At 36.0% G+C, this 256,286-nt stretch overlaps 3 protein-coding genes across 5 annotated transcripts; all 3 read left to right on the forward strand.

Annotated features, from left to right (window-relative positions):
- The first annotated feature begins 87,987 nt into the window (after positions 1–87,987).
- Positions 87,988–89,539, forward strand: LOC131494517 (uncharacterized). Its single transcript, XM_058698948.1, has one exon. It carries the CDS (start codon positions 87,988–87,990, stop codon positions 89,362–89,364), a length of 1,377 nt encoding a protein of 458 aa, XP_058554931.1. The 3' UTR covers positions 89,365–89,539.
- LOC131495109 (uncharacterized) lies at positions 89,383–93,629 on the forward strand. The gene is given in 7 exon segments (XM_058699912.1): positions 89,383–90,448; positions 90,451–90,954; positions 90,957–91,862; positions 91,865–92,008; positions 92,114–92,220; positions 92,223–92,798; positions 92,800–93,629. Coding segments are annotated over 7 exon segments (3,726 nt in total). The 3' UTR covers positions 93,223–93,629.
- Positions 93,630–126,977: 33,348 nt separating this feature from the next.
- Positions 126,978–221,922, forward strand: PKIA (cAMP-dependent protein kinase inhibitor alpha). Of its 3 annotated transcripts, XM_058699911.1 has the most exons (4): positions 126,980–127,092; positions 185,647–185,777; positions 215,148–215,325; positions 218,418–221,922. In XM_058699911.1, the coding sequence occupies exons 3-4, from the start codon at positions 215,175–215,177 to the stop codon at positions 218,495–218,497; spliced, it is 231 nt and encodes a 76-aa protein (XP_058555894.1). In that variant the 5' UTR covers positions 126,980–127,092; positions 185,647–185,777; positions 215,148–215,174; the 3' UTR covers positions 218,498–221,922. The 3 variants fall into 3 exon arrangements, with proteins under 3 accessions (XP_058555893.1, XP_058555894.1, XP_058555892.1); XM_058699910.1 differs by lacking the exon at positions 185,647–185,777 and having other exon boundaries at positions 126,978–127,092; XM_058699909.1 differs by lacking the exons at positions 126,980–127,092; positions 185,647–185,777 and adding an exon at positions 208,642–208,766.
- The last annotated feature ends 34,364 nt before the right edge of the window (positions 221,923–256,286 follow it).

Raw genomic sequence — 256,286 nt, forward strand, 5'->3', positions numbered from 1 at the left:
AGTGATTCATTGAATGAATGAATGAAAAAAAAAAACTTCAACTCGAACTCCAAACTTTTTTTAAATTCCAAAAGTTAGGCACATATAGGATCTGAATTACCAGGCATCTTTTCCTAATCTCCATTTATGGTATCCATGATACCTCCATGTTCCTGGCGGAACATAAACTATGGTTCCTACATGTAGCTGCATACTAGATGTAGATACTGGAGTATCCCATTTAATATACATATTCCTGGATATCTCCTCATTCCTGCTGAATCAGAATCTATGAGGATTAAATTTAACAAGTTATTCAGATGATTCTTATGCAATGAGTCTAAAATTGGTCCATCTATTGAAATGACCAACATGAGGAACCAATCATTCTGGTTCTCAAAATTAGAGAAGACATCTTGATTGGCCTCATTATGTCAAAGAAAGAATATGAACAGGTACTTCAAGGATACAAACTTCATGATTAGAATTTGTGTTTTAAGTAGAAAAAAGTTAAGGCAAAACTTTCCAAAATAAAATGGATCACACATTCTCACCAGATGGACTTACTTAGGAAAAAGAAACATTAAAGAATTGTAACAGTGTCTGGGGCGTCTGGGTGGCGCAGTCGGTTAAGCATCCGACTTCAGCCAGGTCATGATCTCGCGGTCCGTGGGTTCGAGCCCCGCGTCGGGCTCTGGGCTGATGGCTCAGAGCCTGGAGCCTGTTTCCGATTCTGTGTCTCCCTCTCTCTCTGCCCCTCCCCCGTTCATGCTATGTCTCTCTCTGTCCCAAAAATAAATAAAAAACGTTGAAAAAAAAAATTAAAAAAAAAAAAAAAAAAGAATTGTAACAGTGTCTAACCTGGAAAACAAAATACAGAAATTTTCACCAGTAAGCCATGTGTTTAGTACAACTCTGATTTAGTGTTTGTTAAGCCTTACACAAAAGTAACCCATTTTGTAGGAAAACACCTATCCTTCTTCACAGGAAATGCGAGACCACTTTATACTTTTATTCCAACCTACCTTTTGCACTTTATTTTTGACTCTTTAACAACTTGCACTCTACACTCTAATTAAAAAAAAAAATCTCTTTTGCAATCCCTTAAACATGCTATGCTTGTTCTCACATCCAGGATGTTCCTTCTGCCTTATGTCCTTGACCTTTTCTCCACTTGGGTAATTCCCAAACATTCAAAGCCCAATTCAAGGATTTCCTCATTGTTGATACCTTCTTCCATATCCTCAAGCAGGGTTATTTGGTTCCAATTCTATTTTTGCAAAGTTACATTCTTATGATTTATTTAATAGCGTATCTCCATTAGATTTGTAATGAGTTGTTTATGTATCCCTCATATTGTCTTTTGATTCTTCTGGTCTTTATTTTGTCTTTTGCTTCTGGACCATAAAAACAGTGCTTGCCACATAGTAGCTGCTCAAAAATGTTGGCTAATCCAATAAAGATACCTTCCAGCTCCAATATTTTGTGAATCTTTCATTTAAAATGACTTCAGATTATCCTTTCTTTTCTAATTTAATTTCTACAGCATATGCTCAAAACATGCTCAGTGGCCTAAAGTTAGTGTTTTCACTGGATCTCATGTATACAGTCACTACCCTTATAATTTTTTCTGGTATAAAATTGCTGGGAATGTTCTTAAAAAAATCAACCCCTCACCTCTTGGAAAACTTCCAGAAGCTCTTCATTGCTATTGCATCAGGTTCAATCTTTACTACTTTATTTTTCAAATACCCTCTTTTTTACTTAATCTATTTACAGCTGCCTTTTCCACTTTGGGCTTCATCTTCAATTGTATTCATATCATTATCTGCACTTAACCTATAGAACCAGGCATATTCCAGTGTCTTATGCTAGTTTCCTCACTAGAGGTCAAAGAGGCAAAGACTATCATGATAAAATGTCAAGTGGATAGATGGATGACAGAACTTGGTTTCGTGGCACTGGGAAAATTATACTTTGGACAAAGTAATTCTGGGAACTGAAGGGATCAGCCTAGGTAGCTTTGTTTACTGCAGACTCAAATCAATGCCTTGTCTTTACCTGAGCTCTGATTACATTTAGAAAAAATACTATTAATAGAAATGAAGGGGCAGGGCCACTATCTGAGATGTGTCTGGGTCCTTTGGACAGCACCTGGGGGAGTGGTAAGCTTTGGTCAATGTTTGTTGATTGATGACTCGATGGATCTAGTTAAGCCTCACCATCAGAAGTCCAGATTTTTTAACAAGCTTCTCAAAGCTTTCATTCCCAAAGAAACTAAAGAAAACCAGATGACAATAATTTCAAATTGTAAAATGTTCTGGTCGTCAAATTTAAACAGGAATATCCTGTGCAACGGAGAGGCTGGCTGGTGCCAATTTCACATTTTGTTCTTTGGTGTCTGGACAAAGCCTGCTCTGCCAGTGAGCTGACAGGTCGAGAGCACTCCAGGTTCCAAAGGCACAAGAGAACATTCTACTTTTCATAATGTTCCCGCATTACATAGGGAAAGGACTATATTCACAATGAAAAGAATTATGATTAAGCATCAGTAGAAAGATTCTTTCATTTTCTGGGTTCCCACTTTAGAGTTTGGTATAGTCAACACTCCTTATAACATAGATCATGTGTTGAAACGAGAAAACTATCACCTAATATGGCCAGAGAGATTAAGGGAGTTGGCCCAGCTGATCACAGGAGACACCTTTAATTCAAAACCTAAAACATGGTCATAGTGACTGTGATCAAGGAGCTTTACAGCACATAAGGGATTCAAAAAGCATATTAATCCACCTCCAGCAACACTACCAATTTAAAAGAATGATTAACCTTTTCTCCCACTTGATTCAAGCTGGCATATGTATTATACCACTCTAAATGCTAGCAGACTCTATGCTTATGGCTTCCATTAGGTAGCATTTAGTATCCATGAAAACTTTCTTCAAGCAGTAATTACTTTTGAGACCATAAACATTTCAGATGGGAAAAGAAAAAAGAAAAGAGGCACATGTAAGAGAACTAGGAAAAAATAAGAAAATACACCAAAGTATAAGCATGTTGATTTAAAAGGTAATTTAAAGATGATTTAAATGATACTAGATGAACATTTGCTCTGTTTATGCTTTAAATAAAGTACTCTGTTCTACTTGTAGGTGTTGTTTATTACCTAATGTATGTTAAAAGCCTTTTGAAAGAGAGATTTATTCATTCTGGTATTCCAAGCACCTAGTTGGATAAACAGCACAAGCAAAGGGAGGTCATGGAGTGTAATGGGCCCTGCAAAGGCTCTGGAATCCATCCCTTATGATTTTGGGAGACTCAGTCTCCTCCTCTATGTAATGTCATAAAACTGACTGTAGATAGTACTCTGGAAACACAGAAGTCTTAAAAAGTAAGTATTCAATACTACTTTTAAACATCTTTTAGTAAAACAAATGCATTTCATTTGCAATGAGGCTTTCTTGTATATTCTACATTTCCAGAAAATAATACATTTAGTGAACAATATATTTGTTTGCTTCCCTGTCTTGACTGAAAATATTTAGGTGGGGCTAGTTTTTTTTTTTTAATTTTTTAATGTTTATTTATTTTTGAGGGAGAGAGAGACAGAGCATGAGTGGGGGAGGAGCAGAGAGGGAGGGAGACACAGAATCCAAAGCAGGCTCCAGGCTCTGAGCTGTCGGCACAGAGCCCGACCTGGGGCTTGAACCCACGAGCTATGAGATCATGACCTGAGCCAAAGCCGGACGTTCAACCGACTAAGCTACCCAGGTGCCCTAGGTGGGGTTAGTTTTATCTCAAGCAGTTACCTCCGTGTGATTTGCATTTTAGACCTTCCTAAAAGATTTATTTTGCTCTTCTTTTCCATCCATGCCATTCTACATAAGATGCTGTGATACACTTTTCAAGTGCAAAGGTTGCTGGAAAAACAGGAATCAAACTGACCATCATTGCCAGTTCTAGAATGAATATATCAGAGAGGCTAAATTATAAGTGATGAAGACAGAGTTGGAACCCGCATTGCACTTCAGAAATCAGAAATCTAGCTACTCCATGCTGCTTCACTGGAACTCAGATCAAGGCTGAGAATGGAGAGGAGGCTCCTGATCAGAAGGGGAAAATAAATGAAGGATAGCATTTAATTGTTTACTAATTAGCAAAAGAATGACTATGATAATTTTACAGAACAAAATACAAAATTGTGCTCAAATAAAATCCCTGAGTAACACAGCAACAAAATGGAATCTTCTTGAGCTACTGCTTTCCTAAACCACACCATACCATTCTTCCCATGCAGCCTGGAGAGTCAAAAGACAAAGTGGATACTAATCTGTATCATACCACCATCAGATGCAGATCTAGTGTTAATGATGTTTTATTTCTTAGACTGAACTTTCCCCAAAGAGGATGAGCTCCTTCCTCAAGCAACATCATTATGAAATTATCAAGAAGCCAAGGATGATGCTATTAATTATTCTAAGTGCATGAAATTTTTCTGAAAAAAGAAGTGGCAATCAGAAAGAAAGGTGCCAGGGAGTGGGGCCTGGGTGGCTCAGTCAGTTAAGCCACCCAGTCTTGATTTCTGCTCAAGTCATGATCTGGAGGTCACCTGGCAATGGGCTTTGTGCTGACCATGCAGAGCCTGCTTGGGATTCTCTGTCCCTCCCCCATTCCTGCAGGGGCACACGTAAAAACTTAACATCTTATGATGATGTTTGTTGTAGCTGATTCTCTGATCTCATAAGCATGTATTAACTTCATGTATTAAAGTTGGGACTGAATCCTGCCATTAGAAAATGCTCCTTGATAGATTGCATTGAAAGCCTCCTACTTTTTTTTTTTAAACTTCTTTTAATGTAAACACTGCATATGTTATTAAAAGATCAATAAAAACATTGGTATTGACTATGAAATTATTCTCCTAGTAGTGGAATTGAGAATACAACTTCTATCTTATTATATTTCTACAAAAAGAGGAGATTCTTTTCCACAAAGATTCTCATCAATGTTAACTCTGGAGAGAAACATTTGTACCTGTCTCATGGCTTAGTGGTGACAGATTTACACTTTTTCATTTGACTCTATTGTGGAAAATGGGACACACTTCATCATCCTGTGGTAGAAAAAGAGAAAAATATCCCTATTAACACTGTACCTTAACTAGCTCAGTTAATAGGCTTCAGGCATTCTAACCAGTAGCAATTAAAAAAATAACTTTAAATTGTATACATTAATTCCAGTAGGATGAAAAGCTGAGATATGTTAACCTTGATTTTATTATTTGGGCAAATACAGAGTTAGACTACTCCCTGTCAAACCAGATACCAATCTCTTACAGAGAATAAATGTTAACTAAGAAAAACAGTAAGCATATTTTATTAGGGCTATTTGTTTCTTTCCTGAGCACTTTGGCTACACAAGCTCTACCTACAGTTTCCTAAGTGACCATCAGTGCTTTCTAAGAATGCCAGTGCAGCTCTGTCCAATTAGTGGGGCACAGAGACCAGTCAGATGCTGATGCATTTCACAAAGGAGGTGGTGGTGAGAGGCAAATGCAATTAGGGAATATTACCGCTGTCTTTTGTGCTTTACAAAACAGTATTTTCTCATGACTCCTCTAACTCTTCCTTGACTAAATGGCTTAATATGTGTAAGTATGATAATTTCTAATAGAGAAAACTAAAAATGCCTTGGAAAAAGGTAAAACCACTTCAACACAGAAAGAGCTCCCTGTTCCAGGTAAAAAGGATCCTGAGTTACCAGGGAATATCCAACTCCTGAAATAACTGATGAATATAGATGCTTCCAAAATTTTCCCAAGTTCTCACTACCTAAGCTATAAGTAACTTTTATACTTATTCCATAAGATTATGGTAGATAAAAAATTTGTTAGATGCTAAAACACTTTAACACTTGTTTACCTTTCTTGCTTATAGCCTTCCTTGTCCAACAATTGCTGTGGAATATCTGGTAAAGCTGATAGGAAACCCCAGAAGTCAGCAATTTGCTGTGTAAGACTTAATGTGGCCAACACTGTTAACTTTCATCAGGAGCAATACTGGTGGCCTGAGCCAGGGGGTGTGATCATCAGGTTCACCAAAGATAATGTGAATGAGGATCAAAGAGCAGTCAAACATGGACCTCTATGCACTAGGAAGAAATGGCCTAAGTCAGCTCTCGTTATTGAAGAAAATAACCCATTAGGAATCAGTGAGAATCTTATCTTAAGTTTTAGGGGAGGAATGATATTATTTAAGCTATGATGAAATGTGATTCTTAATACCTGTTAATTGTACTGGGTACATAATATTACACTTTGTGAAATATTTTACATAGGAAATTTTTTTGTATTGCATTTCTGTGGGATAGCAGATAAAAGTGAGATCAATATTTCTTTGAGAAAAATAAGGTAACAAATTTATGAAGAGTAAGTCATAATTTATTCTAAAAATGAGCAGAGTCAAAGAGCATGAAAATTGAAGAGAAAAAAGAGTGATGGGCCTCCCTGATGTGCTATTGTGACCTTTATTCTGGTGTCAGAAAATAGTTATAGAACTACTTTAATCTCAGTGGATTTTACAAACATACCAGAAGCTTCTTCAGGCTTTGGCAAGCTTTGATCATTGCCTCTTACTCCCACCTACACCACTCTCCCACTTACATGTATTTTTTTTTTATCATCTGCCTTCAGAATGGTTTCCTTTATATAATTATTATTTATAATTATTTATAATTATAGATATAATATAATATATTATTATATTAGTAGGTTGTTAGACTATTGGCCCCAATGCATCACGTCTCACTATTTCCTTACCCTGTGTAGTTCCTTCCCACACTGACCTGGGCTTGCTCATGTGACTTGCTTTTGACCAGTAGCGTATCAAGAGCTGGAAAGTACTTGTGCATCAAGATTCTCCTTATGGAAACCTGCCATGTGAAGAAGGCTGGCCAGCGTAATGGAGACACCTGCCCAAGCCAACAGCCAGCACCAGTGATCAGACATGTGAAAGCAACCATCTCAGCCAAGTAACCAGATGATGTCAACTTTATGAGTGACCTCAGATGAAAGCAACATAGATCCAACCAAGGGATCCAGCCCACATTGCTGATGCATAATTGTGAGGAAATGATTGCTGTTTAAACCATAAGCATTTTAGGACTGGTTCACTGCATAGCAATAGCTACACCTATATTCACTATTGGATTATCATCTTATTTTATACTACATTTCTCTTCAAATGTTTCCATATTCTAGAAAAAGAGATAACAACTGATAGAGCCTTAACACTTTTCCTCTCCCCACCCCCAGATACATATATGTAATGATATATCCAGCTGACTCTTGAACAATGTGAGATTAGGAATGTCAACCCCCTGCACAGTTTAAAATCCATTTATAACTTTTGACTCCAAAAAACTTAACCAATAATAGTCTAGTATTGAGCAGATGTCTTACCAATAGCATAAAGAGTCAACATATATTTTGTATGTTAGGTTATATATATACATATATATGTGTATATATATATATATATATATATATATATATATATATATATAATATACTGTATTCTTACAATAAAGTAAGCTAGAGAAAAGAAAATGTTAAGAAAATCATAAGAGAAAATATATTTATAGTATTGTACCATATTGAAAAAAATCAATGTAAAAGTGGACCTCCACAGTTCAAACCTATGTTGTTCAAAGACCCACTGAGCATGTGTGTATGTATATATATACATATACCCTTTAAAAATAATATTATTTCATAAAATCAACTTTTACTTTATCACAAAATTATTTTTTTCAGTTACCTTAAGAAGTAATGCAGAATTGCACTAAGTTGGCAAATTTGAAGGCTCTAAAAATGTTTTACTCCTTGGATTCAGGTCTTAGTGTGCTTTAAGTGGGCACTCATCTTTGCAATATGATTCAAGGAAATTTCAGCCTAGAGAGTCTTATAACATTTTACCTAAGAAAAATAATACATTAATCCACTTTCAGCCAGTAAACCTGTGCTTCTCTTTATTTTCTAAATTCCTTAACAGTGAAGAAAACAGTGTAGAGTTTAAGATTGCCATGTTTAGGAGGAGGGCGGTACAGAAAGAGGGCCCCAAACTTCAACATTATCCAATCACTCAGTATACTACAGTGGGGGGAGGGGGGTCTATGTGGAACATGAAGCCTGGAAAAGGAGACAGATACAATATAATTATGATCAGGATAATGACTCCTATAATTTTGTTTTAAATACGAATGGCAGAGGACTCTGGGGAAATGACAGCAGCTACAGAGAAGGTTTTTATCTCTGAATATCCTACCCCTTCCCTAAAGACACACACTAACAAGAAAAGAAAAAGCATTTGGTAAAGCAAGCCCCAAAACTCACAGACAACATCTATGATAAGGTGTCCACGTGAACTGCAACTTACAACCAGGTAGGGACAAATCCACAAGAGCAAAAAGACCCACATGTGGTATCTAAAAGTATGTGGAAAGAAGTTGAAGGAAGAGAAAGCTGATTTTATATTTAGAAGAGCCAGAGATTCCTATGATTGCCATCACAAACTCACAGAGAACAGCAGCAGAAACTAGCAGTAGACCTTGCAGCCTCCAATTTGCAAATGTGTGCAAGAACTTTGAGATATTCTGAGGCTACAGATGTGTTCTGGAGCCTGTGAAACCTTGACACACATCAAACCAACCACCCTTCTAGAACAAATCCCCAGGCTCAACAGGGCAGAAAAGAAGAGAACCTGAAAAGTCAAAGTTGGAGGGCTGAGGAGGAAAATTTTAGAATTTTTTTGAATCATGTCATGAAAATAACAGAAGACAGTGAGCACTGGAATTGTGAAGCTGGAAACTATATTCTTACCTATGTTTCTCTCCTAAAATGGAAATTTATTTCATTTTAAAATGAGGAAAAGAAAAATATTCCAGTAAAATCCCACAGAAAGTTAGTAGGAAATAAAAAGGAAAATAAAGATAAGAAAGTCTCAGCAGACCCTGAGAGGCTGACAGAAAGACCCACAAAACAAAATGTGTTGCCTAGTGTTTTTTAAAAAGTAAAAGAAATTTAAAAAGTGATAGAAACTATTTATTTAAAAAAAAACATAAAAAGACAATTACAAGATGAAGCATTTGGAGAATAGGAAGATTTGAAAAAGTGAAAGAATTCATTAAATAATATGTTTAAAAAATCATTTCTTGAATGAAGATTAAACTAGAAGGAACACAACTTTGAATAAATACAATGGATAACGTCTCCTTGGAGAAATGGCTGATTTCAGAACCAGCACAGGAGAACAAGTTGTTCCTATTACATCTTGTCATACCAGAGAGTAGGGAAGACTATCAAAGACTACTGGGGTGTGTCAAAAAGACTCAGGAGCCAATCTGAATATGCTCGGGCACAATCTGTGCACTGATAATTACAATAGCATCAATGAAAACAACAACAAGGAAATGAAATACCTAACTGATCATCTTTGAAATATACTCTGGAGTCTTTTTTTTTCTTTTGTTTTTTTGGCAAAATTGGTAAATAAAATAAAAGAAACATTTATTCTGCCTTTTCAAATTAAACTGTGACTCAGGGCAACCAAATAGTTGATGAAATGAATATTCCAGCTAAAAATGAATAATAATAATATAATTAGTAAAGGGGCACCTGATTGACTCAGTCAGTGAGGGGTCCAAGTCTTGGTTTCCTTTCAGGTCATGATTTCCTGGTTCAAGAGATCGAGCCCCGCATCAGGCTCCTCACTGAATATGCAGGCCCTGCTTGTGGTTCTCCCTCTCCCTCTCTCTCTCCCTCTCTCCATTTCTCCCCTGCTTGTTCTCTCTCTCTCTCTCCCTGTCTCCCCCCCAAAATAAATATATTAATTAAAAAATAATAACATAATTTCAGAACATCACCACTTGGTACCCATAATAAATTAATGGGTCTAGGCATTAATAATTGATGGTTGCAACATCACAATAAGAGAAGCAGACACTTTATAACTCATTTTGGAATTAATGAACATCACCTATGAAGTAGACCTACCAAAAAATCAAACCTGAATTTTTTCAATGCTCTAGATCTATCTACCAATTGACAGTAAACACATGGGTCAAAGAACATGATAAATGTATAGGCATGAAGGGTATACAATGGACACAATGCAGACAGTTGAGAACCATGCAGGATGAATGCTTTTGATTCAATGGCAGATAAATAAATTCAAGAAAATATGAACAAATGGAGTTCTCTTAAACTTATAACTTAGGGGCGCCTGGGTGGCGCAGTCGGTTAAGCGTCCGACTTCAGCCAGGTCACGATCTCGCGGTCCGTGAGTTCGAGCCCCGCGTCAGGCTCTGGGCTGATGGCTCCGAGCCTGGAGCCTGTTTCCGATTCTGTGTCTCCCTCTCTCTCTGCCCCTCCCCCGTTCATGCTCTGTCTCTCTCTGTCCCAAAAATAAATAAAAAACGTTGAAAAAAAAAAATTTAAACTTATAACTTAAAATAAATTGTAAAAAATAAAATAATTAAAGAAAAAAGAAAGAAAAATTGTGTCTGGATCATTAATAAAAGAAATAATGGTCATTAAAATTAATATATATATATATATATATATATATATATATATATATATATATTTATAGGACAATCAAGGAAATGTGAACTGACCAGTTATTTGTTAATATTAAGGAATTATTGTTAATTGGGGGGTATGTGATGATGACTTTATACTTGGGTTTGAAAGGGGCAGTTATTACATTTTAGAAATAGATATATTAAAATTTTTACTAAGAAAAGAAAATCTAGAATTTGCTTCAAAATTGCTGGGAATTATGATGGTGGTAGTAAGGGGAGGCATAGAGAAAATAGCCAGCAATTTATATTTGATGAGATTAATGGTGAGGGTTTCCATTTGTTTCTTCCTACTTATGTAGATGTTTGAAATTCTCTGTACTAAATTTTTCATAAATGTAGATGGATTAAATGTGTTCTCCTGAGCTTTCAAGAGGAAGAAAACTATTCTTAAATCAGGAGCCTTCTTCCCTGACCAAGAATTCTAATCATAATTCTGCCTTACCTGTCCAAGTCCAGAACTCTGGCACTCAGATTGCTCTGAGGTCTTTGGTGATAAAATCTACAAAAATAATTTTTAAAAAAAGGTTTCAGTCTTAGCTAGAAGACAACAAAGTCTGATAACCAGTCAGAGTAAAGGCTATTCCTAGGTCTGGGGCAGGTTATGTAATATTAGTATATGGCAAAAAAAAAATTATATTCTTCCAAAAACTAGTTGTTACTATTGTGTATACTTTTGCGGCAGTTTCTCTTTTGAATTTTCAGTGTTAAAGTAAACCTATTATTTAGGTAGATTTGAATTATCATATACTCAAAGCCTAAAAATAATCAGCTAAAATGACATTAAATCTATTTTGGCCATTGTAGCATATTCTCCAGCCTTGTTTGCTTTGTCTATGCTGTCAGGAAAAGGTGTGAGGAGACCTGCAAATCACTATAATGCCAGGATTTGAAATGGGTTATTTTAGCTTGCTTCCTCCATACTCAACTCACTCTCAGGAACCTCTGCCCTTAGACTTATTTATTTATTCAATACCTCAGATTACTGCATATGTCACTTCTTCCCAAATAAACCACAGGCTCCTTGAAGGGCAGCTACTAGTATTATAAACATTGAATTCACTTTTGGTCTCCCCATCCTAAACACGAGTGCTTTCAAAATCTGTATTACTTAGTATATGTTTGACTATAAAAAATTATGGAAACAACCCAATTCTATCTAATAATAACTGTCCAACTACTGCTACTACTATTACTACTAAAATACATGAGATAGGGCATAAACAAGAGAATGAAGATAGGGCTGGATGTCCCAGACTACAAAGTGAATTATCCCATTGGCCAACCTTATTGACTGCAAACCGGTGAACCAGTCACCAGTTAAATTCATGATTAAGCAGAGTCATAACGAATTCTATTACCAAAATTTATACCTAAAATTTTTTATCTCAACTAACCTGTAGTTTTAATAGGAATAGGTGAGATATACAGTATTCATTCAGATTCCTAAATAATCCATTCCCTATTTTTTCTTATGAAAATCAATTAGGACTATTATAATTTATCAAAAATTCACCAATCCTCCTTTTATTTTCCACAGTTTGGTATCATTACAAAATCAAGACCTTTTGCAGCATTTAACAATTTCAAAATCCCTCATCAATGTTACATCACTAGGACAAACTAAGATCAGAATTAGAAAACGACTGGCTAATGCTAAGAAATCATCTCTCATGATCCACTCAAGGTGGACTAGCATTGAAAACACACAAGAACAGGGATATGAATTCCAAAGTGGACTAGACGTCATAGTTCATCCTTTTAAAAAAGTTTTTTAACGTTTATTCATTTTTCAGAGACAGAGAGTGAGGGGCAAAGAGAAAGAGGGAGACACAGAATCTGAAGCAGGCTCCAGGTTCTGAGCTGTCAGCCAGCACGGAGCCCCATGCGGGGCTTGAACCCATGGACCACAAAATCATGACCTGAACTGAATAAAGTCTGACGCTGAAGTGACCGAGCCACCCAGGAACCCCTTAGCTTTTCTCTTTAAAACCATCAGAAATGAACCTGCTACCTGACCTTTGTAATTCTGCAAAGAAACAATAGTTAGATATTTTGTCTATTTCAGCTTCCTGAGCCCCCTTCTCTAGTTTCAGGAATGATTCCAGATACTACAAGGGGTACAAACAATGGGGTTAAAAGAGCAATTTAGTCTACTGTTGCAGCCAAGTGACACGCAGAATAAACAAGTTGGTTCACACATTGTTAGTTTCTTCAAGGGCTTTGTTTAGAGGAGTCTCCCTTTAAAGCAAGCAGCCCAGTCAGCACATTGAAATTAACTGTGGAAATCAAATTGCATATATATAAGATGTGTCTATTAAAACTTTTATTCAATCTCAGATGCAGAATTTTACTACTTCTTTAGGCTTGGAAAAATATTTTCAGGTAAAAAAGGAGGAGAGGAAATTTTATACTACCCCATACTTCTTTACCCCCTAGCACCTTCTTTTCCCCCTATTTCATCAGAAAATGATATTCTGTAGGAAAGATTTTTTTAATTAGTAGATAAAATATTTAAGTGTGCTAAATTTCTTTATTTATGAAACTTTGTCAAATATAGTTGCCTTTCCAGCACTTTCTAAAAGAAAGCAAAGGTACAGTTTTATTTTTTTCTTAAGACTGAATATTAATTATTATACTATATTGAAACCCAAGCTTGTTTTTAGGAGGCCGTTGAGATATTTCAAGCTATTTATTCCCATACAAAATGGCACTTTTTTCTCCTGTGCTTTCTGCTTGTATTTTTCCTGCTACAATTATATCCTACGCAAGCTGTTACATGTCATTGTTTGATTTCAGGTTCTGAGGTGAGATTGTATATTCTCCCTTCTATAGAATAAAAAGAACTGGTTTCATGATAACCTTTTGCTTTAGATGCCTTCTTTTCCATTTATTCTCACTTCACATCTATGGTAAGATGCCTAAAACAGATGATAGACTTTGTCCTAGTGACATATCAACCAATTATTTGATTTGTTTGACTCATATTCAAACCAGCTACTCCCAAAATACAGCCAGCCTTTCTGCCCGTGGGGTGTAGCCTATCTATAGCCAGGATCTACGGCTACCATTGGGAAATTTTCTCCATTGTAACAGCACCCAGATTTTGTGTGTTGTCATCTTAGTCACTTGTAGGAATTGACAGAGTTTCTATAATTAATAGTGTTCATTAATGGATGAATGAATGAAGAAGATGTGAGATATATACATATATCATATATATGAACATTATTCAGTCATAAAAAAAAGGAAATCCTGCCATTTGTGACAACATACATGAAGCTTAAGGGCATTATGCTAAGTGAAATAAGTCAGACAGAGAAAGACAAATACTGTATGACTCACTTATATGTGGAATTTCACTTACTCTAACTCAAGGAATGGAATAGTGGTTGCCAGAGGCTAGGGGTGGAGGAGATGAGATATTCGTCAAAAGGTACAAATGTCTAGTTATAAGAAGAATACGTTCTGGGATTTATTAATTTTAAAAAATTTTAAACATTCATATACTTTTGAAAGACAGAGAGAGACACAGCATGAGTGAGGGATGGGCAGAGAGAGGAGACACACAATCCAAAGCAAGCTCCAGGCTCTGAGCTATCAGCACAGACTCAATGCAGGGCTCGAACCCACGAGCCGTGAGATCATGACCTGAACCAAAGTCAGACACTCAACAACTAAGCCACCCAGGCGCCCCAGTTCCGGGGATTTAATGTACAGCATGGTGACTCTAATTAACAATATTGTACAATTGAAAGTTGCTAAGAGAGATCTTAAATGTTCTCACCATACACACACACACACACACACACACACACACACACACACACGCATGCACACACAATGTAATTATGTGAGGTGATGGATTTGTTAACTAACTTTATTTGTGGTAATCATTTTTCAGTACATGCATGTATCAAATCATCACACTGCACACCTTAAACTTACTCAGTGTTAAATGTGAATTATATTTCTATAAAACTGGAGGGAAAAGGAGTCAAGTGGAGCAGGATGAAGCTGATGGAGAAAAGCCCCTGTCCTGAGAAGTACCAAGGGTGGACAGAGAAATGCGGGCCTGTGCCGGTACTGCTAGGCACACTCTGTTCCCATCTGCAGGGAGAGGGTGGGGGCAGCACAGCTGTGATCCCTGTTGTACATGCTGCGTAGCCTCAGGCAGCTTTTCAAAGTTAGATGTTGAAAACTAATAAATGAAATTATAAGAAAGAACGCATAAATGCCTTTACTTATGGTCCTCTTGGCAACTTTTTCCATCTAAATGCTGTTCTCTGCAGTCTCAAATCAGGAAAATTAATATAGAACAGAAGTTTCCAAACTTTTCATCATAAATCTCTCTACCAAAAGAAAAGTTGGAATTTTATGACCTTTAGTAAATAAAACATCTTTTAGATTTTTAATATTTATCATGAGAACATCGAACAGTTACCTACTTTATGCCTGGGAAAAATAAAAACAAGACACAGAATTTAAACACAGACTTTGTTCGAGTATTATTCTTCTTTCGACTTCAGTGAAAGAGTTTTTGGTGTCTGGGTAAGAGAATAAGCAGATGATGACAGAATGCAGGATATCTCTTTCCACATTTTGTGACTACAAGGTTTGAACTAGAATTGCTCAATAACTTTGTACTCTGATTTAAGGGAATATAAATGACCTACTTGTCCTAAAGTATCTGTTATGAGGAAGCCAGAGGTACTCTGCAATTGGCTCAAAATACCATTTATTTATTTAAACTATAAAAGTAGTTTCTATTTAACAAATGAGCACAGATTTTCACCAAAAACCTACCCCACTACATAGCTCAGAGGAAAACTGTGAGGGAAAGAAAAACTATATGGGCAAAATTTCGAGGCTCCATCCCCTGTACATGGGATATTGACAGGCTTGTAAAACTTAACAGAGGTAGCTAAGGACCCTGGGCATTTACTAAATATATTAGCAAAGGATGGTGGGAAAGTAAGACTTTCCCCAGCCAGGGGGTAACTTAAGTAGATGAAATTTGTCTTTTATGTTCTTCTCCTTGTCATATACCAGTACTATTTCTTGTCCAAGGTGTCTTTTGTATCCTCAGTAGACACACACATGCACGTACACATCCATAGATACAGTCCCCAGTCTGTTCTCTTGAAAATCGGCTATACTAAGGAAACTACATAATACCCTATATTTTACAGACTTTGAAAATACTTTTTTTTAAGTAGGCTTCACACCCAGCACAGAGCCCAATGCAGGGCTTGAACTCATGACCCTGAGATCAAGAACCAGAAGCTTAACCAACTGAGCCACTCAGGTACTCCTGAAAATACTTACATTTTAATAGAAAACATTTACCGTCTCAAAATCCTTTCTAACGAGGGAAGTTATTTCTAATACAAGAGGTTGATAGTTGACAGAGAAAATTTGGGGAGCACAGAGACATGTCGGGCCCTTCCCCACCTACCATCTTCTACACTCCTAGGGAAAATTCATCAACACACAGGCTGCAATCCTTTCTGCTAAGCTTTACCAACATCACAATTTCATACAGAGTTCCTTAACTCGTATTAGGCACTCAGTATGTATCCTATTTGTTGAAAGGGGGAGAAGATATGAAGGATGGAATCACCTGAAACTATGTAGTGTACCACATTTAAATCAATATAGATATAAATATTTAAATTTAAGATATATTTAAATTATAATTTGTAATTACTTACTTGTGGAGTTTTATTTTTAAAAGAATCTTTTGGAAAGTCCAACTCTTAATTGAACTCTGTATTTTCACAAAAGGCATGGTCCAAATGAAGAAAATCTTTAATTATTGTTTTTTATTCCAAAGCAAACAGGTATTCGTATTCTCTTCATGCAATATTATTTGACAAAAGGAGAATCAATATTTCACATTTTTAAACTAACAATCAAGTCATTGACCTCCTTAGTCAGTTTCAATAAATTTGAATGTTTCCCAATATCTACTCTTTAGCTTGTACCTGAGGAATTGAATACCTACTTAGTTACTTGAATAAGGTTATCAGACCTCTAAATAGGCAGTTCACAGAGCCCACCACCAGAGGGCAATAAAGAAGTTGAATCTTAAAGCTGTATAGTGAAATAGTGGGAGTTTAAACAAAGGCAACATTTCACAGTATGCTTTTTTGACCAAAGTTATATATATAATAACTTAATGGACTATATGTACATGTATTCTGAAAAGTCAGCAGCACACTTCACTGGTCAATTTCTATGATAAGAGGGATGTAATTTGAGTATAGAAAAACAGTGTACTTACATCTTAAAATTCTACCCCTATAGAATCTACTCACTATTGAAAAATTGTAGGAATAATAGCTTTCTGTGACTCAATGACCAGACTACCATTATCAAGAGTAAGATTTATTTTCCTATGATGCTCAAATGCACCGGAAGAGTACATATCTAGGAGAATGGATAAACTCAGAGTGACATACGAAAATAAATAATACTTCAAATGGAAAATGTATGAGATCTAGAAGGAATAGTTTTCTCTGTACTAGTGTGGATATCTGCATAGAGAGTTTCTAAGAAACATAAAAATCACTTCTAGGAAGTATTTTTAGCTAGAAGAGAATTAATATGGATGAGGGAGAAAAGAGCTGGCTTTTAAAATATTTCATTTACTTATCCACTGGCTTATTTGTTTGCTTGATTGTTTGTTTTTATGTTTGGAATAAGAGGAAACATTGGATTTAAGACCAGTGTCCCAATGGAACACAGGAACTGAGAACTATACTGGAGCCCAGCCATTGTTTGACAATTTTGTAATAATACTGTGAAATACAGCCAAATAATTTGAACTATATACCTTCTCTCTGAAAATAATCTTAAAACATCCGCCTTAACTTAGATGTTAAGTAAGTAGCACAAAATATATTGTGCTGCTTATTATGCTTTCTTTAAGAAAGAATACAGATTCTGGATCAAATAAAAAATGTCAGCAAACCTCATGGATATACAGATTCCTATCATTTAGAACATGCCTCTAGAAGAGGAAAACTGGATGATAATTTTCCCAGATTTCATATTCTATAAATACTTGCTAGACAAGAAGCATCTCCTGTAAAATATAGTGTTACCGATTCTTTCTTAGATGTTTCCCAATACTACTACAAGGAGTTCGTCTTTTCTTCACCAATACATATGGGGAAATGGAGGTGGGTTTAAGAGGGACTATCTAAATAGAGCACAGTGATCAAAACTTTGTTTTTTAAAAATAGAAATTTCTAGGGGTGCCTCAGTGGCTCAGTCGTTGAGCATCTGAGTCTTGATTTTGGCTCAAGTCATGATTTCAGGATCATGAGATCAAGCAATGTGTTGGGCTCTGCACTAAGCATGGAGCCTGCTTAAGATTCTCTCTCTCTCTCTCTCTCTCTCTCTCTCTCTCTCTCTCTCTCCCCCCTCCCTCTCTCGCTCTTTCACTCTCCCCCTCTACCCCATTCATGTGCTCTCTCTACCCCATTCGTGTGCTCTCCCTCTAAAATTAAAAAAAAAAAAAGAAACTTCTATTTAAATAAAGTCTTCTCATCCAAACAACACTTAACACAAGTTCTTAAAACCTGGGGTAACAAATAGTTTACAGTTTGTAAATTGGACATGACTGACTTAATTCACATTATGGTTTCTTCCACCAAAATTTGATTGGGATACTATATTAATATATTTTCAACTATCAATTGCAGTTCTGTGGGGACAATAACTGTATTTAGTAAGAATTCAATAAAATTTGATTGGCTATATCACTGACTAAAAGAATATATACAAGAGGAACAAGACAGTTTTAAATTACACTAAATCATAACTATTTTTACATTTAAAAGTACATTTAAGGGGTGCCTGGGTGGCTTAATCAGTTAAGCATCCGACTTCTGCTCAGGTCCTGATCGCATGGTTCATGAGTTTGAGCCCCACATGAGGCTCTGTGTTGACAGCTCAGAGCCTGGAGACTGCTTCAGATTCTGTGTGTCCCTAATCTCTCTGCCCCTCCCCTGCCCACACTCTGTTTCTCTCTCAAAAATAAACATTAAAAATAAATAAATAAATAAATAAATAAATAAATAAATAAATGTACATTTAATATGAAATTTTCAAATTTCATAAAAACCATTATTTTAAATTATTGATATAGTTTTTGAGAACTTACATATTATTAGTGACAAATGTAAAAATCTTCAAGGAAATTTTTAGATTCCAGGTTACTTTTTATAGTAATTATATGAAATAGTGTTGTCATCACCAATATCTGCTTTATAATGCAAATAAGTCATGATAACTTTATTGCTTAAATTTCAGCTAGATCTTTTAAGAGGAAATCTGTCAGGATTGTTACCTATTGTTGCTATTTTCTTCCTTTAGATGTTTAACCTTAATTAACAGGAATTCCTGGAAGGAGGTATTTTATGGGAGCAGAGTAAGCAGAGTAACACCAAGTAAGGGGACACTGAATCACAACTGATATGCAAGAATGTACAGACCGAGGACCAGATAAGATAGTGACTATTTTGGTCTGATATAAAGTCTAATTTTTTAGACTCCAAAGCATAACTTTACATATCTAGCCAAACGATCAATTGAGTACAAAGGTAGAATTGAGATATTTTCAAATGTTTCATAGTACTTAATTATAAAACAGTTGAGTGAATTTTTGCAAAAAAAATGTTTCAAAAACTTTGCCTCCTGTTTACTATATTAAAATTTTACAATATTATTGGAGTTTTAGTGTAATAGTAGAGTCTAGGCAAAATAAAGCTGTACAAAAAATTGCTAAATGAAAATCTCAATTTTAGATTGAAAGTTGTCTTCAGAATTTTGAAGCAATTGTTCATTTTCTTTTGATTTCCATAGTGCTACTAAGAAGTCCAATGCCGTGCTTCTGCCGGAACAGCAAAAGGAGAGTCACACTGTTGTTTGTTTGGGTTTGGGAAATTTGGAGGTGGGTATATCTACTCATTAGACAAATTTTCAAATAACCTCCCAATTTTCAGGTCCACTATGTGCATCTGTTTTAAGGTACTTCCAATTCCTGAGCCTTACTAAGGTTTTAGAGGAAAAGCAGCTAAATTCTTATTGACTTCTTCCTTGTGGGACATTTGCAAAGGAGAAAATCTAAGTTTAAATCATATTAATCCTTCCATCTCCATTTCCCAAAATTTTATTAATCATCTGTTAAAATCTTCTCACCAATAATCCTTGCCCCTTTGAGTTTTACATTAATATTAATGTTATATTCCCATAGTTATTAACCTAAGGATTTATTCACTGAATTCTAGGACACGTATACTTAGCAAAAGTGGAGATTGCTTTCTATCAGTATTTTCTTCCTTACCATATATTGCAAGAATCTTGAAAAGCATCATGGCCTATATGGAGTTTGAAAATATTTATGGATAAAATATTTCCAAACTAAATTTAAAACTTAATATGGTTGACACAAATTCCTTGGATTCTGATTATGGCTCTAATTTATGCTGGAAAATCTTTATCACTCAGTGCCCTCATTTCCTTTTCTGTAAACTGGGATAACATAGTATCTAATTCATGTGGTAATAGTGAGAACTCAATAAGTTTGTGTATGTAAAATACTCAGAAAAGTGGTACAGGTTCACACAGCGTTTCAGTGTGCCATTGCTCTTCCTGAGCTGTCCCCAGACTTAAAATTTCCCTCAATTTTTGTACTTAGTTATTTAGATGTCTTTGTCGAATTCTTCTGCTTTTTAAGAGTACCTCAGGAAAATCAAGTATTGTTATATTGTTTTTTCATTTTAATTCATCTCAATGTGTTTCTAATCCTCCTTATGATTTCTTCTTTGATCCATGAGTTATTTAGGAATATATTGTTTGATTTCCACATATTTGTGAGTTCAAAAATTATGCTTTTAATGTTTTCAAATTTCATTCCATTGTTGCCTGAGAGCATGCTTTATATTGTTTATATCCTTCTAAATTTATTGTAATCCATTTTATGGACTAGCATATGGTCTATCCTGGATAATGTTCCATGTGAACTTGGAAAGAATGTAAGTTCTGATGCTGTTGGGTGGAACATTCTATAGATGTCTGTTAATTCTAGTGGTTGATTGTTGTTCAAATCTTCTATTTTCTTGTTCATTTTCTGTCTAGTTGTTCGGCTATTAAAGGAGGCTATTAAAGTACCCCAATGTTATTGTAAAACTGTCTATGGCTTCTTTCAGTTGTGCCCAATTTTGCTTCACGTATTTTGAGATTCTGTTGTTAGGTGCATATATGTTGTTTTTGTTTTTGTTTTTTTGTTTTGTTTTGTTTTTTAGTAACTTAAAATAACAAGAGCCAGTTATTATTTTTCACAATTCTTTCAGTTTACTGGACAATTTTGTTTTACATAGTGTTGGGGGAGGCTGCAGTCCTCTTGGGTACTCACTTGGGTAGGATGTTCAAGACAGTTTACTCACATGGTGCTCAGGTGCATATATGTTTATAATTATTATATATTCTTGATGGAATGACCATTTTATTATTATAACATCTATTTGTCTCTAGTAAAAATTTTTGTCTTAAAATATTTTTTTTTCTGATATTTGCTTAGCAGTACAGTATGGTTTGGTTACTATTCTTCTGGTATATCTGTTTCAATCCTTTTATATTTTACCTATATATGTCATATATATTTGTGTGTGTGTGTGTGTGTGTGTGTGTGTGTGTGTGTGACTTTGTAGACAGCATATGTTTGGATCATTCTTTCAAATTTATCCTGCAAATTTCTGCCTTTAGATGAAATGCTTACTCTTTTTATATTAAATATAATTATACTTAATTTTGTGATTTTATATTAAATGTAATCCATGTAGAATATATGTCCGACATTTGCCATTTGTTTTCCATCTATCATATCTTTTTCTAATTCCTGTTCCTCTATTATCAACTTGATTTTTGTTGTTGATACTGTTAAATAGATATTTTCTAGTGTTCTATTTCAATCCCCTTATCTTTTACTATATTTTGGAATTATATTGTTGATGCTTGCCCTGAAGAATACAATTAACATTTTAACTTATAAGTACCTAGTTTTGATTAATACCAATTAATTTCAATAGTATATAAAACTTAACTCCTATGTAGCTCCATTCCATTCCTCTCCTAGAGCCTAGCATCACCCTGTTTCTGCGGAATCTTATGTGGAACTGTTGAGCTTCTAAACACCTCAAAAGAGACATTTAACAAGACTGAAGGCTCAGAAGGAAGGAGTCATTTTCTTGCCGTCATTTTAATTTTACCTTGTATCTAGATCATTCACACTTTTTGTGCAAAATCCTAAAGTAACAGTGATGAATGAAAAGTAATTCTCTTATACACTGTTCCTTCAGCCACCATTTCTCCCTCCCAGAGGCAATCATTGTTATGAGCTTCTTATATATTTTTCAAGGGTAGTTTAGGCATACATGAACATAGGCCATATAGAGGATAATTTCTCTTATTAGGGTAAATTTGTGTTTTATTTTTCTGAATTGTAGTCTGCAGGAATCTGAAGTCTTTTGCTAAGAAGAGAGTGAAGAGAGAAGCCGGCTTCAGTGTAATCTTTATTGTCTCCTTAGTCTGTCTTACCCAAATAATATCATCTTTGCATGTCATCAATAAAAGTGGGATTCATTGGTTTTGACTGCTAATCTACTCTTTCGGGAGAAAAGATGATATGGTTATGAGGCTCTAAACTATATGGATCCACACATTCAGGAACATGTTGAAATCCTGGGTAGGTCTCTCTATGTTTATAGCAGGAAGTCATGCTATTCTCTGCCATTATCATCATAGAGATTCTCTTCTCATCTCTCCTTGATTAAATCTCTTGTTTCCAGTGTCCCACACTTTTCTCATTTTTGGTTTGCTACCTCATATTTGTGGAGCACATAGTACAGTTTCGTCAAAAGAATCAGTACGTAGGAAATATGTTTTTTTTGAAATTTTGAACATCTCCAAGTCTTTATTCTAGTCTCTGCTTGATTAATAGTATAGAACTCTAGGTTAGGTCTAATTTTCCTTCAGAATATTGAGCATATGAATCTACCAATCTACCTTCCAGCATTGCTGTTGAGAATTCTGAAACAATTCTGATTCTTAATACTCTATATATATCTTTTTATTTACCTTTTTGTGAGCAAATAGAACTTTATATTTGTTCTTAATATTATTCCTGACTTCCTAATAATATTCTTAATGTAATCCATTATCTTGGGTGCTCAGTAGGTTCTTTCCATAAAGAAATTTATGTTCTTTGTCTTGGGAAATCCACTTTCATGATTCCTCCTTCTTTCTCTGTTCTGTCCTTCTGTAACTCATTTTATTCAGATAGTGCATCTCCTGAATGGGTTTTCCACTTTTCTCTTCTCTTTTCCATCTATTTGTCTTTTTGTTCTATTTTTTATAGATTTCCCAAATTTATCTTCTGAGCCTTACTTTTTCTATTTTTTTTTCCCTCTAGTGTGTGTATAACGTTTTTAGAAAGAAGTTGAAGAGTTGAAATAAGAATATCTGGAAGTACTAGCATATACGACAAAAGGCTAGGAAGTGTAATACACATTCATCTCTGTTTCTTTAGATTCCATGAAAAGTGCTTAGCACATAACAGATTCCCAATAAATAAATAGTCACGGAAGAAAGAAAGAAGAAAGAAAGAAAGAAAGAAAGAAAGAAAGAAAGAAAGAAAGCAAGCCTAGATTCTAGTCCCAACATCTATTTCTTTCCTACATCATCATCGTGGTATGCCCTGTCTTGGTCTCAGTTTCTAACTAGCAATTTAAGACTACATTTTCTCTCTGTCACTGACAGCTCTAACATTATGTGAGTCTACTAATATAATTAATCTGTATTTTTTGTTAAATGCACACTTTTTAATCCCTGTGACTGTCCATTGATCATGAATATGATTATACAACACACACATACACACACAGATTTTAGTTAACTAAAATTTTTAAATTATCGCATATATAGGACTCACTATACAGGATAAGGAAAAGAATTGAACTCTTTGGTACTTGAAATCCACTAAAAATCCATCCAAATTTATTATGTTTTTGCTAGACCTTAACTATTTAATTCTAGTAGACAAACCTGGACTGCAGTTTGGTAAACTGCGTTCTTCCTCGAATAAATTTCAAGATTATTTCTTGTATTATGTATCATACAGAGATCCAACCATCCATATTAGTTCATTAAAATGTGAAACAGTTTCATATAACTCTATTCATTAACCAGGGATCACACATGAAGAATTTTCTTCTGACGTGGAAGGGTGCAAAAGTTTTATGTATCTTGACACCAATTAAAGGGAAGCTGTCAAACTTTGTTATACAGGCAATTCATATTTTAAAAAATAGTTTCAAATTAAGTCTTCCAAATCTAGATATCTATACCTTTAAATCAGTCGGGCAGCAGCCAGATCCTTTAAAACCTTTGACTCGATTTGCCAATCCACTAGCTTAAAAAAAACATGCTTTTCATTCCTTCTTCTAAATAAAAGCAGCCTTGTCTGCACTGATTTCATCATCTCCATTGAAAATGTTTATCTGCCAAATGAAAAAGAAGAGTACAAATTAGAAACACTGATACATCTTCTGACATTATTCATTTAGAAGCTAGTTCTCAAGTTGTCATTACATTTACCACATAAAAATTAGAAATGATTTGTTTGGAGAACTACAGCTATTTCTAGACTCAAGATGTTTGGACAACTGTAGATAAAGTTTCATTATCAGACTGAACTAAATATGCTGTAATTATATATAAATCAGGATGATTTTTGTTCCATGAACTTAAGTTATTAATCTACTCAGGCCAAGCAGCAGGATACCATCATTCTCCAAAATTATACAAGTGTATTTCCCAGCCAAAAATGTAAAAAGCAATGTTTGAAAAGTAAGGTCAAAGATTGGTAGGACAATGCTCATGTTTCTATGATCTGATTGTTTCCATCTTTCTTCTGGTCTGTGAAATCCAGGCTAGCCATGTACTTCCACAAAACCTTGTGTTGCCCTATGTTTCATTAGCACTCACCACAGTTGAAATTATTAGTTAAATGTCTATTTTTTCCAATAAACATTAGGCTGGGGGCCTCTACTATCTTATTCTGTATGTCTAATAATACCATATTAGGTATCACTATTTGTTGAATTAATTAGTTAATGACAAATGAATGAAAGAGAGGAAACCTAGCTTATCAGGCTAACAGTCGATTTAGGGAATAGAAGTTGGAAAGTTTGAATGATCCCATATTTTTCAAAATTTTTACATGATGCTAGTTTTTTTTTTTTTAATTTGGTATGCAAAATGTTATATGCATGGAGTTAACAAATAGAAAAGAAGAATGATGGCATAGGTAGCTGAAAATGTAGATTGTAAGTTACCTAAGTCCTAGGGAAAATCAGAAACACAAAGAAATTCATACTCTGTGCTTAGATATTTAAGAAATAGGATTTAAGAATTAGTGTACTGAAGATTTCTGGACTAATTAGCATCACAATTGATTCAAGTGACATATGAGATGCAGGCTCTCAGAACATTTCCCATGTTAATCAGACAAAGAATTACATTGAAATATGAGTTTGCTTTTCCTGTATATCAAAATTTTGTACTTAGGCAAAGATAACATTTTTAAGAACTCATTTTTTAGTATGTAAAATTTTGCTAATTTTGCATTTTGTTTCTTATTAAAGAAGTTTTCTAACGTTTTCTTTTCGTACATTAAGATATTTTGTTTATAAAAAATATGTAATGTTTCCCTGTAGGCCTACAAACATGACTAGAATGCTACATAGCAGTGCTTTAGATATAATCTAAAAAAAAAAAAAATGTCCTTATGTGCAACAGCAGAGACCAATGATTCATGAAATTGCTCGATTTTGGGTATATGCCTTCTTATAGAACTAATAGTTTACACAAGAGATTTTCCTTCCAACTTTGAATACAAATGTAAACTCTACTCAGTATGTCAGCATTTGCATTAAAATGAATTTCTTACTCAGGGGAAAAGCTTTAATTAAGTGTATTTAGAAGTTTGGAAATCAGCAACACATCATGGTAAACAATTTCAATGTGTCTCTGCCTACTTGGGCTGGAATAAAACAGAAACAGAAGAGAAAAGCAAAAACAAGAACAGGGGAGAGATTTTTCTTGTTCCTGTCAAGAAAACTATTACTTTTTCTGCATCTATGCAGTATACTCAGCTTCCCTCTTCTGGAGTAGAAGAAATGTCCACTTCCTACTAAAAGCTGTTGCTCTGTGCTCAGGATCCCATCACAGTTCACCACTTATGATTCCACTTTTGAGACTCCCCATTTATCCTACATCATCAGTTTCTTCTTTAAACTGGATTTTTCTCCAAAATACAGAACTATACCCTAATATCTCTCATTTGTTTTTTTAAAAAAATCATATAGTTAATATAAATAAAATCCCTTAATTTAAAATCTGTGTCCATAAACTGTCCATGTCTCTTCTAACAATCACCGTAGTATACATGAAAATGATTTCATTATCTCCTAAGATGAGGTTCTTAACCAAAGTAAGAACGTCCATTACCTTGTATCATGCCTCATTGTTAATTCCTTTATTTTTACCAATCACAGTCTGAACTTGCAATGTTTATTTTGATAACTTGTTAATTTAGTCTTTCTCCTCCAAATAGCGTATACAGGCTCTTTGAGGAATATCCCTTAACTCTTTTGTTCATACTGTATCTTGAGCTCCTAGAAGTGCTCAGAACATAGTGGTTACTTAAGATGTATTTATTGAATGAATGAAAGACCTATACAAATCCCTTTAGAAAAATTATGAGTTTCAACCTTAAGTAACGATGCAAATGAGGCAAAATGTCTTGTTGTCATTTGCATTTCTCTGTCCTTCCTTCTTTCTTCCAGATACCTAGTACCCTTTTGCATTTTCACTGTAATATTATTCCCAATATTTTGTCCTCTAGGCAGACACCATTCTCCAAAATAATAACTCATTTCAAAAATCAGTCAATTCAAGTAGCCCATGTACCTTTAGATGAGCAGTAAGAGAAGACCAGCTATTTAATTTAATTAATTCATATTAAGGCAAAAAATTAAGATTCCTATTTTCTTCCCTGCCAGCTTTCTCAAGTGCATCTTAAATTGTTCAAAAGAGCAATCACTGCAGTTGTGGTTGACAGGAAATGAGGCTCTGTCTGATTCTCTAAACATGTTCACTAATTCCTAAGATTTGTGTAAATGTTCCCCCAAACAACTTTTACCATTTCTTGCACTGTCATGTAATATTAGCCCTGGACATAGGTACCTATTTTTCTTTCTGCCTCTTTCTTTCTTTGTCTCTTCTTTCCTTCCTTCTTTTCTTTTCTTTTCGCTTCTTTTCTTTTCCTTTTTCTTTTCTTTTCTCTTTTCTTCTCATCTCTTTTCTTCTTTTCTCTTTTCTTTTCTTTCTTTCTGGTACTAAACTACTTTATTTGAAGAAATGGTACAGATACCTATTTTCTAAAACTATTTTCATTATCTTTATCCTTCCGAACTTTATTCTCCTGCCTTTTTTATCTCTACTAATAGGAACACCATCTACCTTTTATTGTTCTAGGCACAAAAAGGTTATCAACTTCTCCCACTTCCTACATATTTAGTGAGCAAATTTGCTCAGTCCTACCTGAAAAATAACATGAAATCCATCAATTCACTTTATTTATATTCCCACTTGTTCCATCTTAGTTGAGGACCTTTTACTGTGCCTCTAGGGTAAGCCTTCCTCCACATAGTCCCTTCTTGACACAGCTGGTATGATCTGGCTAAAATACAAACTTTCAGGCCACATAGAGCACATGATAATTACAAGTAAAACATCAATACTTATTGGGCACTTACACCATTCTAGATGGTATTCTAATCTAAATATTTCACCTGGATAATCTCATTTGTTAACAATAACACACTAAGAAAAAAAAAGTACTATTACTATAATAAATGTTAAAATAAATAAAGTAAGGCCTAGACAGGTTAAGTCATTGTCCCATGCAAATGAAGGGAGCCAGGATTCAAACCCAGCTGGCCTGCCTCTGGAGATCACATTATATTTTTTTATTTAAGTTTCAATTAAAATATATTTGACATATTTAGATTTTTATTTAATTTTTAATTGAAATACATTTGATATACTGTAAGTTTAACATATTGTAAGTTTAACATCTGTAAGTTTAAGATATATAACCAGGATGCCTGGGTGGCTCAGTCGGTTAAGCGTCCGACTTTGGTTCAGGTCATGGTCTCATGGTTCGTGGGTTTGAGCTCCGTGTCAGGCTCTGTACTGACAGATCAGAGCCTGGAGTCTGCTTCAGATTCTGTGTCTCCCTCTCTCTCTCTGCCCCTCCCCTGCTCATACTCTGTTTGTCTCTCTCTCTCAAAAATAAGTAAATTTAAAAAATTCTTTTTAAAGATATATAACCTATTGATTTATTTATATATTGCAGTATGATTGCCATTGTAGCTTTAGCTAGAACTTCTATCACATCACATAATTTTCATTTAATGGGCACAATCTACAACATCTTATTGTTCCCCTGTAAAAAAAAAAAAAAAAAAAAAAAGATTGTTGTCTCTCATTTCTATTATCATCGATGCACAAAAAACTGAGGCTTACTAAGACTAGATAAATTCCCCAAGATTGCAAATCTAGTAAAATTATAGTGTGACCTGAACTCGGGCTCTTCTGTATTCACCGTGTTGCCCTTCCTCTGCCATGACCCTTGGACTGTCTGGTCCCTAAGATAGCATGGAGAGCCCCATGGACACCCCACTTCTAACGTATTCTTTGATCACTGACTATAGTCTGGGGGCTTTATTAGATGCCTTGGGCTATACATGACAATGTTCAAAAACGGAAAGATGTTATAGGAGAATGCTGAGTATTTCCTTCTTTCCAAATGCCATCCATCAACAGCTTAAAGTCAATTTGTGAGAGCATGAAATTTATGCTATTTTCTTTTGAACTATGAGGAGAAAACATTAATTTGTATGAACTAAAGTATGTGATTAAAGCATGATATTCTTTCCAGTCGTGACTATGAGAAAGGTTTGAAATGAATTGTGGTCTTCACACCACAGTGCATTAATGCAATCATCCCAAGGGCCCATAACTTGGAATTTTCAAGCACTCAAGCACACACATAGGTGGCTATCTGAACTGCATGTGGATTTAGAAACAGCTTCGGTTTTGAGTAAAGACCAAAAGAGGTGCTGAGAGGAGCAGGATGGCTCAGTTGGTTCAGCATCTGACTCTTGATTTTGGCTCAGGTCATGATCCTAGGGGCTTCGACTGAGCTCCATGTTGGGCTCACACTGAGCCGGGAGCCTCCGTAAGAGTCTTTCTTCCTTCCTCTCTCTGTGCCCCTCTTCCCCAGTTATGCTCTCTGTCAACAATTAAAAATTTTTAAAAATTAAATTAACTTAAAAAGAAAGAGGTGCTGAAATTCCATAGAACGTTGTCAACATTGTCATTATAAGTCATATTTGGCAAACAATTTAATATCTAACACAAACTACAACTCTAAAATTCTTTTACTTTTTTCTCTTCCAAGGCTTAAAGTATCAGAAAATATTTTAGACTTTCCTTATACTGAAAGAGTCGTAAACACAGCTAAACATATCTGTAGGCTAGAAAATTAGCATACAGATTTTTTACTGTTGTTGACAACAGACCATATAAATCAAATAATAATAAAACTATGCAATAGTTCTAATACAGGAGCTACATTAATAATCAGTTAATTTTGAAAGTAAGTCATTGCATATAGCCATGAATCATAAAAATCCTTTGGCATAATAAATAAAATCTAATTTTACATTGTCTAAATGTCCTCTATCGCAGTAGAAAGACAGGATTAGCTATTGTAACTGGCATGGTGCACGGACTTTCATTCTATAAATATTTAGGCTCTGACAGTCAAAGTGTGTAACTGAGAAGAGCAGAACCCAGTGCAGATGATGAACACTGGTCCCTGAATAAACTGGAAAAGACAGAAATGTAAGCACGGCAGTTCTTTTATTGCACTATGCTTTGTTTACTTTTAGGCACTGTGTATCAATAAAGCCACAGGTGTCCAATCTCCCACTAGGTTGTCACCAGAGAGTTTATCTTTTTGGATTTTTAGTTTCTACAATAACATTATTCAAAAGATGAACCCATTTCATTTTTATTAACTAGGAAGTAATTTAATGAACAATTTGAATAATTCTTTCTGAAAAAATATTTTTATGACAAATCTGTCGCTTGGACTCTCAGGGTCTGATAAATGACAATCTAAATAGTTATTTCTCACTGTAAAATGGTCAAAGACAAGGTTTAGCTATATCAAGCTGAAACCTTCCTTACTTCCAATAATTCCCCCATTAAAGGCCCAACCATAATCATGCCAATTCTAGAGGCAGAACATATGAACAGAGCAATCTGTTTAAAATAGTATTCCTGCTGGGAAAACACAGAAGACAAGAAAAAAAAATCTCTGCTTGAAGGAAAAGGCAAAAAGCAAAAATAATGAACTTTAAAGTTAGACACACAGCAACTCTCTTCAAAGATAATACAGACAACCACTTATATACAGCATTGATGGAATATAATTCAGAATAAAACATTCAAGAAAAGTCATAATTATTGTAATTGTTGTTGTCAGTAATAATTTTAAAAAGATTTCTTTTTCAAACTAAAATCCTGGAACATCTATTTACTGATATGGATGGCATGCTGTGTTTCATAGGCTTTTTGCAAACTGAAATGCATTAGGTTAAAAGTGAAGTATGTTGGCAAGTCACTTTCATTGTGAGGGACATTGCATCTGATACTTTCTGTTGTTCCCCCATTCATGGTACAGGTTGATTCTGTCAAGCTCGGTGCTTTTTCTCTCACAGTTCCACTTTTCCACAGTTTAACATATTCCAAGATAGATGAGGTCAAAGGTCATGTGCATAATAACACCATCACCAGCCTTTCTTCTGCAGCTTTTATACCCAACTTGAGTGTAAGCCTCCTGAGGGAGGGAACAGGGACAATTTGTTTACACTCACTGTTCTTTTTTTTTTTTTTTTTAATTTTTTTTTTCCAACGTTTTTTATTTATTTTTGGGACAGAGAGAGACAGAGCATGAACGGGGGAGGGGCAGAGAGAGAGGGAGACACAGAATCGGAAACAGGCTCCAGGCTCCGAGCCATCAGCCCAGAGCCTGACGCGGGGCTCGAACTCACAGACCGCGAGATCGTGACCTGGCTGAAGTCGGACGCTTAACCGACTGCACCACCCAGGCGCCCCTACACTCACTGTTCTACCTCCATTGCCTATACAGTGCCTGGTACAAGGAAAGTGCTGAATAATTATTTGTTGAATGAACAAATGAATGAGTAAATAGATGGTAACATCTATTTCAAGTACTTCTAATACTGCTTCAGTAAAATAAAATAAAAAAAAACAACAGAGAATTGAAAGCTCCTTAATAAACACTTATCCCAATCTTCCATTCAGATGAAAACCTCCATAACAACAATCTCTTGTTTGTCAGTATTGTGCTAAATGCTGTACACACACTAGAACTTTTAATATTGACATTGAGGTAGATGTGATTATCTTCCTTTTACAAATGGGAAAATGAGGTTTATAAAGTTCATGACACATGTGAATGGCCTACCACTATAGCCAAGGTTTTAATTGATTGGAAGAGCTCATATATCGAGTCAAACTAGGGTTGGCTGATAATAACAGAAAAATTCATAATGATGTTGGCTTAGACTCAAGTTTGGTAGCTGTGCTCTCCAAAGTTTTTAGGAATCAAGATTCCATCCGGGTCACTGCTCTAATATTCTTGGGCTGTGGCCTCTATTCTCATATTCTAAGGTAATATCCCTCTTCCAGGGAGCAAGATGGAGGAGAAATTAAAGGAAAGTAGTAAAAAATACATGACAACTCTGTCTTAAGGAAGGCGTCCAGAAGCTGACACATTTGCTTATATCTCACTGGCCAGAATGTAGTCGCTGCTATGAGTTGAATTGTATCCCTCAAAATTCATATGTTGAATTCCTAATACTCATTACCTCAGAATATGACCTTATTTAGAAATAAGGCCATTGAAGAAGCAGTTAGTTACGATGAGGTCATACTGGAGTGGGATGGGCCTGTGATACAATATGACTGATTTCCTTATAAAAAGAATACCATGCAAAGAGATAGACAGGGACACAAGGAGAACATCAGATGAAGAGTGGAATTAAGCTGCCATAAGCCACAGAGCTACCACATGCTAGGAGAGAGACCTGGAACAGATCATTTCCTGGCACCTTCAGTGGGAGCATGGCCCTGCTGACATCTTCATCTGGGACCTCTGGCCTCGATAACCATGAGACAGTAAATTTCTGTTGTTTAAGCCACTCGGTTTGTAGTACTTTGTGAAACCCTAACAAATCTGTACAGTAATCTTTGAGGTAGTCCGGCAAAATTTAGTTTATTGGCTCTATGCTCAGCTACCGTTTTGAAAAAGAGGAAAAATAATCATTGCAGGGCAACAAACAGTCCCTGCTAAACTTTGTTACTCTCTCAGAAGTGGTCTCAATATTTAGTGTTCACTGAATCTGTCAGTATTAGTTGTGAAAGACATATTAATACATTATAATTTAAACCATCTAGAAAGAAAAACTGCTAGCAATTTAATTATGATAGGTCACCTAAAATAAGGTGCATCCCTATTTCAGAGATGTGGAATGTAAAAAAACAAATGGACATCTCAGAGTCAATACAATATAGTAAATAATCTATAGACATTTAGTTATAACAGTAAGAGTGGAAAAGAAATAGTGTACCTAAGCTATAATATTTTACACTCTAGTTTATATAAAACAAGATGACTTATCTTACTACAGGATTAAAAAAAAGTATGCATAACTTAATCAGATACACAGGTTATAAAAATGTCAATATAAATATTGATATAGATATAAATATATAAAAATAAACCTCTTCTTTGACTAACCTTGTTCAAAATGCTTCCACTGTATTAGTGGAATGCAGTATCTGTTTTCCTATATTCCCTTTAAATAAAAGTAATATTTGGTATCAGTTACACTTATTTTACAAGATAATTTTTGAGTAAATTTAATGCCCTTTTCCCTACCAAGTAAGAAAATAATAATACTGCTTTCACTGGGAATAATAAGAGAATCTAATAAGTGAGGTTACAAAAACCATAAAATCATCAAATGCAGTCATAATTAATTTCCTTGTTTCAACAATGTTTTGCTTTTATTTTACTTTTCTTCATGAAACTCAGTCCCATTTACTTGAATTATTCTTCTCATTATGTATTGGCTAAACTTCTTTAGCAGTAACTGGGATTTTTCTCTTTGGTCCCAAAGGAAAGTTTTAATTGCATGTTGCCATGACAAGTTGAATTATTAAGACACATATTACTAGATAATTCTACAACTTTCTAATTTTAGAGGGTCTTATCAAGAAAGCCACTTTCTTTAGATGTAGCCGAGATCTAAAAAATGCAAAGCATCTGTCTCACAATTAGCAAGGAACAATGTAAGGATCAGTTCGCTTGCTTAACCAGGGCCAGAGGAAGGAAACGAGGATCTCCCACTGTGCAAGCTTTGATGATTTTACATTTATGAACCCATAACTGAGCTTAATTCAGCAACTGACCTGTGAAAGAGCACCAGTTATTAACATTAATATTAATAACTATTATAATATTTAGAGTGTCTCCCCATAGTATTAAAGAATATAATAAAAACAATTTGAGATTCAATTACATCGGCAAACAGCTAAAACATTAGAAAAGACATTAGCTAATACAAAGAAGAAAATGCTTACAGTATAAAGCAGGCATTTGTGAGTTTCTCATAAGGCATGCCTTTAAGCAATGTCTCTTGGCAGATGTTTTTGAGAGGAGGTAGAACTTAGTGGTGATTGTAATTTCAGTAAGGGAACAGTCAAATGTACTCAGCAAAATAGAGATGGTAAGTAATTCCTTCTTTCTCTAGATGGTACTTATTCAATGATCACCTATATGCTTGATTTAACTACAATAATAATCTAGAGTTGGCATACTTTTTTAATGAAGGGTAAATATTTCGGGCTTTCACAGCTACTCAATTCTGCCATTTTAAGGTGAAAGAACCATAGACAATACACAAACAAATGTGGCTGTGTTCCAAGAAAACTTTATTTAGGAACACTGAAATTTGAACTTCATATAAATTTCACATGCAACAGAATATTATTTTTCTTGTGATTTTGTTCTGAAACATTTAAAAATGTAAAAATCCTTCTTAGCTCACACACCATACAGAAACATGTGGCAGGCCAGATTTGGTCCACAGACTGGCTTGTCAACTTGTGTTCTAGACTGTGAGTTTTGTGAGGTGAGGCATCTCTTAAACTCATCTATACCATCTCTCCAATACCTAATGTTTTGCTTTATACTAACTTAGTAGGTACTCTGTAACTACTTGTCAAAGTGAATACTGGGATTATAGAGGTACATTGTAGTGCATGAAAACAAAGCATAAAACACATTCATCCTTTTGTCTGCTTCCTCAAATGTCTTTAAGCAGGTCCCCCTATTACTCTTGTTCAGTGTCCTGTTCTTTCCCATTATGTAGTTACCACAATAGTTAATTATACATTTATGTGTGGGTTTTTATGTTCATTACTGTGTTAATTTCTATGCTAGTGTGATGAATTACCACAAACTTAGTGGCTTAAAGTAACACATATTGGTTATCTACCAGTTTCTGTAGGTCAGCAGTTAGATGGCTGACGGGGTCTCTACTTAGAGTGGCACAAGGCCAAAATCAAGGTTATCTACAAAACTGTATTCCTTTCTAAAAGCTCTAAGGAGGAATCTTCTTTTATTTATTTATTTATTTATTTATTTATTTATTTATTTATTCATTCATTCATTCATTCATTACTTTAGAGAGGGAGGGGGTTGGGAGGGGCAGAAGGAGACAGAGAATCTTAAGCAGGCTCCACGCTCAGTGCAGAGGCCAACACAGGGTTCCATCCCATGACCGTGGGATCAGGGGAAGCTTGGAATCAATCTTTGGAAGTCTAAAATGGCATTTAATTTATCTTAAGGATTATGATAGAGATGGAATTTACCTGAGTCTTGAAAAAAGTAGTTTTTTTTTTTTAATTTTTTAACATTTGTTCATTTTTGAGAGGCAGAGAGACAGAGCACGAGCACGGGAAGGGCAAAGAGAGGGAGACACAAAATCTGAAGCAGGTTCCAGGCTCTGAGCTGTCAGCACAGAGTCCTACTTGGGGCTCAAACCCACAAACCGTGAGATCATGACCTGAGCCAAAGTCAGACGCTGAACTGACTGAACCACCCAGGCACCCCTTGAAAAAAGTAGTTTAAAAAACAGGGAAGTTGCATGGGAGGATTAAATAGCAAATAAAGAGGACTGATCTTTGAAGTAAAAGACAATACCCAAGCTTTCCCTACATAGGTGATTTCCTCTCTGTTTCGTTATGCTTCAAAAGTCATAAGTCCGCATTTTAAATAGCACCATGTATCTCTCTTACTAGTATCTATCAATGTTAAAACTTTACATTACTTTGTATGAACTTCTACATACCAGGGCAGACACTAACTGTCTGCATTTTTACACTTTTTTGATTCTAAGTGTTTTATATATGAAAAGGACATATATTTGAACATATTACATGAAAAAATAAACAATCTTATCACTCTGCTTAAGAAATACATTATTAGAATGATCAATGCATGCCTCTCTCTGCATACCTCTCAGTATATCCTTTCTCCCACTTTTTAGTATTCACAGGTATTGTTTCCTACCACTGTGATTTTGGTACATACATTGGTAACTATAAACAAATTGTGTTTAGTTTTATGTTATTAGACTTTATATAAATCATTCATTTTCAATGTTGCATAGCATACCATTATACATGTATATGTATATAAATTCATATATATGTATATAAGTAATTTTATGCATTCTTCTGTCATTGGATATTTAGTTGTTCTTTTTTTTTTTTTTTTGGTTGTTGTTGTTGTTTTTACCAATACAAACAATACAGATGAATTCATCCATTTCTTCTGGCATATGTATGCAAGAATTTCTCTCAAGATTATACCTAATAAATAAATTTCATATTTTCAACATTACTAAACAATGCCAAATTGTTTCCCATAAGTATGTTTATGGAAACCAAACTCTCATCAGAAGTGTATAAGACTTGACATTATTCTACCACTACTTGGTTTATTAGACTTCCTAATTTTTGCCAAATGGTTAGAGATAAAATAGTATCTCATTGTAGTTTTAATATGTGTTTTCCTGATTATTAATAAGATTGAGATTTTTTTTTCTTACATTTACTGGTTCACATGTTCATATGTTTAAAACTTCATGTGTATTGGTATATTTGCTATTTTTTCCCACTGTTTTATTCTATCCTGTTTTGTTTTGCTTTCCCATTGCATAAATCAGTTGGTTTCGAGGGGTGTTGTTGTTGTTGCTGTTGTTGTTTTGGTAAGGTAAGGTAAGCTTTCCTAGCAATTTATTTATTTGAAAATATCTTTGACCTTCTCTCAGAAAGCTTGTTGCATGAAGTTCACAATTCTTCATGGACAGTTACTAATTCTCGTGATAAACTTTATTGTCAACATGATTGGACTCAGAGATGCCTAGATAAAACATTGTTTCTGAGTGTGTCTATGAAGGTGTTTCCAGAAGAGATCAGTGTTTGAATCAGTATACTGAAGAAAGATTACCATCACTAATATGGGCAAGCATGATCCAATCCATTAAGAGCCTAAATAGAACATAAATGTGAGAAGGTGAATTTACTTGGCTTGAGCTGGGAAATCCATCTTCTGCCATTGGACATAAGTGCTCCTCGTTCTTGTGCTCTGGACTCAGATGGGGACTTAGACCATCAACTCCCCTGATTCTCAGATCTTCAAGTCAGGACTGAATTACACCCCTGGCTTTCCTGGGCCTCCAGCTTGCAGACAGCAGATAGTGGAATTTCTCAGTGCGTATTACTGTGTGAGACATTTCGTATAATAAATCTTCACCTGTAGTTCTGTTTCACTATATTATAATAATATATAATAGTATATAATTATAATAATATGTATATCATATTGGTTCTGTTTCTCTGGAGAATCTTGACAAATACGCCTTTCTATAACTAATAGTTATTTTTCTACTGACTGTTAATGTTGAAAAGTTCAATTGCAGCCTAATTGTCACTCCTTTATAGATGATATTTCTTTTATCTCTGGTGGCTGTTATAAATGAGCCCTGGTCCTTGTTCTTGTGTGGTTTCACTATGTTGTGACTAAATATGAATTTTTTAATGTTTATTTTTGAGAAAGAGAAAGAAAAAGAGACAGAGCACACAAGCAAGTGGGGGAGGGGCAGAGAGAAAAAGGGAGACAGAGGATTCGAAGAGGGCTCCATGATGACAGCAGAGAGCCTGATGCCAGGCTTGAACCCACGAATTGTGAGATCATGATCTGAGCTGAAGTCAGACGCTTAACCACCTGAGCTACCCAGGCACCCCACTAAATATGAATTTCTACATGTTTATCCTGTTTAGCTCATGTGTGGTTTTTGAATCTGAATTTATATCTTTCATAAATTCTTTAAAAAATTGTCATTGTTTTTCCCTATTTTCTTTAGTCTCCTTTTAGAACTCCATTTAGACATGTTAGCTCATGACTGCTTTTCTGCTATAGTCCCCCAAATTGAGGTTTTGATTTAAGTTATTATATTTTTCCAGAGCACCTTGGTGTCTCAGTCGGTTGAGCGGCCAACTCTTGATTTCTGCTCAGGTCATAATCTCACAGTTCATGAGATTGAACCCTGCATCAGACTCCACACTGACAGCATGGATCCTGCTTGGGATTCTCTCTCTCCCTCTCTCTCTCTCTCTCTCTGTCCCTCCTTTGCACTCTCTCTCTCTCTCTCTCTCAGAATAAATAAACTTCAAAATAAATAAATAAATAAATAAATAAATAAATAAATTTTTCAGATATAGAGAAGAAAAATATTCTCCATGTTCCTACACAGCTCTCAGCCCTTTTGAAAGAGATGCCGCCTATTGGATAGTGGGTAAGACATGGTGTTAGTCACTTCCAAGAAGAATCTCAGATGAACTTGTTTGCTAGCTTTCGGCCATCCTGTAGCCTTAGCCAAGAAAAGGCCGTATGTTAAAATGACAGAGCCATGACATCCACTTGGCCTGGATATCTAAGTTGCTGTATAGAGGATAGTTAACATGGAGTCACCTGATCCTCAGCCAGCATTAAGGGAATAAAAGGAATATTTGTGGTCAGGGTTGTGTTCTCTGTCACAGCACAGCTTATCCTGACTAATACAAATAGCCAATTCATTCTTTTTCAACTATTTTTGGTTATTTTTTATATCCTCTTATACTTTGGTCACTTTTTTTAATATATATTCTTTCTTTCATTATTTAGTGTTCTATAAGCAATGATTTCAATACCTAATGTCCTTAGTGTTTAAATTTGTGGGTTTTTGTTTTCTCGTGCATGTATTTGATTTTGTTGTTGCTATTGTATCTTTATATTTGATTGAATTTAGCTTGTGGAAGAATATGAGAGACCTGGGTTAAGGAAGATTCCCTCCAGAGAGGATATTTATAGGATTCTGCTACAGACAATGCATCTCAACAAACTGGGACTACTGTAATTTAACCTCTCAGTTTCCAGTTTCCCTGGTCACCCAGGTAGGATAAAGTGGAACCCTAGACCCGTGTGTGGCAAGCCTATGACACACAATTGGAATAGCTACTTTATCCTCCCATCTTAGCTGTGACCAAAATAGACAGTCTCATATCTTTTTCTATTTCTGATCAATGAATTTGTCTAGGCTACCCTTTCACTGATGATATGTCACTTTGGAAAAGCAGGATTTTATGAAAATTCTCCTGATTGCCCCCAGCAGGCCCAGTCCCAATATCCTGGTACCCATTTAGCTAATATTCCCTAAAATTCCAGGTTGCTGTATCATGCCCCATCCATGCCCCAAGAAATGCCCCAGATTTTATATTGACTTGCAATTTTTATTTCAATTTTTAAATACTTCTATGTTGTTAGGGAAAGAGGAGGCACTTGAAGATTTCCGTTACTTTCTTGAGAACTCAGCTATGAATTTAAAAATACATTTTTTGGCTTAGATCATGCCTATATGTTTTTCAGAAGAATTGCTTGAAAGAAACAAAACTGTATGTTTTTAAGCACAGCTATATTCCCACCATGAACACAAAAATATTTATTTAATAAATGTTATAAAGCTGTTCAGATTGAAGAAAAACAACATACTAAATATATTTTTAATTTCTAAATACTCTAAACATATAGAAAAATAAGGAGAATAATATAAAACAAACAGCCACTTTCTGACCACCCATATATTATAATGTTGACATTCTTCTACATGTGCTTTGACATTCTCTTAGAGTAATACACTGTTGCCAAAATAAATAACTTCCAACATAATTGAAGAGTAGAGGGTTTATTTATGCATTCTTTCAATTAACATACGTTGACTCAAAATTAAATATCATATGCAATGCTTAGCACTAGAGATTTAAACCACGTATGTTAGGTCAATACTGGAACTATGCCTTTCAAAATAAAATTTTACTATGACTGTGTTATTGATGATTCAATCTTGTTCCATAAACATTTATTGAGCACCTAGGGAAAATCTAGCAGTAAAAATAAAGAAGGAGAAGAAAATGCTCTAATTATGAGGAACCTACTTTATTACTTGCTAACACTGTATATCTAAAAAAAATTGACTCATCTATGTACGTTATCCCGTGCCTTTCACCTCTATGTGGATTATATATTAATCCTTGACAAAAAGATCAATATATTGTGAATCCATTTATATAAACTCAATATCAGTGAGATAAAATATAATTATAAAAGTACTGTTACATAAAAAAGTACCAGATAGAACCATTATAGATACTTAGAGATGAGCTATGCCTCTCTCATTTCCTGTACTTTACTGTGCAAGTAGATATAATACTATTTCTTCCATTATGAATTGAGCTATTCTTAAATTTGTTGAAGAATTTCAATAAAGGCAATGAAAAGAATTATTAATCCCCTTGGATAGTAGTGGGAAATGCACTGTAATTGGTAGGCTTCATATCAGAGTTCTTGGAATTTCTCCAACTGCATTAGCAATTGGTCATCTTAATTACATGGTCCATTAGCTGAAATCTGCATCACAAAACTACCATGCACAATTCTTGCCAACTCTGATCCATTCATTGTAAGGTCAAAGTTTCCTTGCTCATTGCAAAATGAAACTAGATATATTAAGTTAAAGTATTTTGAGCTCATTAAATATACAACCTCAAGTTAGCCACCATATCACATACATAAAATAGGTGCAATTCTACAGACAATGCCTCTAATACTTTCAGCTTTTTATGATGTAAGGTAGTTCTGCAAAAGATCTGGACACAATAAAAAAAATTTATTTTTTTAAAGTTTATTTATTTATTTTCAGAGAGCGAGAAAGGGTGGGGCAGACAGAGTGAGAGACAGACAGAGAGAGAGAGAGAGAGAGAGAGAGAGAGAGAGAGAGAGAGGGAGAGAGAATCCCAAGCAGGCTCCACACCGGCAGCGCAGCGCCTAACGCAGGGCTCAAACTCACAAATTGTTAGATCATGACCTGAGCTGAAACCAAGAGTCGGACACTTAACCAACTGAACCACCCAGGTGCCCCAAAGAGAACATATCAATTATTAAGCTTCTACTTTCTGTGCCTTATAGATATAATTACCTATAATATTGACACAAATGTATCAGTCTAATTTGATAATCATTAGTGTGTTTCTAAATTAAAAGTAGATTTCAGAGGCAACCTTACCATGCCAGTACAGAGTCCAGAAGTGTACATGGAACCTTAATGGAAGCCACCTTGCAACGTTTCTTTTTTTTAGCATAGCTCCTGCTCAAAAGTACTTAGATAACCAACTAATCTTAAATGGCTCTATTCAATATTCATTCCTTCACTCAGTCAGATACTAACATTTTTTGTAGTATCTACTGTGTGCTGCATGCTGATATATCAAGAGAAATAAAAGATACTCACTGTCCTCAAGACACTTGCGATTCCAACCATTCTACATAAGTTTTTCAAAAGAGTTCAAATTATCACATGTTGCTTTCTATTACAGAGCTCTCAGTTCTCCATTTTCTTGCAAAGGATATAATGGAATTAACCTTGCTAACATCCCAAGGCTGTTTCTTGAATCTCATCTATCTAATTTATCAAAATATTAAGGCTAACCTAGAATATAGCATATGATGAATTCAGGCTAACATGGTTCTAAATCTTAAGTATTCTTGCAAATTACTTATATGATAAGTCATTCTACAATTTTACCCCGCACTGAAGCCATGTTTACTGATTTTATATTGCAGCTTCCAGCTTTCCCTCAATGAAAATGGAGACAATAGGTGCCTGTCTCCTGTATTTCTTTTTCATTCCACTGAATCCTTAGAGATCACTGAGAAAATTTCAAGTGCATATGCAAGTTTTATCATAGCTGCGCTCCAATTATTTTAAGTCAGAAGAACCACTAACTCGCTTCTTACAGATTTTTCATTCAACCATAATTTCATATCAATGCTTATTCTAAATTTTCTCATCTAAAACCTGTCCCCTTTGGCACAAAAAAGAAATGGAAGATCTACCTTCCTCACCTGCTTATGTTATATCTTTGTCACTGCATAGTAATGCCTTAATCTTTCTTAAGGTTCGAATAAAATAACAAAAACAGTATAAAACAAAAAAAGCCTCTCTATTGTCTATACATTTTTTTCGCATCGCATCCATGGTGCATACTTTATTGTTTAGTGTACATCCTTAGCTAAATTCCATCCAGTCCACCTTTTTAACCAATTTTTTCAAAAATTACGTCTTACTAAATTGCTATCTCTGCAGCTGTATCTATCTCTAAATATTATCTTTTCCATTTTCTTTTTCACTTGAATCAGTTGCAAATGTGGAGTCTGATATTCATTTTTGGAGGCTCCCAGGCTTCTTAACTCATCCTCCTTTTTAGAGGGTCAGGGAGTGGGATCAAATCTCTTACAGTAGAAGTTTAGAGATGATATGACTTAAGTCAAATCATCTTATACAAATCCAGCTGTCTGGAAACAGGAATAAAGCAGTTTCCTGGAAGGAACTGTGTAGATAGGATGAGCTCTACAAAGTTCAATCTAGTTTCTAATCCTATTAGTCCCAGGGGAGGTAGATAAAAGAACCATTAAAATATCCTGGCCTTGCGATTGCACCCCAATCTCTGACAACAGCAAAGATGACATTAACAAGACTGCACCTTGTATATTTTTTACATTGTAGCCACACTGTTACACAGTGTTATTGAAATAGGTTAGAAATAACTGGAACAAACTTCTACCACACTGGAGGCTGAGAGGCAAGTCAGAAGTCTAGAGGTGTTAGCTTTAAAGACAAAGCTCTGAAGCACTGGGATCATCATCATCATCATGTACCATGAGCATATTCCCAGGCTTATGTTGGCTGGGAACTACCTCCCTTTGAAGGACTGGAACTTGCCTTTTATCGTATTTCTGGCACATGTCTAATTATGACCAGCATTTCCATTTATTATCAATTGGAAACTTTAAGGTGACACAGCCCTTTCACAAAGTCCCTGTTACACTCATATTAAAAAACAATTTCCTTTGTTTTAAAAGTTACATCGATAGTAGCTCCCACCATTCTCTTTACTTTCCCATTATTTACACATGAATGGAAATTTTAGCAGCTATCAGAAGAGTTGAAGTTTCAGGAAAAAAAAAAAAATACACCATCACTTAAAAAAATCTGCTGTGATCCAAGTACCTATGTTTTGTATTTTCACATATGTTAACATATTTAATCTTTCAGTATCTCAGATTTTACATTTTCAGTACACTGAATCTCATAAAGTTTGAAAGACAGAGCCAGAGCTATGTGGCTGTCTCCACTGCTCTGTTGTCTCTATTCTGGCCTGGCCAGGTGATGATCTGAGACCTGCATCTCCATCACTCCTACTTCTTCTTGTCTGGCTACACTAGTGACATAGTGACAAAACCCCTATTTTATTCCCTTTTATTTTCATCCACAGTTTGCTTAAAAGCAAAGAGAGGAGGCACCTCAGTGGTTTAGTCAGTTAAGTGTCTGCCTCTTGACTCTGGCTCAGGTCATGATCTCACAGCTTGTGTTCTTGGGTTCAAGCCCCACATTGAGCTCTGTGCTGACAGTGCAGAGCCTGCTTGGGATTTTCTGCCTCACTCTCTTTGTGCCCCCAATCTCAGCTCATGCTCTATCTATGTAAATATAAATACACATTTAAAAAAAAAAAGAAAAAGAAAAGCAAAGGGTGGCAGGGGGGAAGGGGAGTGCCTGGGTGGTTCAGTCAGCTGAGCATCCAACTCTTGCTTTCAGCTCAGGTCATGATCTCAAGGTTCATAAGATCTAGCCCTGCATTGGGATCTGCACTGACACCATGGAGCCTGGTTGGGATTTTCTCTCTCCCTCTCTCTCTGCCCCTCCCGGGCGCTCGCTCTCTCTCTCTCTCTCTCTCTCTCTCTCTCTCTCTCAAAATAAATAAGTAAATTTAAAAAAATAAAATAAAAGCAGAGATGGACTACACAGGATTATTTGTTTTTTCTCCCTTCAGATCTGTTTCTATTTCTAGACCTACTTCCCTACCTACCTTTCTAATGCTATTGCGGCTACACCCCATGGGAAGTTTCTGTTCTTGACTCCATGAGCAGGATTCAATCATTCTCTTCATTCACCATCATTCCCACAAATCTCAGCTAGATTCTTCTCAGGAATAGGTATTTTATTAAAGATTAATAAAGGAGTTCATAGAAGTGCTTTCCATAACTCAGGTCATAAACCTTCACTTCAAGATTCCTATTGTCCTTCCAAGTTAAGTCCTTAGCATCCAGCTCTTCTGTCTTTTATTTTTTTTTTTATTTTTTTTTTCCAACGTTTTTTATTTATTTTTGGGACAGAGAGAGACAGAGCATGAACGGGGGAGGGGCAGAGAGAGAGGGAGACACAGAATCGGAAACAGGCTCCAGTCTCCGAGCCATCAGCCCAGAGCCTGACGCGGGGCTCAAACTCACGGACCGCGAGATCGTGACCTGACTGAAGTCGGACGCTTAACCGACTGCGCCACCCAGGCGCCCCTCTTCTGTCTTTTAAAGCCCCCCTGCAGCTTCTCATACCCTTTCTCGAAACATGTTCCACTTTCACTTTGGCCCTTTTATGTCTTTCTTTTTTTTGAACTGTAGGTTAATTTATCTCCTCTCATATATTGCATCCCACCCACACTCATCATTTATATGGCCTTCAGGTTGACAAAAGGACAGTAAATAAAAGATCCTCCCATTTGTCTTCTGGATCCATCCTTCCCACAAACTGACTATAAAATTATTATATCACATTTTTCTATTATATGTTTAATACTTTTATAATGCTTTTTAGGAGAAAGATTCCATGTGAAGAAGTTAGGGAGACAGAAAGAAGTGATATGCAATCACTAAGAAATTGTTCTCCACCCAGAAGGCACTTACAGAAATGTACAATCAGGTGAACAGGATGTAGAAGGATATATAGTCAGATATATAGTTCTATAAATGGATAATTTGCAATTAAAAGATGGGAGAAATCAAGTAACACACCAGCCAACTACAGAGTTCCAAACTGAGAAGTTCCAACATCAATGATGTTTGTTGCCCCAATTCTAGGTAGAAATAATTTTTGAGGTCTTAAACTCAGAGAATATGCCTAATGGAAGGAGACAATACTGGGTCTTGCATCATCAAGTTCACTATGACTCCTATAAGGTATTCTTTGTGTTCTACCATAACATCCAACAAAATTTCACTTGGCCCCTTATCCATGCTTTGCATTCCCATACTGTATCCAATCTGACTATTCTAGGCCCCATTTATATCATCATTGTTACTTCCCCCATTTTTATCCTCTTATGTCATTCTCAATGTTTTTCATAAAAATATTTTTTTATAAATTTCCCCCCTCTGACCATTGAATTTTCATACTGAAGAAGTCTTGATAAATCAAATGAATAACCTCTTGATAAATATACAATACACTGTTCATCTTCAGGAAAAGATCCAATTTTATAGTATTTTAAGTCCTTGTCCAAAAGGGGCAAATTCTATTCCTCAACACAGTGTCTGTAGCCAGTCATTTTTTTCCTCATATTCTACTTTCTCTTCCTAAACCCCATGATTTGAGGGGAAAAAAAAGAAACAGATAAAAATAGGTCCTATATTTTCAATTCCTTCCCTTTTTTCCTAAGGTAGCATTAATAAGATAGACTTTACTCTCTACTATTTCCTGAGCCCCTATTGTTCTTTACCACTTATATATGTCATTGTACTACTTCAACAAACATTTAAATCTCTGATAGCTTCTGGATGTACTGAATGTAAAAGATGACCTCAGTGAAGCTGAGTTAAGTGGGAACAGCCATGAAATGTTGTGACTAGCATGGATAATTGTGTCCTCAGGGTGCTATAAGAACAGGCATCTACTTCTCAAGTCTTCTCAAGTGGCAGAGGATGTATGTGGAAAGAGCAGGCAAATGAAAACCCTCTAAAAGTACATAACAGTTGAGCTATCACTATTGGAATCATAATGCAGTAACTTATCAAAATGTCTATGCTAGAAGCCAAGAACCCAGCCACTCTAATTTATTTCCCCAAATATTTCCCTCAACAAGTCTTACTGATACTGCCTCTTGCCTCCTTGATATGATCTAAAAACTCCCAATATTCTCTATCTCTCTGCCACTATCTTATACTCCTATCTTTCTCTGAAGTACTAAAATATCCTCCTACCTGTTCTTCCTAATTACAGAATCATGCCCTTCCAATATTTTACCTTTCATTCATTCATTCATCCATCCACTCTACTTTGCTAAAATTCAAAACCTAAAACTCTTTAATGGTTACCAAATGCTGTGTAGATAGACTACAAACCCCTCAACATGTCTCAGCTTGATTCTCATTAACCACAATACAATGGTGAAGAACATGGAGGCCAGAGCCTGGGTTTTAAGTCTATCATCTAATAACTAGGGGTCTTAGACAAGTATTTAATTTCTCAAAACCTCAGAATTCTCATTTTTTACATAGGGATATCTCTTCAAATAATTATGGTGAAGACTAAATGAGATACACTTTCTAATGTTCTTAGACTACAGTATGGCATATAGTAATAGATAAATATTAGTTATAATTACAATCGCTTCAAATTCATTTTCCTTAATATTTTCCTTTCTATGGTTTGGTATGACAAACCTCCTTACCATTCCTCTAAGTCACCATGCTTTCCCATCTTTGTATCTTTCATGTGTTTCTTCCTCTATCTAGACCTGCCTTCCATGCCTTTTCCAACCTGCCTAACACCAACTCATCTTTCAGGCTTAACTGTGGATGTCATTTCCTGTCTCCAGTTCACCAATGCTGAGGTAGGTGTTTTTCCTATTGGTTTCTATCACTCCCTTGGATTCTTTATCCTAGCATGAATCATTCTATTCTTTGATGTATTATAAACTCCTTAAGGGTTATTCCTCATTGTCTCTCTAATACCTAACACTTCCATTGGTTTATATAGGCATAGCATTGGTTTTTGTGGAGCAATTCATCTAATATTCAATTGCATATACAATTTGGTTTGACCTGATTATGAGCTATATCATTATTATAAACTCTAGAATAGCCAAGCTTCATAAACTGTGCTTTTTAAAATAAGTATTTCTTTATGTCAGAGGCTGTGTCTCATTCACTTTTACCTCCACTCCTCATCACTAGCAACAATAGGGAATTATCTACTATAGAATAAATATTCAGATGTAAGTTAATTTAGTGTAAATGAATCCAAATACCTTTAAATTACACAATTCTAAGACTCTGTGTGAATGAAACATGGAAATACAAGTTTGGGGCCTTATTTATTTTTCTGCAGATGAATGCCACTGAGTTTCATGTCTTTAATCCTGATGGCTTATATTATTTTAAGGCAAACACTAAAACAAAAACAAAAACAAAAAAAAACCTAATGGACACAGCATTATTCAAAGAGAAATTTTGAAAGGAAGAAAATCTGAGGATTAATGTCCTTAATATTCATTTCTGACAGCCTATGTTCAAGTTTAGGTTGTCTGGTCAACATTTGGGTCTGACTCGTAGTTTCCAAATCATGGTGTGTCGTGTTCTAAATCAATTCCCTAGGAGAGATTTAGGGATAACTTTTCCACAGGTTTTCTCAATTAAAGATGCATCTAGCTCTTTGCCCACATCACCCACATCTGCTCATAAAAAATGAATAATGGAACACACATGTGCTGACTTGCGATTCATTTCAGCCTTTTGCAGGTGCAAATGCAAGTTTTAAGGTGCAAAGTGGAGCCACAAACGTTGTGGGCTTGTCCAGCTGAAATTCTAGGCTTTAATCACATCTAAATAACTCCTCAGGTGATGCAATCACAGGCTTTTGCTCACAAAAAGGGTGTAATAAATATTGTAGATTGAACTGGTGTGCATTAACAGATGAGGCTACGTTATTTAGAGAATATGAAATCCGGCTAATTTTCACCAATCTGGTATTTGCCAAAGCATTCTTTTCATATATTAACCCAAAATTCACCTTGAGTACATTTCAAAGCAACTTTGACCAAATAAAATAGGAAATAAAATACTTGTATTTGTATACATAACTGATTCAGGGATTTACATTGACAGATAACGCAAATCTATTGTAATTACTACATATCCTTGCAGCTGGGGTAGCCTTCTAGCAGACAAACTAAGTCAACACTCTTTTATAAGCAGTACCAGAGGGGCTCACTGGTGCAGATAATCCTCAACAGTAGAAAATCCCCAAATCATTTATTTTCAGCTTGAATATGGGGGTTTTTGTTGTTGCTATTGTTGTTGTTGTTTCAGCAGACATCCATTCCGAATTTTATTTTCTTTAGGTTAAGATTCTGTAAATTATAGATCTTCCTAATGATTACATTGTCACATATCTTTCATTAGCCAATACATACAAGAGTGTGTCCCTTGCCAGTTAAGATGATATAGGTAACAGAGCTGTTTGAAGATGGAGAGGAGAGCTTTGTTTCCTGAAGTGACAAATATCCCTATAGCCACCCCTTGTGGCCAGATTTCCATGAAGTTTATTAAACATGGTACGCTGTGTGTCATCGGATGCTCAGCTGTACTGCAATTATTTTCCCTGAGTACAGACAGTACCTTTCTCCCTACTTTGACAAAAAAACACAGCTTCCTTGTTTCTTTATGAATGAGAGAAGTCCAGGTTATAAAGAAAACACACACACACACACACACACACACACACACACACTTTCATTTCAAGATTGTAAATATAAAATAGTATCATAATTATGGGAATATGTTATTTTAAGGGAACAGATATGAATATATCATTATCCAGGGGAGCATAATAGAAAAGAGAATTTTTCAGGAAGCCTTGTTTTGAAAAATACAATGATAGTGGGAGAGAGTTCAAAAGTCATTGAAAGAGAAAGAAGATTTTCCTTTTTGGCTTCATGTTTAAATATATTTATCTCCTCTCATCAACCCGGGGGCAGAGAAAAATGAAAATTAAGCTCTGCCTTTACACTTTACTTCTGTTATAATACCTCTCAACCCAACCCTCTTTAGTCTCTTTATCCAAATCCTGCCCATTTTTCAAACTGCAGCTCAAATTCAGCATTCCCTGAACGTTTCATCTGGAAGCAATCTTTCCTTCTTCTAAACTTCCACAAGACTTACTTTCCATACCACTCATTTAGCACTTATTATTTACTGTCTGGTAGAGATTTAATGTTTTGAGAAGTATTGCAGCCATAGTAGAGATGCTTTTTATCCTTTTATATGGAAAACAAATATATGTTTTAAAAACAAAATAGACCTAGTGTTTTTATTATTCTTCATAGATCTGAAATCTAGTTTTTATAGACGATATCACCATAACAAAAAGGAAGCACATATGTAATCCTTACAGTATGCCAGATATTGTTTTGAGAACCTTACAAATATTAAAAGTTGTAACTACTTTACAAATATTAGATTGCTAATAATATAAGCTTCATATGCGCATATGCATTTTTTGTGTGCACCCATATATATCATGGGACTACATATATGTACACATATATATGCATATGTATGTATGATATGATATACATAAGTTGTCTTGTTCATATAAATATCGCATCGTAGAATTTAAATAAAACAATATTTATTCAGGAATTTATTAAAATATATCAATAAATTGTGAATAACTTTAAATTTATTACTGAATTTATGCTATTGTTCTCATTTCTATAAAAGATAAAGGTGCAGGATGTTAAACAATAAGGAACACAGCCTATCTTAGCATTTTCCATCTTTGAAGAAGAGATGGAAATTTTAGAAGGGAAAAAATCCATATATTTAGAGCAACACAAAATCAGGGTTTTCTGAAATTAGGGCCTTTTTTTAAGGGTCCTTTTCTTTTTATCCCGCAGATAAAGTATGTTGGCTTTATTTTCCTGAGGAAAAAATAATAGATAAAAACAAAAAATACTCAGCAATTACCCAAAAGTTCCAGATTTTAGTCTAGTATCACCATCCACTAGCTATAAGTAATTAAACATTCTGTTCCCTGGTATCTTCATCTGAAGATAAGGGGTACCAATTTAATAGTATTACTTCAGTTTCAAATTTCAAAATCCATCTATAATTTCATCTATATATTACAGATCTACTCACACAAATTTTAAGAACCATGTCTATCATTAGTTTCTATAATTACATAACTTAATATAATCTGGAAATATTTCCATTTCCAGAAGCTGATAAAGATTAAAGTGATTAAAATAAAATGATGGGAATCTTATATCTATACCAACATTACCCTTTTATAGGTTTAAGTATTTCCTTTTTTTTTTCTTTTTAAGACTTTATTTCTAAGTAATCTCTACACACACACGGGACTTGAACCCACAACCTTGAGCTCAAGAGTCACATGCTTCACTGACTGAGCTAGCCAGGCACCCCATAGGTTTAAATATTTCCTGAATTGGCACCATTATAAGCACGCTGAAGATGATAGAAATCATTTAATGCAGACAAGCAAAAACAGGTCATTCAAAGTCCTTGTCTCTGTGCTAAGTTTGCCCTTGAAAAAAAAAATCCACTTTTATTCTGGACTAGTGGATACTCTGCCTAATTTTTTTTTTTTTAATGTTTATCTATTTTTGAGAGAGACAGAGTGTGAGCAGGGCAGGGGCAGAGAGAGACACACACACACAGAATCCAAAGCAGGCTCCAGGCTCTGCGTTGTCACCACAGAGCCTGATGCGGGGCTCAACTCACTAACAAGGAGATCGTGACCTGAACTGAAGTTGGATGCTTAACCAACTGAGCCACCCACACCCAAGCACTCCTCCACCTATTTGTAGGTGCCTTTTCACCACCTAACACTGAGGGTACTGCTTGCTATACAATTCAGTCAAATACAATCACCCTTATATCACTGTTATTCAATACTTCTAAATTGTGTCTCTAACATTTCTTAGAAAAGGACTTCAAATTCAAAAGATTTAAAAATATGTTGTAAAACAAATAGATGACAAAAATATATCCATGCCTATATTAAAAGTCATCCCATTACAAAGAAGTGTTCAAACTTGGGTGTTTTTTTTTCATATTTCTTGTTAAAATAACAGTGACTTTTGAAAAAGAAACTATTTTTTTTAATTTGTAATGTTGTTCTCTGTTGTGTTAATTGACTAATTGTCTAGAAATGTAGATTATTTCTAATGAAACAAAAAACCCAGAGTGAGGGTCTAAGCTAGATGAACACTCCAAGAATATATATATGTACTTGTATATATATATATATATATATATATATATATATATATATACATTATGTATATATACATATACATAAACATAATGCATATATTCTTAAAGTAATACACAGATAATAAGTATATTATATATTATATTCTTAGATACATAAATTCTTAGATATATATTTTTTCCTAGAGTGTTCAGACAACCAGATATATATAGATATATATAGATAGATAGATATAGATAGATAGATAGATATAGATATATATACACACATACATACACAGGAAAGCAGGTCCCACTAAGGATTAATTTTATTTTTTTTAATTTTTTTTTAACGTTTATTTATTTTTGAGACAGAGAGAGACAGAGCATGAACGGGGGAGGGTCAGAGAGAGAGGGAGACACAGAATCTGAAACAGGCTCCAGGCTGTCAGCACAGAGCCCGACGTGGGGCTCGAACTCACGGAACGCAAGATCATGACCTGAGCCGAAGTCGGACACTTAACCAACTGAGCCACCCAGGCGCCCCACTAAGGATTAATTTTAAAGAGAATGCCAATAAGCCTCATGGATATAGTGATTTAGAGGCTAAGAGCTAACCCACACTACTCTCCACACACCCCCATGAAAGTACTCAGGCTAATGAGGGCCAAAGCCCATCCCTTAGCTACCCAGACACTGTGCTCGACACAGAAGGGATTTTCCTTAAACAGAAAAGCTACTTAAGGGACAAATTTGATCCAGGACCATGACTCAAGTTTATGCTTCTCAGATTGTCCTCTAGCCCAACCTCAAGGATCTCAACGATTTTAGGAGAAGAGAGAATATGAAAATGTAAAAATGCAAGATTGATAGGAGACCAGGAGCAAAGAACTCTGTTTTTTCACAAATTTCAGTAGTAGATGTTATCTTTATGCAGTGATTATAGGAGTGAAAAAAAAAAAAAAAAAAGGAAGAGAAATAATCATTACACAAAAGCACAGAGTACTATGTGAGCGAGCTGATCCAAGGGTCTTCAGGAAGCTGGAAAGTCCAAAGTACCCTATCTTACTAAGGCTGGTTATAGGCAAGGAGAGAGGCACTGGGACGGGAAGTACAAGAAACATCGTCAGAGGATCCCAAATTCCAAAGGAACTAAAAAGAAAAAATTGCTGTTTTATAAAGTATTTTCGTGAAGATTTGTACCAACACAAAAGATTATAAAAATTGAGAAAACAGAGTAAACATAAAAAATTTTTATATTCTATAGATTGAGGAAGTCAACCGCAGGTCATAAAGGCGATGTAATCAAACATCATCTTTTGATGTTAGCTCATCTTAAAATGTTTTCTTGTTTGTTTGCTTGATTGATTTACATTTAGGGGAGAAATGCATTACATAGCATTTTAAGTTTTTTCTTAATCAACAGCTGTTTTGCTCTATTTTTAATTCATAACATTCAAGCCTTTCAAATTGTTACTGACTGTTATTATTAGTCATTTTTAGATATATTCATCTTTTCACTTGAGCTGGGTTACAAGTATCTTTGAAGAGAAAAGGAACAAGTTTATTTTATTCCCTTCCAATGTGTAACAAAAACCTAGTACACAGAGTTGATACATAGGAGCACACATCGCAGGACACTCATGTGAATGCACACTTTAACTATGTCTCATCTACCAATGAGAAATATTAAGACCATAGCTGAGATTACTGCCATCAATCTGAAGTAAGATTTATTATGGTGTAGAATTAAATTCTAAATTTTGATATTCTAAGAAATTGGAAAATGAGTGAGATATCACACATGAAAGAGCATTTTTTTTCATATTTTATCATGTATATTTCCTTTTATAGTGGTCTCCTTAGTGGCCATCTGCTAATCATGTATCTTCCAAAATTATTAAGACACAAGTTTATTGTTAAAATTAGATTAAGGAAATATTCCCCCCCCCCCCCCCATCAGCATGTTTTACTTGCTGTAGCAGAGGAGACAAATTGGGAGAAGAGATAATGGCAAGGAGACAAAATAATTTGAGAGAAAGGACAAAGTGTGTTGCATATTGAAAAGCAGGAGGGAATTGTAACCATCTATACCAAAGGGGGCATACCCAAAACTGTACCAACTCCCCCAACCTTCTTTATATGGAAGGTTTAGCAAACTTGACTGTCCTTTGCTGATTTTCCTTATATTTTTATTGCAATTCAGTAAGTTATTGGGAATTCAAAAAATAATTTCCTACCCTTTGGTGCCATCATGAGGCCAGACTAACAAAGTACTAAGAAAAGATCTCCAGAGTAACCCAAGGTTTTGATATTTTCTTTTCATTCAAAATGTAATTATCCAGAGAATGAAAGTTTACTTCAGAAAGAAGTATAATTACCTTTACTATAATTGAAACCCTCCAACCAACAAACCATAGCTTATATGTCTACATAGGCATTGTACTGAGTGAAATAAAACGTACCTTAAATTTTTAAGCAACTGTGAAATAACAATTTTGTGAATCTGAAATCATTAAAATATTCATGTTTTAAAGTTGTATAGCCATTACCTAAAGCTTTTAGAGATTTTAAAACAATTATAGCAATATATTAGCTTTATTTATCTATTTTTTTAATTTTATGTTCTCATAGCCATAAAATAAAGTACCTCAGATGTCTCAAAACACAATGTTATGAAATTGCAAGAAAATATGCTATTTTAGGAATGTAAAAAATGACAATAGAAAGAATATGGCAAAGTAATGCAGTAGAAAGAATAGCTACTATATCTAAGGACTTTATACCTACATAAAATCAAAGTATAAATCACTATCAAGTGATTCATTATTGGAAATCATCACCACAAAGTACATCTAAAAAATGACAAATAGATACTTTATTACAAGTTTCTACCAAATATACCTTACTCTGATATTTGTGTTGTATCTATATTATTATCCCAGGTTTTGATTACATCCATCCTAAGCCTATTGTACAAGTACATCAATAAATGTGCAAAATATTTATTTTTCACCTGCTTTCTCAGTCCATTTAATTTTTTTGTGTGAATTGTGAAGGTTTTATCTTATGATGAAAATATTGTCCCTAGATGATGCCTAAATCTTATTTCTTCCCACTGGTCCTCAAAATTCCATCCATTTTTCTCTCATTTTGCTTTCATGGTATTTAGAAACTGAAAAGTCCCACAAGTTTCATCTGTAAAGCATGGACTCTCCTCTAAGGGATGGAATATTTCACCATGCATATGTCTTGCTTACTTCAGCCTTTCTTATTTACTGGAAAAACCACAGACAGGGGAAAAAATAAAACTGCTGAACTGGTTTTTATCTGCTTTTGTTTTTAGAGTGTCCTCTTCCCATCTTGTTCATACCTAGCACCTCTATGCAATATTTTCATATTTTCTGAATTATCAAAAATATAGATACTATCATTAAGGCAGCTGAATTGCTTCCTTTTCTTCCTCTTGTCTCAGAGACAGATCTTATATGTGAAAATAGTAATAATTTGCTCTTGTTTAAAGTCAGTGGTGATCTCCTTTTGTGACCTGGCCTCCAGCACTCTTTCAGTAGAATCACGGCGCTAATCCCAGCTTGGCTTTGGGCATATGTTGCCCTCATTTGGCCCCTGTAATGTTGCCCACGATGGATCATTATCTTTAACATTATCCCAGAGATGAAGAGAAGTTAAATCTCCCTCTATCATAATAGCATCAAAGACTCCTTTCACTGGTAAGACTTACCAAGAAAGACATTTCTGCCCTGATAAAATTCTCAAAGGCTGCCAGTCAGAAGGAGGAAGCTTGGGAGCCATCATTGGGGATGAAAAGGAGTACTCAGATGACCTATAACCTCCTTCGGGCAAGACAAGACTATTCTTATGTCAGATACTATACAATGTTCAAATATTTAAATGCCATCTCATCATAATTCTATTCATCTCACAAGCTCAGATAGTCCCTCTCCATTCCAGTGACATCATCTCTTGCTTTTACTTCACTATGTAGTTGTGAGGAAGGGAAAGAAATTTAGAAGCCTGAGTATATGAGTATCTGATTCAATTGGGATCCAAGAAAAGTGTCTAGTTATTTATAATGGAAAGTATTTAATGCATAAAACTAGTTACATAGGTAACAGATGGGAACAGTGAAGAAACTCAGATTATCAACAGCAAGAAGTGAGTACCAATCTCCAGAGGGGAGAGACAGTGACAGAAAGGGTGGGACAGGGTGAGCAAAGCCCAAGAAAGGTGTTACCTACTAGGAAGTAGAATGGAGCCAGGTAGGCTTCAGACGTAAAAGGTAAGCCTGAGGCTTCTCCTCCCTTTCTTGTCCCTTCCACATGCTTTCCAAATTCTGGCCAATGACTCTCAGTGTGCAAACCAACCATAACCTCTCAGTAATAGAGCTTGAGTTATGCAGCCTGTATGAGTCGCCTCCCTGACACACAGAGCAGCACATTGGAATTGGGAGGAAGGGATTTGGACCCAGGACTGGCACAGAATACTGAGTAAGTAGGAAAATCAAACAAACAAACAAACAACAACAACAACAACAACAAGAAAAAAACAGTGTTGGTGGGTTCTTGTTAGAAGGAAAAGTAAAAAAAATCTAAAAGGCTCTAAGTGATCAGTATATACCTTTCTTAGTTCATATATTTCCCTTTTATGTCTACCATCATTGTTTTAGAACAATCCATGGTTAGTTCCTTTAAATCAAAAACCTTTCTTTATCATAAAAAAAATGACACATAAATATTTTCTCCATCTTTGACATGTTGCAATTAGAATTGTGTATCATTTATTAATATTAATTTCTCTGTTTCAAAGATAAACTATCCTTTCTCTCTTAAAATGGAGTTACTGTGAAAATCGTGTTCAACTAAATTAGTTTTCCATTTTATTCCCTGCTGCTAGTAATGAAAACACATCTCCCAGAGTGATGAAAGCATAATTTCTGATGGTTCACAGCAAAGAGAGTTTTTTCTTTTTTTTTTTTTAATAAAGTAAAGATGACCAAAAGCAAAATCACAACTCTGAGGCTATTACACTCCAACTGAATGCATTTGTAAATGACCTTATTCAAGAATTTTTTGTACCACTAATAATTCATACTATAATTTATAAGAATTTTAATTATTAAATTCAGTAAAATTTTGCCTAAGAAAACAGACCAATATTTCTAGTGTATTTCTATAATTTATCTCTATATTTCTATAATCTATTATCTAATTGTATAAAATATCCAGTTTTTTCTACCATCACTGATTTTGACTATTATCTTTTGATGGATTTGTACTGTACATAATGCACTGTAAAACACAAATACAGACATGTGAACATACATCTTAAATATAGCCAACTCCAATTTCCTATTACATTTTTTTCAGGTTTTTTTGCATAATATACCTAGAAAGTTTGAACTGAAAGTTTGAACTATGATTTTGGAAGCATTTATCCAAAAATATAAATTAAAAAAAAATATTAGCTGACCCTCTAGATTATAAATTCAATAAATAGAAACCTATTGTTTGCTGTCATTTTCACATAATGAATGAAGTATCTGTTTCTTTTTAGCATGAAAAATCTTCCTCACACATAGCCAAATTCTACCCCCGTGAACTCCCACAGCTATTCTGCCCCACAATAACTGTGGTCAATGCTTTTCATTTGATTCTTCACATCTTTGAAGTTAGCTGCATGCACTCTTGTTTCTAGAAGAGGATCTTTATCCCATAATTGGTTTCTAAGCTCAACTGGGGACTGACTCTTTTTTATAAGATGCAGCTTACATACAATCCTTGTTACTTATAAAAAATTATATCATAACTTTTGAACACTTAATAATCTGAGCTAAGACAGCACTCTCCCATACCAAAAATTCCACTGAAATAAGCCACCAACTATATAGTGAGCAAATTATCATCATCAAAAAATATAAAATGTAGAACTCTATCAACTTGCTAGACAACTGGAGAAAATTCTGCTAGAATTCAAGGGAAATAAAATGAACATAAGTTTTTGATTCATTTTGTTTTGTACTTTTTTGAGAAATTACAAGTATCCATCATCTCAAATTTATATAAATCTCATAAGATTGTAACTCACAGAACCTCCCTGTCCAATGACAGAGCACACACATCACCTAAGTTAGACCAATGAGACAGAATTTCCCAAGAATATGAACTATAAGTAGCTATGAAGTTTTAGATGAAGGTAACTGATGTTGTTTTCTAAAGGCAGAACTTTGAAAAGAAAACCATGGTAACAACCTAAATGTCCCTCAAATGATGAATGAATAAATAAAACGTGGTAGATCCATAAAATGAAATATTATGCAGCCATGAAAAGTAATGAAATAGTGACACATGTTAAAACACTGATGAACCTGGAAAACCTATGCTAAGTGAAAAAAGCCAGACACAAAAGACGACATATTGTATGATTCCATTTCTATGAAACAGACAAAATAGGCCAAGTCATAAAGCAGAAGGCAGGTTAGTGGTTGGCAAGAGCTGGCTGGGAGAGAAGCTATGGGGAGTACACTACTCAATGGATACAAGTTTCCTTTTGGGATGATATTGTGAAAGGAGATCATGGTAAGGGTAGCAAAACATTGTGAATGCCAGTGGGTTGTGCACTTTAAAGTGATAAATTTTATCTTCTATATATTTTATGATAATAAAAGAATTATCAAGAAAAAAAAAGATAACCATTAATGCCCAGTTGATGTCCAAAACCCTGGTTTCTATCTTTCCTAAGACTTTGTTATTTAGCTAGTCCTTCTATTTTATGACAGCAATTTTCTAAGAAGTTTTTTACTCTCTCTGTTTTCTGTAATCAATTTTTGGTTACTTTCAAAGGAAAACAACATAATTCTCACATCTGTTGTTAAGAATGTAAAGTAGCACAACTTTGGGAGGTCAATTTGGGAATATAGTAAGATATATAGTATACAACATATCTATAGTTAAATATACACCATCAGAAGCATGAACAAATAATTTGTGGTATAATTACACAAACAGATATTACACTGAAGTTAAAATGAAAGAACAAGGGCTATATATATATTTATATATCAGTGTGCATTCATCTTAAAAACATTAGGAAAAAAAACACCACAAATAACTCCAAATATATATGTATGCTACACAGCTCTAAAACTTTATGTCGTGTGTGTGTGTATAGCACTCATATGGGTTTTAAAACACATAAGATTCATTTCTTCAAGCATATATAGTAAAAAAAAAATTAAATCTGTAGAAATGTTAAATACCAAATTCAAAGTATGGCACTGTGGCAGATTGTATATTCCAATAATGATCACAACAGTATCTCCTATCCCACATGTTCCTCTTACAATGTGATTTTGTCATTTTACTCATTGAGTACTGGGTCTATATCCTTTATCATGATTGTAGGTACACCTTTTTGACTATCTCAACCAATAGAGTACAGTACAAGAGACTCTACATGACTTCTAAGGGTAGATCATAAAAGTGTTATGCATTTCTGCCTTGTGCTTTAAGGATACTTGCTCTTGCAACCCAGGAACCACTCTGTAAAGAAGCCTAGACAATAACTTGGAGGGACCTCAGGTAATATAGAGCCCCAGTGAATTCTCAGCTGACAGCCAGCATCAACCACCATATTTGTGAGTGAACAAGCAAATTATTCCAATCAGTCATAGTGGAGCTTGAGTTATACAGTCTTCAAGTTGTCTCAGCTGAGTCTCCAGATATCATAGAACAGAGATTAGGCATCCCTACTGAGCCCTTTCCCAACTTTTGATGCACTGAATCCATAAACGATATAAAGTGGTTTGGGGTCATACCACTAAGTGTGGCTGGTTTGTTACTCAACAACAGTAGCTGGAATAGGTCACTGGAGAAGAAAATGAACAATGAGATCTGGAGTAGTCCTAATACATTAAGATTTGGAAAGGTAGGTAATAGACATCCAGGTATTCTTTAGTCTTTGCAGTTTACTTTCTAGTTTTTAAACATTTCATAATAAATTTAGAAAAAAAAGGGGTGCCTGGGTGGCTCAGTCGGTTAAGCGTCCGACTTCGGCTCAGGTCATTATCTTGCGGTCCGTGGGTTCGAGCCCCGCATCGGGCTCTGTGCTGACAGCTCAGAGCCTGGATCCTGTTTCAGATTCTGTGTCTCCCTCTTTCTCTGACCCTCCCCTGTTCATGCTCTCTCTCTCTCTCTCTCTCTCTCTCTGTCTCAAAAATAAATAAATGTTAAAAAAAAAAGTTTTAAAGAAAAGTGAAAAAAAAATATGCATATCCTAGAAACTGTTGTTTATATATACAAATACTTAAATTATGACAAAGTAGACACCATGAATTCATGGGTAATAAAATAATTATAAACAAAATGGTTGGGGAAAGAAAGGGCTATTTACATGGCATAAAATCAATGTTATCTTCTCTTCACTCCCTATGTTAAAATATACTAGAGATGGAGCTATGGAGTCAAAATAAAACCCCAACAAACATTTTCATAATAAATAGAAAAGTAGTAAAAAATATGTTTTTTAGAAGACTTGATAATTTTAGCTTTATATGCATCAGAATCTTCACCTATAAAATTGGGTGACAATAATATTTCTATTATCATGCTGCTATTATCACCATAATCGTCAAATGTCAATGACATATTTTAATGAAGTTCCTGAGTTTATTCCTGTTGTTGCTTCTTAAAGCTCTACCCCCACAATGTTTACCTAAATCTACTCTACTTTATACATTCACTTAGTCACCAACATTCAGTTTTATTGATACCCTATGACAAGTGCTTGCTAGATAGTGATATAATAGCAGTTATAAAAATAGCATTGTCCCTGCTTTGTGGAGATGGTTGGGGAGACATACATTAACTCATTAATCACACAAAAATTATAAATTTAAAACTGTTTTCCATAAATTTAGGTCATCAATCCAGACTTTCCTTTGGAGTAACTGCCTATTGAAGCTCTCCATTCTATTGTCTGATTATGGAATGTGGCCAAACATGAATTCCCAACTTTCACCCTCCCAGACTGCTTTTCCTGCAGTTTTCTCCATCTCATATGATGGCAATCCCAGGCAATGCCTGGTTCAGTCCCCAAAATTTGCTGCCAGTCTCCAGACTCTGTTTTACATCCCATAACCAATCCTCCAGGAATCCTCAATGCAACCACTTTTCATCATTATTAAGACCCTTATGCATGTTACCATTATCTCTTGTTTGAGTTACTAAAACAACCTTTTAATTATCTCCCTGTTTGTACCCTTATTACACACCCACCCACTTGCTATCTTTTCTCGACATAGCTTCCAGAGAGATCTTAAAACATAAGCTAAAAATGTGACACTATTGTTTCAAATATTTCAATGGCTCCCCATCTTATAAAAGGGCCTATGAAGCCCTACATTATACATTATGAAGCTGATTAACTCTGAGTTCCATTCTACTATTCACTTCCTCATTCATTTTCCTCTAGCCACACTGGCCTCCTTGCTATCTATGCTCAACAATCCAGACACACTACTTCTATAGGGACATTGCCCAACTCATCCCTCTGCTTGGGTCATTTCCTCCCTCAAAAACAGCATAGCCAACTCCCTTCCTTCATGTCTTTGTCCAAATACCACTTTAACAAAGAGCTCTATCCTAGCCATTTGAATTTTAGACCTTATCTGCATCCCATTCTTTAAAGTTTTTATCCCCCTCTTCTATCTTACTTTTGGATAACACCTCTCCCCTATTCATGTAGTATGTAATGTATTTATTTATTATGACTCATTGTGTGCCTCCTTACCCTTACTACTTTAGAATGTAAGCTTCATGATAGCAGAGATTTCATCTATAGCATTCAATATTGAGCTCAGATGCCTGCAAGAGAAAGAGAACCACATATGTACTACGAAGACAGAGAGAGAAATTATGTTCTCAACCAATAAAATATCCTAGGTATTGGTTCATCATTTGTTTATTTCTTCTTTCAAAAAATCAGGCTGGGTTGCAACTTCTGAACAAGAAGAACTGACAGACCAAATCTACCCTTCGACCTGCAACAACCAACGTAACAGACTACGTATGTGATACAACGGATTTCAAGACATTGAATGAGGCAGCAAAGGACAATAATCCTTGAAAAATGGGGGAAAAAAATAAAGCCAGTCCCACAACTGCTACAACTTACTGCTCAGAGAGAGCTTCTGGGTTCCAGTGCAGGGAAAGGAAAATGAGATGGAGGGTAGGAGTCTCCAGAGTTGAAGAGGCAGAGCTGTGGGTCTGAGGGCACAGAGGTGGCTGAGTTCACAAAGCCAAACAGTAGATATAAGAGAAATGTACAGAAAGATCTGCAGAGGATCTCATCAAGTTTTTAACTAAGTACTTACCGTCATATGTATGTGAAGAAGCTAACCCAGACTGGGGAAAGAACTACATGAATGAATCAGAGGAAAAACATCTTTGAAGCTCACACAAAACTGGAAACAGTTCCTGTTCCCACTGGCTAAATGGAAATTGTCTTAATTCTTGAAGGATGGGGAGAGCCTTGGAGGCTTTTGCTTCAGCGGTGGGACAAAATTAGCTTTACACTAAATGTTGCCCAATTCCACTTAACAAAGCTAAAGTGTAACATCCAAATGATCAAATAGTTACAAAGTGACTTAAGCTTTGTCACTGAACAAATTCCAAGAATATAGAAATGAAAAATATCTAGCATTCAAAAAGCAAAATCCACAATGTCTGGCATCCTATAAAATTTACCAGGCAAACAATTAAGCAGAAAAACACAATGAGGAGAAATATCACATATTTCACAGACAAAGAACTGGTGGACAAGGATATCAGACATCAAAACAATCACCGCAACGGTAACGCCTATATGCAATAACTTAGAAAAAAATGAGCATGCTAAGTAGAGACATGGAAGATAAATAATAAAAGACCAAAATTAAACCTCTAGAGATTAAAATATAAATTCAGTGGGATTAAGAACACAATTGACATTCCAGAAAATAAAGAGTGAATGGGACAAATAGCAAAGAGGTATCAGGTGGCAGATTTAAACCTAAACATTATCAATAATCACATCAAAGGAAAATCATCTAAAACATCTCAGTTAAAAGTGAGAGGTTGACAAGTAGAATAGTAGGTAATAATAACAATAAAATTAAATTAAAATAAAGCAACACTCATCAATATGCTGCTTATTAAAAACACACTTCAAATATAAAGAACCAGGGGCACCTGGGTGGCTTAGTCAGTTAAGCATTGGACTCTTGATTTTGGCTCAAGTCATTATCTTGTGATTCATGAGTCTAGTCCCACATTGGGCTCTGTACCGACAGTGCTGGAGCCTGCTTGGGATTCTCTCCCTCCACCTCTCTCTGCCCCTACCCCACTCACACATGCATGCTCTCTTCTCTCTTTCTCTCAAAATAAATAAATGAAAACGTTTTTAAAAAGTGATAGATAAAATTCTATTACCTTAACTAAAATCCAGTGCAGACACAGACAAAATCATGTCCAGCCCCTTTCATCTTTCCCTCTATATATAAACAAAATGGTTTAGTGAAAACATACTGGCTTGAAAGTATCAAGATCTGGGTCCCTACTCCAGGAATCACTATTAACTAATTGTGACACCTTAAGTATATGACTTTATTTCTCTAATTTAAATTTTCTCACCTGAAATAGGAAGATGTTAAACTATGCTTTAAAACTAGAGTCTGAGGCTCCTTGGTAATCAATGGATATATTCTCAGTGACCTACAACCCCTACCTCAGGGTTTTAATCTTTTAAGCATTAATTTCAGTAATTTTCCAGATCATCCATAGGATACCTCAGAACCCACAGCTAACATGGATTTTAGGATTCACTTTTATATTTTCAATTAATACCAGGCAATACCCCATTACCTGAAACAGTCCTGAAAAAAAAACAAAAACAAAAACAAAAACAAAAAACAAAACAAAAAAAACAAACCACTCATGGAATAATGAGATACAAACAATACCACCCCATCAGTTGAGGAATAAGGGATATCAAGACAAGCTGTAGAAATAAAGATTTCCTGATAGTGCAATAGATAAAACTGTGGAAGAATTGAGACTTCTAATGTTATATATTAGGATGGGTGATATGAATATGCCAAAGGCAAAAACAAATAAACAAATACGCATAGTGAAAGACAGGACCATTTTTAGGTGTGAGCCAAAATTTAGTTTTGGCAAAAGAACCACACCTATCATATTAATGTTACTTTTAATCCATCACACTGGCATTATTAATTTGAAATCCTCCACATATTTTTTTATTTTATTAATTTATATTGATTGTATAATTTTATAGGGACTTATAAGCATACTAGCTTATTTTTAATCATATTTATGAAGGTGATAATAAAAATAGTTTTCCAACACCAGAGACATCAAAAGACTTTTGTACACTCCTTTTAAGTATTTCATATATCACCTAATGTGAGAAACATTGAGCTAAATATTCTGATTTCTACTCTAAAACACCATGGCATTCTCCTGTGTTCACACATGCCAAATTTAACCACAAGAGGGCAGTAAGACACTTGGACTAATAATTGTTTCTTTATCATACCCCTCTTGTTCTCCAGGAAATTTTAGGATTGAAAGAAGCCTGCTATATCCTTTTTTTCATATTAAGTCCCAAATCCAGTGTGTATTTTACACTGACTATTCAAAAGTTTCTCAGCTCTTACACAACAAATGTATTCCAATATTCTTACTTTCTCTGCATCTTCTGTCCACTTCTACAATAATTTTTTAAGAAAGTTCTAACATTTGTTTTATTAATATGGCCATTAATCCCAATAAACAAGAAGTCATCTCAACAAACCATTAAAACCAATTCCAATTGTTCTTACTAAAATATTGACTCTTGAGTCAATGATGAGTAGCCCTCCTCAATGAATTTGCCCTATCCAGTCCGGTGTTGCACATTCCCACCAGTATTAACACTGATCCATTCTTCTATACAGTCCCCTGTTCTCTGCTTATAGGTCCTCCAACTTCATTGGCATGTTACTATCTTTTCCCAGAACATAACTCCTCAGTTCTTTTTTGTTTGTTTGTTTGATTATTTTTGAGAGAGAGTGACAGAGTGTGAGCAGGGGAGGCGCAGAGAGAGAGAGGAAGACACAGAATCTGAAGCAGGCTCCAGGCTCTGAGCTGTCTGTCAGCACAGAGCTGGACGAGGGGCTCAAACTCACATACTGTAAGATCATGACCTAAGCTGAAGTCAGACATTTAACCAACTGAGCCACCGAGATGCCCCTAGAACTTCTCAGTTCTAATGTTCTTAGACTTAACAAAGAGTGATGGAAAAGGATTTTGAGAAGAGTGTCCTCTTATGAGGGGGTTTTGAGAAGAGTGTCCTCTTGTGGGGCACATGCCTCAAGTAAAATTTTTTAAAATTTCTCCAGGCAATGAAAAGCTGTTGTCCTCTGACAAAAGCAAAAGGGTTGCCTTCTGGTGGTCAAAACAGTCCCTTATGAGGTTTCAGAGAAAAAGTCTTTCCTTATCAGGGCCCTCCCTGATTTCCACCTAGAAGACCTGTGGAGTCTATGCATTTAATCTTGTTTGCAGCTCAGTTAATCTTATAACACCCCAGGCCTGGCCTGATTTTCAGTGTGATAAGGCACTATGGGTGGAAGAAATGAGAGTCATCTTTAGTGCTGTCAAGAGTGTCCTCTGATATTTTCCAGTTTGCCTTAAATTGGCAATTAATTGGTCTAATTTGATTATTTACGAGGAGGAGAAGGCCATTTAAATGCCATTTAAATGCCATTCAATGCCATTTAAAAATAACAATCTACTTCATGACATTACAATTATCATCTCCCCCACATCTATTACATGCAGTAGTTACCTTTCTTCTAATATTTTAACCTCCATCTCTATCACGATTAATCATAGGTAAAAAGTTTAGTAATTGGGATGGTAAATTATCTTTCGGCCCCTGATACCGTATTAGGTTACTTGGAAAATAGAGTCTGAGCTTATGCAACTTAAGAGAAACAACAACAACAAAGATACTCAATTAAAAAAATGGGGAAAGTACCCAAATAGACATTTTTCCAAAGAAAGCATTCAAATAACCAGCTGGTTATTTGCTCAATATCACTATTGGGGAAATGCAAATCAAAACTATAATGAGATATCACCTCATATATGTTAAAATGGCTATTATCAAGAAGATAAAAGGTAGAAAAGTAGATAAAAGGTAACAAATGTTGGCAAGGATATGGAGAAAAGGAAATCATTACATGATGTTGATGGGAATGTAAATTGGTACAGCCATTATGAAAAACACTATGAAGTTTCCACAAAAAAACTAAAAATTGGAACTACCATATGATCCAGTAATCACTGTCCTGGGTGTATATCCAAAAGAAATTAAGTCAGCACTTTAAAGAGATATCTGCTTTCTCATGTTCATAGTGGCATTTTTTTTTTTCAACATTTTTTATTTATTTTTGGGACAGAGAGAGACAGAGCATGAACGGGGGAGGGGCAGAGAGAGAGGGAGACACAGAATCGGAAACAGGCTCCAGGCTCCGAGCCATCAGCCCAGAGCCTGACGCGGGGCTCGAACTCACGGACCGCGAGATCGTGACCTGGCTGAAGTCGGACGCTTAACCGACTGCGCCACCCAGGCGCCCCCATAGTGGCATTTTTATAATAGCTAAGATATGAAGACAACATAAGTGTCTACTGATGAATGAACTGAGAAAGAAATTGTGGGATATATATAAAGTAGAATATAATTCAGCCTTTAAAAAAGGAAATCCTGACATGAATAAACCTGGAGGACATTATGCTAGGTGAAACTAGGCTAACACAGGAGAAAAACAAAAACAAACAAACAAACTGCATGATGTCACTTATCTGTGGAATCTAAAAAAAGTCAAATATATAAAAACAGAGAATTGAAGAGGTGGTTACCAGGGGCAAGAGAGGTGGGAGAAATGGGGAGAGATTGATCAAAGGGTACAAAGTTTAAGTTATGTAAAATAAATAATTCTAGAAACCTAACATATAGCATGATGAGTATAGTTAACAATGCTGTAATGAATACTGAAAATTTGCTAAGTGAGTAGATTTCATGTGCTCACACCACACACACACACACACACACACACACAGACACAATTTTTTTAAATGATAACTATTTGAGATGAATATATTAATTAGCTTTATTGTAGTAATCATTTTGCTGTGTATATGTTTATCATATCATCACGTTGTATACCTTTCATATATACAGCTGCTGTTAAAAAATAATAAACAACAACCACAACAAACCAAGAGGCTCAGGATAAACTTAGTCGCTAATACTCCAGCCTATAGCACTCTGAGTATGCTCTATTCATCATCCACCATCTGTATCTGCACTGCCTTGGAACTTGTTAAAATACAAGGTTTGGGGCCCCACCCCAAACAACTGCATACTGCATCAGACTGTCAGTGGTGAATCCACATATAGGTGTGTAAAAAGCTCTCTTCAGGTGATTCTTAGTTTCACTAAAGTTTGAAGGATACTGCTTTGTAGAGAGATGCAGCTTTTGGAGAGTGAGAATGAGAGAAAATGGAGGCAGAAGAGGAGGGGAAGCAATACAAGGTTTCACAAAAAGATTAGCCAGTTACTTAGTCTGTGAGCTATATTTCCAGATAAGCTTTACAGAAATCTCAGTTCACCAAAAGGAGGAAATCCTCTCTATCTCCTTTTTCTCATTGGTCAATGTTGATCCCATTGTTTATTACCTGTCCTGCACAGGAAGCCCTTTCATGTGACTCTTAGGTAAAGCAGATCCCATGCCCTGTACTATAGTGTTTCATCAGAGTGAGGAAGTCAGAGGAGGAGGAGCAAAATGTATGCTCTGTAATTTTTCAAATGTATTTCCTCATTTGTGCGTTTTATTTATTTTCTTTTATTTTTAAAAGATTTGGGTATTTTGTAAAATGAAATAAAAAGCAGGCATTATTTGGTAAATCAGAACTTGAATCTCTCCTTGCTTGAAGTAGAGTGTCAGTAATTGGCTTATGTTACTCCCCACTGGTACACAAACATACTCTAGTGAATCCCCAAGGATGAATTCCAGTTCTAGGCTCCCACTTGAATATTTTTATACGGAGTTGGAAGAAAAATGACTACCTCTGCAGTTTCAACTTCCATCGTTGCAAGTTTTCTACACTGCCTACAAAATGCCTGCAGGAGCTTATGGAGAAGGAGAACAAGTCTATTCCAAGTTTTGTGCATTTTTGTTGGGGGTGTGAAAAGCTAAGAAGCTGAGGTGACAGCACACCCCCCTTGTCACTTATATCATTTCTGTCATTAATTCTTCTTCCAAAGGAGCTCTTACTCACCCTTTACCCTGCTTTGCCACAGACACCTGCCAAACTGAAATCCTGATGATCTCCCGCCTAGATTAATGCAAATATCTCTACACTCTTACTTCCAGCTCTTCTCTCCCACTTCCTTGCTGAGAAAAATTCTTGAAGAATTGCTATTTCCTACATTGAAAAAAAATCTAGATTCCTTAGCTTCATTTCAAGAACTTGCCATTATCTGTCCTCATCTTACCTCCTACTATCCATTTTATAAATCCACCACTGTAGTGAATAAGCCAGCTGACTCCAGTTTTCTCTAAAACACAGGTTATTAATATACTCATAGCATGATCCCAGAGGTCAAAGTATACTATCTGGACTTGCTGTACTATTTTAGTTAAGGAACTAGATTTTAAAAGAGATAGGAATTTAAAAAAAAATCAAAAGAAGCTAGACTCTTGAGAGAAAAATTCAATGAATAAATAACTGGAGCAGAGTCATCAGTTAACTGGGAGTTCTTCTGGGGCCATCTATGCAGCACTAATATCAAATGTTGTTTGTAAACCTGGGGGAGAACAGTCATCATCTTGAATCTGCTCATTCCCACTAAAAAAAAAAAAAAAAAATTCCTTTGAAAGTGACAAATAAAATACCAACTTGGGCCATCTGGTATCTGGACAGAATCAATTTCAAATACCAATCAAGCTCAATTCAGCCTGGACCATTAATACAGATGGGCTTATTGCCCAAGAATTATAGTTTCAGGAATCAAATAAAAATGGGACTCTTCCAGTATTACAAGTGGACCAAGTTTTGAAAATATGCTACTAAGAGTTATTCAAATAAAATGCTTTAATAGTAAGCATATGGTTTTATTTACTATTACTCTTTCATCCCTAAATAATTATATTCAGTATTCATTTTGAAATTGGTATGAAGCCATGACAAAGAGGCCTAAGTATTTGGCAGCACAAAGCTGCACAATTTATCAATATTTGGTAAAGCTGAAATAGCATTTATAAAGACCAGATGGTCTTGCATATGAAATTTTAAGTAATGGATATCATTTACACATGAACTATAGGGTGAAAAATGGGGATATAAAAGATTCTTTAGGAATACAGCAGGACAGTGATTTTTTATTCACTCCTCTGTTTCTTACTTACAAGGTCATAAATAATCTTTAGTTGCTTTTATGTAAAACTCCATCATGAATAGATCATGGAAATTACTATAAAAATATAGATGACAGAACTACAATGGCTATTAGAGATTATCTGATCTAGCAGTTTTACATGTCATAAAATTGAGGTTCAGAAAATGTAAATGATTGAATCACGCATCTGCAAGTAGGTAGACTGCCAGTGGGTTTCCTTACCTTTTTCACCAACCATGCTACATCATACTTCCTCTATAGATATAATGTTATTGGTTAGCATATTATTAATATCCACTAAGTAGTGCAATTGATTAGGTATGAGACCAAAAACACATACACATAAAAACATACAAAATCAACTTGGTACACAGGATAAATTAAAAAAATACTAAGAAGAAGGATCACCATTTTAGCAAGATTGCAGCTTGAGGGGTAGCAACAAGGTGATGTCATTCTTTGTTGCTTAAGTCAGTTGCACTTCTTGCCAAATGCTCTGAAAGTCAGGCAAAATTCTTAGAGGTACATCTAATAATCTGTTTATCATTATAAGGGCTGAGTGTGATATTGGCAATGATTTAAAACTTTTATACACAAACATGAATAAATTCTGTGTGTTTTACTTGCTAGATTAACAACAATTAAATAAATCTTTACCTGAAATTACAATATAATTCTGCTTAGGATTTGGAACATCAGAGTCAACTTACACAATTCTCTGGAGAATAAATTCATCCAAAGAGTATTCACAATCTGATATGATCTGATATGATATAATCCTGATGTGATTAAAAAATCCAAGCTATAACAAATAAAATAATTTTTATTTGAACTCTTTTTTTGGTAAGTTTATTTATTTATTTTGAGGGTGGGGGAGGGGCAGAGAGAGAAGGAGAGAGAGAATTCCCAGGCAAGCTCCACGCTGTCAGCACAGAGCCCAATGAAGGGCTGGAACTCACAAACTTTGAGATCATGACCTGAGCAGAAGTCAAGAGTCAGACACTTAACTGACTGAGCCACATAGGCACCCCTTCTTTGAACTCTTTAAAGAAGAAATTTAAACTTGTTTAAAACCATGTTTCAATAAAAGACTAAAACTCTCATGAGTTTAAATCACTGATATCAATGTTACCGCAGATGACTATTCACTTCCAAATCTAAAATCTAATACAGGTAAACCAAAGTTAATTCAGAAGCTGAAACATTCTATTAGATATCTAATAGATATATGCAGTATATCCATTTCAGTGGAAGAAAATTATAGGTTAGTTATGTAAAACAAATAAAAAATCTAAATACAAAGATAACACATTTCCTCCACTTCAAATAAATACATAAAAATATACCATATATCTGTTTTCATTAATAAAATAATTATCAAAATCTTGATGATTTTCACACAAAGATGCCCGAGGAAAGATGTCTTTATTCTCTTAATGTATGTCAACTAAAAATAATAAAAAAGAAAAATAGACAAGACACTTCTTTTTTTTAATGAACCTAAAAGACAGCCTAACCCTATGGCATAATCCATGATCATAGCTGCCAAATGCAGCGCAACTAATTCCAGATTGAGAGAGGATTCCAAATACATACAGAATTCACTTAAAGGGCAGACTTGTCTGAAACTGCAAGGCACAGACCTAAAAGGCACTACCTTTAACTACTTTAACCACAATTTGAGCAGAAAAGCATACTTCAGAGATGGGAAACACATAAGGTGTCTCAGCTTCCTCACTGTCCAAGCCTCCTCTATGCAGCTGAAAACTTCTGGATATTACACGGAACTATAACTTGGGTTGACCAGCAGCAGTAAGCTTTGTGATGTGGGCAAGCTTTGGAGGAAGTGGTTTGCAAAAGAAGGGATGTCATAGGTTTAAAAAAGGAAGAAAAAAATTTGAAGACCGGCCAGCATCACAAGAAGAAAGAAGAATAAAAATCTAGAAGAAAGAATGTTTCAAGGTCTCAGCTTGGCAGCAATTGGTTAATAAATAAATTTTAAATCACTCCATAAAAACATTTTAAAGGAGACTTCCTGATCATATCAACTCAAAAGTGAATGTGAAACAAAAAGCAAAGATGTGCCCCCTCAGGCAAAAAACAAGATAATATACTTTAATTGTGTCTGCTGTAGCCAAAGTATATTACTTGTCCCAAATGTTCTACTTCTTCCCAACATTGACTTCCTCTCCCCAAAATGAGCTAAACATAACAAAAAAGAAATGATGACTGTAGTAAAAGCAAAGTAAATATGACTCTCAAATGTCTTTTCCTAGAGTTCTGAGATTTGCATGCAGTAGATTAATGGGGAATAATTGGAAACAAAACCTATAAGGGATTCAGGAAAGCACACTGGCAGAGAAAGAAATTGAAATGATATGAAATTTCAACAGATGCCCCAAAGTTTAAATGACTTCACTAAATTGAGACAGTGAGGTTAAGACTTTGTACCCCACATCAATCAGTCATTTGGTTTAGGCTGCCCCGAGGTATGAGCCTCTGGGCATTTCAGTTGTGAGCAACCATCAGCCAGCACCTCTGAAAAGAACTTTTTATGCGTAAAAGTGATTCTAAGGTGGTATACCCCAGCATCTATCACACAGTTCAACATCTTTTTCTGCAACTGCCAGACTAAGAAATATGGACCATCGGCTCTGAGAAAGTGCACAGGCACTAAGGAAGTAAGCCATTGAGGAAGTATTATACCAACAGCCAGGATAAAGTAGAGACCCAAAGGGGTGAACCTAGCATTAGAAACTAATTTTTCCCTAGGAACACGTATAGATTACAGAATGGTAGCTAAGGGCCTGAGTGGCTAAGCACAGATTTTTCTTTTTTAACCTTGCAGTGTTAGTGGGACATAAAATTAATATTGAGAGGCATCAAGTGCATGGTGCTTAAAGAACTCCCTGAGGCTTTAAATTAGTCTGGAAATAATTACTAAACAGAAATTGTTCCTCCCACAAACACACTGAAGGCCACTTTTAAATGATCTGAATTATATTTCATTAATGTAATCCAAACAGCCAAATCCTCTCTACAGGAAAATGTCATATTGTATTATAATTTTTGATATGCAAAAATTAAGTATAAAAATAACCAGTACATAAACAATAAAACAACCATAAGGTAAAATAACAAACAACAGAAAGAAATACATGTGAGATCCAGTTAAGGAAGCTATCAAAATCAGACTTTGCAATAATTATCTTTAATATAATCAGAGAAATTTAAAAATTAAGAATTTTGGCAAAGATCTGAAAATTATATTTAAAATAAAAAATCTGGAACTGAAAGATTTAGCAATAGAAATAACAAACTCAATAAATGGCTTTAGCAACTAATTAGATATAGCTGAAAAGAGAATTCATAAACAAAAAGATATGTAATTCTTTAGAAGGAGACAAGAAAACACAAACAGAACAGAAGCAACACACATAAAAATACTGGCTAAAAATTTTCCTATACTAATTAATGACATCAAGCCACAGATTTGAAGGTACCACTAACTCCATGAAGAACATACCAAAGAAAATTGGATCTAGGCATGTTATGATAAATTGCTGAATACTAAAGCAAAAAATTAAAGCACAACCATAGCAAGGCACGGGGTGTATATTATCTTTAAAGGAGCAGCATTTTAACTTATAGATGACTTCTTTTTTTTTAATGTTTATTTATTTTTGACAGAGACAGAGACAGAATGTGAGTGGGTTAGGGGCAGAGAGAGAGGGAGACACAGAATCCGAAGCAGGCTCCAGGCTCTGAGCCGTCAGCACAGAGCCCGAAGCGGGGCTTGAACTCACGGACTGTGATATCATGACCTGATCCGAAGTCGGACGTTCAACCGACTGAGCCACCCAGGCGCCCCAACTTATAGATGACTTCTTAACAAAGATAATGCAAGCTGAAGGACAAGAGTATATGTTCAAAGTGCCAAAAGAAAATAGCCTCCTGTACCTAGCAAAACTATTTTTCAAGAACAAAGGTGAAAGTCATTTTCAGATAAACAAAGCTGAGAAAATTTCCTATCAGCAGACCTACACCAGAGTAAATGAAATAGGTAAATATTAAAATACTATAAGAAAAATAATTCTGTCATAGCGAGCAATCTAAAGAGTGAAAGCACCCAGAAAGTATACTTGTCCATAAGATGCTTCCTGGTCATTGTGACCCAGAAGGGTTGGCAAATATTTCCTCCCAAATGGCCAGATAGTAAATTTCTCAGCTAACTAGATAGTTGTACTGTCACAGCACTGACTCTGTTGTAGCACAAAAATAGCTATAGACAATACATAAATTAATGAACATGGCTTGTTCCCATAAAACTTTACTTTCAAAATTAGTCTGTGGGCTAGGAACAGTCCATGGGCTATAGTTTGCTGACCTCTAACCCAGAGGCTTTTGTTAGAAGTGTTTCTTTTTAGACATAAGAATGTTAAGTATTTGGGCCAAAGCAAGGGAAGGAATTAGAATGAGATTCTCACACAAAGCTGTGACTTGCAAAAGACTCTACCATTATTAAAATAATGAAAAATAAAAGCTACCTGTCTGCATTACCATATGAGAATGAGACTTTTTTTAAAGGCTTCCTTAGGAATTGGTAAACACAGGTTTATTCTCACAGACTCAGGTTTGATGTTTGAATTTACACTGCTGCAACTTTAGCCAAGGTTTGTACGATCTATATAAACCACCCATCAAGAAATTAATGAAAAGCAATTCTAAATTGGTATTTCCATGTGATCTCTTGCAGGAACAAAAAATTCTTACTGGAAGTCTACACTCGTTGAACAGTCCGTCCATTATTCTGCTCCTACCAAAATTATAAAAAGGAATATTTGGCAAAAATTTATTAATAGATAATAAAACCAATTGGCAGGAGGTTGTTGGGGGACAGGTTAACCATTCTAATGTAACATTACACAGGTTACTTAGTTACAGATGGAAAGACATACACATACAATGAAAAGTATGCCCAACACCATCTTAACTAAGTAATCAAACACTAATAATGGGATAAACTGACATAATGTGGTTTTCTGATATATCTTTTTGGAGTTATTTATTTTTTAAATTGTCTATGGCTGCACTGAAAAAGGGCATTAGATCACCTGTGTAGAACTATTGCCAAACATGTATAACCTGAAGTAATGAGGGAAATGTTTCCAGCAGTTTAAGGTACTAATCAAAGTTCGTTGCATTTGGATATACATTTGCTGAAGCAGCATCTTCTGGAAAAGATTATCTTTTCTCCACAGCCTTTGTAACTTTGTCACACATCATTGGGCCACACATATGTAGGTCAATGTTGGACTCTCTATTCTGTTCCACAAATTTGTCTAACTTGATGCTAATATCGTTCTGTCTTGTCTGTTGTAACTTAACAAGTCTTGAAGTCAGATGACATAAGTAATCCAAAGTTGTTCTTCTTTCACAGAGTTCCTTTTGTTCTTTCAGAGCTTTTTCATTACTACATGCACTTTAGGATCTGCTTGTCGATTTCTAGGATAAAAAAAAATGCCTACTGGGATTTCAATTGGGTTTGATTTGAATGTATAGTTCAATTTGGGTAAAATCTAACAGATTAATTATATTGAGTCAATATATCCAATAACATGGCTCATCTCTCCATTTATCTCATCTTTCATTTATCTCAGCAATATTTATAGTTTGTAGTATAAAATTCTTATATATCTTTTGTTACATGTATCCTCCAAAATTTCCTATTTATCATGCTATTTCAAATGATGCTATATTTTTAAATATTTTAATATCCAATTGCTTATTGCTTACATATTAATGTTATATCCTGGGACTGAAATCATTTTTCAATTTTCAATATAAGTTAGTATCAAGGGAGGAATTCTAAGCAATAATAATATGCAGTGATTACAATGTATGCATTGTAGCAGCATGAATGCAGTGTTTTGACAATAGATACATTGTCAGGGATTGAGAAAAGACAGTGGATTTCCAAAACTAAATATAAACAGAAACATACTTTCATATGATTGCCTGAATAAATGATGAACTGAGTCATGTGAAGATTGAGTGCAAGAACTTTGTTTTCAAACTATGATAGTACATTAATAGTTATTAAGAAATGTAACCCAATCTGGGCGCCTGGGTGGCTCAGTCAATTACATGTCTGAGTCTTGTTTTCTGCCCAGGTCATGATCTCAAGGTTTTTGAGTTTGAGTCTCGCTTCTGGCTTTGCATTGACAGAGCTAAGCCTGCTTGGGATTTATCTCTCTCTTTCTCTCCCTCTGTTCCTTCCCCCAACCTGCTCTCTCTTTCTCAAAATAAATAAATATTTAAAAAAAGGAAATATAACCCAGTCAATTTGTATATTGATTAGATATTATTAAGACTTCATATCTGAATGATATGGAAAAGAGAACAGGTAAATAATATCTACCCTCAAAAACTGATTTATTTACATGACAAACTGCCTTGTCAATCAAAGTCCAATTCTTGCAAACTTAGAAAGAGGGGAAGCTCAGACAAGAGATGGTAAAATCTCGGAAGGTTTTAAGTTGTGCTATCAAGAAACATAAATTCAGACAAAAGGGGCAGTTTGAGGGATACAGAAAGACAAAAAGAGATGGAGAGAGTTATACACTGATGAATTGATTTTTGAGGGCTGAAGGCAAGGACAGAATCAAAACTCCCAGCATTTTAGCCTGAAGTAATAATGGTCCCTGAGTAATACACATAATACTTTCCCTGATCATCTCCTATCACATTGTTTCTCATGATCATCATCTATAAGAAGGGAAGAATCTATTCTCCAATATCCTCTGTGAGAGAAATATATAAGTTCCCTAATACTCAATCTTTAATTGTGGCTTTATTAGATTCAATAGCACTTGACATGGTTCAGCTTGGGCACTTGATAGTATAGACAAGAGGAGAATATAATTTTAGGATATCCCTAGGCAAGCCAGATACAAATCAACTAACAAGTCAATTTTTTTAAGTTAATTAAAAATAAATAACACTAAACTGAAAACAGAGATGACAAACATCATTTGAAATTGGTTAGGACTACGGAATAATAAAATAAGAAGGAATGAATAATTTTCCACGTTTAGGAACATCACTATTTCTTTATAGAGTATTTTAGACTATTTTATTTTTTCCCATTTAAAAAAAATCAAGCTTTTATGTTTTATGTCAATTTTAAAATTGTTTGCATGCTTACATATATTTTTTGGAATAGAACTCTGATCAATTCTGGGGCGCCTGGGTGGCTCAGTCGATTAACCGGCCGACTTCGGCTCAGGTCATGATCTTGCGGTCGGTGAGTTTGAGCCCCGTGTCGGGCTCTGTGCTGACAGCTCAGAGCCTGCAGCCTGTTTCAGATTCTGTGTCTCCCTCTCTTTCTCTGACCTTCCCCCATTCATGCTCTGTCTCTCTCTGTCTCAAAAATGAATAAACGTTAATAAATAAATAAGTAAATAAATAAATTAATAATAATAAAAAAGAACTCTGATCAATTCTATTCAAAATCTGAACATTGAGGGAACAAAAAACCAAAATAAGAAAATACTCAATATGGTTTTCTAGACCAAAATTCACATGTTCTTTTTAACATTATAAATAACATAAGTGAGAAAAATGTCTTCTTAGCAAAGCACATACTGTCATTACTCTATGTTAGGAAAATAAAAGATTATAATGATGATCAATTTTTTTGAATGTTTATTTTTGAGAGAGAGGGAGAGAGACAGAGCATGAGCGGAGGATGAGTCAGAGAAAGAGGGAGACACAGAATCCAAAGCAAGCTCCAGGCTCCGAGCTGTCAGCAGCACAGAGCCCGATGTGGGGCTCGAACTCACAAACTGGCAGATCATGACCTGAGCCGAAGTCGGCAGCTCAACCAACTGAGCCACCCAGGTGCTCCTAATGATGATCATTTTTAAATTGAATAACTTTCATCAAACATTTTAACACTGAGAACTTATACTTGGTAAAAACACATACAATTTTTTTTTTAAAGAGAAATGCTTATCACTATCTTTGAAGTTAATGGAAAATAGAACACAAATGCTCATTATGTTTAGCACTTGCACATACTTGTAACGGTCGAGTGCACCTCAATAAGTAATTTCTTCAAATTCTTCCTCCTTTTAGTCTCATCAAATTTCTCTACAACAAGGCACTTGATGCCACTAGATTGCCATCCTCACATTAAGGAGAAGGTAATTCTAAAGTCTAAAGGTCTTACCAGCTATAGATCTCTGGATTCTTAAAAAAAACAAAAACAAAACAAAACAAAACAAACAAACAAACAAAAAAACCCCAAAAACGTAAAACAGCTACATACCAATTTATATTTTAAGTCATTTCTTCTAATTCCACTCTTATTGGGGAACAGATTAAAGGGAATCTATTTCATCTAATATAACTTTTTTTGAGAGAGAGAGAGAGAGATTGAGAATGAATCTTAAGCAGGCTCCACGTCCAGCATGGAGCCCAATGGGGGGCTTGATCTCACAATCTTGAGATCATGAGCTAAGTCAAAATCAAGACTCAGATACTTAACCGACTGAGCCACCCAGGCACCCTAAATATAACTTCTAAAGGCAGCTTTAAAGGAATATTAGGGTTTTTTTTTTCATGAGCAAAACTCCACAGTCTGCATTTACTTTTAATCCAAAAATCTATTTTACTATATTTAATTATTAACTCATTTTTTCCTCCTTCAGGACTTAGCTCAAGTATCACTTCCAATATTAAGTTTTATCCTCTCATTTTAACCCTTATGCAAAAGTCTGTTGTATTAACTGTTAGAGAGTACTTATTCTTCCTCATTGCTATCTAATCATAAACATTTCTTTAGAGAAAAGGACGATATTCAATTTTTCTAAATTCCCCATGGCAAATAGAGTTATAATGAGCATATAGCAGGTTTTAAGTTTTATTAAATTAAATTAAGAGGAGCAATTTATTTTTTGGAAAACCCAAGCAATCAGAAGTCCCCCATGCATGCTAGAATGATCACAACTTCAATTTCATCCTTATGCATTCCCTATGCCCTTATTATCACCCTACCTGTGTCTGCAAATCAAACCCCACCTATTTGGTAAACGTTTGTTCATCCTTCAAGGCTTTACCAGGTTACTTAATAGCCAGCTCAAGAAATGAAATTGAAGGGCAGTCTAGAGTATTAGAACAAGCAATGACTTTGAGTTAGCCAGGCCTGGGTTCAAATCATGGTTCTACTTTTTCAGACATGTGTGATTTTACGTGATTCATACTCATAGACTCATTTATCTGTGAAAGGGGAATATCAGTACTAGCTTCCTCCTCATCATCATAATCATCATCATGACTTTAATAGTTTTGAGTGTTTACTAACACTGATAATTTTTCCAATGCCCTAACATGCATTATCTTATTTAATTCTCAAAATAATCTTATAATAAACATGTTATTATCCTAATTTTATATATTAGGAACCTGAAGGACAAAGAGCATAAACTATTTCATAGATTTGATATAAAAGATAGATTCATAGATTCATAGATTTGATATAGTAAAATTTCTAGTTCTATCCCCTTTATATATGCAATAGGTTGTTAAGGAAATCAAAATAAGTATCTGTATAACCAAAAAACCTGTTATGATTGACATTCTTGTCCAAATCAAAATGCTATCCCCAGAAATACCAATGTGCCTTTACTTAAAGACTTCACAAATGAACTTATCACATTAGTTTTTAAGCAAACTAATAAAGGAGCAATAAGAGGTATCTGAATTTTGCTTCCATTTTCTTCCATTTTCCTACTTCAAAGCTGGACAAAAATTGGTAAATGCAAAATCCTTATCAGTTTAACAGTGCTAGTGCTATTTAATACAGTTCTTCATAATGGTGATTGCTTTTAGAAACAACTGATACCAACATTAAAGTATTTCTGCCTTATTTGAATGCTTAAATGTCTCCACACTGATCCAAAAGCCAACTAGTTTTATGATTGCCAATATTAAAAGAAGAGATTAGGAAAGACATTTGCTATTGAAAATGCTTTTTCAAAATATTCTTAATTCAGGACAATTCTTAATATGTCTAAGTACTTGTCCACCCAAGTTTCTTTCCTTTACATTTAAAATCAATCCTTATATATTCAGATATGCTTCTTCTACATGATAGGTACGATATCAATTTCATAAATTAAATTAAAACTTCTGATATGGGGGTGCCTGGGTAGCGCAGGTGGTTGAGCGTCCGACTCTTGATTTCAGCTCAGGTCATGATCCCAGGGTCATGGGATTGAGCCTTGCGTCAGGCTCTGTGCTGAGTGTGGAGCCTACTTAAGATTCTTACTCTTTCTTTCTCTCTCCCTCTGTTCCTCCCTCCACTCACATGCATGTGCATGCTCTCTCTCTAAAATAAATGAATACATAAATATATAAACATTTAAGAAAAGAACATTAAATATTAAAAAATATATAAATACATTAAAAAGCATTTAAAAACATTAAGAAAACATTAAACATTAAAAAAAAGGAACTTTTGGGAGTGCCTGGGTGGCTCAGTCAGTTAAGCGTCCAACTTTGGCTCAGGTCATGATCTCACAGTTCATGGGTTCGAGCCCCGTGTCAGGCTCTGTGGTGATGACTCGGAGCCTGGAGCATGCTTCAAATTCTGTGTTTCTCTCTCCCTCTGCTTCTCCTCCACTCATGCTCTGTCTCTCTGTCTCTCAAAAATAAATAAACATTAAGATTTTTTTAAAATAACTTTTGATACTGGTTGCATGTAGAATCCCTAAGTACCTTATGTTCAGGCCTCACTATTCATCAACTGACTTAGAATTTCTGGGGGTATAATCTGGGCATAAGTATTTTGTGAAAAGATTCGAGTTGATTTTTATGTGCAATGATTTATGTAAATGTTCAAAGTTAACAACACCCACATGCATTGACATCCATGACAAATTACTTGTTGGCTTATGCATACCCCTAAATCTTGGCTTTGAAGAAATATAAAGAATGTAGCCTCAATGGGTTTCCTATAATGAAACCAAAATATTGATAGGAAAATAGTAGGACCCAGAGATCTGATATGGTAAAAACTGCGGGGGGTGGAATATGTCTGAAAATCTTAAACCCAGGATTCTCTTTTTTTAGCCTCTGGAATATTTGCCCACTTGCTAGAGGAAATCAGCCTCTTTTTTCCAAGACAATAAGTGAAGACCTCACATGAGCCAAATGCCTTACCAAATGATGTTTGTTCTGTTCTTACACCACCTTTCTTATCTCTCTTTGGAGCTTCCAGGCAATACTTAGCATAGCCTGAGCAGGGAAATAATTTCCCTACTATGAGAACAAAGACAGTTTACTCAACAAAGAATTATGTGACCTTGTCAATATATACACTGTTAGAAACTAGAAGGAAATAAGTTGAACCAGGATGAGTTTATAAAACTGAATAGTGGAGAGTGCGTAGACATGGTTATGATCTTTTATATCTCAGAATTTCACCTGAAATGGATCCTGATACAATGTGGAATCACTTTTCAAAGCTAAACATGATGATAACATATAGTATATAACACAAGATGGTAGATCTGCCTTGGTAAAGAATTGAGGAAGGTGTTACAAGAGTCAAGATTTTGGGTAAATTAAAATAAATGTGTTACCTAAGAGCAGATAATCCACCATGTGACTGTGGTCACTAAGAGGGCTCAAAATGTGTTTGTTCCCGTCACTAAAACAGTAGAAGTGCACCAGTGAAAAGGGCACAGTCATCGCAGGGAAACCCAGGCTGTCTTTTCATACTAAAGTTGATATTTGATGCTGCTGCTACATTGATGTGTCCTTAACATAAATAGAAATGATAGATTCTTAGAATGGTTAGAGGCTGGTGGTGGTAAGTAACCATCAGAGGCAATGTGGCTATAGTTACCATAACAAGAAGAAAGGCCAGAATAGTACTTTGGCCTGAAGACTTCTTTGGCAGTTGCTAATGAAACATAATGTTCTTAGATGCGAAATAGATGGGAAACAGGCTATAATATTTCATGATTTATATGACAAAGAAAATCAAGAATTGGCAAGCAGAAGATTGCTTTCATCCAAATAAAATATCAAAATCCTTAACCCAGCTTCGAGATCTGAGTTTGTTCTCACACCCAGTGTCCATCAATTGAAAAGGAGTCTAGACTCTTTTGAGAATGGATTGCATAAAGCTGTGGCGAATATAAACAAAAATATAGGCAAAATGTGCAGTCTTTATTTTCAAGGAGGCTTGTAGTAATTGACAGAATAACTGCACACAGGAGAAGAATATCAAGATTTTTTGAAGTCTATTGAATATCAGCACTGACAATGAGAACAAGAGAACTGAACCGTCATTAGAGTCATTGGGTAAGAATGTGTCTTATGGAGACCAGATAATAAATGGAATCCTGACCCAAGTACATCTCAGAATATTGCTAATTGGCCTGAAGACTTACATTGTGAACATTTTTCTGGTTCCCTAATTCAAAATTCGGAAAGATACAGTTACCAGATGACATATACTTCACATTAGTTCTCATATCTGTGGATTAACAATTATGATACCAGAAATGGTCAAAGGGAAGTCCATAAAACTCCCCCTTGGTCAGAAAAATATTAAGTCACAAATAGTATGGTTTTGAGATGCAACTGCAGATATATACTGAAACTCTAAAATTCATAGGATTCTGGGGTAGTGATCCTGTTCATGTGCTCTTTTAATTTAACTGTACATTGCATTTGCTGTTCTTCCTGCAGAATGAGTTGGACTGAGGAGTGACAATTAACCACCATAAACCGAAATCAAATCTACTTCTACAGTTTTCTATTTCAGTAATTCACCATAACCATTATTTTGCAAGCCAAAAACCTATCAGTATCTATGGCATCTCAGTCTATCTCATTCCTCATGGAAGTCTTGTCAATTTTACCTCCAAATTATTGTCAAATCTGTATTCATCTATTTCTACTGCTCTTACCTTAATTGAAGCTACCCACATCTCTCACCTAGAAAACTATATCAACCTCTGAACTCATCTCCCCACATCCACTTGCCTCCTTCCAATTTGTTTTTCATGTTGCATGCAAGTGATCTTTTCTAAATGAAAATCTGGTCACGTTTCTCACTACTAAAATATGTTTTCAAAGACCTCCTTACTCTTAGAATAAAAATTAAAGTCATTAACATTCCTTTTACCTACCTCTCTAGCCTCAACTTGGGCCAATAAGCCCCTTGCTATTTATATTTCAAACCTTGGACTTTCCACTTGTCAAGTGCACCATTATCCCTAGGGCACATAGTTTCCTTTTCTTGGACTATGTGGTTTCACAGACATCTCCTCCCACTTCACCTAATCAACTTTGACTCATCCTTTTGATCTTACTTTGCTTGTTCCTTCTCAGGAAAGCCTTCTCTGGTACTAGCACCTGATAGTAGGCAAAATATATGGTAAGAATTAAATAAATATCTGTTGAATGAGTGTATAAATAACGCATAGACTCACACCAGATGACAGGAAGCAAAAGACTACCTGACAAACCTGAGGCTAGAAATGAAAGAAAAAGCATGACAACATTTCCTGAAGATCCTTTGAGGCAAGGATCCCACCACTAATGCAAAGTGGTCAAATAAAAAAAAAAAAATCTAGTTCTGACCAATTATATACTGCTCTCTCAGAAAGCATTAAGTACGCACTGGGAGATAGATGTTAAATTTCTGCATTTTCCCTCTCTTTTCAGATAGGTAAATTTTTCAGCGAAACATAGATTCTTCTTTTGAACAATTATTGTGATGATAAGCCTCATCTGTTAGGGTGTCTGTGACTAAAAGTAACGTAAAACCCAACTAAAATAGTTTAAACTGGAGAGGTTTCACAAAGTGAAAATCCTGGAATTAAGGAGGTATCACAGTTAATGTAGTTATTTTGAAATATCAAGCCCTAGAATTTTTTCCATCTTTCATCCTGTTTTCTTCAGGGAGTTAGCTTTTCCCCTCATGAGATGGCACCAGGAAAACTAAGACTCATATATTTATATAATAACATTCGAAGGTTGAAAAAGAAAAACTCTTGCTTTTTTTCCTTATTTAGGAGAAAGAAAGAACTTTTAAGAAGTCTCTCCACTACTCAGCAGACATTTCCTTCTGACTTACTAATCAGAATAATGTCACAAGTCCATTGCTGAATCAATCTCTAGAGAAGAGAATCATTGCAATTGGCTAAGACTATCAGAGCTTCACTCCTAGAGCTGAAGAAAGGTCCTGAAGCACAGGGCCTACTGTCAACTGAGCAAAACGAACATTATTTTACCCAGGAAGGGGGTAATTGACAGCAAACACTTTCTGACACCCTGTCATTTAGTAAGGAACCACTGGGAACACATCATTCTACTATATTTAATGCACATCTTTTATAGTCTTAACAATAACTCAGCAAGGTTGGTGTGATTTTTACAGATGAAAATATTAAGACTTAAAGGTTGAACACTGGTACACAGGTAATATAATTAATGACATGGCCAAGATTTAAATGCAGGCCTGACTTAAAGATCTGTTATTACAGGGGCACCTGGGTGGCTCAGTTGGTTAAGCTTCTGACTTCGGCCCAGGTCACGATCTCATGGTCCATGAGTTCAAGCCCCTTGTCTGGTTCTGTGCTGACAGCTCAAAGCCTGGAGGCTGCTTCAGATTCTGTGTCTCCCTCTCTCTCTGCCCCTCACCTGCTCTCTCTCTCTCTCTCTCTCTCAAAAATAAATAAACATTAAAAAAATTTTTTTAAGTTCTGTTATATTATTTACACATTGAGATTCCAATAATAAACAAAATTTGAATAATTGTCCACTAAAATATTCAATTTCAAATACTCTGTATTTTCTATTCAATAAACAATATCTCCTAAAGTTTCAGACACAAAGATACGTTGTTTAATTTAAAACAGGCAAATTATTAGGACACTTGGGTGGCTCAGTCAGTTAAGCATCCAACTCTTGATTTCTACTCAGGGTCATGATCTCACAGTTTCCTGAGTTCGAGCCCCATGTTAGGCTCTGTGCTGACAGTGTGGAGCTGGCTTGGAATTCTCTCTCTCTCTCCTCTCTCTCTGCACACCCCCCCCCCCACTCGTGCTGTCTCTGTCTCTCTGAAAAAAAGAAATAACCTTTAAAAAAAAAAACAGTTTAAAACAGGCAAATTACTTAACCTTTCTGTGTCTTATTTTCTTTTTCTATAAAATAGTTTAGTAATAATAGCTTCGAGTTCATAGGTTTGTAAAAATACAAATGAGCCTGGCACAGAGTAAAAGCTTAATATACTTTACTTTAGATAGTATTCCCAGCTCAAAGCTGATACATTTTATGTATGAAACAATGTTAGGTAGTAGAGAAAAAATAATTAAAACAAAATAAAAACAGAACTATCTTTTTTTTTTTTAATTTTGCTTTATGGCTTTTCAAATGTGTTCTTTGAAACATGTAATCAATTTTTATTCATAAGAACACCTTTTACAGGATTAATATAATAATGAAATTTAAATGGCACCTTTTTTCCCCAGCTTTATTCAGATAGTATTGACACAAGGAAGATATATAACACAAGGAGGTTTAAGATGTATAATGTGATAATTTGATGCTTGTATACTACAAAAGTATTACTACAATAAGCTTAGTTAACACACCCCATCTTCTCACATAATTGCCATCTTGTATGTGCATGAGATAACATTTAACATCTACTCTCACAATGGGGCCCCTGAGTGCCTCAGTCAGTTGAACATCTGACTCTTGATTTCTGGTTAGGTCATGATCTCGTGGTTCATGAGTTTGAGCCCCATATCAGGCTCTGCACTAACAGTGTGGAGCCTGCTTGGGATTCTTGCACTCCCTCTCTATCTGCCCCTTTCCTGCTCTCTCTCCCTCTCTCTCAAAAACTAAATTAAATAAAAAATAATAAATAAATAAATAAATAAATAAATAAATAAATAAAATCTACTCTCTTAAAAACTTTCAAGTGTATAATATAGTACTGTTCATCATCATCACGATGCTGTAATTAGATCCCCAGAACTTATTCCTCTAATAACTGGAAGTTTATACCCTTTGACCAATACCTCCCCATCTTCCCCATCGCGAGCTCCTGGCAACCAGTATTCCACTCTATTTCTGATTTCAGGGTTCTTTTTTAGACTCTGCATATAAATGGTATCATACAGCATTTGTCTTTCTCTGTCTGACTTATTTCACTTCACACAATACCTTCAATGTCCATGTTGTTGCAAAAGGCAGGATTCCCTTCTTTTGTATGGCTGAGTGATATTCCATTATACATATGTATACTTTCTTTATCCTTTAATCATTGACAGATACTTAAGTAGTTTCCATATCGTAGCAATTGTGAATAATTCTTCAGTGAACATGGGGGTGCTGATGTCTCCTCAACATAGTGTTTTCATTTCCTTTAGATATATACCCAGAAGTGCAAGTAATGAACATATAGCAGGAGTCAGCATGGGGCTGAGGTGGGCAGCTCTGAGGTCTAAGATGAGGTTAGGAATTCACTTTACTCTCCTTCTCCCAAGGAGATGGTGTTTCACTCTTTGCTGAGCCGCTGGGGCTTAAAAGTGGGGTAATAGTGGTAGTGTGAATCTATTTTTCCTACCCTCCTCAGTGTGCCCTTTCTTATTTCTGTGTTTCACCCAAGGTGCTGAAGTCTCTCACCTGGAATCCTGGGCTTTTGTGAAGGTATTTTTGTAAGCAGATAGTTATTCAAATTGATGTTTCTGGCAGGGGATGGGGGTAGGTGGATTCCCATGCCATCAGTGTTTGGGCCACACTTGTACACAGGCCTCATTCTGAAAGCCTAGAACAAAGGTGGCAGCTAGGACACAAACTCCTTCCCACCACTTAACCAAAGCCCAACAATTTATTTCAAACTCTAGCACTTCCTTCTTCTGGAAATTTGAAATGTTCCACAAGGATGCACTCAATTTGTTTGTGTTGTTTTATGACAGCCTTAGTCATTCAGCTTTCTTTAACCTAATTTCCTTATTTTTCTAATGACCCATTACTCAAACCACCAAATCTCATTTCTCCCACTTTGTTTGTTCCTCATTGTTTCTTCTATCCCTTTAATACATTCCAAACACACATTTTCTGTGATCTCTGAATAATGCAGTAACAGCTTGAATTCCAATCACAAAAACAATAACAAACTTTAGAATGGACAAAGAGAAAATCCCCACAGTGTGACTTATTTACTGAATTTATGATTTGAGAGGACTCTGCAGGGGATTACTTCTATAAATCTATTGCATATAATATTGAGTTTTAAGGTCACTAAACACTATGATTGACCATAGATAAACTGAACCAGACATGAACTTTGTTTTCTTACCTTTTCAATCCATTTTCTTTGTCTACATTTTTCAGTACCACTGCCAACCAACTACTGTCCTCACATCCGTATCTCACTGCTTGAAAGTGCCTCCACCATAGCATAGCACTGAGACTTTACCTCTGAATTTTATGTATCTATGGCCAGTGGCAGGGCTGTTATATCACATTTGGCAATATGCATGTAACTTATCAAAAGTCACTGGCTGTGTCTCATTTTATCCCTACCATCTGAGTAAGACAAATCAAAGAAATTAGACCAATTAAATCAAGTTTATCCACAGGTTATTGTGGTATCTTCCTAGATTATATTTTAATTTTAGGAGGAGGTTCTTAGAAAATAACCCAGTGAACTATCTAGAAATTTCAAGTACCCTATTGTGGTCACTAAGGTTTACATCAGAAGGAAAAAACAGGATAGTCTTTGGTACTGAGATCTAGAAGTAGAGCCTAGAAGTTTGCCGTGTTCTTATTGATTATAAAATTGTGTAACTGATGAGGTTTTGGGGATGACAGTGGAGTTCACGGGGTCTGGAGCCAATGGCCAGGAAAGAATTCTTCAAGATGTCTTTAGTGCAAAAAGACACTTTTATTAAAGTAGCGGGACAGGACCCGTGGGCAGGAAGAGCTACCCAGGGACCATGAGGAGAGACTGGTTACATACTACTGGGTTGGGGGAGGTAAAGTCCAGGGGAAGGCTCAAGTGAGATTTGCATATGCTAAAGAAGATTCACAGGATACTGAAGGGCTAGCTATTGTCAAGTTAAGGTTGTTTTTCCCTCTAGCAAAGCATTAGCATTAAGACAGTAAGGAGTTCGGGGCGCCTGGGTGGCGCAGTCGGTTGGGCGTCCGACTTCAGCCAGGTCACGATCTCGCGGTCCGTGAGTTCGAGCCCCGCGTCAGGCTCTGGGCCGATGGCTCGGAGCCTGGAGCCTGTTTCGGATTCTGTGTCTCCCTCTCTCTCTGCCCCTCCCCCGTTCATGCTCTGTCTCTCTCTGTCCCAAAAATAAATAAAAAATGTTAAAAAAAAAAAAAAAATCTCTTTAAAAAAAAAAAAAAAAAAAAAAAAAAAAAAAAAAAAAAAAAAAAAAGACAGTAAGGAGTTCTCGGAGAAACATTTCATTCTGCCAGTATTTGTCAATGGGCTGCAGGTTATAAGGAAATTTAGTTCTATCTGCCATTTTCTTCTGCCTTTGTTTCCCACATCACTATGGAGGGGTGATGGAAACTTAGGTCCTGTAGGACTATGATCTCTATCAGTTAACCATTTGTTTTTCCCCTTTCCTTTGTTCTTGAGCAGCCAGGAGTGCCTGAGGAATACCACACATATCCCACCTGGGGAGTGGTGCGGGGGGGGGGGGGGGGGGGGGAGGGTTTGAGGCCTGGCAGCTTGCCTTATCCTTATCCTTATGCTCCCTCATCAGTAGCAGGTCCCAACACAACTTTTTATTTTCTGAAGAGTGAATTATACAGAGCAAAATGGAGTTTCTCATGTCAAGCAGGAGTCTGTGTCAAGAAGGAGTGTCATGCAGGGGACTGTGTTAAGCAATGACACATGCAGTTAAAGTGAGAGACTAAGAGAAAAATTACCAGGTGTACTCACAACTGCAAAGAAAAGACACCCCCACCCCCACCCCCGCCATTCCCGAAACCAGCCAGGGTGTGCCTGGTTGTGGTCTGACCTAAAGGCGGGAACCAATCAAGTTCTGCTGAGTGGTTTGAAATAAAGGCGGGAACCAATCAAGTTCTGCTGAGTGTTCAAATTTAAATGTCAACCAATAACAGCTCTGTAACCTCAAGAAATCCCTAACTTGCTTGTGCCTGTCTATAAAAGAAGCTGTAAGATCCTCGCTCGGGGCCTCTTAGCGTCACCGACAACAAGTGCGCGGAGGACCGGGTTCGAACCTGCAATAAACGACCCTTGCTGCTTGGCTTTGACTCTGGACTCTGGTGGTTTGTTTTCGGGGGGTCTTTCGAATCGGGGCATATCATTTGGTGGCTCGTCCGGGATCCCCCCAAACCCACCAGACCCCAAGTCAACAGGTTGTCCCTGAGACCGATCGGTAAGTGAGCCGGCTCTGTCCGTTTCTGTTTGTCTGTTCGTTTCTGGCTCTGTCCGTTTCTGTTTGTCTGTTCGTTTCTGGCTCTCCCACGCGGGATCTGTATCGGTGACTGACACAGCCCTGGCGGACGCGCTATAAGGCAGTCAGTCGGGTCCAGTAGGAGACGTCCACTGGCACCCATCTGGGGCACATTTTTGGGCCCATCGGAATTTTTCTGTTCGGGTGGCAGACACCCGAAATGCGCTAGCGATCTTAGTATTGTGTTCTCTGTTCTATAAACTTTAAGTGTTAAAACTCCTTCTCTTTCACAGGTGACCTGGCCTGGCCCAGCCAGAAATCCTCATAACTTTACTGTTTCTCCTTTTAATCCTTTCCTCCACCTCCAGGATACAGATGGGCCAATCTCAAAGCACTCCCCTTTCTCTCCTCGTTGCTAACTTCAGGGATGTTAGAACCAGAGGACAGAATTTGAGTTTAGACATCCGGTGGGGAAAATTAATAACCCTCTGCCGCTCCGAATGGCCAACCTTTGGCGTTGGATGGCCAACCGAAGGAACTTTCTGCCTCCCTATAATTGCTAAGGTGAAATCAAAGATTTTTCTACCGGGTCGCGAGGGACACCCGGATCAGATTCCCTACATTCTTGTATGGCGGAATTTAGTGGAAAATCCACCCCCTTGGATGGCCCCCTTCCTATCCTCGGGAACGTGTAAGGTCTTTGCCATGCGGCCTGCAGATCCCCCAAAATCAGGGACACCAGCCGCGCCCTTGTATCCCATATTGCCCGATAGTCAGGACCTAGTATCCCTAGACCCTCCACCCTATCTTCCCCCTCCCCTCGTACCCCAGGCCCTGCCCGCAGCAGCCGCCCCACCAGTCGCCCCGCTAGTTGCCCCCCCAGGGGAACCGGGAGGACGGGAAGCAGCAGCTGCACGGGAACCAGGATGGGAGGCAGCAGCCGCGCCGGGCCCCATTGAAAACAACCGCGAGGGGCCAGCCAGCCGAACCCGCGGGTGCACCCAGCGTGAACCAAACCCTCGCCTCCCTGACTCCACTGTGGCCCTACCCCTGCAGGAAATAGGACCCCCCGATGAAGCAGGCAACCCCCAACTCCAGTATTGGCCCTTTTCCACCAGTGACCTTTACAACTGGAAAACACAGAACGCTCGATTCTCTGATAACCCTAAAGACCTAATAGCTCTTTTAGACAGTGTCATGTTCACCCACCAGCCCACCTGGGACAACTGTCAGCAGCTCCTCCGCATCCTGTTCACTACAGAGGAGCGAGAGAGGATCCAATTAGAAGCAAGAAATCTGGTTCCCGGAGACGACAGTCGGCCGACATCTAACCCTGACCTCATTAATGCGGCTTTCCCCCTAACCAGACCTCCACAGGACGAATGTGACTACAACATGGCAGAAGGTAGGGGAAGGCTACTCATTTATCGCCAGACTCTGATGGCGGGTCTCCGGGCTGCAGCTCGCAAGCCCACCAATTTGGCTAAGGTATATTTGGTTGTACAGGGAAAGGCAGAGAGTCCAGCTGCTTACTTAGAGAGATTAATGGAAGCCTTTAGGCAGTTTACTCCCATGGATCCAGAAGTCCCTGAGAACCAGGCTGCTGTCGTTATGTCCTTTGTAAATCAAGCAGCTCCTGACATTAAGAAAAAACTCCAAAGGCTAGAGGATTTAGAAGGTAAACAGATCCAGGATCTGCTCCGTATAGCACAAGGGGTCTACAACAACAAGGACGCCCCAGAAGAGAGATAGATCAAGGCCACAGAGAAAATGACTAAAGTCCTGGCCGCTATAGTCCAGAAAGAACAGCCACCCCCAGAAGGCACTCAAACAACACGCCCTCCCAGGCGGCACTTAGATAAAGATCAATGCGCCTATTGTAAAGAAAAAGGCCATTGGATACGAGAATGCCCCAAGAAGAAACAACCCCGCCCCAGCCAAGAACAATGGCAGCCTAAAATAGCCCCCATACTGTTTACCCAGCATACAGAATAGGGAGGACGGGGTTTGGATCCCCTCCCCGAACCTAGGGTAACGTTGCAAGTGGAGGGGACCCCGGTCCAGTTCCTAGTTGATACCGGGGCACAGCACTCAGTTCTGGTCAAGCCCCATGGAAAAGTATCTGAAAAATCATCCTGGGTACAAGGGGCCACCGGAATAAAGAGGTACCCCTGGACAACTCAGAGGACTGCGGACTTAGGAACTGGGAAGGTAACCCACCCCTTCCTGGTCATTCCCCACAGCCCCCGCCCCCTGTTGGGGAGAGATTTGCTTATCAAAATGGGGGCCCAAATTCATTTCCAACTGGGGGGACCCACAGTGACTGACTTCCACAACCAACCCATATCTGTACTCACTGTGAAACTAGAAGATGAATATAGGCTCCATCAGGAACCCACTCCTCTGGATCAGGGCATCGAGCCCTGGCTTCAACGCTTCCCAGACGCGTGGGCAGAAACGGGTGGTATGGGGTTAGCAAAACATCGCCCAGCCCTATTTATAGAGGTCAAGCCCGGGACGGACCCCGTCCGCATGCGCCAATACCCTATACCTGCGGAAGCCAAAAATGGCATCACATTGCATATCCGCCGCCTCCTTGACTTCGGGGTCCTACACACCTGCCACTCAGCATGGAATACCCCCCTGCTGCCCGTGTGCAAACCCAACAGCAGGGAATACAGACCAGTGCAGGACCTGAGAGAAGTCAATAAGCAGGTGATGGACATACATCCAACCGTTCCTAACCCCTATACTCTCCTGAGCACCCTCAGCCCAGAAAAACAATGGTATACTGTTCTGGATCTAAAAGATGCTTTTTTCAGCCTACCACTAGCGCCTAAAATCAAGAGCTATTTGCATTCGAGTGGACAGATCCAGACAGGGGCATAAATGGCCAGCTCACTTGGACCAGACCACCACAAGGATTCAAGAACTCTCCGACCCTGTTCGATGAGGCTCTACACGAAGATTTAAGTGAGTACAGACAACAACACCCTAATATAACTCTCCTACAGTATGTTGATGATCTCTTAATAGCTGCCGAGACACCCGAAGCCTGCATCCAGGGAACCAAAGGTCTCCTGCAAACTCTGGGAACCTTAGGCTACCGCGCCTCAGCAAAGAAGGCTCAGATCTGCAAGTCAGAGGTAACTTACCTGGGTTACTTACTGAGAGGGGGGCAACGCTGGCTAACGGATGCCCGGAAGGAGACTGTCCTTCGTATTCCCAGACCGCAGACACCACGACAGGTGAGGGAATTCCTAGGGTCGCCTGGGTTCTGCAGACTATGGATACCAGGGTTTGCTGAATTAGCAAAACCTTTATACCAGGCAACAAAAGATCAACAGCCTTTAGTTGGACGGAAGAAGCCGAACAGGCCTTCCAACAAATTAAAACTGCTCTGCTATCAGCACCTGCCCTGGGACTCCCCGATGTCTCCAAACCCTTCCACCTATATGTAGATGAAAACCGGGGCATAGCCAAGGCGGTGCTAACCCAGAATTTGGGCCCTTGGCGCAGGCCAGTAGCCTATCTGTCTAAAAAGCTAGATCCAGTGGCCGCCGGATGGCCACCCTGTCTCCGGATGATTGCAGCCACTGCCCTAATGGTAAAGGACGCTGATAAGCTGACCATGGGCCAAAAGCTACAAGTCACCACCCCGCATGCCATCAAGGGCATCCTCAAGCAGCCGCCTGACCAATGGCTGAGCAATGCCCGACTCACTCATTACCAGGGACTGCTGTTGAACCCCCTCAGGGTCATCTTCACCCCCCCAACGGCCCTGAACCCAGCATCACTGCTGCCAGACCCAGACATGGGAACCCCACTTCATGACTGCGCTGACATACTGGCTCAAGTTTATGGGGTCTGGGAGGACTTGCAGGATCAACCATTATCGGATGCAGACGCCATCTGGTTTACCGACGGAAGCAGCTTCGTTCACCAAGGACAAAGGAATGCGGGGGCGGTCGTGACTTCAGAGACCGAGGTGGTGTAGGCAGAAGCTCTACCCCCTGGAACCTCGGCCCAGAAGGCTGAGCTAATAGCCTTAACCCAGGCCCTAAAGTTAGGAAGAGACCGCAAGCTAACCGTGTACACTGATAGCCGATATGCCTTCGCCACCGCTCATGTACATGGGGCGATATACAGAGAACGGGGGCTCCTCACAGCTGAAGGGAAAGACATCAAAAATAAAGAAGAGATTCTAACCCTGCTAGCAGCCTTATGGGAACCCAAAAAGCTAGCGATTGTGATTGCCCAGGACACCAGAAGACAACCGACCCAGTTTCCCGGGGCAACAATTTGGCCGATCAGACTGCAAAAAACATAGCTCGGCCCCCAGCGCAATTACTGACCCTACAGCTGCCAGACCCCGGACCCCGGGAATTGCCCCCCAGCCCTGAGTATTCAGAAAGCGACATTCAATGGATGAGTAAACTTCCTATGACCCGAATCAAAGATGGCTGGTGGAGAGACTCCAAAAGCAGCATTATACTCCCAGATAAACTAGGATGGCAAGTTCTAGAGTGGATCCATCGCAGCACCCACTTAGGTTCCCGGCAAATGTTGGACTTACTGAGACAGACTGGACTAAAAATCAGAAATGTCTCTGATAAGGTCGATCAGTCTTCCTCATAGTAGTCACTAAATGTACAGTGTGCCAACTCAACAATGCGAGTAGCAATCCTCAGACAACAGGGGTAAGACAAAGAGGGAGCAGACCGGGGACCTATTGGGAAGTAGATTTCACTGAGGTAAAACCAGGAAAATATGGATATAAGTATTTGCTAGTTTTTGTAGATACCTTTTCAGGATGGACTGAAGCCTTTCCAACCAAGAATGAAACGGCGCAGATTGTAGCCAAAAAGATCCTGGAAGAAATCCTGCCCAGGTATGGTTTTCCAGTAATGATAGGGTCAGACAATGGACCTGCATTCGTCTCTAAGGTAAGTCAGGGACTGGATTCCATACTTGGGGCTGATTGGAAATTACATTGTACATACTGACTCCAAAGCTCAGGACAGGTAGAGAGAATGAACAGAACATTAAAGGAGACCCTAACCAAATTGACCATGGATACTGGCACTAATTGGGTGGTCCTTCTCCCCTACGCTCTGTTCAGGGTGCGTAATTCCCTATACAAACTGGGACTCACACCCTATGAAATAATACATGGTAGACCACCCCCCCATCATCCCTAACCTAAAAGATAACCTTGTCAAAGCTGAGAATGATAATAGTCTTGAATTCTTGTTCTCCCTACAAGCCTTGCAGAGGGTCCATGAAGATGTATGGCCCAAATTAAAGGAACTCTATGAGACTGGACCCCTGCCTATTCCACATCAATTCCGGCCAGGGGATTGGGTCCTCGTCAAACGTCATCGGCAGGGAACTCTGGAGCCCAGGTGGAAAGGACCCTTCCAGGTCATCCTGACAACACCTACTGCCATCAAAGTAGACAAAATCGCCACCTGGATCCATTTCGCCCATGCCAAACCAGTGGACCCGTTCTCAGACCTCATCGGACCTTCAAAGACAACCTGGACTATTGATCGGACTAAGAACAATCCTTTAAAATTGACCCTACGCCGCCAACAGACTGAGCCATAACTATGGTACTTGCCCTCCTCTTGATTGTTCTGCAAATTCTGTCTGTAAATCCAAACCCCCACAACCCCTATAATTTGACATGGGAAATTACTAATTTAGAGACTCATGAAGTCTACAACAAAACCCTAGGAACTGCCCCATTAAATACCTGGTGGCCAGATTTATATTTTAATTTAGAAAAAATTAGTCCATTAGAAGAAATGGAAGGAGGTAAATGGAGGCAACTGCAAAGGAGGGTATCAATAAGTAGAAATGGATTTTATGCATGTCCGGGATTTAGGACGGGGGCGATGAGGCACACATGTGGAGGGTTTGAAACCCTCTATTGCACAGCCTGGAGTTGTGTCACCTCCAATGATGGGGAATGGAAGTGGGAAGTAAAACCCCAATTTATTGAAATGTCCTATGTCCAACTATGTACCCACAACAGGTATGATGAAAACTGTAACCTTATTCATGTAAGATTTACAGAGGAGGGGAAAAAGGACAGGCGGTGGGTCTCAGGACTCACTTGGGGACTCTACTTATATCAATATCCCCTCTTTGGGACTGCCATTCAAATAAAATTAGAAGTCTCCCCTCTTGTACAACCAGTGGGGCCAAATCAGGTATTAGGGAAAAAAAAGAAAAAAAAGAGACAAGCCTATCCCCAGGCAGATCCCCACTACTCCCTCCAGCAGGACCCCCGCCCTTACCCAGGAGTAAAAGCACAAGCTGTCCAAGAAAATCAGAACCCAGAAGGCATAGACTCCCTATGGAAATTGCTAACAGCAGCGTATGAGGCCTTAAACCGATCGGACCCTGAGGCAACAAGGGCCTGCTGGCTATGTTATGATATAAAACCCCCCTTCTAGAACTTTAACACTCCACTTACAGAAATGGATAGATCATCTAGACACATGGTCAATAAAGAAACAAGGGCCCTGAATGATACATTGGATCAGATGGACTTGACAGATATATTTAGAACTCTGCATCCCAAAGCAACAGAATATACTTTCTTCTCGAGTGCACATGGAACATTCTCCAAGATAGATCATATACTGGGTCACAAAACAGCCCTTCATAAGTTTACAAGAATTGAAATTATACCATGCATACTTTCAGACCACAATGCTATGAAGCTTGAAATCAACCACAGGAAAAAGTCTGGAAAACCTCCAATAGCATGGAGGTTAAAGAACACCCTACTAAAGAATGAGTGGGTCAACCAGGCAATTAGAGAAGAAATTAAAAAATATATGGAAACAAACGAAAATGAAAATACAACAATCCAGACGCTTTGGGATGCAGCGAAGGCAGTCCTGAGAGGAAAACACATCGCAATCCAGGCCTATCTCAAGAAACAAGAAAAATCCCAAATACAAAATCTAACAGCACACCTAAAGGAAATAGAAGCAGAACAGCAAAGGCAGCCTAAACCCAGCAGAAGAAGAGAAATCATAAAGATCAGAGCAGAAATAAACAATATAGAATCTAAAAAAAAAAACGGTAGAGCAGATCAACGAAACCAAGAGTTGGTTTTTTGAAAAAATAAACAAAATTGACAAACCTCTAGCCAGGCTTCTCAAAAAGAAAAGGGAGATGACCCAAATAGATAAAATCATGAATGAAAATGGAATTATTACAACCAATCCCTCAGAGATACAAACAATTATCAGGGAATACTATGAAAAATTATATGCCAACAAATTGGACAACCTGGAAGAAATGGACAAATTCCTAAACACCCACACGCTTCCAAAACTCAATCAGGAGGAAATAGAAAGCTTGAACAGACCCATAACCAGCGAAGAAGTTGAATCAGTTATCAAAAATCTCCCAACAAATAAGAGTCCAGGACCAGATGGCTTCCCAGGGGAGTTCTACCAGACGTTTAAAGCAGAGATAATACCTATCCTTCTCAAGCTATTCCAAGAAATAGAAAGGGAAGGAAAACTTCCAGACTCATTCTACGAAGCCAGTATTACTTTGATTCCTAAACCAGTAAAAAAAGAGAACTATAGGCCAATATCCCTGATGAATATGGATGCAAAAATTCTCAATAAGATACTAGCAAATCGAATTCAACAGCATATAAAAAGAATTATTCACCATGATCAAGTGGGATTCATTCCTGGGTTGCAGGGCTGGTTCAACATTCGCAAATCAATCAACGTGATACATCACATTAATAAAAAAAAAAGATAAGAACCATATGATCCTGTCAATCGATGCAGAAAAGGCCTTTGACAAAATCCAGCACCCTTTCTTAATAAAAACCCTTGAGAAAGTCAGTCTTCTATACTATATTCCAGTATAGAAGGAATATACTTACACATCATAAAAGCCATTTATGAAAAGCCCACAGCTAACATCATCCTCAATGGGGAAAAACTGAGAGCTTTTTCCCTGAGATCAGGAACACGACAGGGATGCCCACTCTCACCACTGTTGTTTAACATAGTGCTGGAAGTTCTAGCATCAGAATCAGACAACAAAAGGAAATCAAAGGCATCAAAATTGGCAAAGATGAAGTCAAGCTTTCTCTTTTTGCAGATGACATGATATTATACATGGAAAATCCGATAGACTCCACCAAAAGTCTGCTAGAACTGATACATGAATTCAGCAAAGTTGCAGGATACAAAATCAATGTACAGAAATCCGTTGCATTCTTATACGCTAACAATGAAGCAACAGAAAGACAAATAAAGAAACTGATCCCATTCACAATTGCACCAAGAAGCATAAAATACCTAGGAATAAATCTAACCAAAGATGTAAAAGATCTGTATGCTGAAAACTATAGAAAGCTTATGAAGGTAATTGAAGAAGATATAAAGAAATGGAAAGTCATTCCCTGCTCATGGATTGGAAGAATAAATATTGTCAAAATGTCAATACTACCCAAAGCTATCTACACATTCAATGCAATCCCAATCAAAATTGCACCAGCATTCTTCTCGAAACTAGAACAAGCAATCCTAAAATTCATATGGAACCACAAAAGGCCCCGAATAGCCAAAGTAATTTTGAAGAAGAAGACCAAAGCAGGAGGCATCACAATCCCAGACTTTAGCCTCTACTACAAAGCTGTCATCATCAAGACAGCATGCTATTGGCACAAAAACAGACACATAGACCAATGGAATAGAATAGAAACCCCAGAACTAGACCCACAAACGTATGGCCAACTCATCTTTGACAAAGCAGGAAAGAACATCCAATGGAAAAAAGACAGTCTCTTTAACAAATGGTGCTGGGAGAACTGGACAGTAACATGCAGAAGGTTGAAACTAGACCACTTTCTCACACCATTCACAAAAATAAACTCAAAATGGATAAAGGACCTGAATGTGAGACAGGAAACCATCAAAACCCGAGAGGAGAAAGCAGGAAAAGACCTCTCTGACCTCAGCCGTAGCAATCTCTTACTCGGCACATCCCCAAAGACAAGGGAATTAAAAGCAAAGATGAATTACTGGGACCTTATGAAGATAAAAAGCTTCTGCACAGCAAAGGAAACAACCAACAAAACTAAAAGGCAACCAACGGAATGGGAAAAGATATTTGCAAATGACATATTGGACAAAGGGCTAGTATCCAAAATCTATAAAGAGCTCACCAAACTCCACACCCGAAAAACAAATAACCCAGTGAAGAAATGGGCAGAAAACATAAATAGACACTTCTCTAAAGAAGACATCCGGATGGCCAACAGGCACATGAAAAGATGTTCAACATCGCTCCTTATCAGGGAAATACAAATCAAAACCACACTCAGATATCACCTCACGCCAGTCAGAGTGGCCAAAATGAACAAATCAGGAGACTATAGATGCTGGCGAGGATGTGGAGAAACGGGAACCCTCTTGCACTGTTGGTGGGAATGCAAATTGGTGCAACCACTCTGGAAAACAGTGTGGAGGTTCCTCAGAAAATTAAAAATAGACCTACCCTATGACCCAGCAATAGCACTGCTAGGAATTTATCCAAGGGATACAGGAGTACTGATGCATAGGGGCACTTGTACCCCAATGTTTATAGCAGCACTCTCAACAATGGCCAAATTATGGAAAGAGCCTAAATGTCCATCAACTGATGAATGGATAAAGAAATTGTGGTTTATATACACAATGGAATACTACGTGGCAATGAGAAAGAATGAAATATGGCCTTTTGTAGCAACGTGGATGGAACTGGAGAGTGTGATGCTAAGTGAAATAAGCCATACAGAGAAAGACAGATACCATATGGTTTCACTCTTATGTGGATCCTGAGAAACTTAACAGAAACCCATGGGGGAGGGGAAGGAAAAAAAAAAAAAAAAGAGGTTAGAGTGGGAGAGAGCCAAAGCATAAGAGACTGTTAAAAACTGAGAACAAACTGAGGGTTGATGGGGGGTGGGAGGGAGGGGAGGGTGGGGGATGGGCATTGAGGAGGGCACCTTTTGGGATGAGCACTGGGTGTTGTATGGAAACCAATTTGACAATAAACTTCATATATTGAAAAAAATAAAAATAAAAATAAATAAATAAATAAATAAAACCCCCCTTCTACGAAGCCATAGGTTTAGCTGCCCCTTTTTCACAGTCAGGAGAAGAGTCGCCAGCAGCTTGCAAGTGGAATCGAAAGGGCCCTGGCCTCACACTGCAAGCGGTCACTGGCAATGGGACTTGTATAGGAAAGGTCCCCTCTAGCCATATCCAGCTCTGTGCCCTGACTAATTACTCTATAGATGAATCTAAATGGATAATTCCAGCTCCTGACAGTTGGTGGATTTGTTCTAAGACAGGGCTCAACCCATGTGTTAGCAGAGATGTTTTTAATTTGTCACCCGAATATTGTATCATGGTATTAATATTTTCAAGGGTTATTTACCACCGAGAAAATGTTGTATATGATCTGTGGACAGAAGGGATGGAAGCAAGAGAGTCAATAAGAACAAAACGGGAACCCTTTATGGCCATAACCTTGGCCACCTTATTTGGCCTCGGTACCATAGGGGCAGGAACAGGGATCTCATCACTAGTCATCCAGCAGCGAGGGTTCAATAGCCTAAGGGCAGCCATTGATGAGGATATAGCCAGACTTGAGGACTCAATCTCGCACCTCGAAAAATCTCTGACCTCCCTTTCTGAAGTGGTCCTACAGAACTGAAGGGGGCTAGATCTAGTCTTCCTCCAATAGGGAGGTTTATGTGCAGCCTTAAGAGAAGAATGTTGTTTTTATGCTGACCACACGGGAGTAGTCCAAGAGTCCATGGCTAAAGTTAGAGAAGGCCTGGCCAAACGGAAGCGTGAACGAGAACAACAACAAGGCTGGTTTGAGTCTTGGTTCAATTAGTCCCCATGGCTAGCCACCCTGCTTTCTGCTCTAGCTGGGCCCCTTATACTCCTCCTCCTCCTCACCCTCGGGCCTTATATTATTAATAAACTAGTTGCCTTTATCAAAGACCGAGTTAACACGATTCAACTGATGGTCCTTAGGACCCAATACCAGCCCGTCATTACCAAAACATTTGAGTCAGGCACATAAGATCCAAGATTGGCTCTTAAGGCACCAAAGAGAGGGGGGAATGAGAGACTAAGAGAAAAATTACCAGGTGTACTCACAACTGCAAAGAAAAGACCTGCCCCCCCGCCCCCCCCCCCCCCCCCGCCATTCCCGAAACCAGCCAGGGCGTGCCCGGTTGTGGTCTGACCTAACCAATCAAGTTCTGCTGAGTGGTTTGAAATAAAGGCGGGAACCAATCAAGTTCTGCTGAGTGGTTTGAAATAAAGGCGGGAACCAATCAAGTTCTGCTGAGTGGTTTGAAATAAAGGCAGGAACCAATCAAGTTCTGCTGAGTGTTCAAATTTAAATGTCAACCAATAACAGCTCTGTAACCTCAAGAAATCCCTAACTTGTTTGTGCCTGTCTATAAAAGAAGCTGTAAGATCCTCGCTCGGGCCTCTTAGCGTCACCGGCAATGAGTGCGCGGAGGACCGGGTTCGAACCTGCAATAAACGACCCTTGCCGCTTGGCTTTGACTCTGGACTCTGGTGGTTTGTTTTCGGGGGGTCTTTCGAATCGGGGCATATCAAAAGGTACTGCAGCTATAAGACCAGCATCAGATGCTATGAGACCAGCATCAGCTACCAACCCAGAAGTGATAACAAGCAGAACCAGAGAAGTTCTGTAGGGGCCCAAGGCCATTTAAATCCCTTTAAAAAGGGGAGAATTTTTGCAGCAAACTGTCAGATTCTTCAGACGTGACCCCTCTATGTCTGACCACTTAGGAAAGGCAGCTGTCTGCTGAAAGCTCTGCTCAGTTGATCTCTGAACAAACCGAGGTCCTTCACTGCTTGAACACAGTAAGCGTTAAGTGCTGAGAGCTGACCTGGACTGGACCTAGGCCCTTTCTCAACTGCACATCCACAGACTGACCTCATTAGCAATGAACCTGGTTCCTTAACTTCCCACACCATTGTTTGTTGTGTAGCTTTGCTACAGAACCTGGGCTGGATCACCCAACAGAAGAACCAAAAGGCCCTAGGAGATCTTGGAAGGCAGGAGGTTTATTTCACACCGGCAGGCTCAGAGGAGATCGCTCTCCAGAGGTCTGAGTGCAAGCATGGGGGACGTTTTATAGTCTGTTACTTCCTCATTAGTAGTAATTTGGCATGCTAGGCAAGCAAGTTAGGAAGGGAACCTGGAAGGGGAGTCTTCGGGCAATGGGACTGGAATTCCCCTATCAGTCCTGTCGGCCATCTTATAACATAATTTTTCCCCATCAGCTTGTCTTCTGTTCTGTGACCTTTGTAAGAAGCCAAGTTGAATCACATGCTGAAATGTCACTGAGTTTGGAATCCTGAACCTGCTTTATAATTGTGATTAACTTTGCTTTATGACTGAATACAGCTGACATTGTGTAAAGACACGACTCGTGTGTGCACCTTCGTAGCATGCTCATGACATGAATCTACTTCCCATATTCACCTTAATGACTTTGTGTCTTATTACGTTTCTCATCCACACAATCATACAGTGTGGATTGTGCTAAATTCACTACCGGTTTCCCCATTCACATCAGTAGCATAGTGGTAGCTATACTCTCAGAGATAGCAGCTCTTCCTGCCCACAGGTCGTGTCCCCATACTTCAATAAAATCACCTTTTTGCACCCAAGATGTCTCAAAGAATTCTTTCTTGGTTGTCTGCTCCAGAGCCCATGAACCCCACTGTCACCCCCCCCAAAAATCCTCACCACTAACTATGCCATTATTTTTAGAGAAATTAATAATTTAAAAATATGTTATTGGTGGTAAATTGATCTTCAATATGGATACAATGACAAGGACATTATTTTTACTTTAAAAGAAAGTGATTATAAAGAGACACAACAGAAATTTCTAGGGTCCTGATAATATTCTGTGAAGTCACATTGAGCTATACTTTATAACTTGTGTGTATATGTATGTATATGTGTGTGTACACATATATATGCATTTTTTTTCAATTAAAGCTTTTTTTAAGTGTGACAAGAATTTTGAAGTGAGATCTTACTTTTTGTCTCTTTTCCATGAAGTTTTGGCTTATTCATTCTAACTCCATATTCCTTTTAGGAACTGTTTTCAACCTGGGAGTTTTTTTTAGTTTATCCAATTCTGAGTTTGGGCAATTACCTGATTTAGCAAGTTTACTGAATGGAAAAATCAATAAAATACACAGTAGTAAATCTGCCCAGACAAGATCAATTCATAAACCACCACAGTCTCTCTGCCATACAAGGCAGCTCCAACATGGATCAGTGATAAGAACCACTTACACCTCAAGGCAGTAAAAACATTTTTTACTGACCCTAAACCGTTCAAGGTCATTCTACTTCTTACAATGTAAGTGAGGGTGAAAACTGAAGAGTCAGAAAAATTCATAGGAATTGAGAATTTCAACACATTTTAGAAATCATTAATCCCAGCTCTTTCTTGTCATAAGTAAATAAACAGTAACCAAGAAATTAAGTGACTTGTTCACTTCTGCCAAGTAATTAGTGACAAATGAAATCAGACCTCAAGTCTCTCCATTTCCACATCAGTACATCTTACTTCTCTGGGCTTCCTCTCCAAGAAAACCTCTTTTAAATGAATCATTCATTCAACCAATCAACAATCAATCAATATTTATGTGTGTGTGTGTGTGTGTGTGTGTGTGTGTCTGTGTGTGCTTGTACTTCTTGGCCTGTAGTTACATTTTTCATGCATTCACAACAGATTCTTTTTTAATAATAAAAGCTTCATTTGGCATGTAATTATCTTATTAATCACTCATGAAGTAACTCGTATAAAATTGTTATAGAGCCATTTTGCTGTTAGATGTACATACTACTATTAGTTGTTTTATTCATTTATTAAACATTATTGAGAACCTAATCTATGCTATATACTATGGTTGGTGCTTGGAAACAGAGTAGTGCTATTTGCCCTTGTAGTACTGTAGGTTAAGTGAGAGCAATGAATACTAAAATAATTATCATAAAAATAAACACATGTAATAAAGAGCCTAACGCCATTTTTTACGTTGGATTGCTGACAGCTTTCAAGACCTACCGCTTTCTTTGTCCTTTATTCCCCACATCTAAACAAGCAGATAAGAAAGCCCCACTGTTTCTTCCTTTTTTTATATTATCTATCTATCTATCTATCTATCTATCTATCTATCTATCTACCTACTTATCTTTCTACTTATCTATATGAAAAATGTCAACAAGAATTTTTTAGCAACCAGTCAATTACTTTAGAATACTTATTGAGTATCTTTTCTGTTCTGGAGACAATGCTACACTACGTACTGGCAATTAAACAGTAAACAATACAGACATGGCCCCTAGCCTTACATTCATTCCCACACATGTTCTCCAGATTTCTCCTTATATAAGTCGGAAAACTCAAGTAATTATTTTAGAGTAGCTCACCTCTTTATGACTCACACTGTGCCTCACCTTTAGGAAAATGTTGGGACTTGAGCCTAGTGTTAAAAAACAAAATTCATCTGAGTGAATTTGAAGATCTACTTGGCTTTATGCAATAATTCATGAATTGGGCAGCATCCCACCTAGAAAGTGGAGAGGACCTCCATGTAGTTGTATGAAACGGAAGGCTTTTTATAGGCAGAAATGGGGAAGAACAAAATGTCATTAGAAAAAGAAAAGACAGGATTATTTCAGGTCAGGTCACCTTCCTTTGGAGGAAGGAGGAAGGTTGTTGTCTATCATGCAGATTATCTTACTACTAAGATCAGGAAATTCCAGACTGGTTAAAGGTCACATTCCTATAATTAAGTCTAGGTTTGCTGTCCTAAAGCAACTGCATTTGGACCTTTTTTTTTTTTTTTTTTTTTTTTTTTTTTAATACTAGTTATACATTTACAAGCATACAGTGATGGTGTGGGTACATTTTGAAGAGAATCAGAATTGTTTTGCATAGCAACTGCCTCAGGGGAGGGTATTACTGTTTCCTCAGGCAATGCAGAATTAATGCCCTCACAAAGAGATGGAAAGGTTTGTACCACTATGGCCAGGGATGCCCCCTGAACTGGGGATGGGGAGACCTCTTCCACATGCAAAGACTACTTATCATAATTTAGGATTCATGGTCCCCAGCTTCATATTGGTCTTCCCACATATCTCCAACAAAACTTAAAAATCCTATATATTTTTCTCAATCAGTGCCCTCACTTTAACAGTAGACACTCTGAGGTAGAAGCTCAAGTTACATTGTAATTCAGCCAGTCACAAATGAGATCATGTGGCACCTAGGTGGCTCAGTTGGTTAAGCCTCTGACTCTTGGTTTCCATTTAAGTTATGATCTCATGGGTCATGAGATGGAGCTCCCAGTTGGACTCCACACTGATAACACAGAGCCTGCTTTGGATTCTCTCCTCCTCTCTCTCACTCCCCCTTCCTAACTTGCACTCACTTGCCTGTGCATGCCCATGATCTCTCTCAAAATAAACTTAAAAAACAACAACAACAACAAGACAGATCATGCATTCTGTTTTCAGCTATTTCAGCCCTGTGGTTACAAAAGATAAGGGTCTCCCTCAGAGCACACAAGGAAGCTCTTAGGCCATTGCTGTGGCTTAAACTGGGAATTCGAATAACTGAGCTTATTCTTTTATTTCAACACTTTGTCCAGAGGCATTGGGAACAACCAATCAATATCACTATATTTTTTAGTTTTCCAAAATGTTCAGAAGTATCATATATGGAGTTACTTGGTTCCTTGCTTCTTTTTTTTTTTTAATTTCTTTTTTAACCTTTATTTATTTTTGAGACAGAGAGAGACAGAGCATGAACAGGGAGGGGCAGAAAGAGAGGGAGACACAGAATCGGAAACAGGCTCCAGGCTCCGAGCCATCAGCCCAGAGCTGGACGCGGGGCTCGAACTCACACACCGCGAGATCGTGACCCAAGCTGAAGTCGGACGCCCAACCTACTGAGCCACCCAGGCACCCCAAGTTTCCTTGCTTCCTATAAGTGGTTGATTAGGAGTAACCAATGCAGATATACTGCATATTTCTAAACAGTTCAAGCCATGAATTATCAGTTCTCTTTACTGCTGGCAATAATTTCATTAGTATCTTTAAATGTAAACAGATTAGAGAGATAATTCCAGAAACTCCAGAACCAATTCAGAAAATTCATCCTTAAAATTCCATTCTTCTAGAACCACTCTTGGTAACAAAATCTGTATTAGTCAGAATTCTCCAGAGCAACAGAACCAATAAGATATTGGTATGTATTGATAAAACATATATAATGTAAATATATATTATATATATATACATGTATATGCACATATATTTATATATATATTTACATAGAGATTGGTTTACATGATTATGAAGGCTGAGAGGTCCCACACTCTGCAGTTTGCTGCAAGCTGGATGCCCAGGAAAGCCAATGTTGTATTTCCAGGTCAGACTCAAAGGCCCGAGACCCGCTGCCAATGATGTAACACCCGGCCTGAGTCCAAAGGCCTGAGAACCAGGTGCACAGATGTTTGAGGACAGGAGATGATGTCCCAGTTCAATCAGAGAGCAAATTTGCACTTCCTTTGCCTTTTTTTTTTTTTTTAATTTTTTTTTCAACAGTTTTTATTTATTTTTGGGACAGAGAGAGACAGAGCATGAACGGGGGAGGGGCAGAGACAGAGGGAGACACAGAAGCGGAAACAGGCTCCAGGCTCTGAGCCATCAGCCCAGAGCCTGACGCGGGGCTCGAACTCACGGACCGCGAGATCGTGACCTGGCTGAAGTCGGACGCTTAACCGACTGCGCCACCCAGGCGCCCCTTCCTTTGCCTTTTTGATCTATTCAGGCCCTCAACGGATTGGATTATGCCCACCCACATTGATGAGAGTAATCTTTTCTACTCAGTCTAGTGCTTTAAATGATAAGGTATTCTAGACACACTCACAGACATACCTAGATGTTCTATCAGCTACCTAGGTATCCCATAGACCAGTCAAGTTAACCATCACATGTAAATACCTGAAAAATTATCAAGAGCATAATGAACAGAAATGTCTATCCAATGGAGGTTGACAGCTAAATAAAATATGCTGGAAGGTATCTAAGTTTCTAAGAACCTTAACAATAATAAAGTCTTAGAGTTGTCAAGACTATGAAAGCAATGTTGCAAGGTACAATATTGTTCTTACTTTTAAAAAATGTATTAATATCCAAGGGTGCCTGGCTAGCTCAGTTGGTGGAGTATGCAACTCTTGATTTCAGGGTCATGAGTTTACACCACACTGAACGTAAGGATAACTTAAAATTATTTTTTAGTGCATTGACATGCAGATATTCATTTTGAAATAATATTGTAAAAAACTATACTCAGAATAATCTTCCAAATACTTCCAAAATTATGCTTGGCCAAATTTTCCCCCCAAAATGACACTTATAAGAAATTTACAGATATAGCTATAATTTTTCCTAATAATTGCATAAGTTATCTGCATACTAAAATATGAAATGTAAATTTTTAAAAAATCAGTGTTTAATTCTTTCCATTGCTTTCCTTTATTTATTTTAATATACATATATTTTTTTTTGAGAGAGAGAGACACATACACGCAGAATGCAAGTGGGGGAGGGGCAGAGAGAGGGAGACACAGAATCTGAAGCAGGCTCCAGGCTCTGAACTGTCAGCACAGAGCCCAACGCATGGTTCAAACTTATGGACCACAAGATCATGACCTGAGCCGAAGTCAGAAGCTTAACCGACTGAGCCACCCAGGTGCCCCTTGTTTTCTTTTACTTAATCCTAGAAATACCTTTTAATATATTTGTGAAATATATACATGGTAACTATTCCTTTTGAAAAAACTTGAATACAGTGTATCCAACATATTTGAGGAAAATCAATATCAGCAAAATCATACTATTACTGAACATTACTGTGTATATTACTTTTCTTTGTGTGTGTCTTTAAAAGACTCCTATTTATAAGAAAGGCAATAAAATTTTGCAGACCTATTTTACAAGATTATCAAGAAGTATTTAAATTGTGATAAAATAATTGACAAAGGGCATAATAAAAAGTTTGATAAAAATTTTAAACTCTACTTTATTTTGATTCAAGGAAGATTTGTACAATTGTGTGTTTTAGCGTTATTTTTGTTGGTCCAGTGAATTTGTCCGAGGAACAATAAACAGAACATTTTATTCATCTATTTATCAAGACAGTAATGAGTTCCTTTATTGCTTCAGGATGTAAATTATGTATCCTGTGAAGGATTCATTGACAAATGCATGTATGCTTCTCTGCTCTATTGACAAGCTTTTAGATGTAAAGTAAGGATTGTTCTCTAAAATTTATATTTTGATTTGACAAAGAAAAATAAGCTACATTAAGTTAAAATTTAAAGTTATTTTCAATGCTTTAAAGGTAAGTGCACATATCCATCTAAATACTATGGTGACTGCCCATTAGAATAGGTAGGAATAAAACACAACATATCTAAGTATTCACAATTAAATAAAATATATATTTATATAAATAAGCATACTTTGAAATAGCACAATAAAGGAAAGAGAAAAGATGGTAAAGATTATTTGTCTATGCTAATACTATAAGTCTTATTTTCTTTTCATAGTTTCATATTGAATAGGAAAGTGTTTTAGTGCTTGTTAAAAAGCAAGTCAATACAAGAAAACCATCCTAATACAAAACTCCAGTGTGATAATATAAATAATAAAAATAAGGGGTGCCTGGGTGGCTCAGTCGGCTAAGCATCTGACTTCAGCTCAGGTCACAATCTCATGGTTCTTGATTTCAAGCCCCGCATCAGGCTCTGGGCCGACAGCTCAGAGCCTGGAGCCTGCTTCAGATTCTGTGTCTTCCCTCTCTCTTTGCCCCTCCCTCACTCATGTTCTGTCTCTCTTTCTCTCAAGAATAAACATTAAATAATAATAATAACAATAATAAGAATAAAATAAGAATAAAATAAATAAATCATAGTATAAACCTCATACAAATTTAATATTGTACAAATATAATCATGTACAGCCTGCCCAATAACAAAGAAAACATTTAATGATTGGCAATGGAATAAACATGAATTTGAATCCATCAGGGTGTGTTGCTAAACATCCTTTGGGCAGAACAACAAACCTGTCCTAACTTCATTTTCATCATCCATACAGTGGTTATAAACATCCCAACCTTAAAAGACTGGTGATTAAAATATGTTATGTATATCAAACACCTGCCTGGTAGTAAGCAACTAATAGTTTATGTTTCATTCTATTAATAAAACAGAGTATGACTCAAATATTTTTAAATAGAGAGGCCCTTCTGTCATGTATTCATAGTCAATCATTCTTTTATCATCCATTCATATGTTTATTAATTAATAGGTGTTTGTAGAATGCGTATTATGTGTAAAGTCCTGTTAAAAACACTGTGATACTCTGCCACACAGAAATGCATTCGATATGAAATTGTTGACACATCTTAACATGTCCTAAAATCACATTGCAGTACCTCTCTAGAACAAAAGGAAGGGAAAGATAATTAAATTCTTCAGATGAATACAAAGTTTTGATGTATATAATTTTAGTGGTATAAATAATTTTAATGGCATGGAAAATGCATAATATCAGCTGAAAAACTATTAGAAAACCTATGGAGGCAACATAATGTCATATATTTTAACATATTTCTATATCTGAAATTTAGTATAATTTTAGCCACAAATCATAGAAACCTCAATTCAAACTATCTTAAGCTATAAGGAAATTATTTATTTTACTTAAGAGGAAATCCGGAAATATAGCAGACTTCCAATTCAATTGACACACTGGATTAAAATGTGACCAGAGAAGGAAGTTATTTCCATTTTTCCACCTGACACTCAGCCAGTTATTGTCTGATGACTGTCAGCTCCATTCCTACCTGTGTACTCTCCTCTATGTCACAAGGGGCTGGATGCCTCAAACTACATTTCCAAGGAACCCATGCCAATGGAAACTCTGGTAGGAGATTGTACAATGGGAAGATAAATACACTATTTGGTTTCTTCTGGTGATGCTTTTTGATGCAGCAGCAGCAGTGAGTGGCACTGGAAGAGAGAAGACCAATGCAGCAAACTTCAGGCTTTATGCAGCACGGTCACTACTACAGGCTCTTATGTCACTACTCTGTGGCACTAGTACTGCCTTCAGCAAATGGATGGCGGGTGTAGAGACAAAGACTTCAGTCCAAAGGTGAGAGCAGCATTCTGCCATGTGTCACATTCTTTTCTTCCCTTTGCTCCTCCCACCTTGCTCTTTCTTTCTTTGCTATCCCAGCCCTTTTAATGACTTTGCAATTAATATCCTGCATTAAATCTTCCTGTTTGAGCACCTAGTTCCATTTTCCTGACTGGACTCTGTCTGATACAGCCATTTTCAATGATGACTACATCCTTAGGCTGGAGCAAGACGACAACAGCACCAGGCATCAATCCAGGTACAGCAATGTTCACAGGAAAAAAAAAAAAAAAGGCTTTCTCTTAGAAGTAAAGGTCTTTTCCCCAGAAAACCCATACCAAATCACTTCCGTTTATGCACTATTGTCCAGAACATAGGCATATGGACACATCTAAGAGGACTGGCAACAGAAAATATCTTTATTCTGAGTATCCAGATGTGGTAATACATCTGGATAAAACTTAGAAATCCTATTAACATATAAAAACATAGATATTTTCACTCTCTTTCAGAGGAACAAGCACCAAGCCCCAGCACATTAGTGCATTCAGCAAGAAATCTAGGATCCCTCAAAAATTCAGTCCTCTCCACAAAGTACAAATGTAGCTCCTTATGGACCAGTAATCTACAAACGAAGGTTATCTGCTTCCAAATTAAATAATATGCAATAAAAGCTTGGAAAAGTTCCACAGCAATTTTTACATCCTGTTGCGCAGCAATAGCAAACACACTCTTCTCCATAGGTAAAATAAATTCCTTCATAAGCCAACCCAGTAGCTGCTGGTTTTATTTTCCTCAAAGATTTCTTTGTCCATTATCCTCCACAGTCATTATTTGACATGAACTTTAAAGAAAATGGTATCCTTAGACACTTTTACAGGCCATTTCCTGATGGTGCAAGATAGGGACCAGACATTATTTCAGTCGGGCTTGTGGGTTCTTTGCAAAACAAGCGTCTGGAAAACTTAGTAGAGTTGGGGTTTGTTTCTGGTCAGCCCCATGTGTGGGTTACCATAGCCAAAATTCTCATCTAGCCACAGGTTTTCAAGGCTTTGGCATTGCCACAACTGACCTCTGTACCTGCTCATTCCACTCTATCTCAGCTTAAGTCTCTGAAGGTCCTATTAAAGTATGGTTTGGAGTGGTGTTTTAGCAAAGGTCTCTCTCACATCCAACACAGACCCAAGATTCTTCTTGTGTGCAAGCAGTTTATTTGGGAGTGTGTTGGCAGAGAGCAGGCAGGAGTTTCTCGTAACTGAAAAGGAAAGGAAGGAAAGCGGTTTCAATAGCGGTATGTCAGATGACTAGTTTTATGTGTGACTTTCTAAAGAGACTCAGGAAATGATTCTCAAAAGTTTTTGGTTGAGGAGACCTGAAGAAGCATACAATCACTGGCTCACATCCCCTATTAGTTGAGAGTCACCTCAATTTCCCTGAGTTATGAGTGCTCAGGGGGTGCCACTGTGTCCCATGCTAAAGAGTTAGAAAAGCCTTGGAGCAGAAAAAGAGAAACACGTAGTACATCCTCTGAGGTAGGGTGCTGTCAGGCAAAGAGAGTTAAACCCTACACAGGATTTTTTTACTATAGCTATGGCTGGAACCAGAGATAAAGGAGAGAGGAAGTGAGACAGTATACAGGAGGTGACTGTACAGGTAGAAAGGTATTGTCCTTAATCTGATCTTTGCTGCTAGACTGTTTCCCACTGCCTTGCCTTAACTTTTAAAGGAAGTGCTTTAAAAAGACCTGAGGCCACAGTCAAATCTCCTTTTGAGGAGACTGCAGCCAAGTCTTGTAACCACTTGCATTTCAGGGAGAGAAACAGTTGGATTTTTCTACCTTGCATGGTCCAAACGTCATATTCTCAATCAGTCTAGATTACAGGTTACAGGCAGATAGCAATATTCCCTTTCATCTCTGTTTGCACGTTGGCTAACTCTAGCCTGAGTTCACCTCTCTTCTGGAGAATATACAGAAAATAGCAAGAAACAGCTATACAACAGCATTCTGAGTATCTCCTTCCATATAGGCAATGTAGGTTAGGTCAGCCTGTGGCTGCCTTTCAAAATAATAGGATGCATTAGTTTTCCCAGCAATTTTACCTCAGCATAGCAAATCTCACCAACCCTCCAGGAGACTGTATGGGTTACCTCAAGCAGGGCCCCTGGAACAAAAGAAGAGGTCTAATGTCTGGAAGAGGAGGAATGTCCAACACAGAAGATCTATATGGAATGATTAGGGAGGTCGGAGGAAAACTAGGAGAGGGTGGTGGCGTTGAAGCCATAGGCAGTGAGTGGTTCAAAGAGGAAGAGATTGACTGTGCCAAATGCTCATAACAGGTTGTGAAATGAGTCCTGAAAACTGACATTTGGGGTTTAGCAACAAGATGACCATGAGTGACAGTGATGGGAAATGCATCTTAGGAAAGCAGGTCCCTAGGCTCCTTGTTTTTCAGAGAATGTCCATCCATCCCATAGAAACTTTCCACACAGTCTCCATAAAAATAGAAAAATGAATCCTTGCTTTTTAGCATAATGGAGATGATTTGGAACAAACAGCATTAATAAGGTTAGTAAAAAAATAGATCATTCCTCAAAACTAATGGCTTTATTTACTCAAAATATAATTTTTAAAGTTCCATATATTTAAAATAAAACTATTGTTTACTGGAATATTTTTTAAAATAATATTTGTCAATAATTGGAAAAAAGCATCAACTTCTAATTCTTACAATTATAAAATCATTAATATGATCTACTTAAATATCACAGGAACCCAGTCAATACTCAGAAAATAAGAGTTTTAGTAATAAGTAATGCTAGTGACTTTATGAAGAAGGTCAATGAGCAATCATGATCCTAAATTCTGATTTTCTAATTCCTCTTAGCACCTCAAGTTATTGTGATAGTTACAATCAATTTCTTCATTTCAATCAAAAATAATTATCATCACTCAGTGTTTGGAAATGAAAGGGGAATGTCACTACAAGGAGACTACCAAAGAACTATAGCTAAGATTTCTTGTTGACATTATATACATAACTATATAATTACATTTATATAATTACATACATAATTAAAAAATTATAACAAACTTTGAACAGAAGCTTTAAATAAGTGTGATTTATGCAGTTAGTAGAGCTGCCCTACTATATGCAATTGGACTCTCTACTCTCCTTTATAAAGGGCAGACCAGTTTTTCCAAGGGGAATTCTTAAACTCATTAGATACGTGAGATTCATTATAATTAGTTTCATTTAATACCACAAAAAGGACTTGTTCACAGGCTATTTTACTCTCTTCTTCCTCGATAGATGATTAGCTAGGTTCATTTTTAAATGGAAGATATACTCTAGATATTTAAATGTAGGGCATCTCTTCCTTTCAAATCTCAGAAAGAAAGGTGTGCTTCAGTTTCCCTATGGAAAGTTCTAGTATTTGGCCCCTCTTTTGAATGAGAAACTAATCCTATTTTCCCTATTCTTCTCTGGCTTCCTCCTTTCATCAGCATTGAGCCTCTTTATCCTTTTTCTCAACCCAAAGCATAATTTTGTCTCATTCCAGGCCATTCAAAAGTTGTATATCAGGAGGTAAACAAAAACAATTCATCTTTAATTATAAAAATAGAACAGCTATGGCATTAATTCTTAAATAGTGCAAAATTTTGACCCCTCATTATATCAAAAAGTGTTCTTATGACATAGGGTTCAATGAGAGACAATAAACGAAAATGTTTTGGTGACTCATTTGACATCTCATTCACTAATAGGTTTTTATTCATTATGGTGAATATAAGGCACATTTTTGTGTTAGGAAATTAAAATGAAATAGTTGTCAGACATATTTTCAATTGCATTATTAACATTAAAACTCATCTTTAAGGTAAAATGTACTTTATACTTTATAGTGAGAAAATAAAAGATGTCAATATGCAAAGAAAATGTAATTATAATACCAACTAATGTTAATTGGTGTCTTTTTAAAGTGCACAAGCAGTACTTACATGATTTTTTCATTAATCCTGAATATCAATAATTTATAAATGAAGAAATCAAGGCATAGAAAGATAAATGACTTGTCTAAGAAACAAAGTTTGTGAGGAACAAGGTTAGACTCAACCCACATCTCTGACTCTAATTCCCATGCTTTAATCACAGTGGCATACTGCAGAGGATTACAGATAGAATTTGACTTTGAAAGGGGTGACTGGGTGGCTCGGTTGGTTAAGCATCTGACTCTCACTTTCAGCTCAGGTCATGATCTCACGGTTTGCGGGTTCAAGTCCCGTGTCGGGCTCTGTGCTGACAGTGCTGAGCCTGTTGGGATTCTCTCTCCCTCTCTCTCTGCCCCTCCTGCTCTCTCTCTCTCTCTGTCTGAATAAATAAACTTTAAAAAATACAACCTTAAAAGAAAAAGAATTTGATTTTGAAAGCCAATAAATTCCAGTTTCTAGTGAGATATCTTTATCATGCCTTCATGTCCAAGGAAAAAATCTGATCTGTTCTGCCATTAATGATAGTGCTACTTTAGAGGAATGTTCTGGAGGAAAAGGATACTATTCAAATTTATTTTTAAAGTTTGTTTTTGTTTGGCTTAACTCTGTTTCCTAATTTTTTCATGCTAGGATGAAAGGAAAAACAAAGATTAAACTAACAAAAACACTGTGTGCGTGCGTGCGCACACATGTGTGTGTGTGTGTGTGTGTGTGTGTAATTGGTAGAGCAATGGACAATGGTTGTTTGGGGGAATAAACGACCTGGGCACTAAAAATTGCAAGGCTGGGAATCCAATGAATCTTGGTCAATCAATAAGAGATTAGCAACACCCTGGAAGCTTTATGTGGTTCACAAGGCTCTGAATCAACAGTGGGTCAGTATCATACAACTGCTACATAAGACAAGTGTCTACAGCTACCAAATGTGGCATGAAGAATCAGTAACAGAAAGGAACTAATCAGAGTCCATGCTTGTCACAGATAGATGTGGACTGTTACTTCCTTGAGCTGCATAAAACGCAGAGTTTTAGGATCATTTATGAGAGAGGAGTTCCACAAGAAGGGAATAATAGTATATACAGTAATCTGGCAAAAGAAGGTTGAGCTCATTTTAATGTAATGTAAACAAAAGGTTTGTTCTAGTATTTCTCCCTTGAGTTAGTGAAGAGTTCAGAAAACTTACCATATCACGCTCTCAATGGCGCCATTTTTAAAAACTTTTGCTAAATCCTGCTATACAAAAAAGTATCTGTCCATCTACATTTCTTTATTTTTAAGTGTTGCTTGGAAGGAAACAAAATAGATAAAGATTGACTGAAGGGAGAGATGGAAAGTGACTTGTTTTAGAAAAGGTTCCAGGAAAGATCTCTAAGAGGAAGTGACATTAAAGCTGAAACAAGAGTATGAAAAAGAAAGAAAGAAAGAAAGAAAGAAAGAAAGAAAGAAAGAAAGAAAGAAAGAAAGAAAGAAAGAAAGAAAGAAAAAGAGGAAGAATAAAAACGATATAAATAGAAACTCCCTACTCAGAAGCGCTGCATGAAAAATCTCATCCTGTACCTGGGTAAACGATTGACTGATACTAGTGTGAAGGAGATCAACACAAGACACAGTTGATCAGATTGATAGGGACCAGAATCTACAAGGCTAAGGATTTTTATTTTATTTTAGATGCAAGTGAAAGCCATTAGTGGTTTTGAGAAGATAGTGGAAATGATCAAATTCTTGTGGGATACTAGACTGTTCAAGTAGAACAAGGGAGAAATGACAGTGCCTTAGACGAAGATGGTGGCAATGAACATGAAGAGATAGATTCCAGAGCACTTATTGATGAAGTCTATGCAAAAATTGAAGAAAAGAAAGGAATCAAGGATTATTCTTAGGTTTTTTCTTTGAGTTAGTATTTGAATATTTGAATCATGGTACCATTCATTGAGGAAGAAAAGATTTGCAGGATGGAACAGTTTGGAAGAAGGAATAATTAAGTAACTGGTTTTCATTTTAGACATCTTAATTGTAGAGATGTCAACCAGTGTTTCTCAAACTTACCCAATGAAAAGAATTATCTAGGGAAGTTATTACATATATGGATTATCAGTTCTTCTGCTAGAAATTCTGGTCCATTAGGTCTGAGTTGAGCACAAAGTACCAGATTTTTTTCACGCTCCATGGATACGAGGCAGCTATAAAAAATAAAAATGAAGAATATCTGTATCAACTGATACAGGGTGATTTACAACATACATGAGAAGCAAAGTTCAAAAGAATATCTATACTATGCCACTTTTTACACGTAAGAAAGAAGGGAGTATAGCAAAATGCACATGTATCTACTCATCTGTGCAAAAAGAGATACAGGAAGGATAAATCAGAAACTGGTGTAAATGATTATCTATAGGAAGCAGCAGGGAAAAAAAGAAGAGAAGGGAAGAATGGGAATGGGATAGAAGGGATGAGAAGGAGATGACAGTGAATTTATATTATTGTATAGTTCCAATTAAAACTATGAACATTTTTCACATTCCCAAGTAAATAAATAATTAAAATCAAGAAGGATTTGAAAGGATACTAAAACGGAACATAAAGAGTTGCAAATAAACCTCACTTTATTACAAATGAATAACAAAATCACACAAAAGGACGTAGGAAGAACTAATTTCCAAAGTAACTTTGGAAAACAGTACTATAATATACTGTAATTAAACATACACTTAATATATACTGCAAGGCTAAAGACAAAAAGAACTATACACAAATATTAAACTTGTTAGTAAATTTATTTTTCACAGAGGTACAGGTTAATGATTTTTAAATATTTTATGTGTATTCTAGAACTGAGCAAAAAATAGATTATGGATAACGAGAATTGGGTTTTTAATTGTTAGCGAAAGGAGTTACAAATAAGGAAAGGATAAGAGAGACTAGAATAAACCCTATGGGATTGGATTGGAATCAAGGTAGTAGTAGTCTGAACTCATGTATCATTTTGAACTCTGTGTGTGTGTGTGTGTGTGTGTGTGTGTGTCTGTACCCGAAAAGATAAATATAAAAATGGATACATATTTGTATGTGTGTATATATGTATTCGTACATATGTTGTTAAGTCTGTCTACTCAAGAGGCAGTAGGTAGTTTGGGTAGCAATTAGTACACCTCATACCAAGATGCTGATTTCTAAATACCATTATTTAATGCAAAGAAAAAGAACTCTATGGAGAGATGACTGATTCAAGCCTAGGACAAGGGAAAGTAAAAGAAGGGTCTGAAACATTTGTAGTGCCAGAAAGCAAGGTATGACTCAAAAAGTTGTATGGCTACGTAGGAAAAACATGGGAGACAGCTTGAAGTAGTACCAATAACCAAATCTGGAACAATTTGAAAAACAAAATAATTAATAATAGAAATGGATTTTAACCCACAGAACAAAATAAATACCCACAAGTTCATTCTGATATATATAAATAAATAACTGAATAAATCCAGAAATGATAGAGATGGAACAGCTCTTCCTTTCAGTTGAATTATAGTTAACAAATGTGGATGAAATAATGGGAACAGAAAATGATAATTTGTCAAATAGCACAGTAATTGTTGGAACCAGGGATTATTGATCATGTTAAAATTAGTGTGAGAAAATAAACAAGAAGTAGAACATTTGAGCAATCTCAATTTCAAAGGGAAAAATAGTAATTTTGCAGCTATCATTATAACCAAGCCATCTAAGTTAGTATCACCATTAGTGAGACATATGAATTTCTTGAATCTCCTGATATGGTGCACTGCCAAGGGCATAATATCTCCCTGTGGTGTGTTCTTGTCAGGAAATACATAACCTCAGTCTAACCATGAGAAATTTATCAAACAAATCCAAATTGAAAAACATTCTACAAAATAACTGGCCAGGATTCTCCATTAGTTCAAGGTCACGAAGATAAACCTAGGAACTATCTTAAATTGAAGAATGAGAAGATACGGCAAATAAATGCAGTAAGGGAGCGCGGATTTGAACCTGGACCACAGCAAAATAGACAATATTTGAATATTAGTCTAAAAATTAGATGATAGTATTGTGTCAATATAAACTTTCTGGTTTCAATAATTGTGCTATGATAACATAAACTTACCATTGGGGGATGCTGGGTAAAGGGTATATAGGAACTCATGCTGCTATATTTGAAGTTTTTTTGGTTAACTAAATTTGATAACACAATTTTGTAAAAACTTAGTTTGGGTGTTTCTTCTTTTTCATTTCTTTAAGAAAGAAATCTCGTTGTTTAGTGATAATGCTAATTCAGTGGGGAAGATGAGATTTACACAGAAGGAAGGCTAACATTCTTGAGTTGTGGCACAGGAAACAGCCAACTTTGAATGGCCACTTAAAGACTTCATACAATTAAGTGTCACGAGTGGAACGCATGAACTACACAAATTTATGAGGAGTTGGTAACATAGAATCAAAGAATTTTCTCATTGTAAAAACTCTTACTTTTCCAACTTCTTAGCTTCAATCTCTGCTAAAACACTTCAGTGACAGGAAGCTCATTACTTTAAAATGCAATCTATTTTACAGTTGAAAGGTTCTACTTGCTAAAATGTTCATCCTTTTATCCACCTAAACCTGGCTAATTGGTCTAAAATCTTCAGTGTGGAAAAACTTAATCCCTTTCATTGGACAACTCCTAATGTAGATTCGAGCCATCACCTTTGCCTCCTGGTCTTGTTTTATCTCATCTTTTCTCAGTTCTTCAGTTACTTTTCATAGTGCTTAGATTCCAGGCACTTGACTGCATTGATCACTTTCTCCAGCATAATAACCCATTTGTTGAATATGGTATTTTACGTCTAAAAAAAGTTGTTGTTATGTGTAAAAAATCCAAACATAAAATTTCCAATCAATAATTCTTCACCTAACATGATTCAAATATACTAATTGTTAAGTAAATGAGAAATTCCAGTTTATTTCATTTGTACAGAACTATGAGAGTATGTGCTTATCTATAATGTGCAGGCAATGTGAATTATTTGTGTGTCTATGCACATCTGATGCTATATCTGATGCTGCTTAACGATGATATGAATGTGATATTCTGCTATGTACCAAAAAGTTAAACATTCAAAAAAAATATTTGCTCCCCATAGACGTACATATATGAACTTTTTGCTCTATTTTTTGCGTACTTCTCACTTTCATTATTCCTTTTTGGCACTTAAGTGCATTCACCAAATGGTACCATAAACATTAAAGTAGATTACTTCACTTTACCTTTCATGAGATTATTATACTTATCAACCACTATTTGAGATCTTACATACGAGCAAGTCATTCTTAACCAGTTAAGCACAGAGTTTCAGTGAGTGCTATTGAAAGTGCACACACTTAGATTTGAACAAATTACCTCTCTGAGCCTTCATTTTTGTTTGTGTAAAATAATAATAATGTTGAACGCATAAGGTAGACAGTAGAAAACCACCTATATGTAGGTGCTACATGCAGTTTATTTGACCGACAATAAGCATTCATTTACCGTTAACATGATGATGATGGTGATGGTGATGATGATGAAGCTATCAGCAAGTGTCCTTATTAGGTCTTTAAGCATGGGTACATAAGCCACAAGTTCATGTCTGTGTACATTTAGTTTCTAAGACTAGGCTACCTTTGCCCTCTCGTGGCCAGCTCCCACTCTTCCTCTGTTTCAAGACCTTCCAAGACAGCTTAGGCCCTTTCTTGTATGAAACCTCTGTGAACTACCCCTTGAGAATGAACTTAAAATATGTTGCTTGCATTTATATCATGTACAAACTTTGGCAGTGAAATTTATAACATTTCATTGCAATTTTTGTCTCTACATCAAATTGCAACTCTTTTAAGGAAAACAACTATATCTTAGTCCCAGGACCTAACAGTGCCAAGCACATAGTTAGGTCTTCAAAAGTTTGTTTTCTTGTTTATATTTTTTTATGAATGAAATAGTGAAAAAAAAAGAAGGAATGATTGTTAGAAGATACTCTTTGCTCTCTAGGAGGTATATTATAAATGCTTAGTTAAGCACATTGAAGTTACTTCTTCTAGTAAGTTACAGAAAATTCTTAATGAAACATTAGACTCATTGATGTGCACACAGTCTTAAGAATGGACTTTCTCATAACTCGTACAATTTCCTACATAGCAAGTAAAAGTTAATCAATGTCAGGCTTTCCTCTATTTATATTTATATAATCTTTAATTTAAGAAAAGCCATCTCATGCTTCTGAGTTAAGTTACAAACATTAAGGATTTTAATACTTAAATAAGGGTGAGACTAGCTTTCTCTCATAATTCTTCATTCCCATATTTAAAAAGAATGTCAAATTTTTAACTTCTTTGACCACCATCTTACAGATTCAGTTAAAGTGTGGTCCTTAACATCATCCCAAGTTTTTAAACTATAGAAGAGGATTAAATATCTAGTGATTTGAACCTCTTTTGGTCAGTCTCTTGATGTTTCTTTAAAAATAATTCCCATTGACCACAATATCTGTACTTTCAGTCTTTTTTTTTCCCACTGAAAATAAGAAAAATTCCTGGTGACAGTTACAGAATCATCCACAAGGGGGCAAACATGCCTTTATATACACAGTGAGGGGGGAAAATTAGCCTTCATGTACTGCTTACATTGGAGGGAAAAAAATGGAAGTGAAGTCAATAGTGAAATTTGGCCCAGATTAGAAAACAAGACAAAACAAAACAAAACAAAAGAGGACTACATATCTCTTTGAAGATAAAATGTTTTGTTTAATTTCTATTTTTTATTATTTCCAATGCTAGAGGAAGTGCTCTGCAAGTCAAAGCCAAGTGTAACTTGCAAAACACTTGAAAACACTGCAAGTTCTGTTATACTTATTTCTATACTAGCAATTTTAAAATTAAAAAAAGTTTTGTAAAATGCATTTCTGAAAGACTTATCAAAAATATGCACCTCACTTTAGATGATGCTACTGACTTAAGTGCCAAGAAATTACAGTCAGGAATTAAGCTGAAAGAAACACTATTCCTGTGGGACCAGGTGAACCATGGGGGTCCTAGTTGTGTTTGCTATTAACATACCACTCTGAGTCAGGACTTTCAGCTCTTGTGATCCAATATACAGTTAAAATCAAGTGTAGTGTTCAAGGTCTAATTCCTCAGTTCCTTGCTTCACCCTGTTACAGTCCATGGTCCATCATTAGAATCACTCCTTTGTGTGAACTCTGAAGTAAGTCCCTTGGCCCTCACTCTCAGCTGTATTGGCTGTGCAAAATGCCAACCCTCGCAAAATAGAATCTTATGCCAATTCAGTACCTGTGCCGAGCAGCTAAATATGGCTGGAGAAAAAGGAGCAACCTTGCTAATTGGTCTCATTTAATTTATAATCACTAATCCTATGTTAGCTCTTAGTACTTAGCAGAAAACTGACTAATCAATTTTCTTTCCCTCTTCCCTAGGTGATAATTTCATAACTTTTCTTTCCTTACATCTCCAACACCTATGCCTCTTTCTAAATTCTCAGATGCTTCTTATTTCATTGATAACGTAGGTAGATCAGAATAGAATCTCCACAAGCTCCAAACATCAAGTCTACCAACCTACTTGGGTCTATCAGAAACGATATGCTCTGCTTTCCTTCTTTTGGCAGAAGAAATATTTGTTCCCGATCTCAGGCCAAACCCTTCACTCTGCACTGGATCCCTCTCCCCTTACTTAATCAGGGATTTTTCTTCTATTGTGTCTCTTCTCTCTCACATCATCAATTATTCGCTCTCTGCTAGATGTTCCCATCAGTGTATAAAGATGTAATACCTCCCATTTTAAAGGGAAAAAAAATACTTTCTTTTGTCCCATACTCCACTCTAATTAATGCTCCATGGCTCTGCTTCTCTTTATAGCAAATCACTCAAAACTACTTAATGTTTCCACTTCCTTTCTCCCATTTGCTGATTTTTGTCCTCTCCGTTATACAGAAACTATTCTTTTCAAGGTTATTAATTATCTCTATGTTGCCAAATCTTAGACTAAATTATCAGTTCTCATCTTACTCAATCTACTAGTGGCATAGCACTAATAATCACTCCCTCTTCCTTCTAACACCTTTCCACTTGACTTCTGGAACAATTGTTCTTATCTCTGCTGACTTGTACCCTTTGCTGGATCTTCTAGATACTGCATTGGTCAGTCCTCCAGCATCATCTATTCTCTGCCTATGCTCACTTCCAAAGTAATTTCATCTGGTCTAAAGACTAAATACTATGATGATTCACAAATTTTCTACTTCAGCCATTGTATCTCTCTCTGAATGTCAGAAAAGCCATTTTATACTTCACATCTCTGCTAAGACCTGATAGGTATCACAAATTTAGCATGTCCCAAAACAAACTTCTAATCCCTTAAAGCTTTCTTTTAGCCACTGCCAAAAAAGGTCTTACATGATTTGTTACTCACCTACCTTTCTAATCTCATCTTCTAACAATTTCCCCTTTTGAGCAATTCACTACAAACAAATTAGCCTTCTATAGTCTTAACACAGAAAGTATAAGCCCACCTCCCTACATATGCCAAACTTCTTTTTCAATGTACAACTGACCTTTGAACAACATGGGGGTCAGGGATGCCAACATCCTGTGCATTTGAAAATCCATGCATAACTTTTGACTCCCCTAAAACTTAACTAATAGCTTACTGTTGACTGGAAGCCTTACTGATAACATAAACAGTCAATTAACACATCTTCTGTATGTTATATGTATTATATATTATATTCTTACAAAGTAAGCTACAGAAAATGTTAAGAAAATTAATTAAGAAAATCATAAGGGAAAATACATTTACAGTACTATATTGTAAAAAATCCACCTATGTACCCACGCAGCTCAAACCCATGTTGTTCAAGGATTGACTATATTCACATAGCATGCTCTCACACTTCCAAGTCTCTGCTCAAATGTCCATGGAATATATATAATTGCCCCCACCCTTGCATCATTATACTGTTCCTTCATGGCCCTTCTCACCAACTAAAAAGCAATATTTGTCTGCTTATTGTCCTGTTCTACTGGAACATAAGTTCCATTCGGAAGAGATTCATTTATTCACTTCTTTATCTCCAGTTCCTAGAACAGCACGTATTGGACACTCCATCAATACCTGCTGAATAAATACCAACTTTCTGCAGACCAAACACAGTTCACTGAAAACTATGTTTAAATCACATTTAAATTCCTTTTTTTTATTAGACTAAATTGGATTTGAAGAATTGAATATTCCTTTTTCATGGAAAAATGGAGAAATGTAGAAACATAATTCTTTATAAATACTATTTAATAATCCATTCATTACAATAGAAAAGTTTTCATTAAAGAGTACTTTCTGGGGGCGCCTGGGTGGCGCAGTCGGTTAAGCGTCCGACTTCAGCCAGGTCACGATCTCGTGGTCCGTGAGTTCGAGCCCCGCGTCAGGCTCTGGGCTGATGGCTCGGAGCCTGGAGCCTGTTTCCGATTCTGTGTCTCCCTCTCTCTCTGCCCCTCCCCCGTTCATGCTCTGTCTCTCTCTGTCCCAAAAATAAATAAAAAACGTTGAAAAAAAAAAAGAGTACTTTCTGCAGAAGGGATTTATTGGCTTGGTCAGAGTCTTTAAAAGACTTAAAATTAAAAAGATTTAAAGAGCATTGCCTAAGTAGATTGTTTTACTTCATGACTTCATAATGATGATAAACAAAAAAGGTGTACTTGAGAATTACTTACACCACTCTGTTGAATGTATCATACGCCGTTTACTAAGCATTTTACTTAAGCAAATATACATTTCACAATTAAATATAGAGTTCCAATCACAGAATTCTCCCTGTATTATACTGATCTCGTATTATATGTCAAATCTTCACCAGTAAAAACAAGGTGAATTCTTAGCAATGTCTAAAGAAACAGTTTCTGTTCTGTTTGTAGTGCTCTTTTCTCTTTTGGTTATATCTGCTGATACTATTCATTATCTAGTACCCATCTTCATAGGAATGATTGTTACCTTGTACTCTTGTATCAGTACTTTTTACTAGTGCAGGAAATCTTAGTCTATGTATAATTATTTGAATGCAACTTTTACTGTAACTATAACTTTGCTACCCTTGAATTACATCTGTATATGTTTTTCATGATACATTTTCTTACCTCATTGAAAGAAATGTTTGTCATAAACTTTTAAGATTTCTGTGGATCATGATTAGTCAGCAGCCACCACACACACACACACACACACACACACACACACACACTACTTCATAGAAATTCTCCTAACCTTTCTTATAAATCAAAATTATGTGAAACATTATTGAGTGTCATGTACTACCTGCCCAATTCTTTTCTAGTAAACCAAATTTCCAGCTTTAGGCACACTCCTGTGGAGTGATGAGAGCAGGAGACCTGGCAAGTCAGTGGGTGACAGACGTTGGAGCCAAATCACCCTGACAACTCCTCTCCATAATAAATCTGAGAAGCTAATCTCTGCTAAATTGTTAATGGCTGTTAATGAGATACTCTATACTTGGTTACCACTCCTTGACAGTGTATTTGCATTTAAATGAGTCTCTTCTGGAACAACTCCCTAACCCAAAGGACTGGTTCCACTGCCAACAGCTTCAGGGACACAGGGCCTCTGGCTCTGGTTTCACATTGTCCCTTGCTGAGACTCATGATATCATTAGGCCATTTGATCTCTAATTCCAGGATATCTGAAAGGAAGAACTGCAGACCTCAAAGTCATGATCAAAAGGTTATTTTTTTTTTAAAAGACTGTGCAATGAGAAGTCATAGCGTAAAAAAAAATTATCTTTCACTTCACTCTATTCTCTACTCATGAAGTTATCTGGCATACTGGTGTATGTCAGGTTGTGAAAAGACAGATTCAAGCTCTATATGTTGACATGAAACATTTCTCATTTTTTATTCCTTTTCTTTCTAGTTCCCTTTTACCTCTTGTCATGGTATAGTACTTGAACAGTTCGTTTCTGCCATTCTACATCTTTAATTTTTGTCTTTTCTCTAGCACCATCAACACTGATTCTCTACCATGAGTAAAAACACCTGACAAGAGTACTTTGATAGATGAAGGAACTTAAATTATCACGAGAAACTGTCTATACTTCCAGTGAGTCTGGCTTCATAGAATGGAAATTATACCATATACAACAGAATATGTTTTAGGACTGTCCCAAGTTGCCACGCTTAATCTCCACAGCCTCAGAAAAATTAAAGGAAAAGATCAAATATCTACTTTCACTTTCGAGGACAAGCCAATGTAATAGCCGTTGTTCTTCTTATTTCAAAAATGAGACAAAATCGGATTGTGAATAAAAGGATCTGAGCTCAGATCTGTTCAACTACAAAACCCCCGAACTTCGGAGTCATCGCAGTCTTCTGGTTCCCTCACCTTTTCTTCCTCCTTCTCCTTAACATTATATGGACTTTTGCCTCTAGCACCTGATACTTAGCAAATCCTGTAAATAAATTATAAATTATTAAGCACAGGATTTAGCATATTCTGTCTTCCAGGTGTTCAAAACTCTAAAGGAAGATGGAAGCCTGCCCAAGTGGCCAAGGGTAACACTTATCAAGCATGAACTCCCCTCATTGCCTGCACTGGGCAATTTCGCATCATCTCATAATATCCTCAAAAAAAATGTTCTGTGGATGGGATCCTAACCTCCTTTTTACCATGGTTCTCTTTAACAATCTGGAGCAGTTTATGTAACTCTTCTTAAAATAACACTTTTAAAATTCATACATATAATATATGTAACTTCAAAGGAAACTAATTACCAATTTTTAAATGCAGTTATTAAAATATTTTTAAAACAAAATTGGTGATATAGAAATATACAAGCATTTAAATTCACTAAATAACAAGATGTAACAATGGTTTATTAAACTACTATACTCAAAAATAGTGATATTGAGGTAATGGGCCAACAATTCTTATATTGCTATATGTGTACACTGGAATTGAACAGTTGAGCAAATGGATGAAAGATTGTTGGAGCCACATTTCTTACTCTCGTTGTAGGAATTTATGAATTAGCAAGGAGAAGAAACTAAAATGAGCTATGTGTTAACAGATTACACTTGAAGACATTAGTATGAACTCATATTTAGCTCAATATAAGTATGATAGTTACATTTAGCAATATTTATAAATATGTACACATATCTATAGTAAAAATATATTTTTTTACTACAAATATATATTTCTGCTCAGAGAGCCTAAAAAATGATATCCCCTTAGCAACCACCACACCTTAAGCCCAGATCTTGTTTTCTATTACCATTCTCCAATAAAAAGGAATCAGGACTTCTTGGAGAAATGGCTGATTGTAGGTCTGGAGCAGGAAATATACAAGATGGGCCTGGAGCACCTTGTAATGCCAGAAAGTAAAAAAAGTAATAACACACACATGCACACATCAAAGGAGCACAGGAGCCAACAAAAAGAGCTCCCAATGGATAAAGCTGTAACAATTTGAACAAAATAAAGCAGTATTGGATTATGACCCAAAGTATAAAGTAAATATGCACGAATCTGTACTGATATAAACAAATTGCATAAATTAATATTTTGGGGACAATAGGCAATCTCCTGTGCAGAATTTCAAATACTTTATGTACATACTCTGCCATCAAGAAGCTGGAGGACAACTCTCCACTCCTTAGGCATAATCTTCACATAGTGACTTTCTTCCAACAAGCACAGTATGGAAAGGAAGAAGGAGTAACTTTACAGTGGAGAAATCTGAGCTCACCGTACTCAGGTGATCAAGGTCAACATCAACAGTCATAAATCACATTTATAGTATAAATTCCTGATGTGACATTATGAAATTGGCACTCTATCTTTGTGGTCATCCTCCCAATAAACCATAACCCCAGTCTTATGGTGAGAAAAGCATCAGATTACAACAGTGAGGCATGCTACAAAATACTTGACCACTACTCCTCAAAACTGTCAAGATCATCGAAAACAAGAAAAAACTGAGGAACTATCATAACTCAGAGGAGTCTAAGAGGACATGACAACTAAATGCGATGTGGTGTCCTGGGTGAGAGCCTGGAAACGAACAGAAGACATTAGGTAAATCCCAAGGAAATTGCACAGATCTTGGTTAATATTCATGTAGCAATAGTGGTTCATTAATTGTAACAAAGGTACCATACTAATGTAAAAAGTTAATAATAGAGGAAACTGGGAGTGGGATATGGAAACTCTGTACTATCTCCTTAATTTTTCCGTATATCTAAACTCATTCTAAGAATATATATAGTGTATTAAATAAAACAAAAAAGGTGATGATGATTTGATTGTACCATCAGAATAGTGATTTTGAGATATCTACAAAAACTGAAATAGGAAATTATCTGGGACTTCTGTTGGTGACAAAGTCACAGGTTCCCCTAATATTATTGTGGTTCATTGCCTGCATTTATATTTAAAGGAAATACTAAATGCTAAACTTCAATTACGGATTAGCAAAACTAAAGATGTAATATTCCCATCCAGATTCTACATACTCTGTGATACAGATTAAGAACCTCGGTGATATTAATGGCCTAATTTTATAAATTTGAGGCTCAGAGATATAAATTAGGTTGCTGCAGCTTCCAAAAAGCATGCATTCTAGGACCAAGAATTCTTAATGATTTTTGTTGGAATTCTGTTTGCTACACTACCTCCCAATTTTGGAACTGCTAAACAGAGGGATGGGAGGGAGCTTTCTTCATGAATCAAATGTGCTTCCCTGGCCTTATGCAATGCAATGCTTATGCTGCTGTTCAAATCCACAAGGTAAAACTGGCTTGTACCTAGTGATGGGAATTCCAAAAGTAAGTTAAATGAGGAAACTCCATTCACACTGAACTCTAGTGTCAAAGAACATCTCTACTTGGGAATGGCTTAACACTGGGAGAAAAAAAGCACCAGCTTTGCTATAAAGAGGGCAATCCTTGGCCCTTTTTTCTCCCTTAAATCCCCAAACCACTTAGTGGGTCAGAATAGAGAAAGAAAGGGAGAGAGGTAGTGACGGGAGGGGGGTTGTCGGGGAGAAAAAAATGAGAGAGACAGACAGAGAGAGAGAGGGAGGGAGAGAGACAGATTAATAGCTGGTGCCAATTTTAAAAAAAGGTTAAGAAGGGGCTTATATGTGTATTTGCTTACATTATTCCTAAGGCCAATTCTGATAAATCCTTCGGAGGCAAAAAGAAGATACAGCCATCTGCCCATGTGGATTCTGCTTCTTGGCTTCCAAATATCATAGCTGTCACCAGAGCAGCCAGCCCAATTGCGGGGGGGGGGGAGGGTGTTAGAGGCAACATCTGTACACTAAGTGCACCACTAAACAGCAACAAAATCCTAGGGCCACCCCTCTGTTTCCTCGAGTGCTTTCTTTGGTCGGTCCTACTTCTCCACTCCTTTGGGAGTTTCCCATTCTATTACGTAGGCGACAGGGTGAGAGGTCCCAGCTTTCATGATTGTGAGTGGTTTGGCTGTGTGTGTACATGTGCGCATTTGTGCGTGTGCGTTGGGGGAAAGTGAGGCGTGCTCCAAGGGGTTTAGAAAGATTAATTGCCAATTTAAAACATTTCCGGAGCGTTTGAATGTTTATCTCAAAAGACAATCCCAGTCTCAAATTCAGCGAAATGAACAATACTGATAAGGAAAATGAAGAGGGTGGGAAACCCACACAGTCAAATGGAGCTGTCCATACAGCGGGCGTGACAGGGGAGCTCTCGGAGGAAAGGCGCTATGCAGAGAAAGTCCCTCTGGCTCTTGTCTCTCGGTCTACAATCCGGCAACGCTTCCTCCGTAAAAGCATTAATAGGAAAGAAACCTAAAACCCGGAGGGGTAGCGATCGTCGGGAGCAGTTTCCAGACTCCCTTCCCCGCGGCCGGGAGAGGTCCCTCTCCCCCCGCGACTGGCACGGAATGTGGTGATCCGGCCCGGGGCGGGGGATGACTTCATGCTGCCGGAGCGCGGCGGCGAGAGCAGCTGCTGCAGCCGGCAGGTGGGGTGGGGGCCGGCGGAGCTGACCAGGCACTCGGCCGGCTCCGCGGCACTGCGGCCCGGGGGCAGCGGGCGCTGGGACTTGCGCTGACTCCATCCCGAGAAGGTAAGCCGCCCGGCTATTATTAGCTTCCCCCACGTCGCTAGGTTCTTTCCGCGCGGTTAGTAATGGGGTTTGCAATACACGGGGAAGAAGGGGAATATCTCTGCTGCATTCTGCAAAGGGAAAAGGAGCAACAACTGGATTGAAATGTTAATCAGCCAAGTGCCTGAGATTAGAGGAGCGGTGTTACTGGGCAAACAAAGAAGACGGTCAGCCTCTATACTCTTCAAGATAATCGACCGTTGCAATGCCAGGTTTGCTTAGACACTGAAGAAGATTCAAAATGTGAAATAATTGGAGTTGCACTTTTATCTTTCTACTTCAGCCTTCACTTGGTTATTTTCTGGTTTTTGGAGCAGCAGGTCCTTGGAGGTAGCTTGATGAAGTAATCAGAAATCTTTCCTCTCTTGCCTTCCTCTGTCCTCTCCCTCCCTAGTTGTCAGGATGGGTCTGTGCCCATTTCAATGTCAAACACCGACTTCAATACTGAACCTTTAGTAAGAGTCTCAGATTAGAGGAGAAACTTCTCTTATCTCCTGGAGTTCAGCTTGGGTTGAGCAGCACTTGTCTCTGCTTCTCCCTTCATTTATCATCTTCTCTCGTCAATTACTTCATTGATTTCCACCCTCCACTCCCTTTCCCCGGAATGCCGGGTCCATTCACAGGCCAGCTCTTGTCAGCTCCTATCCACAACCTCTGTTCCACGACTGATTTTGTCAAGGACCTACAAAGGGCATTGCCCTATACCACTTTAGTATTCTCTCTGTATACTGTTACTTGCGTCCTTCCCCCAAATACAAGGCATGAAAAATCCTGCTTTTAGCCCAGTACCAACATGGATCCTGATAACTCCCTTCACTGTAGTCACTGCGGCTACAAAAAGATTTTGAGGACAGCAGAATCTGTTGGGGTGTGAGAAAGAGGACCATACTTATATCTTTGCTCCCTGTGCATAGGCATAGGTGAAAGTACAAATGTGAATGTGTCTATCCAGTTTTTCTTGAAGCGTTTTTAGTCCAACTGGGTTGTGAGACACCTACCTGGGTAGGGTTTGGGGCAGGTCCTCCCCAAAAAGCAAGCAGTGTGTTTGTCCTAGGATTCCCCAATAACCTCAGAAGAGTTTCCAGAGAGGCTTTCCCCACAGGCAGTTAGAAAGCCAATGGAGCTGGCCAATCTAAACCTCAGGTTATTTGAGCATCCTCAAGTCAGTTTCACCATTTAGGGTTTCTGACCACTTGTTCTAGGATTTCCCCACAAACCTCTTGATGCTGAGCTCAAGTGCTGCCATGTAGGGATGTACACTTGAATAATACGCTTTGAAATGGTTAAGATGGCTGTGATGGGGATTGCAAATGTGCCACTTCACCAACAGAGAGTAGTTGCAATAAGCCAGACTGGGGCATCTGTGTGCCAGTATACTATTTAACAGGTGATCTGTTATCTTTAAATTTAGATAGTCTGACTCGATAGCCATGTAATTTTATTTTAGCAAATTAAAATAGGAGATCAATGAAAAAGGCAAGGTTTATAGCTAAAAATTGATCTCTGTCTACCTTCCTTTTTATATATTGCTTTTAGACAAAGATACTGGTTCTGGAAAATCATGTTCATTCTATTATATACCATTACTGCTTTTCTGAATACAATTTCTTTTTATAAAATACACCAAAGAAGGATTTGATTTGGCTTCTTTGTCTCTACCTTTAGTATATGAGGCAGAGGGAGTGGAGGAGGTAGGCAAATCCAAGTGGCCCACTCTGGGAACTCTTCCCCTGGATCACGAAAACCTCAGCATCAATTTTTTCTTTTTTCTTTTGGCTTGTTTTATTATTATTATTATTATTATTATTATTATGTGTTGAGTGTGGTTTGGAGATTTGAAATATTAAAATTTCAAGATTCTGTGATTTTGAAACAGGCACACCAAATAGAAGAGGGAACAAAGAGCAAGAACAGCAAAACCCTTTATTCTACTATCTTTCTTTATTAACCTTCAAATATTTAACTATATAAATAATGATTCTGAATAATAAGTGATAATAAATGTTAATATAATAATTCATTTTAAGAAATTACGAAATATAGATTAGTACAATTGATCTTAAGTATAATAAAAATTTCTATAATTTCGAGGTTTCTTTATGTTGATAACTTAGTGCATGAGAATATCCTAATAACAGTTAGAAATTGAAAGTGTCTATTAGCTGGGTTTCTGAAGAAACTGAATTCTCTGGCAAGAAACGGGTCAGAATACCAAGACTGGTATTGCCTAAGCTGACATCATACCTGCCAGTGGCTTCATAGGTGAAATGAATTCACTAAGTTATGGACCTGCTTTTGAGAAGCCTTTCTGCGAAGAGAGAAAATAAGTTAGAAAATTTAAATTTTCATTTCAGTGCAACTGAGGAAGATAAATAAATTTAAGGGATTTCCGAATTTAGTCTTTGTTAAGTTGAAATAATTTTTTTTCTGAGAAAAATGACCAAATTCAGAGTCCAACGAAGAAATATATGTATGACTTCATGACTGAAACTGATTTATGACTTTATTTCCTTTCCTTTAAACGTCTCCCAGGGAAAGGAAAAATTAATTGCCTGTTCAAGAGATGGAGGAGGAATGAAAAACAGGAGGATGTGCACTATTAGATGCCAAATGAACTGTAGGCATTTTTGTAGATTTGACAAAATAGCATGAAGTCAATCTACTGCTTTCTAACCATGTAAAAAAAATATTTAGTTTAGTGGGTGGGCAGTGTTATCAGTAACTCAGTACAAATTTAGGAGTCAAAGTTGACTTCTCATAACAAAAGGCATTTTCTGGTGCTACCTTATTTTCATTAGTTACAATTGAAATAGACTTATTTTGAGATTTTGAAACATGGAAAAAAATAGAAATAATAAAGCTCAAGAACTGTATTTCTGTTCAACCAGTGTTTCCAGTGAAAACACTTATAAAAGTGCTATTTTGAAAGTTGCCAATGGCCTCCTGACGGTCAGATTTATGTAATATTTCACCCCCTTCATTATGTCTTTATTTTTAAGTTCTCATCCATGTTCTTTTTAAGTTAAATACTAGTGTTTATTATTTTTTTTAATGTTTATTTACTTTGCAGAGAGAGGGAGAGAGATTGAGAGTGCATGAGGGTCTGGGGAGGGTCAGAGAGAGAGGGAGATAGAGGATATAGAGCGGGCTCAATGTTGACAGCAGAGAGCTGGATACAGGGCTCAAATCCATGAACCGTGAGATTATGACCTGAGCTGAAGTCAGACGCTTAACTGACTGAGCTCACCCAGATGCCCCAATACTTGTGTCTAAAAGTATTATTAATAAGTAATATGCATCAGGCAGTGAGATATTTCCTTATCTAGTTTCTCAGTAATCCCCTTAAGCTACCCTACGATCAGCCTGAACCAAGTGCTCTTTATTTCCAGTTTGTGCCCCCATGATGTCATGCCTATATGTCTTCATTCATTCCTTTCACTCCTCCTGTACACGTCAAAACCTTACTCACATCAGACACTGCCTCTTCCACGAGGCTTTCCCCATACCCACTTGTCTTTGCATCAGATAAATCTTCTCCCTTGTCTAAATTCCTATTGTACTCTCTATTGTGGTCTGTTCTTTCGTGTGAACATAACTTGTTCTTCTAAAATAGCCTTGGGGAACATGGTTTGTGATGGCCAACTTTTTATTACCTGCAACTCATAGTACAGTGTCTAGCTACATACAGATCTTCAACTTATGAGGGGCTTACATCCCAATAGACCCATCGTAAGTGGAAAATACCGTAAATCAAATGCACTTAATACCTAACCTACTGAACACCATGTCTTAGCCTAGCGTACCTTAAATGAGCTCAGAACACTTAAATTGGCCTGCAATTGGGCACAATCATCTAACACAAAGCCTATTTTACAATAAAAGTACTGAATATCTCACATAACTTATTGAATACTCTACTGAAAGTTAAAAACAATTGTTGTGTGGGTACAGAATGGTTGTAAGTATATCCGTTGTTTACCCTCGTGATCGCGTGGCTAAGGGAGCTGTGGCTTGCTGCCACTGCCCAGCATCACAAAAGAGTATGGTAGTGCTTGCTCACCTGGGAAACAATCCAAATTCAAAAACTGAATTGTAGTTTCTATTGAACATGTATCTCTTTTGTGCCACCATGAAGTTGAAAAATCATAGATTGAACCATCCTAAGTCAGGAACCTTTTGTATATGCATAGATGTTAAGTAATTTGATTTTAGTGGAGAAATTAGTTATTCTTTCCCGGGGATATATCTCTACCTACTCTTCTCCGTTAGCCAAGTTTAGCTCCCAGTATGTGTGCAAGTATCATTTAGTTTTTAAAAATATTTATATAATAATATAGTGAAAGCAAATTCAAATAATTATATTCAACAGAAGTTATTGTAAGAAGTTATTAAATGTACATTAGTTCATACTTACTAATAGTATGCTACGATTAATAAAACAAAACTTTAAAGGAGAAATTGTTACTTGCTTTCAACATGCTTGCATTTTCTGAAAAAGAATAAGCAGAAGAAGGTACCTTACATATATAAGTACTTGTCCAGTTACAAGGCACTCTGCAGGTACTTTCACTTGTGGTATCAAATTTCAACCTTCTACTAGCTGTTGATTTTACATTGAAGAAACTGAGATTCAAAGATGTCATGTCACCTAAATGTTTAGCAAACATTCTTTCCAAGTTACCATGTTGCCCTTTGAAGTATTAAGAGCCAAGGAGATCATGATAAAAATGTAGTAGTTTAAAATTGTTTTGTAATTAATCTTTCCAGGGTTTCTTAAACTTTTGGGTCTTAACATCCCCTTTGATAATTCAACAAAGGCGGTGCCTCCAGTCCCCAAGTGCATACACACACATGCGCGCGCGCGCACACACACACACACACACACACACACACAAACAATTGTAGGTATTTAAGGACCCACTAAAGTATTCTTTAGCAAATGGTTTAAGAACATCTACTCCGGACTCAACTTTGACAATATATGTGTCCTTTATTAGCCCAGACATTTTTGGCACTTGAAATGAGGTTCTCCTTCTATTGTTCTCCCTGCTTTAAAACCTAAAATGAGAGCTCTTCACTATCACTGGCACAAAGGCAGCTAAAGATGATTTGGAAGCAAGTGCCAGTGAGAGAGAGGAGTATTCAAAGAACCCTGATTCATGGAAAAGGAATCCCAGAAGGAGTTCTGAATGTAACACATTCCAAATGATTTATTTAGGGTTTTCCAATCAAAACCTTTTTTTTTTTTTTTTTACAAAAAAAGAAACAGTTCTAGACTTAGAGTACTGTAGTGCCAAATATGTAGAAGAACATTGCCAGAAATTGAGTGGTGTAGTCTACTTTGAAACATATTCAGTGTTCTTAAGATGGATGTATGTCTGCCTCAAAGTTACTATTTCTTTCTGGTAATTCTGTCTGCAGTAATGTATTTGCTTTTGCCAAGTTAGGGGAAGAAAGAAAAATTCATCCCTCCTAGGTTCTAAAACAATTGCCAGCATAAAAATACATTAAAAATTCTTAACTGATACTTGGAGAGACCGGTACAAGCTAGCATGGTTCTTGCTGATGCTATTCAAAGGAAAGTGTGACAACATTAATCTAGAAAAAACATAGATGGAGAGAAAGAAAACTCAAGAGGCCAACTTAAGCTGCTGTTTTCTTTACACTTCCCAAAATATGATAACTGTATAAGCTCCTAAAATAAGGGCAATTTTATGAAAACTTTATAATATGCTTAATACAAAGTAAATTTATACTTTAAAATATAGTGGATTTGTATTATTTTTATTGTGGTAAAATAGGAATAACAAAATTTACTGTTTTAACCATTTTTAAGTGTACAATTCACTGGCATTAAGTACACTGACAATGTTGAGCAGCCATCACCACTAACCATTTTCAGAACTTTCTCACTATCCTAAACAGAAAGTTTGTACCCATTAAAGAGTTACCCCTCATTTTCCCCTTCTCTCAGCCTCTGGTAAACTCTATTCTATACATGTATGGATTTGCCTGTTTTTAGCCACATCATACAAGTGGAATCATACAATATTTGTCATTCTATGTCTGGTTTCTTTTCACTTAGCATAATGTTTTCAAAGTTTATCCACGTTGCAGCATGTGTCAAAATTTCATTATTTTTAAGGCTAAATAATATTTTAATTATATAATGATAATTATATTAATTAATTATATTTATATTTATAATTATTGTATTTCTATTATATTAATGATATCTAGCATAGACACTACCATATCACCTTTAGTAGATGCCTAGTAAGATGTGCTAAGAATGTGCCATAATTTTATTCAATGAAAACCCACTGATAAATATTTATAAAGTTCCAAATTGTTTTGTGATTTTACGGTATGTGGTAACGGGCACAAAGGTATATGTCTTTATATGTTGTTGCTTTTACTTTTGTCTGTGTGGGGTTTTTTTTGTTATTGTTGTTATTGTTCTTGATGGTGCCAAGACCCAGGATTGGCACTTCTCCTTTTGATGGGAAAATTCTTGGAGTGGTATTGTTGGGTCAGAGGTAACACATGCACTTTTATAATTTGAAAAAGTATATTGGCTATAAAAAGTCATAAACTTCTTCAAAAAAATAGTATTTCTGTATTTTCTGTAGCCATTTCTAACTATCTTAAAAATGAATGCAACTAATATAAAGGAATCCATTTATCATGATTTGAGCAAGGAAATATTTTCACTTTTTTCATTTCTAATTCATGGAGGAAAAAATACTATACATGAGTATTGACAGATTTCAAGTTTTTCAGACACACATTTTTATCATTTCAAAGATATTACAGAGTACATCACAGATGTCAGTCAAGTCTCATAACAACACTGTAGAAAAACTAGTAATATCTATAGTTTTTTTTTTTTTTTTAAGCTCCAGCAATGGGTCATTTGAATCTAGCCCAATCTAAAATTTGGTCCATTTTTTAGTTCAAATTTATGTACTGCATTATAGTAAATCTTTTATTTTGTTGGGTTTTTTTCTTTAGTTTCTCTTTAGTATATTCTTTAAAAAATTATTTTTTCATGTTTATTTATTTTTGAGAAAGAGAGAGAGTCAGAGCACAAGCAGGGGAGGGGCAGAGAGAGGGAGACATAGAATCTAAGCAGGTTTCAGGCTGTGAGCTGTCAGCACAGAGCCCAATGTAGGGCTCAAACTCACGAATGAACCGTGAGATCATGACCTGAGCTGAAGTCGGATGCTTAACGGACAGAGCCACCCAGTCGCCCCTTTTAGTGTATTCTTTTTAATTTGTTCTGGTGAGAGTGTCGTATTTAAGCTAAACTACAGAATATTGGAATGTATGAAGTAAAACAGAATTGGCAAGACTTTTAACTACCTTCTCAGAAGATTGTCTTGATTTGCACTGTCCAAGAGGGGAGAAACAAAGAGCTTGCTAGGGATTGCATCATGTTTTACCCTAATTAGCCATTAACATGCTAAAATGTCAAGGATGAAGCAACATGTTTATAACATATTTTTTAAAAGCTACTTAAAACTGAAGTGTTAGAAGAACATAGATAGACATACCCTAGACACTTCACAATAATGCTTTTTCTTTCGTTGATTGGGATGAAAAACCTATTAATAAACATTTCTCTATTATTTACTTTTATTGCCGCCTGATCAAACCTTCTTTAAAAAGCAGGCATAAAACAAATAAGCATTCTGACCTTTGCTTAAATAAGCAACAAGAACCTCACATCTTGATCAATGCACTGCCATGTTTATGAGACTGAGGGTACAAGCATTGGCTTTGTTGGGTCATTGCAATCATAGCAGCAGTACAACCCACTTTGTTGCTTCTCTTCTATACTGCAGAGTTTGGCTGCATAAACAGAGAAGTCAGTAATATCTTTCATGCCATTTCTTATGCTCCTCTCCATGATTTTCACACTGAGGTTCTCTGATAATTGAAATGTAGTAAAAAACAACAAAGGTGTTAATTCATTCTATCCATTCACAAAACTTAATCCTGCTAGGACTTGCAAAAATAATATTGAATCTGAATTGGTGGGTACCCCAATGGAATAATGAGAATAATCTGTCAGACTCACCAATTCCCAATACAGATTTAAAGATCATCAACTTTTAAATATTGCAAAGATTTAAAACGATTTTAAAGATTTTAAAATTTGGGGCTTATTTATAAGGTAAGCTCACTAGAGAACAGTGCACTTTTAGAAGGATTCATTCTGAAAAGACTGCATTTTTTTTAACCACTACCTTCCAAAATAAATTGTGACAAATCATTGTTCATCCAAATTAATATCTCATCTCAAGGAAGTGAGTTCATGGGGAAACTGCCTTCAAGTAATCTGTGATTTCCTGCAGTGGATCAAGCTGAAATGCAACAAGGCTGACATTCTTAACTACAGTAACACACCTGTATTTACTAGGATTACCTAATGATTAGTACACAAGAGTCTTAAAATAACCTGAGAATGTCCATTGATAAAAGTTAGTCAACACATGGCTGGTGATCCTGTAGAAGACAAATCTAAATTTCATTTCTTACATCATCTGCATATTAGGGAACAACCCAGGATTGCAAACCAAAGCATGAGACAGTAGTGTTTAGTATACTTTATAGGTGTTAAGGTTTCTAGGGAGCTTACTAGTATCATACACTGTGGTAAGTACTCAATAAATGTACAGTCATTTTCAAACTATAAAATATCAGAATCATAAAAATTTCTGCAACTCAAATGATTAGTTTCATGTTTGACATTAAAAGCATTTATAAAATATTTGTTGAACAACAAAATAAATCAGTACCATTTAGTTTTGAAAGCTGCTCCCCAACACAAAATAATTGGCATTCTATATATGTTCATTGCGATTATTTTTGTAGGTGTAGTGGCAATGAATTATGAATGGGATTACCCTCCTCTCTTGCCAAACCATAGTCCCTTCCCTCTGAGGTTTTGTAGGGTGCAAATTACAAGTAATGCATATTAAAGATTGATATATATCTAGTAAGCACTTTAAGACACTCAGCCAAACACAGTCCTTTTACCCGGGATAGGAAGACATGACATTACCCTTCTTTCTTTAACTTCAATGGATTTGGACTTTAAAAAATTCAAAATGCAAGATTTTAATAATAAAATAATAAAATATTAATTAATGGTTCTCTTATGTCCGTGCCTTTTTCAATTTCATTTATTGTAAGGAACACAGTGATAGAGAAAGCAAAATTTTGGTTGATTGAAAATATGCAGATTTGAGATAATTCATCCTGTAACATCTTCACTGGGGCTTTGTAAAGTCAGTATTTGACCAGAAAAATTAAATTTGACAATAAAATGACCTGACACTAAACAGTCCATTGACTAAGCAGGCAAAGGGTTGGCCTTTTGGTTATCATTTTTTAAAAAATCACTAACTTGTTCAGGCAAAAACCTTAAATGTTTGAATTTCCCCTTAATAAATAAAAAGGAAAATGAAGTAACAGGATAACATGAAATAATATAACAGGGTTATGAAAGCAGAGCAGTTGGGTTGATCTCAAAATGTTTGACTATAAAATTAATGTTTTTTGTTCAATTTGATAATTTTACTCAGAGCTCTCAGGCAGCTTTTGATCACTTTCAGAACCAATCAAAAAAGCTCTACACATCATCTTCAAAGTATGCTGATCACTAGACCTTCCCCTTCCCTTGTTTGTGTGTTTATTTTGGGAGTTTTAGCTACCACTTATGTTGAAATCATGTATTTTAAGAAGTGAATTTGAGCTTTGAATTGTAACGAGTTTGAATCCCACCTTTACGATCTACTAGCTATATGACTTACTATAAGTTACTTAACCTCCGTGACTGGTTTCTTGGTGTTTAAAACAGGAAAAGCACAGGGTTGTTGTGAAGATTAAAGAAGATATCATAAAAGAGAATGTAGTGCAGTTTTTGAAACACTGTAAGGGTTAATAAATGTTTTTAATTTCTGTCATTTTTATTCTCACGGGCAACTTACAACCAGACCTCATTACCACAACTTGTCCCAAATGTTTATGAACTCTTTTCCTACCTCTCCCATGTTAGTTAAACTAAGCCTTGAAATGACCTTGAACCTCACGGGAAGATGTCTCTGTGCAGGTAATGCCACCGGTGGGAGAGATTGAAGCCAACACAAAGCAAAGTTGTCAGGCTCTGATCTGGCAATAGCCTTGGGAATTAGACTTAACTTCTATTTTTACCTCTGCAAGTAGTTGATTGGATGACCTGGGAAAAGTCAGTTGGCTATTAATTCTACATCTTATTTTCTTTTGAAATTTTACCATATGTCTAATCACTCTTGTCACTAACTCATTATCAGAAAGGATATTAAGATTGAAGAAAGGTGTTGATGTCAGAAGCAAGTGTCAGATAAAATGGGGAAGCTCCCTTACTTAAAAGCAACAGTTGGCTATTATTTATTTATTTATTTTTGTAATACAATATGGAAGTTCTTTGGAGAGAACAACTTTAATTTATAGAGAGTTGTTAACATTCACTTCCACTTGCAAATGTCTTTGAAGAACCTGCTAATTATCTGCCTTATAACCAAATGTATATATATTTTTATGTGCAACTATTGAAGAAATTTCTTATTGTTAATATATTAAGTTGTCCAAAAAGGAAAATTAACTTGTAACTCCATTGTACATCATATACCAAGGACTCTTTTTGGTATATGATGTCTTTCTGTTTTATTGAAGCTCAATGAATTTAGCAGGAACATATAAGCATTTTAATATTCCAGGTCTTGTTCATTACTGGGTGCTACTGATTAGATGTGATCAATAGCAACATCTTTAAACTGTGAAATTTAAAAAAAAAGCCTCCATTAGTGTGAAAACTTTAGTAGAAACACTGCCTATAAAAGCTGCATTGTTAGTACACACACATGCTTTAGTATGATAAATTTTGGGGCTTAAACACATAAATTTACTTTTTTTTCCTTATATGGCTTTTTATTATTAATATGAGTCATTTTTGGTTTAAAGAAACCAGTACAAAAACTGTCTGGAGCTTGTGTTTAATATGTAAGCCACACTTCTTCACAGGTGAGAACTGACTGGTGATCACTAGCCAAATTAGCAAAAATTTATTTTGTTTGGTTGAGTCAACCTATGTGTACCTGGGAACAGAATAACTTTATTCTTTGTATGAGTAAGCCTGTCCTACATTTCCAAACCCATATTGTTAATTCATGTTTGGATCCTGAATTCATTAGCTATTCACCAAAGGCTTCAGGCATATAGATTGTTGGTGTAATCTGGTTCTAAGATGAGATGTTATAAATAGTGAAAATACCTGCTTTAAACATATAGTACATACATGTATACACATATAAGTAAATTTATATATTTTATGTGTATTGTATATTAATTATATTTAATCAATAATGTGTGAATATATATATATACATACATATATACATGTATATGTGTATACTTTCATGAACATTTTCCTTCTATTTCAAATATTTGATTACTTTATAGTTGGATTTCATTTAAAATAAACAGACAAGTTCTTGGAAATGCGTTTGAACATTCTTTGTTTCCAGAGTCAAATTTTGGGGAAAAAACCTTATCTTTTTACTGGATATTTATTTTTCAAAAGTTAAAAGAATATTTCAAAAATTTCAAAGTGATTCTTTAATATATGAATATGTATTTATGTACCTCAGATTGATATATACATGTGTATGTGTGTATGTGTTTATTTCTTTAAATGTTTTAAACTTAATCTTACTGAGTTATTACTACTATCCAATTATGTGAGAATAATAGTATAGTTGCCTGTCAGCTTGGAACATACTCCTGTTCCATTTGATTATTTTTTATGTCTTATGTTCTCTGATTGTCCATCATCTTTTCCGCTTTAAAAATATGTTTTAGAAGGCATAAAATACATTCTTCTATATTGGTATTTCATGTTATAATTTTCTGGTGTCCCACAAATCCTAATTTAGAGTGTTCTCATTTTACCAGTGTTTCAGAAAAGAAACACTGTCCTATTGAAAATCATCAGGTCTATCTGTTCACTAGGTATTCTTCGCTTTTTCTGTTAGAAAATGAGTAGGGAAAAAGAAGAAGGAGATTCTGCACTATGGAACATTTTAGTTCTTTTTCTACACTTACACCTAATAAAATGCAAACAATAAACATGAGAGTGGCAGTTACATATCCCCAAATTAGGACATAGACCCAATATACTGTAACTTTTTTTCAAGTAAAAGAACCAAACTTGGTCTGGCATTTTTTCAGTCTTCCTCATCATCCTAACACAGGTAGTATAATATTAACTAGATTTTTAAAATAGCCATTGTTGATTAACGATGTCTATTTTTGGTTTTGCTAAGTTTTAACTGTTTTATAACACTTTTATACAGAGGCTTATATTAACAAACACCATTGGCTTATTGGGTTTCCTCCTGCTTTATATCTGATAGCTCTATAACTTAAAACACTTAAAAGGCCAAATCTCTCAATTAGAAAATATAAGCACAATAAAAGCAATGTTTCAAAAATTAATTCTGGAATACATTTAATGTTAAAGACATATAATCTTGTAGATGTATGTTTGGATGTTTTATAAATAAAAGTAATATGACTAATCATGCATTAACTTTAATATCAGAAATTCCCTTGAAATCCTTTTTAGGACACAAATATTTATGATACTTTCTTTACTGTTTTAATTTTATTAACTTATTGAAGTGTTATATGTGAAGTATTTCATATAAACTGCATCAATTATAATACTAGTTTAGGAATTTTAATTCAGTATGTAAATATGCTAACTTCTGTCAACATTTTTGTAACTTTAGGGTCAAAATTAATTTGAAGGTTATTGGTGTTATTATTCTGGTTTCTAATAACTGCTGTCTCAAACAAATGCATTACCAAGACAAAAATATCCCTGGCTTAATGTTTCTGGCCTATTAATCACATCCTGGAATGTCTCATGGATATCAGTAAAATGATATATTTTAGAGCATAGCCTCTGAAATGACTTCTTGGTTGGCAGGTAACCTTTGACAATAAAATATAACTAATATTCCATTCTGTAAATTCATTATACCACACAAATGTGATCTTAATATATGACAGGTGACTATTAATGTTTAATCATTCCCCATATGCCTATTACCAATTATTAACAGAATATTGAGTAAGCAACAGTCAGTTGAGCATCCCATTCTTGATTTCAGCTCAGCTCATGATCCCAGGGTCATGGGATTGAGTCATGCGTTGGGCTCTATGCTGAGCGTGGAGCCTGCTTGGGATATTCATTCTCTCTCTCTCTCTCTCTCTCTCTCTCTCTCTCTCTCTCTCTCCCTCTCTCCCTCTCTCTCTCTCTCTCTCTCTCTCAAAAAACAAAAAAAAAAAAAAAGAGTAAGCATGAAGATGGAAATAGGCTTAGATCTGCTCCTACTTCCAAATTTGTAGACCTCACAGGAGCCTGAACCAGGAAAATCTACATGGATTACTTTCAACTCAAAGAGGTAGTCATGTTAAAAAAAAACTTCTGGTTTAATTAGACAAAAAATCTATTTTGTCTGTTTTTTTCACCATATTCCAGTTTGTACATTTGTGATTACCAACTTCTTTTGCAGAGAACCATGCCTCCTACCTAACGATTTCATTGCTTAATAAACAAACATTGATGATGCTAATGGATTACCTGAATTAAATAATATACTAATCTAGTTTGCATTGACAGAATGCTGACATTCATGAGAGTATATCATTCACACACACACACACACACACACACACACACACACACTTACTAGGTGAAAGTTAAGTAGTAGTTTTTGCTGTAAACTAGAACAAAATTTGCAACCTAAATGGAGCACTTGCCGCATAATCATTTTAAAAGGTAAGAACTAAAATTCACAGAAAATTCTCTTCCATAACTACGTTGGACAGTTTTAATGCATTTCTACTAACTTTCTGTTAGGTATAAAATTATTTTAAACAAGTCATTTATAAGATCTGCCTTAGTATTTTTGTACTTCTGAAATATCACCACTATAATCTGCTTTTTAAAATAGTCTGACACCTACCAAGTACTCTTTCACCTCCTACAAGAAAGCAAGAAAAAGAAAGCATTTATGTTTTTAATTTTAGTGAAGGGTTCTTGATTTAAGAATTAGTCATTTTCTGTCATTTGAATTTCACCTCTTCTGTAAGTACTCGAGGTTCATTCTGTAGGACTTTTCCATAGTTTTCACATATATCACCATTAATTTCATCTTTAACTTGAGATTAAAAAATAAAGTTTACTTTCTACTATTTCTTAGTTCCCTTCATTTCCAATATCCAGTGCCTTCTCAAAAACAACATTATGGTTTTGAACTGTTTATCAGTAATAGATAATGCCAGGAAATGGTGACTCTGGTTTTTAGTTAAAAAATTAATAAAATGAGAAACTAAAGGAATAATTACTACAGAAACGTTTCCCCTCCATTTAGCTAATCAGCTATCCATACTAATGAAGATTAGATTTTGAGACTATGGATCCAAATACTAAATGTTTTACATAATTAGAGAAGTGAAAAATAAAACTATTTTGCTTACTCTGTGCTAAATGCTATTCTTCCCCCCCCCACCCCCAAATGCTGTTCTGAAACCAAATAGATTCCCCCTCACAACAATCCTAAGAAGTAGGCACTATTATTACCTATTTTACAGATAGGCAAACAGACACCCAAAACGATTGAGTGCAATAATAATACAGGTACAGATACAGTCTTTAAAACCAGTTTAAGGTATTTAAAACCTGTTATTGTGAGAGTCAACATTCCAAACAGCTGTAATGAATATAAGGGTTTTGATCCCCACTATTTGTTATTTGCCCATTTACTTGCTTATGGAAAGGAAGGGAGGGAGGGAGGGAAAAAGGTAAAGGAGGAAGAGCAGGAGGCAGGAGAGATGTCAAAATTCTGCCAGCTTGTTGATACTGTGTGCTATATAATGAACTTCAGTTTAGGGTCTTGTAGCATTTTCAATACAATAAGTAATTTTAAATTTCCTCAAGTGAAATCTCTGGTAATATTATCAGATGGAGACAGCCAGTGAATGTCTATTTACTTATAATCATAATTGAAATGTTATAGCAGTCTCATATTTGGAACAAAAACAGTTGTGGTAATTTTCACAGCAATAAATCTATCTTTTCTTAAAATTATAATCAGGTTTTTTTTTTCACCCTCAACACTCAGCTAATTTAATTTTAGTACCTGCCCTTAAAAAAAAAAAAAGCCCAAGAGTTTTAGTAAGATTTTAAGTTAGGTTTAAATCATAAGAAAATTAAAGTTTAGAATTTGTAACAGAAAGGAAGCACCCCCGTTCCATTCCATGCCCACCTTTGTCCATTTCCACCAGAAATTTTCTACCAAGAAAGGAGAAATTATTCCAATTGGTCAGATTTAATGGAACATTCATTGAACCACATTTTACTGTTACTGCATAAAGGTACATAGTAATAGTTCTCACATTCTTTCTTGCCTATAATTTGATCCTATGAGAGCAAATAAGTGGAGTGAGGATCCTTGAAAGCTAGACCCCAGTCTCCTCTCTCTTGCATGCCTTGCACCAGGGAGTGGTTAATCCAGCAGACAATGGACGCTTCTGTCTTTTACTGGTTGTTTCCATGCAGATAAGTCAAGCTCTGTTTGAGCCTGCAAAATCTTACATGCTTTCCTACCAGCTTCTTCCTTTAGTATATATTAGAAAATAGTATCACACCTCAAATAAGCCTTTACCATAGCTCTGAACTCAGGGTCATCAGGAAGTAATCCCAAATCTCAGAGGTGGTTCTGTATCTTAATAGATAATTTCTATTTATAGTTAATATTTACTTTGGATCATTCACATGTTCTTGTGCAGTGAGAAACTATTTCTGTCTTCACATGCTTAAAGCCAAGATAAGTATAGATTTTTAATCAAGGTGATTTAGAAATTGTATTATGTGTTTGTTATGTACTAGCCACTATCCTAAGTACTGGTGTGTTAAACAGAGTGGTTATAAACCACACTGATTTTCAGCAAGATTGTTAAGAAAGGTTAAAATTCAAATGGCAAAGGGGTACAAAAATAATACGCAAAAAACAAATTTCAGCTTAATATGCATGGTTGGCATTTGGGGATAGAAAAAATCTAATACAGGAACTTTTAAGATTAATGTATGTCACTCTAGTTGGACTTCCTTTTATTTAAAATGAGCTTTTTTTCAAAGTCAACAAATAATTAACAGTAATTACGCAACTTTGTAGTCCTTTCTTTTCTTCTTTTTCTTTTTAAGATTTTATTTTTAAGCAATCTCCACACCCAATGTGGGGCCCAGACCCACAACCCAGAGATCAAGTCACACTCTCTACCTTCAGAGCCAGGCAGGTGCCCCTACAGTCTCTTATTTTTTAAAAATAGGGTGCCCTTGGCTCATGACATGTGGTCATTTTAATATTTTGAGAAGCCAACCTTAAGAATTTTGGAAATTAGTTTTTTTCATTAATGAAAATTCTAATATTTGTGCATCACTTTTATCTCATGCCTCTAAAATTGGATGAAAACATTCCAATTTTAAGTCATAAACCAGTATATTGCCTGTTGATTCTAGGGTTCCAAGTTTTATTATAAGAAATGGTAGAGGAGAGGAATCCTCATCTTGAAAACACCCAAATTTGAGTTCTGAAACCTTTTTTGATTGGTGAGTACATGTTAGTGTCACAGCATCATATGCAATGACAGAGGACATGGTCAAGTTTTTATCAGCGCTCACCCAGCACTAGGTTTTGATAGTTTAGTAGGTTTTTAACTACCTTTTCTCCTGCTCTCTGACACGTGGCCTCTAACTTTGAAAGTACTTTGTTTATTTACATACCATACATTCAAAAATACTGAACATACATACTATTCCAGATATGGCAATGGTCACAAAGGAGTCAAAGATGACTAAAACGTGGCTCTCAAGGATTCTCCAATGTAATGAGCCTTTGCTTCTTATTCTTCAAGAGGCATCAATTGTGTCTTTTAAAAAATTTTTTTTTTAGCGTTTATATTTATTTTTGAGACAGAGAGAGACAGCATGAGTGGCGGAGGGGCAGAGAGATTGGGAGACACAGAATCTGAAGCAGGCTCCAGGCTCTTAGCTGTCAGCACAGAGCCCCACACAGGGCTGGAACTCGCCAAAGGCGAGATCATGACCTGAGCCGAAGTCAGACACTCAACCGACTGAGCCACCCAGGTGCCCCCAAGCGGCATCAATTGTAAGCAAACAAAAGTAACCAGGATTTAAGTAGCATTTGTATCATAATTAAATGTAGATTAGGCCAGATGATTTTTTAAAAACCAGGTTTAACAAAGAAAGCACAAGAATGTTCTTTGGGCTTTCCCCTTGATGAGCATAGTTATCTATCCTTGGGATGTAATAATAGAAGTCAGTAAGTACTACATCAACTATAGCCCTATGGGAACAAAAATGAACGATATTTTCTCCTTCAGCTGTTGACTTTCAACAGACATACATAGCCAAGTCACTTTAGCTTTCCCTGTCAAGAAATCACCAGAAAACAGCAATGATGGTAGATGCTATTTACTGCCATGGGGTTGAGAAAATTAGTGAGCTGCATTTCACTACTTGTCAAGCATTTTGACATCCTTGAACAGAAAGTGCTGTTTAAATATAAAGAGCATTTTCGTTTGAACTGCTGTTAGTCATCCCTGTGAGGAAATGACCTATCAAGTAATAGACCAAAGTATAGGAGAACTGCCACCATACAAGATTGATTTCTGCTAAAGAGACCTTAAAGTAACTGTGTGTTTCAATTTGTGGTTGTTTACAATCACCTGTAAATTACCACGTAAAAACCCAATATAAAAAGCTATTTGGATTCACTTTCCAGCACAATTTCCTGGGCATTCTCCGCCCCTCCCTACCTTCTCTTTCTGTCTCTCTGTCTCTGAGACCAGAAGGAGAGCAATGGGTTTCAAGCTTTAGCGCGAATCAGGAGATCAGGCTTGTCAAAACAACGATTTGGGGGCCCCACCTGATAATATGCATTTGTAACAAGTTCCTAGGAAATACTTTTTTGCTGGTACACATTTGATGAACCACAGTTCAAATTAAAAGGGTTCAGGGATTTGGGAAGAGGAATGAGAAACCTTGGGAAGCTGAATCAGATCTTGCTTACCAAGCCATCCCAGCTGTTGGGAAGAGAATTGCTCCTGCCCTGGGGAGTCTACTGAAAGTAAACGGCCCTTCTCTGAGTAGGTGACTGAACTAGGTCAGCATGTAGAGCCCTCCTACTCTTTCTACTCTCAAGCCCAGGTTTACAGTTTTAATAAGCCATTTAACCTCTCTTTGCTCAAGTTTTTCTCAGATTCAGAGTAGTAATGGTAATTTCTCTTCTCTGTTATTAAAAAATAAGACAAACAAAAAACCCCACACAAATCCTTTGGTATTTTCCCAACATTGACAATTCTTTTTATTTATCTATTACTCTGATGTAGTAAAGAAAAGCTATAAAATTTTAGCAAAATCTCTCTCCATGAAGATTTTAGGCTTTTTAGCTTAACAATTTAGCTAAAAGTACCAAATACCTGTTCTTTACTTCCTGGGGCTAGAACTTGTCTCTCCTTAAGAGGGAAGGAACTGTAAGGATATAAGTACTTAAAGAGACTCTCTTAGGGGCGCCTGGGTGGCGCAGTCGGTTGAGCGTCCGACTTCAGCCAGGTCACGATCTCGCGGTCCGTGAGTTCGAGCCCCGCGTCAGGCTCTGGGCTGATGGCTCGGAGCCTGGAGCCTGTTTCCGATTCTGTGTCTCCCTCTCTCTCTCTGCCCCTCCCCCGTTCATGCTCTGTCTCTCTCTGTCCCAAAAATAAATAAAAAACGTTGAAAAAAAAATTAAAAAAAAAAAAAAAAAAGAGACTCTCTTAAAAGCACTATCTAATCTGTACGCCTTCCACTGTCACCATCTCCACTTTAACCACTATTCTTTTTAAGGTTTCCACACCAGGAACACCAACGTCCTTGCTGTGCTTTCAAAACACAGTACTCTCCCATCCAAAGGTCCTTGCATTTACAATTTTATCTGCTGGAAATGTTCTACAAAATAATCCATATGCACACAACTAGAATTTTATAATGGAGGGTGTAATAATAGGATAAAACCACCCTCAAGTCTCTGCTCAAATATCACCTCATCAATGAGGGCTTAATCATTCCATAAAAAATAACTTTTGCATATGACCATGCAAAGCAAACACATATACCCTTTTATACATTAAATACGCATGCACCTATCCCATTCCTGATATATTTCTCTCCATACGTTTGTCTCCATCTGACAGACAATATATGTTTGTACTGGTTTATTTACTGTCTCCTTCTCAGCCAGAATTCCATGATGGTAGGGTCTTGGTTTTTTATTGCAGAACCTATAACAGTCATTTGCATGTAAGAGCCACTCAGTCTCACCAAATATTTCTAGAATGAACAAAAGAAAGGTGATACATTCTTTTTTTTTTTTTTTTTTTTTTTTTTTTTTTTAGTGTTTACTTACTGTTGAGAGAGAGAGACAGAGTGTGAGTTGGGGAGGGGCAGAGAGACAGGCAGACACAGAATCCAAAGCAGGCTCCAGGCTCAGAGCAGTCAGCACAGAGCCGGACGCGGGGCTTGAACTCAAACTGTGAGATCATGACCTAAACTGAAGTTGGATGCTTAACGAACTAAGCCACCCAGATGCTCCAAAAGGTGATATATTGTTACAGTAGATTATCCACTGCAAATTTTGGAATCTCTTGTGCTACTTACTCAAAAGACTTATACTCCAGTTATACTTAACTATTGACACTTCTTTAGAAGCACCAATGCTCATTATGCATGCTATTGCCTCTGCATTGAATGTTCATTTCTGAAACTTTTTTGTTGTTTTTCACACTCCTCTGTTTTCTTAAATTACATATCAGATGTCCTGTTCTCCAAAAGTGTTTCATAGTAATGAAACCCCCTTCTGACTGAAACCCCTATCTTGGCACTTAACCTACTCATTGTCTGCCTGGAAAGTCATCCCAGCTTTACTATGGACCACTTGAAAACAAGGTCTGTTCACTATTTCTAGCATCAAAAGCGCAATGCCTGAATGCCTGGCATATGGCAACTACTCATTAATGTTGAATAAATGAACAATAATCCTCCTTCCCCTCACCATCATGATAAGCTACTCTTCATTTCTCTATACTTCTAAAGTTGCCCTGGAGGTCTGAAAGTAATAAGGTATGTTCCTGAAAGTCAAGAGAATAGACACCTGTGACAGTAACCAGTCTGAAGATCAACCAAGTCAAAGTCTCAAAACTAGAGTAATTCTCAAACAAGGACAAAGAAAGAGGCATTCAAGCTCATCTAGCTAGAGGTAGAAAGATACGGGTGTCCACACTGCCACGAAGAAAACCGATGCCACATGAAGCTTCTAATACTAATGACAGTGTATAGTATCTCTCAAGTATGTGGTAGTAGATCATGAAACTCTTCAGAAAACCTGTTTCTGGACTTGACCTCTTTAGGTATCATTTGGTGTGTGCTGAGGCAATACAGTAATTTCACTATGTAATTGGTTACATTCCCCTAGGGAATGTAACTATTCCCCTAGGGAAAGAAAGATTCGGTCTTAGTCTGACCTTGTTTCTACAACAAAATACTACCAAATGGGTATCTTATAAACAACAAAAATTTATTGTTTACAGTTCTGGAGTCTGGGAAGCCCAGGATCAAGGTGACAATATGGTCACCTTCTGTTGAGGGTCCTCTTTGAGATTCCTAAGCTGGTACCTTCTCCCTGTGTCCTCATATGGTAGAAGGGGAAGGGATCTGTCTGGGACATCTTTTATAAGGCACTAATCCCATCTGTGATAGTTCCAGCCTCATGACTTCAGCAACTCCCAAAGCCCCATCTACTAATGCTATCACATTGGACATTGGGATTTCAACACATGAATTTGGTGGGTACAGAAACATTCAGACTACAATAGATACTTAAGAGTCAAAGCTTATTCTAACGTTCATGGCCTGGAGATAGGCAGAATTTGGAGATGTTCAGCTGGTATGTGACACAGTCTTGCCTATTTGAAAATGAAAATGACCCATCCCAGCAGACAGATCCTTCACACAATTGAGAAGAAACAACCGTGCATCGTGAGAGTGTTTGTCTTGGCAGAAACCTATTATATTTGTTTCTCCTATATCTATCAGTATATTATGCATAATATTAACAAGAATTTAAATACAGGGAAATCTAAAGCAAAAATAATAGACAAAAAAAATGCAGGGAAATAAGGTGAGTGAGTATTGAAAGGCAGAGGTGGTACACTGGTGGGCCTGGAAATCAATTGTGACTAATTTAAGTTGATTAAACATAGCATAGAAAATGCAGAGGAAAAGAAAGGTTGGTGATATCAACTAACAGACTAGGCAGTTTTCTCAATAGAAATATCTGTGCTTTATCAAAGAAGAAAGCCCATACATGATAAGAGATTGAGAAAACAAGTACAGCAATTCCTTTGTCAGAAGGCTACATCTAAGGCAAAATGAGAACTCTACCTCAATGAGAGCAAGGAATCATTGTCAGGAAATGACAGTTGCATAGAATGAGAAAAGGGAGACTCAGAGGCATCAACTGGGAGATGAGAACTTGCCTGGTTTACTCATAAATAATTGGACTCAATTTATCTTGTTTCTTGTATTTCTTGAGAAGTGGTAAGTTTATTTTCATTATAGTACTTGTCCCTCACCTGCCTTAAAATATGGAATATTCAACATCAATAACTGATTGCTTAGTTTTGTCATATTTTTCTTGGACTAGAGTTATTTTTTAAAAAAATTTTAATGTTTATTTTTTAGAGAGAAAGAGAGAGAAAGCACAAGCATGGGAGGGAGAGCAGAGAGAGAGAAAGAGAGAGAGAGAGAGAGAGAGAGAGACAGAATCCAAAACTGGCTCCAGGCTCTGTGCTGTCAGAACAGAGCCCAGTGTGGGGCTTGAACTCATAAACCATGAGATCATGACCTGAGCTGAAGTCAGATATTTAACTGACTGAGCCACCCAGGGGCCCCAAGCTAGAGCTGTTTTAAAGCAGTAGTAAACAAGCTGTGGCCTCCAGGCCAAATCCATGCATGAGCTAAGGATGGTTATTATGTTTTTAGAAAGTTGTAGGAAAAGAACAAGAAAAAAAAGTAGAGTATTTGATAGAGACCTATATAGCTCACAAAGACAAAAATATTTGTTACCTGGAGAGTTTAAATTTTAAGGGATAAAATTAATATTCATTCATTTTATACATATAAATGAACATAATAAATAATGAATAACGAATATTATATACAAAGTTCGATATATATATTTAATTATATATACAGTTGAATATACATATATACTCAAAGTTCAATATGTTTTAAGAGGGCAATTTTGTCATACACATTGTAGGGTTCACACCCTACAGGGTAGATTGCTGGAAAAGAGAAAGAGGAAAAAAACTTACTGGTTTTATAGTTCTTTGGGGTCAAGAAGAGAGAGAAATGAGGCAAGTTCACTTCATTTTTGCAATTATAATACTACAGAAGAAAATGCAGTAAAAAATGTAAACCTGATTGTGGGAGATACATAGATGGAATGAATGAAAAAGGCAATGAAAGGGTATAAATGACTTCTTTGAGAGCTCTGATGGTAGGAAGAAAGTAAGAAATGGTAATGTAGGTCCCTGTGAATACTGGTAGGTTGTCTTTCAATCTGAGATTTCTTTGCTACCCCTGCTGCTGTTCCCTGCCCCAAGCAAGTGTCAGAGAGGATGAAAACTCTATCTTTGAAGCTCTTGCTGATTTGTTAAGAGAGATGTTGAACAAGTAGACCCACATACATACATATATATCTATGTCTCTTTTGGATGTTAGTATGTAATAGCTTTTTCTGTTTTTGTGTGTAAAACACTTCAAACATGCTTCCTCTAATCAAATGCCCATAGGGCCAAGCAAATTGGGCCAGGTCACACGTAAGAGAGAAGGAAGAGGCCTGTGGCAAAATGGAGAGATTGTGCCCTTCCTAAAAGAACTAAAATTATATTAAATTTAAAGGAAAGAAATAAAGCATTTAGAAGTCACTAGTTTTCAATCTGTTCTCTCTTTTCTATTAACCATACCTCTTTTTCTGGCAACTGAAGGGAAAGGAGGACACCTTTCAGTTGTTACTTTTCTTGAAATGGTTCATTCTATTCCAATTTGGCCTAACCTCAACATACTTGCACTTCCCCTATGACCTTGTGAATCCATCTACTATCTCCATGTAACTTTCCAAACTCCTCCCGATGACAAATAATGTTCTTAATCACCATTTGTTGGGAACTTAAATACATACTGATTAATTTTTAGTGGCATTTAAACCTCACAAATATTGCCTCTATTATACAAATAAAAATAAAGAGACTTAAAGAAAGTAAGCAATTTGTCAAAAGTTGTACAGTTAGCAAGTGGGCAGGTCTAGGATTCAAGCAGAAAGGGTTCAATACCAGAGGGCATGGTCTTAACCATAAAGTTAAGCCTCTTGGAGGAAGTTAACCCCTATTCAAAGGAAATGACGGGCAGATGCTGGCTCCCTTTTGTGTAACAGCTGCAAGGGGGGTGGGGAACGTTTAATGGAAGTATATTCCCACTGAACTTTTCTATTTCTTTCACCATTGCATTAAACAGTAACACATCCTTGATAAACATAATCTCTCTCTTTTTTTAAAGTAAGCTCCATGCCCAGTCCCATCTGGGACTTGAACTCATGACTGAGAGATCAAGAGCTGCATGCTGTACCCACTGAGCCAGCCAGGCACCCCAAACATAATCTCTTTGTGATTCAAACTTTCTAATATTTCAGAAACTTCAGTGAATAATTTACATTTCATATTTTTTCTCTTTAACTTTCAGACCTTTATGAGAAAGGATAATATTGCTTTCTTTTAAATGAGTAGATAGCTTTGTAATTTTTTCTCTATATTTTAACATGAAGTTTTATTCAAGCATTGCAAATTACCAACTGTATTGCACTTTACATAAATTTATCACTTTTCTCAATTGACTTACTGTGAATAAGAGTTCATTTTTTTTTCTGATTAGTCCAGAATTATTCATATGATGAGTGGCAAAGACATGTTTTAACACTAGTTTTTACTAACTCAACTTCCATGTTCCTCCTGAATCAACTAAGCTTCCTTTATTCTTAATATTTTATGATTTCCTCAGTTTAGTTGAAATTTGGATTTTTCAAATGAGTTCCCTACCATTTCCAACAGAAATTTAGCTTTCTCTTTTTCCTAAGAAAGTCAGTCGCTGCTTACGTTTATGTCACTTTCTGATTATTATTCTACCTTCTCTAAATTCTAATTTCAATTTAATGTTAGGAAGTAATGTTGGCCCTCTTTCTGTTCAAGCTACTCCTGTATCCTCCAGAACCAGTGCCCACTTACACCTTCCTGAATGAGGTCAACTACAACGCACCAAGATCCTTACCATTTTTATAGTTTCATCATCTCTCTTTATCTATGCCATGACCTCATTTCTCATCCACATTTCAAAATTCAAACTTATAGGACTCAGTGCTACAATAATCAGTGCCAGTGAACTTGAGATGACCAGAAGTTCAAGTATTATAAGCATTAGTAATCTAGTCCAACCGCTGTCTGTTCTACAAATTAATATATGGCTACTACTAAAACTACTAAAATTTGCAGTTTCACCATGATAGTCTGCTTCTTTCCAAAATGTATTATATTCCTTTTATATGCCAGGGACTGATTAACTCTTTGGTTTCCTTCTTTTTCCCAAGTGTGACAATTTTTATTTTATTTTATTTTATTTTTTGAGAGAGAAAGGGCATGAGCGAGTGGGGGAGGGGGCAGAGGGAGAGATGGAGAGGGAGAGAGAGAGAGAGAGAGAGAGAGAGAGAGAGAGAGAATCCCAGGCAAGTTCCACACTCAGTGCAAAGCCTGACATGGGGCTCATTTCCACCACCCTGAGATCATGACCTGAGCTGAAATCAAGAGTCATACACTCAGCCTACTGAGCCATCCAGGTGCCCCGGTGACAGTTTTTAAAAACAATTTGTTTTCCAAACACTGAATGACAACTTGAGTTTTAAAAAATCTAATTGGTTTTGGGTCGCCTGGGTGGCGCAGTCGGTTAAGCATCCGACTTCAGCCAGGTCACGATCTCGCGGTCTGTGAGTTCGAGCCCCGCGTCAAGCTCTGGGCTGATGGCTCGGAGCCTGGAGCCTATTTCTGATTCTGTGTCTCCCTCTCTCTCTGCCCCTCCCCTGTTCATGCTCTGTCTCTCTCTGTCCCAAAAATAAATAAAAAACGTTGAAAAAATTTAAAAAAAAATCTAATTGGTTTTATTCAACAAACCATAAATTAAGCAGCATCCCATCTAGCAAATAGAAGGGAACTCCAAGAGCTGCTGGAAAGGAAAGATTTTTAAAGGCAGAAAGGGTGGAACAAGGGAATCATAAAAGAAAGGATTGTTACAGGCGAGGTCACATTCCTCTGGGGGAAGGCAGGGTGGATTACCTCACTAGCTGGCCAGGAAATTCCAGACTGACTAGTTTACGATTCAATTCCTAGAAGAGGTTGAAACTCCAGTCAGTTTAGGTAGATATTAAGTTTTGGTTTGCTGGCATGGGGCTTAGCCCAAGTGACTTCATTTTGGGTGTTTGTTGTTGTTGTTGTTGTTTTGTTTCGTTTTGTTTTTAAGTAGGCTTCATGCCCAGCATGGGACTTGAAATCACGACTCTGAGATCAAGACCTGAGCTGAGATCAATAGTCAGACGATTAACTGACTAAGCCACCCAGGTGCCCTGTTTCTTTTTTAACTGTACCAAATACCAAGTTGTCCCTCCTGCCATGCTTGCTTTTGTATCCCCATTCATACCATCATAGTTTAAATTATGTTACTTTTCGTCGGTTGAGCGTCCAACTTCAGCTCAGGTCATGATCTCACAGTTCGTGGGTTCAAGCCCCGCATCGGGCTCTGTGCTGACAGCTCAGAGCCTGGAGCCTGTTTCAGATTCTGTGTCTCCCTCTCTCTCTCTGCCCCTCCCCTGTTCGCGCTCTGTCTCTGTCTCAAGAATAAATAAACATTAGAAAAATTTAAAAAAAAAACTTTTTAAAAATTATGTTACTTTTCACCTTGGCCCTTATAAGAGTCTCTTATCTACCTACTTCCCATCTCTTCCCCATCTGTTAATCTTCTAAAATAACAATTGTGAAAAATGATGTTCACAATAACAATTGCGAAAAAAATATGGCCGCTTGCTTTGCTTAAGGACACTTCAAAGATGCAGAGTTGGAGAGGAGGGCTCTCACCACCTGCTGATTTATGCCTAAGGTCTCAGAAGTTAGAATTTCTTCCTTCAGAAATGGGAGACCCAGCACAGAAAGGGAATGAGGAAGTACCATAGAAGGGCTTATGAACTTCTTAATGACTTCTCAGAAAATGTACATACACATATACATGTGCACAGAATGTTCAATGTGATTTCAAAGAGATTCTCAGAAACACTATGTCTTGAACACTGGGGAAAGAACTCTTGTTCCAGACATTCTAAAATTTACTTTTGAATAATGCAACACAACTCTTTCAACACAACCCAGAGAGCTGTGTACTTGGACCAAATTGTTTATATCCCTTATAGTATTGTTTCTGCCAAATTGCCCCATCTGCTTTTGGCTTGCGTAACAGACAACTGCCAGAATTTCTTTTCTATCTGTTTGTAGAGGTGCTCTTCCATCCTTTATACAGACTGTACAAATGCACACAATATCTTACATACTATTTCATAGGTTAACAGATACTTGGAGCCCAGAGTAAAGTTCCATGGACTCTAGGCTAACAATGATCTATAAAAAATAAACTAGTTCTTTGTAAACCAGACTTTTTGTATTTCTCACACTCCCTGTTTCCCACTTATTGTCTCTTATCATTTCATAAATTCTTTTGATGTTTCTTCTATATCATTTGTACTAAAGTGAAACAAAACAAGATATTTTTGTCTTTATCTTCACAAAAGTGTTAGAATGGAGGCTTAGAGGCTGGTATGGGGGTCCCAGTGATAGTCGAAATGAGAGAACCCCTTAATGGATGTGGTTTTCTTCTTTCAATTACCTGGAGATTGTTTTCCAATGCTAAAACCAGAACATTCTGAATTTTGCCTGAATTAAGGGAACCAGTGTGAACTTTCATTATGATTTTGTTTTCTCTAAAATTTTTATGTCATTTCACTGACCACTGAAAAATCCAAAATAAACCCTTTGGCCTGGCACTTCAGGTACCTCGACTGTTCCCACCTGCTGCTACAATTCCATCACCTTCTCCTCTCCTACATAAAAGCCCATGCTGCTGTCAAACCACACAAGCCTGTCTTCTTTCAAGAGCTAGCGAGATTCCTAATCACTGTCCACTTTTCATTCCATTGATCATGCCAGGAATTTGATTTTCTCATATCCAGTACATATTAAAAATACATTATTATAACATGCTTATACAGTTAATACATTAAATGAAAAATATTGACACCTAAAGATGGCTATGTTATTATAAAACTGGTATATATATTCATATATATTTATGTCTTTCAACACTAACCACACCTTCTACATAATACTTAAGATGTGCTTTGCTTTATATTTTCTAGGCCATTTTATATGATACTTTCTTTACCTGGAATTCTCCTTCCTCCATACTTTATCTGCTTGCTATCCCTTCCCCATGTGATGACCCTAACTGGAAACGGCTGGTTTCTACCCTTCTCACAATTTGGCCTGGCATCTAGTTCCAACTTCTATTATATCACACCTCATTGTAACTCCCTGTTCATTGTCTTATTTCATCGTTTCCCCAATGCCTGTAGAGCACTGTGCAAGCATTCAAATGAATGAAAGTTGGTGACATTGAAATGTAGGTATAATTAGGGGCACCTAGCTGACTCGGTTGGTAGAGCATATGACTCTTGGTCTTGGAGTTGTGAGTTCAAGCCCCACAATGAGCGTGCAGTTTAATTAAAAAACAAACAAACAAATAAATAAATAAATAAATAAGTAATGTAAATGTGCATTGTGGCCTGAGGGGAGGCAGTGGAAACAGGATACTGTATATGCCTCACCTAAACACATTCAATTTTACACTTTTATAAATACTGTAAATGCAAGCCAAGCAAATCATAACACTTGTCTCACTCTTACTAAGTTGTTCTAAAGAAACAATTCCTTAGAAGAAAAAAATGCATATTCATAATAATATTCTTTGTAAGTTTGTATGTAAAAAAGGGGGGGATGAACACAAATTAAGTAACTAGTAATAGGAAACTTATTAAATGTGGATATCCACTAAATGTCAGCTATTCTTTAATATTAAATAACCCCCCCAAACTACATAATATGAAAAATGCTTTCACTATTGAAAATAGTAGAAGGATAAAGCAAAACTGTATGTTTGCTATAAACGTGACCGTGTGAAAATGTGCATCCTTGTTAACAAAAGGGATTGTGCAAAATAAAGATAGCTATATTAGGGTGCTCAAAATACAAATGACTTTTTTTTTAAGTTCAACATTTAATAATTCTTTATTTTCCAATCCCAATCTCTGAAGAAGACTTTTGGGAATATCTTTTGGAATCTTAGAAGATAACATCTAACAAGCAGAACCAGGTTACTTTGGGTAAGAACTAAAGAATATGAATTGTGAGCTAAGCTAGAAATACCATTGTCATAGCAACCTCCAAAGATTTCATAGAAAAGACTATGACTTTTTTTTATGGAGATGACTAACAAGATCCCTTTTGAAACAGTTCTGATACAGTGAAGGGTAAGATACGATAAGTTTGATAATGAGTTTCTCTGAAGAATTGTGATAAACCAGCATAACCTTGAGATCAGAAGTGAGAATCCTTAGTTTAGGTTTAGCATGTTTTGTGTACTGATTAGGTTTTAGTGATGTAATGTTGATATGATGCCAATCTGTCTTCCCTGCATATAATAATCATTTATTTAATAATAATATAATAAGCCTGTAATGATAATAATGGTTATTTTCATTGCAAAAGCTTAGTTCTGGTCAAGAGAGATTTGATGTATTTTTCTGATCCTTCATAAAGACCCAGTTATGTGTTTGCAGTGTTCTTCTGTGATACTGTATATAACCTCTTGGAAACAGAGGCCTATGGAAATACTGTTACCATCAATAGAATTTATTGTAACTTCATTGGAAAGGGCATATTCCACCCATCTCATTGCCTCAGTTGTTAAGCTGAATTGCCATCCTTCATGATAAATCATTTCCATGTCCAATCTTCCTGCAAGGTTTTGTAGATGTTTGAGTTTAGATCAAGAATGCCCCTTAGATTATTTTATGAAGACCGGTTTGCCATAGTTAGCAAAATCTGGCCCAGCCTACTGGTCATGTATTGTTTTGAAGGTTTCCTGAATAGCTAATGAAATCAATACTTTTGTATAGCAACTAATGCATTAAAACTGCTAATTTTGGGGGGTGCCTGGGTGACTCAGTTAAGCATTCGACCCTTGATTTTGACTCAGGACATAATCTCAGGGTTTGTGAGTTCAAGCCCTGCATCAGGCTCTGCACTGACAGTAGGAAGCCTGTTTGGGATTCTCTGTCCCCCCCTCTCCCTGCCCCTCCCCTACTCGACCTGTTTCTCTCTCTCTCTCTCTCTCTCTCTCTCTCTCTCTCTCTCTCTCTCTCAAAATAAATAAACAAACTTAAAAAAATCTGCTAATTTTTTTTTATCATGCTAAAACCAATTCCTTGACTTCACTTGGAACATCTGCCTCTTTGATGGCATATTTCAGCGGTAATAACTTTGGCATCCTGCACAAATCAGTAGCCTAGACACAGGGCCACATAATTAAGGGGGAAGAGACTGTTGGTAATTACATTAAAGGGGAAAATATTAATTAGCATTTTTTTTCAGTTTGAGGTAAACTTATGTAAATCTGGGTTTATCATAAATAACAATATACCCCAAGTATCATATTTCTCATACACATACAAAATATTGAGTGTAGCTTTCTATGTAATATTTTAAAAACCCACATATACAGAGTCAAATCACCTATTATCTCAAAATAAGGGCTTGTGTGGCAGTATCAGGAGGCATTATTATGTGAGCCAAAATTAACAAATTGTGGGGCTGAGTTTGAAACCTTTGCAGTTTAGTCCTCATCATTGAAATTGGCATTGGACTGTCTTTAGAATTAATACCTGTTCACTCAGTTCCCAAACCAATTAAATATATATCATCAATATCTTAGTTCTTCTAACCATTTAGTATGTTTTCTAAAGCCACTGGGAAAACTGCCTTTTTCACCATCTTCTGAGGGCAGAGGTCATGTTACAAATAAAAGGAAGTATTGATTTCTATTTCCAGTTTTTAGTACTTGACCACACAAAATTAAACCTCAGATTTTTAAAGAATAATTTAGTCATTATGATAGTGTATGAATGGGATCTGTCCATTCATTCATCCAACACTTACTTGGTGAGCTGCTGCTTGATATAAAAGATTGTATTAGGGAGTTAAAAAAATGTTTGAGGAGATTCCTGGCCATTTAATCATGTAGCTAATCATCACTCATACTGAAGTCTTGAATCAGAAAAGAAACAGAGTTGAACCAATATTAAGTTTTGCACACAAATGCCCTTTGGGAGCACAGAAGGGAAGACTTCTTTCATTGAAAAATATGTGACTTTTCTATAAAATATTAATATGTATCTTAATCTATATTTTAATTGAAGAAAAATTAAACAATTCTGTAAAACCTTTACTGCTTTGAGTCATATGAAAATTTGTTGCTAATTTGAGGCTTTTCTAAAATTAAATTCATAAGATGAGTAATTAATAACCTTGAAATTTAGGAAAGTGACTGAGGTAGACTAGCCAGGATGTTGTTTGCACTAATTTGACTTATATATCCTTGCTGTAGTTAATCTTTTAAAAATCAGCCTGACAATAAAAAATGTTCTACCTTTAAATATCAGTAAACCTCCTGATGAAGTTTTCCAGATTAATCTGAATGCATTTAAAAAATGTGGTAAAAGAATGGGGCATCTAAATGTAGTTTCCTTATTGTGGTTTATATACACAATGGAGTACTACGTGGCAATGAGAAAGGATGAAATATGGCCCTTTGTAGCAACGTGGATAGAACTGGAGAGTGTGATGCTAAGTGAAATAAGCCATACAGAGAAAGACAGATACCATATGGTTTCACTCTTATGTGGATCCTGAGAAACTTAACAGAAACCCATGGGGGAGGGGAAGGAAAAAAAAGAAAAAAAAGAGGTTAGAGTGGGAGAGAGAGCCAAAGCATAAGAGACTGTTAAAAACTGAGAACAAACTGAGGGTTGATGGGGGGTGGGAGGGAGGGGAGGGTAGGTGATGGGCATTGAAGAGGGCATCTTTTGGGATGAGCACTGGGTGTTGTATGGAAACTAATTTGACAATAAATTTCATATAAAAATTAATAAATAAATAAATAAATAAATAAATTTAGTTTCTTTAACTAAACAGCAAAATACTTTGCCCAATTTACTTGACTTCAGAATTTTCATTTCTACAGTTTGAACCAGGAGATGTACCTTTATTGGCTTATTAATTTTCTGAAATTCTAATACTACATTGTTGTTAAATATCTCATAGTTATTAATAAAATATTGTCATGAGTATCTCTCATGAATATTGAGATAAATAGCTATGAAACAACTGAAATTTCTCAAAACTGTAACAAAGTATTATTTCTAAAGGTGTATCTCAAGAAGTGTTAAACTGCGTAAGTATAATATTTAATGTTCTTTCTCAAAAGATAAGAGCTTTCTATCCCAAACACGTAACATATTAATAAACTCATTTTGGAGCTGAAATTCTCCCTGCAGCAGAACACATGGCATATGTAAGTGATTTTTTTTTCTTTGTCTGTATTCCTAATGCATTTTCTGTCATAGTCTCCCAGTGTAACTGCATTTAAAGTGTGCTCTTAAGCGTTTGTCAGTTAAAGAAACCCAACATAAAGCCCAATCTGAGTTTGCTAAGTGGTATAAAATTAATAAAAACTTTAGCTCATTGGAATCTAGTGTATTACAGGATTTTTTGCACACTTGGCTCTTCAACAGATTTGTTTTGGATTCTGGGTAAATTATTTGGTACCTTGGTTAAGTAAGCTTGTAAAGAAATTTTGATATATACAACCACTTCACATCAAGCTCATAGCTATGTTTGTCAAGTATTTTGTGGGAAGAAAAGATTAAAGAGCGAAGAAAGCTGGATTTCCTTAAGACCACTGCACTATAACATGTAGACTAGGTAATTACTAGGGAGAAATAGGCCTGCCAATAAAGGCCAATATATGCAACTCCCTTCTTTTGCTGAAAATCTGTCCTAATTTCATGTTATTATGTACTAAAAGAATATTGCATTTTCCACTAATGATACTATTATAATTCAGGGGATATGTTTCCCACCAGACTCTGTATGTACAATATATGATAAAAACAAAGGTATAATTATAAGATATCATACTCAACTCACTGAAGTAGTAAAGTATTCTAAACCTAATATAATGGATAAATATATGTATTGTGAGATAGTTATATGAGTCTACAGTATATTTGAAAAAGATATTCATCTTTATATAAAAACAACATTTCTACTATATTGTAAATTATAACTACATAAAATTATCACACTAACTTTAATTACCACTTATTACACTAAATCTGTTCCCCAACAAGAACAATATATGTATATGGGTGTTTGTATGAGTTAGATGACAGGCATCTTTTAAAAAACTGTCCAGGAAAATTTGGAGTAATGAATTTTCATGTAGCATGAGGAGGTAATCAAATCATTCTCCCATATTTCTTTAATTCTAAGGTACCATATGCTGTATGATATGCTTAAATTAGTAACACTTTTTTTTTTTGAAAGAGAAAAGGCTGATATACCAAATGTGCACATTATAAAAATAAATTTGGTTTTATAAATTCTATAATGAAAAAGGTATCAGAATGGAATATTTTTATTTACCTTAAAATTAAATTTAAATTGAAGCTTAATTTCTACAGCAATCTTTAGAGAATTTTATTATTCAATCTTTGTTGAAGATAAATGTATAATTTATTATGATTTATTTAGAAATTTCCATCCATCTTAGAATTTAAAGTTGGGGCTAAAACCATCAATTATCTGAAATTCTTTTTCAGTCTGAGAATTCAGTGTCTCCATTGATCCTATAATGAGCTTCATGGAGAGTATGGCAGGTAGAGTCCTTGTTGAGTAATTTATAGATAGTGAACATGATGAATTGCTCCCATGTTTGCCCAGGATTCTGATCCCTTGAAACCACTGAAGTACCAAAAGAATGAGTATAGTAGGAAGAGTGAATATTTTAGCTTACTCACAGTCTCTCTGAAGCAAAGGCATATTTTGTACATAAGTGTAAAGAAATATATTATGGGGGGAAAATTCTAGTTACAATCAGAAAGTGGTCAACTCTGGGGCTTCATTTATTGCTGGTGAGAGTTTAGAGCCCTCTAGACATTGATTGACATGGTGGACTTATTTTAATCAGCAATTACAAAGACTGACAAGTGCTAGACATCAGTGAGTAGAATACCAGGCAAAAATCAGCTCTTCTTCCTTGTACAAAACCTAGACTGCATCCTATCAAAGGACAGAATTAAACAGGCAAGGGAAAGTGTATTGAAGACTCCTGCAATAAGGGAGAGAGACTGGGCTCAACTCTGCTGAAACGAAAGGTGGGAGAGTTTTTCAGTGCTGGGGTGAGCTAGGTAGAATAGTACTGGAGGACACAAAGGCAGTAGATTGGTCAGTGGCAATTAGGCCTTCTGCGTTTTCTAATTGGCACTTATTGAAGTAGACTCTTACTGTCCCACAGAGAATGGGGCTGCTCTCTTTCTTGATTATGTTTCAAGCAAATGGCTCCCAGGTAATTGAGAAAGATACTCCTGGGTTTGAAACTGTCCAGAGGTTGGAAGAAGATTTACATATCAAAGGGTCAGAGATCAAATTCACAGTAGCAAGTTTTCTAAAGCAAACGCTTTAAATAAGAAGAGGTTAGGGGCCTGCAGTCAGGAAGAAACCTGTCTGAAGTTTAGTCAAGCTAAGAGGAATGTTAAGGCTGACTGGTTGGTCAATCCAAATTTGGAATGCAAATACAGATCTGTTTGGCAACTCTGGAGAAACGCCTATAAGAACAGGAAGCTCCCCTAATCTCCCATTCTCCCTTATTTGATTTAGATGTTTCACTTATGTGTTCTTACAGGGCCACAGTTTTGCCAATATCACAGAACTTATCAGGTATAATTGCAATTTTTTTGTCTTTTTACTACTGTTGACACTAGACGGTAAACTTCATGAGGACAGGGATCTTGTTTACATTTGTAAACTCAGGACCTATTGTAATGCCCCTCATCTTACAGTACTTAAGTAGATGCCTGATAAATTAATCTAAATTCTAAAAAAATCAGAAAAAGGTAGCCAGGCTGGGAAATAAGAATGCAAGAATTATAAAAGAATTAAGAGACTTTAGTTTGATAAAACTGAAGATTGTAAGGGAATAGAAACCATGTATTCCTAGAAGGTATGAACTGTTTTAGTAACTCCTAGAAAACTAGAAGTAGGCCATACCCAGTGAAGGTAACAGGAAAGGTAGCTCACATTGAATGTTGACTATATGGTAGATACCATGCTATTATCAGATTTAATCTTTTCTCTGTAGGGAAAGCATTGCAAACCACACTTTATAAGCAAGGAAACTGACATCTAGAGTGGTCATATGATTATAAACTTAAGTTGTAATAACGTTTTAGAAGAAGGGGCAAATAATCAACACTTTAAGCTCTGTATATTAGATCATACCTCTAAGAAGAGATCACCCTCAAAATAGAAATAGAATCAGTATAGTATTAGATGTATCTTTAAATGTTAGAGACATGGAAGGTTATAAAGAAAACAGGTGATGTTTGGTGTAACTTTCAAAACTTTTGAAGGTGGTATCACCACAGGAGACTATCCCTTGGCTGCACTGTCATCTGTACATTATTGGGTTGGCATTAGTGGGGCTCTCCTCTTGTACTTAGGACACTCTCTCTGATTCTTTAGTAACAAAATATCTTTGTTCCTTTGATTCTGTTATCACCGAAAAAGATTGTTTAAAGGAATAACCTTTTTTATTTTATCAGATTCACATTGGGAGTGGTATACATGAACTCTCACTGTATGCTGGCTATATGCTGGTAGTCTGTTTATATCTCCCTATATATCAGGAGAGGAAATACCAAGGCTGCTGGTGCCAGTCCCATCTGGCTAAATAAATTGTTGAAAGGAGGATATTTCTGAACTGAGGAGGGATGTCTGGGACAAGAGCAAACAGGTGGAAAGAATTTAATTAACATTCAGTTTGATCTGAAAGCCTGATAAAATTCAAATACCCATGTCAGGCTTATATGGAACTTAGTTTTCAAAATAATGTGGCTTTATAGTTTTTCTTCAGAATTTGGAGAAAAAAAACAATAATTTAATCTAGTCAATAAAAGGAACATCTCCCTTATGTTGATTTGAAATCCTTTGGTGAATCCTTTAACTTGTCATCTTATGGATTTTACCCTTTCCAGAAAAAAAGCATACAGGGAGGAAGTAAGATCTAGTGCTTTTCCAATGTACCATTGGCATTCTTCCAACTCTCCTGGAAAACTCTATTCTATCATTTATATTCCTATAGATCTCTGAATTGCAGTGAATAATCCTCTTACACAACCTCTTAGACAAAAGTATCAAGATATTCTTAAAGAGACTATATACACTCAGGCATATTTAAAATAATTTTTAGTTCATCATCATTCCCCAATAAGAATGCAGGGTTGCTTAGCAACAGGATCAGGGAACCTTAACAGGAAAATGCATAGAAACAATGGTGAAAAGTGATCAAAACCTTAAAAGGCAAATTCTTTTAACTAAATCCTTGTGAAAATTTAATGCGTCATGCAGAGAATGAGCTTTTCAATCTACGAATTGTTTCCTGAGATTGATGCAGTATTATTTCAAGGTGAAACATGAACTGCCTTCTGTACAGTGGGTAAAGCAATAGTATTTCAGTCTTCACATAATTTAGGATACCTAAAAAGATTTAGCAGTGTTAGCTTGAAAATACATAATATTTCCATGCTGTTCCATTAATTATCCTTAAAACCATACAGGTATATAAAGGTCCTTACAAAAATAAGTAAATACTACAAGTATATTTGATTAGCTAGAATATTCTATTTTTGGCTATCGTATATAACTAGACAATTAAAAATTCAAAAATTATATTCTTTTAAATTTGAACACACACACATATATGCAAACATACGTTATCTAATTCCTATTTCCAGTTTTTAAAAAAAGAATCTACAAAGCACTGTCTCTTTGCGAATATTAGATTGACTAATTTTTGACAAGTTTGACTAATGGGCTAATTTTATGCTGTAATACCTGTAAAAGTACGGACTTGCTTCTATTAGTAACAATGGAAACAAATCTGGTACATGTGGGCTCTCTTGATGTAAATGCATAAACAGCTGGTTCAGTCAAAGAATAAGCTCAGTCTTCTGGATCAAAAGGCAGAAAATCCCAACTCTGATCCTGGTCTTGCCTCTGGTTTCAGCAAGTCACTCAACCATTCTAGACCTCTTATCCCTCCTCTAAAAAAGAAGACCTTCAGAATTCTCACCAGGTCTAATACTCCTGATGTCCATGTCCATTAACTCTACTCATGGAAGAATTGGTTGTTTTATGGAATTGGTTATTTGGCTCCCGTCTTCATGTGAATGTTAAAAGTAGCAGGCCTATCCATCAATACTGTTGAAGTACCTGGCAGAAAAATTTCATTACTGGTTTCTTTTTTGCTTTTACTTTGTGTCTAATTATATACTGCAGAGCTAATGCTGAAAACATGCAGGTGCAGATGTAATATGCCGCAGCTCTCTATACCAAGCCATTCTGTTTTAAAACTGGCTTTTTTGCAGTCTTTCGAAGAAGGCTAGATGAGCACATCTGTTTACTTTTCTTAAGAAGTTTTATAACATCACCAAAAGGTCATCCTTAAACAGTCAGACAAGATCAACAACAAAATCTTGGAAAACAGCCAGTCCACCAACAAAACAAACCCAATGGACTATTTGCAGATTTTAAGTTTAACCAGGCAGCAGAATACAAGAGTTGGGGGAGGGTATGGGAGAGCTACTTTACAGATATAGCAAAGAAGTAGCTTCAAGAGATGCCTCATACTATTAAACTGTTGAGAACCAACCAGATTAAACAAACCTGGCCTCCAGTTATTGGTAAAAGGTGTATTTATAAAGAAGTTGGAAGCAACAAGTCTAAGATCATGAGTCAGAGAAGCAGATTCATGAGCCACACCCACGCTGGGTTCTACATGCCATTTATAAAACAAAGAGAAATTGATATAAATATTTTAATTGCGAGGAAGTGAAACAGTGGTTTTTAATCCCACCAGTTGATGCCAGGCCAGGTTTTTGTTTTGTTTTGTTTTGTTTTTTTATCATGCAACTGAGTATGTAGTCCCAAAGCACTGACAGAGAAGTAGTAGCGAAGATGCTCTTTTCTTCCCATAAAAATACCACTTCTACTAATAATTCTAAGAAAAAGAAAACTTTTAATAGAGAACACATTAGAAAAGAGTCACATATTTAAATCCAGGAATTTAATATTGACATAAGAAGTTTGGGAAGAGAGAAAGCTACAGAAATCGTCGATGAAAACTTTGCACTGTTAGTTGAAATTTTAAAAATTATAAACATAAATGGGAGAATTGTCTGCAATTTGTATTTTATCTATGATTCAAGGAAGTGACATAGGAGAAGTTTACCAGATTGAAAAGTAACCTGCTAGGGAATATGGATACCACTAATATAGAAACAGTGATATAAAATAGAAACATATTTTTGTAGCCAAGGATTTCACCAGTTTTATAAGAGAGGATTTGATGGTTGACACCAGAATCATATTGTAGTTACACCTAAAAATTTTAGATTATGGAATACCTAAATATATACTTAGGAGAAATAGTCAATAAATTGTACCAGAATCATATTGTAGTTACACCTAAAAATTTTAGATTATGGAATACCTAAATATATACTTTAGGAGTATAAATTGTACACAATATATTATAGTGGTAAACATTAGATTCTTGTCAAGGAATAATTTTAGTCTTTTTGTGGTCTTTTTAAAAAAGCCTAATTCTTAAATAAAAATTCTTTCAATTTGGGAAATGAGAAATTTAAAATAAGAACCATATTTCTACAAGCCAGTTTCGGATGCTCAAAGTGAGCAGGCTACAAAATGGTGTATGGCCAAGGCCTTGTGGGAATCTGCCTGTTTCTTGCAATTTGAATCACACATTCTGTAATATGCAGGGGCACAAAGTATTTATAAGTTATGCTTTTCAGGTGAACTCTTACACAAAAATAGCAGTCACCTTCAGAACTTCCTTGTCTAACTAATTAGAATAGACCTGAGGCAAAACTACAATATTGACTTCGGTTTCATCAAGCTCCACTGTCTGAGTTTCTTTCCCCTGTGAGTCTATTTATCATTTCTATGCCCTCTGTTACCGAATACTCTCTGCAGAAGCCTGCGCCCTCAAGTTCTCTCCCTTCCCACACATCTTCAAAATTTGCTTTTGGATCATTCAGGCTAAGAAAAAAATGACTAAGATCTTAAGGTACGACAGGTATTTGAAGTTCAACAGGAAAGAAAGATTTAAGCTAAAGGGATAGGTTTAGAGACAAACAGGTACGAAGTGACCGTCAAGCATCTGTTAGTAGATGGGAAGACGTTTTTAGCATCAGATCTTTCCTGTATCTTCAATCATAAGACTAGTCCAGCAAGCCATATAGTTAAAAGTAATTATATGAAAGGATCAAGATACCAGTAAATAAAAATAATTTCTTCTTAGTTCATAAATAAGATGTAGGTTAACTAAAGCGGACACAAAAATGTCTCCCTGTTTCCTGAATGCAAACCAGCTAGCAGGGAAAAGGAGTTTGATAAACTGGCCTTGGTGTTGGTGAATGGCAAGGAAAATTCAGTGTGGAATTACAGATGGAAAGTATGTCAAATGATATGTGTGTGTGTGTCTATCCATGTGTGTTTGTATAAAAGCCATTTCTGTCACCTAGGAAAAGACATTTAAACCTTCCAAATTTAATGCACTGAGAAAAAGATATAAACCTCCACATCATTTTATTGCTAAATTGGATCATATTTGAGGGATGAATCAATACTTGAAAGGTCTCCTAAGGCTATTGATTTTTTTTTTTTTTAATGGCACTGGTATGCAGGGAAGTTGTTCTGAAAGGACACAGACAGGTAATACTATCTGTCAAGAATTTTGGCAGCAGTAGTTGAACAAAAACTAAAATATGATAGAAAGCACAGTTAATTTTCTTTGTCTCATTACAAAATTAAAATGAAAAAATTAAACTCTAAATTTTATTTTATATTTAGCAGTTATGTAAATTAAAACAGATTGATCTTATTCCTCATTATGGTTATTCAGTTACCAAAAAAACCCCAACAATAACACCATACTTGCTTTGAAATGATTCCTGAATATGGATGCATTTCATATTTAGAATCTGATAGACAAAGACTCTATTTAATTTACATGGACCAGTATTTAGCAGTTATTGATATTTATTCATGAAAAATAATTTTCTAATATTCCATCATTTACTATTTTTTTAACAAAAGTAGGATTTTATTTTTCTTATCAGATGCTCCTTTCTTTGTTAAGAAATGAAGAAAAAAGGAGTTACTAATTCTAAGCAAGCCAGATCCTTGATTTGACTGATGATTATGAATATGAATAGAGGCTTTTTCTATAATACAGTAGCTCTTAATGAAAAAAAAAAAAAAAAAGGCGGGTTCTAACATATTTTACAAAGGAAAGTGTGCCAAGACATAGTCAGCAATCTTTTAAAAATTTTTTTAAGTTTAAAAATTATTGTACTTTGCATGAATTCTACACTTCTCCTAAATGATTTTTACTGTGGAATATATGATGCTGTAATACTAAATTTGTGAATAAAGTATAAGAGGCTTCATGTATCTCCATATCTTACACTGATGACATTAAATTCAAATGATACATAACAATGAAACATTGTTATTGTTTCATTAACTAGGAGAAAAGTGCTCTGATAACAAGAAGAAGATGACAGAAACAATAGATTTTCCACTCTTTGCTCTTTATTGTTTGTGAGACTACTCTAGTTGACCAATTAATGACAACACATGACAAAATTTTCCTGACTTCTAATTAATTAAATTAACTGTAATTTCACTGTTTTTATTACGGCTAAAGTTCCACTAATTCTATTCATTATCTTCCTTACTCATCATATTTTCCTCCTTGACCTTCCTCACAGTCAGAAACCCCATGTCATTAACTTGTCAGGTAGTACCTGTAATGATCAGAGAAAAAGCAAAGAGAAATGAATGTAATGCCACTATAACCATTAATTAGAAACCATGTTTTAGAGTATTAAAAAAGAAGAGGATTATAAACGATAGTTTAGATTTCGGAAAGCTATATAGTATATAAATGAAACCCCAAATGGCACCAGAGAGTTTTCCAGAGATTTAATGTATTTGATACACATCCAATTTGTGCCCATGGATGATGAACAACGAATAGTAAAGGAGAATCAAAGAGATACATTTCTGGACAAATGAGGGTAATAAACTGAAGTAATTTACCTCAATTATTTCTTAGGCTTTCTTTGTTTATTAAGCTAGAAGTTATATGACATTATTGGAGTAAAAGCATTACAATGACTTCGCCATTTTAGAACATGAAACAAAATGAGAACTCAGGGCAAGGAAGGAAATGAGTAAAGCAAGAAGGAAAAAGAGAAGTGAAAGAGCTGAAAGATTTATTTCTGGGCTGCCCGGTGCTAGGAGAGTTTTCTTGTGCTCTACTACTTAATCTTAATGCCATTGTTATAATGGTATTAACATACACGTTTTATAGACAAGTGACTGAAGCTCTTCAGCTCCAGGTTGCACTTGGTCACGTGCCAGGTTTTCAAGCCTGTGATGGGGACAATCATGTCAGGAATTTCAATCCTGGTCAACTCACGACCTGGTGGAGATACCATTCTGTAAGCTCACAGTTTTGATCCAAATTTTGAGCACATTAAAATACTGCTTGTCTTTCTCCAGGATGGTAGTCTGTATTTTAAGAAGAACGGTAATTCTTTCCCCTGTAACAATTTTACTGAGTTGTTTGTGCCAACTTAGGGTTTTGATTGGTTTTTATATTAACAAATTCCTGGAATTACATGTAAAATGCTGTGAAGGGTTATTTGTTTACTTTTAGGGAAGGAATACATAGCTGTTATCGGATTCTCAAAACTCAATCAACTACTATATAACAGTTTACATTAAATAAGGTATTGAATACTCCTCTGAATCCAAATACTATTATAATGATTATTATTATTTTTATGTGATTTTATTTTTAAGTAATCTCTACACCCAGCATGGAGCGCGGACTCACAACCTCAAGATCAAGAGTCACGTGCTTTACTGACTGAGATAGCTAGGCACCCCTATAATTATTTTTAATCCTTGCAATGTCCCTTACAATCTCCATTTAACAGTAAGGAAAGTGAGACATAGTGAAGTCCAAGTAAATCACAGGGATGGAATTGAAATCCAGGTCCGTTTCAACTTGAGAATCACTAATTCTATACCCTGCACTGCCTCTCATTGTAGATAATCAATAAATGTCTATTTATTTCCTTTATCCCATTTGGAGAGGAAGAACACAGATGTGTGAAAGAAATCTAAAATCAAAAAGCAACTAGTACAAATTAGTTGTCTTTTTCTTTTTTTTTTTTTTTTTTTTATTCATTTTGAGAGACAGAGAATGAGCGGGGAAGGGGTAGAGAGAGAGGGAGACACAGCATCTGAAGCAGGCTCCAGGCTCTGAGCTGTCAGCACAGAGCCCACTGCAGGGCTCCAACCCACCAACCGTGAGATCTTGACCTGAGCCAAAGTCTGGTGCTTAATGGACTGAGCCACCCAGGCCCCTCTTGTTTTCATGTAAATGGTGTAATAATAATGCTAGCTAGCAACTACTAAATATTCATATTGTGATAGAAGCTAAGCATTACACACTTTATGGGCATTCTTTTATTTAAATCTCACATGTATACTACCTCTTCTAGGAAGTAGATGGTATAAATGTGCTAAGGTGATTGAAATAACATGATCAGGTACCAGCAGTGAAACTGGGAACAAATTTCCTGGGTTGAATTTTGAATTCTGACCAAGACACTAAGAGAAGGGATGAGAACTGGTGAGAAGACTGGAAAGCTATTCACAGCAGGAGAAAGCACTCATGTAAGCATTGTACTGCTTTAAGAACTGTGAACCCTAAGGGGTGCCTGGGTGGCTCAGTTGGTTAAGCATCTGACTTCAGCTCAGGTCATGATCTCATGGTTCATGATTTCGAACCCCGCTTTTCTATACTGACAGTGAGGCGCCTGCTTGGGATTCTCTCTCTCTCTCTCTCTCTCTCTCTCTCTCTCTCTGGTCCTACCCCACTTGCATGTTCTCTCTTTCTCTCTCTCTCTCTCTCTCTCTCTCTCTCTCTCTCTCTCAAAAATAAATAAATAAATACAGAAGAACTGTGAACCCTGTGGGGTTCCGATGAAAACTGAAAGGTTTCTTCTTACAGTTTGAAGAAATATATAAACTGGTATCTCTTCATCACCTAGTGTTTAAACATGACTGTTTTTAGATGTGTTGAAATAACTAATCCAAACTCTCTTTCAGCTCTAGAATAAATGTTTATATCACAGAGGTAGAGTCCATGGAGCCATTTTCCCAAATCCATAAATACAACCCCACCTCCCCACCCTCCTTTTTAAAGTGTTTTACACTCTGGAAAAACAAACAACAGCAACAACAAACACAGTTTCCTTTTATCCATAGTTACTATTCATCTAGTCAAGAAAACCCAACTTGATATATTTATGCCAAAGTATAAATGAAATTTATTATTCATTTAATTAGTTCTTCCCATAAAATTCTATTTATCCCTACAACATATATTATCACACAAAGAATTTTGGTAGTATTATAGTATCAGCTTGATAATCTAGATCATCTGACTGTGTTCTCCATTTAAATAACATTACATGAATCTTTCTGAAGGAATATTATAATTAATCTGCCCAAAAAATTTATAATTCTCTGCTTTCACACATATTTGGCATAATTTTGACTTTCACTACTCATTTATTGTGTTTGCAAGCCTTTTTTGTTAAAATAGCTGGTACACAAATCATTTCCTGGTTGCCACATGTGGAATGCTGATTTTATTTGCATTTGAGACTTACTAGCCTTTACAACTAGCAGAGTCTAAGGACTTGAAAGAAAAACAGTGCTTCCTTTTGGCACTTTCAGAAAATATCTCCAAATCTGCATTACTGCTTAAAGAAAACTGATTTATCATTGTAAATTTATGACACTTCTTTTTGCTAATCAAATGTAAATTAGACTATGAACTATATAAACTGACAATTAGTGTATATATTATAAATATAACTATATTGTAAATTAACTATAATCTGTCTTTTTTCCCCACCAAAGCAAAAGAAAATAACATTCTTTGGAAAGAAAGAAAGAAAAAGAAAGAAAGAAAGAAAGAAAGAAAGAAAGAAAGAAAGAAAGAAAGAAAGAAAGAAAGAAAGAAAGAAAGAAAGAAAAAGAAAGGGAGAAAGAAAGAAAGAAAGAAAGAGAAAGAAAGAAAGAAAGAAAGAAAGAAAGAAAGAAAGAAAGAAAGAAAGAAAGAAAAGGAAAGAAAAGAAAATAGTTTTCCTATCCGCATCTTGAATCACTGGCTCTCTTCTTTGAAAGTTCTGAATAAGATATATTTTTATCCATTGGAATCAAGAAAAAGCTAGCTTAGCCATCCCTTTGAGTAATAACTTATCTCACATTGAAATATCTTAATACATACAAACAGTAATAGCTTAAGTGATAAATATTACTGGCATGGAGATATGATTTATCAAGGAGAATGTACTGGAAGTGGAGATGGGCAGTGACAGAACAAAAATAATTTTTAACTACACGTTGCCTTGATATTTAGACCATTAACTAAGAAATCATGTGAAGAGCATGAAAACAGATTTCATTCATTTCAAGGAAGCAGAATACTGGCTCATCACTTAACATTTACTAGGCATATTCTCATAGTATTGAAGGTTATGTACATCATTTAATTTAACCACATCCTTCTATAATAGTGTTATCCCTGTTTGCATATAGGAAACAGGCTCAGAAAGATTAAGAATGTTACCTAATTCTAGTAAGCAGCAAAACCTAAACTGATCTAATTCCAGAGCAAAGCTCTTTTCTGCCATCAGTGTGGATCTTTATCTCTGAGAATTGATGAACTCTTATGAGCATTCTTCTAGAAAAAATGCATAAAGAAACAACACACGGGATGATAGAACAGTACAAAGCTCACTAAATGATTGGTGGGTTTAGAGTTGCTTCTGCTGGTAGAGCTTTTGCAAAATCACTTTCCTCTGAGATAGTATGCTTTCAATATTTTCTCTCAAGACTTTCCTAAATTATACATATCAGAAAGCTATTTTGCTTCAAGGCTAAAAAAAAATGAGTGTTTTAAACTATACTTGGTGCCAGTGTTGTACTATATACTCTACATCTGTCAGGATCCAAGCTGTGTCCACAAACTGCCCACTATGCTGTGTCTTCTCTCTTATTGTGAAGTAGATATAATTTAAAAATTGTGAGGGAAAAAGAAGAGAGAAACACTGCCTCTAGGTCCTAAACATCATACTGTTAGCCTACCCTGGTGCCCTGGGCTAGTTCTTTCTCACTTTTGTTGCCCCTTAGTACAGAGAGTGCATTTTTGTGATCCTTTCTCACAGTCTTCTCTCCAAGTGCATCCTTCGTAAACGCAAGCCTTTTCAAGCAGTTACTTTGTACCAGGTGGTCTTATGTATAATTTTGAATTATATGTACAATTTTGTACTTCTCAGTAGGGTCCTTGAAGACAATACAGCGTAATGGTTAAGAAAGTTGGTGATCTGGGGCACCTGGGTGGCTCAGTCGGTTAAGCGTCCGACTTCAGCTCAGGTCATGGTCTCATGGTTCATGAGTTCGAGCCCCATGTCTGTGCTGACAGCTCGGAGCCTTGAGCCTGCTTCAGATTCTGTATCTCCCTCTCTCTCTGCCCGCCCCCCCCACTTGCAGTCTGCCTCTCTCTGTCTCTCAAAAATAAATAATGTAAGAATAAAATTTAAAAAAAAAAAGAAAGTGATCTACTGACTGCCTACACCCCTGACTAGCTATGTAACCTTGAAGCCCTTAAAAGTATCAGACTTCTTATGTGGCAAATGGGATAATAAATGCACCTACTGCATAGAGTTAATGTGTAAATTAATATAACATGAGATGGTACATGTTATGCATTAGCACAGTGCCTTGCTCTTATTAGTAATAGCGCTCTTATTACTATTCACTCTGTATTCCCAGTCTCAGCTAGTGCCTAACATATAGTAGTTTTTTAGCAAATACTTAATGAAATCGAACTAGTTCTGAAATTTAAGTGTTGCATCCACATCCCTCCCACCACTTCTCCCACAGAAAGGAAGAACAGCCAGAGGAAGAGAACTGGCATGTGCTCTTTTCTTACTCTAGACCTCTCATCCAGCCCCGATCAATAAAATGATATTCCTGAACCTCAACAAGTTTGAGAATTTTTCAAATCACATTATTTGAAAATAGTTGGGTTCCCTATTTATCATGCCCCAGGCCCACAGAGTCACCAAGCTTATATTAATGCAATATAGTTGAGACTAACGGTGATAATTAATGAACCATTTATGAGCCATTGGGGATTTTTAAAATTTATTATCCACACCTCATAGAGCTACAGCTATTCTGTTTTTGTAGTAGACTCAACAGTCAAGGTAATCTTTTAAAAAACACAAATCAGATGATATCACTGCCTGCTTCTTACCTCTAACAACTATCTACTGTGAAGAGAAAAATATAAACCATTGAGTGAGGCTTAGGAGTACTGTATGCTCTGGCCACTTTTGTTATCGTTCCCCAACCTTCACCTGGTTCCAGGCACATTTTCCTCACAGGTTTGCATTTGCTGGTACTTGTACCTAGACCATTATCCCTCTAATCATTAACATTTCAATTCAAAGGGCCACTATTGTTTTGGCCAGATACCTGCTCTTCAGTGCCTCTCTATCCCATTATCCAGTTATATTTCTGTCACTTATATGAAATTTATCAATGTGTTTACTCTTCTTCCCCCACCTCTGGGGCATTTGATTAAGAGCAAGGACTTGGTGCTTTCTCCTTCACCATTGAATCCTCTGAGGCTTTCAACAGAGACTGGGGCATGGAAAGTGCTTAGGAAATGTGTGTTTAATAAATGAGCAAATATGTGAATGAATGAAAAAAATGTGAAACAATAGAATAAGAATATTTCTCTTTCAAAAGAACAGAGAAATAATTTCATTCAATAAGAATCAATCACACTTAGTTACTGATTTATGACTTAGTAGTTTGCATTCAGTAAAAATGTTCTATTCATTGCTTTCTGGTACTTTATATGTCATTAATTAAATTTTGCTCATTTTAAGGCCAATCCATGAGACATCATTTAACTTGCCTTCTCTAAACTCTTTAACTTACCCAGCATTAACTCAATTCAGGACGTCACCAATTACTGCTCATGTGACACTGGGTAATCATACTTAACCGCTCAGTGCCTGTTTCTTTATTTGTAATATGGAATAATAATAAGACTTATCTCATAGGTTTATGAGGAGGGTAAACTCATATATAATGTATATAAATATATATATATAACAGTATATAAATATGTATAAATTATATAGATTTGTATATAATTTACTATATAAATTTATATGTAACAGTATATGTATATATATATACATATACATATATATACATATATACATATATATATACATACATACATATATACATATATATATACACATACATATATATATATATAAAACTGTCTTAAAATAGTGTCTGGCTCATGGAAGCATTATAGAAGTATTGATTACTGCTATTAGCATTATTATGAAAAGTAAATGTTGAGAATAATCCCTCATAAGTTGTATATTGCACTGAAGATAACTAAAACTAATAGAATATTTAGATATGAGATTAAAGAAGGGGAGCCACTAAAATATACCGAGATAGAAGATTACGAGGGTATAAAAGCATAGAAGCATAAAAACAAAGTTTTTGCTTTTGTTTTCTTTTTTAAGGAAGAAAGAGCCTAGAAATATGAGGACCAAAACTGTCCATTGGTTGTGTTGACATGGAGATAGCTGGTGACATTTATAAGTAAAATTTCAAGGCAGTGGGCAAAGAGGTTGGGGTGAGAGAAGCCAGATGGAACTAAATTATAGAATAAATGGGATGTGAAGAAATGGAAACAGTATATGAAGATACTTTTGAAAAGCTCAGCCATGAATTAGATAAGGAAGATAGGCAGGGATCAAGAGAAGATGTTGAGTATATTTTTTAACATTTTAAGTAGGAGTTACTTAGTCTAGAAGTTGAATTTTGATGGGAATAATTCGTAAGGAGTTTTCAAGTTGTGGAAAATGCAGTGCTGCGAAGTACTTGAGAAGATGAGAGAAAATGGAATACCCGCTATGTATAGTGAAAATGGCTTTTTACTTTAACTCTTACAACAAAAAGGAATACAAAGATCTGTACGAATGCTAATGAATTAATGGATTCGACAGTGAGTTATTTACTGACTTCTATTTTCTTTTTTTTAGTATGTTTTTAAATGTTTATTTATTTTTGAGAGAGAGAGACAGAGTGCGAGCAGAGAAGGGTCAAAGAGAGAGAGAGACACAGAATCCGAAGCAGGCTCCAGGCTCTGAGCTGTCAGCACGGAGCCTGATGTGGAGCTCCAACTTAGGAACCAGGAGATAATGATCTGAGCCGAAGTCGGATGCTTAACCAACCGAGCCACCCAGGTGCCCCAGTGACTTCTATATTCTTAATGAGATATGAGACAACTCATCTCCTAAGAACAAGGGAGATAGAGAGGATAGAGGGAAATTTCAGGAGACTGGGGAAGATTTGTAAAAAAAAAAAATTAGTCCTTTAAGGACAATTAAAAAGAACTTACTAGTAAGTCAGAGCCATATTTCCAGTCTTGAAAACCCCATTTGAAATTGGTAATCTTTAATTTATTGGAATACCAATTTGCCTTTGCCATGTAGTTTTTCTCTCCAACTACCTGGCTATAAGTTATGAAGAGGTAGAAAAGTTAAAGATGGCAGCTAAGAGAAAATACAATTATGGGGTACCTGGTGGCTCAGTTGGTTAAACATGTGACTTCAGCTCAGGTCATGGTCTTGAGGTTCATGAATTCGAGCCCCAGATTCGGCCCTTCACTGACAGTGCTGGGTCTGCTTGGGATTCTCTCTGTCTCCCTCTCTCTCTGCCCTTTCCCCACTCATGCTCTCTTGCTCTCAAAATAAATAAAAAAAAGAGAGAAAACATGATTAGTATTTGAAATATGTATGTGATATTCAACCTCAATAGTTGTGTAAAAATTCAAAGAAATGGAATGTGAGGTTTCAGTTTATTAATATAACAAAATAAAAAATTTTATATATATTTTGTGTTGACAAAGATCTTGGTAATATAATTTGATTTCATCTTTTGAAAAGTAATTTGGCAATATCTCACAAGATGAAAAGGTCATAGGTTTTACATAATAATTCTAAGTCTGGAAGCTTTAATAAATAATTGATATTTAGAAAATTATTATATAAAGGTGTTCATTGTCAGGTCATACCTAATAACAAAAAATTTGAAACATCTTTAATAGTCAACAATAAGAAAATATTTTAGTTAGTTATATCTCCTTAGTAGAAAATTCATTATTATAATCACAAGAAAATGCAGCAAAATAGAATGCTTAATGAAGAAATCTGATTTCAAAATCATGTTTACCTTGTGACAACTATGTAAATATATGAATATTTATTATAAATTAAACCAAAATAAAAATTTTTAAATTCTGTAACAGTATGAGAATTTTGTTTTTGTTTCAAAATAATATTTAACATGGTTCTTTTTATAATTTTACTTTTTTTTTTTTTTTTTTTTTTTTATAATTTTACTTTTTAAGAGAAGCAGTGAGGAATTTTCTACCACTTTTCTTAAGACTTTCTGATTACCACATCATGTTACATTTCATACTTTCAGATCAAGTCAACAATTCTATCATCAGGGATTAGATTTATTTTATAGTTCATATTCCAAGTTATTTGATATAAAAAGACCAGATGCAATTGTAAGTGCTTCAAAAATATCATTTCAAGATCCTTTTTTTTTTTTTGCTTAGTCTCTCCTAGTATGGAGATTAAGAAAACTACTTAAAATTGCTAGCCATTCATTTCTACTTTTCTTATTTTTATTCACTTATCTTCACAGAAATGGAAACAAATGAGTCTTCCAGGTACATCTGCCAATTTCTTAAATCCTCTATTATCCACATTATGAAACCGCACTGATATGAATGCCTCCAGTATTTTCAGAGCTCTTCAGTTACTGAATTATACTTTGACTGTCTGCAATAAGTATCTTATGTAAGTGTAAAATTTCAACTCAACTTATGGAAACCTTTTAAGCTCTTAGTTCAAAAGTGAGAGATCCTTAGTTCAGCCTTATGATTAACAATTATTTGCATAGTTAGGAGCTCCTAAATTATTGATGGATACCTGGCAGTACTCACCATTTCTCAGAAGTTCCCTATTACTCCCTCTCTCTCTCTCCCACTTCCTCTCTCTCTCTCTCTCTCTCTCTCTCTCTCACACACACACACACACACACACACACACACACACACACACACATTGTGATTAGAAGCATAGGCTGTGGCATCATAAAATCTAAAGTTCTAATTCCAGTTGTGCTGTTTCTGGGCCATTTCATTATAGGTGAGTAACCTAATCTGTGAGTCTTTTTATTTTTATCTATAAAATGGAGATTCCAATTATAACAGACAATCCTCAAAACATCCCTAATCATTTTAGAGTTTCTTTTACAGAGTCAGATACAAAGCAGGCACTCAATATATGGATAGGATTTTTATTACTTTTTTATTATTTAGGTTTTGCTTTTCCCTGAGTCTGTGAGCCCCCATAATGAAATGTAATTTCCAGTAAATTGAGTAACACTTGTTATTAGCAAAGATTTTAACTGAGCTGATTATTTTTCAGTGCAACCCAGATTAGTTTTCTGCCTTTTTTTTTTTTTGCCTTATGTAGGTGTTCAGTAAAGATTCATTTAATAAATAATTGAATGAATAAATGAGTGCATTTATTATATAAATTATATCATTATATCAATGAGAATAAATACTAGTTCTTGAGAAAGTAGAACAAATATAACACAGGGGAAAAGGTGAGAAAGGGGTCAATGGAAAAAAAATGGCAAACTCACTTTTGTGCCCAGTGTCAGAGTAGAAGAACTGCCCTGTTTTCAAAAGCATGAAGGAGAATTTGCTAAATAACATACCTTAACTGTTCTTAAAAGTTAAGCATAACATTCCCTGATGATTTTTGTATTTTGCACCAATAAAAATAATCTGAGATTAGCCATATTAGAGGTAGAATCACGTTCAATGACATTATGTACTCTAAATTTCACTGTACTTTAGACATTGCTTACAATCAATGTTTATGATAATCTCTGCCCTCTGAAGTGGAATCATGCCCATGGTACATATTAGTCATATAAAGGTAGCGTAGTATGAGGTAGTATTTTTCAGGTAAAGTTACTCTTTTCCCCAATTCCATATTGTACATGTTGGAAGAACATCATTATGCTCAGCCCACAACTAAGGAGTGAGGAGTTATGCTTAAGGTGGAGTATCTACATAAACTATTTGGAATTTTGCATTGGAGATTTATCTGTTTTCCCCCATTTAATTATGTATTCCATTATTCATTTTTATCAGTAAGAACTCATGGATTTTTATTTTATACTTTGGGTTATAATGTAATGCTACTTTATTGCTGAAATTGTTCTGGTTGTGACCAATCTGAACACTTTCAGTTGGCTCTTGTGAGACTTTGCTATGTCCCCATCCATATACGTCTGTATTTTTTAGTACTTCATTGTTTTTTGAAAGAGGGTCTAGGCTCATCTTTTATATTTACTGTCCCAGTCTGAGAATCAGCCATTTTTCCAAGGAGCCCTAGATCCTTTTACTGGGGAATGGTATTAGACACTAAGATCTGGGGGAGGTATGCTCATTCCTGCTAGGGTGTCATTGCTTCTAGGTCTGACTGAGCAAAGAGAAAGATGTGTGTATACTAGCCATGTATATACACCTATCTATAAACATTTCTGTACATAATCATGTGTGTCAATATTAAGTGAAACATGAATGTATATTGAAGTTTCCATCTCTGATCTATTACCACATAGATCATTCTTGCCTCATTCCTTGCTTATTTTTAAATTTCAAATCCAACAAAACACTTGACTTTTAAAAGTATGAAAATCCACATTTTCAACGTCAATAGACTACCTGACATCTGCTTCCAATAAGATGGGGTAGCCCATTTCTCCCAGGTCCTCACACTTAAAACTAAAACCCTGAACACAGCATAAAAAACAAGCATAGGGGGGCGCCTGGGTGGCGCAGTCGGTTAAGCGTCCGACTTCAGCCAGGTCACGATCTCGCGGTCCGTGAGTTCGAGCCCCGCGTCGGGCTCTGGGCTGATGGCTCGGAGCCTGGAGCCTGTTTCCGATTCTGTGTCTCCCTCTCTCTCTGCCCCTGCCCCGTTCATGCTTTGTCTCTCTCTGTCCCAAAAAAAAAAAAAAAAAAAAAAAAAACAAGCATAGGAAGACACTTAAAGATGGAAATAAGGTGGACTTACTAGGAACCTTAGGACTTGAGGAATGATATGGCAATGACTTCCCTGTTTCCTATTGCTCCCTATATATCCTGCAGAGGACACTGCAGGAACCTCTAACCCATAACCACCAACAGAACAAGAGACATAAAAAAGTCTCAAGGAAAACCTGGTCTACCGAGCCAAAGTCTGAGGAAAAGGGTTGCTAACACCAGAAAACCATTTTGGTAATACATGCACTGCTCAAGCCAAATACCAATGGAAAAGTTGCATTCACCACCTATGCCCCCTGGTTTTCGTGGGACCAAGCGAGGACCTGATTTTCAATACCATCCCACTCTTGCCCTCCAAAAGCAGGCAGCACTCTGGTTCTCCTACCAGGCTACTTCAGTGTGGCCCAGCAGTGAGCTGAGCCTCCACCCCTATCAATCAGCAAAGAGACTTAAGAAGGTGGCCTGACAAGGCTAGTTAACACTGGACTGCCCTCACACAGTCTTAGGGTCCAGTTTGGGAGCTTAGCCTCCACCTCTACTTGAAATCAATAATAGGATGTTGCAAGTTGAAGCTAATAGTCACTCTCCTTTGACACTCTACTTTGACAGGGTGACACCACCCTGTCACCTGGTGTCAGTAAGACCCAGTAGGGTGCAGAATGCCTATTCTCTTCCTAAAGCACTATGATAGAATGAGGTGGCACAAAGCAAGGCTGGTTCTCTTCCCACCCTGGTGTCAGCAGAGAGCTGAGCCTTTGCCCACAACCAGCATCAATGGAAAGAGATGGTGTGAAGAAAGACAATTAACACTTCCCTTCCACCTCCCCTAATGTCAGGGGACCTGCTGGGGAGCTGAACCTCCATCCCACTTACAGGAAATATGATGCTATGAATGGTCCTACTTTGGGGTGGTGGGGGACAGGTATCAGCAGGGCAGGAGGAGAGAGGAGAGCTGAATTTCTATCACATCTGTCTGCAGTGAACCATGTGAATCAGTGCCCACTTTTGCTGAAGTATTGTCAATAGGGCCCAGTGGAAAGCTGTACCTACGTATTCCCACCCCAGTCTTCATGCCACATCTCAATATAGGGATCTTGCTGCTTAAAATAATAATAATAAGATTAAATAAGATTCAGATTCATATAATACTCAAAATGTTCAAATATAATTGAAAATTACTCATCAGGCCAAGAACCAGGAAATCACAAAACAAATGAAAAAATACAAACAACATGCACCAACACCAAGATAAATCAGGTGTTGGAATTATCTAAAAAGGATTTCAAATAAGCTATCATGTAAATGCTTCCAGTAAGCAATTATGTATTCCTTGAAACAAATGGGGAAAAAATAGAAAATGTAAGCAAAGAAGTGGAAATTATAACAATAAAAACAAATGAAAATGATAAAACTGAAAAATACAATAACCAAAATAAAAATCTTATTAGATAGGCTTTAGAGTGGAGATGACAAAGTCTAGAATCATTAACTTGAAGATAGATCAATAGAATTCATCAGATCTGAGAAACAGAAAACCAGACTGGGAGATGGAGGTGAAGAAGGAAAAGGATCTCAAGAACCTGTAGAACAATAAAAAAAAAGAGCTAACACTTGGGGCACATGGTGGCTCAGTCGATTAAGTGTCTTACTTTGGCTCAGGTCATGATTAAATGTTTTGTGGGTTTGAGCCTCATGTGGGCTCTGTGCTGACAGCTCAGAGCCTGGAGCCTGCTCTTGATTCTGTGTCTCCCTCTCTTTCTGCTCCTTCCCCACTCATGCTCTGTCTCTCTCTGTCTCTCTCTCTCTCAAAAATAAATGTTAAAAAAAAAGAGCTAACATTCATATTACCAAAGTCCCAGAATGAAACGAGAGCAAGTAGGACTGACAGAGTATTCAAAGAAATAATGACTAAAAAGTACCCAAATTTGTAAAAGACATAAACCTGAAGATTCAAGAATCTGAGAAACTCCAAATAGGATAAACACAAAGATATCCTTGCCAAGACAAATCATAATTAAACTTAGAAAAAATAAAGACAAAAAAATCTTGAAAGCAGACGAGGAGAAACAATGTACTACTTACAGAGAAACATCAGTTCCAATGACAGAACATTTCTTTAATATTTTTTTTAATGTTTTATTTATCCTTTTTTTTTCAATGTATGAAGTTTATTGTCAAACTGGTTTCCATACAACACCCAGTGCTCATCCCAAAAGGTGCCCTCCTCAATGCCCATCACCCACCCTCGCCTCCCTCCCACCCCCATCAACCCTCAGTTTGTTCTCAGTTTTTAAGAGTCTCTTATGCTTTGGCTCTCTCCCACTCTAACCTCTTTTTTTTTTTTTTTCCTTCCCCTCCCCCATGGGTTTCTGTTAAGTTTCTCAGGATCCACATAAGAGTGAAACCATATGGTATCTGTCTTTCTCTGTATGGCTTATTTCACTTAGCATAACACTCTCCAGTTCCATCCATGTTGCTACAAAGGGCCATATTTCATTCTTTCTCATTGCCACGTAGTACTCCATTGTGTATATAAACCACAATTTCCTTATCCATTCATCAGTTGATGGACATTTAGGCTCTTTCCATAATTTGGCTATTGTTGAGAGTGCTGCTATAAACATTGGGGTACAAGTGCCCCTATGCATCAGTACTCCTGTATCCTTTGGGTAAATTCCTAGCAGTGCTATTGCTGGGTCATAGGGTAGATCTATTTTTAATTTTCTGAGGAACCTCCACACTGTTTTCCAGAGTGGGTGCACCAATTTGCATTCCCACCAACAGTGCAAGAGGGTTCCCGTTTCTCCACATCCTCGCCAGCATCTATAGTCTCCTGATTTGTTCATTTTGGCCACTCTGACTGGCGTGAGGTGATAGCTGATTGTGGTTTTGATTTGTATTTCCCTGATAAGGAGCGACGTTGAGCATCTTTTCATGTGCCTGTTGGCCATCCGGATGTCTTCTTTAGAGAAGTGTCTATTCATGTTTTCTGCCCATTTCTTCACTGGGTTATTTGTTTTTCGGGTGTGGAGTTTGGTGAGCTCTTTATAGATTTTGGATACTAGCCCTTTGTCCGATATGTCATTTGCAAATATCTTTTCCCATTCCGTTGGTTGCCTTTTAGTTTTGTTGGTTGTTTCCTTTGCTGTGCAGAAGCTTTTTATCTTCATAAGGTCCCAGTGGTTCATTTTTGCTTTTAATTCCCTTGCCTTTGGGGATGTGTCAAGTAAGAAATTGCTACGGCTGAGGTCAGAGAGGTCTTTTCCTGCTTTCTCCTCTCGGGTTTTGATGGTTTCCTGTCTCACATTCAGGTCCTTTATCCATTTTGAGTTTATTTTTGTGGATGGTGTGAGAAAGTGGTCTAGTTTCAATCTCTGCATGTTGCTGTCCAGTTCTCCCAGCACCATTTGTTAAAGAGACTGTCTTTTTTCCATTGGATGTTCTTTCCTGCTTTGTCAAAGATGAGTTGGCCATACATTTGTGGGTCTAGTTCTGGGGTTTCTATTCTATTCCATTGGTGTATGTGTCTGTTTTTGTGCCAATGTTTTATTTATTCTTAAGAGAGAGAGGAGAGAGAACGTGAGCAGGGGAGGGACAGAGTGAGAGAGGGACACAGAATCTGAAGCAGGCTGCAGGGTCTGAGCTGTCAGCACAGAGCCTGATGCAGAGCTTGAACTCAATGAGCCATGAGATCATGACCTGAGCTGAAGTTGGATGCTTAACTGACAGAGCCACCTAGGCGCCCCCAGAATATTTCTAATCTGAAGCTTGGAGCGAGAACATTGTCATAATATTTTTCAAGTACTGAAAGAAATGTCAGTCACAAATTCAGAAATTCTATATTTACTTTCTAGTTTGACTTATATCAATGGACTACTAAGTAATCTTTCTATATCCAGAATTGCCATCACCCTTCCCCAACAATCCAGCCACTGAAAGAAAACACAGGCAAATTTTTCTTACAAAAACTTCTGATTATGTTATGAAAATCAACTTTTCTCTCTCTTCTAACTTTAACTTTCCAGTTAAAATCCTTCAGTGCATTTACCTCTTCCTTAGGATAAAATCTTGCATTCTAACTGTATTAGTCTATTTGCACTGCTATAACAAAATACTACAGAGTGGGTGGCTTATGAGCAATGGAATTATTGTTCTGGAGTCTGGAAGTCCAAAATCAGGGCAGCATGGCTGGGTGAGGGTCCTTTTCTGGGTCACAAATTTGTCATTGTATCAAGTGGCAGAAAGTGGTAGGGAGCTCAGTGGGGTCTCTTTTACAAAATCACTAATCCCATTCAAGAGGGCTCCACCCTCATGACCTAATCACCTCCCAAAGGCCCCACCAACTAATACCATTACATTTGGGGATTAGGATTTCAAGGCATGAATTTGGGGAGAACACAAACATTCATACCATGGCACTACTACATGGACCATTCGTGATCTGGTTTCTAACTCTTTCTCCATGTTCTTATTATACTCCAGTGAGTATACAGATTGTATATGTAATTCCTTTCTAGTCTAATCCTTAACTATTCTTTTTCTTGCTACCATGAATTTCTCTCCTCTTTGTCTCAAAAATCACTCCTCATTCATGTTACATATCGATCTCACATAGTGCCTTCTACAATAAACCCTGCTGATACTCACATACCACTGTCCACAGCATGAATTATGGTCCTGCTATGTCTTCCTATAACATGCTGTAATAATTTATAATTATGGATTTACTTACCTGGGTGTCCTAATACATTGCATTCCAGATGGTAAGATAATGCTTTTAATAATGGTAACACTGGTGTCTAGTATACCTATGGCATATTTTAGGTGTTCGGTAAATGCTTGTTGAATGAATGAATGATCAACTTGAAATCTTAATCATTCACTTTTTAAATATCTATCAAAGACACCCAGTTTTCCAAAAAGACTGGGGACTTGAGATCTTAGACTTGATTTAATAATGGAAATTGTTGATCTATTAGTGCTTAAATGCCTCAAAGTAAAACCATTAACCCAAGAACTTAAGGTTTTCCACTTGAACTTTCAAGCTAGTCATTAATATCCCCATCCCCACTGTATCAGATGCTGTCGGTGCTCCCCAGCACTCATCATTGTAGGAAAGACTGATAGAATCATGCTGTTACCTGCAATTATCTACCCTGTACAGGCCAGAAGTGCCCAAGAGTTGATGTATGTGGGTATAGCTTTCAACCAATGACAGTTTCTCACCCACTATTGGGGTAACTGAATCACACTCTGTAGTCTCACAGAACTCCCCTGAAGGACTGACAGCAGTTCTCCTCAGGAATAATCTGTTCAGTAAAGCACCACTACTGGCTTCCTCCCATGCCTCTATTCTCAGTTCCCACTCCACTTCTGGGTTTCTGGGACTACCTCCCAGATAAACAGTTTGCATTCAAATTCTCTTCAAGTTCTGCTTCTAAGGGAATTCAATCTCAAACAATTTATAGCCTCGTAATGATTCGCTAGTCCTTGCAGAGTCTCACTGTAAAAGTATCAAGGCATGGCACATTATGTGTCACTCTTCCTAGATCCTATTATAAACAGATAGGAAAGAACATAACTTTGAAGAGAAAAATAATTTATATGAGAATGGTCAATGGATAAAGGGAAGGTAAGTAAGATAGTGCCATTTGTTTTCCATTAATGATGCTTTGGAATTTATCAGCAGATGGTCTGTAACAGGTGTGACTATAATTTGTGGAGATTGCTTCCTCAACTACTCAGAAAACTGCTATTATTATTTTGGAAGCACAGCTTTAGGACTTTATTGCTTCACTTGTAGCCAGCCTTTCCTTCTACCCTAATATCTCTTTTTCTAAATCACTGACTAGCATTCAACAGATTTATTCTCTCCCCATCTCCCCATCTCAAGAAAAGACACATCCTTGTGCTACCCAGAGACATTCACACTCTTATGTATCCATCAGTGCTTGAAAAGAGGAGCTCATGGTACATGTGTGCAGTGAATATTATACATTAAAGGTCTCTGTGAAATATACTTCTCTAAGTTCCTATGTTTATGAATAATTTAATCAAAGTAATAGTTTACTAAAGATCTAGGTGAAGACTGAAGAAAGGAAGTAAATTTTACAGAAACAGAAAACTTGCCTTTTTTGCCTTTTGTGTTGTAATGATCAAAGGATAACGGGGCTTTCTTTTTGCTTGGCTTGAAGGCAAAATACAACCTAAACCCTTGTCATATTCACTTCTGAGTTAGCAAACTTATAAACTGGATATAAACTTATAACGTAGAAGTTTATACTGCTTAGGAACCCTACATTTGGACATTTACTTAAAATTTTAAAAAATTGAGATCTCTAGGTAAAAATAAATGTCCCTTTCTCTTGCTGTCTCCATTTTAGTTTCCTGAGTTTCTGGAAGGCCTGGTTTCCCCAAAGGAGCAGTTTCTGATAGAAGTCTGAAAGTCTGACCCAAGGGGGAAAAAAAAATCAAGTATAGCCAATGAATTAAGGACAAGAAGGTTTCCAATCAGGTAGGAACACTTAGTCTCACATTCAACCACCTCAGAAAAAGTATACTGATGGCTGGATAAGACATGACTATTTGGAAAATGATGGATATATAACATACAAGGAAGTTGTCTGCAATTCCCTATGGTGTTTATCAGAGAGTACCGTGGAGGGAAATGAATACAATAACAGTATGATGCTTTTTTCCATTTTTAGCTCACTGTTGCCTAGTACATATAGTGATCTTGGTGACTGGTTTAATCCTGGGAGGTTAGTCATGTGGAGCAGCAGATTAATCTTTTTGTTACTTTCTCCTAAGACAAATCATATTCTAGGTTGTCTTCATGACCTTTTAGTTGCTTATCAAAATTAAGGGCTATGATGACAACAAGTCTAAGTAAGGAACAGCTGCAGTCAATGGTGTGAAGGTTCTTGTTGGAGCACACTTAGTTTTGGTCTTGGCAAAAAGTAAGTGTACATAGGGAGTTAAAAGGGAGGAAAATGGGGCATGGGAATTTACCTATGCATGTCAAAACTGCACTAACCACTGTATTTTTCATTAGCAATTTCAGATAAAACCCTAAAGCAAACTTAATAAAGATATCTCATTGTATGGCAAGACAAAAGACAGTAGTGACATCAAAATCAGGGCCTATCCATCTCATTCGCAGTTATATTCAGCGTTTACCATATCACCTGGTCTGTACTCAGTACTCAATATAAGACCCATGTTGAATGACTTATGGATGAATGAATGAGAAAAGTAAATGTGTTAGAAAATGTGTTTTATCCTTATATTTCCTTGTGTGTCGACTTCTGTATTCTCAGGATCCAGCACTGTAACTGACACTTTGAATGTAAGCAATAAAATTTGTTGCAAGAATGGATCAGTCCCCATGATTCTAAGGATAATTATAAGCCCAAGACAGACCCCATATTGCGAAGGTCTATGACAGAAGTATCCATCAGTTGAAAGTCTAGATCTCACACTACTGACGTAGCTGAAGAATTTATCTAGTTTTAATTTTTTTTGAGTATAGTTGACACATTTGTTGTATAGTTGTAACATTCGTAATGTTACATTCGTTTTAGGTGTACAGCATAATGATTCAACATCTCTCACCTATGCTCATCACAAGTGTAGCTATCGTCAGTCAGCATATAACACTATTACAATATCATTGACGATATTCCCCATGCTGTGCTTTTTATTCCTGACTTACTCATTTTATAACTGGCAGCCCATATCTCCACTCCCCTTCATGCATTTTGCCCATTCTCCTACTCCCATTCCCTCTGGCAGCTGTCAGTTTGTTCTTTGTATTTGTAGTTTCGATTCTTTTTATTTCTTATTTATTCATTTGTTTTTGTTTTTTAGATTCCATATATGAGTGAAATCATATGGTATTTGTCTTTCTCAACCTGATTTATTTTACTTAATACTACCATCTAGGTTCATCCATTTTGTCTCAAATGGCATGATCTTATCCTTTTTGATGATTGTGTAATATTCCTGTGCATATATGTGTGTGTGTGTGCGCGCGCGTGTGCATGTGTGCGTGCGCATGTGTGTGTGTATACCACATCTTTCTTATTCATTTGTCTGTTGATGGATACTTAAGTTGCTTCCATAGTTTGGTATTGTAAATAATGCTGCAACAAACATAGGGTGCATATCTTTTCAAATTAGTGTGTGTTTTGTTGTTGGTTTTTTTTTTTTGGTAAATACCCAGTAGTGGAATTATTAGATCATATGGTATTTCTCCATATTGTTTTCCATAGTAGCTGTACCAATTTATATTACCACCAACACTGAACAAGGGTTCCTTTTTTTCCACATACTCTCACCAACATTTGCTATTTCTTGTCTTTGATTTTAGTTATTCTGACAGGTGTAAGGTGACAACTCATTGTGGTTTTGATTTACATTTCCCTGATGATTATGATGTTGAGCATCTTTTCATACATCTGTTGGCCATCTGTATGTCTTCTTTGGAAAAAATGTCTATTTAGTTCTCTGCCCATTTTTGATTGGACTTTTTTTTTGTTGTTTTTTTTGTTTTTTTTTTTTTTGGTATTGGGTTGTACAAGTTCTTAATATATTTTGGCTATTGACCCCTTATTGGATATATAATTTGCAACCATCTTCTCCCATTCAGTACGCTGCCTGTTTGTTTTGTTGATGGTTTCCTTCATCATGCAAAAGCTTTTTATTTTGATGTAGTTCCAACAGTTTATTTTTGCTTTTGTTCCCTTCCCTTAGGAAACATACCTAGAAAAGTGCTGCTGCTGCTGCTGATGTCAATGAAATTACTGCCTATGCTCTCTTCTAGAATTTTTATGGTTTCAGATCTCATATTTAGGTCTGTAATCCATTTTGAGTTTATTTTTGTGTATGGTATAAGAAAGTGGTCCAGTTTTATTCTTTTGCATGTAGCTCTTCAGTGTTCTCAGCATTGTTTACTGAAGAGACTTTTTTCCCATTGTATATTCTTGCCTCCTTTGTCATAGATTAATGGACCAAATAATTGTGGGGTTATTTTTGGGCTCTTTCTTCTGTTCCATTGATCTTTAGGTCTATTTTTGTGCCAGTACCATACTGTTTTGATTACTACAGCTTTGTAGAGAATTTATTTAGTTTTAATTATTTACATATCATCCCATTACATTAGACATATTATTAAATGACTCAATTATGGATAGAATATCCCCTGATAAGCTTCTGTGCCATATTATTTGCAAAATATGATTTCTGGAGCATTTTTAAAATGACAAAGATAAGGGCAATTTCAGAATCATTAACTTCTAAAATTGGTATTTATATTTTTCCACAGGTAGGTAGGATAGCCACAGTACTGCATGAGTGGCTATTTCTCTATAATCTGCTGTTGCTATCTTCTGCATTTCCAAGTGACAACCAAAGTCATTTCATTAAAGAAAGAAATGTAAATTTTAGCATAATGAAGCTTCCACCAAACCACATGTACTCTCTCTCTCTCAGATATGAAGAGGAAGTAACCATCTAAAATACCACCTTGGAACTCATTGCAAAATAAGAGGAAATCCACTCATATTTAATTATTTTATTCTTTAATTGATATATGATATTCTGATATACTTATTAATAAAATCTAAGTTGCTAATGGGGAAATAGCTTTGTAATGCTTTTGTATTTATATGTATTTATCAATAATGTATGATATTACCTCCCCCACTCCATCTTTTTTCTGTATTCTCTTGAGGCAGGAGATGTAGTTATCAGTTGTTTTTAACATTCCTAGGCAGCCACAGGACTAGTATCACTTAATTAATGACAATAAATTATCCCAAAGTAGGATGTCTTTATATGGAAAAAAAAGCCCTCATGTGAAGAGGGAAAACTTTCATAGCTGAAAGATTTCAACTGTAAAAGATTAACTACTAAATATGTATGTTGTGTCAAAAGATTCCCTTTTCTATAATTAATGACTAAGGGTTATCTTTGATATATAGAGGATTTTAATTTTTAAAATGCTATTATATAATAATTAATACATGCAAAAGAAAATATTCAAATATATTAAGTTATGAGGTATAATAATAAACTCCTGCAAACACACCACTAAAATTGAGAACTGGAATCAAACTGCTGAATCATTTTGTTCTACCCTTATCCCACCTTCCAGTTTTCACCAAAGAAATAACTCTGATTTTGGCTTTATGTTCAACATTCACTTAATTTTTATGTATTTTTTTTTTACTATATATATATGATTTTGCTTATTTTTGATTTTTATAAAATTGATTTCACAGTTTATATAGTCTTCTGTGCTTGCTTTTTTTCACTCAACATTATGTTTCTAAGGTTCATCTTTGCGTGTTGTATTAGTGTTCATTAATTTTCACCACCGTATTTCATTGTAAATGTAAGAAAATGTGCTTATTTATTACTCTATTGATGATATTTGGGTTGTTTTGGACATATTATGAACACTGCTTCCATGAACATTTATTTTATGTTTCCTGGTACACATGTGCAAGACTTATTTTAACCATATTTAAGTAAAAGTAGAGTTGCTAAGTCATAGGGAATTATATATTCAACTTTAAAGAAAATGACAAAATGTTTTCCCAAGTTATGGAATCAATTGGAAGTCCTTTTGTTCTATATCTCATAGGTTAGAATGGCCAATCTCCTTGGTATAAAATCTCATTTGGTCTTGGTATTAGTCTCCTAGTGTTGCCCTAACAAAATACCGCTGATGGGTGGCTTAAAAAACAGAAATTTCAGTCTTCACAGTTGTGCAAGTTTGAAGTGCAGTAAAAAGGTGTTGGTAGGTTTGGTTTCTCCTGACTCCTCTTTCTTTGGCTTGCAGATGACTATTACCTTCTCGTTGTGTCCTCACTTGACCATTTTTACTGTATATGTGCCTTCCTCTTCTCATAAGGACACCAGTCAGATTAGGTTCTCTGTTATGATTCCTTTTAATCATAATTACCTTTTAAAAGGCACTATTTTCAAATACAGCCACAATGGGAGTTTGGACTTTGAATATGAATTTTAGGGACTACAATTCCATCTAAAACAGTTTTAATTTGTGCTTCTTTAATTACCAGTAGGTTTAGAATCCTTTCATTTGTTTGTTACTATGTTTCCTGTTCTGTGATATTCCAGAGAATATCTTTGGTCCATTTTTGTATTATCCTTTTCTTATCAGCTTCTTTTTATTCTTTCAATACAAATTAATAATCCTTTATCAACTATACATGGTACAAATAGGTTATGTCTTCTCACTTTTTTGATCTTGTGATAAACTGCAGCTCTTAATTTGAATGAAATCAAATTTAACTTTTAGGTTAGTGCCTTTTTGTCTCAAAATATCCTTTCCTAGCTTGATGTTACACAGATATAGCAGAATTTCTTCTAAAATTTATTTTTATTTTTTGTTTATTCTGTATTCAAGCCATTAATTCATCTAGAATGTATTTGTATGCATTATCCAATTTCTTTGTTTCCTGATGAATAACTAAGTTTCCCAGGACTGTTTACGAAATAGTCCATCCTTATCTGAATAATCTGTAGTGACTTCTCTGTGATATGTCAGATTTCCAAATACTGTATATTATAGTCTGAAATTCTTATTTTGTTCCATGAGTCTATTTGATTACCCTGAAACAACACCACACTGTCTTAATATAGGCTTATAATAATCTTCATATCTGTTGAGTAAATCCTTCCATGTTAATGTTCTTTAGGTGTTTCTGAGCTATTCTTGGCCATTTGACCACTCATAAAAATTTCAGAAGTAGCAGCTCCACAAAACCTCTGTTAAGTATTTTGATTGAAACTGTACTGAATATATAAATGAAGTTGGGGAGAATTTACAACATTATGATGAGTCTTTCTATCAATAAACAAGGTGTATCTCTCCATTTATTTAGGACTTCATTAATATCTTTCAATAGGCTTTATTATTTTCTCCACAAATATCTTGCACATCTTTATTTGGGCTTATTCCTAAGGAACTTTAAATTTTAAATGATTTTTAAGAACTCTGTTTCTGGCGTATAGAAATGCAAAAGGTTTTTGCATCTTGAGTTTATATCTAACCATCTTGCTAGTACTGCTTATTAATAAGAGAAGATTTTCTTAGCAAAGAGAAATAAATGTAAAATTTGTTAATGTAATTAATAAATATAATTAATAAATGTAATTTTTAAAATTTTAGATCAGCTCTGGTCAATAGATTTTTCTGTGATTATGGAAATGTTCTTAGTGTTATTCAACAGTATACCCTTTAGTTGCACATGTTTTTAAAATTTAAATGTAAATTAAACTCAACAAAATTAAGATTTCAGTTCCTGATTCAAACTAGTGCACATTCCAAGTATTCAATCGCCACATGTGGGTAATGCATATCATACTGGACAGCGTAACTCTAGATAATCAGACTGTGGAGCCATGCAGTCCCAGGATTTTTTGTCAGTGGCATAGTGAGGTCTTATATGTGACAATTATTCTTGTTATTAAAAAGAAAAGTCACTTAAACTAACCATCCATCCCTAACTTTTTAAAATAATCTCACGTAGCTTTCACCATCCATGATTTTTCTTTAATTTTATTTATTTTGAGAGAGAGACAGAGACAGAGACAGAGAGTGTGTGAATGAGTTGGGGAGGGGCAGAGAGAGAGGGAGAGAGAGAATCCCAAGCTGACTCTGCACTGTCAGCACAGAGCCCAATGCGGGGCTCAAACTCAAAAACTGTGAGATCATAACCTGAGCCAAAATCAAGAGTCCAAGGCTTAACCAACTGAGCCATCAAGGCACCCCCTTTCACAAATATTTTGAATCTTATTTATATTTTACATAACATACTTCTTTAATTAAGTGTTTACTGTCCTAAAGTAGCACATACCACAGTATCAAAAGTTCCCTTCACTACTGGTAAACTATGATTGAATGAAGAAGCCCTTGTTCCACTACCTTCTTGGTCTTTCTTATAATCACATATTAATCTGTATCAGCCTTCATATTCAAAATCCACCTTCAAAATTATAGACTATTCCCATGATAGTTATCTTTATTTCATTCAGCTAGTATTACACCCTTCTAAGGGTAGTTTCAATTATTTTCTCCTAAAAATCTCATATTTATCCATGTGGAAATACATCTTCTACTTTTTCTTACCCTATTCTGAGTTCTTTCTGTAAATGAATCCTCATGAGATTTATTTCCTCTGACTTTAATTACTTAATATTTTCTAAAAAACTTAAAATATTCTGGTAAGCTCCTTTTAAAAAATTATTTATATATTTTAAATAATGTGTTATGATAAGAAATTATACTTGGTAACCAAAAAACCTGAGTCCTAGTCTTTACCTATAAAAATGAAATAAATGAATTCAAGTAAGTCATTTTATATATAAGATTTGTTCTGATTCTAAAATCATAATGATTATTTAGAAAATTCTGTTTGAATATGAAGAGATTCAAAATCTATAACACTCTTGAATTCTACAAAAAATCTATAAAAAATGTAGGGATTTCCCCCTTTTCCCATAAATTTGATATATAAATTATAATTCTTCATCCCTCACCTATAGCATACTATAGCTGCAGTAGACACAAAGACAAAATATGTATAAATATGGTGCACTACTTTTTAAAATGGATACTTTTGTTTAAAAATTTTAAAATTGTTTAAAATTGTTAAAATTTTAAAAACTACCTAATTTTTCACAACCTTTCCATTCCCCATGACACTGCAATCAATCATGAGCTATTTGCTTTTCTGTTTGTTAAAGCTCATTTTACAATATCAAGCATTAATTTATCCTTAACATAGGAAATTTTGGAAAATGAGCTTTCATGATTTCTAGTGTTACATACTCTCCTAGATTTCCTCCTTTCTCACTTGTCATTCCTTACCAGTATACTTTGGTCATGACTCAATCCTCAGTGTCTAACTTTAGAATGACCTAACCTTCATTCCCTCTTCACTCTCCATCTACACTCACTACTCATGAGTTTTAAACTGGTCCCATCACTTTCATGGGTAGATGACTGTGGTTCCCAGATTTGTACTTGTAACCCTAACCACTCATCCAAGCTCAAGACTCGTTATTTCAGTTTCCCACTACCTCCACTCTATGCATAGTAGACATTTCAAAGTCAGCAGATAAAACTAAATATTTTCTTCTGATTCACCCCTTCCACTCCAGTTTTTCCTGGCTCCATAACTCATCCAGTTTTTCAGACCAAAAATGTTGGAATCATCCTTAAAATCTCATTTCCCCACAATTCCCACATCCAGTCCATGAGAAATTCATGCCAGATCTAACAGGAAAATATATTCTGAATCTACGTACCTCTCACCATCTTCAACTCACTCCAAGACACCATTGCTTCTTTTATCTAATGCAATAAGCAGCCTCTTCCATGGTCTCCTGGCTTTTTCTCTTGCCCCAACCCTTATAGTCTATTATTCAGTACAATAGCCGGACCAATCTTAAAAAACATACATCAGATCACATTATTTCTAAAAACCCATTTCCATCACTCTTAGAGTAAAAATTAAGCTGCTGTACATTTCCTACATGCATTCAATGTTTCTTCATTTATAATACTATCCTCTCACACACTTTTCTTAAGGATTTTTCTTTTTGTAATGGTTTTCCCAGGATCAGGGCCTTTGCATTTGCCACTCCCTAAAATCTGGAAAATCGGTAAGATTCCTCCAAACAAGATCTTGGAAGGCACTTATATTTCACTCTGTGGAGACGTTTTGTAGAAGATATTTTTGCATAAGATAGATATATTTTACTTTGGAGACTATTCATATATCTATCAATGTCTAAGTTGGTTAAATAACAAATGTGAACTAACAGAGCTAAAACAAAATTGTTATAGTTAGTAAGACCTATGTGTTTTAAACAGTGAGCTTTAAAGAATTATAGACATGTGAGGTACACCGTAGTCTCAGTATTTAATGCATAAGGATCAGCTGAGATGTTTCCCAAATATCCATTACCCTCTACAGAGATGCTGAGCAGGAAATTAGGACAGGATCCAAAAACCTGAATTTTAACAAGTACCTCAACTGATTCTGTTGCAAATGGTTTGCAGACAGCCTTTTGAGAGACACCGAGCTGGTGTATTTTCTTAGATACATGGAGACCAGACATGATTACCAATGATCGTACAACTCACTAATGAGATGAAACTGTGACTCACCAAACAGATGAACGTAAAACCTAAGTGATAAAAGAAGAAGAGCATCCAATAAGAACCAATATAGATGCTATCCCAAGCTAGGAGTTTTGCAAATCCATTCATAGAAATGGACTGGTAGTTAATAGTCAAATAGCACTATATATACGTGTGTTGTTGTGTATTAAAATATATTTTTGTTACATATTTTTTGCTATAAAATTATGTGTACATGTGTGTCATAGATATAGCTAAAGGATATAGATATGTAAAAATATATAATCTAGGGGCGCCTGGGTGGCGCAGTCGGTTAAGCGTCCGACTTCAGCCAGGTCACGATCTCGCGGTCTGTGAGTTTGAGCCCAGCGTCAGGCTCTGGGCTGATGGCTCGGAGCCTGGAGCCTGTTTCCGATTCTGTGTCTCCCTCTCTCTGCCCCTCCCCCGTTCATGCTCTGTCTCTCTCTGTCCCAAAAATAAATAATAAAAAACGTTGAAAAAAAAATTAAAAAAAAAAATATATATATATATAATCTAGGTTCAGTTCTTCAGCTGATACTTCATAATGTCTTTATAATTCTCTGAATAAAGAACCTCTTCAAATATTGTTTTGGGAAGAAAAATACTTGTCTATTTCTTTTCTCATCCACTTCCTTATCCCTTCCCTTCTTGAAAAATTTAGTCCATAAGCTATTAGATGAGATCAAGTTAGCCTTTGTTGGTGTGGGGATGGTGGGCATGCAAGGAACCACAGTGGTTTGGCATTGTGTCTCAGAGCCTGAAAAGGGTGAGAAGGATGTCTGCAAAAGTGTGGAGTGTTGAAGTCTGATTGGCATGAGAAGGACATCCTTATGAAGAAGTGGTCATGGGAACCACTCAATACAGATAGTCATAACTTGTACTAGGTGAGGAAAATGTATGGGATGGGAGAATGTCAGCTATAAGAATGTGTTTAACAGGGAGACTGATCCAATAAGTAAGGATATTAAGGATACGGTAATCAATGTTTCTCATTATCTGAGGAAGGTGTTAAAATAGGAAAAGGACGGAAACTAGAATGAACTTTGTGGTGTTGAATGAGGATCAAGGATATTAATGTGAACTCATGATTTTCAATACACAGACAGAGAAATAAACACAGATATAATGTGAATGTGTACATGAACATATAAATGTTTATGAATATGTTTTTTCATATGTGTGTACGTATATATGTACATAAATGCTCTAGTTCTGTCTGTTTCAAGTACCTGGGGCTGCTGCTTGCCAATAGCAATAACCACACCTAGTGTCCAGATCTTTGATTCAAATTACAGGTCTCCAACTGAAGGAACTAAAGCTTTTTGGAGAAATGACTGATTCCAAAGCTAGGGCACAGAAAATATAAAATGACTGTAGACCATATTATGGGTTCAAGAAGTAAGGAAGATATTAAAGGATAATGGTGAGGAGCACCTGGATGACTCAGTCAATTCAGTGTCCAACTTGGCTCAGGTCATGATCTCACAGCTCATGAGTTCAAGCCCTACATCTAGCTGTGTGCTGACAGCTTGGAACCTGCAGGCTACTTCGGATTCTGTGTCTCCCTCTCTCTCTGTCTCTCTGTCTCTCTCTCTCAAAAAATAAATATTAAAAAAAAAGAAAAAAAAAAAAACGGTGAAACACCCAAAGACATATACACCAAATTGAAGGGGTTCCCACAGGGCAAATCTTGAACAATCTAAGTCTCAAATAATGATAGAAACCAATTATAGTCCATTGAATAAAATAGGACTCTATGAGTTCATACTGATGTAAATAATTAAATTTAATAAATTATGTTTGACGAGAAACAGGATATTTACATACTCACAAAGTACCTTACCATAAAACTTATGAATGAGGGAAAGAGAAAAAATAACTTTATAGTGAAGACTGGGTGACACCCCTCAACCAAATACATAAAATTAATATCCTAGTAAGGGTATAAATTAAAAGTTTGCCAAAATTGTTTGATAGGATGCACTAAGAATAGAGATTTACTACTGTGATATTCCTTCCAACTACATATATCCTAAATTTAATCATGAGACAAATACAAACAGCTAAATCCCACAAAATATCTGGATCTGTAATCTTTAAAAGTTTCAAAGTTATGAAGGTCAGCATGAGAAAATTTTCCAGATTAAAAAACTAAAGAGATAGGAAAACTGAATGCAACATGTGGACTTGGGATTGATTCTGTTATTTTGTAGGAAATGACTGGGATAGTCGACAAAACTTAAAAGGAGTCTGAAAATTAGATAGCACGGTAGTAATGTGTCATGTTAATTTCTTGATTTTGATTTTCATGATTATACTTGGATATATGTTTGTAGGAAATCTTAAAGTCTTTGAGGGTGACAGTGCATTATGTTGGCAACTTACTCTCAAATGGGTTGGGTGATGAATTATTTTCATTGTCATTTCAACTTTTCTGTTAGTTTTGAGATTATTAAAAAAAATTACAAAGATAAAGGAAAAGATTTCTGAGTCAAGTAATCCTCCTCCTGCTGGCAACTAGCATAGTTAAAACTTTACAATGATAGTCTGCTTCTCAGTCTACATGTGCTAATTACTTACTCTTACCAGCACTATATACTTCTGTTGGTTATATCACTGTCCATTTGAGGTTTCTGGGTTTTTTTCCTAATGATGTTTTTTTTTTTTCTTTTGTTTTTTGCTCTATCAAATATCTATGAATCTGGCAAAGTCTTCTCTGTATTAAAATAAAATCAATACGATACATAAGAATGAAAATAGGTTCTTGAAGAAATTTATAAATTCCTACCTGCATTCAAATTGGAGTAAATTGGTCTGCAATTCATAAACAAAACAAAACACTATAAGGAACACTTGGACTCAGGAACTCAAAACGGTTGCGCGTATTTATCCTGTAAGATGTCTATAATGAAACAGCAGGATAAAGACTGTCTGTCCAAACTGAAATACAACCTTTTAAATCACATTTCAGGTCAGGCCATGGAACAGCAGGCCAATTCAGTAAAAAAATTGAAACAATTCTTGTTTTCAACAATTTACTAAGTCAGCATTTGGAATAATGAAAAACTTACCTTTAACTCTAAGAAAACTGGACAGCCATTAGTTAAAGCAAATGTGTTGTCCTACTGGCCTACACCTGGCTAAAAATAGTAGTAAGACTTGAGAACACCCGGGGACACTCAACAGACTCTCTAAATATAGCCTTTCCTTTCTCTAAAAGCTTTTAGAAGTATACTATCTTTTGTGAAAACTTGGCCTTTATAAAGGACACATGGATACTAAGGTCGGTGACTGTTAGGCCTAGAAAAGATTTGAAGTATTTTCTCAGTTTGGGAACCCACATTTTGGAGTCATGTAAACTGAAGCCCAAGAAATTCAGTATTTTGCCTACCATCAAATGGTAAATAAGTAATAACGATGGCACTCAAACCTCTGTCTTCTAAATCCACTGAACATGGATGGCAGGTAGTAGTTTGAAATACCTGCTTATCGGGGCGCCTGGGTGGCTCAGTCAGTTGGGCGTCCGACTTCAGCTCAGGTCATGACCTCGTGGTCCGTGGGTTCGAGCCCCGCATCAGGCTCTGGGCTGACAGCTTGGAGCCAGGAGCCTGTTTCGGATTCTGTGTCTCCCTCTCTCTGACCCTCCTCTGTTCATGCTCTGTCTCTCTCTGTCTCAAAAATAAATAAATGTTAAAAAAAAAAAAAAAAGAAAGAAATAACCTGCTTATTTTCATCACCCTCAACAACACATTCTTTCTATGCCTTATCCCTCTTACTTCTTTAAGAGGGTTGACAACAATCTGTAAAATTTAGCTATGCTAAATTTTTAAAATTTTTCTATATGATATTTCTAAGTTAAAAATGTGTAAGGGCATTTTCTTTGCTTCTTAAAATGCCTCTGCCTACATTTACAGTATTTTACTGTTGAATTATTGAATAGTAATAAGCATAGAAACACATTCTAGTAGAGGAGACAAGTGTTATAATGCAGTATAACCGAACTTAATTTAAATTCCAGGTTAACTTCTGTTGTTTGCATTGCCACAGACTAGGGAGTAAACAAAGCAACACAATCTTTGTGTTCCACTATTTTGTATTAAATTCCTAATGATTTCTACAAGACTTTTTTTTTAATAAATAAAAAAACAAGACTTGTCTTTATTTTCTCTGTTGGCTTGCACTTTAATAAGCTGACAAATGGAATTTAGCTGAATATTTATGATTAACCCTGTGCCATAACTTTTTAAATGTTTATTTGAGAGAGAGTGTGTGCACATACCATGCACACACATGAGTGGGGGAGGGGGGAGAGAGAGAGAGAGAGAGAGAGAGAGAGAGAGAATCCCAAGAATCTGCACTATCAGCGCAGAGCCTGATATGGGGCTCAATATCACAAACCATGAGATCATGACCTGAGCTGAAATCAAGAGTCAGATGCTTAACCAACTGAGCCACCCAGGTGCCCTAACCCTGTCCCATAATTTTAAAGGCACTAGAGATTGTGTGTGTGCACATATGCACACACACATATACAACCATTTCCTATCAACTATTGTGCTGCCTTTGGAACCAATGAAATAAAGTTTTCAATCAAAAAATTATTACTGTCATGTAGACAAAAATCAGATATAATAGTGGGGACAGCCACTGGTGAGGTTAAAAGCCACCCTAGGTGATTTATACACGCAGCAGGATTGAAGGTCTCACTTCAGCTGAAGCACTTCAATGGCAGTATAACCAAGCATGGCTCTATTTTCATATCTGAGATCTGTTTTTTTTTTTATTCTTTTTTATTTTATTTGAGTATAGTTGACATACAATGTTACATTAGTTTCAGGTGTACAACATAGTGATTCAATATCTCTACACATTATGCTATACTCACCACAAATGTAGCTACTATCTGTCACTAAGCAATGCTATTACAATATCGTTGACTGTATTCCCTATGTTGTGCCTATTATTCCGGTGACTTATTCATTCCATACCTGGAAGCCTATATCTCCCACTCCCCCTCATCCATTTTGCCCACTCACCCCCACAACCATCAGTTTGTTCTCTGTATTTATAGGTCTGATTCTGTTTTATGTTTGCTTGTTTATTCAATTGTTTTTTTTACATTCCACATATGAGTGAATATGGTATTTGTCTTCTGAGACCTGTTTTACTTAGAGTTCTTTGCCAAATGCTTCTATGTGTTTTTATACTATTTGGCTGTACTATAAATTATCAAAAGTTGGTGTGAATTAACGAAGTGATTTGCAAAAGTGAAAGCCTAGAAGATAAGCATGAGGTCTCCTAATTAACACTCAAATAAATTTGGATGACACAGACATTCTGGAAATTAGCCAAAGACGTTAATAATTCATAGTGCTGAAATAAAAAATCTTCTAGTTATGTCAATACAAAAGAAATCCTAATTTATACCACAAGGTAATAAAGTCTAAAAGTTTATTTGTTAAATATTTAGTTAGTACCCTACACTGTACATATAATCCTTCTCTGAAATTTGGAAGATGAACAAAAATAGAAACTCTCCACCCTCTTGAGATCTCTTAGTTTCAGTTTACTGTAACTTCATAAGTAGTATTTTATTTATTAAAACCAATGTTTACCACTTTAAATAGTTTCTTAAATGTTACTAATAATGCAATTGAGTAATAATGATAATTTAAACTACTGATAATAGAGTTGATATTAGAGATGCTTGATATTGATAGCAAAATGATTTTGATAATCTACAAAATGTCATGAGGTTTTCCAGAATAACAACTTGTCTCCTAGACAAAAAGGCACTTATTATTTGTCTTCTCACCTTATAAAAAGTTACTAAAATTTTATTATATCTTATTTTTAAATGATTATTTATTCATTTTTGAGAGCCGGGGGGAGGGACAGAGACAAAGGGAGAGAGAGAATTCCAAGCAGGTTCCACATGGTCAGCACAGAGCCATATGCAGAGCTGGATCTCAGGAACCGTGAGATATGACCTCAAGATATGAAATCAAGAGTCAGAGGTTCAAGCCACTGAGCTAACTAGGTGCCCCTAAAATTCATATTTTAATATAGTTCTGTGTATTACCTCATTTTGAAACTATCGATTTATATATCCACTGTATATGGTGTAAATATCACATATATTTCTCAATGGCTACATTAATATTTTCTTAATTTGTTAAAGTATTTAACGCATGTTGCTGTTCTTTAGCATTCACTTTTCTCTCTGGAGCCTATCCCACTGACTTCAAAAAGCCTGATAAATCTGAAAATCTCAGAGTAATGTATGGAAAATCTTAAAATATAATATAATGATGGTAGAGAAAAACAGTATGAAACATTGTGCTGAAGTTCATTCCATTAATAAAGAGATAACAATAATAAAGAGATATGTCTGAACATATAATAAATATGAAAAACATTTATTATAATACACTGAACAGGACATTTTCAATAAAGGGAGATATTGAATACCATATAGAAAATTCATATCTGCAAAGCAGATGAATTGGCAATGATGATATATATACTTAAATATATGGAAACATAATCATAGCACCTGTTTTTCTTTTTGGCTGAAAAAAGGAGTATTGGAGTGCTTAAGTACTATTTCAGTTGGAATAGATATTTAGACATTATGCAGAACATACTTGATTGCGGAAGAGCAGATATTAGCATGTGTGTAAATGTGGGTTTTCAATTAATGCATTTTCATTCATGCAGAAAGGAAAAGAATGCCAAATTACTTTAAATGTGGCATTGTGATACCTTAACATGCCATTCTTAGACTTTTGCTGCTGCTGCTTTTCCTTTAGCATTCACCAAAGAATGCCATCTTGTCATTCATCTAAGTTAGAATTCTAGAAGCAATCCCAGTATTCTCACTGAAGGGCCCCCTACCTACCTTCATGCTCCCCACTCAAAAAGTCAAATTCCTGGCTATCCTATACTAGACAGCTCTCTCCAATGTAGGCCTGCTTTTTCACTCCCTGGCCCAAGATCTCTGCCTCAGCCTCCTACTGAAGTCACTTCCAGTTTGTTGTGAGTAGGGCCTTTTTTAAAGATTCCTCAGTCCTAGGCAACTGCACTTTTGGAAGCTTCACATGACATCTTATCAGTTGTATTAAAATGTTTCCATATCAGAGGCTCCCAGGTGGCTCAGTTGTTTAAGCATCCAACTCTTAATTACCGCCTGGGTCATGATCTCACTGTTAGGGAGTTTGAGCCCCACATTGAGTCCTGCATCAGGCTCTGCTGAGCCTGATTGAGATTCTCTCTCTCCCTCTCTCTGCCCCGCCCCCACTCTCACTGTCTCTCTCTCTCTCTCTCTCTCTCTCTCACACACACACACACACACACACACACACAATAAACTTAAAAAAAAGTATCCATATCACATAGTCACTGTAATTTATTGATAACTCTATGAGAGTTGAGCAACACTATAGTTGATAAGCTGCACAAATATTAGTGTTCAAAAAAACTCGTTAGACAAGTTTTTATCGCAGTATTGCAGATTTTTTTCATGTTTTGAAACCATTTTTTTAAGGTGTCAATTTAATAAGTCCTTTTCAAACTCTGGTAAGTGTCGCCGGGAAGTGTCACAAGGCTGAACAGCCCTGACTGAGGTGGCTAAAGATGAGGACCATTACCTGCATGAGTAGACCAGATCTGTGGGAGCTGGAATGCAAAATGTTTCTAGAACAAATATAGAAACCAAGGAAGGGATGGTAGTGTCATTTAATGTGTGTATCAGATGATAGTATTAAAAAACAAGGTACTGTAGGGATGTTAATAAAATGCCATCCTATAAAGTAATGCCTCAAAACAGTATGTGAACTGTTTACATACTTTTAAAAGAAATATTGCTGACAAACCATCAACAGAAAATTAAGTTTCTTATGCTCTTAAATGGCATACTGGTTTTGTAAGTGGTTAAATTACCTACCGGTTTCATGACTTAATGTTTCCAGACCCTTGTTATTTCATCTTTAAATTGAGATAATGAGAATACTCTACTTGATAGAGTTGTTGAGAATTTAAATTATATAATTCTAATAAACTGTTTAGTATGGAATCTGGCAAATAGCTGATATTTTGTTATTACTGATAAAACAGCAGTAAACAATAACTGTTTCATTCTTTTTATGGTCATTGTTACAACTTGGAGCAGACCAGAAAATACTACTGAGCTTGATTTGACCTTTCATTGTTATTTTAAAGATGGAAAAGTTAAGAATGAGTTATTTTGAAAAGAAATGTGTCAGTGTTCTAACATCCTTTCAAAAGCTAAATATTTATTTGATATAGAAAAAAAAAACAGTCTTAGTTCAATAAGAAGGTATAGATTTTCAAATTATCTTTCCTCCTTGGAATCATACAGACCCAGAAAAGACAAAAGATTTAGAAAGTGTTATATAACAAAGAACAGCACCAGCCCCAGGCTTTTAATGCTTTTATAATTTTGATGTGAATAACCCCAGGCTTCCATTCTGACATCAGTACTACCAGAGAGTGTGTAAGACATGGTCAATTTGATTAACCTCTCTCTGCTTTAGTTTCTTCATCTATAATGTGCAAGTAATATTACTTGTCACTTGCCAACCAGCAGTATTTCTTCAGCTAATTGACTGTCTCAGCAGGGATGTTGCAAAGATTAGCTGATAAATGATTTATAAACCTTTGAAATATTAAGTAAATGATGTAAAAAGCTCTAACAAGAGGACAGAACAAATCATTCCATGCATTAATTTGCTACTTAATTATATATGTTTTATATATAAAAAAAAAAAAACCTTGAAAAAAGGTAACCCTCAGCACAGTGAAAATAGGATAGATTACTAGGAATTCTAGAGTGCTTTTTGTTGCTGTTATTTTTTTAAATCCTGTTATAATTAAGAATATACAGAAGAAAAAAAGTGTATTACAGGAAATGATTATAGTTCACCTCCTTAAATTTATGAAAAGTCTTCAAGACAGGAAAAGAAATGAATAAAAATAAGGAACCGTGCTTCCTCAGCCTACTTTTACTATTGACAATGGTATATAACCTTGATAATTTTACTTAACTAATGAGGATTTTGAGTAAGATAATTTTTAAAAAATCTACAAAATATTTCTTATAGATATAAGAACAATATACAAAATCCTGTGCCAAGCACTGTTAGGGACTAAAAATTCAAAGACCCAGATCTCAGGAAAAGTATAATATACAGAGAAGAGTGATATGAAAATAATTAAATAATAATTCTTGCATAGCACCAAATTAAATGAACACTGTAATACATTCATTATTCATTATACCTGGAGATGGGAAAAGGGTGTAGTTTATAAATTTGGTTTGAGAGATCACCAGGGTTTTGTTGTTATTGGGAAAGAAGGGCATTCTAGGTTAGGAAAACAGGATTAGAAAACCATAAGAACACCAGACATATTGCAAATGTTAGCTATGAATGAAACTTAATATGCATGAGAGAGGTAGTTGTAGGGAAAGGTAAAGTAGGTTGGCTTCAAATTCTAGAAGACCATGCAAAAAATTTTAACTATGTTTAGTGGGTTTCCAGGAACCATTGAAGATTTTTGAGTACTTTATGTTTTATAAAGTTAATTCTGGTGATAGTGGAAAGCATAAATTGGAGAAGAATATGTTTAGATAATAAGTAAGTAGTAAGCATATAATTCCAATAGTCAAGAAACAGATGATGAAGGTAGTGACCAGAGAAAAAATGGAAATGAAGAATGTAAGAGAGACATTGAATAGACAGAATTAAAATAATGAGGTTTGAAAAATTATTAGATGCAAAGATGAGATGTGAGTAGTTATTGGATGGAGTAATTGAAGACAATTTTAAGATTTCTGTCGTAGGTGGCTGACGAAATAGTGGTAATATACGCTAAAATAATGAGAAGAATGAATAGTTTGGAGGTGGAGATACAGCAAAGGGATTCCATTTTGAACCAACTGAATTTGTGTTTTTGAAGACAATCATGGTGGATTTTCAGTAGGCAATAAAAATTCTCAAGCTATACTTTAGAAAAATATCAGGCCCCCAAATTATAGATTTGATAGTCATCTATATATACAAGTGGCAGTTAAAACTACTGGGGTAGGGGCGCCTGGGTGGCTCAGTCGGTTGAGCGTCCGACTTCGGCTCAGGTCACAATCTCACGCCCTGTGAGTTTGAGCCCCGTGTCAGGCTCTGTGCTGACAGCTTGGAGCATGGAGCCTGCTTCAGATTCTGTGTCTCCCTCTCTTTCTGCCCATCCCCTGCTCATGCTCTGTCTCCCTCTCTGTCAAAAATAAATAAACATTAAAAAAAAACAAAAACAAAACTACTGGGGTAAATGGGATTACCAAACAGAACATAAAGAACAACAACAAGAAGAATAAATATTATTTAAGAGATAAGTGGGGGAAACAGCAAGATGAAATTTAAGGAAAAGATTATGGGGAAACTAACAGCAGTAACTACAGTAGCCAAAGGAGGAAAAACATCTCAAGAGAAATAACAATGTAAAATTCTGTATACAGTTTGATAGGGATGATTACTGTGAAAAACCTTGAATTTTGTGATTAATCTATGTTTTTTTCTTTGAGAAGGCAGTTCTGGTAAATTGATAAATAACGTAAGTTAAACTGCAAAGAAAAATAGAGGAACCAGGGAAAATTAGTATCTACCTCTTTTCCTATAAGTTTGGGAGGAAATGAAAGTAAAACAAGTGAGTGACTTAACATACAGCATTAAAATGGAATATATTTTACAACAGGGGAAGTGTAAGCAATTTTATAGGCATTAGAGAAATAGGGAAAAGAAGCAAAATTGAAGGAACAATAATGGGGAGAAGATAGAATCAAAAACACCAGTCAGATATTAATGTTGGGCAAAAGACTCTTGAATAAAGAGATGGACAGTTTTGATGTGAGGATAAAGAAAGAGGAATTGAAGAAAATTATATAGGATGACCTTGATCTTCTCACAGAGTCATTAGGCAAGATTTTCTATGTAGAGTAAGAATTTGAAAGAATTTGAAATATAAATAAGACTTGAGAAGCAAAGACAAATAAAGAAACTGCTGTTGTTAGGGATGATAAAGAGGTCAGCAAGAAATGAACAAAGGGATTTATGAGTGGCTTTGAGGTCACTTGTTGCCTAATTAGTGAAACTATTTCCTAAAGGAATATACCCTGTGCTTCTGGCTTTATAACACTTTTAGGCTTAGATTTCTCATTACAAAGTTTTGATTTGCTAAGTATTGTGGAAAGGAAAAAAAAAACAGATTTGAATCAGACAAGAAATTAAGTAATGATACAAATTACTAGATTATGAATTTACAAAAACAATTTGAAAATTTGTCCATGTTAAAAAAGGAAATATATATATATATCTATGTTTATCTATCTATATAGAGAGATCTGTATCTCTCTCTATATATAGAACCTTGAATGAAGGCATAAGAGTAACAATTATCTATCACATCACTAAGATCAGAGATGAATTGATGAACAGAGAGAAGAATGAGAAGAAAAATCATTAGTATCAAATAATTGGAAATTTTTTGAACTTGAGAATTTTTTTATATACTGAAAATCAGGGAGAAATTGAAGAACTTCCTACAATGAAGGTCGATGGCATAGCATCTCTAATAGTCAAAATCTTATTGTGAAAACCATCAAAAGACATTCTATTCTTTTTCTCATATTGGGTAAAATGCATTCTAGCAATGTTTTGAATGTAATGAAAAGATCACTGCCTTGGAATCAGAATAAAAAAAGGTTTGGCTTCACCTAGTTAATACATGTTGCCTCTTCTCTGTGATATAAATCAGTATATGAGATTACTTTTTGAAAGTATGCTTTTGATAGGACACTATCCAAACTCTTCTGAAGTGCAATACCTGTCCCTATTATACCAAATGATACTTTAGAGCATGTAATGTCATGACTTGGTGCAGAAATTAGAATTACGCCTTAAGAGAGGAGACTTTTGTGGAATTTTTAAAATCGTGTCTATTTATAAGGCTGTGGTCTTTTTATTTCTTCCTTGCTGAGATTCGCTCCAAGTGTAACTAGAATATAGTTCAATTCAAGGAAAAAGGTAATTGAGGCAGCATCAAGTTCTGGAACTCTGTTTTGAGCTCAAGAGACCTAGTCTGAAGCCCTCTGATTTTGTGAGATTAAGGGTTTGCTTTTTGGGAATAAGCTACTAGAATCTTAACCCTGAATTAGATAAATAATTAGTACCTTTATACAGGAAAAGAAAAGAGAAAAAGATCGGTAGTACTTAGCATGGAAATAAAACAGCTGATATTTCCAGAATATTTTAGGAATGAACAATTTGCTTGCTAAATTCTTTGCAAAATTCTTTACAATTCATTACAATAGAGTTTCCTTCTAGGAAACTTTCCTGTAGGTCTCCTAAACCCTTTCAGTCAGTCTCTGAGATACTTTCAGTAGGTTCACAAGTTCAAAATTATTTTCATAATTATGATATTTGCTTTTTTTACTTGGCAGACATTTGCACAAATGGTGCAAAAGCATGATGGGAAAAACTGCTGGCACCTTAGCACGAATCAAGTCAGCAACACCAAACTCCACTAGTAACCCTGGTATTCTTATACACCACCATACACTCACAGTTAATATTTCATAAATACTAGATTTACCTACAGATATACTTGATGAAGCAGTAAAAAAAATATTAATTTTGTCAAATCTTGGCCCTCGAATACAGATCTGTTGAATATTCTTTGTGATGAAATGGAAAGTCACATGAAGCATTTTTGCCAGGTACCAAAGTAGATGGCTGTCTCAAGTCAAGTACTTGGGTGACTACTTGGGTTGAGAGCTGAACTAGCCACTTTTCATAAATCACCATTTTTACTTGAAAGAACAACTAACAGGCAAACTGTGGTTTTTCAAACTTGGATATTTGGCAGAGATATTCTTGAAAATGAACAAAGTGAGCTTGTCACTTCAAGGGGAGCAAACTCCAACTGTGTCTGTTGCCAATGATTAAATCTGAGCTTTCAAACAAAAGTTATAATTTTGAAAAACTTATTATCTGTCCCTATGACCTTGTCAGTTTCCCAGTTCTTGAAGACTTTGCTGATGAGTTAGGTGGTGTTACCAACAAATGTGATATTGTACAATATAGTACCATTTGGCAATTTTGTATAACCTAGTGAACCAATATTCTCCAAATGACCAATGCTTGATATTAAAAAAAAAAAAAAAAATATATATATATATATATATATATATATATACACACACACATACATACATATGTATGTGTGTATATATATATATATATATATATACACACATATATATATTTAATAAGCATAAGCAAAGATCCATTTAAAGTACAAGGTAGACAATAACTTTCAATAAAAGAGTATGGAAAGTATATTGATATGATTACAGATTCCACATTGCAGAAAAAAAAATCCACAATCATCTGAAAAGGCTATTAAAACTCTCCTCACATTTCCAACTAAAAAAATCTGTATGAGGCCAGATTTTCCTCATATAATTCAACTAAAACAACATATTGAGACAGATTGAATGCAGAAGCAGACATGAGAAACCAGATGTCTTTTATAAAGCCAGACATTTACAAAATTAAGCCAGAGAATTGCAAAATGGAAAACAATGTCATTCTTTGTCACTAGTTTTTTTTTTCGCTTTCAAAAATATATATTTCAGTAAAAATATATTATTTATGGAAACATTTAATGGGTTTATTTATATTTTAAGTGAATTAATAAATATTTTTAAAAATTTCAGTTTTAATATCATATGGTAAATATGAGCAGATATAACCACATAAACAAAAACTCACTACTGTTCTTAAAAATTTTTGAGAATGTAATGGATATCTGAGACCAAAATGCTTCAGAAACACTAATGTAGACTAAGCCCTAAGCACACAGTAAACTACTCAGGGGCTTTTAACACACTTTGCATGATTTCATAAAGAACAATTGAGAAGTTATGTAATTGTATTTGTAATATGGGACAGGAAGAATTTTCTTTCTCTTTTAAACTTAAAAGAGATCATACCATTCATATTAGAGAGAAGACTTCAGTGCTTGCTGATGGCATTCTCTCCATTCTTTCTTCCAAGTCTGTGAGTCTCATTTCATGTGTCCCCATTTACAGGAGTAAAATTAGCATGTTATCCAGTCACCATTTGGCTCATGACTCAATGTCACTATAAAAATCATTTTAGCAGCTTCATAGGCCCAACTTCTTTTAGGATACACATCTGTGTGGAATGCTTCAATTTGTTTAATATAGGAGACGTAAGTACATACTTTTCCTATCCTCTTGCAATCTGTCTAAATCTGTAAAATCTGCTAAGGTAAAATCTTTTGGTTTATTTTTGCAAATAATTTGTCCATATGATATTTAAAAAGGTAAAGAGCATAAACAAGGGGAAGACCAACATGAATCTGAATCTCAGTTCAGAAATCCATTATACAAATGAAGAATTTTTAGAATACCAATATACTGTTTCTTTTGTTAAAGAGTGAGAAAGTAAGATTTTTTTTTTTAAGAAGGGGGAAAGAAAAAGCAAGCTTGTTTCTTAGTTATGAATTTTTATTGGATTTTTAGATATCAATATTTGGAAATTTATGTTTTATAATTTAATTAATCTAACTTTAAATGGTGCATTTAAGTAATAAAATGTTTTTTCTCTCTCTCTAATCAGACTGTGAATATTAAAATAATTGGCTGTTTTATATAACTGGATAAAAAAATAACATTTTATCTTGTTTGTATCCAGTACTACCATTTTGTGATATCTACAAAATTCTAATTAAAGCAACATAAACAGGAAACTCTAGTGAATCCCACTTTTGGTAAATTTTGCAGGTTTTATTCTGATTAGTTTTTTTTTATAAGGCCATGTGTGCTAATTGCTACTCTTTTAAACGTCTACCAGCTGCTGATATTTATTAGATTTTTTTAAAACTTTTATCATTATTTGGTAGGTATCAATCAGACATAATCATTTGGCAATAGGTTCCCCAAAATATCTAAGCAAAACTACAAGTCATTATACAGTGGAGTATTCAGTGTAAAAGATATTTCCGGTCTCTGATAGTCATAGCACTAAACTGAAGAGCTGTGTCTAAATGTTTAACTGAAAGAAGAAATAACATAGCTACCCTGCATGTAAAAATAACTCTTTTTGAGCACCTAAGGGGAATTCACTAAAAGAAATATAGTCATGGAAAGAGAGAGAGAGAAAAAGAAAGAGAGTTCATAGCATCTATATATTTTGTCTAAAAATATAATTGTATTCTTCATTCATGTATTTATATGTATGCTATTTGTCAGCTATTTTTCTTTTTACTGAAAAATAAGTCTATTGTCCGGAGAAATAAAATGTAATAAAAATGAAATGCTACTTTTGTGATTACTATTGTTATAATAATAATTATAATCGCTACCATAATTGAATGTCCAGTACTTAGCGTATCAACCTAGTAAATATGTTTCATAAGTGCTTAAGGAGAGGAGAAGTTTATAGGAATAAACTCTTCTCACAATCATCATTAGTGTCTTTCAATCCAATTGAAAGCCATATATACACATTTTAAAGGTGAGCACAATATACATTTACATATGTCATAACCCTGTTTCTTATTTCATGTTCATGGTACTTAAGAGAATACCATGTGAAAATTCAAATTAAGTTGTTGGCTCCCCCCTTTATAAATAGAAATACTGCCAGGATCTTTTAACATTCCCAGATATACAAATCATTACACAGTATACATTCTTTTTAATTCTTATCTTCTCATGGAAAATGTCACCACTTTTTTCTGTCTCATTCTTGACATTTCAAATCTCCTTCAAACTACTATTAGCAAAGTGAATAAGATACTAAACCCCCACAGGCACATGTATTATTATGACAGTCTACGAAGAAAAATGATAATGCCAAAAAAATAAAAAAAGGATTTTGTTGCAAAATACAGTACCTTTTTATGCAAAACCCATCAACCTGGGTTAAGTCATAGTTCTGTGTATTATTTAGCAATCACTTACTATTTCTGGCATTTATTTTCTTCATCTGAAAATGAGGATATTTTTGCATACATCATAGCATTGTTATCAGATGGGAAATAATACCAGTTGTGCTTTTTTAAAAGCCTGAGTTTTAAAAAGCCATAAAGAGACTAAGAGTGAAAGACAGTAACAGTGATTGTGGGGTGAATTTATTCCTGTAACTCACCTTTCCTGAAACTTTTATGACATAACATTTATTAGGTTGATGTGCATGTGAAACTCTAAATCATCAAAGTAATGTAGAACCTAGATACTGTGTTGGTTAATTGGTGGTAGACTGGATAATGAAAATATCTTTATAACTAAATAACATTAAACTACTCCAAGGTCAAAATCTTTATCCAAACTCATAACTTACTCGCATACAAGCAATCTGGTAAAACAGAAAAAGCAAACTGGGACTTTCTAGACCTTCATTCCAGAACCTAACTAACTGTTAAGTGAAGATGGTCAGACCATAGAACTCTCAAGTCCTCAGATTATGTACATGTGAAAAATTCTGGATTTTTAGGATTTGGTAATTTAGTATAAACAGGGAAGAGGGAGGTTCTCTGTGGCTACTAATGAAAGATGTAATATATTTCTTCTTCATTGTTCAATTCTATGCAACATACTTTTATCTAGCACTGACTTTGTGCAAAGGACTCTACTAGGAATTGTACGTAATTAAAACATTAAAATGTAGTTCCTGTCTTGTCAGAGCTTGTGATCTGTCTAGAAGAAGACAGTGCTACTTAGAATTTAAGTGCCTTGTACAGGCACAAATCAAGGCCAGTGGGAATGCCAGCTGAGGAGACGGGAAAGAAGACAGAGAGAAGATGGCATTTGGCTGAATTTTGAGGGCTAAATCCATTTCACTGAGCAGATTTGTTAGAGGAAGGCATTCCAGGTGGAATAACAGACTTGAGTAATACACCAGCAGAGAAGCTCTGGAGAAACACTGTATGCTATTCAGCAACATACAAAGTATGAGAGCTAGTAGTTGAAGTTAAAGCAACAAAAGTGGGTTCTTTCCAGATTATGGAAAAACTCAGCTATAGCCCCAGGACGAGCTTTTCCTGTTTTACAGAAAGTAAATATGAGTGACATCAAATAAAAATCAATATGACTTGGCAAGTTATTAGACATGATATCAAGTGAGAGAAATAAGCAAAAGTATGCTCCAACACAGTGTATTGGTGAGGCCAGTTTACTCTATTTGTGTTTTGTTGCTGTCTTTTTTATTGAATTTGAAATGCTTATGCAAAATCAGGTGAAAATACCTATTTAGCAGGCAGTTGACCTTGTGTGTGAGGAGCCTGGGAAAAAGAGATGCATACTTTTGCATTATCCATAGGGAGGAATCAGAAGCCTCAGGATTAGAGGAGTTATTCAAGTTAGAAAGAAAAAAAAAAAAAAAAAAAGGTCAAGGACTGACCTAAGTTCCTATAAAAATGTCCCCTAGGAAAAGAAATTTGTGAAGAATACCAAAGTCAAAATAGGATGAAACCAGGATAGTAAGATGACAGACTGTTTTGTTTGTTTGTTTGTTTGTTTGTTTGTTTGTTTCAGCACCTATCCACCAGGTGCCAAACCAGGATAGTAAGATGACAGCACCTACCCACCATGTGCCAAACATTGTGTTAGGCTCTTTAGATACATGATCCACATAAATTCTCATAGCCACCTTGAGAACTAAGTATATTTATCACAGTTTATAGATGAAACACTAAGTACAGCAAGATTAAATATAGCATAACAACTAAATGGAAAATCTAAATTCAAATACAGATAGCTATAATAATACTTATGACAATACCTATAATAATCTTGCCTCTGTAGTTTGCTGTAAGTGCTAGGGGAGAGTTTCAAGGAGAATGAAACTGGCAATGTCATATATTGTAGAGAGTTCAAACAGGATGGGCACTTGCAAGAAATTTTATAATTAATCAGTTACTTAATGTTAATACAGATCATTTCAAAGTAATGTCCATAAAATATTCTACATAAAAGCCAATGGAATATGGCAATTCTAAAGGTTTGTTCAAGGAAAATGAGAAATAAAAGCAGCTGAACCCTTGTGAGAAGTTTAATAAAGGAAAGAGATGGTAGTGCAAAGAGTTATAAAGATTGAGAAAAGAATATTTGGTTAAAAGATTGGTTTAGTTGTTTTGATTTTTGTTTTGTTTTGTTTTTGCTTTTGTTCTTGTTGTTTTTTGTTTTTTGTTTTTTTTTTTTTTTTTTTTTTTTTTTAGTAAGGGGACTTGAACATGCTTACAAACTTACAGGAGAAATCCAGAGGAGAAAGAAGACTCAAATTATTGACGAAAAAAAATTATGGATGGAGCAAGGTCCTACAGGAGGTGATAAGAAACAGAATCAAGAGAATGCCTTAGAAAGAGAGCGGCTAGTTCATCTAGAAAAGAAAGAATAGCGTTTTACAGAGAAATGTGTTTGAGACAGGAAGAAAGTTAAGAGAATTTACAGCAGATGTCCTACATTTTCTCAGAGAAAGAAGATGCAAAATCATCTCTTAATGCAGGGGGTATCTGGTTGTGTGGCCTGCGAAGCATTTGGAATCCTTCCCACAGAGAAAAGCATAAGGAGGAGTCAACTAGAGGTGAACAAAAGAATTTCTGAACAACCAAGAGTGTATACTAATAATAGAGTCAAAAATTTTCAGTTGAGCCAATTGGCACAATTTTGTAACTTTTTCTGGTAACATTTAGCTACCCAGGTAATGAGATCAGAGAAAGTGCACCATGCTGTTTTCCTAGGTGAGGCTTAGGAAAATCAAGGTGAGAGTAGGTCAAAGGGATTTCTTGAGGCTAATAAGAAATGGTCAGCAATTGATCCAGACTGGACCTAAAGAAAGCTAAGAAAAAGTTAAAGGAATTAAAGATTTAACCAGTGTGAAGAACAGATTCATTAAGAGTAAGAGGGGAAAAAATGGCAGGTGGTTATGACCACAAAGGGAATCTCCAAATTCATAATTTTAGAAATGCGGTAGTTTTGAGTGATCATTGTTTTTACAGCTTCACTTGAGCTGTTATTAACTATCATGCCATTCAGCTGTCCCATTACTTATTAGAAAATGGAAGACCAGGAGGTCATGTGATTTTCAAAAGTCACTCCATGACTAAACCCAGGATCTTTTGGGGAGCATTTTGAAATTTTAATAAAATAATAACCATTAAAGCATATTCCCTTACAAAATAATGGTAGGTATAGTGAGTGAATGGAAAGCAATGTTATCCATAATATAGTCACAGTAAGCATGTAGTATACATATATTTCCTATTTCAAAAGTGCATTATGCTATTCCTCCCTCTTTCTTGTTTCAGCTTCCTCTTAAAGAAGCAAAATGTAACTTTTCTCCAGATTGAAAGAACAGCTCCTTCCTCAATATGCTTTGGGGGAACTAAACCTAAAAGAATGTGCTACTTACTGACTGCCATCCTAAATTACAGTGTAGATGGCATCAAGTTATTTCAGAGTGCCAGTGTGCATGCCCATGATGATGTATGGGGTCCACCATTTTTGCTCCCCCATATTTCTTACATTTTGAAAATATTCCTTTCTCTTGACTATTGATGCGTTTTTAATCTTAAACTACAGTAAAATGTAATTGGAATGTTTAGGAATAGGAGGGAAATTATGTTATTTTCAAGTTCTGTTTCAACAAATTAGTACAACAGAAGTTTATTGTTTTATATATGACTACCCATTCCTCTTTTAACCTTTAGGGAAGGACATAAATTTAAACAGAAAATATTAAAAGATTTGCATTTGGTGGTCTTCTGTTAATACACATATCATATTTTACCTTGAAAATATTTTTTGCATTAAGTCTTTAATTAAGTATGTGTATCACAAGTTTGGGGAAACTCACTTTCATTGACTCCTTTTTAAACTTGAAAATTTTATTTCGAAGATTCAGTCAAGAATATTATTATTCCTCTCAAACAATGACTTAACAAGGGGGACCATAAGGGAGCTGTTCTCCTGGACTGGGGGCAGTTATTTGGTCACTGACATTGATTAGACTTGCTGGTTAATGGTGCTAATAAAAAGCAAACTGAATTTTGGTCAATTTCATTATCATTCTTAGAGTCTGTAGACAGTGTAACTTGCATTCTGCTTATGTCTAGGATGGACCACTTCGATTCCACCCCCAATTTTGGTATGCCATTGATCTCAAGTTCTCTCTGGAGTTGAAGACTGACTAAAGTGATATTAGAGAAGGAGAATTTTATGATCTAAACCAATACAAGTTATGGTATTCAGGCCAAATCTGCTCTTGCTCCTATTTTTGCAAACACATTTTGTTTATTACATGTATTTAGCACATTTACTTTGACTATTTTTGCATTATAATCACAAAATTGAGTAGTTGGAATAGAGACCATATAGCCCTCAAAGCCTAACGTATTTACCGTCAGGCCTTCACAGAAAAAATTCCCTGACCTTTGATCAAGAATTAAAGCATTACTTGCTTTTTGAACATGAAAGCAAGACAACTATTTAACATTCATATTGTAGACCAGTAAGCTAACAAGCATCTTTGTTAAATGTTATCATCGACCAACATTATATTTACCTATTAGTTTTTCTTTGTTTTGTAGTCCCTGCTATGTGGATATTTGTTAGCAATGACTGATGTGGAAACTACATATGCAGATTTCATTGCTTCTGGAAGAACAGGTAGAAGAAATGCAATACATGATATCCTGGTTTCCTCTGCAAGTGGCAACAGCAATGAATTAGCCTTGAAATTAGCAGGTCTTGATATCAACAAGACAGGTGAGTTGTTTGACACACATCTCTCTATGAACATGAGATGATTTGTACCATTTCACTGCGTAGGATTAAAACATGAAAAACTACCTTTGAAAATAATTTAGTAGAGTTATAAACAATCTTAGACAAGATAAAAGTCAGAGACTAATCCCTTAGTCACTCCTATTTCATTTTCAGTGACTTCTCTTTATAGGGTTCCTACTCAAATGCAGAATCCTTAATCTGATTTTAGTAATGCAATGAATAAAGCACATGGGTTTTAAAAAATCCTAATCTCTATAAAAGCTCTGAAATTTCTATGTAGAATATTTAACAAAGTTGGAGCTCCTACCTTTGACAGTATTGGCCACCAATAACATTTCAATAACCACTTCAAAGGAAAAGGGTCTCCAGGATCAATTCTATTGAGAATGGGAGTAAAATAGTTTGTTATATCAATGTCTTAGGTAATAAGATCTTTCAGTTTTCTTTTCTTAATAGAATGGGTTTCTGGAAAATTTGTCTTATTATTGGGCCTTGGCGCTCTTCTTACCCAAGCAATCTAACTTTACCAATGGAAAAGTAAAGCAAATGTAGATGTCAAAGTACTTCTGAGTATTTAAATGAATCCCAATAGTTCTTTCACCCACAGCTTTTGCAAGTATTAAAGCTAAATGTATTTCTCTGACAAATCTTGTGCAAAAATAACCTTTAAAATTAAAAGAGTAGTTCACAATTAAGGAACCACAGTGTTGTGTACGTGAAAAGTCAGCTTCTGACTCATGATAACTATTCAGTACTTCTTTGCTATTAGAATTTTTATGGAAGAGCTTTCCAGTTATTGGAAAACTGAGTCAGAGTATATGTTAATGAAACAGCAACATTACCCTAAAACACCTAGGGACAGTACTTTATTCAGTGGCTAAAGGTCAGCAGGTCACAGATTGGTCTTTTAAAATTCAGATTGAAAATAAAACTTAACATCACCACCTTGGAATATACAGACCTATGTATACTTTAGGTTTTGTTGTTTCCCTATTATTACTACCAGAAGTTACTTCAGAAAGGATTTAGGGAATTATTGCAATTTGGTGGTATGAGGTAAGTAAAATTTTTTCTGTGGTCTTTGAGAAGTTGCTAATTAATTTCTTTTATAAGATTTATATTTTTATTTGTATATTAATATTCTGTTCTAAATAATATGCATTATTTTTAGCCACCCTCAATATATTCATAGTACAGTTACATTTCTTCTTTTTCTCCTCACTGAAATTGAAACTCAACAGCATCAAGACCTTTCTTATACAAGAGAATATATTAACTTGGTATATAGCAAATGAAATAATAAACTGATATTTTATATTAACAAACATAATAAAATTATTTTATATTTTATATTTTTAAACAGTTTAAAATAATTCAAATATCATTATGCTTCTAAATGTCTTCTTTTCTAAACATTTCTAAGTGTTAATTGCCATTCTCCAGGCTCCTGAAATTTTTTCTGTTTGTTTTTAAATCCTAAAGTCCAGAATCAGGCAAAATATAAGCGGTAGTAACTTTTTTTATTATTCTAAGTACAAAGAACTAAAAATAGTAACTGTACAACACTGACATATAATGACAAACAAAATATCAGTAGCTGAATATTGTAAGGGACTTCCTCTGTAATTCATGAGTGTTTCAACTTCTTTTTAATTTATACTCAACAATATTGCTGTCCCATGTTTACATGACTTGTTAAAAAGCATCTATTTAGCCACACTTCTGTAATTGCAGCATTATGCTAAGAAGCCCTGGGAAGTGTCCCCAGACACCCAGAAATCACAAGCCTCATGCGAGCCAAGTTCCTCATCTTGTATTTATGCAGTCACTTTCATCCTTAAATATTCTACTGTCTTGCATCTGCCCTAATTTGACTTCATTCCTTTGGTTATTAAGAGCTTTTCCTATTTATCAAGTTCTTGCTGCATGCTAATCTACACATCTCACATTCAGGCCATCTGCACATCTTGGGAGGTTGTTCATTGTTGTAATAATGAAAGTAGTTTATGAACATGATATATAATATATAATGTAAACCCCCAGAACCCCTTTAGAACAGAATATATCTATATAAGAATATAGATATAGATATAATTTATGTAGAACTGCTTTTAATTTCTGGAAGTATGGTGTATAGTGAAATGTTTTGTGTATACTTGTTAAGAGTAAAAGAGAAATTGCCTTTCAACATTTCCATCTAAAGAAATGGAACAGTCCACTTACTTCTATCCATTTGAATTATGGTAACATTGATATAATTTATGTTATTGCAACGCCCAAAAATATTTTATCCACTAATATTTATTGGTTGCTTAATGATGAACTAATACATGCAAACATATGAATCTTTGAATCAAGGATTGCCTACAGCTTGTAAGTTTGAACTTTAGATAAAATTACCTATGTGAAAAGAAAGCATTATTTAATTTCAGTGCTTGCTATGTCATGAGCTGAGATTGCTGCTGAGAATGCTGGTTTTATTGGCATTGTACATATGTTCTATAAGGGCAGACCAGAGGCCATCATAACTGTTCAGCAAGGGACCGACCAGCTGACATAATGTCCTTTCATACTCCACTGTTGCTTTTAATTTAATTAACTAAACCTCCGAGAAATCAGCTGGTTATCAACAAGTACTATAAATAATGTAAAATGAAATTTTTAAATATTTCTTAAAATAAGACAGGAGTGAAATGGTAGACTTGCTTCTCATTTCTGATTTCTGCCTAAAATCACTACTGATTTCTGCAATCTGTGAAACTATTAAGTGCCATCACCTGACCTTGAGATTTCCTGGCTATTTATCAAAAGCATAGATGATCACTAACAACTATAAAAACTGAGTTATTATTTTGTGCTGTCCCAAGTTCTTAGCACCAGAATTAGCCAGCCCTTGAAACTCTTATACTGTTTTCTTCATGAGAAATTGATCACCAATAAAATATACTTGTCTCTGTAGAATTTATGACTTTTTGAGTATTTCTGAAATTTTCAATATGATATATTAAGAGTTGGTAAATATAAGCAATAGCTTTTATTTGCCTTTATCCTTTTTTCATTGTTTCTTACAGAAGGTGAAGAAGATGCACAACGAAATTCCACAGAACAAAGTGGGGAAGCCCAAGGGGAAGCAGCAAAATCTGAAAGCTAACGCCCCACTTTGATAACTTCATCAACAGCTGACAATGTCTCAAATCTCCAGGCCTGGCTGGAATGAATTTGTTTCCAAGAGTGAAAAGGGGGGGAAAAAAATGGCTGTGCTGCATTGTAGGAATCTGCTCATTGTCATATTAAAAATGGGGGCAGAGGCTGTGGCTGCAGACAGACTTTTCTCTACCTCTGTCTTTAGCAATGGTTGAAATCATGTGGCTTGTGTTTGGATGTCATTTTTGTATGGATCCTTTCACTTGACCATATGATAAAATGCTTGTAGAGAGTAGCACAGACCTAGATGATGATTCTTCCTGTAGCATCTGGCCCCTCACAATGTCAGAGGATTTAATTGTGTTTAATTGCAAAAGGTTGGTTGAACCCCAGAGTTTAAATATCTCTGGTCCAAGTATTCACCCAGTAAAAGAACCATCCAGAAAGCACTGTTTTTAGCATTATGTATCTGTGTGTTCCTGCTGTGTTATTTACACTGTTTTGTATTGTACAATATAGACACTCAGCACTGCCCCCTTCTTTGATTGCTTATGACAAACAAAAACAATGTACGTTACTGTGAATTTTTATACCACTCATTTTTAAAAGGGCTGCCTTTTTCCTTCTCCACAGTATGGTGGTGTACACAGGATAGATCACAATTTTTTTTAACTTAATCTTTCCCCTTGATTCACTCTTGATGGATTAAGTCTAACCAATTCATCAAGAGTCCTTTGCTTTATTAAACAGGCATTTGAAAATATCCATTAATGTGAATTTTACTTGAATTCAGTCTGTTTGGTGTCTGCACAGACCAGAATTCAATCTGCAAATTTTGTTTTATTTTCCATTGTTGAACTTTTCCCACTAATATACATTTAAAAAATTTTTTAATTATGAGGATTTTGGAGAATCAAGATGGTGGGAAAGAGAATACAAGATAATTCTAAGAACAGGAAATATTTTGTTCTTATGGAATCAAATTTCTCAGTGCTGTATGGTACTATTTAAATTTGGAGGACAACTTATCTGCATGGAGCTGTAACAGATGGAAAAAATTATCTTGCAATCATGTGGCCACCAATCACAAAAGTAAAGCCCTTGCATTGTGTTTTCCATGTCTTTTTTCAGCCCTATCAGATACAAATGTTATTATGCACTTTTTAATGTTTGTAAACTTTTACTAATAATTAGTGTGAATTGCATTCTGATACAATAATAATTATCATTAGAAGCTAACAAAATCCTCATTAATACTGTTGATAGCCTCTGCTGTGTTTTGACATCATGGTTCTTATGTGGAAAGTTTCTGTGAGCTGTGTAATCCCTCTGGTCAGTATTATAAAATCACTTATCAGTGGTAATAAATAAGGAACCAGTAATATGCCAGTGGCTCATGGATTACTGGACAAATAAGTAACAGGAAGACCCTTTATAATAAAGAGCCCAATTAATTATCCTTGAGGTCTTAGATAGAGTCCCATATGAAGTAGGTTAAGCAGAATCTCCATAGATAATCTCCATGGACATAGTGGGAACTCAGCTCTCCTCTATAGCTGCATATAGGATGAAATTTACAGTATGTTCCAAATGAGTGGGATAAGGGCATTGGTATCATTTGTCCTCAATCATGTATTACTAGAAAAAAATGTCAATAGAGTGAGTCTCTCAGAAAATAAAAGGAAGACTAAATATTAGAGTACTTCATTCTAACCCATTAAGGTCCAAAGTACCCAGTTAAAATTCAAATAAATCCACCTATTAATAATCTTACAAGTGGGAAAAGAGGTTCCTGAGGCTTTTTTAGACAATCTCTCATAGTCCATTTAAAACATCCAACCCATAAAATCACTCTTTCAACATCCTCATTTACTATTCTCATAGCTTTCTTGTGAATCTAGGTAAAGTTCTCTCCATCCTTAAAGTTGTGGAATTCCAAACTGATTTCATGTAGTTTTGTAAAGTTTCGGTAAGACTAGTGCTGAGTGTATGTGGAGAGTTTATATTCCTATGTGATATATTATTATTAATGCATGTGGTGTCATGCTTGTCTTTGAATATATAATAGTGCTAAACTGCAAAGTCATATGGAGCTTTTTGAATTATTTTGACCTCTTACTGCTACTTTGTCTGCTATATTCAAACCCAGAGGCATTCCCAAGCTGGAAGATAAAAATCTACTTTCCAAAATGCCTACAACCTACAAATGTTGCTCAGCAAAAGTTCACAGTGTCTCCCAAATTGTACTGTAGTATCTTTTTCTTGCAAGTCAATAATATACATGGTATTGAATTTTTAAGGAGGAAAGGGTGGAAACTAAGACATTAGGTTTGAGAATATGCACTTAATGCCTACTAACCAACTGACATTATGCTAATAACTTCTCAGCACATTTTCTTCCATTTAATTGTTTCTCAGACAATTTTATTAAAAAGGTAGTACTATCCCATTTCACAGATTAAGAAATTAAGTCTCAATAAACTATAACTTTTCCAAGTTTAAAAAGCAAATAAATGATGAAATTAAGATTTGAACCTATCTTGGTCTGTCTCCAAGGAGCTTTCTACTACACATGCCATAAAACTAAAGCCAATTTATAGAGCATATTTATTTATAAGGGAACATTTAGAGATGAAGTGGTTCATCCTCCATTGTTTTAGAGAGGAAAACTGAGTCTCAAAAGAGGGAATTGTCTTTCTCAAGGTTACCTAGATGAGTAATGACACAGATGTGACTAGATCACAGAAAGTGTACTTTTTTTTAAAAAAAGAAATTCAATTAGAATTTATTTTTTGTGTTATACTTGCCCCAAAATATTTTTCTGGCATGCATTCTATAAATTTAACATGGTTCAGATTTTTTTATGTCCCATGCTACTCGCTTTGTTTAATTAACTAGAAATATGTATGACAGTTTCAGTTTTTCAACTCATTTGCAATAAGTATGAACTTGTCAAATTTACCTTTCATCAATTGTAAACATCCTATGCCAACATATTGCTATCATAATTTATAGAAATGTTTTTCCAATAGGTAATAGGCAGCCTTCAATTTTTAGGCAACACCCCCAAAACTGCTCGCTGTAAATGCCCTACACTTGAGTCTTACTCAGACACAGTAAAAATGCACCATTTTAGAAGATGAATGAGATTGCTCTTTCTCTTCAGAGAAGCAATAAAGGGTAAAGAAATGTAACTGCCAGGTAGCCAAGCTTCTGAGTGAAGCTTGTAGTAACAGGAAGACAATGTATAGTTACCAAGTAAAAATAAGAAAGCATCTATGATTTATGATGTCTTAATAGGCCCCAAATTGTTCTTTAATTAAAGAGTGGCAGTGTCTGAAGTCATTGTGAGCTTGTATGACTTTTGTATTTAGTAATGTTGCATGCTCACATAATTGATATTAAAAGTAATACATTTTTTTCTGAAATGTGCATAGTCTATGAAGAGTATTTATTGAACATACACTATGTATTTGATCCTGAGAAAGTGCTGCGAGTGATAAAGGAGAAGTTTAAAGCCTTCCTGTGGTGGACATACCGGTATTCTAGCCTCTTTTTCTGGGATTTTACTCCAATAATTTTTACCTCCATTCCACTCTGGTGGCCCACTTCCTGGACTTCATCATCTGCCAGACCCAACTGTTAAATCGTAAGCCCCAATATCACTCCTGTCGTTCTTACTTGCTCATCTGTAGGGCAGTAAAAGATTTTCAGTCAGAAGAAAGACCAGTGTTTATCAGAATCCCTGAAAGTTTTACAACACTCTCTCCTCCACCCATATACATTCTCTCTCTCTCTCTCTCTCTCTCTCTCTCTCTCTCACACACACACACACACACACACACACACACACACACACACACACACACACACTTCCCCTTTGAAAGAACTCCCTGTGCAACTTTGGCATCTTTTTCTGCCCACACCCTCACCTCTACAACCTGTCAATCACTGATCTAGAAAAAATGCAGTTTCCAGATGCACCAGCCCTATTTACCTGACTAAAAATCTTTAAAATCAGTCAGTAACAAAATGGAGTGCTCACAGACACCCATGGTTTTACTATATTAAGGATAACATCTTGGGGTAGAAAAGCAGAGTGTTTAACTTCTTTTGTTTTGATGTTGCTCTCTTTTCGTTGTATTATTTTTACCACATAAAGGCAGCAAAAACCAAGCAGAATCCAAGGTGGGACTCGGGAGAAAGTAAGCATCAAATAACGCACAGCCTGAGTTCAGGCAAGGTCTTAGGCAGAAGGGGTAAAAGAGGATGTAAATCTTTTAAGTTCATCTTACTCAGGTCACAAGGATAAAACAGTACACAGGGATTTGTAACAAAATGCTAGCCAGTGCAAAACAAGTTTGTATTGTCTCTGGTGTTTTTTTCTCTGTGTATATTTGTTGCCTCTATCTAGGCCAGAATGTGAGGATTTGGGATCCTGGCCATCTCTCACTATAAAGTCAAAATTAACAAAACTATCTGACTATAACTGGTTAACTTTCTAGTTTGCACCACATCTACTTTGTTTTTATCAAGATCGGTATTTCCTTAGCAACTCTCCTCCAGTCTGGAATCTACTGTTAATCCTTCTCAATGCTCCTGCTTTTCTTCCTTTCTTGTCTTTGTGCCATCTCTGTCCAATCAAAACTGTTCAAGCCATCTGCCTTCACTCTACTTTCTTCAGACTGACTGTAAAAAGTTTGTAACAATGCTCATTCATTATTTGCAACTTCAGTTTAGTCATAAGTGCTGCACAGCTTTTTTTGTCATGTCTCTCAGTACACAGGAAGTTTCCCACTTCTAAGATACAGATTTTCACATCTGAGGTTTTTTAAACATTTTCTTTCAGGAGGTCTGTTAATTATCCTTTTTTCTTCACCGACTTTACCCTTTTTCACAAATGTACTCAAGTTCTCAGTTCCCCTCTTAACTTCACTACTTGTATTTCTGAAAATAGGCATCATTGCTGTCTGTTTTCATGTTTTTCTTCCTTATTTCTTATCCTTTTGCAATTTAACTTCCAATCAAATTTTTATTACCAACAATGTCCTCATGAGCACCTGGACTCTCAGTAATTGTCACTGAAGCTTTGGCCAATGTGGAAATTAAAAAGTGATGATGTTCCAAAGGACTCAAACTTCTCCTAAAATAAAACATAGTGGTTCTATAATTCTAATTGATATTCATGTGGCTACATAATAAAGCCTCCTAAAGGAAAGAATTTATGTATCCTAAGAAACAAATTCTCCAGATTCACAAGTCTTCCATTATATATAGATATGCCCTTTCTCTTCCAGAATATTCTCCCCATAAGGTTTTTTTTGCCACACCCCCAGATCCTACAGTGCTCATTTCTACATAGGGGTGGTTGCACGTATCTAGGCATTAACCTGGAGACTGGATATGGAGAGATGGGCAAGATTAGGATGTGATGTTTTAGAGTTCTGTGTCCCATTATATTATACTCCAGGATGACTGCCAGTGGTATCACGAGCTCCTCTCCACAGCAGCCATGTACAAGCAAAACCACTCAATTTCTTTGTATCTAGTCCTATTCTAGTTCTCTGAATTAGACCTAAGTGAGTATATCAATCCTACTAGCCAAATATAATGGATAGGTCATGTATGTTTTATAGTCTACCACATGGCATTTAATCCTATTCACCACGGAAGCTTTTTTGAGATGTTTCATTTACCTTCCTACCCCACCTCCCACCCTCTGGGTGAATGTATGTATGCATTTAATCCTTTGTTCCTTTTTCTCTGGCAACTGCTTACTTTCCTTGACAAGTTCAACCTTCTTTACCTCCCTACTAAATACTGTGGTTCCCTGGGATTATATATTTATTCCTCTTCTACAATCCCAGTCTTCACATGACTTATTCATGACCAACACAATCAATCACCACTTTTACCATGATAAATCCCAGAGGTCACTCCTAATCAGCTGACTTATTGGATCCAGCTCAATATGGATTTCCCAAAAACATCTTAAAATTCAATATTCCAACACCAAATCCAATATATGACCCCATTCCCAAAACTGCTTTTCTTAATATGCTGTAGATCTCATATATGGAGGCACTGGTTTCCCAAATTCAAACCAAATTAAAAATCCAAATTCTTACAGTTCTCTTAACTCTTCTTTCTGCAGTTTGATTTTCAGTCCATCAATTCTAATTCTTACTACTCCTTGAAACTTCTCACTTCTTTTTGTCTGTATTACAATCCTTTAAATTTTTTTTAAATGTTTATTTACTTTTGAGAGAGACAGAGACAGAACCCGAGTGGGTTAGGGGCAGAGAGAGAGGGAGACACAGAAACGGAAGCAGGCTCCAGGCTCTGAGCACAGAGTCCAGCACAGAGCCCAACGTGAGGCTCGAACTCATGAACTGTGAGATTATGACCTGAGCCGAAGTCGGATGCTCAACCGACTGAGCCACCCAGGCACCCCTGTATTACAATCCTTTAAATCATCACTTATCTAATATAATGCAATAGCCTGCTCACTAGGACCTGCCTTGTCCAGCACTCTTTCTATCCATCTGGCAACCACATGTATCTTTCTAAAACATAAATTTGATTGTTTCACTCCCCTAATTTTAAAAATTCTTAAATTTAGCCAGATAAAACTTTTTGATATAAATGCCACATTTTACTTTTACATAACTCTTTGCTCTGTGTTAGCTGTTTTTTCTGTTCCTAAGATGTTCTTCTTTATGCTTTATTGCAAGTTCTCACTGGTCCCTCCAGACCCTGTCCCATTTCACTCTCTGGAGGCTTTTTGACTTACATTCTCATTCTGAAGCCCCAGTCTAGAAATTAGCTATTCTATACTTCTTGATTCTCTAACACCTTATCTGCAAATGTATCTCCTTAGATCACAGCTATTTGTTTACATGTGTATCTCTCCAACTTGAATATGAGCTCTTTGATGGAAACAGCCCTTTTTTATTCATCTCTGTACCCTCATTGTCTATTAATACTCAATAAATATTTGTAAATGAATGTCTGCTTTCTGAAGCTCACAATGTAGTCAAACAAAATTTACACACTGATTAGGGAAACGTGCAATTCAGAGATACAGTTGATAGTTGAAAATAGTGAAATCTGTGTCATATTGCCTTCTAGAACATAAAAACTTAATTTCTATCACTTTTTTTCTAGTTTATTAAAATAACGTAACTGTTTCTAAATTTGGTTCTCAAACTGTATGCTGCACACTTACACAAACACACACACACTCTCACACAGATTTGATAGGACATACAGATAAGAGATGTCCAATAGGAAAACATACATACAAATTAGCAAATCAGAGTAAGTCTTCCAGCTAAATAGTGATCCTGGTAAAGGTATTTCTTGACATTCTGTAGTATAAATTCCCTCCAGTTTGCAAAAACTAAGAATACCTCCCCCCCCAAAAAAAAGGATGTTGTATCATAGTCTCCTAGTCTTAGCAACACATTAGTCAGAGAACAAGATCTTTGGGGAGATTTTTGGTCTTTACAGAAGGGGACACTCAAGTTTTTAAGAATATGCTTTACACTAATAAAATATAATGTACTCTAATAGGCTAAAAAAAATGAACGTTCTGATAGAATATGATGAACTTGGTAGGAATTCATAGAATAAAAAGGAGAAAATAATACGAAGGGACCAAGAAACATGTAAAGGAAAGGACACTGATATTTATGTACAGAAACTTAAGGTCTTTTTCCTGAACACTGTATCTTTTGGAAAACAGAGAAAAATAGTAACCAAATTAACACTGAAATCTAGCAATACTAAAGAAGGACTGTGTGCTTTTGGACTCTGAAACTAAGAAATAAGAATGGCCAAGGAAATGATATAGGTTACTCCTAACAGAACACATGTTTGCACTTTGGCTACCATGATTAATTTTACACGTTTCACTTGAGTAGGATAGTGTGACCAGTATGACTGTCCTGTTTAATTTTTAAGTTTTCTTTTATCCCACATATTCTTTAAAATCCATAAAATAATATATAACAATGAATTTTAAGGGCAAAAAGTTATGTAAAAATAGCTATAGCTAGGCAGTAACAACTTAAACAGAATCTATCTTCCTGCATAGTCCTAAATAAAATCCAGTAAATCATCAATTTTATTTAGGAAATATTTGTTGAACAGTTAGTAAGTTTAAGTCACTGTGTTAGGTGCAATAAGGAGTAATTTTTTTTTAATACCACAAAATCTTTGACTAGTAGAAACTGGAACATGTGACAGTAACCATAGTTTTTTTTTTGTTTTTTGTTTTTTTTTTTTCTGTCAGTATTCCCAGCCTTTTCCCATTGTCACTTTATCACTTATTATAAGGAATTTTCCTTCATTTCCACTGTGCAGTGAGAATTTATTTTTGCTCAGGTGATTCCTAGGCCTTTAGAACACAGAACTGGAAGAACAGATCTAGACACAGGTTAGCTTGATAAGAGGAAAAAGATTTTTTCCATGAAGAATCAACACAAGAGTTGTTCTTTTCTGAAGATACACCAGAAAAAAATTTAAGCTAATATGTTTAAATCAGTTTGCATAATAAAAAGCTAAGAATTGGGAAATTACAAAAGCAATGAAACTGGGGTTTCTATAATTTTTTTAATGTTTTTTTAGTATTTTTGAGAGAGACAGAGACAGCATGAGTGGGGAAGGGCAGAGAGAGAGGGAGACACAGAATCTGAAGCAGGCTCCAGGCTCTGAGCTGTCAGCACAGAGCCCAATGCAGGGCTTGAACTCACGAACCCTGAGATCATGACCTGAGCTGAAGTCATTTGCTTTAACTGACTAAGCCACCCAGGTGCCCGGACACTGGGGTTTCTAAAAGACAGTTTGAGAGGGTTCACAGAAGATTTCAATGAAGAAACAAGGAAAATTTTAGAAAGGATAGTAAACAGCATTTCTATAGGTTGTGAACTAGACCTTCCAAGAGATACATGCAAATATTGGGAATACTTTTCAATTAGTTCTGGTTTTTAGATGAGATTTTTTTAAATGTGGTTCCATTCAAAGACAGGGCCACATGAGACCCTATGACTTATTAAAGTATACTCATCAAATAGCAATGGCAAGACAAGTACATACATAATCACATATTCATCTTAATATGATTAACAATAACAGATGAACCAGGAACATCTCATGCATATGCTGGGGGAGAAATGTCACTCAACAGGAAAGATCATGGAGAAGGATGCAATAGAATGATTCCTTAAAATACTTATTTCATTGAAGAAAAAGAGATCAGACACTGTACATAGAATAAAAAAATGATGTAAACTGAGGTAAACAGGTAGGAAAACATGGGGTCATATATTTTTCAAACAATCCAAGTTAGCTAGAACACAGTACATGTGTTAAGTCTGAGGTGAGACACTGGGTCAGGCAGAGAAGTAGAAATCTGAGACCCTCAAGAGGAAGACCTGGAAGTCCCAGAAGCTGATAAAGCCACTGAGGGCTTCAGGGTGTGCCTGGCAGCTGACAGACCAGCTTCCACAAGATCACTCAGAGGGAAGAGTGTGGGCATCTGAGCAGGTTCCAGGCACAAAGACCCCGAGACAAAGAGGAGGTCCATGCCAAGGAGCCTAACATAGAATTGGAAGAATTCTGAACTTGAGAGTTAGGTTTTTGCAGGTAGGCTAACAGATGAAAGTAGACACAAGGATGTATTCCAAGGTTAAGATTCCAGCCGCTGAGAAAACCAAACGTCAGAGGAAAAGTGAGAAGCAGCAGAAATGCATACAAGAGGCACAGCAGCTGCTGCTGTCCTTTACCCATGCTTTCCACTCATGCCCTGACACACGCCTCAGTTTTTAAAGGCACCATACTTCTCTGCTGACATGTGGCGCAAGTATAAGAGAAAGAGGTCTTTTTACAGCACCACAGAAAGATGATCTTTTCTAAGGTTCTGAGTGTGTATTGGATGCTTCATTAAATTGCCTCTATTTCTCACAATTACTCTGAAATATGGATATACTTCTCTCCTTATAAATGACCAACCTAAGGCACAGAGAAGTTAAGTGGCTTGTCCAAGGTCATGCAGTTTTTGTATTACAAAGCCAGGACTGAAACCTATGTTCAACTTCTCTGATAATAATTTCCCATGCTCCTTCGACTACACCAGAGCTGTCCAATAGAACAATTCTACAAAACAGACATGCATTTTTATGTTTTCTAGTAGTCACATTAAAATAATAAAGCAGTAAACAACTGCTTTCAAAAATACTGGCACCAAAATATATCAATATAAAAATTAATAACACATTTTTTGTACCAATTCCTCAAAATCCAGGGTCTGTTTTATGCCTATATCTCAATTCAGGCTAGCTACATTTCAAGTGGGCTAGCTACTTTATGGGACATCCATACCAGAGGGCACATATCATAGGGCACAAACTATATGCCCTATTCTGTTTTCCATGGATTAAGCAGAGAAAGGACTGACTTTTGAGGCAAAGGGGTGTAGGGGGTGCATGTTCGTATATAGTTCTTTCTCATGGATTCTCAACTCTGGCCTCCTGTCAGAATCACCAGAAAAACTTTTAACATATTAAGAACTTAGCCTCATCTCTATTTTGACTCTATTGCAAGGTAAGACGTCAACTTTCTTCTAACTTTGTTGAAGTATAACAAATATTAGAAAGTGCTCATAACTGTGCAGTTTTCCATATTTCAATAAAACAAACACCCTCAGGTAACCATCATCCAGATCAAAGATCAGAATATTCCAATACTCTAGAAGTCCTCATCAGGTTCTCTTCTGGTCACCACCTCCTGCAAAGGGCTGCATCCCCTGAAACTAATAAAATGGTGAACATCCATCTGTTCTTACAGAGCAGGCCCTGGAATTCAGCCCAGAACTGTCACCTAATATGCTAATGCTCCTTGCAGGCTGCTCTTTTGCAAGGTTCTATGCTTGGGATTCTCAGGTCAGTGGGTAGCCCCAGAAATAACAAACCACATGCCAACCCATCTATCTCTTAGAGGATCTCTACCCAAGGAAACACAGGTCCTTCAAACCATTATATCCCCTGGTTCACACAGGTCCTATCTCCACTCAGCCTTAAACCGCTAGCTCTGTCTCCATGCAGCCCTTTTTAGGTGCATGATCCCAAAGATTGGGTCTTCTTCCCTCTTTTCTGCACAATCTACCCATTTTCTCATCTGAGTTTTACTTCTCTCACTAGCAAAAGATCAAATGGATAACAGTTTTGTGACACCAGTAATAGAGATTTCAATTTCCTGCTAAACAGGCTTTAATGTAAGTCACAAACTAATGTCCTTTTCCTTGGTACATAATTCCCCAACCTTCTGCTCCAGCCCTTCTCATTACCACACAGATCCTCTGGTCTTATAAAATTCAGTTCTTTGGAAACAGCATTTGTTTTTCCCACTGGTCTTTTACCTGCCCAGGTTCAAATGATTTAAAGTACATTTCTTTCTTTCTTTCTTTCTTTCTTTCTTTCTTTCTTTCTTTCTTTCTTTCTTTCTTTCTTTCTTTCTTTCTTCCTTCCTTCCTTCCTTCCTTCCTTCCTTCCTTTCTTTTTCTTCCTTTCTTTCTTTCTTTCTTTCTTTCTTTCTTTCTTTCTTTCTTCCTTCCTTCCTTCCTTCCTTCCTTCCTTCCTTCCTTCCTTCCTTTCTTTTTCTTCCTTCCTTTCTTTCTTTCTTTCTTTCTTTCTTTCTTTCTTTCTTTCTTTTAAGGTACATTTCTAACAAAAGGTAAACTTGGTGTCATCAACAGGTGTTCCCTCATTGGCTTAATCAAACAAAACAAAACAAAACATTAAGACATTTCCTAACTCCAGCCAACCTGAGCAAATATAAAAGCAAATGGAATCTGTGAGTCCCATGCTACAATAAGTCCTAAGTAAACAACTTCTCAAAGTATTAAATATCCAGCAATATTCGGCCTGCCATTTGTTGGAATTACAATTGCTTCACAGTATTGTTTTCTTCCCTGCTCTCAGAACAGTGCCTTGTTGTACTTCCAGCCCATACAAGAATATTTTGAATGAGTCTGACTTTGCAAAGACAGCATTTGCAGCTGAAAATAGCAAAACATGACCATCTGTTCTCTCCCTTCATGACTCAATCTGACAATATCTTAACACAGTTGTCTTCCTCCTTGACTCCCTCCTTCTCGGCCCACCTGCCTCATTCCACAAGTTTCCCACTTGAGCTTCTTCACTTACACTTTGTCTTTCCACGTTCCTCTCCTCCTGCTCACATATCACTACTTTCCTCCATTTTATTGCTTCATAATTCTCACAATCCTCAAAAATACTCAATGAATTGCATTCCAATCTCCATCCTCCCAAGTCCAGCTTTCTCCTTAAGCCCCCTGCCTAGCACTTTCTACACTCTACTTAGCCCTACCTAACTTTATGTGGGAAAAAGAAAAAAAGGAAAGGAGTTCCATATCTAGGCTTCTAAGACCAATCTGAAGTTTGCCTGAAGTATGGGAATAACCAACCCTTAGGCATTGGGGAGGAAGAAAGGCATAAGAAAAAAAAGAATGGGCAGGGTGCCTGGGTGGCTTCTGTAAGTGAAGCGCTGACTTCAGCTCAGGTCATGATATCACAGTTTGGAGTTCAAACCCCGTATTGGGCTCTGTGCTAACAGCTCAGAGCCTGGAGCCTGCTTCGGATTCTGTGTCTCCCTCTCTCCCTGTCCCTCCCCTGCTCTCTCTCTCTCTCTCTCCAAAATAAATAAACATAAAAAATTAAAAAAAAAAAGAAACAAAAAATGAAGGCATAAGACATAAATAACACTGGGGGCAAGAGTAATTTTCACCTCTATCACTACAGATTTCCCCTAAGTCATTTAACAACAACAGGAGAGGGAGTAGAGGATACCCAGTTGCCACCAGCTGCCAACCACTCCAAATATCAGAGAGACCCTGAATTTTTCATTTGTCCATTCACTGAAACTCCAAATGATTGATAATTTTAGGTAACACTTGGAAAATACATTTAAGAGAGACTGAATTTAATAACATAGGCTCAAAACCCAGACTCCTTACTAACTAAATGTATCATTTCCCCCAATTTACTCGACCACTCTGGGTATCAGTTTCTTGTCTGTAAGAAGAAATAATAATAGCATCTGTTAGCAATGTTGAATAATATTAAGAGTAATGTCATAGAGTATTTGAGTGGCTCAATCAGTTAGGTGTCCGACTCTTGGTTTCAGCTCAGGTCATGATTTCACACTTTGCGAGATCAAGCCCCGGGTCGGGCTCTATGCTGACAGCGTGGCACCTGTTTGGGATTCTCTCTCTCTCTCTGCCCATTCCCTGTGTGATATTTCACACACTCTCTCTCTCTCTCTCTCAATAAATAAATAAACATTTAAAAATATTAAAAATAATGTTGAAGGTTCAAATTAGTTAATACACATAAAGCACTGAGAAAAGTGCCTGGCACTTAGTGTAGATGTTAGCTATTAACATTACTGTTGGTGTATTGTTGTTATATGAGATATCCAGTCTCAGATAACTCAGAGAACATAGTCAAATGACTTCTTCTACCTCTTAATGAGTAGTGCCACCCAATGGCACAAAGATTTAACTTATTCATCCACTGAACAAATATGAATGAGTTTCTTCTATGTAGCAGGTACTTTCAGGATGCTAACTATATAATTTAACTATAGGGAATGATCTTCAGCCACGTAGAGCTCACAGACTGGTAAAGCCTGGCTTAGCTGGATCCTAGCAAGTGGAATACTTAGAGCATTTCCTCTAGCCTATATGAGGAAAGCCAAATTGTGAGAGCAAAATTCCAATCAGGAGAAAAGAGAGAAAGGGAAACTATTTCAGGACTGCCTTAGGGTGAATTCAAGTTCATGTCTATTTTTTTTCTTACAACTGCTACCTTTGGAGTGTCACAATGTTAAAAAAAATAGTAGAAGGAGACATAAGTTCTCATAACAAAATAAAATGCAAAGCCATGAGGGATTGGCACTAGAAGGACTGGGGGAACCACCAGACAGGCTTAGTCATTTGATGACACTGATTTCCTCTGTCAACTCTTACTGGCACCTCTGAGAGCTGTTTTCTCTTTAGTCTTCTGATTCAAGTACAGACAAAAGTATATCCTCTTGGTTCCCCTTGATAAAACTGAGATCAGGCAGAGTCTGGTAAACACCAAGGAGACCAAAGAAAAGAAAAATATAGAGTATACATTGATTGGCTTACTAAAGGAAGGTTTCTCATTTTTAATCTAGTTGACTTTAGTCCAGAATCTCAAGGTCCTCCCATTATTCATAAGATCCTCTGAAGAGTAATGAGACACCATCCAGATAATTCTCCCTTTTAATCTATAGACTTCCTCCTATCACAATTCCTAGATTAAGAATTTTCTCTTCCACTAGTTAGATATATCATGAAAACTACCTTTAAATAAGTATCTAGGGGTGCCTGGGAGGCTCAGTTGGTTAAGTGTCAGCTCTTGATTTTGGCTCAGGTCATAATCTCACAGTTTCTGAGTTCAAGCCCTGCATAGCCCTCCACAGTGTGGAGTCTGCTTGGGATTCTGTCTCCTTCTCTCTCTGCCCATCCACTGCTTGCTCTCTATCTCTCTCTTAAAATAAATAAAAATAAACTTAAAAAAATTAAAAAATAAATATCTATTTCCACCATACAGTAATAATTACATGATTAATTTAACCCACATTATTCATACATACTAAAGTTATTTTCTTGTTGATTAATAAAAGAAAAAAGGTCCCGGGGCGCCTGGGTGGCTCAGTCGGTTAAGCTTCCGACTTCAGCTCAGGTTCTGTGTTTCCCTCTCTCTCTGCCCCTCCCCCGTTCATGCTGTGTCTCTGTTTCAAAAATAAATAAACGTTAAAAAAAAAAATTAAAAAAAAGAAAAAGAAAAAAGGTCCCAAATTCCTCAGAATCTCAACCAGCATACACAGGGGTTGTGAAGCATATCAGTCTATTTACTCAATCAGAAAAGGAGACTTTTAAAATTTTATTGCTATAAATAATAATTTTTTTTTAATTTTTTTCAACGTTTTTTATTTATTTTTGGGACAGAGAGAGACAGAGCATGAACGGGGAAGGGGCAGAGAGAGAGGGAGACACACAGAATTGGAAACAGGCTCCAGGCTCCGAGCCATCAGCCCAGAGCCTGACGCGGGGCTCGAACTCACGGACCGCGAGATCGTGACCTGGCTGAAGTCGGACGCTTAACCGACTGCGCCACCCAGGCGCCCCTATAAATAATAATTTTTAAATAAAAAGCATTTTCTTCTTTTTAAAAAGAAGAAATTTGTATTTAAAAAGAAGAAATGTTTATTTGAGAGAGACAGTGAGAGGGAGAGAGAGAGTGAGTGAGCAGGGAAGAGGGGCAGAGGGAGAGAGAAAGTGAATCCCAAGCAGGTTGCATGCCCAAATCTTGATCCCACCACCGTAAGATCAAGACCTGAGCCAAAATCAAGAGTCAGAAGCTTAACCGACTGAGCTACCCACATGCCCCAAAAGCATTTTCTTCTTAATCTGAAGCAAATTCTGTAATAAATATTCTGGTTAATCAAAGACTGACTATAATTGCCCTTGAATAAATATTTCTATATTATGGCACATTTCTCAGTCAGATAGGAAAATCAAGTTATTTAACAATAGTTAAACTAGTATTTTCTTGTACATGTCTCAAGTGAAAAATAAAAATATACCTTTATATTTTTCTATGTTTCTATATTTCTATTTTCTACTTTGTATTTCTAAATATTGATAAATAATAAGTAATAGATACCTGCCTCCTGGTGGCCATATGCAGTTCTAAAAGGAAAAAAATACCCTGTGTCTCTAAAACACAACAGTGATTTTGTTTCAGAATTTTTTTTAGAAAGCTGTTCACTCTGGAAAGCAATGATGGGTCAGATTGGTACCAAGAAGGGAAAAGGCAGCAGGGGCAGCCAACAGGACATTGTGCCTTCCAAGAACATTGTGAAACAGAATTCCCTTTTAGATTCAATTGGCTTGTAAGCCATAAATATATGCACATAAACTCCAAAGAGTCCTCATGAAAACCAGTTTTGATAAAATTAAAGAGCTTAGCTGGTAACTCTAATATGCTTATTACAAATATCTTCCCTTAAGCCTCAAAATCCAAAGGTTAGAGTGCAATATGCCTTTATTAGTAAACAGAATATTCCTCATAATATATATTACCTCCTGATATATACCTCCTGATGTAAGGTCTCTTGTGTCAATCACATATGGCCTAGAAACGTATGCTTCTTTGTTTGATTAAGCACCTGTACTTGGCAATAGAATAAAACCTGGGAAGTACCAAACATGCCCTGACAGGAACATAGTATTGCTCACTAAAACCATGTCAGAAATGCAGGAGGTTTTGTCAAAATAATAACTTACTGAGGCAATTTTTAAAACTATGATTTATGAAAATCTGAGTCAATTTCTGAAGAGTTTCCTCAGTAGAAATAAGAGTAAAGTACGTTATATGTCATGTCACTATAAATATTTAACCTAAGTTATAAGCTTATGACATAGAATAATTTTTAAATAGAAGTCACATGTTTCAACAGACAAACTTAGTGGCTAAAATTAATTTGACAAAATCTAATTTTGAAATTGTTAGATTAATTGACTCAAGACTAAGAACTTATAACACTTTTTTTAAAGTTTATTTATTTATTTGTTTTGAGAGAGAGAGAGAGACAGAGAAAGGGATAGAGAGAGCGGATGAGGGGCAGAGAAGGAGAGAGAAAATCCCAAGCAGGATCTGCACTGATATGGGGCTGGATCTCACATACCGCGAGATCATGACCAGGTGTCATGTCATGACCAAGAATCAGTACCAAGAGTCAGAGGCTGAATCAACTGAGTGACTCAGGCACTGCTAGCACTTACACTTTTGATTGCAACATGAGGATTTAGTTGGGAAAGTGATATAGAAAATATTCATGCATTATTCCACATATCTCATAGTGTTCCTTTGATTAGTGTTGGTCTGCAGAAGGGAAAGGATTGGTGGATATTATTTTAATGTAAGTAATAGACAATAATTAAATTAACTGAACTCAAATCATTTTACTATACTATTATACTTATACTATTGTTTTGAGAATGAGTTGTATTATCATAGAAAAATGTTCTCTTAAACAACTGAAGAAACAATAAATTCATAAAAAGAAATAATATATTTGGCTACCAAGGACAAACATTCATTTATTCATGACAAGAAAAAGGGAAAGCAAAAGAATAACTTTACAAAGGAGAAACCTGACAAAAAGAACTGTGAAATTATCCTTCAAAACGGGAGAAATAAAGAATTTCTCAGACAATAAAAATGAGGTAATTTGTTGCCAGTAGACATGCATGTCTTTTTTTTTTTTTTTTAACGTTTATTTATTTTTGAGACAGAGAAAGACAGAGCATGAACGGGGGAGGGGCAGAGAGAGAGGGAGACACAGAATCCGAAGCAGGCTCCAGGCTCCGAGCCATCAGCCCAGAGCCCGACGCGGGGCTCGAACTCACGGACGGCGAGATCGTGACCTGAGCCGAAGTTGGACGCTCAACCGACTGAGCCACCCGGCGCCCCAGACATGCATGTCTTGCAAGAAATGTTAAAAGAAGTTTTTTAGAGAGAGGAAAATAATAAAGATCATAAACTGGAATCTACACAAGGAAAGAAAATCAAAGAAGAAATAAGTGAAGCTAAAATAAAAACTTTTATTTTTCTTATTCTTAATCTAACAGATAACAGCTTGTTTAAAATAATAATAGCAATAATGTTTTGATTTGGCAACAAGAAGGAGGAATTAGAATTATTTGTTACTATAATATACTCACACTAACCATAAAATGACATAGTGCCATTTTATTTTTTATTTTTATTTATTTTTTATTTTTATTTAGTTTGTATTTCAGAGAGAGAGGGTGCATGAGCAAGAGAGAGGGGCAGAGGGAGAGGTGGGGGGGGCAGAATTTTAAGCAGGCTCCACACTCAGTGCAGAACCGGAATAGGGCTCAATCCTATGATCCTGGGATTGGGAACTGAGTTGAAATCAAGAGTCGGACACTCAACAGACTAAGCCACCCATGTGCCCCAATATAGTGCTATTTTAAAGCGGACTTGGATTATTGTAAATGTATATTGCAAACCCTAGGGCAACTACTAAAAATGGTAACAAGAGAAAAAGTAAAGGAGTATAAATCGATATGCTAAGAAGAGTAAATGGAATCAGATAAAATCTTCAATTAAAAACCACAAAAGGGGGGTGCCTGGGTGGCTCAGTTGGTTAGGCGTCCGACTTCAGCTCAGGTCATGATCTTACAGTCTGTGAGTTCGAGCCCCGCGTCAGGCTTTGTGCTGACAGCTCAGAGCCTGGAGCCTGCTTCAGATTCTGTGTCTCCCTCTCTCTCTGCCCCTCCCCTGCTCATGCTCTGTTTCTCTCTGTCTCAAAAATAAATAAAAACATTAAAAAAATACACAAAAGGCAGAAATAGTGTGGAAGACAAAAATAGAAACAAAGAATAAAGGCAAGAAATAGAAAACAATAATAAATGTAATAGTTATTAATTCAATTAAATCAATAATTACCCTGGATGTTAATGCTCTAAATGCACCTAATAACAGATAGAGATTTTCAGAGTGCATCAAGAATCAAGACCCAAATATGTTGTGTACAAGAAATCCACATTACATATCAAGACGCATATAGATAAAAAAATAAATAAATGGATGGGGAAAAATATACCATGCTAACACTAATCAAAAGAAATAGAAATACAGTTGGCTCTTGAACAATGTGGAGGTTAGGGGCACCAAATCCCATGGAGTCAAAAATCCACATGTAACTTTTGACTCCCCCAAAACTTAACAATAGCCCCGTGTTGACTGGAAACTTCACCAATAATATAAATAGTCAATTAAAACGTATTCTGTACATTATGTGTATTATATATTACAACCTTACAATAAAGTAAGGTAACGAAGATGTTATTAAGACATAAAGAGAAAATACACTTACAGTACCATACTGTAAAAAAATCTGCATAAAAGTGGATCTGCATAGTTCAAACCTGTGTTGTTCAGGGGTCAACCGTAGTTATATTAATTTTGGACAGAGCAGATTTCAAATCAAAAAAGTTATCAGGAATAAAGAAGGGCATTACATAATAATAACAATGAGATCAATTTTCCAAGAAGACATAAAATTCTTAATATGTATGAGCCTAACAACAGAGCATCAAACTATGAAAGGCAAAAACTAATGGAACTGAAAGAAATGAATCCACTATTATTCTTTGAGACTTCTCTCCTCTATCAGAAATGAACAGTTTCAGTAGTCAGAAAATCAGTAAGGACATAGTTGACCTCAACATCATCAACAATCAACTAGATATTTGATTGACATCTATGGACTACATCCAACAACAGCAGAATACATATTCTTCTCAAGATCACATGGAACTTTGACCAAGATAGACACAACATTCTGGATAATTCTGTCCCATTTATAAAATGGGACATTAGATTTAACTGAACCTATCTCAAACAAACTATGTTGGCAGTTTTCCCATGCACAAGTGACCAGGAAAATTTTCTTTTCTATATCCTTTTATATTAAAATGACATTATACACATATAAGTGTTAGAATATTTACTGTGTGTTCACACAGTGCATTTATTATCCTTCCTTAATGGCTTTAGAGTTCTTTTTACCAAGACCCCAGCAGTCTTTGTTAAATTTTTGCTTCCCATCGACAAGATGTTGCAGGCTTCCCTTTTATGCTATAGATCTTGAATTAGCCATTTCTCTATTTTAAAAAAAATTTTTAATGCTTATTTATTTTTGAAGGAAAAAGCAAGCATGAGTGGGGGGAGGGGCAGAGAGAGAGGGAGAGAATCGGAAGCAGGCTCCAGGATCTGAGCCCAACATGGGGCTTGAACCCACAAGCCATGAGATCATGACCTGAGCTGAAGTTGGAAGCTTAACCAACTGAGACACCCAAGTGTCCTGCCATTTCTCTATTTAAAGACCATGATCTTGGTGCTAAATGGCTAAGGATGCTCAATGTTACTGGCTTCGGCATAATTTCATAGGGGCATCAGTGAAAAGAGACAAGAAATAACTAAACAAAGATAGTACATCATAAGTTCATTTTGGTATTTACATTTCAAAATTAAAATTAAAGTGTTTACTTAATTTCTTTGATATTTGCATCTTTTATACTAAAATTTTTTCTTAATGACATTTTATATATAATATGTCAAAGCAAATAATTTGCTATTCATACATGTAGAATATGTACATACACACAACCACACAGACACTATGATTACTGAAAAAGAATGTAGGATTATACAAGTTTTTTTATCCTTAGTGTATAGCTTACTATGAATGTACAGTTAATGTCTTATAAATCACTTGAAATTATTCTTCTCTGTGTAATTATGTCATCAATTCCATACACAATTAGGCTCATTTATTTACATTGTTTTAATTTTAATTTCACATTGATTTAATTTTGTATATATGTTTCTAAAACAAAATTCGTTCAAAGAAATCAAGCCTCTATCTTTGTGCCCTTCATACAATTTTCTATTTTTCCAATAGGTAACCTATACCTATAGATAGTTTTTGGGTTTTTTTTTAGTATTTTTAAAATTTTCCTCTAAATAATGTGTGTTTGTATTTGGTCACTTAAGATACACACCTTTTTTTTTTTCCACATTGCTCTTTCCACCTGACAATACTTGCTGAATATTACTTCATATAGAATATAAAAATAGTCTACATTCTTTTTTATATCTGCAGAGTTCCTTTGATTTGGGTATATCATCCAATTACCAAACAGCCCTCCATTGATGGGCATCTGCAGTGTTTGCTATATTTTGCTCTTACAAATAGTACAGCAACAAATATTGTGGACACATCTTTTTGTATTTTTTTTTCAATGCATCTTAGGAATAGATTCCTATAAATAGGATTTCTGGATCTGAGTGTAAATGCATATATAATGTTGTCTGATAGTGACAAATTTGCCTCAATAGGAGTGAACCATTCTGCATTTCCACCAGGAATGTATGAGTGCCTATTTTCCCACAGACTGCCAACAGAGTATTTTAGATGAGAAATGGTATCGTAGTACAGCTTTAATTTGTTTCATTAAGTGTGTGTGCCATTTGTATTTCTTCTTCTTAGAAATAGAAGATTACTTAGATTACTTGCCCATTTTTCTATAGTATTGTTGGTCTTTTACTTTATTCTTTTGAAAATCTCTTTATATATTAGATATGTCAGTATTTTGTTTCTGATCTAAGTCACAAACAAAACATTAACATATTTAATGTATAATATTTTTCACAATGTCATTTAAAAATTTTTTATTTTGGTGTTTTTACCACGTAAAAATATTTTCACTTGATGTAGTAAAACGTATCAAACCTTTCCACTATTACTTCTGGATTTTGAGTCATAGGAGAGTTTTTCCTATTCCCAATTTATAGATGAATTAATGCCTTCTCTGGTTCTTTTGTGATTTCACTTTTTAAAATATTTAGTATATTAATATATTTATATGTATATAAATATAATAATATATTTAAATATCTACAACATGTAGAATGTATCATGATAGGATCTGGTTTCCCAGGTATCCCAACACCACTTATTAAAAAGCCTTTTTTTTTAAATACTATGAAGATAATATGCATACATTTGGAATGCCACCATTACCATATATTAAATATTCATATACAACTTAGTTTATTTCTGAAGTTTGTTTTCTCTTCTATTTTTTGTATGTCTACACAGTGAAGAACCATATACCCTTTTAATTATAGTGATCTTATACTATGCTTTAACATCTGCCAAGGCCATTAGTCTGTCATATACACTCTTGCACCCATTCCCCCATTTTTTCCCCTCACTACTTGTTGCTTATTTGTTCTTCCAAGTTAACTTTATAATAAAAATTTAAGCTCCAGAAAAAAATTCTGATGATATTTTCATTGGAATCATGTAAAATGTGTATGTTAACTCGGTTGACATCATTTTGATACTGTTTTCAAGAACGTAATCTGTTTTCCATTTATTTAATCCTTCTTTTGCATCTTATAAGAGCAGTTTATAGTTTTTCCCAAATAGGTTTGGACATTTCTTTTCAAGCGCACTCCAGGTTTTGAGATATTTTGGTGGGGAATGGTTGGCTGATTTTCATTTTTATTATAGTGTATAGAATCTTTTCTTCCATTAAATTTATGTTTATATGTACAAAGGCTACTGTTACATACTGAATTAATTGCTATACTTCTTCCGTGACACTTTTGTTTCTTATTTTTTACTTATTTATTTTTTATTTTTTTAATGTTTATTTATTTTTGAGAGAGCATGAGCAGGGAAGGGGCACAGAGAGAGGGAAACACAGAATCTTAAGCAGGCTCCAGGCTCCGAGCTGTCAGCACAGAGCCCGACGTGGGGCTCGAACTCATGAACCATGAGATCATGATCTGAGCTAAAGTCAGATGCTCAACTGACTGAGCCACCTAGGAGCCCCTTGTTTGTTTTTTTAATGAGATGATGACTTGTTAAAAAGAAAACCACAGGCCCAAAATGGCATCACTTAGGTTAAGACCCCAAGTCAGTAAACCAAGACTTAATACCTAAACGGTGGGTAGTTTCAACTCCCCAGGAATGTAAACTTTAACTAGTCAACATGAGAATTTTGTGGTCAGCACTAGGAAATTTACTGATAGACCATCTCCCTTCCCCATGGAAGGGCAACCTTGCCTAAAACAATGGATTCTTTGCTAATAATTTCCTTTTTTGTACTTCCTCTCTACTTTTAAAAACTTTTCTTTTTCTGTAGCCCTTTGGAGCTATTTGCTAGATGAGATGCTGCTTGATTTGATTAATAAAGCCAATTAAATCTTTTAAATGTATTCAGTTGAATTTTTGTTATTTAACAGATTTAGTGGCAGTGATGGGATTGGAAGTGAACTTTCAGCAGCATTTGGGGACAACAAGAAAACACAGGCACCCCAGAATCCTGAATTCACTGTCTTGCCACTTCTGAGGGCTGTGGGTAAACTCCTCTGGTTCTGAGTTCTACTTTGTGTGTATTTGAGCTCCCTATATAATTGGCTTTCCTTTACAAGGCAGACCAACTTGAGCTGGTTGCCCAAAGAAAACTGAGCTGGCCTATTTGCCTGGAGCCAACTGAGCTGGCAGTTTTGCCTGGAGCCTGACTGAACTGGCAGAAGGATATGCCCAGAGCTAAGCTCCTAGCCTTTCAGACCACAATTCCCCAGGTAGAAAACCTCAGCAATGTTCCACAGGAAATGGTGCTGGTGCACACAGGGACTTCTCATGGCCAGCACTCAGTAACATCTCTTGGTTACTGCCGACACATTAAAATGCACGTTTGTTTTATTTTATGTAAATAAAGGCTATTGCTAGTGGGGGATCTTGGAGGCCAAAAAGTCTCAAAAATTGGTGGGCACGGGTAGAGTATTTAAAGGCTGTTAGAGCACTCACCACCTCAAGAAGTTTCCCACAATAGTATAAGTTAGTCTCAGAACAGGTTAGATTAACACTAGGTCAGCCACCAACCTCGAGGAAACTTCCATGCAATGAGGTACACTGTAAAACACACACAACTCCCAACCTGGCACCATGTCCCTTTTAGGTGTTATTTCAGCTCTGAAAAGCCCAAAGGCTTAGCTAACAGGATCCTTAAATTCTAAAGAGCCAAGTATGCCACCTGCCAGCACATCTGCTTATTTTATGTTCAGGGAGTTGCAGATATCTAGCAAAAACAGCAAAATCTTACTAAACTTGTTTTATGTTTTGAGGAACTTGGCTTAGTAACTGTCAGGTTGGAAGTCCTAAAATAAGGCCAGACAGAAATGTGAATTGCACCCTGTTTGCATCTAGATATGGCTGGACAAAAATATGAGCTAACTCCATTTGCAGCCAGGATCCTACTAAACTATTGCCAGTCCTTAGGGGAATTACAACCTAGAAATACAATGGCCATTATGGAAAACGTTCAATTAGATAAAATCATTTAAGGAGTGCACTTAAAAACAGCAGTTCCCAAATTAAACAGAATGGGATACCTGTTTTAATTGGCAAGCAGAAATCTCCAAAAGTTTTTCCAAATTTCAAAATAGTTTTCATTAAAAGATTCATTACAAAAAGCTAATGAAAAATTAAAAATGTAAGAGATACCTGGGGTGCCTGGGCGGCTCAGTTGGTTAGGCGTCTGACTTTGGCTTAGGTCATGATCTCATGGTTCGTGGGTTCTAGCCCCGCATCAGGTTGTGTTGACGGCTCAGAGTCTGGAGCCTGCTTCACATTCTGTCTCCCTCTCTCTGCCCCTCCCCCACTAATGTTCTGTCTCTCTCCATCTCTCAAGAATGAATAAACGTTAAAAAAAAAAGTAAGAGATACCTAAAACAAGACAGTAAGATTAATGTAACTCTTACTGTTCCTCCTTTTCCCTCCATTAAGTACTCATTCCCTGTCTAAATTGTTTTTTTACTCCAAAAAGACTAAACCATAAACCAAAGTCTGTCAAGTCAATGGACCTAAAGACATCCCCTATCTACCTTCAAAGGAGGGCCCCCATATGCGTCCCTCTCAGAGTTATCAAAATGAAGGATTTTCTGATAAACTTCTATGTTATTCCCTTAAATAGCCAAGGGGAAATTCTGGTAAATACCAAAACCAGCAGAGGGCAAAAATTCTCACCAGAATCAGCTTTGCTACATCTGTCTGTAGTGTCCACTTGAAAGAGGAAAATAAAATTTCATGTTGCCCCTTCCTTTCCAAATCCAGACCCACTGATAATTGATCCTTTCACTGCCAGAGATAGCTATTGTCTTCTCTTTTTTTCTCATTTGCATAACTGGGTTTGGCTTTCTGCCTGCCTGGGACAAACAGGTTCTTTCTTTTGGCTATCTTTGGGAGTGGCTCTGATTAAAGGATATACAATTCTACTTAGTAACCACCATTGACCCTAACACTAACTTGACTGAATGTAAACCCATCCATGGTTCTCAATAAATTTTTATTCTTATTTTAACTGCCAATCACATACCTCCATTTTCCACTTGATTTTTTATTGGGTAGCATTTGTGTTCATGGTAGCCAACACAAATAAAACCCATAAGCACTTGAAAAACCAAACCACTTCCATAGTCAGACTTGGAAAGGTTTAAATTTGTGGAGTACTAGTGAAACGTATGAAGAATTTTAATCTAAGATTCATAAGTTCTTTATATTCTAGAATTTTAGTATAAGGGATGGTATTTCAATGATTGCTCTTGTCTACCATTTCTGCCAAGTTTAAGGAATGTAACAGCTAACCAAGATTTCTCATCTCTTCACCTACCATACTGTACTTGTATCACCCAAAAGGTAACACAACCATCAAATCTCACATTTCTAAACATTTTTATATACGTTTTCTGCTAACAGGAAAATGGACGGTGCTGTACTATTGAAATAGTTTCTCCTTTTCAAGTGCCAGGGTAAACTCTGGCTGATTACAGTAAATGATCTGAATTTTCAAGCATTGCACATGTCAGCATTCCAGTAAAAAACAAGGACAGAAGGGAGTTGTTTCCATTCACCCAAAAAATTCACAGGCTTGAGCTGACTTGTCTTGTGTGCTCAAGGAAACCACAAGTGGTGTATACTGCTGAGAACCAAAATACTTCCTGCTATTTTTAACAGAATTTAAATGTGTCTCCTGGCTGTCCTGCAGTTGCCTTTGTCTGTTAAACAAACCACCAAATGGCCTCTTTATGTCCCAGTTTGCCTATTAGGATAGGCTACTTGTTTAGAAAACAGCTTAATTTAAAGAATAACAGAATTATTATTCTTTTCTAATTTTGGTTATTTTATAAAAAAAAATTATCCTATTGAGAATAACATTAGAGTTTAGTAACAGAGCTTCTGTTACAAATACACAGAAAGTATTTCCCCCAGGAAATAAACTCGTATCTACAGTTGCCTCAAAAGATTTACTATCCTGAGGATACGGGATAAAATAATATTAAAGGTCTGAAGCAATTATTTTAACTCCAATTGTGGTTGAACATACCCTGTCACATTGCTCTGGAACTGTCACAGATTAAATATTGTGCAAGTTTTGTGAACTATAAAATTTGAGTATAAAAAGAGCCATCCAGTGAGTGTTGCTAGAAAAATTATGAGGTATGTTCTTCTTAGCCCCTAAAATGATACAGATAGAAACAGAATAAAATGAATTATCAAGGACAACTTGAAGAGAATAAATGTGTTACAAATGGATAATTTACAGTCAGAAAGCAGAGGGGGGACCAATGTGGATTAAAGGTCTCTGCACCTGGTCTTTAAGTGTTGAATGCTCTGATCCCTTTCATCTAGGAGATTAAGACATAGAATTAGCTCTTTTTTCCAAAGCTATCAACTATTAATGGTGGATTGCATGCTCAAATTCAGTTCATTCTGTTAGAAATATTCTTGTACATGTCCCACAGAAAGGAATTAAACAGCTACCCCTACCCTTGGTATAATGGCTCGCATAAGTATCAGGTTTATATTTAGCAGTAACTGTTACCATTGTTTCTTCAAACTCAGTTCCCCCACTGAGTCTCCATAAAAGGACCTATAACAACAGCTCCAGGGAGGACACTTAAACATGCCATAGTAGAGCAATAATTTTGGCAATAGGAAACTAACATGACATCCAGTTTATGATCTATTTCTTATTCATAAACTATTCAGATTTTTGTTGTAAGTATATCTTGCTTTGACAGTCTAAAGCATATTAGGAAAAAGACAGTCTACCCAAATCCTCCTCTTTTCCCTCCCTTCCCACTGTTGGCATGTGTTTGTTTCTTTGTGTATTTGTGTACACATATATCTTCCAACTTGTAAGTTTCTTTGAGGAGAGTGACTGTAATATCTAATTTCTTCTGGAAAAAAACCCATTTCTAACATACTGTTTTACGTGTGTGTGCACACACACACACACACACACACGACGCTTTTTTTTTTCCTTAAAGATTTGATTTTTAAGTAATCTCTATACCCAATGTGGGGCTTGAACTTAAACCCTGAAATCAAGAGTCACACGCTCTTCCAACTAAGCCAGCCAAGGGACACTTTTTTAATGTTTACTGATCTAATTTTACTCAGTAAGGCTTTAAGAGTAGCTTTCTTTTAAAAAGCTAGTGGGATTTAGTATTTCAATTTCTATTTCTTCAAAAGTTCTGATTTTCAGCTTTCTACATACTTGCTTGACTGTAACATACACCCTGAAAACTTTCTACTAATTTGTGTCTTCTCTTGTCTCTGACCAATGTGTGACATCATGCTGACAGAGAAAGAATGAACCTTTGTTTTGTCCAAATGGACAAATCTTCTAAATCTGAACGTATTTACCACTGGGGGTGATGTGTAGAAGGCAGAGATATAGTCAACATCAGAAGAGGCTGTATTCTAGGAATGCACTGATTTCTGTGTAAAGAGTTCAAGAGGAGACATGGTTGGAAGATACGGTGCTTAGTATATGTTATAAAATTAAAAATATGTTAAATTGAAGATGAACAAGAAATGTATATAGTTTACATTTTCCTGCATATTGTGATTAAGCTTTGAATTTGTAGCATTATCAATGAAGCATAGTAAAAAACTGAGAGAGAGAGAGAGAGAGTAGAAGCACATATTCATTCACACTAGCAAGATGAGTGATGCAGCAGCATCATGAGTAATGACATAATGGTTTTAAAATTATATTTGGGAAGCACAGGCAAAAAGACCTATTATATTTTCAATATAATTTTCAGAGAGCCAAGGCATTGTCATAACAATTATTGTGATGCGAGACATGCCATTAACCAAGAATGGCACTGTTTCACAACAAACATGACAAGATGGTTCTGTAACATGAACAGGAAGAGATGGGGTCAGGGTACTGCAAAGAATATTCATGTGCACTGACTGTACATTAAACAAATAATAAGGGTCTCTTTACTACCTATTATTCTAAATCTAGATCAACAAATCTCTATCACATTAGCTTATAAAATTTGTTACACATATTTTAAACCAAATTGTTAATATAGACTTCACTTTTGACCACGATGGAGCCACAGGAACCAGATTTGCCCTCACATCTTGTACATAATGACAAAAAAAAAAAAAAAAAAAAAAAAAAAAAAGAACAGAAGAGAAAAAGTAACTATTTTTATCCAAAAATATTAAGGATAAAGCAAAATATTTTTAGAAAGACACTGAATACAATTTAGCATTATCCTCCTTATCATAATCTCCTATAAGTTACACTGTGTGTGTGCCCTTTTACCTTTGGATAGTTTTTAGCAACATAGCCCTTGCTTTTTTTGTTTCTTTCCTTGCTTCGACTTCCGTACTGAACCTTCCCAGATCTACTCAATTTTTCTGATATGTTTTTGAATTAAAGTTCCTGAAACTATTCTCAAAGCCATGCTTATGGTATGTATGATTATGAGGGAGAAAACTTCAGTACGGAGGAAAAGCTCTAAGTCTGCCATATTATTCTAAAAGATTCTGCCTTCTGGTTTTCTTCCATGTATTAGGAGAGAGGGATAATGGAAACATAATTGTATTTTAATTTTTTTATTTTAACACATAACATTGACTATCCATGTATAAAAAGCTATTTTCCTTTCCTGGTATGAATTTAGTGGTAGTTACAGTGTTTCTTAGTACTTCAAACTGATTTACTTACAAACTTGAATTGTCCCTAATAACCATCTGATATAGTATCAGCTACATATGCTTTCTGAATTAAAGAAAATTAAAGAAGAAAGTAATGTGTTTGAAAGCTCCTTTGTTATATAGATCCAAGTTTATGTCATGTAGGATTTTTTAAAATACATAGTCAAAACTCTTCATAGATATGAAATCTTATTTTCAAAATAATTTTACCATAAGGCAAAAAAAAAACAAAAAACAATTGAAGTTAATCATGGCCTCTAGCCTTGAAGGATGGTACTAATCACTGACAGAAACTGGGGAAGCTCTGAAGGGAGAAAGAATTCAGGGGGGATGTTAATAGATTTAATTTTAAGTACTACATATTTTGTTTAGGATCATGACATGATAGTTAAGAGAAAAAAATCTCACAGGTTATCAGAAATGGGAATGCCTAGAGCTTTGTTAACAACTATGTTAGCACTATGATTACTCTTCGTATAACCATGAGAACTGAGCATGTGTTTCTTAAATACCTGTTGTGCCACCAGAGGATTTCTATACTAAAAATATAGTACAGAAATATTCTTCTAAGATTTATCTATATTCTTGTTAACTCCATGCTCCAATTTTTTTGCTCTAAAGAAATCAGTAATAAATAGAATAATCCAAGTATACCATTTAAATAACTTCCTTACCTTCCTTCTTTTATATAAATATTGGCAAAGATTATATATCTACTATTCTTTCCATTTCACAGAAAGTTCTCAGATTTTGAAACAACAGAGTATTTTTATAGACCATGGAAACTCTAAATCATAGCAGCACTTTATATGTAATCTTTTATAATTCTTTCTGGGCATAGGCTAAACAATACTAATTCCCAATGAAAAACCACTAGGGGGTGACCAAACATCATTTCATTTTCTTCTCTGGCTCTGGTTATTAATATTATTTGCATAATATTAACACTCTATAAATGTTTTACAATCAATTAATTCATTGGTATTCCTCAAGATTTTCCAAGTTACTAGAAATGTTTAAATAAAACTGAATTCAACACAAATTATTCACAAGAAGTTTAAGTACTTCTAAATACCCCATGTTATTCAGTCTTAAAGGATTTAAGGAATTGAAATACTCTTAAAATATAAATAAAGGTCAAATGTAAACTATGAATTATTTACTCTAGCAGAAGTGAATTTTGTGTTCCCTCTGAGATTATGAATTATATAAATTAACCAAAAGCTTGAAAATCTAGTACACAATCTGAAAATGATTCTTGAGAGCATTTCCTAACATTTGAAAAATTATACGCTAACATAAAGATAATGAACTATAATAAATGGTAAGTCTGTTTTTGAGAGAAGTAATCAATCGGTTTGCACATGGCTAAATTTGTTTTATTCTATTTTTTCCTGAAGTTTACCTTGAGAAACTTTAATAAAATACAAATTAGTAATCACAAATAGAAAAATTACAGTAGTCTTTACTTAAAAAGAAATATTTTCAATAGTTTTAACTCTCAAAAGTCTGAAGCTTAATAAGAAATTTTGGAAAATACCAATTTAATTACCTATTGACATTTCTGAAATGATGAGCAACTATAAAGAAGTCTTTTATCTACAAAAATGGAATAAATATGTATTTAAATCAATGACAACAGAAAGAGAAGCAGTTAAACAAAGTACTTACCTCTCAATTCTCCCAGCTTTTGGACCAGGAAGCAGGCTACTATAAATAAGCTAGTCAATATTATCCTCTTATTTTCTAGACAAAATGTGCTGCTGGAGTCAACTACTGAGCTTTGAAATCAAGCCCTGTCATTTGTTAATTGTGTGACTTTGAGAAAACTCTCTAAGCCACAGTTGAGAAATAAATAGTTCCTCTCTCATGGGATTGCTTGGTGGATTAGCTGAAATACTATATGTAATGTATTAAGTAGCATGCCTGGCACAAAGCTCTCACTCAAAAATGGAGAATTACTATTATATGGGAAGCTCTGCATCTTGATGTATGAGTTGGACAAAATGCATCATCTTCACAATACTCCTGCCATTGTCTCATGGACAGATTAGTTATCATTATATACTATTCCCCCCTCTTAGCTTTCAAATTCTCCCTCACAGGTTCCTCAAAATATCCCTTTTCAAAGATTTTTGATGCTTAATTCAACTCAATGAAATTTGTTGGAACTATAAAATAGAATTATAATGATTATAAATTCATGCTTAGGGTCTGGCATGGTGCTGGATTTAATGAGGGATTGAAATAAAATATAAAAACATGATCTCTACCCTCAAAAATAAGAATGGGCAAGTATAGTTAATGGGAATGGAAGGAAGGGGAAGATAGAGGATGTAGGGGAGGAAACTAAGTTTCTGTTGTTTTAAGCCACCCAGTTTGTGGTAATTTTTTACAGCAGCTCTAGGAAATTAATACAGATGAGCTTCTTTTCAAATCATCACAGTTATTAATAAAGAATACATAAATAATTATGGCTAGGAAACTGAAAGCTATATACAAGAAATGTGTGTTCTGAGTAATGCAAAATTTTGCAGTTGGATAGAGATGGCCTAGTGTTAGTGACAGTTGAGTTTTCCAAAGTACTCCTGGATTTTTGTATTTCTGTCCACTGTTGGTGCTACAGAAAAGGTGAGTAAAGTTTCCCTTTTAAAGGACTGATTTGTTCACCTGGTTTTTCTCACTGTTCTATTGCATTTCTAATAGACACATTTGCCTGGCCTCCTCCTCCATAAATAGAGAGGCAGTAGTACATTGTTTACTGATGAATCTTGATTAGTGACACGCTCATCACTCTTGAGTAATGAAAATACAGAGTATTGTTCTGAGTTTTCAATTACTTAACTTCAAGAAAAAATAGAAATTGGAGTTTACATGAGCCTAATGATAGTAAATGCTTATGTGTCAGACATTCTGTTAGGTATGTTCATGTATTACTTGACTTAGCCTTCACAGAAACCTTTTGAAGAGCTATTACTACCTTTGCTTACAAACGGACAAACGGAAATCAATGAAGTTGTGAAAAGTCACTGGAGATAGGAGATAGGATTATGATTCTAACAGATCTGTCCTTGTCTAAAGACCTGGCATTTAATCAAAAAAGCCTTTTGAAGTAGATAATCTGCCCTACCTTAACAGTTTGACTCAGAGTCAAGATATTACTAATAATTCTTAAAATTGGCTTTCTACTGCCTAATGTAGCAATACATCAAACATGCAAAGATAGGCTTTTAACAAGATATTTTTGGTTGAAGGAAAACCTACCCAAGAGCTGTTCCTTTCATAAATGGCTACAGAATACTACTGGAATCACAAAATGTTGATGTTTTAAGATGGAATGGGTCCTGGATTTAGTATAAAATCCTTGTTTCATAAAAGAAGAAACTGAAGACAAAGATGTTGATTGATTTGCTCAAGGACTGCCTGGCTAGTTAGTGATAGAATGTGGGCTAGAAGTACAAGAATTCAAAAGGAACGAGATCACTAATGTCAAGCCTCTTGGCATACACTGTTTAACAGTTATGTCTAATGTACTATGAAAGGAACCTCACATTTAAAATAACTTTTTACTAAAACTATTATAAAATATTTGAATTACAGTGGAATAGCAGACGTACCAAGAAATCCCAAATATGACCACTAAAGAGAAAAATTTTATCAAGAAGTTACTTATAACGTTTGTTTTTCATCTTCAGATCCATTACAACAATTTAAAAAGTACATTTTTAATTCCAACATGTTGTCAAAGGGTCAGCCAACTAGGTGTGTTAATCTACTTGAAGAAACAATAAATTCATCTTTGACCTAATCTCTGTCTGCTTCCTAGTTATTTCTATTCTAATGAATGAAGTAAATGAAAAATAATCACAAACTGGTATTTTGGTTTACAGTCACAATTTTTAAAAACTTACATGCAAATTGTTTGTTTGGTGTAGTTCTCTGGGCTTTCACAGATGTACAGATTTATGTGACCACTGTAGCAATCAGGATACAGAATATTTCTATCACCACAAAACACTCTCTTGTGCCATTCCATTACAGTAACATACTCTCCTCCTTCCACCCTTACTCCCTACCAACCAATAATCCATTCTCTGTCCCTGTAAACTGACCTTTCCTATGTCAAATACATAAAATAATATAGAATGTAATCTTTTGAGACTGGCTTCTTTTACTCAGTATAATGCCCTTGAGTTTCATTCATACTGTTGAGTGCATCAATCATTGTTCTTTTTTATTGCTGAGTAGTATTCCATTGTATGGATATGCCAGTTTATCTGTTAAGTTGCTGAAGGACTTTGGAGTTGTTTCCAATTCTAGCAACTATGAATAAAATTGCTATAAAATTTATTTGCAGGCTTTGTGTGAATATAAGTTTTCATTTATCTAGGATAAATACTTAGGAGTAGCTAGGTCAAATGGTTAAATCTATATTTAACATTATAAGAGACTGTCAAACTGTTTTTCAGAGTGGCTGTAGCATTTTGCGAATCTCAACAAAATCTGAGATTTCAAGTTGCTTTGTATCCATACTACCCTCTGTTTGTTTTTGTTTTAGCCATGGTAGGAAATGTACGATATTGTGTAGTGGTATCTCATTGTAGTTTTATTTGCATTTGCCCCGTGGGCTATTCAGAAATGTATTATTTAATTTTCAACTATGAGGGGATTTTCCGTGTATTATATTATTGATTTCTAATTTAATTTCATTATGGTCAAAGATATAGTTTGATGATTACAATTCTTACAAATTTGTTAATGTTATCATTTATCTTGGTGAATGCTCCAACTGCCTTGAGAAGAATTTGCATTTCTGCTATTGTTGAGTGGAGTGTCTACAAATGTCAAATGGTTCCAACTGACTGAATCAATTGGCTGTTCAATTTTTTAAAACAATTTTTGATGATTATTTTGTCTACTTGTTCTATTAATTAATAGAAGAAAGTTGGAATCTCTAACTCTTAATTTTGAATTTTCTGTTTCTTCTTTTGGTTCTATCAGTATTTGTTTCATGCATTTTGAAGCTCTGTTGTTAGTTACACAATCTAAGTGTTATGTCTTGTTCGTGAGCTAACACTTTCAATAATTATATAATGTCACTCAATTCCTTCTAATTTTTCTGGCTGTGAAGTATACTTTGCCTGTTGTTAATACAGCACTCAAGCTTTCTTGTGATTAGTGTTTGCATGGTTTATCTTTTCTCATTCTTTTACTTTTAAACCACCATATTTAAAATGGATTTCTTGTAAGTAGCATATAGATGGTTCTTTTTTGTTGATTCTAAGTCTATCTTGTAAGTGGTATATTGAAACCACTTGCATTTAATGTAATTATAATATGGATTTATGCCTGTTTTATTTTGTGTTTGTCTCCTATGTTGATTATTCTGTTTTCCATTTCCTGTTCTCATTTGGATTATTTGAATACATTTCAGTAATCCATTTTAATTTATTTTGGGGTTTGACTGTAACTATTTGTACAACTATTTTATAGTTGTTCTAGGGATAATAATGTATATAATTGCTTATTACATTTATTACATTATACTTAAAATATTTTACCACTTTCAAGTGGAATGTAGAAATCTTACCACTTTGGAGATACATTTACTCCCCCCTTATATTGTGATTATTGTATGTATTTCACCTATAAACACAGAAAATTCTGTGATCATTTTTGTTCTTAATCATCATATGTATTTTAAAGACTTTAAGAGAAGAAAATTACTCTACTATTATATTTACCCAGAGATTTATCAGATCTGTTGCTTTTCCTGCACTTTCGAGCTTCCAACTTTTCCTCTAATATCTTTTCCTTTCACCTGAAAAACTTCCTTTAGCATTTATTTTAGAGCAATTCTGTTGGCAACAAATTATTTAAGTTTTCCTTCATATATGAATGTTTTTATTTTCCTTTTGCTCCTGAATAATATTTTTGTTGAATGTGGAATTTTATGTTGACAGGTTGTTGAGGAATGTCATCGAAAAGATGTGACCACCAAGTGACTTGTGAGCCGGACCTGAGAACGCAGAGTGTAGATTCTACTTACCTTTCTTGCTCCCAGAGGCTGTTCCAAAGACTTAGCCTTGAGATAGTGATGTGCTGTTGAGAATACCTGCATAGCATATGTGACTGAACCCAGTTGAGGGTTCTCTATAAACTTTTAAGATTTGGTGGGCAGGTATGAGGATCCATTCATTTTACTGCCACCCAAGACAAGCCTCATATGTAAGTGTTCTTTGCTTATTAAAACTGCCACCTAACAACCTAGAGTGGCCTGTGTCTTTTGGTCTCGCTATGCCCTCCACATATGGGGGTCAATTTCAGATTATACCTAGGAAGTTCCTAGAGAATTTGAAACCAACACAGGTCATTTCTTTCAGCACTTTAAAATTGTTTTTCTACCGCTTTAGGACCTCCATGGTTTCTGATGAAAAATTCAGTTATTCAAATCACTATTCCCCCACATGTAGTTAATCCTTTTCTCTGGCTGTTTTAAAGATTTTTACTTTGCTTGGTTTTCAGCAGTTTGATTGCGACTTCTGTTTTCCCTTCTAAAATGTCTAGTTCATTCTTTTCTATAGCTTCTCTATCTCTACTGAGACTTTCTATCTTTCTATTCATTGATAATTTTCCTTATTTCTTGGAGCATGGTCATAGTAGTTGCTTTAAAGTCTTTGATTATTTTCAATATCTAGGTCATCTCAGAATTTGTCTGTTAGACTTTTCCCTTGAAGTTTCTTGAGATTTCCTTGTGTGTGTGTGAGTGTGTGTGTGTGTGTGTGTGTGTGTGTTTATGTTGAGTAATCTTGTCTTAGTCTCCCTACTCTACCACATTCATCCTGTGACTTGTGGCAAGAGGATAGAGAGAAAAAACAAAAGCAATGGGGATCTGTCCATAGTCTTCCAACCATAGTCACTCTAGTCAGTGGCAAGGATTGACCTCTTTCAGAGATTTAGGGCTTTCTGGGCCTCTGCAATAGCTCTGCCACCATGAGACTGTAGCTTTAGGACTGGAGCTTGCCTGATGGTAGGGCCAGAAGGGAAAACATCCAACAGACTCCCCTACTCTCTCTATTCCATGGACACTCCCCTTCTCACTCCTCAAACCAGAAAGATAGTGCTTCTATTGAAGTTCTTTCTTGTCCGTGCTGGTGTACAGTTCTGAGATTTGCACTGCCTTTGAGTTCAGGCTGGGAGGTTAACAAAAACAATAATAGGAAACTCATTGCCAAATTGTTCATACTCTGAGTAGTGCCTTTCTTCCCCAATCTCACTGCTACCATATATTTTTCAGAGTCTTCATACAGCTGATTCATACCTCTGGACAGGGATTTTTAGTTGTATTAGGTGGGAGAGACAGGGTAGAAAGTCCTTAACCAGTACTGGAGGTTCTTCACAATATTTTAAATCAGAATAAAACCACCTGCGTTAAGAAACATAATTATGTATTATAGGGGTGCCTGGGTGGCTCAGTCAGGTAAGTGTCCAACTTCAGCTGAGGTCATGATCTCGCAGTTCTTGAGTTCAAGCTCCACACCAGGCTCTCTGCTGTCAGCACAGAGCCTGCTTCGTATCCTCTGTCTCCCTCTTTCTCTGCCCCTCCACCATTGTTCCCTCTCTTTCTCTCAAAATAAATAAACTTAGGGGTGCCTGGGTGGCGCAGTCGGTTAAGCGTCCGACTTCAGCCAGGTCACGATCTCGCGGTCCGTGAGTTCGAGCCCCGCGTCAGGCTCTGGGCTGATGGCTCGGAGCCTGGAGCCTGTTTCCGATTCTGTGTCTCCCTCTCTCTCTGCCCCTCCCCCGTTCATGCTCTGTCTCTCTCTGTCCCAAAAATAAATAAAAAATGTTGAAAAAAAAATTTAAAAAAATAAATAAATAAATAAATAAATAAACTTAAAAATTTTTTTAAAAAGAAACATAATTATGTATTATATATTAAATTTTATAAATAAATATGGCATATTTTGGGGATTTGAAAATATTCTACTTAGGCTAACCATTTATCCATTATAACATTAGTAAACATCATGAATTTTGTTGGCTAATAATTGCAGCATTTATACCTATACCTGCGAGATAATACAAAACAAGATGTGGCCTAACACAAGCTCATAATTCCAGCTAACATTTGTTAACACCTGTGTACTAAGTGCTTCACCTGAACTTCCACATTTAATCTTCATAGGAACCGTGTAAGAAGCTACTATTATCTATATCTTACAAGTGTAGAATGGGTGGCTCACAGAAGCTCAATCCATTTTCAAGAAAAGGAAGGGTACAAATTCAGGTTTGTTATGTAGGGGTAGATGGGCAAACTTTTTCTTAAACAGCTAGATAGTAAATATTTTAGGCTTTGTAGGCCACACAATCTCTGTTGTAAATACTTAACTCTGCCAGTAGCGTGGAAAAACAGTCATTTGTAAATAAATGTGGATGGCTATATTCTAATAAAACTTTATTTATAAAAACAGGCAACTGATCCATGGACTGTAGTTTGCCAGTCCTGCTCTAGAGACCAAAGGTCTAATCACTATTCTGCACTGCTTCTTTTTCCCACATAATCATCTTTCTACCACCTAGCTCTCTGAGTTTGACCTTATTTTCCTGTACAACAAAAAACTAAAATCAGTTGTGATTACATTATGTTATTAGAAATAAGCGTACTTCTTAAAATCAGAATAGATTTTTAATTTTTTTAAAGTTTATTTTGAGAGAGAAAGAGAGAGAGAGAAGAGGGGAGGGATAAAGAGAGAAAAAGAGAAAGAGAAAGAGAGAGAGAGAGAGAGAGAGAGAGAGAGAATTCCAAGCAGGCTCTGTGCTGTCAGTGTGATGCAAAGCCAGACATGGGGCTTGAATGCACAAACAAGAGATCATGATCCAAGCCCAAATGAATAGTAGGATGCTTAACCCATTGACCCAGCCAGGTGCCTCCAAAATGGGTTTTTAATTTGAGATTTTGGCCATTATTTTGCTGTTATTTTTCATTATTTTTTGTTAAACAATTCCTATAATTTAGTGAATGAGATGAATTTCCAGTCAAATAC

This window comes from Neofelis nebulosa, chromosome 14 (assembly GCF_028018385.1).
Source record: "Neofelis nebulosa isolate mNeoNeb1 chromosome 14, mNeoNeb1.pri, whole genome shotgun sequence".
Taxonomy (NCBI): domain Eukaryota; kingdom Metazoa; phylum Chordata; class Mammalia; order Carnivora; family Felidae; genus Neofelis; species Neofelis nebulosa.

Bases quoted from the DNA above. Each gene is read 5' to 3' on its own strand.
- PKIA (XM_058699909.1), top strand. From the start codon at position 208,662: ATGACTCAATGTCACTATAAAAATCATTTTAGCAGCTTCATAGGCCCA. The intron at 208,767-215,147 runs GTAAGTACATAC...TTTGTTTTGTAG, and splicing joins ATTTGTTTAATATAGGAGAC to TCCCTGCTATGTGGATATTT. The intron at 215,326-218,417 runs GTGAGTTGTTTG...TGTTTCTTACAG, and splicing joins TCTTGATATCAACAAGACAG to AAGGTGAAGAAGATGCACAA.
- LOC131494517 (XM_058698948.1), top strand. From the start codon at position 87,988: ATGGGCCAATCTCAAAGCACTCCCCTTTCTCTCCTCGTTGCTAACTTC.